This window comes from Carassius auratus, chromosome 36, assembly GCF_003368295.1.
Source record: "Carassius auratus strain Wakin chromosome 36, ASM336829v1, whole genome shotgun sequence".
NCBI lineage: Eukaryota > Metazoa > Chordata > Actinopteri > Cypriniformes > Cyprinidae > Carassius > Carassius auratus.
In genome coordinates, this window is record NC_039278.1 from 17547336 (window position 1) to 17789883 (window position 242548).

The window sequence follows — 242548 nt, forward strand, 5'->3', positions numbered from 1 at the left end:
TGTTTTAAAATACTTTTTCTGTCTGTAGCAACTGAATGTTCACCTTTGTCTTCATATGTCAATGAGCTGTGGGACAGTTGAGCATACTGAAAAGTAGGCCTATATTTTCTAGCCATGTTTGAGTTGACAGTGCTGTTTAATGAGGCTTGCAACTAACATGATTGTTTATTTCCAAAAAGGGACCAGGCCAGCCACTGTTTTCTTGTGATTAATATGCATTTTCTAAGTTGTTTTGTTGGTTTGTTTGTGTGATGTGATTTTTGCTTCTGGGCCTACCACCCATGTGCCCTATTTGTAGTAGCATTGTTCCTTAACTTCTGGTGCTATCAATGCTGGTGGTTCTCCTCCCTAACTATGTCTTCTGCTTAGGCTATCCCTGTACAAGATCGACACTGATGCTTTGCCCCTTCTTGCCAAGGGACCACATTGTTAAAGACATTGGTTTGGGGTGTATTTATAACCATAAGACGGCGTGAGATTTTTGTCGTGGTATCTGAAGATCTTGAATGTGTGGTGCTTGCGGTGTTGCATGCTTCTTCTGGTGCTGGGTTGCTGTCTCCTGTTTCTTTATGTCTCACCAGGGTCCTCCTGAGCAGGGGTTTCGCATTGCCTGATCCGACCTTCCTAGACTGAGGAGAATCCACCAATTGTATATCAGTATTTAAGATCCATTTTAATAATTTTTCCACACTTTTTGTACTAAATTGTAATAAATTTGAAATACATTTATATATCTGCCTCTTGTCAACTGTCCCTTTGTGGGGAAAATATAGACTTAGCTACACTACATTAAGGGAAGACTTGTGGGTCCTCCTGCCCATCATCAGGGGGTGGCGTAGTCAAACCCTAAAGATTTACTTCTTAACAGGTACCACACTTGTATTCATCTGTCATAAGAGCATAATAGGAGCCCAGTGTTTCACAGATGTCTGCTTTGATTTTACGCAACAGCATGGAGGCTGCTGACTCCAGCAGATCATTTTTTTTTACAGTATATCTGGGCTCATCTGGGCAGCTGCTCTAGACGATCTCAGATCCGTGGATTTGCACATTAACTTGAACAGTTCTATAAAGTTTCCTTTATTGAGATCATCTTCATTTTCCCTGTGTGCACATAGGGGGATTGTCCTGCTTGGCACAAAACAGCACACTGTCTAAAACAACTTTTAGCTGGTCCCTATTCCTTTCAGCAAATGAACAGTCCATGGCATCACTGTTCATTTGGGAGGGAGGCTTTCTACAACTTGCTTTAACAATTCCATTTTATTCTTAAAACAAGTTTTAACAAGAATTAATGCACAGTCAAACCCATCACCAGATATATATATATATATGTATGTATGTATATGTGTATATATATGTGTGTGTGTGTGTGTGTGTTCCCAGGGAGTCAAACCCCCAACCTTGCTCTTGATAATGCAATGCTCTGGACCAAAATTATTCAGCACCATAAAAAGCACCATGTTTTGCTTATGTGTTTTTTTTTTCCTGAATTGCTAATGCAACACAGTCTGAACAAAATTAAGCATTTCTTAGTAATTGGTCAACAAAGTATTGACAGAGAAGGGATTGTAAAGAGGCAAACTCACAATAACTTCTGACAGAGATCATGAAATAATCTAACAGTTATATTATTGGATGCTATTTTAATATTAAATAGCAGTACTAAGTAGAATTTTATTTACAAACTAAATGAATGCTATTTAACTCATTAACCATGACCTCTACTTCCACTCTACTATTTTTATTTTGACAGACTCGTGGCATTACTGTCTGGACTCATAGGATTCATCTGTCTGTGCCACTTCACCAGTAAGAAAAATGTACAGGTTTAGTTTTACAGAAACTGAACAACATGACAGAGAAACATGTGATAATAAAGTCTGTGTCTCTGCAGGTTCTGCTGATGTTCACAGAGATGAACTACACCTCCTGCCAGATAGAAACAACTGCCTTGTGCAAATACCCACACTTGCGGTCTTTGCACTTGACCACTTGACAATTGATATGACGTATTTCCTGTATTTGGCCAAAGTGTTCAAGTGAGGTGTGTGTCGAACTTTTCATTACTTGATGGTACAAACTTAGACTATTGTAAAAATGCCAGTGTTTACATAGCTTAATTTTAAAGCAGTTCCAAATGTTGTAAAAATCTGAAGCAATTGTTTTACTACCAAATTATATGTAACACTATCTTATTATTAATAATATATAACTTATATTGCAGAGGTTTCTGTGGCCTCTCGCACGATTAATATAAGGAGAGATGTGTTAGTGTTTAACGTTCTGTTATGTTGGAATTTACATGTGTTTCTGTCATGTTAAAGATTGTAGAGTTATCATTGTGGTGTAGAGTAGAGCCTGTGGTTGGGTAGAGAACGAGCAACACAACCTTCACCCTACATACTGTATAAGATAGTCTCTTTGATAGTTATAGAGCACATGCTGGAGAGTCATTTCTAACTAGCATTTAACCTTGAAAGGTTTAGTATGAATTTTTCACAAAAAAGTGCTGTTAATTTGTTTGTTAAATTACTTCATTTATGATACAATAGGTTACTTAAATGTTTTGCTTGTTCTGAACATATCAGGGTTTACGGTGTAAAGTAAAGGTTTCATATACATGTTACAATCCACACAGTTGTGAGTGTGGTCATGACTACATTCATCTTCATACAAAAGACTCTGGTCTGATGAGTTACTTCCTAATTCACTCAATGTCCACTTCTGAAACAACAACAAACAGTAAAACTGGTAAGTTACTAATAACACATTTTCTGGTTATTCTAGATACTTTTACATTTGAGAAATAATTCCCTTCAAAAGACACGAGACACAGGCACAATGGTCAAGGACATCTGTCTAGTGCATTTACATAAAAAACAAAACAAAAAAAAAAACAATGGGAATGTATAGTGCAATGGATTGTAAATCACATTCTGTGTGAACGGCCCATAACCATGTTGAAAAACAAAACCCAGCATAATCATGAACCACATCTTGATTTATTTATCTGTGTGTGCTGCAGCTTACTTTGTACCAATAAACTTTGAAACTGCATCCCAGCTGTATGTTTTATATGACTTGAATCCAACATATTAATTCTACACTACACTTCTCATTGAGGAAGAGTGGATGAACTTACTCAGGGTTGTCTTTGATTTTCTGGTTGACAGGCTTGTCTTGGATTGGACATCTACAAATGTAAAATAACATATTGCAAAGGGAATCACTTTTCTGTCTGCCCCTCAAAACATGGATGACCTGTTTAATTTCCTTTCCCTAAAGTATTAAATCTTAAGTGTATATATACACTTCTTTATTAAGCTATTGTAACACATTGCTTTTAACGTACATATGAATTCTAACAAAAAAGTTTAGTGAAGTGACATACAGCCAAATATGGTGACCCATACTCAGAAATCGTGCTCTGCATTAAACCCATCCAAAGTGCACACACACACACCGTGAGCACACACCCGGAGCAGTGGGCAGCCATTTATGCTGCGCCACCCGGGGAGTAGTTGGGGGTTCAGTGCCCTGCTCAAGGGCACATCAGTCATGGTATTGCCAGCCTGAGACTCGAACTCACAACCTTAGGAGTCAAACTCTTTAACCACTAAGCCACGACTTTTCCCCAAAAGCTTCCTTCATCCTTGGGTGGGCTGAACTGCAACAGTTTCAGAAAATGATCATAGTGTAACAATGGTTTTGTCTGGAATTATTATTTTTTTTTTTACTTTAATATCAATGACCATCTGAACTGCTTGGTTTTGTTTGCATGAATTATGTAGTTGCTTGCTTCCATATGATATTTGCATTAAGGAGTTAAAGTGTACCTAATAAGGGGACCACTGTGTCCAGCTGTGTGTATGAAATCATGAACCTGTTCACTACGTTATGCAATAAAAGATGAAGATAAACCTGAACAAAGATGAGTGTGAGGTGTGGACATAAACAGAGTATATATATTTTGCTTTCTTGGTAACACAGCAGGTATGAGCAGCCTTTTTGCTTTAATGAAGAAAAAGATCCATTGATGTGGTATTTGAAGTATTGAACTATTAATTTAAAGGACCAACTCATAAGAGTCATTTATTTGAGAATTAATTCCAAGCAGTGTGAGAAACAATGGTGAAATTTGTAAATCAAAGTTATGTCCATCTAAAACTTGTTAATTGTGATACTGTGCTGCAGTAAAGGTTCGCTAACATGTTAGAGTGCACACAACTGTGAGTGTGGTATCATGATCATGTTCATCTTCTTCTTAAAATGGACTGCACAAAGCATTCAGTTTCCTGTGGTCTGATGAGTTACTTTTTAGTTCACCTACTTTGTGAGTCTCGTCTCTTCTCTCGCTCTCACTGTAATGGAGTTGTTCATCTTCATAGTGTTTCAGCTCCTGACGGAGGTTCAGTCTTACAGTAAGTGAACTCTGCTGGTTAATGTTGATTACATATATGTTCGCATTTGTAGTGAACAAAGAATCATTGTCGAAAATATTGATCATTGGAGCTAAAAGTGTACCTACCTTAGATTTGCAGCAGAATAATTTAGGTTTTTAGAACCCCATAAAATATGTGATTAATATTGGAATATTATTTTGTTTGTAAACATTGTCAGCGAGGAGATGTAATGTAGTGACTGATCTGTTTTGGGTTGTTTCAGAATCTCCTACTGTAAAAGTATCTCCAGATGTCATAAGAGAGTCCAGCTCAGTGAAGATCAGCTGTGAGACTCCAGCAGATGTTAGAGCGAGTCAGTGTTATTTCACCAAAAACAGAGAAGAGAAGAATATAAAAGTTAGTTCATCATGTCAGCTCGAGCTCACTGGTGCTGAAGTGCTCAGATGGGCAGGTGTAAAATCACCTGAATCAATCTACATTAACTGTTACTACACAATAAATGAACGAGGCGTCAATAAACCATCATCTAATTCTCCTCCTGCCACAGTGACAGTTCTTGGTGAGATACTTCACTGCTGTTTTTCTGTTTAAGAAACTGCTGCTAAGTTTAACTGGATAATTTATCTTTAAACAGATTTCCTTCAGAAACCCTTCATCAGTTTTGGTGATAATGATGACCAGCTCTTCATATCATGTGAAATACCTCTTTCAGTCAGAGCTGATTTCATCTGTAGTCTCTACACTGAGGATGATGTTCTTCTGTTTCACCATGTCTCTCAGTGGATTAGTTATGGAGGGAATCTTTGTATGTTTTATGTAAGTCGTAGTGAACTCTTCACACAATCAGTGAACAGCAGAGAGCTGAGCTGTGTTTATTCACTCAAGACTGAACCTGAGATCAGATCACCACACAGTGACACATACACCTTCAGAGACACAATCCCCATCACAGTCACCATCACCATCAGAGGTGAGTTATCACTATTATGATTTTTTACATGAGCACATTAAATGATTAGAGATGCCTGTATAATTCTACACTATCTAAACTGAATAGAGATGACATCACTGAATTCAATGATAAACTGCCTTTTAACTGTCATTTTGCATTTTTGACACACTGTTTTCCTAATGAATGTTGTTCAGTTGCTTTGACGCAATGTATTTTGTTTAAAGCACTATATAAATAGACTTGACTTGACTTGACTCTAGCCAGATTTATTATGTAGGATATTATGGAATCTTGCAGGATGATTGATCAAAAAATAAATCCAGTTGTTCTATAGATCAGTGTATCAGACACTGAATCTGTAATCTGTTAACTCAGCTTACTGAGAATAACTTGTTGGTCCTTTTCAGGCAAATGCTAACCACAGTGTGACTTTGATAAGTGAACAATCTGATACATTTAGACAGGAAGAAAGAGCTTTTTGAGATAAACATGACCATAGTTGAGATCTCATAGAGACAGGCTATGACTGACAGATCTATGGAAACTCATTTCTGCCTAAAATGAAATCCATGAGAGTAGAAACTAAACAAAAACTGATATTAAAAAAATATATTTTAATAAATATTTTAAAACTTTCTTTAAGTTTTCCTTGATATTTTCTGTATCCTTTAACAACATTCTCTACTGTATATGAGGTCATAACGTGCCTTACTAATTATGACTTGATTATGATTTTTACACAGTAGCAATAAAATGAACAGGATGGAAATAAAGAGCTATTGCTCACTGACTGACTGTTAGTTTACATGAGTGTGAATCAATATTAAAAGTGTTGCTAAGCTATTATTATATAGAATAGATGTTTGTACCTTAAAATCAACTAACACCTTCAAAAACACAGAATTAAACAAATTTTACATTACAAAAAGACTGAATGTTAAGGGTTTTGCAACTTATTGAAGAGTCACATGCTTCTATTCTGAGATCTCTCTAAACACATTATAATTTCTGTGTTCATTAGATCTTCCTCAGGCCAAGTTGAGAGCGTCTGCTTCAGTTATTCTGGAAACGGACACAGTTGAGCTGAGCTGTGAGAATACTGAAGATCTGAAGATGGAGAAGTGTTACTTCAACATAAATGGAAGAGAAAGTAACTCAAAAGTGAGCTCATCATGTCAGATCTCACTCACTGGATCTCAGATCAGTGTTTGGTCTGGAGGTCAGAGTTCATCTGTGAGAATAAGCTGCTTCTACACTGTGATGAAGAAACAATATCAAATACCATCTGCTCACTCTGATCCAGTGACAGTTACAGTCCAGGGTGAGTTTTTTATTATGTGAAGTAGTATGTGTGAGATGATGTCAAGTTACATCATGACTTTGTAACATATGCTATGTTTTGATCTGTAAATTCAACAAACAAACTTTGCTTTAAAATGTACAAATAATGTAAATGACTCCCTGTAATTCTGATAAATTGTCTCTGCAGTTTTAACACCAACCACCACTGAACATACGACTACAACAACAGCCACGACAACCTGTGAGTAAATGAGTTTGCAAATCAGTTATTCTTCCTCTATTTTGAATTTCCTAATAAAAAACGACAATCATTTTGTCAAGCTCATTCATTTATTTTTATTTTTATTGTCACTGCATATTTCACCATGTCTTTTCATCGGCGCGAGCTGTAATGTCCACTTCTGAATCCACAACAACATACAGTACAACTAGTAAGTAACTTATAACACAATTTCTAGTTATTCTAGATTAAATTTGCTAAATGATCATATATATAATGTAAACTGACTCCATGTATTTTTGGTAAATTTTCTCTGCAGTTCCAGCATCAATCATTGAACATATGAGTAGAAAAGACACAACAGCCTGTGCGTAATTTAATTTCTAAATCATTTTAATCTTACTCCATTCTGAATGTCCTCAAAACAACTATCATCCTTTCAAACTCATGATTATTTGTTAAACATTTACTATGTCTCTTCAAAATTCATAATGTATTTTCAACAGCTTTAACTGTAATGTCCACTTCTGAAATCACAACAACATACAGTAAAACTTGTAAGTTACTGATAACACATTTTCTAAAAATCATTATTACATTAGAAAATTACTTTAAAAATTTAATGGGTTAGTTCACCCAATAATCAAAATTATGTCATTAATAATTCACCCTCATGTCGTTCAAATCCAAACCAGTGAGACCTCTGTTCATCTTCAGAACACAGTTTAAGATATTTTAGATTTAGTCCGAGAGCTCTCAGTCCCTCCATTGAAGCTGTGTGTACGGTATACTGTCCATGTCCAGAAAGGTAAGAAAAACAAAAAACAGAAGAATCAGCTCGGTACAGACGCTCTGTGTGTCGGTCTGCTTCACGCTGAATCACACATGCGCAGTATCATCAGCTCCTCGGTTCTCAAATCGGACAGAAACGGTTCTTGACTCGTGTTCGAGTCAATGTTTCGTTCATTATCTGGCTCGGCTCAATGTTCATCTTTAGTTCTCTCTTCACAGCAGTTCAGTCAGTTTACTGTTTGAGTAAATGAATTACTCCGGGATATTGTTTTTTTTGAGCTCAGAGGGAGCGTCAGCCACATTAAAAAAGTTAACAGCTTAAGTCATTTGTGGATTAATGCTTATTGGAGACGTGAACCATTTAAAATGATTCAGTTCGATTTGGTGAACTGTTTCAAAAAGATCGGTTACATCGAATGATTTGTTCGCGAACCGGATATCACAAACTGCTTTGTTTTTAACTCTCTCACAACAGACACGGAAGAGAAGACAATGCTGAATAAAGTCGTAGTTTTTGCTATTTTTGGACCAAAATATATTTTCGATGTTTCAAAATATTCTGACTAACACTCTGATGTCACATGGACTACTTTGATGATGTTTTTCTTATACTTCTGGACATGGACAGTATACCGTACACACAGCTTCAATGGAGGGACTGAGATCTCTCTGACTAAATCTAAAATATCTTAAACTGTGTTCCGAAGATGAACGGAGGTCTTACGGGTTTGGAACGTCATGAGGGTGAGTTTTTAATTACATAATTTTGATTATTGGGTTAACTGACCCTTTAACCAATTTTCTCCAAAACAAATGACTACACATCTACTTGTATTTGTCCCTTGTGTGATAGTCTCAACAGTGACCTCTACTGAGAAAACTTTGACAACTGCCACAAAAACAAGTGAGTAACCATACATCCCAATATACATGTAGAGGATTTTCTAAAATATAAATTTTCTGTTTATTTTGAATGAGTTGTCTAAACCAATGCTATATTCAATGCTATACAAATATGTTTATCACATTATATGATTCTGTACAGCTCAGTTTTCTGATACTTTAATATTGTATTATGTTATATTAAAAACTCAGCTTAAGTTTTATTTTCAAACTACCGTAATTCCTCAAATAAAAGCCGGGTCCTTTATTTACCTGAACTGCAGAAGGTATCAGGCTTTTATTTGAAGCAGGCTTTTATTAGAGGCAGACCTTTATTTCTAATTCCATCTGTTTGATAAGTAATTGTATTAAATAACCCGTTTTAAATTAAAAGCGATAGCGTTCCAGTGGACAGAGATCATACAGTTTTTCTCAGTCACTTTGGTGCATTTCTCAAATCAGAAATGAAATTCTCAAAACTACTTGTACAACCTCCACATCATCTAGACATTTATACACATCATCACAAAACCAGTTTCTCATTCTTTTGAACAAGTTGCGATTGCTTTTCTACATTCATGCAATTGATTATGCACATTTATCTGCAGTTTCCTACATTATCAGTTGCTCATGTCATGTCGCTCAAAATGTATTATACAGTTTTCTGTGCAATAGTCTCACTGCTCAGAACATCTAGTCTTTAGTTCATCGTATAAGTCATTAAATGCAAAATGGTTAATCTAGTTGTCATTAACTGCCACGCACACTTTTTATTTTTATTTTTACACATAATTATTAGACTTTTTGTCAATTGGGCATGGATTGTGCAAGTGAATCTTTACTAATGAAGATAATGTAGATGATAAACCAATGATAAACCATTTCTCTGAAATAGCTCAAAGGTTCATCTCATGAATCTTCAGTTGGGAAGCTTATACTGTATAGACAGAGGACAACACAAGAGCTACACATTCTGAAAATTGACTTATTTTCATCTTTGTGCCCATATTTATTTTTTTCTTTTTCTATATCACAAAGGCATTGTAAAGGTTTTTTTTATTTTTATTTTTTGGTCAGACCACTAGTAAAAAGTTTAACTGTGAATTCTATCCAGCCTCAATCAGTATCCCACATACAGTAATGTGTACATTGTTACTTTTGAAATGGATATATGGCATATGGCATACTGTTCAATACAGTAATTGTCATCCAAAACAGTTGCTATAGTTTACATCAGAACATCCCTCCAGAGTACACTGTTATATCTTATCTGTAAACTATGACACAAGGACTTGTCATTCTGATGGCACTGACATGTTCATTTATTTTTGAGAGATGCAAGAGACTGGCTTTTGCAGGTAATCCATGGTGTTCTGCTATTTGTACGAGTTGTTTTGAGAAATGCAATTACTGTTTTGCAAATCTCAAGGATGATTCGAGAAATGTACCAAAGCAACTGAGAAAAACTGTAACATTAGCACAGAATCAGTTCAGAATCAATCACCAAAAGAATCAGTTCAGTTCAGACGTGCTCTGTGTCAGTCTGCTTCACGCTGAATCATGCATGCGCAGTATCATCAGCTCCTCGGTCCTCGAATCGGACCAGTGTTGCCAACTTAGCGACTTTGTCACTAGATTTAGCAACTTTTCAGACCCTCATAGCGACTTTTTTCCAAAAAACCGACTAGCGACAAATCTAGTGACTTTTTTGACAGACCTTATTTAGTCTCTGAGACTCTCTGGTACTGCAGCATGAGCTCTCTCTCCCGCTCTCTCTCCCAGCGTGCGCACACGCCTCTCTCTCTCTGCATCTGCTCTATTCAACGAGCAGAGAGGAGCAGCACTTTCAGTTAGAAAAAAGATATTCTGTTGCTTCTAACTCTATTTTACATGCAAGTATAGCCGAAATCAAAGTACAACCATTGTCTTAATCTTATGTGTATGTGATTTCATTAGACAATGTCGTGAATAGGATTTTAGTGCAGAGATTAACATCTTTGAGGTCTTAATGGACCGCGTTTCAGTCATTTATAATATTAATTCCGTTGTCGGACAACAGAAACATTAAAATATAATAATAAAAAACGTTTTGTTGAGAATTTTGGCTGCATTAAAATGCAGTACATGAGCACAGAAAGGGCAAAATAATATGACGCACTTACGTCATTAATATGCTAATTCGCATATGACGTCATCTAGCGGCATTTAGCGACTTTTCAGGCAGGATTTAGCTACTTTCCATTGATAAAAGTTGGCAACACTGAATCGGACGCGTCCGACAGAAACAGTTCTCGGTTCAGTGTACTGGTGATCCAAAAACCGATGCACCCGGTTCGTGACTCAAGAATGAGAAACTCTCCGGCATTGGGCATGTAAGTTTGTCTGGCTCTGCTGCAAAAATCTTCCCCTGGCCTTTATTTGTCCGTGTGGACCACGCCCCTGACCACTATAAGAGGCCCGATGCTCTGACGGAACACTCATACCCTACCCATCAGAATGGGATACCTTCGGTTAATGTACATGCTGCGCAGCAGTGAAATTGGTGGAATTATGAAACATAATTTCAGCAAGATTACAAGCGGTAAACAGCATACCCTTGTATAAACTGTATTTTTATTAAACCAGGGCCTATCAAAAAAGCATATCCCTGTATAAACTGTATTTTTACAGTAAACTGTAGTATAAACTGTGTAGCTTCAACTGATGAGACTTTGACAACTGCCACAGGAACTTGTGAGTGAATATCATTTTGTAAATTAAACATATACTTGACAAGCACGCAGATGCATTTTGCATATTTCACTTTAAACTGATTCAAAGTAAAAAACAAACAACAAGAACAAAAACCTTTCTTACTGAGTTCAGTGTATTTCACTGCTTTTTTTAAATGTGACTGTAACTGTTCAGTCAAAACATTAGCAGACAAATCATAAGTACAGCTAAACTCTATAATTGATCATTGTCTGTGGAAACTAACCTAGACTTAAACACTAATGTCTGTAATCATCATGCAGTAATTCAGTTTGTACTCTAATCTGATTTAATTTGAGATCTTTTCTGTTGCAGCTGTTCCTCACACTGTTCACACTCACTCTGAAGGTTGTTCATTCACTCACGACTACACACAACTGCTAACTGAGTATTTGCAAATCTAACACAAACCTTGAAATGTACTCGTTTCATGATCATATATTACGTACATGGAACAGTGCTGTGAAAATGTATTTTCCCCATCTTTATTTTTCTCTTTTTGAACATATTTTATATTTTATTTTAGATCTTCAAATGAAATGCAACAAAGGCAACATATAATTTATTTATTTATTTTTTTTTTTTTTTTACCCCCCATACTAGGATGGGGACAAACACTTTTCACAGCAATGAATGATAATTAAAAAATTTGAACATTATTTATCTGATTTAGTGCAATTATGCATTTTCATCACCTTGTTGCATTATAAGAATGGCTTTTCACTGTTATTGAACCATGAATTCTACTTCCACTCTACTTTTTTTAATTTTTTCAGACTCATGGCGTTATCTTTGTCTGAACTCATAGGATTCATCTGTCTGTGCTGCTTCACCAGTAAGAACAATATACAGGTTTAGTTGTAAGTAAACTGGTAAACTACATGATACATGATAATAAAGTATGTGTCTCTGCAGGTTCTGCTGATGTTCTCACAGAGCTGAACTACAGTACACCTCCTGCCAGATAGACAACTTCTCTTTTAACCTCCTCTGACTGCCCCTCAAAACATGGATGACCTGTTTACTTTCTTTTCCTTTCACTAAAGTATTAAATCTTTAGTCTACATGTATATATTTCTTTAGCACCTCTGGAGTCTAAGGGTATTTTGGGGCCTGGAGAAGTTTTGTCATGCCCTGACATTTGTGCTTTTTCAGTTTCTTATATTGTAAATATCTAAATGGCTAAAGTCTAATATCACTGTAATCAGCACAAACTGGGCTATAATAATATGTGAGCAGCATGTATGTACATGATTGTTTTTTTTAGAAAAATGTTATGTGTTGTTAGTGAAAAACGAAAAATGTTAAAACACTTGAATAAGGCGATAAAACAAATACAGAACATTGGTACCTGGAACTTTTGAGAACTGGAGCTTGTAGCCTAGAATTTGCCTTTCTAAATGATTTGAAAATCATACTCACTCACAGAAAACAATATATTGATTTACATTTTCTAAGACACTTTTTGTTGGTAAAAGTCAAATGCGAGTAGGCATCAACTATCATGAATATCATTATGATTTACACCTGAGAAGACAAAGGCCTGCATAATGAGCTGCATAATGAGCCTTTCAATCAGCTGTGTCACTGAGAGGGAAGGGTTACAAGAAAGAATGTGAGAACAAAATAAATGTATATAATTTTATGTTTGTGGTTTATTTAGAATATATTTAACTATCCCACAACATAATTTAATATCCACTTGGGACTGCAGATAAACAGTTTATTAGGAACAATCAAAGCTGAGTTTCAAACTGATTTTTTTTGCATCATTACTCCAGTCACACAATCCTCCAGAAATCATTTTAAGAATCTTATTTTCTACAAAAAAACATTTATTATTATTATTATTATTATTATTATTATTAATTTTGAAAAGAGCTGAGAGTATTTTTTCAGGTTTTTTAAGGGGGGATAAATTGAAAGAACAGCATTGTTTGTTACATTTGTTACAGTTACATTTATTTGTTACATTTATATTATTTACATCATGCTTTTGAATGGTATAGTATTGTATATTGTTATTGAAACTTCATGATAGTTCACTTAATTATACATTTAGTCAGGAATTATAGTTTGGAAGAAGTATAACTAGTAAAATGTTTACACATTATGTGAAAACTAGAACAAGTATATAAATAAATAAAAAGAGACTTACTCATGTTTATGATCTCTGCTGAATAAAGTGCTTAATAAATTTTTTCTCTGAGGAAATCCATTTCTCAAATCCTCAACCACATCACATCTTTTTTGGGTGAATTATGTCTTATTCCTCTCATCGGGAAGCAAACAGTAAAATAAAAAGAACTTGAAGAACAGTCTTGCTGAGTTGTCTTCTGTTGTATGGGCGTATTCAAGACGAAACATTAGAATCTGAATAGAGCGTTCAGTGTGGGGGCAGAGTCACATTAGAAGATAATGAAGGGAGACATGAAAAATGGACATTGCGTTGTTTTACTTCGTCAGCACTTGTTTGGTTTAAAGGTCCCGTTTTTCGTGTTTTTCTGAAGCTTTGATTGTGTTTACAGTGTGCAATATAATATGTGTTCATGTTTCACGTGTAAAAAAAACACAGTATTTTTCACACAATTCACCTATCTGTATACCGCTGTTTTCGCTGTCATAAAAACGGGCTGATGACTTCCTTGTTCTATAAAGTCCCTCCTTCAGAAATACGTAAGGAGTTCTGATTGTGCCAGCGGTTCCTGTGTTGTGATTTGACAGCAGCTTAGCGCACGCGGCCCTCTTGGAAATGCGATTAGGCTAGTTTTGAGAAGCAAGTGGGCAGGAGCATGTGCTGGAGATGTACTTATAATCACATGAGTGTTTTTACTGACGAGATGCGCATGAAAATCGCATTATATTTTTTTGCACAGCCCTAACATCTAGTTACATTTACATTTATTCATTTAGCTGACGCTTTTATCCAAAGCGACTTACAATTGCTATATATGTCAGAGGTCGCACGCCTCTGGAGCAACTAGGGGTTAAGTGTCTTGCTCAGGGACACATTGGTGTCTCACAGTGGATTCGAACCTGGGTCTCCCACACCACAGACGTGTGTCTTATCCACTGCGCTAACACCACCAGTTAACAAAGCTAAACAACGTTGCCCTTTGTGTAATAAGTTACAGAAACTGTTAAACACACCAACTTAAATAATAAAATACACTTACCTGTTGTGGTCCATAAACAACACCTTCTCCAGACAAAGAGGGAACTTCTCCATCTTTCAGGAATAATATTTGTGCGAATCCAGCATTAAACTGGAAAAAGTTTGGGAAAAAAATGTAGTTTTTCTATTAAATTATGATTATCTTTTCTATTTAAATTGACATTTCTTTGAGATATTGATAGATTTTTATGCTTGGAATTCATGCAAAATGGTACATGTGCACCCGTCTCAATCCAACTCATGTCACATTTCATGACATCCCATGAAACTGCAAAAAGCAGTTCCCTATCTGTCGGTCACTACGAGTTATGTCGACCGACAAATGGGGTCTCACTTGGGAGGCCAATCATCTCTGATTTTAAGAGAAAACGCCAATGAAATTGGCAAGTGGATTAACACACCTGAGCCACTCCCCGTGCCAACGGGTATAAATAGGGCGACAGGTGCATCCACTCATTAGATTTTTGCTTCGGAGCCGAGTAGTGGATGAAGAAATCGCTACAAAGCCATCATCTTTGTTTTGTTTTAAAACTGTTCCTGGTCGGTGTGACGGCGCATTACAGCGGTGTCCCTGCGAGTCGGCGATTCCCCTGGGCACTTCGGCTAAAAGAGACAGTTCTAAAAGAGCAAATCACGGACGATTCGCGTCTTTTTCAAGATGCCGTTTCGTCCGTGTCCTTCTGGATGCGGTCGTTTCCTGTCTTCGGTTGACGGTCACGAGCGTTGTCTGCAGTGTCTGGGCGTCCAACACGCTGAGGCTTCTCACCAGTCCTGACTCATTTGTAGTCTCTTGACGTCTGATTTGGTAGCTGTGGTGACCGCACACCAGACAGTCAGCTCTTTAGTCTCCATTTTGTATGAGGCCAACAATGAGTCCAATGAAGTCTTTCAGATAGGTCAACACCAATCTCTCAAATGACTTCATGACCAGAGATGGGAGAGCGACAGGTCTGTAATCATTAATCCAGTGATTTTGTTTTTTGGGGGGACTGGAATGACAGTGAAGCATTTAAAGCAGCAAGGAACTTCACACAGCTTCAGTGATCTGTTGAAGATCTGCGTGAAGATGAGGGGCCATTTGGTCAGCACAAGCTTTTAAACAGGAAGGCTTGTAAATCATGCTATCCTTCATTAGTCCATCTTTTAACAGTCTTTAATACAGGTTTAGCTGATTTGAGTTTCTGCCTGTAGGTTGGTATGAGATGAACTAGACAGTGATCAGAGAGTTTCAAAGCGTCCTTTATTGTGATGTAACAGTGATCCAGTGATACTGTCTCTGGAGGGACATGTAACATGCTGTCTCTATTTTTTTAGTTCACAGGAAAGATCTGCTTTGTTAAAATCTCCAAGAATTATTAACAGAGTACCTTTTCTCCATTTCAGTTATTTGTTCAGCCAGCTGTTGCAACAACATAAACATTCACAAGAATGAACAAGGAAAAGGTGTGTAGAAATAGTAGAAACAGGACAACATTTAAAAAGAGTGCCTCCAACTTAGGACTGCATATCTTTTCAGCATTATTGCATCTGAACACCAACCTTTGTTGATGTAGAAACACTATCCACTATCTCTCATTTTCCCCGTTAACTCAGCGATGTGATCCACTCTGAACAGCTGGAAGTCTGGCAGATGAAGCACGTTATCTGGAATGGCTTCACTCAGCCAGGTTTCAGTGAAGCAAAATGCAGCAGAGTTTGAAAAGTCCTTGTTGATAAAGTTGAAGTTGTTCATTTATTTCACTAAGAAAGAAATGGACATTCACAAGATGAATGCTTGAGCTTCCCTCTTCTACGTCTGTACACATTTGAATAGGACCGCAGCATCTCTGGAAAAATATTGTCTGGGAAGTGTTGCTTAATGTTAAAGTAAGAAAATGCATTGACTTTTTCTTTTTTGTTGGCAGTATATTCTTGAAAGACGAAATATACTAAACGTTTTCTTAAGATTTTTTTTTTTTTTTTTTTACGTTTGGAGAACATTCCTTTCTTATTTTGAGAAAAGATAATTTGTTCAAAAGCATATTATATAAATTATTCAGTGATTTGTTCAAGAATTCTGTTACACCGGTAAAATTAATAGTGAAATTTGTAAATCTAAGTCAGAACTATAGTGCTGCACAATATATTAAAATTCTCAAAATATTGCAATTGTAAATATCACGAAATGAATATTAAAACTGTATGCTATATCTAAATAATTTAAATAATAGGCATTTTCAATAGAAACGTTTCCAAAGGTCAACGTTTTAGGTTGACTCATATAGCAGAGAATTACACAACTCAACAACTCATTTCCGTCTTGTCTTGGTGTCTGACACACCTGAAGCCAGCGCACAAGCTGTATCTCGCACAGAGGATCCCTCTCAAACAGAAGACTGCACCCTACTGAGGCTGCATCCTTCCTAGTACAGTACTTCAGAGACTTGTAGGCTAGAGTCCTCCTCAGCATTAATGCTAGAATGAGTCTCTCTAGTAAGTGCATGTGGCTACGTCATATATCCTTCGCACCTTAATGTCATGGCACAAAAACACTGATACTAATACTTAGTTTTGGAAAAAAAACTTTTTTCTTCAATATAACAGCCCTGATTAGAACTTAATTAAACTTATGACCCACCATCTGAAAAGCATTGTTTAGTGTCAAGTTTCAGTTACAGGGTAGTTACAGTGAGTGCACACAACTGTAAGTATCATAATCATGTTCATCTTCATAAAACAGATTGCACAAAGCTTTCAGTTTCCTGTGGTCTGATGAGTTACTTCCTAATTCACTCATTGTGTGAGTCTCGTCTCTTCTCTCACTCTCGCTGTAATGGAGTTGTTCATCTTCATAGTGTTTCAGCTCCTGACGGAGGTTCAGTCTTACAGTAAGTGATCTCTGCTGTTTAATGTTCATTAAATACTGTATGTCCACATTTGTAGTGAACAAAGTATCTTTGTCTAATATTTTTCTACATGTCAATAGTGCTCCATGTTAACCTACCTGAAAATCATTTAGTCTTAGAAGATTGTGTATTTATTCAGCAGTTGTCTTATTCAGAGTTTAGAACCCAAATACATATGATTAATATCAGAATATTATTGTGTTTACACACAAAGCCCTGAAGAACCATGTTTTGTGTGTTGTTTCAGAATCTCCTACTGTAAAAGTATCTCCAGATGTCATAAGAGAGTCCAGCTCAGTGAAGATCAGCTGTGAGACTCCAGCAGATGTTAGAGCGAGTCAGTGTTATTTCACCATAAACAGAGAAGAGAAGAATATAAAAGTCAGTTCATCATGTCAGCTCGAGCTCACTGGTGCTGAAGTGCTCAGATGGGCAGGTGTAAAATCACCTGAATCAGTCTACATTAACTGTTATTACACAATAAATGAACGAGGCGTCAATAAACCATCATCTAATTCTCCTCCTGCCACAGTAACGGTTCTAGGTAAGATATTTCACTGCTGTTCTGCTGTCTTAGAAACTTTGACTGCTGTGTAAAAGTGAGATAAAGTGCCCTTATCTTGCCATTTCCAATAATGCCTTTCATGCAGTGTGTAATGTGTTTATGAATGTAAATGATCTGAATAAATGAAGTTATTTGCTGTGTCCGAAATCCCATACTTCCCTACTGGATAGTTTGTGAAAAAAAAAAAAACTGTATATTTTTGTATGTGAGGTGAGAAGTATGTCCGAATTCATGGTATACAAAAACAGTAGGCAAAAAGTATGACTTCTTCCACCTAGATTCTGAAGTTTGCATATGATGAACACTTTACAATCCCATGAGGCCACAGGAGAGATTTAAAAATGGCAGTGAGGCGACGTAAGAACATGGCAGATGTAGTATCTAAGAATTTCATTCATACTATTCTCATTCATAATATATTACGGTCATGAAGTAAATTGAAATTCATATTTAGTACCTACTCATATGCGATTTCGGACACAATAATTTAATCTTAAATCTGGTTAAAACAAATCATTTGAGAATCGTTGGAAAATTAGGTGATATTGCATATACCTATTTGAGAAATTGAAAGTTTTTTTTGACCTTGCATACATGTAATACTATTGTAGGAGACTCCAAAACAATATTAGGAACCTTAAAAATAGTAGCACTTTAATAGCTGCAGATTATTTCTCTTCAGATTCCCTTCAGAAACCCTTCATCAGTGCTAGTGATAATGATGACCAGCTCTTCATATCATGTGAAATACCACTTTCAGTCAGAGCTGATTTCATCTGTAGTCTCTACACTGAGGATGATGTTCTTCTGTTTCACCGTGTCTCTCAGAGGAGTCAGTCTGGAGGGAATCTTTGTGTGTTTTATGTAAGTCGTAGTGAACTCTTCACACAATCAGTGAACAGCAGACAGCTGAGCTGTGTTTATTCACTCAAGACTGAACCTGAGATCAGATCACCACACAGTGACACATACACCATCAGTAACACAATCCCCATCACAGTCACAGTCACCATCAGAGACAAGATCACTACCAGAGGTGAGTTATTATTGTTATCATTGAGACACCTTTATAATAATTTAGCCAGTTTGATTTATTATGTAGGCAAGTAGTATCAAAGTACCTTAACAACCCCTCTAAAAACATCAAAGTTTCTCATAAATTAATTTTGCTCATATAGCATTAAAAAGCTTATATTTCAGGCTACATCAGTCATATCTGTAGACCTAAGCGCATGTCTCCAGAATTGTGACAGTTTCTATAGCAACCGGACTTCTAACGGCTGCTGCAGTGACTTGATAACTTTACCAACTAGTGATTGGCTCTTTTACTCAGAAGGTGGGGCTTCCTTTGATACGTGAAAGTGAAAGTGAAAAAGTGAAAGTGACGTGACATTCAGCCAAGAATGGTGACCCATACTCAGAATTTTTGCTATGCATTTAACCCATCCGAAGTGCACACACATTGAGCAGTGAATACACACACACACTGTGAACACACACCCAGAGCAGTGGGCAGCCATTTATGCTGTGGCCATATTGCGTGTTGGAGTTATCCCTATTCAAAACCAGCTGAAAGGGTCTTTATGTAAAAAACAAAAAACAAAAAAAAAACATCTAGACTCTTTGTACAGAGATAGTATCATTCTATTTTTCAGGACTTTTTTATTGCTGAATGTTTTTTTATATATATATATATTAACAATTTATACTTCCAAAAATGATAGAATACCCAAGATGTGTCACTTTGGCAAGTGAACAATCTGATGCATATCAATAAAAGTTGACATATCAGAGAGTCAGGCTATATCTAAAAAAAAGTCTCCAGAAACTCACGTCTGTCTAAAATGAAATCCGTAATATTAAGGTGAAAAGAGAAACTGTTAAAATCTGCAAGTTATTTTAATTTTAATATGTACTTTGTAAATTTTTATTGGGATATTCTGTTCTGCATCATCTTCTGGACTTCTGGACAGAAGTATTTTCATAAAAAGTATCCTTTAGAGATTTGCTCTAGTTAAACTAATATATACCTTATTGATTATGATTTGATTAATAAAAAATGGCAATAAAATGAACAGGATTCAAATAAAGAGCCAGTGATTGACAATTAGTTTACATGAGTGTGTCAACCAACTTCTGAAGTGTTAATATCATAATACAGATCTTTATATATTGTGAGACCAACTAATGCCACAAAACATCACTGAACTCATCAAATCTATGCTAATATGTATGTTTGTGCTGTTGTTTCTCCTTCAAAGTGACAGAATTAAAAAGGACTGAAAGGAGAGGTTTGCAGTCTGAAGAGTCACTTGCTTCTAATCTGAGATCTCTATGTAAACCCATTATATTTATTCTTTTTTGTTCATTAGATCTTCCTCAGGCCAAGCTGAGAGCGTCTGCTTCAGTTATTCTGGAAAGAGACACAGTTGAGCTGAGCTGTGAGAATACTGAAGATCTGAAGATGGAGAAGTGTTACTTCTATATAAATGGAAGAGAAAGTAACTCAAAAGTGAGCTCATCATGTCAGATCTCACTCACTGGATCTCAGATCAGTGTTTGGTCTGGAGGTCAGAGTTCATCTGTGAGAATAAACTGCTTCTACACTGTGATGAAGGGACAAGTTCAAAAACCATCTGCTCACTCTGATCCAGTGACAGTTACAGTCCAGAGTGAGTTTTTTATTATGTGGTGTAGTATGTGTGAGATGATGTCAAGTTACATCACGACATATGCTAAGTTTTGATCTGTAAATTCAACAAACAAACTTTGCTTTAAAATGTACAAATAATGTAAATGACTCCCTGTAAATCTGATAAACTGTCTCTGCAGTTTCAACATCAACCACCACTGAACATACGACTACAACAACAGCCACGACAACCTGTGAGTAAATGAGTTTGCAAATCAGTTATTCTTCTCTATTCTGAATTTCCTAATAAAAAATGTCAATCATTTTGTCAAGCTCATTAATTATTATTTTTTTTATTGTCACTGCATATTTCACCATGTCTTTTCATCAGCGCAAGCTGTAATGTCCACTTCTGAAACCACAACACCATACAGTAAAACTAGTAAGTAACTTATAACACAATTTCTAGTTATTCTAGATTAAATTTGAGAAATGATTCCCTTTTAAATAATGATTCCCCTTGCAATATGCTATTTTTATATTTGCAGACCCCCAGTCCATGACAATCCTCTCAGCAAGCACAACAGAGGAAACCATTAGTAAGTTTATCCACTCCTCCAAAATGGTAAAAGTCACTTTATAGAATTAATATGTTGGAATCAAGATTCATATTCAGAGCTGGGATCTATTTTCAAATATTCTTTGTACAATTTGCTCCAAAATGATGTCTGCACAAAATGTAAAGTCATATTGAATATAATGTGACACTTAATAGTCAGAAGTATTTTCATTAAAAGTATTATTTAGAAATGTGCTCTAGTTAAATAAATACCTTATTGGATATGATATATATATAAAGAAAAAATATTTAAACAATCCAATAAAATGAACAGGATTCAAAAAAAGAGCCAGTGATTGACAGTTAGTTTACATGAGTGTGCCAACCAACTTCTGAAGTGTTAATTTTATAATACAGATCTTTTTATTTTGTGAGACCAACTAATACCACAAAACATCACTGAACTCATCAAATCTATGATAATATGTATGTTTGTGTTGTTGTTTTTACCTTCAGTAGAAAGTTTGCAAATAATGTAAATGACTCCCTGTAAATCTGATAAATTGTCTCTGCAGTTTCAACATCAACCACCACTGAACATACGACTACAACAACAGCCACGACAACCTGTGAGTAAATGAGTTTGCAAATCAGTTATTCTTTCCTCTATTCTGAATTTCCTTAAAAAAAAAAAACATCATTTTGTCAAGCTCATTATTGGTTGAACAATTACTGTGTCAATGTATATTTCACCATGTCTTTTCATCAGCGAGAGCTGTAATCTCCACTTCTGAAACCACAACACCATACAGTAAAACTAGTAAGTAACTTATAACACATTTTCTAGTTATTCTAGATTGTTAAATTGTTCCCTTTTAAATAGTGATTCCCCTTGCAATATGCTATTTTTATATTTGCAGACCCCCAGTCCATGACAATCACAACAAAGGAAACCATTAGTAAGTTCATCCACTCTTCCTCAATGGTAAAAGTCACTTTGTAGAATTAATATGTTGGAATCAAGATTCATATTCAGAAAAAGAGCTGGGATCTATTTTCAAAGATTATTGGTACATGGTCAACAGTAGCACTCAGAGAATTAAAAAAAAAGATGTGGTTCATTATTATGCTGCTTTTTTAATGTTTAAGAATTATGTATATTTTTTTCATACATTCTAGTTTAATACTGTAACTACATGCTGTGGCATGTTTTTCTGCAGTTTCCATGGCAACCTCCACTCAGTCTGGTAACAGTAGAAAGTCAAAATATACTGTACATGCATCATTCATATGAATGCTTCTTTAATATAACTTTAATATTTTGAATCTGTCCTAAAATGTAACTGTTTTTATCATGGTCACTGCTGCAATATTTAGTTCAGTACAAAATAAATATACATGCATTCTCTGCTTAGATGATTCATGTTTAATACAACTTTATACAGCTCTCACTGCAGTTTCAACAGCAGGGCCCACTCAAAGATCTTCACAAATAAACACATGTGAGTAAAGATTAGTGTTCAATTAAAACATTTACTTGACAAAATAATCACTATTTCAAAGTGTTTATTGCATCTCATATAGCTCATTATTCAACTATTTCAGCTTCAACAACAATGGCTGTCATTTTCACATCTGAAGCCCCATCGTCCCACAGAACAGGCAACTTAATGCATCTTTTCTAAATATCAGTAGAACAACACATAAGAAAAAAAAAAAGTCCTTTTCATCAAATCACTGAAACCCTACTTCAACACTTCAAATTTCCTCCTAATGTTCATATTTCAGCTGATCATCCTAAAGGCCCAATACGATACGCAGGTTTCCTGTGCGTTTTTCCTGTTGGGCTGACTTGACTTTTGCATGAATTAGATGTTTTATTTTAAATTTATTTAAAATAAATAAAACAAATCTAGATGTCCTTACATATTCTCAGTTCGTTTGAGTAATACTTTAATTCTCAAGTGACTGATGCATACACAAAACCAAAACATGGATGAACATGGATGTTGGTATTGTTTTGACACAGTATGGGTTATAGTGCTGGTTTCCTCCGGTGTTGCTGTCATTTTGTCTGGACTCACAGGATTTGCCGGTCTTTGCTGGTTTGCAAGTAAGTAAGGTTTGCAAATGTATGTTCTTTGTATGTTCTGTTGCATATACTGTTTAATACTGTTTAATTCAGTAGCTCATTGTTTTCTAGGTAAAAAAAGAAGAAAACAGTAAGTTTTTGTTGTTTGATTTTTGTTGTCTAGCTGTATGTGTAAATATGAAATTAGCTTCTTATCTGATATATTAATGTATGAAAATATTTCATAAATATAAATATTTATTTTTGTAATAAAATGAGATCAAAAAAACTGAATGAGCCCATCCAAGAAACTGGTACGGTGAGTATCACTCTATTTATAATAATAAAAACATTTATAATAATTAATAAGAATTGTTGAAAAGGGACTTGATCTTAACTATTGATTATGTTCTTTAGACTGGTCCTGGACCTGCAGAGACATATTCTCTGATCACTTATGTTCCAGCCACATCTCAGCCTATAGCTGTAGGTAAGAGAACATCATTCTCCGGAAATAGTCTAAGATAACTTGTCACTTAGTAACAGATGACACGAAGTAAGCTAAATAAACCTGCTGAGGTAGAAACCCGTAGAGCGACCACAGATTCTCAGAAACTGGTACCATTTCCCCTTTCAAGTCTTTAGCATAAATCTTCTGTGGAACACAAAATTAGCTACTTATAGGACGTATACACTGTCATTACAATGAAAGCAGCAGTTTGAAGCACTCAAGCTTCTAAAATAACAAGTTTGAAGTTTTTAGGCCTGGAGTGTTTAAACCTGTTCCTGCTGAGTTTAGCGCCACCCAGCTCTGGAAGTTTTCTAGTGACTGCATCTGAAACCATAGGCTGCTTACTTGTCAGGCAATGATGTTGCAGGCAGTTTTTGTGCACAGAGGCACCTCACCAAACGGATTTCAGACAGGCTGTTCTGAGTCAACATAGCCGTTTAAATATTTACAACAAAATAAAGTGAGCTTTTGTTGGTAATATGCAAATATTTAATTAATACAATATGAATTTCTCTCTAGAAATAACATCAAAAGTGGAAAAAGATGGTGAATATTTACTATTATTATTATTTTTTTTCTTGTTTTGGATGTTTTTCTATTGACTTTGTTTGACCCTCTTCTTCATGCTGTTCTTTCAAAGGCCTCAAACACCCAGAGTCACATCAGGACAGCACAGCAGATCCCAAAGACACTCGCTCTTTCATTACATCTGTCAATCCAATTTACCAGCCCTCAGGTAATGAAATGTTTATTTTATTAAAGTAGTCATATATCATGAGGAATTGAATGTCTAGGCCTTCTATAAAAGCACACTGTGGTTTCACAACTCGAAACTTCCTCTCTGGCCAAAAAGTTTAGTCCCATGTTTAGTCACTGAAAAACTTGGCCGAACAAAGTTAGAGAATATGAGTCTGAACTGAGCTGATTCTGCTGTACAAATACACTAAAGCTTCATGAAAGAGAGCTTCATCAAGGTCAGAACATTTCTAAAATCATTTGACTGGTTTAAATGCTTTCATTACAGATGCTTTGATCGATAAAAAACGTAAATTGAGAAATACAGAGGAAAATGAGGTATGTGTGAACAGTGTCATCCACCAAACCCACATAAGTAAATGAGACATGCACCATGAACAGAATACTAACACATTTCCTTCTTGTTTTTTCTATCTTTTTTTACATTCTCCCTTAAGAATGTTTATCACCTATACTCCACAATCCCTGACAAACCAGTCCACTCCAACACAGAAGATCAAGTCTACAGTTTGTTGAAGATGTAACGATGAATCTCAAAACTTATTTTATCATGAATGTATAGCTAAAGGGTCATGAGCTTCACAGACATTGCTCAGAGGATCTTCTTTTTCAAGATCCCCCAAAAAATCTAGAGGCTGAGCCAATAAATACAATGATGTTGTACTAATTTTCTGGAGTAAATTTTCTGATGAACGTATTTTGATACATACATGCATATATATATATATATATATATATATATATATATATATATATATATATATTCTTAAAGAATCTATGCTTCAACAACACCTATGGCAAAAGTGTATAAGTAGCCTAATAAGTGGTAAAACCGCTGACTGGGCAACCCAGAGCTTATGTCAAAGCAAACACTATGGCAAGCCAAAAGGGTCAGAATTACTTTATAGAAGAAGCCATATTCACAAAACATTTTATCTTACCACTAAGGTTTCTCCTACAATTTGATGGATATTTGCAGTAAAATATCCAAAAACCACTAGGCTAGTGTTACATATTTTGTCCAGCTGATCACTAACAATATCTCTAATGTTTTTAACTACTTGTAAATCATGAGAAAATTACCATAAACAGTGACACGGGGCAGTGCAGTCACATCACTGCCTGTCAATGACATTAGTTACCCTTTGTTACCGCCTTTACTGACGTAGAAACCACATGACAACTGTGTCATTGACAAATGCGGAAGTAGCTTTGCGACAAACTTCAGCTAGAAAGAGATGACAATCTCACTTGAGTTTTACTCGACAGGTGAGTAGTTTTGATTCGTATCATTACAGAAATGTATACTATTATAAATGATCAACAAGATTAGTATTATGGGGCATACACGCCAAACACGGGGCATTGCAATTGCATCTCTAGACCCCCGCGAGGACGTGTCTGATCCATAGTGTCATGTGGAGGGGTTAGGAGGAACTTAAGTGCAGACAGGATGTACTAAACACAGGATTTATTTACACAAAAGGGGAAAACAATGACAAGGGCAGATACTATATAACTTAACAAGACACGATAAACAAAGACTCGAAACACAAGAACACTAACTACAAATAAACAATAACAGGTCTCACAACGTCTTCTTAGAAGAGCAACACCGAGTAACAATATTTCACAGGAACATGTAGAAACGCATCTCACAATGAGGAAACAATCACAATGAACCGACTAAGGACAGAGCACACTAGGGGATTTAAATACCCGACGGGTTCGGGCGGGTTCGGGCTTAATTTCGCGAGAAATTAAAAGCGCGAGAAAGATGCGAAAATGAATGCTGAGCAGGTGTAAAGGAGGCTTGCCTCTGGTGATTACGTTTTGGTTGCACCAGCAACTAAAGCAAACTCTGAGGTGTGGAAAAGTTTTGACCATGCTTATAATGAGAATAATGAGTGAATAATGACGCACCATCAGTGACGCACCATCAGTGAGCGCAGGAACGCACTGAAGACATCTACAGTGGATTCAATCATTTTCCTCCACAAAAACATGTAGACCTAGCCTAATCTCTGTGAGTAAAGGTTTTTCAAATGATAACTAAATATTAATTGAGTCTTAAATGCATAATGTTGACAGAGTATTTACGCTAATGTTGGCATTATTATTTTATTAAATAAAGCAAATCCGGCGGAGCCTTTATCTTAATTTCGTTATTGCCAAATACCCATCTTAATTTAAAATTTTAATTCTGTCATTAATTACTTACCCTCCTGCTATTCCAAACCCATAAGACCTTTGTTCATCTTTGGAACACAAATTAAGATCTTTTTTTTTTTTATGAAATCCGAGAGCTTTCTGTCCCTCCATAGACAGCAACACAACTACCACGCTGAAGGCCCAGAAAGGTAGTAAGGAACAAGGACATCAATAAAATAGTCCATGTGACTTCAGTAGTTCGACTGTAATTGTATGAAACTATCAGAATGCTTTTTGTGTGCAAATTTTTTTTTTTTTAAATAACAACTTTATTCAACAATTTCTTCTCTTCTGTGTCAGTCTCCACCACACATTCAGGTCAAGAGATATTAGAGATCTTTTTCTTATTATAACTCAACGTTTATAAATAGCACACTCAGTGAGTCAGAAAAATGATGGAAAATATGTTTTTATTTACATAACATGGCTTTCCTTTGATTTAAAGGGATTAGGCAATTAAAAGTTATTTTCCAAGTACATTTTTAAGCAGGCAAAACTTATAAAGTTTGTGAAGAATCCACATCACATCTTTTGATGACAATGTATGCTATTCTTACAAACAGCTCTGTGAAAGATTCCTATTTTGTCACAGCATGCATCTTAAGACTCCAAATTAAAAACAGAATAAATCTGAAAGGCAGGCAAATAATAAAGAAATAAGAGACATTTCTGCTCAGTTTTTGGCTGCACTTCACACAGTACAGATATAGACTAAAGTTGAGGTGTATGCACCTTGAAGAACAGCTACATGGACTGCATTTAGCTGTGACGCTCGTGGTGGCCACTGATATCCAGGCTTGTTCACTGGTCCACATGTATGAAAAAACACTCAGCACATTCTAACACAGTCTTTGTAATAAATATCATCTATCTTCAGTAATCCAGAAATCACCAAGATGGTTTCGTCTCTGTGAACTCATGTTTGGCAGAAGCAAGGCTCTCTGATTCGAGTGTATAGTAAGTCTAAAGGGTCAAGGCAGGGGTCAGAGGTCACCTGCTGATCACAAATGGCAACACTGAGAATAAAATAGCCACCAGTGGAAAACTCAAAGCATTCGCTGATCCACATTCCATAGCGTTCTCCTGTTAACAAATAGAATGACACAAAACCATTGAATATTACTCATTCAAATAGATTGGATAAACGTAACTTTCAGCCACAGAATGACTCCAAATGAGCTAAAAGGCCTGCAAGAGGTATAAAATGGAAGAGTGAATGGTCCACTAAAACTTTTCAAGTGTACTTTCTTTCAGTTGTGATGCTGATGAGCATTTTACAGGCAGACTGAATGAGGTACTTTATAATAAAATATTTGATTATGAAGTACGTGAACAGTTTCAAAATACTGAAAAACTTTTCAGTGTAGTTATCTGGTATGGTGTTGATCATCCAAAGCAGATTTTTTTAATACTACAACATCATGCATTATGTACCTCTGGATGAAACGGATGACAGGACTTTGGCCGTCTGCGATCCTTCTGAAACTTCAGCCTGTCACACTTCAGAGACTCATTATGTGCTCAGAGGTCAAGGCTGATAATTATACAATACTCAAGCTAAACATAACATTCTAAACAAGTAGATGTTTTGTTATTTTATAAAAAAGGATATAAATGATCTCGATGGGCTCCATGGTAACTGGAGGGGTGGAGCTACAGTCACATTTATTCTCAACAACCACCATGAACAAGTTACTGCTGGGAATCTGCTGAATAACAAAGGTCCTAAAAGAGGAAAAGTACAAAAACAAACAAACAAAAACAAAACCAAAATAAGATGAGAGATTCTTTCTCACAAAACACATAGACAGTGGCGGACTGGGACAGTAAATCAGGCCGGGAATCTGACTCCACCCCAGGCCACCTCTGTTGCTGCAGTCACCACCACCCAATTCATGTGTCCACCAGACTGTTAAACTCTTTGGTTCTTTCAGTTGTTTGAATTGGGTTATACTTAAAAAATAAATCAAAATCATTAGACTGTGAACGGCAAAATAATCAAAAGTATCAAGGCATTCACTGTCTCTATAATCTTTCCTTTAATCCCTCTCTCTCTCTCACTCTGCACATTGAGTTTCTCTGCAATATGAAATAAGCACTTTCAATAACCTATATTAATTATGCAGCCATCAATTGTATGTCCCCATGATCACAGTCCTAATACTGATGACCTTATAAATCATAAAAGCACTTTTTTTAAGAGTATAGAGTTCCTGCTCTGACTCAAAAGCTGAACTGTCCACCCTCTCTTGTTCAACAGCAGGAGCACTAGCTGCACTAGTGCTACTGTGGCTTCCTTCGTCACCTTCAAAATAAATAAGCATTGTACACTAGGCAACATATTGTAGGCTAGAAATGGAAAATCTATATTTCTGGTCAATTTTGGCACTAAAAATATACTGTATCCCCATATGTAAAACAGTGTGCTAGTTTGTCATTAAGATGCTCTTTTAAAACATCTATCATTATATACATTTGTAATTATTTATATTTATGTGTATGTATATATATATATATATATATATATATATATATATATATATATATATATATATATATATATATATATATATATATTAAATTTTTTTTACAGAGATTTTATCTGTTGTAAGTTGCTTTTTTTTATCTGTTGTAAGTCGCTCCGTCTGCCAAATGATTATGTAAATATTAGGGTGGAACAGTTCAACCTTTTCACAGTTCGGTTTGTTTCACGGTTTTAGAGTCATGGTTTCGGTACCGTTGTATGTGCTATGTTTATGGAAAAACTATACTTTCAAAAAAGATATATATATTATCATATTATTAAGAATATTTTAACTACAAGCAACAGCACAAATAAATACAAGAGAGTAAAGATACAAATAAAATAAACTGACTTTCAAGTTTTTGCATTAGATTTTAGGTAGAGAAATTAAAGTAATCAAATGTAAAACAGCATTGCATTTTGGACTATAAATGAAAGATTATTCTTTATTAAAGTAAAAAAAGCTTTTTAATCAAGAGCAGTGAGTGATTTCTTTGTTTCTGTTCGATTAATATAAAAGAATTTAATTGAATGCACTGATCCAGTGTTCATATTAGTATTGAACAAGAGTCAATGATTTGTAGAGGGTTTTTTTTTTTTCCATCGCTGTTGTTGTAATGTCTGGGAATCCAGAATGCGCATCCATCAATAGAAACATATATTATTTGAACCCTGTTTGTTTTACTTGTTATTTATAGTAAACAATATTACAGATGTTTTGTCAGATTTAAGTTGAACAGCGGTCCCAGTGCGTGCTTGAACTGAATGGTTCGGCTTTTTCAGTGAACCATAGTAAATATAAATGTATTTATGACTGACCTACTCCATTACTGGCAAACATGGCTGGGATTCTGCAGCAACTTGCTGTGTCTGTGGCCAGGGCTTTTCTCATTTTCTGCGAGATTTTCTAAGATTAAGCCTGCCTCTGGATATAGCCAATTAAGCAGTGCTTCGCTGATGTTTGTTCATGTGGTGGTGTCATTTCCACTCCTCGATCGCCTGATTCTTACATTCATAAGACCATCAATTAATTTGCAGTTGCATACTAGCCTATTGCACGTCAGCCTCATCGACTGCACAGCGGCAGCCGGCAGGCCAGAATGACCGTCAGGCCACCGGGAAATGTCCCGGTGCTCCTGATGGCCAGTCCGCCCCTGCACATAGATGTGTTTGTTATTAACCTGATGACAAATCAGGTCTGACCTAAAAAAAATAAACCCTCTATAGGCCTGACCAGAGAAACCACACATAAAGTAACTATACATTTCTGCTTTTCAAAGAAAGAAAAAAAAAAAAAACACAAAAACATGACTATATTTTATCTAAATTCAAATTGTCCAAATATATAAAACTCTATATATAGCTTAAGAAGGATATTTTACCCAACAATGAAAATTCTGTCATGATTTACTCACCCTCCAAACCTGAATGAGTTTCTCTCTTCTGTTGAAACACAAGCGTTTTGAAGAATGTGTGTAGTCAAACAGTTGACACGGTAGCCATTGACTTCCTACAATGGAAGTCAATGGCTACCATCAACTGTTTGGTTACCAACATTCATTAACCCTTAAATGCCTAGATGTTTCGGCAAACATTATTACATATTCAGGACTTTAGGGACCCTGACCTACAGTATATATCCAGCACGGATGGATCTCTAACTAAAAGAACTCTCCTGATATTTTAATAACAATTACAAAATAATAATTAAATCAAGGATATTCTGTTACCTTTTGAAACTTAAAGCAGATTATTTTACCATCAGCGTCATCAGCACTTATTCAGTACATTCAGCATCTAGCTCGTTTTTTCAGTCTCAACCATATAAGCATGATACCAGAATACTGTGGAACAATTATTATGGTCTACGTGACATTTACTTTAGCTACATAGATATGAGAGACTGTGAAGCCCAGCTCTGTTTAATTTTGTCAGATCATGCTATGTTTATTCTTTCAGTATGTGTGCCACTGCTATTGATAGCAAAATAGCAACATACAGGCTTGACCACTTTCCACAGAAGGGTGTCAGTTATTTGTGACACGGGCTCTTATTCAGTCCTAGCTGGATGCTTTTTTAATTAGAAGCGTGAGGGTGTCTGTCAGACTCTATGTCTGTATCTAATGCCTTTCAGTTGTATATTAAATATTTTTTACTTTCTATTTTCTACTTTAAATAGGCCTATGTGTCAAAAAGAATATTAAGAATTGGCATTACACTTTATAATAGAAACAACTAAAATAGAAGCTTATGGTTCAAATGTTTTCATGCTACAATTAAAGTTAATATAATAATAGAATAGAATAAAATCATATAATGTAGTATGTTACATGTGCATGAAGTTTATTTCGTTTAAGTAATGCTTGTACTAATTACGGCTGCCCCCTAGTGGCCAAGAGTTTTTGTTACGCCTCTATTGTTTATTAGGTGCCTATTTCTTACACCTGTTCCTAATAAGCAGAGTGGTATAAATGTTATGGTGATGCTGGAAGCAAGCACGGAACTTTTGCTGGAAAACAAAAGCGAAAACTGGACCAGGGGCTGAATCGGCGGTTTTTGGTGTAACCTTTCCTCTCTCTGTGGTCCATAGTAAACCTTTATTAAATATAGCCCTTTTTAAACGAACCTTTGCCTGCCTCCGCCTCTATGTTAAGTTTATGCACGTAACAATGTAAAATATATCAAGTGTGGTTTTATAGTGTTTTCACAAAGGAAATGCTAGTACAGCGACCTCTTTTAATCTGCATCACTTCAAGAACAGCACAATGCTTCATTAGAACATGCATTGGTGTTGCATCAGAATCATTTTAAAGTACTTTGTTTCAAAACACAAATTTCCACCAATTTCTACTTCTTTCTGCTGTGCATTATAAATGAGCATACACACACACAGAAACAGATGTTCTCACCGCGCACAGCCACCACAGTCAATGTTCCCTGTGGTCTCTTTGATGGTGCGCTCAGAGACGAAAGCTGGGTATTCAGTGTCACACGGCACCATCATTGTCCTCTGAGCTCTCTGGGCTGCACACATGAACACTACATTCAAAAATGGCACTGTACAACTAAATTAAATGATAATTATTTAGATATATTTCAATATGCATCCTTTTTTTGCATTATGTTCATAGTAGCCAATATTAAACTATTTTTTGTTGTTGTTGCTATGTGTTATTCACATGTCTTCCTCTTAAAGGATTAAAAAGCATATAAATCTCAATTAATCTGTTTTAAATGAAAATCTAATAACTATTATATATCATGTGGAAGTAATGAAAAATAACATGGGCATGCTCACAGGAGCATGTAACCCCATTAACGTGTTTCTAAAAGAGTCCCTGTCATACTGTACGTGGACTGATACCTTTGACTGTCGAGTCACAGTTCCACCAGCTGTACAGGTTGAACTCCAACAGAAATCTGTGGAAAAGACACATTTCCACTCAAATACAGAGTGAAAATCCCAAACTGACAATAATTATAAGGATAAAGGCTTTTTATCTCACATGACGACTTCAGTCAAGAGCCATTTCACAGTGGTGAAGGGCTGAAGGAAGAGAGCAGCGTGTCAGTGGAGACAGGAAACAGAAGTCTAACACTACATCACGGATGATAGCTAGTGTACTCACATCCAGAAGAGTGCGTGCGCTGTCACTGCTGCCTACGAACTCTTTACACAGAGCCTGATAGTCATACAAATTAATCCTAGCAGAAACAAAAGTAGAAGCAGATTCACTAAAGGCAACTTTGGGTTAATATCTTATTTAACCCCAGGTTAAAGCCACTTTAACACTGGCTTAAGGAACATTTCATTCATTTTTTAAATGAATTTAGTACCACTTGACCTTGCTTTATGTGCCATATTTCAGTGCAGGTGGTGATAGATTGTATTTATTACATTACTTAAAATCAACTAGTTAACTAAATAATTATAAAGCATTTATTAACCTTTGTTATCGGTAAATGTCAAAACTTGCTACTACATTATAAGAATAAAAAGTCTGTTAATGGATCTGGGTTAACATGAACTAAAAACAGTTGCATTCATTAATAAAGATGCATAAATATATGTAACAAATGTATTTAACCTTGTTAATGTTAAAGAATCAACCAACAATAGTAACTAATGTAAATGTTTTATAAAATTTTTGTATCATTTAAGAACAGACAACCAATGACAAGCTAACCAATGCAGGTTTCAGTAAATACATATTTGTGAAGTAAAAAAAATATATATATATAGCTTTTTTTTTTTTTTTTCTAAATATAGCATAATTTAGATAGTGTTATGCTTAAAACAGTACTGGATAATAATTGAGGATACTTTTTCTGTAAACAACCAGACAAATTTAGACACAAAATATAAAAAAAAAATAAAGACAAAAAATATAAAAAATAAATTAATAAATTAATAAAAAAAAAGTTAAGTATTTAAGTAACTTTATTTTCAGTATTCCAAAAAAGATAATAAATATTAAGTTGATGTTGTTGTTGTTGTTGTTGTTATTAAAACAGGTTGCTGTACATGCTGTACTTCCCCAATATTTGTTTTTATTGACCTCATTATACACAAAATAGGGCATTTATTTTTTACAGGTTTACAGATGTACAATTTTAAATCTTGGAACTTGACAAAATAGGTTAATTAATTTAACATTTATCTGTCTGTCTGTCTGTCTGTCTGTCTGTGTGTGTGTGTGTGTGTGTGTGAGAGAGAGAGAGAGAGTGCCATCTCTCACTTTTTAAATGAGCCCATCAGAAGCAGTTTGTTCATCACGGCTCCCTCCACTTCTCCAAAGAAGAGGTTTGTCTGTGGGAAACACATTATGGAAGGTTATAGTTAAAGTTACAGAAAGGATGATTTTCATTCGGCCAAGTGTTTTCGTACAGCTCTTGTGCTACAATTCTCTGTTTGTCATACCTGTGAAGTGTCTTCAGAGACCAAGATGAAGCCATTGTTGTCTATTAGATAACATTTAATGTCCTAATGGGAGTCAGAAACAGAGAATATTCATTTAAATGAATTATTCAGCAAGCTTTGGTCTGTTGTCATCTTCTTAAATCATTACAAACGTCAAGTGAGACGCATTTTTAAGCTTTTTATGCAAAAGCTGTTAATAAAAGACGCAGAATTTAAAATGAGAAACGCTACGAGGCACTGTCATATGTCATATATCATAAAAGAAGTGCAGACTGATCTAGTAAGCCTGTCATGTTCCAGAAATGTCCTTTGTATAATAAGCATGTGGTGAATACAGGCCATTTTATGAGCTCCATCACTGAAAATATGGCCAAAGGGAGAGAAACAGTCACATTTACCTCATTATCACAGCTGATGGTACATTTCCCGTCCAGAGCATTGCACTGTGTGGACACATGCAGGGATGAAAACATGAAGCAAATGTACATGAATGTCATTTATATAAAGATCCATGCTAATAAAGAGTTACATTATCTTAGAGCAATATCTATCATTATGACATCAAACAGAGCTCTTATGCAGAAAATTATAATACACAATTCAACACATCAGTTCTACAAGGTCTGGCTTGATATATATACATATATATATATATATATATATATATATATATATATATATATATATATATATATATATATATATATATATATATATATATATATATATATATATATATACACACACACACACACACACACACACATATATTCCCATGAGCATATATGTGTGCTTACCTGGCGACTGGCCGTCCAAAATTTTCTCTGAAAGAATTCCAACTTCATTTGAATCCCCACAGCTTTAAGTGTCATAAAAACACAATTCATAAAATGAGGTTTAGCTGTGTTATAGGCCAATGATACATTTGAAAAATGATATTTTGTAATGTATTAAATTTGCTTTGAAATAGGAAGACAGTACCTGCCACTATTGGAGACTTCCGATCATCGAGTAGTTGGATAGCAGTGCTCGCCAAAACCACACTCTTATTTTCACCCCCTTAAAAGAAATAGCACACATGGGCATTAATGCCTTCTTATACAGCATATATATCAAAATCATCAATGAACTTGAGAACTGGTCCATATATTAAATTATCCACTAAAACTGCTGGTTTATCTTTTCAAAAATGGCTCGCAGGTCTGTTCTGAGGGGAAAAACAATGCTAAATACAAATTATGAAATGTAACTAAGCATATAATAATGAAAGCAAGATAAGCAGGCTTAAGACCATTTAGAAAGGTGATGTAAAAATTATATTTACCGTTTATCTATTATTATTAACATAAAAGTGTACATTTATCTGTCAAGTGGTACAAAGTGGTTAAATTAGACAGAGAACAAAATGAAGTCTTCAATATTCTAAAAACCTTAATTAAACTACAGAAGATAAAAGAAAATATGACCAAGGCTGAATAAAATACTGTTCTCTTGTGGGGAAAAATAAAATAAAATATTACTTTTTGATTTGGACGTACAATAAAATGGTATGCCATTGCGCCAAATGACATGTCATAAACACCAGAGGGCAGCATTTATTTACATAAATATTTATAAGCATAAATCCATTAAAGAGCGACTCCTTCGTTTGCATATTCAGATCAAAAGTGGCATGGATGGAAACAAACACTCAGTTACATGATGAAATACAGCACATTTTAGTGGTACAGGCAGATGAGGCAGGGAGAGTGTTTGATCAGAGAAGAGTTCAGCGCTGTCTGTGTGATAAGGAGCCCAAGAGCTGATGAGTGGGATGTAATGATCCTGATCTGTCACACACACACACACACACACACACATTGCATGAACGTAAAAGTAGGGCACATTAATTACAGGCGAAGGAAAGAGAGATAAGCAGACAGTCTGCGTGAGGAAAGCAGTACAGTGCAGCTAGAGTAACAAACCACAAAATATGAGTTACATGAAATATGAGTTATATGATGATCTTTGCAAAACAAATCACGAGTGATGGTCTAAAGATGAGTGGTGGAGCAATAGCTAAGTAGTAATATAGAATTCTGTCAATAACTATTATTAATTTGAACAATCTCTAAACCCAAGCAAAAACTTCAGTGCTTAAAGGGTTAGTTCGCCCAAAAATGAAATTTATGTCATTAATAACTCACCCTTATGCTGTTCCAAACATGTAAGGCTCCTTTTATCTTCAGAACACAGTTTAAGTTATTTTAGATTTAGTCCGAGAGCTCTCAGTCCCTCCATTGAAGCTGTGTGTACGGTATACTGTCCATGTCCAGAAAGGTAAGAAAAACATCATCAAAGTAGTCCATGTGACATCAGAGGGTCCATTGGAATTTTTTAAAGCATCGAAAATACATTTTGGTCCAAAAATAGCAAAAACGACGACTTTATTCAGCATTGTCTTCTCTTCCGTGTCTGTGTGAGGGAGAGTTCAAATCAAAGCAGTCTGGATATCCGGTTCGTGAACGAATCGTTCAGTTCACCAAATCGAACTGAATCGTTTTAAACGGTTCGCATCTCTAATACGCATTAATCCACAAATGACTTAAGATGTTAACTTTTTTAATGTGGCTGACACTCCCTCTGAGTTCAAACACACCAATATCCCGGAGTAATTCGTGTATTCAAACAGTACATTGACTGAACTGATGTGATGAACACCAAGCCGAGTCAGATAACGAACAATAGACTGACTCGTTCACGAGTCAAGAACCGGTTGCATCGGTGTTCGGATCACCAGTAGTTCTTTTGGACAGTTCGATTCAATAAACCGGTTGAAGAAAACGGTTCACCAGTTCTTTTGCGGTCGACGTAATGGCGTCATTGGCGATGATTGCCCTTGATTCAAGCCTTCGGTTTACCCGCACCCATAAAACTAGCACAGAATCAGTTCAGAATCAATCACCAAAAGAATCAGTTCAGTTGAGACGCTCTGTGTGTAGGTCTGCTTCACACATGCGCAGTATCATCAGCTCCTCGGTTCACGAATCGGACTGACAGAAACGGTTCTTGACTCGTGAACGAGTCAGTCTATTGTTCGTTATCTGGCTCGGCTCGGTGTTCATCACAGCAGTTCAGTCAATGTACTGTTTGAGTACATGAATTACTCCGGGATATTGGTTTGTTTGAACTCAGAGGGAGTGTCAGCCACATTAAAAAAGTTAACAGCTTAAGTCATTTGTGGATTAATGCGTATTAGAGATGCGAACCGTTTAAAACGATTCAGTTCGATTTGGTGAACTGAATGATTCCTTCACGAACCAGAAATCCAGCTGCTTTGATTTGAACTCTCTCTCACACAGACACGGAAGAGAAGACAATGCTGAATAAAGTCGTCGTTTTTGCTATTTTTGGACCAAAATGTATTTTCGATGCTTCAAAAAATTCCAATGGACCCTCTGATGTCACACGGACTACTTTAATGATGTTTTTCTTAGCTTTCTGGACATGGACAGTATACCGTACACACAGCTTCAATGGAGGGACTGAGAGCTCTCGGACTAAATCTAAAATATCTTAAACTGTGTTCTGAAGATAAAAGGAGGCCTTACATGTTTGGAACAGCATAAGGGTGAGTTATTAATGACATAATTTTCATTTTTGGGCGAACTAACCCTTTAACTTGTCTTAGACTGTCTTGCTAAAGGCATGAATGATACTTCACATCGTAAAAAGTGTTCTCGTCCTGTAATGTTGAGGAAAGTTGTGCTGTTACTTTTTTTATGCAATTACATTCACAATTTTGGATATGTATGTATCATGCAAAATAAATAAATAAATAAATAATAATAATAATTAGTCGCACATTTCCCTTTTTATTTCCGCACTTAAAAACGTTACTTTTTGCTATCAACATAATTCTGGACTGAAATGCAATCAAAATGAAATGAGTTTACAATTTTAGCTGCATTGTCCTTAAATGCTTGAAGTATGTTGCATGACATGGATGTGTGTTCATGTGCTTGAGCGTCATACCTGAACTGAAGGGAATGGAGTACACAAAGGTGCCGGGCACCTGCTCTGCGGCTCTTTTATACCACAGAGGAAAGTGATCTGCATTAAAGACGCCCTCCCTGTCTTCCGCGGTGAGAAAATCTCTACAAACACATGCAACCACAGAAGATACTTTACTTCATCAATCATCATTTACACTCAGAGGCCTTTTATCGCTCAGTGTAACGAGATCAGAATCATTGGCCAGTCATTTGCATGAAGACTCACTGATTGGTCAGCTGCTCGGGAACCACAAAAAGGTTGGTCCTGGAAAGGCCAGTTCGAGTGCCGAGAAAAGCGATCTCAACCCCTTTATCAGAGTTCCTGTTGATAAAAACAAAAACAGTTTTAAGCAAGACCGTGTATGAGACAAGAAGGAGTATGAAAGTTCACACAGTTTTCCTATCCACCCAACCAACCTAATTATCTAGCTGAAAAAAAAACAGCTTGTTTAGATTTAAGAGACCGTCAGGAGGTGGAAAATAGTTAAGTAAGAAATGTACTAAACTTAAAGACTAATTTAGTAAATATGACCAAGTAAAAGTCTGGACTCACTCAGACTTATTGAGGGCCAGTCCAGTCCAATACGCTTCTAAGGGAGCCGTTACGACCGCGTCAAACAAAACCTGCTCAATCAGCTCTCTGTCACCTACAACACACACAAGAGGACATTTACACACTCCATAATACTCATCGGACAGAAACTTTAATGGAGTACATTTTTGAGCAAGGTGTAAGATCTAGATGAAGGACAATGTGGCAAAACTCTGCAGGAGCAACTGCTACTGTATACTGCATGAAACTGAGCTCATTTAACTGAGAAATAATTTCAGAGGCAGAACAACTTATTTTGATGAAAGATTATGAAGCCAATTATTTCTCCATAGAATAATGTGCACTGATTTATCGATTATAATGGGAACATTAAAAAGTCCGTCTGAAATGCTGCTCACATTTGAGATGTGGTTTGCGGCTGGTCATGTAGAGTCTGATGGCCTGAACTTGAGTCAGATGATGATGATCATGGTGCTCATCTGTGTTACAGTATGTCCTGAAACATAAAGACAAGATGTATTACTTGTGTGATTCATAACAGTTGTAGCTAATGATATGATGAGTTTCAATAAAGGTCTTTACCATTCATCAGCAAGGGCAACATCCGGCTGCTCCAGATCATGTAGACCTAAATGAAATGTGTGGATGAGAGTTTAGAGAGGATTACAGATGAACTGGAAGTATTGGGAAGTGCTACATACTTGTGGAGAAATCATCCAGTATCAGTGCTGTTTAAAAACACTGACAGTATTATGAAATTTGTGTTTTCAGACTGAAAGAGAGGAATATCTCAAATCTGTGCAACTATGAAAGACTGGTCTTAAACATAATTTATAGTTCCAGTATGATTAAATTATCAATGTAATCAAAACTTTGCTTGAAAACCTGTTTTACACAGTCTACTACATGCTTTCTGTTTATGCTGTTAATACTAATTTTTTAGGAAGTAAAAAGGCTTTTTTGCACAACCGTAAATATGTTCATCCTCAGACTGTGGTTAAGGTGTCTTTTTTGCTATTAAATCTTTAATGATTTTTAGAAATATGTATATATTTTTTTATAAAGTAAATGTGAGAATACATTTGATATTGTTAGTAATATTTCAAGATGATCACTTAGTGCACTGACACAAATCCTTACATTATTTTCATATGTATGGCCATATAAATATAAGCAACTGCACCAAATTGCATTTGTATTATTTTTAATTTTTTTGCTCAGTTTGGGCCTAATTAAGGTTAATATAGTTTATGTTTTGCCCTCTTTTGTGCATGATATATAAAACTTAACAAAAGTAAATTGTTGAGCCTTGGATTATAATATTTTAACACTTTGGCATTGTTTTTCATAAGTCTTGCTAATAAACGAAATCCTCACCGACTTCTAGTGAAACACTTCCCTTGAAGAAGTATTTCCCATGTCCTCGAGAGAGCGCCACACCTACACTACAACACAAACAGGAAATATCATTTAAAAAGTCATATTCTCATCATCACAATGTCACAAACTTTCAATCGCTTGTTCAAATAAAAAAAGCATTTACATATATGAGTCATCACTGACCTAAAAGGAGTTCCTTTGATATCAGTGTAGTAATAATCATTGTGCATTGTCAAGACACGTTTCTGTTGGGGAACAAATTCAAAGACAAAACATTATAACTTTAAGCAGTCATGTGAGGTGTATTTTTGATATTTTGCTATTGAGCCAATGCTTTTTTATTATATGACTCTAATATCCTATATTATTGCAATTCTTGCATGCAAAGATGAAAATGTTACCCCTTTGTCCACTGTTCTTTTTACTTCCATGGAGAAAGTGCCAGTTCGTCTGTTCACCATTGCTGTTCGTAACTACAAATAAACACATTTATGAAGCAGCACTTATTCACTTTAATACTATTTGTCAACACTTCTGAGATGCAAAACACTTTATGCAAGTACAGTATGTGAACCTTATGCACAACAGGACTGAGAACCTGCAATGCATTTGCATCTGGTGTAATTGCATAAAGTATGTTTCTGTTCTAAGTGTGCTGCATTGAGTGCACTCAATAAAAACTGGTCCATACAACATCCTCTGTGTCCTCCCATTCCACCTCTGACAGGTCCACACTGCTGTAACTGGGTTTCTTCCTCTTCTGGCCCTCCTGGTACTGCAGGAAGAGACACAAAGAGGACAGGAAGTGCCTTAGAGGACGGCAGAGCAGATACAGTTAGGAATTGGGATCATATGGGTAACACGATGAAGACAGAAACGTACAGTACATTGTATAGAGGCCATTAATCTAGCGTTTCGCACTCCTGCCCCTCGGGTTTCCAACTAGCAGTGCACATTTAAGGTGTCTGATCAGATGATGAAGGTGCCATTTGCACCATTTTGCTAATGTCAACCACACATCCTTTCCCCAAAATGATCAACGCAATCCCAAACGTAGGACATGATTGACAGGAACAAAGCATTTCTGATTGACTGGTTTTCTGATTGGCTTAAAGGCGTGGACCGCTTGCCTGACTCTTATTTACCGATTACAGACTCTAGTGCTGTCACTGAGACAGGTTTGATTTCTGAGGACAGCTCTTTCAGTGATCTGTCAGTAGTTGAGACATTATAGGTGTGGTAGTCCGAAATGTTGCTTACAGCACCTTTACATCCAGCATGTGCAGTGCTGAGGGACTCCAGGAGCAGGATCGACAAACTGTGGGAATGAGATTTGTTTGCACGCTCAGAGCAGCCAATATTCGGCTTATGGGGATCTGTGTCAAAATAATCAGTCTAATCGTTTTTGCTCAGATTGGCTTTGGAAATTCAGTCAGTCAGTGGCTCTGTTCCAATCCCTAATGAGTTGTCTTGCCGTCTGCTGTATAAATAGGCAGCATTCTAAACAAAATAGTACCTCTGAATTCAAACACATTATGTAAAATGAAATGATGCAAAAATGATTACAATAATGGTGTTTCGTCATGGGGAGCACACGAGATGTCACAATTTTTTTTTACTTTATATATTTTAAGGAAGCAGGTACAGATTTCCACAATTTAGCATGTTGTTAAGCTAATGATTCAAAACTATAACAAACACACACACACAAATAAAAATATAAATCGACAGTGTTATTTCACATTGACAGCGTTTTATATATCCTCCATTTTTATATTGTCACTTCTCGTTTTTTAATTTATAGTTATTTTGTTATGTGCTGTCATTTTTGTTTTTGTATATTTTAAAATGTCTATTTAACTTTATTCAGTTTAAGTAAACTACTAAATACATTGTTGCAATGTATTCTGGGATATCCATGAAGGATACATATAGCATATAATGATCACACATAATGACAAATACTGTAAAAAATCCAGCATTGCATTGCTTTCTACTGTTTGGAACAGCTTTCACATTAAGAGTTTGCCTATGATTACTAAAATATTTGTCTAGGTATTCGAATAATTAAGGTTTGCAACAGAGCCTAAAATTAGCTATTAAGTTTAATAAGAATGTTACTTTGTGTCATACTTGAATCCAGTCCAGTTCATAACAATGCATCTTACACTTATAATACACATTTTAGCATTTATCACATCAATGACATTGTCCCTGCTGAGTCAGTATGGTCTGTATCTACACACTCAGAAGCCTTGACTGATGCACACCACCGCTACGCAAACACAAACTAACACACAGCAGCACTGGAGCCACATTACGACGAGAACACAACACGTTCACGACACACAGAGACGCACGCACGCACACACAGTCACACGTGGTGACCGAGAGCGGAGTGAGGGGTGTCCCTGTGAAGGGTGAGTTACCTCAGTGCTCTGATCAGCCCTGGCAGGCACATGAATGGGCTTTTATTCCTGCATGCAATATATCAGAGGAAAAGGGTTGGGATTACAAAAACTACATCTCCCATGATGCACTTCAGCGTCCCACCAGCGCTCTCACAAGCACACTGCATGTGTGGGCAGATTTTACCTGAGCCAGCCTGTTTGGCCTGTGGATGTAGTTGATTGTCTATTGTATCATATTTCAGCTCTGGATAGGGGACCAAATCAAGATATCAGTGCTTACCATGGGCCTCAGGTCGGGATGCGTCAGGATGTATCCGTTATTGGTAATGGCAAACGCATATCCATGTATTCCAAGCTGGAGAAAAGAAGATGAGATTTAAAAAATGATAACAATAATGTACCCCAGCCCGCTTTAATATATAAATGGTGGTAATGTCATACCTTGTGTTTTGGGATGGTTTTCATTAACTCTTGAATAGGGATGTCAGTGCCTGCGACTCCAAGCAGGATGCCTTGGTTTTTCTGTGGAGGGACACATACTGTAAAATCACTTTATTTTCACACATATGCATTTGTCTCCTTTTCATATATAAAGTGTGCACATTCATTTTGGATAAACACTGAAACAAACACAACAGACTGACAGGTTTGACGTTTGACAGATGGCGAGATCAGTAAGTTATTTGAGGTTTCTGTATGGTGGATATTGATGGTATTAATGATTAAGGAAACTCAGTAAGTATGAAATATAAGTGAAACACTGTCGATAATATAGCATACTATAAACGAGAGTGTTCTGATGAGTTGGATTTAAGTAATCAAACATTTTTTTTTTTTTAATGCAATTACAATAAAAACTTAATTCCTCAAACAGACACAGACACACTCTAAAAATGGTCCATGCAACCTGTGGATTATATTTCAAGTCTTTAAAAGTCATAAAATAGATTTGTGTGAGAAATAGGCCACTGAAAATCTTGACATTCACTTAAGCTTTTAATATTGTTATTAATAATTTTGTTACAGTTCCATATGGAAACCTTTTAGAATAGATGTTTTAGAATATACATTAATACTGAGAGTTATAGTTAATTCATATTAATTGTTATTATAGTTTTATATGGAAACTCTATTAAAATTTAAAATGTATTAATATAGTTGTTATTTATAATTCTGTATGGAAACTTGTTAGAATACACATTTTAGAATATACATTTTTATTAATAATGTACATTAATATTATATATTTTACATTAGTAAAAAAGTATATAAATATGTGTGTATGTGTGCGTGTGTATATATATATATATATATATATATATATATATATATATATATATATATATATATATATATATATATATTAAATATACATTATTGATATTAATACTATTAATATTGTTAAGACAATTTAATATGGAAACCTTGTAAAAATCTTTGGAGTTTTAGAATAAACTTTAATATTAACACTGAATGTATCCATGCTAAATTATGTATTTAATTTGTTGATTAAACTTTTGTTTAGTTCTGACACACACACACACACACACACGCACACACACGCACGCACACACACACACACACACGCACACACGCACGCATGCACGCACACACACACACACGCACGTGCACGCACGCACACACACACACACACACACACTCCTCACCGTTTCATTCTTGGTGCTAAACACAGGCATGGCCACTGTGGTCATCGGGTTCGGACTTTTATTCTCTCCAAGCTGCTGACAGATCAACAGAAGACTTTCAGACTTTTTCAAAATGTACATGAACATCTGAGAAAAAAAGTCCAATAAATACATGAAATATTCAAAGCAACGTTTGATTAATGGCCGTGCGAGGTGTAGACAAGTGAAGGGTGATCTGGTGAAGATGCTTCATCTCTGGAGCTGAACTGTACGCTCAGCTGCGGGCACGATGAAGGCTGACATGATTTAACGCATGAGCTCGCTGAAACTAGGTCTGCAATTCCCTCACCTCACCCTTATGTGTGTGTGTCCATTACGCATGTTTTACAGGGGCCCTTGAGAAGATTCGGCTTGTTTGTGTTTGTGAAATAGGAAAACAGAAAGAAAAAGAAATATCCCATCCCAATTAAAAATTACCAATGCCTTTCCAAACCTGTAAGACTTTTAGGGGAACAATAAAATACAATGAAAATAATAAAAGTGAACTAAAAAAAAAAAAATAAATAAATAAATATTATAAAAGTGGTCCATACGACTTGTGTGCTGTATTAAAAGTTGAATACTATTTTTGCAGGAAATCTCCTCTATTGTAGATCTCACATCTGTTCATGTACATTCAAATATGTATGTTAAGTGAACAAGCTCATTATTTTGAGTGAACTATCCCTTTAAATATTGGTTAAAGTGTGTATCTTTAAGCATCATTGGCCTTGTTCCACAATCAGATTGGCAGGTTTGTTTCTAAAACAACAGAAAAATCTCCTCCAGTCCCACTGAAGAGGGCTCTAAAGTCTCTCTTATTCTTGCCTCGCATTCGAGAGCTCAAAAAAAAAAAAAAAAAAACATTTGTCCAACATTTGTTCAGTCTGGTTGGCTTCGTGCAGAACACTAGAGGTGTATCCTGCAGGAGCCAAATTGAAATCTGTGAATTAACCTTGTGCTTCCCCCTTCCTCTCCTCCCCCCCTCTTCCCTTCTCTCTTTCTCCCAGTCTCTGCCTCTCTCACCCCCTCTGCTCCAATGTCAGTTTTATAACGGCTTTAGGAGATAAAAGCCAATGATCCACAAAATGATGAATGGGGTGTCTCAGTGGCCAAGATACAGCAACACACACACTCCGGAGAACAATTCCCAACACCCTACGCCAATGCCCATGTGTGTGTGTGTGTGTGTTTGTGAGAGAGAGAGAGATGGGGGGGGGGGGTCAAAGACACTGGGTAGATGTGAACACTGTCTGGCATTTGTGTGTGTGTATGAGTCGCTCTTATCAGAAATGGAATGGCACAGCGGTCTGTGTTGCAGTTCTCGACGTACCCAGCAGAGTGAAACCAAACCCTATCTCTGACCACATCTCGCCCTCTCTGGCTTTCATCTTGCACTCTCTCAACCTGCTTTCTGCGTTTCCCTGTAGCACCCTGCACCACATCCGCGTTCAAGTACTAATAAAGCGTTTCAGATTCCAGAAACGGAATGCTGAAAACAAATTACGATGAGGAAATGCTGCAAGACACCAGTGACAGAATGGACACAAAACAGGCTCTGTTCCAAAACCTAGACAGCTGCCTTGCTGACTAAAGTCTACATAGGCAGCATTCTAATTTAAGTGAATGATTTAGAACATTGTATGGCATACAAATAATGTTAAAAAGAGCAAGTACAAACCTCAAATGAACAAAAATGCACAACAAGTATTGAGATATTAATATTAATCATATTTTAAACAGATTTAAACACAATTTTAGTTATATTTATCAGTATTGAATGAATTAAATGCATACTGTCTGCAATTTGTAAACTCAGAAAAAGGTACAAAAGCTGCCACTGGGGCGGTACCCTTTCAAAACTACTACAATGTAACATTTTGGTACTATATACTCCCGTTTAAAAGTATGAAAAAAATACTTTTGATACTAAGTGCATATCTGCATTTATTTGACTAAAACTAAATATTGTGGAATATTATTACAATTTAAGATGTATTAAAATAATTAAGATGTATTAAGAATTTAATTTAATTTAATTTAATTTAATTTAATTTAATTTAATTTAATTTAATTTAATTTAATTTAATTTAATTTAATTTAATTTTATTTTATTTTATTTAATTTAATTTTATTTTATTTTCACTAAACTTTAAAGTAAAAATAACTTTGGAATATTATGGTTTCAATAAAAGTATTAAAATTATTTTTTGAACATTGATAATATGTTCAACGTTGATAAGACATGTTTCCTAAGCATCAAATCGGCATATTAGAATGATTTCTGAAGGATCGTGTGACACTGAAGACTGGAGTAATGATGCTGAAAAATCAGCTTTGCCACAGGAATAAATTACATTTGAAAATATATAAAAAATTGACAAAAGCTGTCTTAAGTGGTAAAAATAACGATACCTTTAAGGCATTAAAATGCACCTTTTAGGAGTAAAATAAGGTATCTTTTGAAAGAGTACCACCCCAGTGACAGCTTTTGTACCTTATTTCTAAGATATGTTTTCCCCCTTGAACTTGTCACTGCTTTTGCTTATAGACATGCAACGCTGCCACAGAAATTTGGCTATTTATAGGTATCTTAGAAGGAACATCCTTTATGTTGTGCGTGTTGTCCCTTAAAATGCTGCCTCCGTAGGCAGCTCACTAGGTTTGGGAACAGAGCCGCAGACACCGGTTACGACTGTTACCTTGTGCGCCTGTGCGAGCTATAGGGACACAGGGAGAAAAATAATACTGTCATTGACATGTGCTCACGACTACACACATACAAGAGACACACTGCACGGTGTGTGACCTGATCTCGTTCTCGCAGTGCTCACTGAATGGAAGAATGTCTTGATGAGACCTTCAGGGAGTTAACGGAGCTACTAATGAGGACTGAGTTGCATTTTATGAAGGTGAATGATTGGAGAAAACACATAGATTTTGTGGAGAATATACATTAGATTTTTTTGACAGCAAACCCTTTACAAAAATGTACCATAGTGGCACTAATTTCTGCCAAAATACCATAGATACTTACTACAGTTGTTGATGGTAATGTTAATAAATGAAATAATATTACAGTGTGTGAAATCTCTTCAAATGAATGTATTTTTGATAACGGTGGTGATTTATAAATACAAATGTTATCTTATTTTAGAAACAGTCGTATTTTTGCAGAAACTATGGTTCACACTGTACGTTTCTGTAAGGGATACAGATGCTGTACACTTATTATACTTACTGCGCTGTCCACATAGGCTTCAGTCCACACTGTGTCATGTTCATGGTCGATAACTTTAGGTCTGCTCATCACATGCAAATACCGCATCACGTTCTCCTGAACATCAGCCAGCGTGGAGATCTGACTAAAATAACCTGCACAACATAGAGCAACATTGCATATTAGAATTACTCTCTTAAACTTAAACTTAATTACATTGTAAAAAAAAAAAAAAAAAGGTTTATTTTAAATTAAGGCTGTACTTTCGAAGAATCCTGAATATTCCTCAAAAATATTAAGCAGCAAAACTGTTTTCAACATTGATAATATTAAGAAATGTATACAAATGTATAAATGTATAATCAGCAAATTATTAGAATGATTTCTGTAGGATTATGTGACAAGGCAAAAAAAAAAAAAAAAAAAAACATTGTAATTGTTTAAACAGAAAATAGTTATTTTATATTGTACCAATATTTCACAACATTACAGTTTTACTGTATTTGCTGTAACAATAAATGCAGCACTGGTGAGCATGACAGACTTATGTTCAAAAACATTTAAAAACCTTACCGACCCCAAACGTTTGAATGGTTTTGTATGTATTTTCATGTATATTTCATCTAAATGCATTTTAGTGACACTGTAAATATAGTGCATTTTTACAGATTTTACATACAGAGGAAAAAGATTACTCACACACACACACACACACACACACACACACACATATATATATATATATATATATATATATATATGAAGACAAGATACAAGCTGATTATTAGATGCATTTTCCATCCATTTGGCAGTGTTAAAAATGTGCATTTGCTACTGCAGAGGCTCCAGGTGCAGAGCTAGAAACTCTCAGCATGGTGTGTGTGTGTGTGTGTGTTCCTCCTCCCGCGGCCAGTCATCCGTGGCGCTGGCACATGGGAGTGATCAACGCTGTGCAGCCACGGGAGCCGGGCTGACAGGAAGAGTGATTTAGACTCAGTTGACCTTTGACCTCTGCATGTCAGCTCTGCGAGCTGAGCCAGATCCCGTCACACTCCCATCAAGCACTCAACACCCGCGTGATTTTCTTCAGACTTCCCACCAATAAACCCACAGTGCTGGGTTTGGAAGCTGAACTGAAGCTTCCGTTCTCCAGCAAAACCAAGCCAGGATAATTAATTAACTAATTATCTTAAATGGAATTTAAATTAAATTCAGCTCGCCATTTAGAAAATCATACAAACAAAAAAACAAACAAATCACAAACCTTTATTGGCACACGCCATCCATTTTAGGTTATCAGCGAATGCAGATTCCCGGCCAATCAGATAAGGGAATATGCGAACCTATGGAGAAACAGAAAAGAGTACAATTTAAAAAATATATAATAATTAAATACTGATATGTGCGACATTAACTCCTGCAATGTAAGCTATTTTACACTTGGCATGCTACAGTTTCAATTTAGTTTAGTCAGTACTTGTATGTATTTGTATGTACAATTAATTAGATCTCTGAAGAATCTGTTTCTTTCCCACAATGCAATTTCCCAACGTCAGGGTAAATCCTGATTACTTGATTACTCATTGGAAAACAACTGCCTTGGCGCATTTACTTAATTACACAACTGGTGTAACAAATCAGCTAGGAAAATTGTTCACCATATGTTTTATGATTCAGTTTTAGATATCTCCCAGAGACCCTGCATGAGTACTGAGACTGACAGCAGCGATCATTCAGCAAAACATGCCAATTGCTATTTTAATTTTATCTTTCTTTATTTTTCTATTTTGAACATCAAATCATTTCAGGCTGTGAGAAATGCAGGGCCTTAAAACCAGTGTTTTTTTAGCTTTATTTATATTCTATAATATTTTTTATTCATATTTTTAATTCGCTTTTATATATATATATATTTGTAATTTAGTTTTGTGCCTTTGTCGTTTTTATTAGTTTTTATATTGCTATATAGCTTTAATGTATATATATATATATATATACATATAATTTTTCTTCCACCTAATATTTTAATTTACTTTATTTTTTTATTTTTTTTGATAACAAGCCTCAAAACAAGATTTTATGTTTTTACATTTTTTAAAGGCGATTTCAGAAATGCATCTAAAAAAATTAAAGGCTCTTCATGTTTTGTAGTTTCTTTATCAAGTTAACGATGCTCCTGCTCCAAGATGATAAAACACAGTCAAATGCAACAAAGACATCGGACCAAGTATAGAGGACAAATAGATTTATCTTTTTCTCAATACAGAAGACGGATTGACCAAAATGCACATCCTTGAATGTTTACACATTTCTCTTATTTATTAATTTGTGTTCATGAAGGTGCTCTCAAAATACGGCCAGTGTAAATGCAACCATTCCTCTCAATGTTCCTTCACTGCGCATTCATTTTTTTCTCCCTCTCCCTCCCTCTTTTTCACTCTCCATCCCTCCATTTCTCAGTACATTGCTCCTGTCTCCCATGTATAAATGGTTTTTGATACCAACCAATACTGAACGGTTACACCGCAGTGGGCCAGCGACAATTCACACACAAACACACACACACAAACACAGGCATACCTTCTGCAGGCTGTAAAAACGCATTTCTCCCCCTGCTGATTAGGACATGAGACGCAGACTTACACACACGACCAATCCAGACCAGGAATGCATAGCATGTTCCCCTGAACGCCTGGTGCTTTATGAACACGTCTGCTAGCTCAAACTGTGCTGTTGTCAAATACTGGTTCACAGGGTCAATCAGGTGACTGAATCAGCACCGCCAAGGGCAGGTACATGAGCAAACCCTCCAAATCAGTTTATTCAACATTTCCCCCCATGTTTGAAGAGTGTGTCAAATAAACTGGTGCTGTCAGCAGTTCAATATACATTAACACACTTTTTCAGACAACCACCGCAGGAGCCAAACACAATTCTTCAAAATGTCAAAATGTTCTCAAAAGGGAATTTTACACTTGTGCAGGGGTGAAAAAAAAGCAATCATAACTAAATCTATAAAGTAAGAGAAAAAACGCTGTACTCAGGCAGGAAACAAACAAGAAAACAAGGCTGCAGTTTATAATGTATCTCAAGTAAGATGTAATGACACATATTCATGATTTGAAACTGAAAATGTGGTTGTTATGCATGGAAAACCTCCGTTTTAATCATTTTTATCTTACCTTGCGCTCAGGCCAGTTATATTTGGCAAAAACATCATCGTACATTTCAGTAGCTCCGTCTGTTATCAGCATGATCGCCTGACTACATGAACTTCCACGGCCGGTCTGATTAATCTGCACAGTGAGAGGGAGAGAGAGAGACTCTTCATTATAAGAATGAGAATTTGGTCACCAGAATAAACTTAAACAACCAAACAGCCTTAGAGAGATTCACTAACAACAGAATCAAACAGGAAATTGTCTTCAAAATTGTTTCTGTATCTACATTATCAGTCTGAAATGAGCTATAGCCGATATTGTGTTTATGCTGTGTGAAACAATGGTTCTGGTCCTGGATGCTGACTGGTCAATATCAGGAGTGACTGGTGACCACATTTTATGACAGTATCAGTAGCTTAACGTTGGACACAAAATAGCACAACCTTTTATACTTTACTGTTTAGTTATTTTATGATTGTGCTGCTTGGATACAGTATGTGTGTGATTACTGTAAAGGGGACAATGCATCAACTGTTTTAGTGAAGTTCTGCAAGTTTTGATCAAACCTTTGTAATATGCAGACAATAGACAAGATAATATACAAACAAAAATTACAAGGTTATGATTGCAGTCACATCCAAAAGTAAAATCACGTCCATCTAGTAAAAATTTAAAATAACATGTAAAAAAATAAATAATAATAATAATAATAATATATAACATATATAATAATAGAACTATACAACATCATATAAAATAAAATAAAAAACAGCAATATTTTTATTAAGATTCTTATGCTAACCAATGTATTTATTTTATCACAATTATTGTGTTTTTTTGCATTTAAAAACAGCTATTATCTACTTTATTTTTTATTTTTTATTGTAGTTTATTTCTTTGATTGCAAGTACTGAATTTTAAGCGGTCTTTACATTTTCAAATGATTCCTCAGAAATCAACATTTGTTATTGTTATCAGTGTTGAACTATTATATTTTTTTGTGGAAACCATAATCAGTTTTCATAAAAAAAATTTTTTTTAACTGAAAGTACAAAAGAACAGCTTTTACTTGAAATCGATAAAATAATAAAAAATAAAATAAAAATAAAATCTGCCCTTTTGAATAGTTGTGTATAATAAAGTAACTTGAAATGAACAAAACCTGATACAAATCATGTTTTCCAGAATTATTTGAGTTAATTTCTAGGTTAAAAGAAGGGATTTAATCTATATATATGAGCAGAATACAAATATGTAGTATTTAAAATGATACATTTTGCTGCTAGAACACACTGCATTATCATGCCTTTGATTCTCTATAATAGTCTTCGCACTAAACAAACTTTACTGCGGTGCAGTGCATGATGTCATTCGAAAAGTCAAAGACTGCTGCATCTACTTCACTGTTTTAACTTTCAACCAATCAGACACAAACACAGTATGCGGTCCTTTAAAGGGGCCGGACTCTGGCTTTTACGATTACCATATTAATGGACTGGATCTAATGAATGTGACAAATACAGATATAACCCTATCCTCCGTTCTGTCTCTGCGTTTCTCCCCTCCCCGCTCTTTCTGAGAGACTAGTGGTCTGAGAAAAGAGAGATAAAGGGCACAACCGGACTGACTTTGAGCGCTATCTCGTCTGCAATTGCTTTCTCTTTCATCAGTGTATTAATCAGGACTGCCAATTACCACAATTAATCACACGGAGAGATAGAGGTGTCTCGAGGAGGGGCTGGAACAGAGAGTCAGAATGTGCGCTCACACACGCAAACACACACACACACATACACTTGAGTAGGGGCAGAACGGAGAGCTGTCATGATACTGGATCTCTGTAATCTCACGCTTTTGGTAATCTTCACCTACCTCATTTAAGATAGTGAAAGCCTCAGTCAGTGCATTGCCCAGGAGTCCGATTCCTTTGGCGAATAACTTGTCTAGATGCTCTTTAAAGTGCTGATGAATAAGAACAAGAGAAACGGCTTTCAGATATGTTTTAGGAATCCTAATTTCACCCAAAATTAGGTGATTATAGCCAGAAAGTGTGTGCCATTGTTTAATAAGAGAAAGACATACATCCTTATTAGTGCTGTCAGCTTGAACAAGAGTGCCATTTAGACAGGGCTCCACATAATGGATCTCTTGGTTGTACTGGAAACACAGGAGATATTAGACACAGTGAGAATTAATTAAAATATTAATTGATATCCTAAAGGGTACTGGTTATTTCACATATGGATATTAAATCAAATTCCATTGCTTTTTTAAGTGCATGAACATACTGTAGCTTTCAAAACAAAACAAATTGATCAAAAAAAGTTTGGGGACGTCAGGATTTTAAATGTATTTGAAAGTCTCTTATACTCACCATTTACTTGGTAAAAAAAAAAAAAAAAGTATAATAGTAAACTTTTGACAATTTCAATTTACTATCTATAAAATATAATTAATTCCTGTGATGGTAAATCAGAATTTTCAGCATCATTACTCCAGTCTTCAGCGTCATTTACATATGCTGATTTGCTGCTCAATAAACACACAAGTGTAAAAAAAAAAAAACAGTTGAGCTGCTTAGTATTTTTGGTGGAAACATTATTTTCAAGATTCTTTGATGAATAGAAAGTTCAAAAGAACAGAATTTATTAGAAACAGAAATCAGTTTTGATCAATTTAATGCATGCTTGCTTTATGTTTATTTCTTAAAATACTCACTGCCCAAGTTTTCCACAGCCACTGTTCTAGATTAAGTTTTACCTTATTGTTAAAAATTAAGATTTGGATTGTGGAAACTGATAAACTGCATTAATCTGGAGCAGCATTTGGAATGATATCTATATTCATAAAAGCAAATGGAGAGAAAGGTGGCCAAGATTTCCCAAGCCTTACACAAGTGAGGAAGCTTTCTTGAACTCACTGCAATAATGTTGAAGAAGTCATCATCCCCAAGCGTGTCCAGTATGGAAGCAACCGTCTGTCTGGCTATAGTCAATCTTAAACCCTTCATACTGCCACTGACATCCACCAGAATCACAACATCTTTGGGAGAGGTGGCTGCCTGGATATACCTGAGATCCATGAATCCATCAATTCACACATGAATAGATTAGAAATAAACTACGGTTAGGCTATACTGGAATCTATTCTTGAAAACGAAACAGAGCTGATCACCACCACAACACAAATAAAAAAAAGCACAAAAAAGACTTTTTAAGAATCATTTAAAGCAGGAAATAAAAAACTGTCCTTACCATTTCCTGTTCCTGCAGTCAAACGCAATGACACCGTTCTCATCAGGATGCCATTTCACCCCTGAGAACACACATAGTGTAAAAAGAATTAGATTTTATATTATATTATATATATATATATATATATATATATATATATATATATATATATATATATATATATATATATATATATATATATATATATATATATATGTATAGACTTCATTTAATTTTTCCTATTTATTGTTTTGCAGACTCTTTGGCTAAAAGTCCAAAAGATGGTAAATCTCTGTGGCTCAACTCTTTAACCACATCTGTTTAGCACAAATAGCTAATATATGTAAATTTGGCAGAATGCTGTAAGATGTAAGCTGTGATTTAGTCTGCCATAAGCTTTGATTAATGGAATGAATTTTCTCTTATGTCCTCTCTGATGGTCTGTAAAATTACAACATTAGCAAAATCAGCCAGTTTGATCTTCATCAGTTCTTGCGCAGACATACTGCAACATTACGCACCTGGGTATTGTCGGAAAAAACCTTTAGCGCTTCCAAAGTACTGCCAAATAAGAGTAGGGTCCCTTTTAAAGTTATCCACGAAAACTTTGTTCAAGGCTTCCGACCAATAGACTCCGTTAACTATGTCAGGGTCTGAAAGGACGAAGAGAGAGAAAGAGTGAGAAAATGTGTAAAGTTTATTTGAAGCATTCGCAATCAAAGCAATAAGACCATTCTAATTTGACCTTTAACCCTAATTTCATTCATCGTACAAGCCAAAAGTGGAGCAGTTAAATCACCTCATCCAGTTTCACCCCTCCTTCTGCTCCGAGTCCAACCTGACTCCATAAAAAACCCTTTGCCTTTGTCCTCCAGCAAACAAAGCGATGCCAATGAAAGGCCATTACGGGCGCACACAAAGGGACGAGGCGCATCCACCATGCGTGAGCGGCCACTGCAGCATCCACAGATCACAAAGTGAACAGCTACTTTAAGAGCGATTACTCTGTTCTCACCGCACTCTTTGCTGGGACATTGAGCCCTTGGCTGTGTTCATTGCATTGTCCCCAGGTATTTATTGACCCGTAGTGCTGCAGTGACACTGAGGAGTTCGTTCCTGGATCAGTAATTTCAAAATGACCCGAGGTGATCGGCTATTATCACTGCTCTATGACATACTAGTTTAACTCGCTCTTATCTTTTACTTTTACTTTTACTCTTATCTTTTGGGTCAGTTTCTGCCAGGACACCCAGGAGCTGTTTATCGCATAATATGGTGACATGATATTGTTGTCACATGCACACAATGACCACTCACTCACTGTCATAAATTCTTGCAACTTCTTCAGAGTTGCTGTAGGCTTCTTTGACAAGTTTCCTCGTGGCTCTTTCATCCAGTTTGGAGTGATGTCCTGATCCAGGGAGGGTCTGTGTTGTACCAAATAATGCCCACTTCTTAATAATAGATTTCCTTGTGCTTCTAGGCATTGATGAAGAATTTGAAATGCCTTTGTATCCATCTCCTGACTTGTGCCTGTCCACAACTTTCTCCCAGAGATCTTTTGACAGTGCCTTAAACATCCATAGATGATTGTTTGCTTCAGTTACACTACAAAGGACTGAAATGCTTTTGGAAACCTCTTTTCATGCTGAGCTAATCAAAATCACCACAGTTGAAAGTCAAATGGCTTTGTGTGCCATTGAGAAGGTGATTAGCTACACCTGATTGAGTTTACAAGTCATCCTTTTCCAACTCATTGATTCTGGCTTTTAATTTTTTATTTCTGTTGGTGTTATATCTTTCACTTATACTATGGGGCCATTGAATGCTTGAATCTGATTGGCTGACGAAAGCTCTGAGGTGTGCTATTATTTTCAGGCAAACACATGGAGAACGTAGTTCCAGGCAGATTTCCTGACCGCATTACAGTTCCAAATCACTTCGCATAGTTAACTGTAATAACTGAAATTAGCATATATTACCTATACAGCACACAGGACTAACAAAAACAACAACGTGACAGGTGGTTTTCTGAAACTAAACACACATGAAATTTCTCACTAGCGAGATAATAACAGCGCTGTTTAGAGACACTGCTGCAGAACACTGTTGAGGGACGCACAGAGGTAACTCAATTCACACAAGCTCTCTCTCTCTCTCTCTCTCTCTCTCTCTCTCTCTCGCTCTCTATCTTTCTCTGTGTCTGTCTCTCTCACTCTCTTTCTAATAACTTCATTAATAACTGCATTAGAATGTTATCAATGGCTCAAGCCTCTATTACCAGCTTTAAAATGTAGCTTTGGACGATTTAAGTACAAAAAACGGATGAATCCCTTTAAATGTATCATCTGATTAATGTCTTGAGGTGTTGTAACCGTAGTATAAGTGGAATAATTGACTCAAGGCCATTGAATTACTAGAAAAATAATACGTGTCAAAAATGTATTTACTGTAAAGGGGGGTGATTCTTTTCTATACCTAATTTTGATAATATTTCATCAAATTATTTAATTATATTTCAAAAAAACATAAAAAAAAAACTATTGATTACAAATGTTTGACTGTGCATATTTTCTAAATGCATGTTATTGATTTCGCAGTGAACAATTGATCGGGGTTAATTTTTTTTTATTTTATTTTATTTTTTACATCTGCCTCTATCAAATCAATAACTGATGATATTTCATTATACTATAGCAGATGTTTACCAATTCTTAAATTCTGAGGGCTCTTAAAAAGCATGAAACGAACAGATGTTTTTCTCATCCTTCTGCTCAGTTTTGGGACTGTGCGTGTTCTTGTACTGCCATCGACCAATCAACGTGTCATGTAGGTTGCATCACAGCTCATATTCTGTATGTCCAAGTAAAAACAGGATGCATCACCTTTATTGTACATGTTGGTTGGCACCTGCACCACGCTGAGGCTGAGGTTGACGGATAGGTTATTAAAATGATCGTTGGGTTCCAGGAGGAACTCTCCTCCCAGCTCCACGCTGTTCCCGTCTTCATCCACTTCATTTATCAGCACTGCGTTGAAATACTCATACTGTAGGAAAAAATGAACAAAACAAGTAAACGTAGGGGTCTCAGGCTGGAAAAAAGAAAATGCAAATGCAAAATATTACAATTATTTATTATATAATGTTACAGTACACTATTGTTTAAAAGTTTGTAGTCAATAAGATAAAAAAAACTATTAATAATTTAACTCCGCATGAACATTTAAATTGATCCAAAGGACAGTAAATAGAATTACAATGCTACAAGTTTTCTATTTCACATAAATGATGTTTTCTATTAATCAAAGAATCCTGAAAAAAAAAAAAACATACGTAAAGGTTTCCACAAAAATATGAAGCAGCACAACTGTTTTCAACATTAATAGTAATTAGAAATGTTTCTTTAAAAAATATTTATTTAAAAATATAAATATTTTTACTACATACTGTATTTGATCAAATAAATGGTGAGTATATGAGACTTCTTATACAAATACATGAATAAATATGATTTAACAGGGATTTAACAGAGATCTGTTATGTTTAATTATCATTTAAGTATCAACTTTGGCAGCTTCTCCAAGAAAGTTCATATTGAAGTTCATATTGAAATTTCTGACTTTTTTTAATGAAGACTTCAATGCAGATGTCAACTATGAGCAAAGTTTCAGACAGTGTTGAGATCTGAAACTGTTGTGAGTAAAAAAAAAAGAAAAAGAAAACAGACATTAAACATTTGAGATTTTTCTTTCCTACAGGAAAACATTCAGGTATGCATAAGTGGATTTTCTAAACCATTAAAAAAGGTTATGTTAATGGAGAATACGCACACACACAAAAATGTCTCTGTTGCCCCAGTCGAACTATAAAGGATAAGGGACGAAGAACATTTAGTTTGTGTCCAGAGGCCCTGCGTGATTAAACTACCTCTCACTTTACTGGACCAGAGGTCATTCTGTAAAAGAGAGGCTATCTATCTGTTAAGTGAGTGTACTTGGTAACACCTTTGTGTTTACCATTAAGTGGTGTGTGTATGGGTGTATCCACTTGACTACAGCTCCTGTTGGGGAGGGGGGTGCATCAGTACAAAGCCCAGCACTGACAGCTCATACCACGGCTGGGCGCTCCAGTGATACACCCCTGGAGGGGCGGAGGGGGGAGCGTAGCGAGACGGAGGACAAACGCTCCACACTCAGCATTTCTCACAGCACTGCGACAAGCTTTTGAGGGTTATCAACAAACAGCAGGAGCAGGTGCTGCACACCCGACCGAGTCCCGGTCTCAGTGGTGTCAGAACTCCTCCTACAAAGAGTCGTGGTTAGAACTGTTTCATCCAGACCTTTAGAAACATTCATGTTTGACCAGACTAGTTTTTATATTATGTACAGTGAGGCAGTGAAAGTGCAATTGTATACCTTTTGTAGTTGTAATATTTTTTTCTTTATTCTTTTGTATTACATTTTTTTTATCTTTTGCATATGTAACGTCCTGAAGTCTTTGATCGACATCAAATCAATAAAAAAATTCACAAACAATTTATTTTAATATTTTTTTTTTTTACACAACAATGTTATATTAAGTTTTACAATTAAAATAAATTATATATATATATATATATATATATATATAGAGAGAGAGAGAGAGAGAGAGAGAGAGAGAGAGAGAGAGAGAGAGAGAGAGAGACTAATGAGCTATTCTGGGTACAAATTTTGAAAGAAATTTCTTATGTATTCCTATAATAAATGTACATTGCATTTTGTCCTGATGTCTTTGTTTGATGGCAATAAAATTTTCAGTCAATTGCTAAGTTGTACACACATTTGTATGCAAACACACTTATAAATATATGAGTGTGTGTGCTTGTATGTATATATATATATATATATATATATACGTATATATAATGCTAGGCCTACAAAAGAAGTTTGAATGAACAAATTTATATGACTGTATATGAGTTTGTATATCTAAAATAAACATCCTTCTTTTCAGCAAAAACTTTTCTGTTATATAAACAACAATTCTTTCACTAAAATTAGTTTTGTGAATAAAAAAATAAATAAATGTTTATGAATCATTGGAAATGTATTCCTACGTATAACAGAGCGAGTGCATGAATTCATTACTGAGGGGGGATACCATTATTTTAAACGTATTTTGCTTCAGTGAATTTTACATTTGTCCCTGAATAGCGCAGCCATCGTGGAGTCATTTATCTTAGTCAGAGTGTGGAGGCCGGATAGAGGGGAGGGCTTCCAGCACATAAATATAAATATAATTCACTTCAAGAACTATGCTGGAGGTCATGTACAGGACATTAGCATAAAACACGGAGTGTGAGGGGCTTTACCATGAAAACATCTCCTAAGACAGAGTCTATTCTAAAGAACACCATACAATTCCCAATTACACTCTATGAAATATACATGACAAAAGGAATATTTAAAAAAATATATATGCACATAATTTTAGATGTGTTTGGATATTTATTATATCACAGGGTGGATTTACAGCAATATAACAACTGGGGTTTTCTTTGTTTCTGAACAAAGAACTGTCCATGGTTCTGAAATCCTTCCATATACTACTCCAAAACATACTGTACAAGTGTACAAACTCTCTCACCTGTAGGTCAGGGTTCTCCTCATGCTGGAGATGAGCTTCCTCTGCTGCTTCTACGAGCCTCTACATATGAGTAACATCACAGAAAAAACAGCAGAAACTTAGAAGAGATTATTAATGGCAAGAACAGGTTTCTTCTTGATGGACTACAAGAGCTCTCAGAGATGGAAACATTAGTTGTAGTAATAATAATAATAGCCTCTAGCTATGTAAAATACATTTTATAACTTTCCTATGTTTCATCAGTGTGTCATTAACAAATATATTATAATTATACTGCTTATAATGCTTATCAGATCATACTGTAAGTCAATATACTTTTAAAATGCCTTGGTTTATATATGGGTTCATACACTGACTTTCAATTTCAATGTAAACTGACCTTGAGAAACCGGAGAAAAAGTGACAAGCCCCTCATAAAGACTTATGAATGAAAGATAAATAGGCATAATGAATTATTTATGAAAGTAATTGTATAAGATACCTCTTTACAGTAAAAACTGAACAGTTAAGTTTGGCTGCTGTTTGCAAACAGGTTGTATTTCACGTGGCTGCTTGTTGCCTTGTTGTAAACACGTGTTGTGTGTGTGTGTGTGTGTGTGTGTGTGTGTGTGTGTAAAGGACAGTGCATGTTTTGTCGTCATTGAAAACTGCTGGCATGTATTTTTAGTTACATGGCGGTATAATTGCTTCCAATCCACAAAGTGCTTTAGGAAAAATAATTAATACTTGTCGTATTTCGAGGAAATTACAGCAACATAACCAAAAACAAGGCTTCGTGCCAATTTGTAAACACCCTCTAGCCAAGCTGTTCTGTAAAATATAATAATAATAATAATAATAATAAAATGAAGTTATGTTCCTGAAAAAAAAAAAAACATGTCTTTGTTTACGCATGCCTGTTGTTGTTTTTTGGTCTGTCTTTCTTTTTTTGACCCCAAAAGAACATGAAAAAAAAGGCTGGGGTGACTTGTGTGCACTTTTCACACAAATACATTTCAGTCGTGTTTTTAATCGCCTCATTAACCACAAAAGCTAAATCTCGAGGTGGTTAGAGCGCGTATTTTCACATTGCGCTGGCGAACTGAATTACACTTTTACCTGAGAATGTCACCATAATAACAGTACGACGCTTTAACGCTTCCAGTTGAGATTATTATCAGTCTGCACGTTTACACAAACAACAAATTAGCATTTATGGCTTCAGCAGAGATTTAAATATAAATATTAATAAATAAATGTTTTCTGTAGAAAAATCGTACTTGTACAATAGTTTGTTAATTCGAACAGTAAAAGGTTAATCTAACAAATAGCCGACAGAGATAGGCTTATTTTAAGAAAATGACACCCCTAAAAGACAGTTTATGATTTGTTACCTAGTTAATTCTTTAACAACCCCAACTGAAGTTCTGCATATTATACATGAACACTTGTAAACAGCTTGCAGAAATATATTTCAGACAAATAAGACAGCGCGAGATTTTCTCTGTTCCAACTGAGCAGGTGAGGATAAAAAGAGGACATATTTGAAATGCTATTATAGATTTGTCTTACAACAAGTAAACTATATAACAAAAACATTAGTTTAAAAATAACTTATTTTAAATTAATTATTTGCACGAGGCAATGCGTAATTTTCCAGTAAAAAAAAAAAAAGAAAAAAAAAACATTCAAACATAAAATTACTCTGGATTCACACACGAAACTACAATTTTTTAAATTATGTCTTCCTGCATTTATAGAATTATTTTCAAACGAAATAAAACGGGCTGCAATGCACTTGGATTTCTCTGGTATAAACTGCATCAACTCTCTTCAAATCCGTCAAACGTGTACATTTATTTAGGCAAAATACGCGCATGCATTTTATAAAATCAGTATGCAGTTGAAAGCTACAAATGCATGAGGTGTATTTCATGGGTTTTACCTTTCTAGGCAAACCGACTCCATTGCATCATAAAGTGACAGTGTGTATCTGCAGGAGCTAGATAAGCCTATCTCCTCCACACACTCCTCACACACACACACACACACACACACACACTCCACACACACACACACACACTGGCAATTAAAGCCTGGACCGCGTGTGTCCCTCTAAAGAATAACGGCACGAGCAGGTTGTAACGGGAAAATCTATACGTTCTTCTGTATAGAAGGGAGAAGCTTTAATCGAGAGGCTTTTTAAACGTTAGTAATAAATAAAGATGTTGGAGCTGCAGCATCTAATTCATGAATGATGGAAAATGCTGATTGAAACAAAGGAATTCGTGCAAAAATCATAGAAGTCATAGAAAAATCAGTATATTAACAAACTGATTAAAAAAAAAAAAAAAAAAAAAAAAAGCTGAGAATTTACTTACTCGTGTGGCCTCCGCTTTTTTCCGAAATATCTCCTCCATATTCTGCGCCAGATTTTTCACCAATTTTGCGCCGTCGATCTCCTCTATTCGTACTGATTTTTCATATTCCTTGTATTTCTAAAGAGAAATAAATAAATGCTAGATTACGTTTTGTAGATTTTATCTATACATATATAAATCTTTAAACAACAAAAACAGCATCAGATATGTTTAAATATAACGCACGCTTTCTGTCATTAATAGCCTACATCAAAACAATAGGCTCTTTAAAATATTGTTAATGCAGCTTTGTCTGGTAATAGTTAAAGTCTTACATAAGCACAATTAATACAAAATACAAATATGCATGTACCAAAATAATGCAAAAATAAATGCATGAATATCTCAGACAAGTACATTGGAAACATTAGACAAGAACAAAAAAAAAAGTAGCAAATAGAAATTAACTAATTTCACTGCATTCATATTTGCACACTTAATAAAGAACATTTTATTTATTTACTTCCATTTATGCTGTGTGTGTGTGTGTGTGTGTGTGTGTGTGTGTGTGTGTGTGTGTGTGTGTTTCACATTGTGGTCAGAAGAATCTCAAAAATTCTCAAAGGACATCTTATTAGAAAGCCTCTGCTTTGTTTATATCTAAAGAAAGTCCTAAAAATCTACTTCAGAGATCTTAAAAATCAGCAAATTCAGACATAAAACTCAAACTAAACTCTCCAGCCCCATATCTTTTAAACTCTTTTCTTTTGGTCTAATGGATAGTGTGATACCTCCAAACATGAGTTTAACAGATCAGAGTCCATCATGACAAGTTCATTTGTCTGGGATCAGTAAATAATGATGAACTGGGACATTTAGACATATGCAAATCTGAAGGAGGTGGTCATGCCTGTGGAAGACGGAGGGATGAGACAAATTGAAACAAAAATGGTGAGAGACAGTGATGGAGAGACAGGGGACGGTAAGAAGAGGCCTCTACAAGTCTCCATGACCTACGGTTTGCATTTTCTCTGCGTTAATACAGCTGTCGTTCTCATTCGAGTTAGTGCCACAAGTCTTCAGATAAGTGTGCCGTTGTGCGCTTCTCTCTGACAGCGGCCTCTCTGATTGGCTGATAAGACAAATCCTCTCTAGATAACGAGCTCAATCTTGTCGCTGTAATTGGTGGAACTGCTACTGCAGTGTGCATTATTGGTGGAGGCAGAGCATTGTGTGTGGGCCGCTTTGGGGGGGCTGGGTGGGGCTTGTCGAAAGGGCCACGCATTGTTGGAGGGTAATTGAAATGGAGTCAGAATTCAGGAGAAAGATAATAAGTTGTCAGGCCTGGGCGAGTCTGGATAATGAACTACACATCAGACAATGCTGAGTCTGCAGTACAAGCGACACCTGAAGCAACCGCATTCAACGGGCATTGTGATATTAGACCATTCAAACATACTTAGCCTGCAGGCTTACACCACTCCACTCAGAAAAAGCCTTTCTGATAAAAATAAGTTTAGCTTAATTGAAACGTGGATGTAACATTCACCAAGAAACACATTCAATTCACAAAATGTGTGCCACACAGCCTCACTGATGCAAAGTTAACATTTCCAGCAGGCACCTTCTAAAAAAGCTTTTTTGATAAAGACCTAATATAAATACTGAAAAACAAATATATAATTTATCAAGACAATTGGACATAAATCCCATGAGAACACACACCCACACATCTTAGATCCAAAAATGTGTCCCAGACCGTCCTCTTAACTTTGGAAAAGGCCAATCTGATCAGTTTCCAGTGAGAAAAATGGATAAACATATAGCTCTCATGACTTTTTTAAATAACACAGGAGATCAATTTTATGAAAACACACACACACACACACACACACACACAGAGTATAAATGGAAGTAAATAAATAAAATGTTCTGCTTTATTAAAGTCTGCAAATACGCTTGTTTTTTCGTGAAATGTGGGGACATCCCATAGGTGTAATGGTTTTTATACTGTACAAACTGTATATTCTATCGCCCTTTACCAACCCTACACCTAACCCTAACCCTCACAGGAAACTTTGTGCATTTTTACTTTCTCAAAAAAACTCATTCTGTATTGTTTATAAGCGTTTTGAAAAATGGGGACATGGGTTATGTCCTCATAAGTCACCCTCTCCTTGTAATACCTGTGTCATACCCATGTCATTATACATTGTGTCCTCATATGTCACAAAAACACGCCCACACACAATCACTAAATCCAAAAATGTGTTTAACACAGTTCTTTCTATTATTGTAGGCACAGCATATATATATATAATTTGTATCTAGCTTTATCAAGACAACAGGAAATAAATCCCATGAAAACACACCGTCTCATACATCTCAGATCCAAAAATGTGTCCCAGGCAGCACTTTTAAATAAAAAAAAAAATTTGACAAAAAAAAAGCAACAGGATACAAATCACATAAAAAATATATTCTTGCACAATTCACATACCAAAACATGTTAAACACAATCCTTTCAACAATAAAACAATGCTATATGATAAAAAAATAAGTGTCCTGTAAGCAAAGCAAATTCTCGTTCCTTTTTTTTTTTTTTTTTTTTTTTTTTTTTTTTACCAGACAACAGGACATTACATTGCATGAAAACACACACTCTGGCACATTTCAGATCCCACGACATGTTTCAAACACCCCCACACACAGATCGCAGCAAATTGCCCCTTTAAGAGAGAGACCATGGAGGGTTATTGAGGCGGAACAGTTCATTTCACGCCTGTCCGGCCTCCCTACCCCTCACCCTCCATCCTGGCACCCGAAAACGCCATAATCAAAGCCATTAATGCTGCATTCATCAATAGTTGATGATCACCCCACTGATTCAAAACAGAGTAGCGAAATAGTCCCGGTCAGTGTCTTAGAATCTGGACAAAACTGCTGAACATTAACAAGCTTTTCCCGTCATATTCTCAAGACGCTACAGAATTATTCACTGTAAAGATGCCTAATGGTAATGTATTTGTACAGTCTGTTATTTTATTGTGGTGATGTGGAAATTTCAGCAATTGAAAGCAACTAAGTGTGGCATTTGTATGGGTGTTTTTCTCCCCCTTTGTGTAAAATTCAGGTAATTTTGCATAACAAGCTTAATGATCACTCTTAACGATCTCCTTAATGAACCGGCCTGCTGCCTCATCCCTCCCTTTCTGCTTCCAGCTCTTCAGACAGACAGTTTATTGGCCCTGAGCCCCACCCATCGGTCACGCCCACTGAGCAGGATGATGGGAAAAAGTGCAAACATACGCAGAAACTGCAATGAAGAGGGAACACAACTGGCTGGGACATTTTACAATCTGTTAATACGCGTGCACGTGTAGGTTGATGAAGATCAATTTTAGTAGAACAAGTCCATTATTGATGCTTATGGCTGAATCAGGAACAGATTTTCACCTTAAAGGCATTGGTCACACAAAAATGAAACTTGGGTCATTATTTACGTATCCTGAACGTCATTCCAAATCGTTATGTTGTATTTTTGCATGGGAAACTGAAGAATAGTTAAACACTGCTACTGTAACTGATGACATGTAATCTGTGTTACATAACAAGATTACTTACATAAAGTAAGCTTGTCTAATTAAATATATTCATAATTAGATTACTTTTTTATTGATTGCATTACCGCTTATTAACAAAATGGAAGTAAACCTTTCATAATTTATTCTCCCTCATTAAACTTTCTTTGAAAATGTTATAATCTTTAACGTTTTACTGTTTATACTTATTGATATATGTGATGAACAAATATATCAATTGAATATCTTTTCGACTACAATTTATGTGTAATCTGGAAACAGCAACATATTATAATTGGTAAATAATCTACCTAGCACTGATTACTAAACATTTTTAAACAATTTACAGTGTCAACATCTGCCAAATATGTCTTGCAATCACCAAAAAAACATAAATAAATAATAATAATAATAAATGGGGGGGGGGGAATAAATGGAGTAGACAATATCTGATAATATTCTATTAACTCATTGTTGGTTTTTTATGAACATTGAATACTAATATGCACAATGGAAAATGAGATTTATCAGTAAATAACAAAAAAAAAAAACATTATTAATAATAATAATAATAATAGTAATATATGAAGAATGTAGGGAAGCAGACAATACCCATTGTCTTCCATTGTATAGACAAAAAATAATAATAAAAATCTTATTTTATGTTCCTCAGAAGAAAGTAAGTTATACAATTTGGGAATGTATAACAGTGTTTGAGTGCAGTACCCCTTTAATTATTTTAGTCTGTTTCTCACATTAAGCTATTTTATGACTTTGGAAGACTTGGAGTTTAGCACATGGGTCATATGGACTAGTTTATGAGTCTGTTTAGAGCTTGACAGACATGGTTACTATGAACTGAACAGTAAAAACATAAAAGCAAATGGTTCTGGATCAACATAAGGGTGAGTACACAAAGAGAATTTTCATTTTTTGGGTGAATAATTCTGTTAACAATTATGCAAGGTAAATCAGCCACATTGGTCTCGGATCAGTGGATTAACACAACACCAGTAATGGCTCTGACTACACTAAAGATTCTTTTCTGTTAGTAAGGGCCCTGTAGCTAAAGATAGACCCCAAATCTCATCATCAGTTAAACAATCAGTGTATTGTATGCAGACAAACATAACTACATTTTCTTTATTGTCTCTATCACTCACACACAAGATAGACACATACTGTACATAGACACTTATATACCTTACTAACATCAATGAAAACTCAGCTGTGATAATCAAAAGCTTGAGTTTCATTCATTTCTGCTGTTTTATACACAGACTCGGGCTGGTTCAGTTAAAGAGTCACGTACACACTTTCTGGGAGGAGGTAATTACGACAATAATATGTGCACTGATGGTGAGAGCTGTTCTCTTATCTCACCCCAACACTGAGAGACTTATTAATACTTCAGAGAGAGAGAGAGAGGGAGAGGGTTATCTCAAAACATCCATCACTGTTTTTCCTTCAATAGAAACCGAGAGGAAATGAAGTGTGTTCTGTAGTATATAACGCCACCGCATAGTTCATTCAAACAGCAGTAATAGCTAGAAGACGCTACAGTGGAACAAAGAAACCAGGTGGAGACCTTTATCTGCAACATATCAGCACAGATATCAACTTTAATAATACAATATGAATATTGCAATGTTTACATGCCTCTTTTTTTGATATAGTGTTATCAACATTGAGTTAATGCATAAATATAAACCATCTACAACATGCAACACCAAAAAGACTCCATAATATGAATGGATATGAATGAATAAATACATTTAAAAAAAATAATACAATAATAACACAAGGGGGTGTTAAAGCATTAAGTGGCGACTGCTTTATGCACCGTCTAATTTTTTAAAAGAACATCATGACTTATTTAACCATTTAAAAACATACAACATTTATCTCCAAATGCCTTAATTCTCAAAAATTTTAACCCGATGACCAGAAAAAGATTTGAAGCACTCAGTTCATAATATCAGCTGCCACCATGTGGCTTAAGCGTGTAAGTGCATCATCAGATGCTCCTTTGTCATTTATAAAGAGACACACATTTATTCAATTATTCTATTTGTCTATTCCAGTTAGTTCTACACAGGTGTTTCGATGCAAAAGATAGATCGGGGGGAATGAAACCGAGTGTAATGGGCCTTATCCAAAAACTCCCTCTCCTGCTCTCTAACACACACATCTCAGATTATACACCTGGAAGTTGTAAGCCAAAGCCATCTGTGTTCTTATGAGCCAAGAAGAGGTGTGTGTGCCAATGCAAGTGTGTGTGCGAGAGAAAGAGAAAGAGAGAGAGGTGGGGGGAATACCTTCTGTAAGAGCTGAGATCCTGAGTATTTTGAAGCTATTGATTTTATTTCACCACCAAATGCTGAAGCCCAGAGTTTCACCCTGTTGGTGGAAGAACCCATTTAATCATTCAGATTAAAACGCATTATGCCACCATTACAAGTATTAGTAATAATATGAAGATAGATCAGGAGTAAAACAGTTAACATAAGTTAATAATCAATAACTGTTTGTAATCATTGCATTCTATATGAGCATGGGGGTTTGTAAGGTAATCCATATTTTCATCCTTTATGATTCTCAGTTACTGTATTTCCTAAAAAAAAGTTATTAATTTCCTTCTACACTGTAAAAAGTTAAAACGTCCATATAATGTACACATATAATAAAAGCCTCTCATATTTGCACAAATAACTACAATATAGCGCAGTAACCATCACAAAGCACGGCTGTAACCTATCTCTAAGTATGCCTATGATTATATATTAAATGTTTTTTAATTCTCTATGTTTTGCATACCTTTAAATATAATAGAATATACATACATTTTTTAAGAATAGCCTTTCATATTTTTTTACACAATTAAAATACAAACAAAGCCATTATAAATAATAGTTTTAACCTCTCTCTTTACAAATGTGCATAGATGAAATACAACTAAGGCTTCTCTATATTTTGGATGCATTTATATACCGTACAATGTGCATAAATTGTAAACGCATCTATTGTTTGTACTTTTAAAATCTAGTTGCTGTACAGTTTTAACCTCTCTTTATTTCTATACACATGCAAATAGGTTGAATGTAATTATCATGGCTTCTTCTTTATATTGTGCATGCATGCTCTTCTACTCACACAGATAGGGGGATCTCCGGTTGGGACCCCCGCACCTCCAACGCCGTCCAGCACGCGCTCATCACACACAAGAGGAAGCAGCGCGCGTGCATCAGAGGAATTCTCCGGTTCCGCTGCATCCTTTCCATAAGAATTCTCGAGCTGCAACGGAACCGGCGGCTCGGGCTCCCTTTAGAACTCCCCCCTCCTCTCGGTCTCTCTCCCCTTGGTTACAAAAACAGCACCAAGCGCGGATTCAGCTGCACATCTGCCCGCCCCAGCGCGCGTGCTGCCTCCGGAGTTTCAGTCTCTCCGCCCAGCTGTCACACACTCCACGACCTCTTTGACATCAATCTTTGCTTTTTATCCCTGCATTAGGGGTGTAGAGAACAAAAACAGTTTCCAATGCTTATTTTGTTCACGCAGTCTTTCTCTCAGAGCTGAATATAACCAAATGAACTAGCCTAGCTACTATTGCGCTGCTGCTGATATTCTGATGAACGACACTATCGGGGCGGGTGCATATAGTAAAGGCAGAAGTTTAGGGAGAGGAAAAGCGATTAGAAAGTCATCGAGACATCGAGTTTCCTCTTGCGAGCGCGCACACGAGAGAAGCTGATGCGAAACTTTCCCCCGGCAACGCGCATTCCTCCGTTTGGGGATGCTTTTGCATCAAGCAGTGGTGGATCATATGGTTCGAGATTAGGTATATTGACTTAAATATTAATAATTAATTAGGATTTACAAAAAATATATAATATAATACATTATATATCTATATAGATTAAACATTATTATTAATTCTGATAAAATGTTAATTTTCACAGCCTAACAGCAGTGCATGATTATGCATATTGGAGTTACAACTGTTTTGATCTGGTTTATTTAACCGAGGGTAGTTGTCACAAACGGCTATATCTCAATACCGGTAAGACTGAGTCAAAAGTCCAATTATGTTTAAAAATATTCAAGATTTCTGTCCTCCAAATGGTGTTGTCCCAGTTGTCATTTACATCACTTGCTCACCGATGGATCCACTGTAGTGAATGGGTGCCGTCAGAATGAGAGTCCAAACATCTGATAAAAACATCACAATAATCCACAAGTAATTCACACCACTCCAGTCCATTAAGTAACATCTTATGTAGTAAAAAGCTGTGAAGTTTGTTTTAACTTCAAAGAAACAAACTCATCTAGTGAGCGAAAGTGACATGACATACAGCCAAGTATGGTGAGCCATACACAGAATTTGTACTCTGAATTTGAATTTGTCCGAGACTCAAACACACAACCTTAGGGTTAGGAGTTAAACTCTCTAACGACTAGGCCATGAGGTCCCCTACTTCATGCAAAATCAACATGTTGAATGGCCTGAGGGTGAGTAAATTATCAGCATTTTTTATTTATTTTTATTTTTTTTTGTGTGAACTATTCCTTTAATGAATACAGCAAAATATGTTGATGTATAGAATAAGTCAGCCAGATGCAGATAGCTGCTCCTCGTCAAAAGATGCCATAAAAGAGCAGAAAGTAGTCAAAAAAAGTAAGTGAATGAGATTTATGACCAGTCACTTCTACAGCACTGACCCGTTGAGCCTGATGCTTAACAATGGCATCCAGGAGTTAATTGCTATTTTCTCATTCTCATTATTTTTTGTTCCTCTAATTACCACAAGCACATAAATGATGAGGTGCATCTGTGTGTGAGTGTGTTACGGGCTCTGATGGATCTGTCTGAGCACGGTCTGCGTCTCTGTGCAGTCATGATTAGCTGGTAAATGCATCATACATTACAGACTCAGCAGTGACTGAAACTGAAGAACACTTGCCATACCGTCCTACTGCAATGCTGCTACTACACTCTACGATGACATTTATAGCATAGCTTCCACCAAACCGTGAAGCAGCACAATTGATTTCAATATTGATAATAAAATATTCCCTGAGAATCAAATGCAGCATGTAAGAATAATTTCTGAAGGATCAAGTGACACTGAAGACTGGAGTAATGATGCTGACAATTCAGCTTTGCATCACAGGAATAAATTCCATTTTAAAATAGGCTATATTTAAATAGAAAACATTTTAAATTGTAATCCCTGACAGTATGTCCAATGGAGCTATAGATGCACATCCAGAAATAGAAGTCTTTGTTCACCGGTGACCTGTGCTTATAGGGTCTTATAGGGTCAGAATGACAAAGACAACAATAAGATTAAGTAATTATAAGTATTCTTTCGGGAGACAGATGCATTAGTTTTAACAACTCTTGAAGCAAATCCGGTTAGTCTGTTCTTGAGTTCACTCATGTCTATTTTAATGGAGGACACCAAATACACAGTAATCTCTGTCTCGTCTTAATGAAAGTTAAATCTCTTAGAGGGTCAAATATAGTACTGGGCAAATGTGACATCTGGCACTGAAGGTGCTGAGAGACACAATGCACAGCTAATCATAGAACCTCTTACAAAATCTCTTATAATAAACACAGCAGGCATTCACACACCTTTATGAATGGATACAGACGCTGGGAGCGTCTTTACAACAATAATATACTATAATAACTTAATGCATTGACACAGGGTGAAATTAAGTCAATTATGTTACTTTTGCCATTCATTTCAAAGCTTAGACTTTGCTGTTCTAAAAATCTAAAATTCGTAAAAATTCTATTTAAACTAAAAATAAATATGTTCAAAATCATAAATCCATGTTACCTTATTGCAATAAATATGTATCTAATTATAATTAGCAATGAGGGAAATGGAAAAATTCATAGCATTTACGAAAAATAAGTTGTGCTTGTACTGTATGGTGACAGCAAAATTAGAAAACTTTCTCTGCATGTTTTGTGACCCACGATTTGCTGCTGGCTCTTGCTAGCAAAATTTCTCTGTTTAGCATGCACAGTTTGTGCTTACATTATTTTCAAATCAAGAGCCATTATTTTAAATTCTAGAAATATTTACTGTTTTTTCTTATCAAATAAATGCATTCTTGGTGAGCAGAAGAAACTTCTTTTCAAAAACATTAAAAATCGTAATAATTCCAAACTTCTGACTTCAGTCATTCAAGTCATTCTTCTGCAATCAAGTGAAGAGCTGGATCAGTGATCACACCCAGAAGGACTTATTGTGTCTTAAGTCCGGATCTTCTGGACTTTTCTTCTTACAGCACCTAATCTGAATAAGAACCCTTTTTTTGTGTGTTTGTCGACTTGAAGATGCAGACAGAAGGTGCTTGTCTGATGACCCTGAGAGACACAGCAGACAGCAGAGAAGATGGCTTGAGACTGATTGGAAAACTACCAAATCCACAGTAAACGAAACGTTTCCGAGGAACTGTTTTTATCTGTAGTTTTAGTTAAGGCTTGAGGAGATGGCCTCTTTCCCAGAATTCCAGAATGACTCGTCTATCCACGATGACCCTGGTGCAAGGGTGCCCCTGCCCTGGGCAGGATTCATCACTCTGTCTCTCCTCATGGCCGTGTTCTCCATCACAGCTGTCGTGTTGAACACTACAGTGATAGTCGTTACCCTTCGGCACAAACAGCTGCGGCAGCCGCTGAATTTTGCCCTGGTCAACCTTGCCGTTGCCGACTTGGGCATCACGTTAACAGGAAGTGTGCCATCTGTGGTGACCAATGCAGTGGGCTACTACATTACAGGACGGGTCGGATGTGTACTGGAGGGATTTTGTGTTGCATTATTTGGTAAGTTTGTTCTGGGTTCATTCCAATCCAAATAATGACTTAGGACTGTATGTAAACTGCACCTCTGCTGGGCTTCCAGACACTGAAAAAAAAAGAAAAAAGATTGAAAACATTCATATTCAAATGTTCAAATTCATATTCCTGATTTAGTCAGATCATTAGTGCTGGCTAAGGCAAGGATGACCCTGTTGTACTTACAAGGTGATTATTGAGGGTTTTGTTTCAATGTATGTTTTTGTAAGTATTGACTTAATTCAGCAATTTTTTGTTTTGTTTTATGTGTTCTAAAACAGTATTTTACTACATAAACAGCTCCAAACAAATCAATGTTTAGGGCCTGATTCAGACTGAATCGCGAACCGATTTAACGTTTTGCAAACCAGCTTGCTTGACCGCCTGACATAAAAGGTTTCAACCTTACCTTGCGATCTTCTTGAATGATTCATTAAGAGATCTGATTCATAAAATTAATTTGATTGTGAATCGGACTGCACTGATTACACTGTAGTTAATTCTTTATCTCTTTATTTATTTTTGATTCAATAAAAAGAAGAGTAATGTGATTGTGATTTATTTTTTTTTATTCACTAAAAAGAGCCTGCTCAAAAGATTTGTGAATATATCAGTCTGTTGTTATCTAGAAAAAATAAATAAATTATATATATATATATATATATATATATATATATATATATATATATATATATATTATCCAAAGTATTCTTTCTGTTTACCCTTAAAATAAGAGAAGAGTGAACTCTAACTTAACTCTACACAGGTATAACAGCGCTGTGCACAGTGGCTCTGATTGCTGTGGAACGGCTGTTCGTAGTGTGCAAGCCTCTGGGTACCATCACATTCCAGACCAAGCACGCCGCTGGAGGACTGGCGTTCTCCTGGCTCTGGTCTCTGATCTGGAATACGCCGCCTCTCTTTGGCTGGGGGAGCTACCAGCTGGAGGGAGTCGGCACATCCTGCGGACCCGACTGGCAGAGTCGAGATCTCAGAAATGTGTCTTACATCATCTGTTACTTCTCACTCTGTTTTGCTGTGCCATTCGTCATCATTGTGGTGTCGTATTCATGGCTGCTCTACACGCTAAGACAAGTAGGACATTGTTTTGGTTTACTTTCTTGTTTTTAGGTTATGTTTCTGAGCCATTGAAATGTAGTTGCAGTGGTGGGCATTTATGAAGCATTACTCAGGCCTACCTGTAATTTATCAGAGAGGGCCTATTGGTATAGCACTTAATTTTACAGTCATGTTTCTCATGCACATACTACAGTATGTACTTATTATAGTAATTACAGTAACTAGGTACTAACCCTGAACCTACCACTAAACCTAACCCTACACCATGTAGTTACCTTATATTACCAGTATATTCTTAGGTAAGTACACATACTGTAAAATAAGTTGCAACCTGCCTATTTTTATTTTGGCAAATGTTTACTTTTACTTCAATACATTCTTAATCATAATATTGTATTTTTTATTGTGTTACATTTCATAAAAACATAGTGTTCGTCCCTTGTGAGAAGCATGATTTGAATAAAAAATGAAATGTAAATTTGCTAAAAAATTACTCACCCTTAATTAGGCCATGCAAGATGTAGCCTGGATGAGTTTGTTTCTTCATCAGAACAGATTTGGAGAAATGTAACATTAAATCACTTGCTCAGCATTTGATCATCTGCAGTGAATGGGTGCCGTCAGAATGAGAGTCAAACGGCTGATAAAAACATCCACACGACTCCAGTCCGTCAATTAATGTCTTGTGAAGTGGAAAGCTGAATGTCTGTAGGAAACAAATACATCAAGACATAATTTTAATTTGAAAACCATTGCTTCTGGATAAAATGTAAGTGTTCTATCCATAATATCAGCTGTTTTTGACTCTCATTGTTGTGGTACCCATTCACTGCAGAGAATCCATTAGTGAATAAGTGATGCCATGCTAAATTTCTCTAAATTTGTTCTGATAAAGAAACAAAAAATTTGGGGTGAACTGTTCCTTTAAGGTATTTTGCCTTACATGTAACATCGGTGTATTGTATTTTGATACTATTGTTGCCACATATTTACACAAAATTACTTTTTCTTCATTTAAAACAAAAAACAAAAACAACGTTATACTTTAGTCAGCACACTTATCAGTAATTAGATTTTTTATTATTAGTATGAATAGTATTGTATTATTGTATTGATAGTGTATAACAAGTTTTAGTAATAAAATGTCTGCTTATTTGTCTGCTATAAAACTCGCTTGTATAATTAATAAACATGGTTAAAAAAAAATTCATGTTTAAAAGTGATAAAAAGTGAAAGTGACGTGACATACAGCCAAGTATGGTGGCCCATACTCAGAATTGGTGCTCTGCATTTAACCCACCCAAAGTGCACACACACACACCGTGAACACAAACCCGGAGCAATGAAAGAATATTTCCGCTGACAGGTAGCTAAGGTCGGTGGCTGTGTAGCTGCGAGGGCGGAGTCTAAGGTGGCGTGGATGGTGGTGATGATGGTGTTGGCGTTCCTCGTGAGCTGGCTGCCGTATGCTGCTCTGGCTCTAATGGTCGTCTTCAACCCTGATGTCCAGTTACCTGTGCTGGTGAAGGTGGTACCCATATACATGGCCAAGAGCAGCACTGTTTACAACCCCCTGATCTACATATACATGAACAAACAGGTGAGTGAAACAAGCAATGATTCATGTGGATCAGTATGAATTTGCCTAGTTTAACAGAATAAACATCAAGCCTGAATTGACATCACAAAAAAAAAAAAAAAAAAAAAAAAAAAAAAAATGATAAGAAAAAATATGAGATGGGAGGAAAAATTATAATAGTTTCTCGAGGAGCACAAAATTCGAATGGAGAAGCATTACAATTTTTCCTCCAATCTCTTTTTTTTTTTTTTTACCATTACTAAGTCCCTTTAGTGTCTAATGTAGAATAAATTAATACAATGCAGTAAAGGTTGGCTGTTTGAGAATGATGACCTTTGTTTCTAGTTCCAGAAGTTTGCAGTACTACTTCTGATGTGTGGAAGGGACCCTTGGCCTTCAGAGGACGATGCTTCTGAAGCTCAGACTGTTGTGTCACCAATGAACAACAAAATCAGCCCAGACTGACTTCATATTTCACTACGGTCATGTTAGAGCATCATTAATGTGCTTTTCTGCTAAAAGTGAGATGGTCTGATGGATATGCTGATGCTATTTCTTTCATGTGTGTGTTTCCTATTGAAGTTGAGTTGATATGTGGCTTGTCGTTTTTTTAAGGCTAATAGCATTTCATTCACATCACATCTGGGATTCACTACTTGCTAAAGCTATTCAGAACCACTTGGTGTTTGGGAGAGGAAGATTTTCATTCTAGACACCATGTGATGATAAAAATGTGTATATTGTACCTTCCTGAAGGAAAGATGTATTTTTTTATTTATTTTTTTTGGTCATTGTTTTTTCCCCGACAAATTTTCCCAGCTCTTAGTTTTGTCAAATTTTAGGTTGTATACCAACTTCATACTGTACTATACTTCTAGTGCATTAAATTGATCAAAAGTGACAGTAGAGACACCGAATTTGGTGTTTCTTGAGCAAATCTGCATAGTAGAATTAATTCTGAAGAGTCAGACAAATGAATGCTGAAAATTTAGCTCTGCATCCCAGGAATAAATTACATTTCACAATATATTTAAACAGAAAGCAGTTATTTCAAATTGTAATAATATTTCACAACATTGAAGGTTTTACTGTATATTTGGTCAATTAAATGCAGTTTTGGTGAGCATTGGAGACTTTAAATGCTATATCATCTGATCCCAGAGCCCCAGATGAATCTTGCAATATAATCAGATTAAACCTTTCATATTTCCTTCCAATTAAAGATGCCTTGACCTACTGATCTACTGAGAAACTTGTTCATTAGCTATTATTAATGTCTTTCTGTGGCTACAGAAGTGTTATCATATTATCATGTTCTGAATTGCAGTTCCATGTTCTTGTACAAAGAAGTGACACAGTTGTTTGTTTATCCATAAGTTTATTCTGTATTAATCATTAGAAAATAAAATTTCAGTATTGATTCAAATCAAGTCCAGGCCAAAATAAATAGAAAAAAAAAAAAAAAAAAAAAAGGTATCAATACAAAACCTAGAGGGATATTATAAGTCATCTGCTACGAAGAAAACCCCTTTTTATTTTTCTTCATGAAATAGAAACCATAACAGAGCAAAGATAAAGACTTTCAAATGGAGAACATCACCACGCATCGTTCCATTACTTCTGTACATATGTTACACTAGAAACTTATGTTTCCTTACAGCATTAATAAGAAAAAGTATAATAGTAGTAGCAACAACTCTAGATGTAAATGTGATAATCAACAGATGTGGCTCTGAAAACTTGTATAATACTTTTTTGAAGGTTTTTTTTTTTTTTTTTTTTTGTCAACAAATCAACGTTAACGATACAGAGGAGTGCACCTTTTTTTCCTTCCTTCTTTTTGTCCCAGCACTGAAAGGTGAAATGTAAATGACAAATATATTATCACTAAACTGTACGCACAGTCACAGAAAAAAGTACAAAATTCGCCCATCTTGATACACAAAATATGAATAGAAAACAGGGGAAAACAAATTGCACATTACAGTAATTTGTGCAAAGACGAACAGCAATGTGCTAATAGTAAAATCCCATTGGTATATTAAGAAACCAAATTTTATTCTTTCTTTTCAGGAGTCCCTGACACGAGGTAAAAGTTAAGTCTTTAGTTTTTTTTTTTTTTTTTTGAAAAAGTTTTTTCTTTTGTTTATTATATAAATAATGCATATTTTATTGTCCTTACCAGTAATTGCTACGAATAGTACAATGTGCCAAGAATGTGCATTGGTCCGTTTACAAGATATAAGTATAACTGACATGAAGACCAGAACACAACATCTTTTTTTTTTTTTTTTTTTTTTTTCGCACGGATCATTTCAGAGAGCCCTTTCAGATGTGCAGACGCAGTGTTTCATGACAGTATTCGGTTGACTGAAAAGCACAGTACTCTTCCAAAACACAAGAGATCAATAACACTCAAGCACAAGAATTTCAACCAGCCCCACGTTTCCCTTTATTTAAACTTTACTGAAGCTTTACACTTCAAGGCAGTGGCCTTTGCAGTCCAACTTTTATTTTTTTTGCCCATTACTTTGTCAAAAATGTCAAAAGGTCAATTGAATTGTATACCTTGTTGAGGCCTAAGGATGGATTTACAACACTTTATAGGCAAAAAAAACCAATACACAACAAAAAGGACGCTTCAAATGTTGATATGTTTCCCCTGCACTAAAAGAGGTATTTCCAGAAGCCAGAGCTGAAGTGAGAGGTGAAAAGAAAGAACAAACGAAAGAGTAAAATAAAAAAAATAAAAGGGGGGGGGGGGCAGTATTGCTTAACTAGTTTCTTGTCCTGCTTAAAGGGATAGTGCACCCAAAAATGAAAATTGTGTCATTATTTGCTCACCCTTAACTTTCAAATGCAAATTCTTACTACTTCTTAATGAACTGTCCAAGTGTTTTGTTTATTTTTTTACCCAGTACAGTATTTTTATTTCAGGCATTTTATGCCATTTGCTCTGTGCCTGCTCAAAATTCTGTGTAAAGACGTAATGCAGCATAAAAACCAGAGTGGATTAAGCCTGCTCTGTCCTACCTCAAGCATAAGTATTAAAACATAAAGTCGTATTTGTATCTGTGTATATGCATTAATTATAACTCTAAGTTGCAATGTACAGTTAGCATATGTTTACTATTACATGACATTAATGCATCTGGAAGATGCTTTTAGTCAAAGACTTTCATTGCATTTTTATGTGTAAAATTTTTATCTTATTCTACTGTTTTAAATAGAGGATTGCAATATAATAACTTTTGAGCATGAAAATTATAAAAAATATATTTTTCTATAGATCGCTTTAGTGGCCCACTTTATGTTTTATGTTGGTTCTAGAACAATTTGTCCCCCCATAAAGATTCCTTTAAAGTTTCATTAAAGCATTATAATCCACGAATCAAATCAACCAGCTGAGGTTGCACATTACAAACCTTTATTCAAAGAAAAAGTATTCCATGAAACACTGCAAAAGACAATTGAATTAAAAACAATGGAGAAATATATATTACTATTTACTAGTCTGTTATATCTATAGAAACTGTATGTGAGTTTCTTGCAAAATATGCATATATATATATATATATATATATATATATATATATATATATATATATATATATATATATATATATATATATATATATATATATATATATATATCTCGACAGCATAGTGTATCGATTATGGATTATCGATTAACAACCTTATGGCTCAGGACTGTCGTTAAAGATTTATAAGTTATCATTAAAAATCTATTTCCCTATGGAGAAAATGAATGAGTTTTAACTTCCAGAACACAACATTTTCAGTTGAGAACAAAACAATTTGAAGGTGAGTGAATAAAGACAGGATTTTCATTTTTGCCTGAACTGTTTCCTTTAGGGATTCATGATGTGAACATGCACTTCAAGCAACCCAAAACTCCCCCACCATCACATTTCACCATCATAATTATCATCATTATAAAACTTAAGGAAGATTTCAGTATTCAAAACACCTAAATACATTAGTGGAAATGATTTGCTAATCTGAAACCCTTGCAGTAGTGGGTTATTCCTAGATCAGCCAGTGGCAGCAGGCTTTTCAAAGTGGCAGCATGTTCCTAGTGAGGGTCTTATAGTTTAATTGCAGACTAATAAAGCAGCATTGTTAATGCAAAAAGCATTTACCATTGCACCTTCCAGTGCACCACCCCAGCACAAAATATGCACGAAACACGAACCCTTAAAACGAGATGTCCTATTCGACGGACTCGTTCAATATACACACACAAGAGTGCGATTAAGACATGATTCTGTAAGCCCTACTAAAATCCTCTTAAAGGGGGTCAGCGCTCATGACCCATACTACATGCCGTCAATTTGAAAAGAACACTACGTCGGTTCCGCTTATGAAAACGGACATTGAGAAAACAACTTGCATATCTTGTGCGGGTGTGTCACACACTCAACTTCATAGAAAATTGGCTTTTTTTTTGTTCTATGGTTTTCACAAACAAGTAAGAATGCATATGAGAAAAGAATAAAGGCAAAGTATTTAATAATAAAGTACAGTACCTATTAAAATAACACCGAATTTAGTCTTTTTTTGAAATGCAATAACATCAATTAGGATTAATATTGCTGCTTTTCTTTTTTTTTTTGTACAGTACACAATTACAAAATATATGTCTCTTTACAAAGTTTTCTTTACCTTTATATATTACAAGTCATTTACAGCATATTATGAAATATCAAACAGGCTATCCTAAATTAAAAAAATAACCTGTCTGCTAGTGCATTCAACACAAATGCTGAAATCCTCTCAAAATCCATCAAGCTGCATGATATCCTTATTGTAAACCAGTGTTGTAGAATTAGCGTTTGTTCTCTAAAATATGCACTTTGCCTTAAACGGTACTAAAATACGGGGCGCGTCGAAACTAAAGCCTTTGTTGAGGGATATGCCGTACTTAGCTTGCATTGAGCTTGCAACGTGCTTGATATGCAAAACCCTTAATAAAGTGACTGAGGTAATGACATTCGTTTGATTGTCATCACCGTGGAAACAGCCTGCCACCCCCCACCCCGGGTACCTCCCCTCACTGCTCATTGGTCCATTTCCTGCAGTGACGGTACAAGCAGCCAATTAAAGTTTACCTCCAGAGTTCTAAGCTCCTCCCTGGTGCCGTGACTGCCAAATTCCTGTGTGAGCAGGAAGTGAGCAAGCGGCAGCAATGCGTCCGTTCTTCTGGTGCCTGTCTGCTCTGCTGTAAAGGCACTTCTTTAGGTAGTAAGCCAGTAAATATACTATATTTCGATTTGTTTGTTTTGCTGATCAGTTTCTGAGGAACAGCAGTAGCCGCTTATCAAGTGCTATAAAGTGGTAATGCATATCATTTCATCTGCCAGGTCCTCCTCATACTGCGGTCGGGGTTCGAGTTCTGGTTCCTCATCACTGTAGCTAGCGGAGACATCTTGCAGCTCGTAGTCTCTGTGGCTCATTATAGGAAAGACAGCGACGCCGTTGACACCCTGCGTAATGCCGCCGTTCAGTAGATGGCTGGCGGCGCTCTCCATTTCGTCGATGGTCATCTCGCACGCATCTGCGATCTCGTGCTTCGTGGCGGCCACAAACTTTGGATCCTTGGCATATCGACCCAGTCCTTCTGATATCAAGACCTGCTCAAGAAAAGAGGAGAAAATTGTTTGGTTCTGTCAACATAATAATCTAATTCGGTCTTCAATGACATACTGTCACTGTCTGAAGAAAACATTTTATCTGGAAACTAGAAACTTTTTTAATAAGATGTACTAGACATTTTTTGCATTTGAATCTACTTTGCTACAATGCCTGTAAAATAAGTAAATAAGTAAGTAAGCAAATATTTAGCTCTTATTACTAAACTCTTTATTTTGGTAAATACTATTTCATTTGTCATGTTTTGCACAATTTTGCTACCGTGACTTCTTTTATTGTATATTATATCATTATTATTATTATTATTATCATTTCAAATTCATGCATTGAAAAAAAGATAGACAGGTAATGTACTCATTTCTGCAATCTTTCATATAAACATTTACATTTTGCCAACTTTCCATGAATTATATTAGTGATTATTAAGAAAATACATCTTTTATGTTTATTATATATATATATATATATATATATATATATATATATATATATATATATATATATATATATATATATATCCTGATAATCGTCAACAGAATTGTCAACAAAATATGCAGCCCTAGTTCAAATGCAAAAAAACATAAGTTACTAATACTAATTAGTAAGATACAAATTTTCACAATTTTTGATTGCGTAGATCTTGTAAATGGAAATAGGAGGTCTCAGACTCACTGCCTCCACCAGGCTGGTAGCGCTGCCTCTCTTTTGGTGGTACTGGTTTCTATACTCGGGTGGGACCTGCAGGTGAACGGGTGAGTAGTTCCTCTGGTACTCGGGGTCGTCTGTATACCACGAGCTTTTCCTGATGGATGAGTGACTGCTGTGGGCGCTGTCCCTCAGAGGACGGTCCACGCGGATAAGCGGTGTGTAGTACGGCGTCCGGTCTTTACTTGCAGGAGTGGGAGGAGGTGATGCCCATGATCTTGTAGATTGAGTCGGTGAAAGCCTGTGAGCCCTGCTGGAGTCGAGACCCGCTACTGCCATCACCTGGACCAACAAGTGTGGGGACAAAAGAAATCTTTTGTTTTAATACACAGTATTAGTATATACATATCGTATATATGTCGTAATAAAAAAATATAATATTTCATTAGTTGATATCAGTGAATTTCTTGCATACTATTTTGTATTCTCTTTTATTTATAAAATATTATCTGTAAATGTTAACAAATGAAATTAAAACACTGTCATGAAAATGAAGTAAACATGGATTAAAGAAATTAATCAAGACAGTCATAGTAAGAAGTGACTGTAAGAAAAGTAAGAAATAAAGTAAGAAATAAAGACAGAACTCTAAATATAATACACATGTGTCGATATATATATATATATATATATATATATATATATATATATATATATATATATATATATATATAACGTACATAAAGTATATTTTTCTAATATATAGACATTTATTAGTCAATTATATTTAAAATTGGTTATTTAAACATAACAAATGCATATATTTTAAATGATATTTGTAAATATATTTAAAGTTTAATATATATATATATATATATATATATATATATATATATATATATATATATATATATATATATAAATATATATATATAGACACACACACACACAATTTTAATTAAATAGAAAAGAAAAAGTATATATTTTAATAAATATTGTTTCATTATTTTTTTTATCTGTATATTTAATGTTGTATTTAAAATATACTTTTAGATATATTATAAATTACCTGGTGTTGCATGAGATGTAATGGAAGAGCAGTACGCTGGTGAGGAAGATCATCCTGACTGCTCTGTCTGCGCAGACACTCGAAATTAAACGATGGTCTCCGATTACCTGTAAATGAGGGTTATTAATATCTGAACAAAACGAAACCATAAAACAGAGGGTCTATTTCTACATTTAAAGAAAGGAACCCTGAGACTTGCCTTGCGGTGTTGGAGGAAGCAGTCTTCTCTTTGGTGACCTATGTGAATCATGATAAAGGGGCTGCTCGTCATCCTCATAGCAGCTGTCAGGATGATGGTAACCCCGTGGTGTCTCGTACTCCTGGTCACTGTTTGGGTACCTGCATGAAGTATACAGTAATTACCCTTGAATTAATTTCTGTCAATTTGATTGACTTGAAATGGGCTACAATAGTGCTACCTGTCGCCCGACAGCATGCTGTCATCTTCGTAAAACTCATCTCCACTGTAGTACTCTCCAGTGTAATGATCTTCTTCGTACTCCTCTTCGCGGCGTATAGTGGGTCGCCTTCTGTCATTGTCCTGCGATCTGTATGAAGGTCAGGAGGTCAGTGAGAGGCTGTTAAATTGTGGTCAAAACATCAGTGAATAACCATGCACTACCATGCAGTACTACCCTGTACGGCTCCAGAGTGCAGTGATGTGGATAGACCTCATTAGAAGACAAGCAACATTTATCAAGACAGCTGTCAGAAGTGGCATAGCCTTTGAAGCTTCTGCACATAGTCTTTACTAAATAGCTCTACAGTCTTTAAAAAATCGAGTCTCAGCTTAAAGATATTCTGGTTGAAAATTCCCTTGCATTGAGTCTAGACTTCTTTAGTGACTGTAAAGCATAGACCTTACAGTAAATACTTTAAATGACATAAACAAAAATGAAGCTGTGAAAGAAATACTCTGTACTATGTTATACTGAGAAAAAAGTTGCATGCAGCAAGCCCCTCCTCTTTCCCTTCATCACCCAATCACAACACACAGAGACTCAAAGACGCATCCTGATTTGTCAATGCTTTACTAGATGTTCCTATAAACTCTGTGTGTGTGTATAAGGCCCTGTTCCAAATAGCACTCTCTGTCCTTTGCACACATGTTAAGTCAACTTAAAGCACCATATGGGAAAGGGCCGAGGTGGAAATCGCAACGCTTTTACCCACCGAACACAGTTGTGCTTATCAATCACGGTCTTTTTCTCCACAAGCATTAGTACCTGCTATATGAACATATAATACCTAATGTAACATACCTAATATACGTCTCATAGTAGCGCCTTCTGTTCCAGAGAGCAGAGAGATGGTTAAGAGAAAGCATTTCGGTTAGGAAGGAAAGAAAGAAAGGTGGAGAAAAGCAGTGGAATAGGGCAAGGGAATGGATGGACACATATATCATACAGTATATACATGATATATACAGCATTTTTATATATGTGAGGCTGTTTTGCTTTAATAAAGCCGGACTGAAAAACACCACATGGCCCACCCTCATGTGTTTTTACTCATGTGGTTTGACAAGCACCAAAAACATGAAAAGTTTGGCTTCACTTTTTGAAGTTGGTAAAAACCGACCATGGACACTCTGAATATAAATGTCTCCCAAAACCTGTGCCACCATAAGCCCAAAGTCCTTGGGTCAATCTGACAAAAGTTTTTGCAAATCACACAAATGTTGTCTAATCTTAGCTAAATTTGGCTCAGATGACCATATCAAGCCTCATTAATCTTGTCAATGTTTTTGAAATCCTTCACCCAGAAATGGCCTCTTTTAAGTGAAGAGAAGCGAGGTAAGTCTTTATCTTGGTGATCAATGTCAAGGTTGGCAATATTACTTGTTTATCTTGTTAAAACTTCCCAATAATGTTAAACAGACATGTGTCTGCACCAAATGCGTAAAGCAGCTCACTCTCATGGAAAATATGTAACTATTTTACACTTTTGGGAACTATTTTACTCTGTTGTACAATCTGCTTAAATCCCTTCAAGACCATTTTTTTTTTTAAAGACATAAATTTCCATTTAAAAAACGATATAAATTCAAATGGAGTCGGCACCTCATGATATAGTTATGTATTCTTATAAGATTGGTTTGTGAAAACACCTTGAAGAAAACATGGTATCACCAAGGTCAGATAATGAACCAACGTACATTAGGTGAGAGGAGGACAATGTGTGAGACAAGGGCTAAATGGTTTGATTCAAAGGTGGATAAATGCCAAAAAAGAAAGTAATTTAAATCTAATGATCTAGAGGTATGGTCACATTAGCAACATTTTGGCCAAATTTTGAGTTCAATCAGTTGTCTATAGTCAATAGTATAGTAATGTATGAAGCCTAGCTCTAACAGGAGCCACAGTTAAATAAATTTCCACTGCTAATTTGCAGGACCAGCGTTCAACACCTATTGCAATAAAAATGTCTGGATTTCGCCAGTGAAAATTGGTAAATGTGACCTCACCTTAAAGCTGATGATAATGTGGATCAATAATAATCTAAAACCATAAATGCAAATGAATGCAGAGTTTAAAAAGTCACTGCTAAAGAAGACAGATGCTTAAGAAGTTCCTTAGACCTTGTTTTTCATCATTCCTAAAGCAATTCTAATCAATCAAATGGAATGAAGGAATTGGTTTAAGAAGTCGGGGACATTCGTGAGATTACACCGTAATCTGCAAGCATGATCAAATCATTGAATAAATAGAAATACATATTTTAAAATAATAAGAGCAAGATTCTGGATGAACAAAAAATGAATTCACCTTTGACCATGTGGGGTCCTGGGCTTGTCATATTCTCCATAGTAAGATCCCGGGTAACCGTTAGCGGGCATATGCTCATAGTAACGATTGTGTCCTCCGTTGGGTAGACTTGACACATTGGCGTTGTTGAGGTTGATGTTGGTAGACTTGGGCGACTTGTTGTAGGAGTTGTGATGATGATGATGGTGGTGGTGGTGGCGATGATGGTTTTGCTGCGCCATAATGTTGGCACGACCCAGGCGCCCCACAGGCTGCTCCATGTGGGCATAATGTGGGGGCGGCTGTACCTGCAGGGGGCGCTGTGTGGCGTTTGTCTGGTGGCCGGAGCTTCTTCGGGTATCACCATTTACATGGTTAATGTGGTTGCCAAAAAGTCCCCCATTCCGCTGTGAAGAAATACTTGTATTTGTAAATTTATAGAAATACATAATGGACTTTAGTCAGGGTCGACACCATATTTAAGTTTGCGCAAATTAAATAAGGCCTAAAGGCCTGTTCACACCAAGAACTATAAAGATAAATATTATCCACACCAACAGACAATAACGTTCTGTTTATTATAACTGTGTACTGCAATTTTGCCGCAAGATGCTTTAAATGCAGATTCGAAAGTGGATTCTAGTTGGCTGTCAGTGGTTTTATTCCTCAATATTGTTATCATTATAGCCATAATGTGGACTTCTCCGTGAGTTAAAATTTTATCATACTTGGTGTGAACGGCCCTTAAGCGACAGACATACAGGCAGCAGTGGTAATACTGTCCTTTAGCTGGTGCAACAAATACAAAATACCCTTTTGCTTTCAAAAAACTCTGAAAATTTATCCCGCACAACCTTTGCGAAGCATTAAATATGGCATCTTTGACCATTTATCCAATGCCAAGTCACCTGATCACCATTTTTAATGATCTCATGGGAAAAAGAAGTTGAAAAGGAGGTAAAATGGCGTATGGTGTGAGTGAATTTCATGAACTGATTAAATCTGAACTGAATCTGAAATCAAGAGAAATGTAGATAACAGTGGATTACACTGGTTTAGATATGCTACGCTAAGGCTAACGTTATTACTACAAACCTGCAATACAGATGCACCTATTGCCTAATCTTCAATAAAGTATCTAATGTCAGCCTTTTAGATTGTCAGCTTGGTGAATTTATCCTAATTCAAGGTCTTAATCTAAGTGTGTACGACCTTCAGGGATGGCGAACAATTTATCGCAACTCCCTTAAGGTATCGGTATCATTAAAAACAGCTTTTTATTTGTACGAGGCAGTTAAAGTAAGACAATAAGGTACAAATCGATTTTAAAAGGAGAAAGGGGTCATAAAAGGTGAGTAATTTACCCTATAAATTTCTTCGTCCTCCTCTGGCATAAAGTCTACTAGCTCATCATCCTGCAGGTCACATGATATCGCACGGCGGATTTCTGGCCCAATGTCATGCAGCGTACGAAGGCCAGCCTGTAACCGTGATGACAAGATAGCTAAGGAACTGCTCTTCAATGGAAAACCCTTGAACAGCAGCGACATATTGAATGGACCCTCACACACACATGCCACCAGAGGGCAGTATACGAGACACATTGACACAAACAGGCTTGACGAAGACAGTTCCAGACAGGACAAATTCATGAAAGATGACAACAATCACAGTAGACAAAGAGGAAAAACATACGAAAGCACTTCCTTAATTATAGACTCCTACTAATACTCTTTAAATGAGATTCTGGCCTTTACTGTGACTTTCTAAAAAAAAAAATTAATTAGCCACATATGCTATTTAGAAATTTTAAACGTCTAAAACATTTCAAAATTGTGAAACATTTCTTTGGTTGGCTACACTCAAAACACACTAAAAACCTCTAAACAAAGATTATGTTCGCAGAGAAATCAAACACAGTGGTGTTTGATTTATGAGGATGGAGACCAACAAAACATCTTAAAACAATAATAAATGAATTAGAACTGTGAAGTGATGGCAAACAAATACAAACACTTGTACCACATGTATAACAGACAGAAATACATTTACAGATCACCATTATCACATTGTAGGGATCCATATTCAATCTAAAAAACACATTAGTGCATCCAGAAACAGAGAGATACAGTTGAGCTAAAGAAAGTCTCATGCAAAGGAAATACAGATTATTTAGTATTTTTATTTATTATTATTCAGGGTGTTTGCACTGGCAGTGATTTATGTTTGACTAATACATAACATGAAAAAGCACACTTGATCAAAATTTTAAATGACCAAATTACAGCAATTACAGTATGTATGCACATGCCATTTAGGAGCATGTGTAATGTATAATAATAAAAAAGACAAAAAAAAAACAAAATATTTTATTTATTTATGTGTCATGACTTTAGAGAACTGTAAACATAAGCTCGCAAATCCAAATTCAACAACATTATGACATTAAAATAACATACAACTTATTAATACACTCTAAAGAATCAACCAATTTCAATCTTCAAGTACGTTTTGCTTACCTGCAGGGCGACGGCGGTGTTGTTCTGTGCTGGGTGAACGCCCACCAGGCCTTCCTCTTTGCGTTTCTTGAATTTCCTAAAGTAGTCCTGTATCAGGAAAGTGGCATAGAACTTCCCCACCGTTACCTCATCATCTGAGTGAACAGACCACACACACGGCTTCGCTGTCAGCAAAAGAAGCTTCAATGCACGCATACACACCTCTGCGGTGACGCACGGTAAGAGACAGAAACTGACGCTAAGAGATGCTTTGTGTTATTCTAACTGCCTACTCATTGAGAGAAAAACAGCTTTGTGAATTAGATGTTACTAAACCCTATAGAATTATCTGGATTTCTACACAAATGGCTCCTAAAATATGACCTATGTCTACATTATAAACACAGATGGTCTTAAAGGATACTCCACCCCAAAATGAAAACTTTGTCATTAATCACTTAACATAGACTAACCATGTTCCGTACACAACAATGTTTCGTATAGGTGACGTTTTAGCGCCGACTGCAGAATAATTCATTACAGGTCGTACATAAACTATATATCTGTGTCATCCTTATGTTTCTCTCTTTCACCGCCGATCTAAACAGAGACCAATCCGTTGTTTCAGTAAGATTTGAGTTAGTTTGCTAGGTGCGCTCACCACGCTTGAAAATGGACGAAATACTTCAAAACTTCAGCTTAGGAGGAAAGACAGCTAGCAAAAAGTGTACAGAACATGGTTAGTCTACGTTACCCCCATGTCCTTCCAAACCCATAAAAGCTCAGTTCGTCTTTGGAACATAATTTAAGATATTTTGGATGAAAACCTGGAGGCTTGAGACAGTCCCATAGACTGCCAAGTAAATAACAGTAGCAAGGTCCATTAAAAGTATGAAAAGTCATCATCAGAATACTCCGGAACACATTTTGTAAGCGAAGAAAACAAAAATAATGACTTTATTCAATAATTCCTTTGTCAACGCTCTCCTCTGTATATGCACCACACGGATGTACTGTTTCTACGTGTATTTAGCTTTGATTTGAAATAAAACAGCGCATCCTTGTGGGGCGGAGGACACAGAAGAGCGTACGCAGCACGGTCATATGGAGTGACATAGAGGAGACCGTTGACAAAGGAATTATTGAATAAAGTCGTTATTTTTGTTTTCTTCGCTAACAAAAAGTGTTTGCGTTGCTTCATATAATACATATTGCACATCTGAAGGCAGATGGAGTACTCTGACAACGACTTTTCATACCTTTTATGGACCTTGATCAGTGTTGGGCAAGTTACTTTTAAAAAGTAATTAGTTACAGTTACTAGTTACTTCTTCCAAAAAGTAACTAAATTAGTAACTCAGTTACAAATTTTTAAAGTAACTAGTTACTTAAGAAAGTAACTATTGCGTTACTTTCAAGTAAAATTAAATTTTAAATGCTCAAACGTGACCCCACCTCTACCCCTCTTTAAAGGAACTTAAAATACATGTGCATGTTCAATTATTTATGATAAATCTGAATATTATAATGAAATGGACACTTAATACAATACATTATTAACAGAAACATGAAACATTGTACACACATCTAAAAAAAAAAGTTGCTGTGGGACAAAGTGAGACTAGCCTCCAATCAAATGGCATGTATGTAGATATTATGTTTATATAGTGGATCAATGCAAATAACACGATAGATTTTTGGGAACTTTTGATATTTCCTTTTATTGTTTCTTTAATTTCTTGAAGGAAAAAGTAATGTATATACTTCCATTTAGAGAAGGCTACTTTTGGATTATTTGGGCTCGTCGCCATACCTGTCTCTCGTTGACTGACTGGCTTGTGTTGTTCGTTGTGTGTCCTGTCCTGTCCGATGATGGGTCGTTCGCGAATGAGCGTTAGTGATGATGGATCGACTCGTTCGCGAATGAGCTTTTGATGAGTCGTTCGCGATTCGCGAATAAGCCAGAGCCGGCTTTTTTAGTTGAACTTCGGGAGCTGGCTCGCATATCTGAAGAGCCAACTCTATTTTTTCAAATTTAGCCTATAGAAATTAAATAATTATGTAATAAAAATTGAAATATTATAGTCAAAGTCATTTAAAGAGCCGTTTGTGAGCCAAAGAGCCGGCTCTTTTCAGTGAGCTGAGTCAAAAGAGCCGAATTCCCAACACTACTATGCGTGCTTTCGAAAACCCGCCCAACTCTACCTCTGATTGGCTTACAATGAAATTTTACTCTACCTCAGCCAATCGTCAGCATTTATGCGCTTGTCTCGTGCTCTGCCCACTAACCAAGGAAGAACAGTAAAAAAAAGTATTTGCCTCTCGCTCAGAGATCTAGTTGGTCTGATGAAAAAAAAAAACAGCTTCATCATCAGTTATAGTAACGCGCCGCATTTTTTGGCAGTAACGGTAACGGCGTTATTAAGATGAGAAGAGTAATCAATTAGATTACTCGTTACTGGAAAAAGTAATGCCGTTAGTAACGCCGTTATTTATAACGCCGTTATTCCCATCACTGACCTTGATACTGTTATTTACTTGGCAGTCTATGGGACAGTCTCAATCCTCCAGGTTTTCATCCAAAATATCTTAAATTGTGTTCTGAAGACAAACTGTGCTTTTAAGGGTTTGGAACAACATGGGGGTAAGTGATTAATGACAAAGTTTTCATTTTGGGGTGGAGTAACCCTTTAACTAGCAAACACCACATACATGAGCAAAATATGCTGCACATCACATAACACCAGCGTGTTTTGCTGTTTTAGTCACTTTGAACACATACACTACACTAGGCTGTATTTATCTGATAAAAATACAATAAAAACAGTAATATTGTGAAATAATAATAATAATAAAAAAAAAACTGTAGTGTTTTATTCCTGTGATGCTTTTTTCCCAGTCTATGTTAAATAAAAGTTTTTTTTTTTTTTAATAAAAGTCTTACTGACCAGCAAATTTTGAATGAAATGTGTATATTTAAATAATTATAAATTAATAAATTATATACATGTATAATACGCAAAACTTTAATTTCAAATGTTTTTTTTTGTTTTTTTTTTAAATAACACAACCAAGCCATTCATGCTAGAAATATAGGTAATTTCAACTAATAACTGTTAGGTTTACAATCTTTTATTTAAATGAAGTATTGTAAAATAATCTAATCAAAATAATCTAATTCTAAGACAAATAAATATGAAAATATTAATCTAATTTAAGCTGCTAGTTGTGTTTGGGAACACAGTAGCTGGATTCTAGCTGGTTTAAGCTAGTAATTTGCTGGATATTAGCTGGTAGACCACCTTGGGACAGCAACAAACCAGCTAGCCAAACAGCTAATGACCAACTTGGACCAACTAGAAACCTGCTACCTTGTTCAAAAATATAGATACCAGCTTAAATTGAAGAATATTTCATATTCACGGTTTAGCACCCATCTAATTTGAATGACCAGACATCTGAAAACATATTAGTATAAGTATATTAGCATTAGCACAGCAACTATGAAAGCGATTACTGAAAGTGAAAAAAAAATCTAATCCTAAATGCGTCAATTCTACTGGGGACATGCAAGCAAGCAGCACTGAGCAATATGTATTAGCACATTAGCGTTGCATTTCTGTGGGTACATCTGTGCATGTCTAATATACTGCTTTTACGTATGCATTTATACATCTATGTGTATATAAAGTGTTCATCTGCATGTTGTCATCATGTGTGTGTAAGTGTGTGCGTGAGAATCATTCTGAAGCAGGGGTCTGTCACTTTTTTTAAACAAGCACATTGGGGACAGATCAGGAAAGAAGAGGCAACATTAGTTCCATGCCACCACCCTAAAACAGAATTGCTTCAGAATATTCCGAAGATTTGAACTTTTACATGAACAGAAAGACAGTTAATGTGGAACGGAAGCTGCGGAAAAGCTCAAGCAGATACAGGACAGAGCAACAGTGTAGAAAAGAGAAAAACAGAGAGACAATTTTAGAAGGACACATCATGCCTGTGTTGCCATGCAAGCCCAAAGCTCAACACACACACACACACACACGCACCTTCTCCAAATCCTCCCATATACTCTCACACACACACACACACACACACACACACATATCATTGAGGTTCCACTGTGGACGCAGTGTGGTACCGAGCAGGAGAGGAGAGCATTCGTGACACATACGGAACAGAACAAACATTGCAAACATTGAGACCTGACCAGGAGAAACTAAGAGTAAAACAGCAGGAAAAAGCTAGTGCAACAGCTCATGTGTGTGAAAGAGTGTGTGCATGACACAAATGTACAATATGTCTGCATATGCTACTAAACGGTGTTCAAAAATAATATTTTTGTTCCTTATCTAAATGGCTGATTTAGGTGCGAGGTGTCTATGCGCTGTTGTGAATGCGTATTCCCATTAGCGGCGACAATCTCTGAGATTTATAACTGACCACCAGCAGGGGGCACCACTTGATCCAGAAGTTTCATGCTTGTTCTTTTCCAGATCTTCTTAATCACAGCTCTGAGCTCTTCATTCGCCTGCTCTAGGTTACCTGGGTTAAAACACATACATGTTATCAACACAAATGCAAATGTAGTTTCTACTCACTACCGTCAACTAGGGCTGAACATTATAGGTTCGAAAATATGATTTTCTATCTTTTGATGGCTATAGCTACAAATTTGCTCTTTGCAAATTACAATATTACAATGTTTATTGTAATCTCCTTAACAGTCTTAGTTTTTACTAAAAAAAAGAATGCAAAAGAGAATACCATTTAATGATATTATACTTCCATATACCCATATACACTACTGTTCAAAAGGGGTCAATGAGAATTTCTTTAAATAAATAATTAAAAGCAAAGATGCATGATCAAAAGACATTTACATGACAACTTCTGAAATATTTCTGTTTCCAATAAGTGCTGTTCTTTTGAACTTTTGATTCACCAAATAATATTGAAAACTGTTTCCACAAAAATATTAAGCAGCACAACTGCACTGTTTTCAACAACAATAACAATAAGAAACACCAAATCAGCATATTAAATGATTTCTGAAGGATCGTGTGACACTGAAGACTGGAGTAATGATGCAGATAGATTACTATTAATTAATAGTATTAATAAATTACATTTTAAAATAGGCAAATAGAAAATAGTTAAATATTTCACAGTATTACTGTTTTATTGTATTTTTGATTGAATAAATCCAGCCTTGGTGAGAATAAAAAAAATTATTTACTTAAAACCCTATACTTTTGAATGGTAGTGTAACAACACAGAATACCTACACGATATTTATATTTCACTAAGACATCTTAAAACACTCAAAATGTCAAATGAGATTTGTTAATGAATTGATGCAAATGACCTGTTTCGAACAGATTGATTTAAAAAAGATGGTTAAAGCAAACCAATACTAGCAGTTTGTATGCAAAGAATACAAATACCTTCTGTTTTGATCTTCAGCGCAGTTCTAACAAGAGCAAAAAGTGTTGCATTAAACATGACAGTGCCGTCACTGTTCAGAGGCATGTTCATAGCCACCAGCCTCTGGAAAAGAGAAACACAGACAAACAGAAAGAGATAGAGAGGACGGGTTGAGTGTGTGGGCTAATATTCAAACACATCGTTCGTAAATCTGTGTGTCTTACCTTGCAGGCGACTCTATGAGGACAGAGTTTCCCAAAGCCAAGTGGCGGCTGAATACGGCGCAGCAACGTCACTACATCAAGATGTTTTATTCTGCCTCTGCAATAAAGTACGAGAGAAACACTGACTGAAAACATTGTCAAGCCAACTTCTGCTCTGCTCATCTTAGTCCTTCCTACAGTTACATTCAGAAACATTAAAAGACACTAAATATTTCTATCTAATATTCGGACACTAAATAATGATATAAATAATGATTTGACTGCACTGACACTATCAGACTATTGTTGTTTTTTTAGATCACACTTCTTCTTACAGCAGAATTTGAATAAGTCTCATTTTTTTAAAAGTGTGCATCATTTATTCTGTTATTTACCTGTTTATGACACTGAAGCTGCTTTGAAACATTGTTTTCTATGAAAAGTGCTACAGTACATAAATAGATGACTCATTTGCGCATCCTTACTTGGCCTCTGGATCATACTCTGACCAAATCCTCTTGAACTCATCGAGATGATGTGGCCCCAGAATCGACCAATCACGGGTCAGATAGTCAAAGTTGTCCATGATGACAGCCACAAACAGGTTAATGATCTTAAAGATAAAGATATTATTGAATTTGAGTCACATGTACAACATTTGAGAACAACCGTAAAAAAACAAACAAAATTAATTATTTTGGTGGTTCAAAATTACAAATCTGTTCAAAATAAAGAGATCAAATAAAATGCTAATTTATTTTGTTGGAGGTTGAAAGGTGGATAGGTAACATAAATAATGTAATTCTAGTAAATATTATTAGAATAAATCAATAGGAGGTCTCTATTATCTAATTAGTGTTTGTGTGTGTGTGTGTGTGTGTGTGTGTGTGTACCAGAAAGGCGCAGAGCATGTAGAAGGTGATGAAGTAGACAATAGCAAAGCTGCTCCCGCAGGTCATCTCTTCTCCTGGATTATAGTCCGACTCGGGGTCACACAGCTTCCCTGGCATACACGCCAACATGATCTCCTGCCAGGCTTCACCAGTTGCACACCTTTACCCAAACAATAAAAAAATCTGAATTCTAATGCGATAAAGCAGACAATATTTTACATTAAGACAAAGTGGTAACATAAAAATGGCAGAAAGAATAAAAGACAAATGCAAAAACGTCTTTGTAAAGGTTTAAAACCTTGGCACTTTTGGCTTTAACATCTTTGCTGTGTTGTTCACTGACCTGAAGAGCAGAAGCACAGCCTGAGGGAAGGTTTGAAAGTTGTTGTTCCTGTTGATTTGTGTGTGGTCCACCATGGCAACTTTCCCAAACATCTGAAAGATGGTAAACTAAGTTAGGCTGTGCAGCATTGACAGGCAAAGTGTGTGATTTTTGCACCACGTGTCACCAAGTAAACAGAATGTGGGTGACTTGCATTTTAGTCAAGATATCAATTACACTCACTTGAATGCTATTTAGCAAAATTCTAAATTCTTCAATCATAGATAAGACTACCATAAAAACTTAAAAAGCATTCTAAATGACAGTAAAATCAATACAATAAATAATTGTTTTCGGATTGCATTTTACACATTTTTTTGGTTTACTGTGGTTGCCACTGATATTTAAAAAATGATAATAAAAGCTTTAAATTTTGCTGTATTTTGCAAAAATATAACAAAATAGTTTTACATAGCAGTCTTAAAAATCTGTTCTGAAGATGCATTTCTCACAATTCATGTCATGCAAAAAAAAATACAACTTAGTATGAAACTAACCTGCATGCCAATGACAGCATAGATGAAGAAGAGCATGGCTATCAACAAAGCGACATACGGCAGGGCCTGAAAAAAGACCATAAAATATATATTACTGCAGTTTTTACAGTATTTGTTTATAGCACTAAGCTTTAAATTTCATAAAATAAAATAAAATAAAATGTGCTATGGTCAAATGAACCAAAAAAGACACTCTATAGATAAAATACAACAATAGAAAGGATAAAAAAAATAAAACTTTCTAATAAAATGCATAACTGTTCATTCACATGGGTGAATGTTCCATGAATGCGATTGGCTAGTGCCTGTGGTAGAATATTTCCATAGGCCATCTAATTGGCTAATGTTTCGGCTGGTGCTTGAAAAGTTGATAGTTTTTCAACTTGTGCCACAAGCAACGCCAGTGATGTGAGGCAGCGGACCCACAATTCAGTTCAGCAACACATGACGTTACACATTTAAAGTAAACGAGAAGTGTTAATGCAGTCACCCTGTGTGACTGCACCATAACTGCTAGAAAGCTTTAATATTATCTGTCAGTTCAGCACATTAAGTCAGAGTAACAGCTGACCTGGAAGGACTTGATGAAGGTCCAGAGGAGGGTTCGAATGCCCTCCCCCCTGCTCAGTAGCTTGACCAATCGCATCACTCGGAAAAGACGGAAGAAGGTGATTGAAATGCGAGCGCTGTCTTCAGTGTTCTGTGGGAGTGGAGTCAGCATTAGTGAACCAATCAGGAGAAAGATAAAACACAGGGCATCTGGCTGTATCAAGGCAGTCTGACCAGCAGAGAGACGCACAATATCATTCCAAAGCACATGGTGAGCTGGTTCTTTTCCAGCCAAAATTCAGATTTTACAAACTATATATATAATATATAGGCTGGTTTGACTGACCCAGAAACACAACCAGACACCCTGTGTTTCTTACATATCATACAGAGAAAAGGAAGGGGGCAGAGGGGTTCATGCTGGGTAAAAATAAAAACTAAACAAAATTCAAACAAACCTTGCCATACTTGACTGCACGCATCAGCACAAGCATGGCACTCTTGACCCAGAGTTACTTCATGCCAACTTACAGTGGGCCCCCAAACCTCACGGGTGAAAGGTCAGTTTGAGGTCACGACCTTACCTGACCCGAGCCGACCTAATCTGACCTGACTTCAGGGGCCCCTTAACCATGCAGCAGTGTCAGCGCTACAAACGTGAGGGGCCGACGACCCCACACACACACGCACACATACACACTCACACAGTTTGTCACGTTTGGGTGACACTCCCCTAATGGACAAAATAGTCAAATGATATGAAACCAAAGCAAAATCTTGACAAACAGAGCAAACGAAGAAAAAGCAAACATAAATATAAAGCCAAAACTCAACAAATCGAAGTCAGGGTGGGTTAAGATGAAAGGAAACGATGTTTAATCAAGATTTCAGAACTCAAACGGAAACCTGAAAAGGAATGCAGACTGTAAAACTGGGCTGAAAGCCCAAGAGGGGCAGAATTTCTTACCCCCGTCTCATCCACCTGAGGTGCCTCTGTGGGCTTTAAAATCAAAGACCTGAATTAATCACTCACACATATGGTTTGCACAGCCACTTACGCTTTAAAACGCATTCACGACATTCACAGGCACTCAAAAATGTCACAAACTCGACAAGAACATTTCTAACCAGAACAGCAAACCTTCTCAAACAACCTCAAGATTAGACAATCTTCCGTTCAAAACTGCTTATAAGGACTGAAAAATGACCAGTGACCAGAGACAAACAGGACTAGATTCACATAAGGGGCTTATATAACATGTGACCTTATTTCTATCTCGTGGATTACATAAGAAGCTGCAGACAGCATCCGACGTACAGCACTACACACACATACACACACACACACACACACACACATACACATACAAACAGGACAGTGAGGGACTTGTGCACACTTATGCAACGATTACAACTTTGTAAACAAGAGCGTATCCAAAAAAACACTATGTAACAGCAAAAGAAACAAGTATAACAAACCCACAATGCCACATTATAAAATTTACATTCCTCTACATTCAGGGTCTACAGTACATTGACAAACGGTGTCAACCCTGTGATGCAGATGACATCTGCATTATAAATAGATGAACGCTATAATGCTGTACGATTAAATAGAATTATTTACAATACAGAATATTTAGTGAATTAATCATAACAGTTAACTAGCAACCAATAGCGCACAGTGAAAACATATCTGGTTTTGTAATAATTCTAATAATTTATGCACAGAATATGCTTCTGAAGTGTCCTGTCATAATCATTTTTTTAGATAAATGTCCACCAATGTCCACTACTGATGTTTTGTATTTTCGCTCAATTGAACAGCTTTAAATTTAGTATTGTTGTTGCAAAGATGAACATGTTTTCACATGCACACAAAATAAACCGGCAACACATCTGGTTCTGAGAACAGATCACTTCTGGACCCTGAAAGATCAAAAAAACACATTCATCAACACTAAAACACTCACACAGTGGGCAGAAAATTCAGCATGTAATCAGAAAAAAAGATGCATCCTTTATCTGTGCAGAAAGACTCCAGACAGACATGGCTTCAGTCGCACAGCCTTCCATCCCTCATCTTTAAACTATTTGCATTTGCATGAGAAGCAGAAATGATAAGATGCAGTTTCTGGCTGTAGCATTTATGGTGCATGCGTTAGTTAGGTGGTCAGGCACATGTGCACACGCTTACACACAGACAATGTCTTTCTCGAACGCGCTCTCGCCATAACAGCAACACAAGACTTGAAGGAGCTCAGTATACCAGCAGCACCCCAGCATCTCCATGCATGTGCCCTGCAAAAGAGACACCACCCGAGGGCGCTCTCACAGTCCAATGCAAGAGAGAAAGAGAGAAAGAAAGAACTCGGAGAAGGAAGGCAAAAACTAAGTCATGATGGCAGACAGATAAAAGAAGGGAGGGAAAAGGAAGGAGGGATTGAGAGAAGGAATGCAAATGGGAAAGAAGGAATGTAGAAAGAAAAGAAAAATTAAAGGAGGAAGCGATGAAGGAGAGCATGAATCAAAATAAAAGCATCAGAGAAGGGAAGTAGGAAATGAAATAAAGGAAAGAAAAAGGAGGGAATGCAAGGAAAGGTGAGAGAAAGAAAGTAGGACGGAACAAATCAAGGAAGGAAAGCAGAGATAAAAGAAAAAGAAGTATAAAACATAAGGTATGAAAAAGAATGGAAGGGTGGCACAAAAGAGGAATGAAGAGGAAGGAATGAAGGAAGGAGATAAAGAAAAATAAAATGAAGAATAAAGGAAAAACTAAGGAAGGATGCAAGGAAGGAAGGAAAGCAGAAAGGAATGAGTGAGCAAAGGAAAAAAGGAAGAAAAGAATGAAGAAAGCAGAAATGAAAGAAAAAGTTGAAAGGAAGAGAGGAAAGCAGTGAGCAGTAATGGAGGTCATGCAGCCTGTCTGACGTCTACACACCTGCTCTACTCAAGCTCTCTCCTCTGAGGAAGACAGAACAGAGAGACAGACAGTCACTCAGCAGACACACACACGACACAAACATGTGGAAAGATCAACTGCATCTTGTAACACTGAACAGCTGTTGTTAATGTGATGTCATAATGAGCCTGTGCTGCCCTTCTTTACATCTGATCGGAGAACAGAACTCAACAGCAGCTTCTGTGAGCATGAACACAGCACAACAAACAGTGGGATTACATTTAAACACACAGACCAAGTGCTCTTCTCCAGCACTGGAAAATGATGATATACCGTATTTTCCGGACTATAAGTCACACTTTTTTTCATAGTTTGGCTGGTCCTGCGACTTATAGTCAGGTGCGACTTATTTATCAAAATTGATTTGACATGAACCAAAAGAAATGAACTAAGAGAAATGAACCAAGAGAAAACATTACCATCTACAGCCGCCAGAGGGCGCTCTATGCTGCTCAATACTCATGTAGCCTACACTGAAGACATAGAGCGCCCTCTCGCGGCTGTAGATGGTAATGTTTTCTCTCGGTTCTTGGTTCTAAATAAATGAGACTTATATATGTTTTTTTCCTCATCATGACGAATTTTGGACTGATGCGATAGTCAGGTGCGACTTATAGTCCGAAAAATACGGTATATGCTTAAGCTAAATCAGATTTTGGATTCCACTTCAAGAAAAAGGTCAAATTTATCTATAGTTACTAATCAGAAAAATGCATTTTACATCTATCTATCTATCTATCTATCTATCTATCTATCTATCTATCTATCTATCTATCTATCTATGTGTGTAAAATGCAACACTGCATAAGATGATTTAATAACTTTTTTTCTTGCAATACTTTCACAAAAAATGTCTCATTTCTGAGTGATTAAATTTTCATTTTTTGAGGTTGGACTTCACTGATGATGATGATGATGATTTTAAAATATTTTTTATTACACCTGTTAAATTACTTAATAATAATAATATATAACTTGTTTTTTAATGCTCACACACAATTCAGTTTGGAGTCAGAGCCTGTGAGAATACATTCAGGGCTGAATCAGGTTCAGGTGTGATTCAGACTTCAATTTGATTCACTAATTCAAAGCTTGGAACTCTTATTTAAGAAAAACTGATTCCCTTAATCCACTGACAACTTGGGTGGTCACTGTTGAGCTCTATTCACGTGATTCTAGCTGTGTTCTTCTTCCTTTTATGTGAACATCTTCGTATGCTAGAATGCTACTGCTTTGTCTGCCAGTGATTGGACGCTCAGCTTTGATATTTTGATTACTCATTATTTAAATCAGCTCTGAGCTCCAGGGCCATTCTGTCTGGAGGTGAACAGGAGGTGCTGAAAGAGAGGAAGTTTAAACTTCAAACGCTTGAGCACTAACCGGAGGAGAATGGAGTGGGTGGCCGAGCGCCATCTGCAGAAAACGAAGCTAATGTTAGCAGCTACATATCCCAGCATGCAACAGGGGATGGGCAAACCAGTCACTCCAACCACTGCAAGATTGGGTGAAAGTCACACATACCCCTGAGTGGGGAGTGATGAGTATAGATATGAGCATCATAGATCCGTCAGCAAAACACATCTGTGTAGAAACGTGCTGTCTTTGATCTATTGCTTCATATCTTTAATTGCAGAACTGAACAAGCATGAAAGCCACTAAAACAATTAGTGATAAAATGAGTTTCACAAGGCTTTTATATGATGGAATGATTATTCAAAAAAAAGAGGAACAAATTCTAGGGATAGTTCACCCAAAAATGAAGATTATGTCATTTTCAACCACCCTCATGTTGCTTCGAGCCTGATTGTTTTGAAGAATTTCCTAGCTATTCTGTGCAATATCATGAAATGACATCCAGAAGGACTAAAATGCACCATAAATGTGTCCTAAAAGTGGTCAACATGACTTCTTAACCATACATTAACTGTGTATAATGAACAGTGAATTTGAAGCTGTTATTCACTGAAAATCTTGAATTGTTGGATTCATGTGAATTGAGTTTTTTCAATGAATCCAGTTTCAAAAACCGGATTCATTCACAATTCACAAAACTCACTGATCTCATTCATAGATCTAGTTAAGAGGTGAATAATCAACTCCATTTAAATATGTTCCTCATCCAAAGCAGATGACATCTCATGATATTTTTATTTTATGATATTTTTATGGAGCTTTTCCATTTATTTTCTGATCATTGTAATTGTATGGAAAAAGAAGGATCAATACATTATTAAAAATTTCAGAAGAAAGAAGGAAATACAAGTTTACGACAACATAATCATGAGTAAATGATGACAATTTTCATTTTTGGGTGACTATCTCTTTAAAGTTCTTGTAAAACAGAATTTAGTCTGATAAACTTGACAGAAGACCTTGTGAAACGTCTCGATGGTTTCATCACCACTGAAAAGCACAAAGACAGCAGCAAACGAAAAAACAGAGGGAAACACAGACAAAAAAGAAACAAAGACACATACAGAGACAACACACAGTCACTGTCTAATTCTCTCACACACACACAAACATCCACAAACTCCCACTAACACATATCACATGTCCACATTCAAACAGTACAAGGACACCAGAGACTCCACAAACACAAATACAACACATCTAATGAAAATGGCCACAACACAACACCTATAGGGACATATACAATACACACATATATACATTTATATATGGACGCTGGGACATGAGAGACACCAGAAAAATAGCACTGTAGCTCAGACAGCAGAGTGACAGCCATGTAAAAACTAATATACTGTACATGTGTGTGCATTCCCTATCTTATATGTCTGAAACTGGACAGTATTTGTGAGATACAGGATTTTAAGTAGCACCACCCAAGAGACATCACACACTGAAACTCAACCATTGCTCTTAAAAGAACGCCATCACTTCCCAGCACCACCCTCTTCATGTCCAACATTAAAACATTTCCAAACACTAAAACTATTTTTAGGTTACACAACTCCTTGCTCAGATTTTAAAATAAAAGAATAAAATAAAATAAAATAAAGAATTTATATAAATATATTATTTACATACATAATTGATATTATATAATACACTAATCATTATTAGCATTATTATTATTATGAATGATTACATTATTATTACATTATTATTATAAAATGAAAACATTACAACAAATTATTAGACTTAAATTAAAATAGCCAATGGTGCCTTGGCAACTAATCGAAAGAAAAAAAAATAATAAAGTTGAAGTATTAAAATGATGTTGTTGGTGAATATGTTAGTGTGATGCCAAAAAGTGGTGGTCCGTTCCTTTAACAAGTCATCAACCTTCCTGCCCAAAAACTAATCATTCATGCTGATTTGGCTTGTAATCAGTAAAGCCACGGCGGTGAGAGCTTTACTTCATTACACAACATCAGCAAGGCACAAATATGTTCTTTTTTTCTCAACTGATCTTGATGACAACCCTTAAACCAGCACAAAACTGTCAAACGTTTGATGAGGACAATTTTGTCCCCTCAGCACTTCACGAATAGTCATGATGAAGCAGAACACAAGCAAACAGGAGAATACATCTTTCCATACTTGCCTCTAAAAGTTTCTATGGAGACAGAACGGAAGAACAAGCGTTAGACAAACCAGCTGATGGACTTCAGCAGTTCTCACTGCATTTACACACATTTGAACAAGAGACCACCGATTGATGGTTACCACAAATAAACAACAAGAAGTAGGAGATTTTTTGTCATTTTCTCAATAGCAGAGTCCTCTGGGTTCACAAGATGTCATCTTATTTCAGATAAGCAGAGGAAACAGAAAGTGTGACTGTTAATGTTATTAAGGTAGTTGTAAGACCTCAGTTCACATCACAAATGACTCAAGACAACATCTAGAGAAACCTTGCAAAAAAACATCAGTGCTATTACAGGGAATTAAACTGACTGGGAAAATATTGTCAACGCTGTTAGGCTTTTGCATTTTTCCTGTTTGTCATATTTCTGGTATATGCAGTAATATTAATACTTTATATTGCAAATATAATTTTGAAATTACATCAATTTGTGCCAGTAAGATTTTAGGGCGCATTATATTGATCAAAAGTGACAGTTAAGACATTTATGATGTTACAAAAGATTTATATTTCAAATAAATGTTGCTCTCATGAACTTTGTTACTGATCAAAGAATCTTGAAAAAAATTGTATCATGGTTTCCACAAAAAAAAAAAAAAAAAAAAATAATAATAATAAGAGCAGAAAATTAGTAATCTGCTGATAATTCAGCTTTACCATGATAGGAATAAATTACATTTAAAAATATATATTTTTTTAAACATAATTTCTTATAGTCCCCAAATATATACAACTATAAATTATAAATACACACAGAAACATTAAATATAAAAATAGATGAATATTATTTGTGTAAAAAGTAAAATGTGTGTTCTGAAGCAAAACAAGTTTGAGAATCACTGATTTAAAGCATTAAGGGTTACTACTAGTGGTCGACTAATATATCGCCAAGGCCGATATATCGGCCGATATTTGCCATTTTTCAAATATCGGCATTGGGTGATACGTTTTTCTGCTTGGCCGATGTGTTCGAGGCAGAACTTCTTCTTGTTCGCTGTCGTCACAGAGTTCTGTCTAATAATCACATACAATAATAAACATTTAATTTCACAAACCTTGCAAACGTAATCGAATCCAGCTGTGAGATCTTGTGAAGTGTGTATTTTTTATTCAGCATGATCACATGTTCTCTGTGTGACGGTCAGTCCGTGTGAATTGAATGCGTTAAATTTCAAACTTTTAAATTATGCTACACTTTATGCATTTGCCCACTATCATATTCATGCCATTTTTACTGTGTGCTGTATGTAAAATGAGTGTTAACCTTGCTTAATTAAAAAAATTATTCCCAATGCACACAAACTTCCCAGAATACTGAGTGCCCTGTTGGTTAAAGGGTTTACTTCCTTTTTAATTATAATTTAATTAAATATTTATTTATTTGTGAAAAATACTTAATAGTAATAATTATGTTTATTTTACACATTTATATTTACAGCCTATTTATATCGGCTATTGGCTCCCCTGCTTTCCGAGATATCGGCATCGGCTCTCAAAAAACCAATATCGGTCGACCACTAGTTGCTCCATTCATTCTAGTTAAGATGTATTCTTGTGGATATAATCTGTGCAGGGCACCACACATGCTTTTCTTGCAAGGCTTCTAAACTTAGAAAGGTGAAGGTGTACTTACGTTGACTTCTGTGATAGCAATATCTACGACGCTACCGACAACAATTAAGGCATCAAACGTGTTCCATGCGTCAGTGAAATAATGCTGTTAATAAAAGACACACCACACACAAGGAGGAGGGGGATAGAAATGGATGGAGGAAGAATGAGGTTGGAAAAAAGAGGGTTTGAAGAACACACAGAAAGAAATACAGATATTAGATCTCAGCAGTCAAAGAAACAAGCTGTCAGTTGAAAAGGAGCTCATCCTGAGCTGAAACTCAGTCTGTCTGAAGGAAAGGGCTGAGGTTTGTGAGCGGATATAAGAGGGGACAGGGCCTACAACTGTGCTGTACTTACATCAATCTCACTCAGCACTATGTCTACAATGCTGCCGATCACAACCAAAGCATCAAAGACGTTCCAGGCGTCCCCAAAATACCCCTGAGAAATGCAAAGGGGCGGACGGCCAGGAAATATATGTGATGATTAGCAATTAGTTAGCAAAAAAAGCACATATTATGCAGAAATCCCAGCTAACAAAATTATGTTATGAAATTGTTATTTCTGTATATTCTCAGAAGATGTTTTGAAATGTTTTGAAAACCCATTTATGTTATTTTTTTGTTATCTAAACCACGGTCAACTAAAACTAAAACTTTAATTTAATTTAACTAAATTATATATATTATATAGACAATAACATAAATTACATAAAAGCACAAAATTAAAACTTTAATTTAAAAAAATACATTTAAAAATAACAATATAAAGAATAAATTATGAAATATTAAAAAACTACAATAGTATCAAAAGACAAAAAAAAATCAGATTTTAAAGTTAGTGAAAACAATTAGGGAATGTTAAATTATGATTTTACAAATATGATGAAAAGAAGCAGTAAGAAATACTGTTTAAAAAAATATTTACTTAAACTGTTTTAGTAACATTTTTGTTCTGATAATGTTTTTATATTGAACAAACTTTCTCGACCATTAACTGGAAAAACATTTGTCTATAACTCACTAGCCTGTTAGTTCTGAGAATATTCCCTGTTCGCTGGGTTATTTATTAATGTATCAATCTGCACACAAACTAAAGTATTACTATTAAATATAAAAAGTTTACTATAGTACACAATGACAAATTCATGCATGTCTTCTACTGTCGTCCGTTTAAAAACTGAATGTGTTTAAGAAACGCTGTTAGTCACGCCACACAGAAAAGCTGAAAGCGACAGCACTGCAAATCACACTGAGCTGCTTACTAGCATTCTGTCCTTCTTCGCAACACAAATCTGCATGTGTAAAAGTGGACAGTGGGGCAGAGGGAAGTTAGCATGACAAACCTTGGATGATATCAGTGATATACTGAAGAGGGAAGTGTATTTATACTGCACTGGGATGAAATTCTGTGATTATATGTGACAGTGTGTATCTATGTGTTTTCAATTTCTTACCCGGGGTTTGAAGGCGATCAGTTTGAGCACCATCTCCACAGTGAAGACGGCGGTGAAGACCATATTCAAGATGTCCATAACATAATTGAACATCTCGGACTGACCGTAATGCTGGACAGAGAAATGCATGCTATTAAATTCTACACATTTTATGAAATGGCAATTTATTGGACAAAAATGACAATACAGTAATCTCTATAGACCAGTTTTGTTTTTAAATAGAAATATTTATAACTAATAAGATAGAATCTAAAATGGAAAAAAAGGTATTTAAAAATACCAACAAATACTGTAGTATATAAATAATGTTTGATGTGTATAATTAAATATATAAATTATAGCACTGTATGTTAAATTTGTTAATATATACTGTAGATATGTAGTTAATAATTATAATATACAAAAAATGTTTTATATAAAAAAAACAAATACATATTTTATATCTCAATGCTAACAAACAGAAACAAAAAAAAAATATTGATAGGGACTGCAATGAGGTAATTCATTTGAAGTGTGCAGGTAAATAATAATACAAGGCCCTTAATATACACATTTATATCTTATTAAATATCTTATTAAACACTGTTACACAATGAGCATATGAAGTGGGTTTGTATATTTAAATCCAAAGAATTATTATTTCAACACTGAAGTAAGAATACTGATCTAAGAATAAAGAAAGCTACCTGAACAGCGAGACAGATGGTGTTGAGTAAGATCAGGACGAACATGATGTACTCGAAGCCGGTGGAGTTCACCACGTACCAGAACTTATACTGATACGGGTTCTTTGGGATGTACCTCCTGAGAGGACGCGCTTTTAACGCGTACTCCACACACTGACGCTGAGGAACACACAGATGAAACGATGCTTTTCATTCTGTCAGTTAACATACATTATCATATAGTGTCATGGATTCTACCGTAAATGTTTTATTAAGTGGACGTCAACACATGTGCATAATCTTTTATAATGTAGAAATTAACAGAATACACTACAAAAAGAACATGCAGAAACTCAATGGCTGGCTCTGTAATAAAAGTCAACTAACATTCACAGCTGACGTTAGCAGACTGCTAAGCTAACAACATGAAGTTACAACAAGTGCAAAAAAACTGTCCCACAGATACTCGCTGAATAATTTATTCACCATTGCTCAGTTTTGAATAAAATAATTACATTTGATAAACCCTCTTGGATTAACATTTTGAATCATTGCAATTAGTGTCTTTATTTTTAACAAAAAATTAAACTATGATTATTATTTGTTTTTTTATTATTCTTTTTAAAATAAAGCTGAAGTAAAATAAAATAAAAACTTGCATGAAAATTACAAATGATGAACTGGTAATTTAATGAAATAAATAAGTTTATGTTTCAAAAACTAAAAAATAAATTAAAGCTAAAATTAAATATTAATTGAATAAAAATGTTGAAATATAAACTGAGTTTAAGTACTGTACTTAAAAGACTAAAAAATAAAACTGAAATAATAAATTAAAGCTTTAAAAAAGAAATACAAATAAAAAAAGCACATATTACTAAAACCTTATTTAATTCCAAATGAAAACTAAAAATATAAAAAAGTACAATTCAAAATTATTAATAAATACTATAATAGTACATACCAAAATATTATGTGAAAGAAATGTGACCCTGGACCACAAAACCAGTCATATGGGTAAATTTTTTGAAATCGAGGTTTATGCATCATCTGAAAGCTGCATAAATAATCTTTCCATTGATGTATGGTTTGTTAGGATCGGACAGTATCTGGTCGAAAATCTGGAATCTGAGGGTCCGAAAAAATCTAAATACTAAGAAAATCACCTTTAAATGTATTCCGACAGAAGTTCTTAGCAATGCATATTACTAATCAAAAATTAAGTTTTGATATATTTACAGTAAGAAATTTACTAAATATCTTCAGGGAACTTGATCTTTACTTAATATGATTTTTGGCATAAAAGATAAATCAATAATTTTGACCCAAACAATCTTTTTTTTTGGCTGTTGTTACAAACACACCCGTGAATTCAGACTGTTTTTGTGCTCCAGAGTCACATATGCAATGCTGTCTTAGATTTAAAAACAAGGGATCCATATAAGTCAGCATAATTTTGTTGCTAACAGATTATAAAAGGCTTTTGCATTGGGAGTGAGTTTACTATGCCTAAAAATAATGTCTAGATAAGCAACACACTAGGTTTTTTCCATGACAAATCCCATATTTCACACACCCTTATAGTGTCTTCTCTCACCTGGTTCTTGTCCAGCTCACAGTTTTTGTACTCTTTCTCTCCCTGCTCCTGAAAGGTCACAATGACGAAACCCACAAAGATGTTCATCATGAAGAAGGCGATGATGATGATGTAAATGATGAAGAAGATGGAAATCTCCACACGGTAGTTGTAGATCGGACCCATGTTCTCCCGGTTGGAGTCTATGGCCTTGTACAACAACCTAAGGAAAGACAAAATGTAGAAGTAAACTAAAAGAAAGGAGAGCCAAGGAAAAACGACTTCACCACTAACAGTTACAGAACAGCTATATCGTGTCATCCTGTCACAGTGTATGTGTGTGTGTGTGTGTGTGTGTTAAACTAACAGAACATTTGAAGCAGTGTGGTGTTGTAATTACAGGGACAGCGTGGTGCTGTTGGCATCGAGTTCACAGTGGCACTTACCAACAGCGCCAATACAAACAAAATTCACAATAACACACGTGTTCATTTTCCCGTGTGGCTTTGAACCAGGAAACTCAACTGTCTGAGTAAGAGTATTAGCCATTTGACAATATCCAATTACATTGAGCCATTTCTTAAATCACCAATATTGCAGATAAATGCTGATTAAACAATACATAAAAAATTGTTGCTCCTTTTTAAATCTATGCATAAAGACTAATAAATGTAATACATACAGTATGTAAGGTTTAATATATGTGCTTAGGTTGTATCTATATTATTGTCTATAAAAATCGAATTAAATAAAGGTTTGATTCTATATCTAATCTATAAAAAAAGTTATAAACAAAATAAAACCACATAAAATAAAATACAAATAAAAGAAGCATTGTGGTGCATAAAAAAAATATAATGTGCTATTCTAAAATAAAATGAAATAAAATAAAAGAGTGCTATTCTACATCTGATCTACATTAATGATCATTAAGAAAATCAAATAAAGTGTGCATTTTAAGGTGCATAAAATAATATAAACAGTGCTGTTCTATATCTGATCATTATTAAGGTGAATTAAAATAATAAGACAATTAAATAAAGTTGCTATTCTATATCTGACTTATATTAAGGTGCACAAAATAAAATAAAATAAAATAAAATAACACAATAATAAAAATAAATAAAAAATACAAATAAAGGTTCTATTCTATATCTGATTTCTATTCTGTTGCATAGCTGAATGCTTACGCTGGCCAGCCTTCAAACGTGGACACTGTGAATAGAGCCATCATAGCCATGAGCACGTTATCAAAGTTGTAATCGCTGTTGTGCCAGTGGCGCTTCTGAATGAACGGCTGGTTCACGTCTCCATCCTTATACAGGATATACGTTCCCCTGAGAGAGAGAAAAACATTACTTTTGCCTCTCTAATATCTGTTTCTTTTTGTAAAAGTTACAACAATCATTGAACATTTTTTGAGAAAAAGTTCAGTTAGACTCACTTGCACTCTTCTGGGATGGTCTTGGTGTCATCATTACAGCGGTAAAACTTCCCCTGAAGAAAAAGAAGAACAAAACAAAAAACTAAAATGCTGTCAAAGTATCCTTAAAAAATATTAACTATCCTTAAAAAAAAAAAAAAAAATCAGCATATTAGAATGATTTCTGAAGGATCAAGACTAATGATGTTGAAAAATCAGCTTTGAATTGTAGAAATAAATTACACTTTGAAATATTTTTTAAATATACGAGAGTTATTTTAAATCAGATTAATATTTCAGAATATTACTGTACTTTTCATCAAATAAATACAGCCGGGCTGACAACTTATTTCATAAACACTGAGGAAAAAAACATCTAAAATATTTTACCTTGAAGAGCTGTACACCAATGCAGGCAAACATGAACTGTAGCAGCGTGGTGACAATCATGATGTTTCCGATAGTCCTGATAGCCACAAACACACACTGGACCACATGCTGCAGAAAGCAAAGGTTAAAGTTCAGAGGTTGTCAGACAGATGTCAAATTTACAGTTGCTCAAACAGCTGGTCCTGTATGTAAACCTTATTTTCGCCACATAAAAATAAGCATATCCTCATTTCTATTTGCTAAAGACAATTCATAGAAGATCATCAAAAATCAGCATAAAGCAGTGTGCAGAACCTTCAGTCCTTTAGCTCTGTTTATGGCCCTGAGTGGACGCAGCACCCTCAGAACCCTCAGTATCTTCACCACTGAGATGGCCGACGATCTGCAGGAGACACGAACATTCATGTTACCAAAAAACAGATAAAACAGAAGAAGAGAGCCATGATATAAAGTCCTTATGATGCTGTTGTCTTTGACAGGTTTCTACACTAGCTTAACCAGCAAGACTTCTGTCGCCAACTACTGTAGCTTCATGTTGCCATGATTATACGTTTTGCCTCTGAACAGCAAGATTAATGATTAATAAAAAAAGAGAGAGAGTAAACATCTGAGGAAAAGCTGATACTTAAACGAAGCAATTTAGAACTTCTAATCCACAAAAAAATCGAATTGAAATTTATGGAATTGACTGTAGTGTGGCATTATTTGACCAAAAGGTTTTATAATTATATATCAAAATATCTATATAATAATAAAAAGTTTAATAAGAAATATTCATATTGTAATACTAAGCTATTCAATAAAAAATAATAAGCTATTCAATAAAAAAAAAAAACTGATTACTAAATACAAAAATTAAAAAATAAATACTACTATTTCTGAATATTTCACTATGAAAAGAAAATTATTATTATTAGTATAGCTATTATTATTTTAAAATAAAAGTACGGTATTAAAATAAGATTTTATTTTTTTATTTCATTGTTAAATAAAAAACAGTATTTAGGTTATAATTTAACAAATAATTTCCTTTATAGTACTTGTAAAAACTCTACAATTTATGGCTTTTTATGGCTGTTTTTATTGTTATAAAAATCATTACTGATTTAGTTTTTTTGTTGACGACACTGGATTTATCAGCGCTTCTCATTACAAGTTTGGAAAGACGGAAAGATAAGCGACCCAAACTGAAAGCAGATTCAGAGATAGTGTTTTTGCGGAGCAGTATTTATAGAGAGCAGCTATGAGACACAGAAAACACCGGATCATGAGGTGCTCCAGTGTAGAGTACACAAACGGAAAGCACATGATGCATATATTTATTTAAGTACATTTCATTCGTTGGGATTTACTAATCAGATTATATTGTGATTCTGGTTTAATATTAACTAACTGCGTAGCCATAAAATACCACAACCACTCACTGAATTCCGAAGGACACCAGCGACACGCCGACCACCAGCAGATCTAGAAGATTAAAGTAGTTTCTGCAGAAGGCCCCCTTGTGGAGGAACGCGCCATACGTGGTCATCTGACAAAACAAGCATAGGTGGTCAAAACTGGCTCCAACGTAACAAAAGACATACAGAAAACAGCAAATCACACCCTCAGTCAGAAAACACACTCTCACACACACTCTTATAGACAGAAACACACTTATGCACTCCTTAATATCACTCTTTTTTAAGGGTGGCGTGCTTGGAGTTGGACTAAAGGCGAGATCCTAGCACTAACTCCGCCAAACCCTCACGGCCTGAGACAACATGAATGTAGTAGTAAGCTCTGTTTCACAATCCACCACTAGGGGCCCGGCAATAAAACATGCTGTTTGTTGCAGAGCTTTGAAGGGGCCGAAATTATGACAGAAGAAATAAGGACAGAGAGAAGGAATACAGGAGGAGTAGATGAAAGAGCAAGAAAAGACAAAAAGAGTCAGAAAGAAAGGGAACCTATCTATTAGGTGATCTGAAATGAGAACTTCCCTTACTGTCACATTCATGTAAGCCGTATGTTTTTTCTTTTTCTTGAGAACATTGCGCCTTGTTCCCTCGGCAAGATTCGGTAAAGAAAAGAGGGGGAAGAAGCTCCTACTGCAACTTCATATTCAGCAGGCAGAGAAAAGACCAGCCAAAACCAAAGCAAGTCGCTCCAAAATCATGAATGCAAAGGAGTCGTTTGCTAAATGTATATGAATACAGATGCAACCATGCACCACGAAGGCAAGCACTGGGTAACGCTAACGTTAGGCTGCTGTTCAGAGACCAATTTTGAGTAAATACATAAACCATTTTAAATCTGCAAAATTTTCATAAAACGTTTTTTAAGTAGTAGCTGCTGGTCCAAGATCAGCACTTATAATAATATCTCCACAAAACAAGAGGCTATGTTCAGAATTTTATATTAGCCTACTATTTACTAAAAACTGCACAGTACACACTGTATACTGCCTGCTTTTCTTTGAAATCATAAAAGTGAAGTAGCCATGGTCTAAAAGCAACAAAACATTAATTTAATTAGGTCTTTTAAAAATTAATAAATAAGTGAAAATGTTACATGATAAATACATTTCAAATAGTAGCATGCTAATAGTGTTTTCACACTGCATAGGTCTATTTTATATATATATATATATATATATATATATATATATATATATATATATATATATATATATATATATATATATATATATATATATATATATATATATATAAATGTGTTTCATTTTGGCAATCTGATCATAAATTGCAACTGCAAAACAATTGCAAACATATCTAGATTTAATAAATATGAATGAATGATAGTTTGACCTTAATCTAAATTAAAAACAGTTTGGTATCGTCCCCAAAAATTGTTTCATTGGTAAAAAAAAAATCCACGTCAGGAAGAAAATTATAATGCTTTTCTGTTGAAATGGCTAAATTTATTTATTAAAGAAACCTAACTAAAACAAAATAAAATAAAATACAATATTCTGTACACACTACATGAAAAATATAAACTTAAATTTGACTTTAGATTAGAATTGCAGTAATGGCAGACCACTTATAATTTTAACTAATATAATTTTAAGTTATTCAATTATTTTTTAGTTACTAAAACAGGATTTTTATTTTTTATTAAAGCTAAACATTTGTTCAAACTGCTCAATAATTGCTTTGATCACAGAACCCAACTAAAAATTATGAAATAATTCTTAACTAATTAACTGATGAAATTAACTAATTATTAGACTTAACTAAAAAAATTAAATATTTTTACAGTTATTAAAAAAAAAAGCTGAGATAAAATAAAACATAAGATTAAAAATGCAGCATTGGAAAGTTGAAAGTAATTTTAGGTTACTAAAACTGAAAGATAAAGTACAGCTAAATAATCAGAAAACATCATTTTGTGTCATACAGATAATCTGTGTACTGTGCACAGTATAAATACTCTAAAGTGCATGAATAGTACAGAATGGCACTGTGGTCTGACTTTCTGAACACAGCCAGAGAGAACTACTGCAGCTTCATTAAATAACTGTGCTGCCCCGTTCTGCGCTGGAGGTCACATCGCACTGATATGCACTCAGTCAAGGGGTTCGAACCATGTTCTAAGCATGGCTGTATTTGCCCCCTCTTTTATGGACTGGATACGAGCCAAACGGTTATGAAGGCATGAGAGAGGCAGCGTTGTTTCCATTTCACAAAGAGTTGCATAGTTTTGTCTTTTTGAAATTGGGTTCTTTCCTCAACAAAAAGCATTTTAGTTTCACAGACACATCCTATGTGATTTCTCCAGATCGCTTTCCTTCCTTAACCCCAATTTTACCAATCAGGGTTGAGTTCAAGCCCTGGCGTTCTCCCCAAAAGAAAGGTGAAAACCTGACAACTCTTGTGCTTTGATGAAGATGTGCTTCTGTGAAATTTCTTTTCTTTTAGTCTTTTAGTAAAAGAGGTGCCATGGTTTAAAAAAAGAGAAAGAAAAGAGATCGATCAAGCCAGGTAGTACTGAAGTAGCAGGTGACACACATGGAGAGAATGCAGCCAGGCCTGTGTGCCGAGAGGTTACCTTCAACACGATCTCAAATGTAAACATACTAGTGAAGACATAATCTGCATAGCCTAGGACCTGGAATAAACCAGACGGTTACAGCGTTACTGCACATACACCACACACAACACCAGCACAGGGCAGGACATTTACCTTTAACACGATCTCTACAGTAAAGATAGCCGTGAAAGCATAGTCAAAGTAACCAAGTATCTGCAAAGAGCAACGTAAATGTTTAACAAAGATTAAAAGTACATTCAGCAATCATCATTTATTACTAGAATACAAATATATTTAGAATTGTAGGTATATGTTATTCTAGGTGTACCAGTGTTTCTGTTACAGAAACACCGAAAAAAACATTACGCTTTCAGTGAAGGTAGTTTCCTTAATTTGAAAGAAAAGGGTTAGCAAACACGAAGAGATGAAGGAATGACAGACGCACATAGCAAACTCTACTAATCTCTCTTATTGTCTGTAAATGCTTCGGAAAGTGCATTTGGAAATATTTTTTTTTACCAGTCCCTCCAGGATTTTGTGAAGGCTGAATTTATCGCGAAATCAAGCAAAATCCACAATTGCTGAATTTATCGCAAAAGAAAGCAAACTCTGCAATTATCGCAAAAGATCAACATTTTTCGGAATTGGCACAATTTTTTTTGCAGAATTTGGCCTTAGAATCATCCTGTGACATCATCGCAATGCGCATTCAGTCAAAGAAAGGCCTTGCGTTCTCATCAGGACCGCTTTACAAGAGCTACATTGGATAAAAAAACCGAAAGTGGAACGAATCCGCGCTACTAGTTCGGGGTGCGCAGACCGTATATCTGCTCGAGCTGGAGCCGCGCGCTGATCTCGATCACGCGACACCGTTATACACAGCGCTGGGAGATACAGTGAAGAATCAATAACATATCTGTGAAATCTTGCGAGGAGCATTCAAATTCAGCGTATAATTCTATTAAAGCTGATATCAGAACAAATGCCACTGATGTGGACACCAGGAAAAATAGTTCAGATAACACTAAATCTCAAACATTCATTATGGATTTAAACTACGAGGACAACTTGTGGCAGAAATGATCTAATGTTTTCGAGTGATTTTAAATGCTTCACACAACTTTTCCCAGCACTTCAGTGCTTTAAGTATTACCAAATGTGAAAGTTATTTTTAATGTGACGATATCTGTTCATCCTTAATAGGATTCCCCCATGTATAAAACTAAAAGTTGTATAATGTAGGAAAGCAAACACTTCTAAAAAAAAAAAAAAAAGATATTAAATGACCACTAGTAGATGGCTGCAGAGAAGTACTTATAGGCCATTTCCACTCACTAATATAGCCTACATATTTTTGTATTCATTAAATTATATTTAGACATTATTAATGACAGTAATAAAAGTACATTTTATAAATTGTATATATTTAATACATCTTTAAGGCGTCTGCTAAAGATCTGGGAATCATCTGCTGTGTACTCTGATAAAGGTCTCAGAAGCAGTTTTACATGCAATCTAATAAATGTCCATTTGACATCTGACAGGAAACATCTTAGAGACGTACTGCAGATGAGCAAGCACTCTCAAAAATACATCTTGCATATGTAAATGCAGACATTAAATGTCTCTGAGATGTACATGTGTGACTGGGGTGAGTGCTTCAATGTCAGGTGCTGGAGCCACCTTCTGTAGAACTTAATGGCACTAGTGCTGGTGTCCTCAAACGTTAGTCTGGAGACTTACAGTGGTTCTCCAAGTCAGACAAGTCATAAAAGTGTTAGAAGAATGTTGTCTGTGGTATATTTTCACTGCAAAACAATAAGAAATGCAGCAAATATAATCAATAATTTTGAGAAAAGCCGCAGCAAAATCAGTCATTTTTGTCGCAAAAATCACACAAAAAAAAAAATCATTAAATCCTGGAGGGACTGTTTTATATATTTACAAACACGGGGAAGATTTTAACCAGTAGTATTTTACAATATGAAACAATTAAATATCACTTACCATGTTGTTCTAGTTGAATTAATTGAGTATGAAAATGTTTTGGACATTAATAAGTAATCATAACACAGTGTGTGTGTGTGTGTGTGCAAATTGTACTTACAATATTCCGGGCAGAGAAGTTTCTGATTGGGTCCTCAGCTGCCAAGGAGGCGGAGCTTAGCATAATGAAGACAAGGATGAGGTTGGTGAAGATGTGGTGGTTTATCAGCTTGTGGCACGCCACACGAATTCTACAGATAAAGAGAGAGAAAGAGAGAGAAACTGAAACACATCTTGAACACTATGTGTGTGTTTTCAGAAGCTTTAAATGTGTATGTGAATTTTATTCATTATCAACATGTGGATTAATCTAAATGCAAAAACACCAATCTGACCCATGCTCAGGTTTTTCTTGCATTGTCCAAAAGAAAAAAAAAAAACAAATTCACAAAATTTCTGTGACAGGTTCTGTCCAAATATCTAAAATAATTCCTTTATTACAAAAGTCAAAACAATTAAATGAAATACTACATATTACAGTGTTTTGTGATTTACACAGATTTTTTAAAACTGTGTTACTGTTACTCAAATCAGTCAAATTACTAACACCGCAAATGTATTAAAATAAATGAAAGCTAATTATAAATATTTCAAATAAAAACTATTAAAAGGGACAAAAATAGATAAAAATTTACAAAAACTAAAATGAAAAGGCAAATTGATTATAAATATAAAATCGAGTTCAAAGTATGTTTGAAGTAAATGTTATAATGCTATATTAATAATACTAAAATAACAAAAGGCTTGGAAATTACAAGGTTATGGTTTAATTCTTGGGGAATGCATAAATGGATATGAATACACTGAATACAATGCAAGTAGTTTGGGATAAAAGCATCTGCCGAATTAATAAATGTAATTTAACACATTCATGTTTATGTAATTGTCTACATGTCTCTTTGCTTCTGTCTACTTCAGTGTATGTTTGAGCAGACTTCTATGTAACACATACGGGTTTGTGTTGCTAAAGATGAAGAACGCACTGCCCTCTGGGATTGGAGTGATTTTCTCCTTCTTAACCAGCTCTGAGATCTTTGGGCGGGGCCCCGCAGGAACGTCCGGCTCTTCTTCATCCTCCTCTGTTACATGGACATGATGATCAGGACAATCATACTTTAAAAAATGGTCTTCAATGTGTAACCAGATACAGATGTATAGTATAGTAGTTTTTTACCTGCATTGTCTTTCTCATCCTCCTCTTCAGGCTGAAGAAGAAACAAACATTATTAAATGCTACCACTAGCACAGAAGCATTTAAAATACAAACATAAATAAGCTAGTTACCTTGACATCATCTTCAATTTCATAAATTTCATCACTTAAAAAAAAAAGAAGTGCAAATTAGATTCAGACCCTCAACGGCTGATTAAAGGGCCTCTACAAGGTTTTATCATTTACCATTTCTTTTTATCATCGTTGTCTGTGTTCAGAGACTCTGCATCAGCAAGGTTGTCCACAGCGATAGCCAAGAACACATTCAGAAGAATGTCTAGGTGTTAATGTGTTAAGCAAACCAACAGCATTATAATGCTCATAGCAAACAACAAGCTATCTATTTGGGATTTTTTTTTAAGCTACAAGGAACGCAAAAAATTGGTATACAAAAAGATAGTGAACAGCTAATCCACAACTAGGTTAAAAGGATAAAAATTCCCAATTTAGATTTTCTGTTTACCAGTCCCTCCAGAAAAACGCGATTATGCGATCGCTTGATTTAATGCATAATCAGTATTTTTTCAAATACGCCACTCTTTTCCCGCATAAATTACCGATTTCAGAAAGCAAAATATGGGGGGCTAGCATGATTTCATAATCCCTGTATTTTCGTTGCAAAAAACTCACATATATATTAGCAGAAAGTTAAAAAATGTTGCGTTTACTTCACACAAGTAAAGCGCCATTTTCCCCTATTGCCATGGGAACCTTATGAAGTGACGTAATTACGTGACGTGAACATCATCCGCAAACCCCGCGGTGAAACCAGGGTGAAACTTGAAGCGTGCAAATCATTCTTATTTGCTATCAAAAATAAGCGCAAAAGATGACAGTTTATAGCCAAATTATATTGTGAGAACTTGCGAAAACTGGGGTTTGATGAAATAGAGAAAAAAAGGTAATTCCCCCTTCTCACTAGGCTACTAACACTGTTGTAGTTTCATTCAGAAGTTGATGCAACTTTGTAAGATTGCACTTTTTTGTTACAGAACAGTACCAAAAACTTACAGATGTAATTATATTAGTAGTATGTAAAATAATATACGTTCCAGTAAGAGATTGCAACTTAAATATTCTGTGATTTAGTATGCTCGTTTCTCATAGGAAGTAATAAGAAATTACTCTTTACTTTAAGGAAGTAGCCTAGTGAGAAAAAGGTGTTGGGGGAATCACCTTTTTTTCTCTTTTCCATCAAACCGCAGTTTTTGCAAGTTCACGCAATTTCATCGCACTACATTGCAAAAATATACCGCATATTCCATCGCATTTTTTAAGAAAACGTGCTGCAAAACCAAGGATTTTTGCCTGAAACAATCACAAAAAAAATCCGCGTTTTCCTGGAGGGACTGGTTTACTTTGGCTTCATTAGGAAGTCAGCAGCAGTAAGAGGATACAATTTCCACATATGAAGAGAATGATGAAGTAGATGCACACGATCATTCCTGACGATGATGGGCCGCCGTACGCCATAATTCCATCGTACATGACGGCATTCCAGTCTTCACCAGTCAGAATCTGAAAACAACATATCATTAACACGAGCAAACACATATCCATTCACCTAAAGTCTGGATAGATGAACACGGACAGACCTGAAACACAGTGAGCAAGGCCTGAGGGAAGTTGTCAAAGGTGCTCCTCTTCGTTTGGGTCTCGTCAAAGTTAAACTTGCCACCAAACACCTGCATACCGAGGAGGCTGAAGATGATGATGAAGAGGAAGAGCAGCAGCAGTAGAGAAGCGATGGACTTCATGGAGTTCAGCAGAGATGCCACCAAGTTACTGAGAGATGCCCAATGACTAAAGGCAAGAAACAGACACAATTTTCTTAAACATCTTATGGGTTTGGAAACTTAGTGTGGTTTAACACACTATTGCTTTAACACACTTTTTATTCATCTATTTCGATCTCTTACCGTGTGACTTTAAAGATCCTGAGAAGTCGCACACACCGAAACACTGAGATGCCGAGAGGTGACATAACCTCAAACTCGACTAGGATTGTCTCTGTGATGCCTCCGCACACCACAAAGCAGTCAAAGCGATTAAACAGAGACACGAAATAAGCCTGCAGACCCAGACTGTACATCTTCACCAACATCTCGCACGTGAACAGGGCCAGCAGCACTTTATTGGCCACATCTACAGGAGAAAACCAATCGCGATGAAAGAAGAAAGGATATGGTGAGAATGTGCAGCTTGATCTTTTGCATATATCACGAGAGCACAAACACACGCAGTGCTCACCCTGGACTTGTGTGAGCCACATGGGTTGGTTGTAATGCTCTGAAGAGATAGTCAAAGTGTTGAGGAACACCAAGATGATCACCAGCCAATAGAATGGCACAGATTTCACAGCCAAACGACAATTCCTTCGACACAACCGGTTCCAGCGACGCCAGCGCCGACTGAAAAAGAGGAGGCAATGAAGTCAGACAACATAGACATGAAGGAGAAATGACGACAGAATGATATACTGAAAGAATAAGATTTAAAAACCTAGATAAAACTCTGGACAAAGAAAAGCTAGAACACAAGAGAGATAGAATGCTAGATAGACGGATGGATAATTATATGGGACACTAGACAGACAGACAGATAGATCTGAACCTTACCTGAACTTTGATTTTGAGATTTTTTGACTGTAAATAGATAAAAATGGAAAAGTAAAAAAAAAAAAAAAAAAAATTTCCATATACTTTCTCCATATGAATGTATTTTTCACATGTATTTCCGAGTTTTCTCACCATGTTGGGCCGCAACATGTCGCCTTCTCATCTTCTCCTTTCTCATTTTCTGTATTCATGGATTCGGTCTCACTCGCCGGCATGCTTGCTATTGTGTCACAAACATGAGGGTCATCAAACACATATTAAAACACATACTTCACACATACTCTGCCAAGTAAGATTTAGTGGACAAAAACTCAACGCAATGATAATGAGATTTTGAGACACTGAAACCCAATTCAAGTCAAGTCAAACGCTCCAACTATTAATATAACGTGCACTGTTTTGAATAGATGAGGCTAAAAAGATTGAGTATGCATGTGCAAAAAATATTTCATGTATATTAGTAATTTCTAAGCTCTGACATGATGCAGTTGATCTTGAACTTTTGCTTTACCAACACAAAACCTCTTGATAACACTTGTGTACATTAGAATTAGTTAATGCAATAGCTAGCATGCAAAGACAATGATCAAATAATTTCTGCATATATTAAAGCATAACATTAAAAAAAGGCAGATATGCAAAAAATAATTATAAATAAAAAAATATTTATTTTTATATTTTTTTATATTTTTAATTTATATATAAATTTATTCACACTCACACATGCACGCACGCACACACACACACACGTATATATACAAGCATTGTTGAAAATTAGTCAAATTAATGCCATTCAACATGCTTTTTTGCTTTTTAATTTATGTCATTTATTTGTTTATCAATTCGTAGAATCATTACGTAAAATGTTAGATTTTTTTTTATATGTTAACTCAAGTTTAATCATCTTGCATCGCTGTTCTGAGAAGAAATTTACAAAAATGTAATTAGAGGCCAAAAGTTTTATCATGAGTTCACTAATGGTAAATTAAAGGCAACTTAAAAAAAATGTGTTTTTCTTAGTCCTCACATTTCCTCAGGTTATAAGGATAAATTCTGACACATCCAAAGACAGTAATAAATGAGTGTGATCAGAATTTCTGTGACTGCTCTATAAAATGCTGACCCTGAGCCTGGTGATCTGGGTTTAACCTCATTTCCATGTTAGATTCTCACTGTCACCGTTTTAAAGTGGGATTTTTAAGTTGGAGAGACACTGCACTCCCACTCCTGCCAGATCTGATCTCTGACTCACTCTGATTTTGAGAGAATGAGAGGACTAAATTAGAACAGGAAAGAGGAAACAGGCAAGCGAGGAGTGATAACACTAATGTTGTGGTAAAACTGATGGGTATAAAGAGCGTACATAAGCGCTGACAGGCATAGAGAAGGAAAACTCACACTTGCATTGCACAAGTAGCATGGTTAGGAATTAGCAGTGCATTCACACACTTCAGCGTCCACATAAACATCACACACAGATATTAAAGTTGAAACATTTAGCTTAAATACATACATCCATACAAGCCAAAATTTGTGCGTAAGGCAATGATTAATACAAAAATGTTTAAGATATCGCTATAGTAAACATTCACATGGTAAAATGATTTTCTCGATCCCATGCTAAACAGCATGATTACTGATTCCATGTCTGTTCACCACAACATGCAATATTTGTCCAGCTGAGAGGTGAAACCAACTTCTAACCTTTATACTGCATAGACTACCATTCAAAAGTTTGGGGTCACTGTCTATAACGTCTATTTTCTAAAGAAGAAATTGATACTTTTATTCAAAAAAGGTGCATTGAATTTATTTAAAAATAGATGTATACAAATTATTTAAATTAAATGCTGTTATTTATTTATTTATTTATTTTCAAAGAATGCTGAAAAAATGTATCTGTTTCCACAAAGATATTTTGCTAAATATAAGTGTTCAACGTTTATAAATAATAATAAATATTCTTAAGCACAAAATCTGGGAAGGATCATGTGACAGTGAAGACTAGGCCTCCTGAAAATCAGCTTTGCATCACAGGAATGAATTACATACTAGCAAATATTCAAAGAGAAAATATTTTGCTACAGTAATTAATTTTCTTTCTAAAATAAACAATCGTTGTGTCCCCAAACCTTTGAACGGCAGTGAAGAGTTATTTTATTACAGTCAAAAATCCAATGAAATTTTGGTAACACTTTAGTATAGGGTCCAATTCACACTAATAACCAGTTGCTTATTAGCATGTTTATTATCAACATATTGGCTGTTTATTAGTGCTTATAAAGTACATATAATGCATGACATCCATAATCCTACCCAATACCATAAACTTAACAACTACCTTATAAACTATTAATAAGCAGCAAATAAGGAGTTCATTGAGGCAAAAGTCATAGTTAATGGTTACTTAAAAGTGAGAATTGGACCCTAAAATAAAGTGTGATCGAAATTTTTTGGCCTTATGTTCATTACTACATACCCCTAAGAAGTAACATTTAACAGCTTAATGTGTTCAAAATTTTAGGAAAAAGGGCCAAAAATAGTGAAAAAGTGCTTTGATACTGTATGTCCCGGCACAATTTCCTGTTTCAATACAGCAGAAAGTATGGCAACAGTAGTAACTGTAGTAAAATCACTAACTTGTCATGTATTATTACTTCTATAAAATGCTTGAAACAGCAATATGACTAATGTTCAATAAATAATGAAATCAATGACTAATAATAATAATACAAATCCAAAAACATTATCTGTGAATTAGTTCCTTTAGAAATATTAGTACATTTTGCAACTGGTAACCTGCTATTTTATAATCAGATTTTAAAATGCCTATTACACAAATACTGTGCAAGGCTTCTAACAGGTAATATTTATGAATATCATCACATAAGTAATCACATGTATGAAAGGGACAGAAGGGTGGGAGGGAGATTTACCATGAGTGTCAGAGGACTGGCTGAACCAGCTAAACCCTTTCTTCTTCTTCTCCATCAGGCTGGCCAACGTAACCCCTTCATTTCCCATGCACCCAAAGCCCATGCATGATTTACACAGCACAGCCGCGGCACGGTCATGGGGCGAGAACGAGTAGTCACATCGACACAGGATAAAGCACAGGAACAAGAACAGCACCAACACAACAATTAACAACAATAAACAACAACATCAACATTGAGGCAGCTGGTCAGCTGGACGGGAGCAAAGGATGATGGGTAGTTAGTTGATAGCGAGTGATAGCAGGTTATTAGGATCACAGTGCAATGAATTCAGTGCAAACATAAGAACATAGCAGTATAGTCTTGTATGATCAATAAAAAGCAGGAGTGCAATTTGAAAGCGGTATGAGTCAATAGAGATGAAACTGCTGGTTTGATATTCACTTGGAGAAGTAGGATATTATTTGTACATTTTATTCAATTCACAACAACATCAAAAATAATCAGGAATAGAATGCATACATGGCAGGCCGATCAAATGAAATACAGTAATATTCAGATTTTATGGCATTTTGTGACACATAAGCAAAAGCAATGAGATGATAAATGTTATCATATCACAGTTCAAAATAAAATGTAATTTATAACATGATCAAATGAAGACAAATTCAAAATAATAGAAATATAATTACACAATAAAAATAATAATCTGTAAAATTTGTATTCATTATCTTGTCTAGACTTTATTGTCTTGTTTTTCAGTAAAAATACTAAAACAATATATTTTATGAAGGAATTTTCTGTATTGATTTTTTTTACATTTCAAATATGCTTCAAATTAGAGCTGGGCGATCTGTCGATTTTATATTGTGAATGATCTCGAAGACTTAATCATTTAATCGTTTTAATCATTTTAAGCCAGTGTGCTTACATCTCTCCTAAAATTAACATTCAATTCAGTCCAATTAAGATGCAGTCTACTGTAGGACATGCTTTATTTTTTAGTTTTAAACAGAAATATTAAAAGCACATTAACTGCGAAAGAGCCTGTTTCCCAGGTGTGTTCTGTGCACACACTCCGAGGCGTAGCTATACGAACAAGCAAATTATATGTGGAATTTCAGGCACACATAAATGTTCAAATACACAATATTATGTCAAAACGTCTGTCTTGGAGAGTATTTACAGTACATAAAGACAGTTATATCTTAAGTTAATATAACAACTGGGAAAGAAATCAGGTGCATGTCAGTATATTAGATCTGTGCGTTCGGTCTTAAAGTGACAGCATCCTAATAAACCTACTGCTGTCTGTGTCATTAATGTTAATCAAACAACAAAATACAGTACAGTCATACAGTGTTTTAAAGTTTTAAACTCCGTTTTGTTTAATGCAAATTGTTTTAAATTGTTCAAATAGGTGTAGGCATGTTCCACTCTGGATATTCTCAATAGTACATCTCAAATTTGGGAAGATCACGATTCAGATCGTATGATAAGATTGTGATATGATATTTTGGAAAGATCGCCCACCCCATCAGGGTTAATGGAAATGACTGTAAACTTAACAGATATTCTCTTGGCAGAAATTTACCAGTAATACAAAGTTCTGTCATGAAACTCTAGATATTGAGATTGACAGATTCTAACTCAATCTGATATAATCACATCATTATTCACATGGCACAGCTGATTGGTTACTTTCACATCAGCAGCCAATGAGCTTGCTGCTCGACATTCAAATACTTGGCCAGTGCTTGCTGTAGTAGTTGCAACGCGCTTCAGAAACCCTCCACCTTCCCCAGCTCCACCTGTATAGATCTGCTACAGGGTAATTTCATGTATGTTATATGGGGTGATTTCATGCATGTTATATGTGGAGAAGCAGCATGTCTGTGGATGTATTGGCAGAAGCAAGTCTCGGTACTTGCTGTGCTTAATGACACTACAGCAGTGTAGCAGATCTATTCCACCAAGACCAAACACATTAGCATTGTACATTATCATGCTATACTCTCCTAGAGTTGTCATGACAGAACTTACTTATCCATGAATGTTGTGAAGATAAACATAACTAAGAAACAAAATTGCATAAAATATTGCAATTTATGTATACAAATAATATAAAACTGTAAACAAGCCCCCCCCCCCCCCACACACACTTTTATTCTTAAAATAAATGTACAATTTTCTATTTTGTTTACAAAAGGTTTTACTGAAAAACAAGACAAATATATTGATTAAGAGTGGAAATAAAGTATTTTTCTAAAAGATTATGTGAACTTGTATGAGCGGACAGAGAATTCAGTTTGCATTTCCATTTGCGGAATAAGTTCTGTATAAATGCTAAGCTTTCCAGTCAAGCGACTTTCGTGGGTCTGTATCAATCAATTATAGCAAAAAACCTTTTCTGAATGCAGACTGCTAATCTAACCCGTCCATCCTCTCACAGAACTGAGGTCAGTCATAGAGGCTGAAATCTGCCGTACTGTAGCAGCGGCTCTAACCGCTCTGAATCATGTGTGCTGCTTATATAAAAGAGATTAGGATTAGTCCTTATTTTGCTCAGTTTCGCCACTTCATGCCCTTCTGAGCAAACTCCTCTCGCTCAGCAGATGTCCAGCTAACAGGGAACATTCTGGCAAGGTTCTCTCAATGTTAGAAACAAATAAACATTTTCAAAATGTAAAAAAAGAATGATTCTTGACATTTAGAGAACAACAATTAAGTTGGGTACCGGCCATGATGACCGACTTAAGTTTAGCTCATGGAGAAGACTTGATCAAACCAAAACTGCAAGCATGATGAACTCTAGTTCTCCAGTTTCCAGAATAAGCCTCTGCTGTCAGTCCTGTACTGAACCGTCTGACCTGGAGATATTTGAATATGACGGACAAATCTGCGGCGAGAGACTTGTGGCGTCAGCGCATGCTGACTACTCCTCAACTATTTCATCAAAAATACACCAGAGGCAGCTGTTTTGGGATTGCTGACATCTGTTCTCTGTTTGATGGGCATGACGGGCCAATTAAAGATGGCTTTGTGGCTGCTACAAAAAGTTGCAAAGCTTTGGTTGCAAAGCTAATGTCACCCTTAGCTATTACACATCAGCAAAATAGCAATGCAGAAGCTTACTTAGCAAATTTCATTAGATCAACACAAAATACAAATAATTCATTTTGACTAATTAGGCCTATTGATTCTTAAATTTATTACTGAATATCTTGGATTTTAATCAATAAATTTAGCCACTAAATCTTTTGAAAACAATTGAACAGTAGAATATATAAATTACATACAATGGAATTACATAAAAAAGTGTATTTTATTGAAAAGTGAAAGTATCATTTATTAAACAGCCTACCATACCAACAGCAATAATATGAATTTTTAATTCTAGTACCTTAAATTTACATTCAAACTGACCAAATTGATGTTGTATGCTACTCAGTTCAAATTTAATTGAAATTCATGAACTAATTTGGAATTCAATTCTAAATCAATCCTTACATGCAATAACTTTCTGCATTTGTCTGAATATGAACTGAATGAGTACTCGGTATTCATCAAGTTACTAATATGGATTTAAATGACATACTGCACATCCTAAGTTAGTTGGGATGGCCATACCAGTTGTCATGTAAAAATGTGCTAGTTTAAAGTTATGTGCCAGCATGAAGTGAGATCAGATAGTTTGATAGATAGTGTAACCTCTATTAGTTGACCGAAATACAAATAAGAGTAGTACTCAGGTACTCACGGTTGCGTTTGCTTTCCTCATCTTCCTCTTCATTCTCAGGGTCGATGTCTTCGGCTTGCGTGATCCAGTCCAGATAACCTTTCAGATCTTCCTCCAGCTGCTGTTTCTCTCGTAGCTTTTGGAAATCTCCACGAGCCTTCGCCTTCTCTCGCTCTTTGGAGAACTCTCTGGGTTGAGGAAAACACAGTTTTACCCTCAGAACATTAACAATCCTCCAAAATATAATGGCAACCAATTTTTTTTTATTAACCCAAACTACTGTACGTTTGAAAAAAAAAAAAAAGTCAAGTCAAAGAGTCAAAAGAGTCATTACACACTAAAATATCAGAATAACAGAAATAGTACTTTTTAAGCATAACATTTCACAAGACATTAGGTTTTAAATAAAACAAGAAACCAACCGTATATTGAACAGATAAATCATTTTTAAAGTTTTTTGAAACCACATTTTACATCTGAATTTACAAGGATTTTGCATTAACTTAAAACATTTTCAATAATTAATTAAGTTTTCTTTAAATATTCGGAACCAGTGTTCATTGTGATGCACATGACTATTTAAAATATATATATTTTTTTTTATCTGATTAGCATTTATGGCTACATTTGGAGTATAAATAAAACATACTTTGGTGTCCCTGGAAAATAATTTTCTGAATGTGATTCTGAACATGAACCGTGTCAAATAGAGTTCAAATTAATTGGATATACCAAGCACTTTGTGACCTGGTCAATTTTCAGAATTGATGTTTCACCCTGCTAAAAACAATTTAAACTAGTTTTGACCATCATAAAATCCAAGACAGTTGATATTTTTAAAGCGCAAAAAGAATAAAATGCTGATCAGTTTTACATGAAAGTATAAATAATAAGAAATCTAAATAAAAATAATGAAGAATAATATTTTTTGTCAATGTAATCAATTATTTTAAATAAACTAATTTAAATTAATGATAAATTAATATAATTTATATGTTTTATTACTTTTATATATAAAAATACAAATATATATATATTATAGAAATCATATACTATTATTATAATTATTTATGTTTATATTGAAATATTATTCTACAGTACTATAATATTTTTAATATTCCATTTAATATTCCATATAAAAACATATTACAAGTACACTAGAAGTGGAAGGAGGTAATGGTTCGAGAAAGTGTGTTTCTAGGAGGAATTTGGCTAAGGTCACCATTTTAACAATTTTTACAGGATTTTAATGCCACAATGTTTAATAATCACTTAGAAAAATACACTCCTTTTTTTGGACATTTAACAAAAATCACTTAAAAATGAATGTCTGTAACAAACTGCAAAAAGAGTTCTGCTCAAAATATAATGCCTAAGTTAAAGGATTTGTTTAAATTACAAATCCAAAGTATGAGCAATTATAATGAGCAGCTAATTAAAAAAGGTAAAGATTTAATACATTATTAATGTACGTTCACCATATTCACATGCTGCTAAACCTAAGTGTAAACGCTTCAGTGTCCTGCCAGCAGGGTGCATGCTTGTCCACCAAGGACTTGGAAAACATCACACATAAACGCAATGGAAAGGTCATACGACGTGTGTGGCGCCCTTAATAAAAATTGCAGAAGCACAATAATGGAATCCAAACCTAATTTCGCAAAATTGCTTGATCTGCAAATTGTGTATGTTGCACCACAGGCACAGCATTTGAATCTCTCCTGGTGGAATATTAATAACCCTGCAGCTCTAAGAAATGGCTTGTAGGATTTACGGACACAGGAAGGAGATTAATTTCACCCTTCCAGAGTGGTCACAAAATCTGTGCCCCCGTCTGAAGGAAATGAAGGGCAAGAGGATGAATATGAGAGTCATAGACTGTCTTTGGGATGTAAAAAACAAAAGTGAAAAAATTGAGTCACCTGTCTGGCTCAGGACTCCTTCCTCTCCTCCATCTGCCCTGCCTTTCTCTGGCTATTTCATTATCTCATCTCCTCAAGTTCTTTTTGTCTCCTTCTGTCTTAACTAATCTCTGTATTCTGTTCAAGGTTCATGCAAAAAATTAAGAATCCAAAAATGTACAATATAAGTTATGATGAAATAAAACTTGTAACCTATATTGACATAAACTACCATTCAATACCGTTCAAAAGTTTAAGGTCAGTAAAATTAATCCTTTTATTCAGCATCAATGCACTGAATTGATCAAAAGTGACGGTAAAGTCTTATAAAGATTTATAATGCTGTTAAAGATTTCTATTTTAAATAACTGCTGTTCTTTTAAACTTTCTATTCAACAGTGCATAGAAAATGTCTCAGGGTTACTTGCGTAACTCGTTCTCTAAATAGGGTATGCAGCTATGATTCAATGGGAACATTCCTTTGGTGTGCCGAATGTCTGAAACCCGTGTGGAATCACACCAATTCAATGTCTGATGGTGCAGGCCCCACCTCGATGTTACTACATCACCCACTCTAATACTAGCTACCACACCATCCAGAGGAAGCAACACTCCTGGTAGAATGAGCTTGAATACCTAGCAGTGAGGAGAGACCTCAGACCTCATAAGCATCCCTTCCAATGAAAAATTCTATGTTTTAATGCAGCGCACCCTCTGCAGCTAACACCATAACACACCAACAATTCTGAGGATTTGCGCCATTAACTAGAGCTGTCCACATAGAGCAAACAGGGCAGAGGAGATGAAGCCTCTCGTGCTCAACAGAAGCAAAAGGAGGACAGAAGGAGAAAAGCACAATGACCTGGGAGCGAAATGACGTGGACAAGACCTTGAGGACATAATGCCTAATACCATGCACAAAGAGATCAAACAATGTCTTCCTAAGAGAACTTTGTCCGCATACCTATGAACAGCAATAGCTGCAAACCAAGCTGTCAAAGTGGTAGCAGCCGCTCCAGACGCAAACATCTCCTGCAGAAATTTCAGCACTGAAACAATCGGGCAGTTGACAGTTGATCACCACAACTAAAAAACCTTCCACTTGGAAGATTAAAGCCTCCTAGTAGAAGGAGCCTTTCATTATCAATGGTTTCATGAGCATCCAGAGGAAGACCAGAGGCCACAGCTGATTGCCCTTAATCATCCACACTCATAGTATCCAAATCTTGGGTTGAGGGTAGTTATATCCTGCCTTTGAGTTGAGATAGCAGGTCTTTTCTGATTGGAATCTCCCATGGGGTGTGCTCTATAAGGGAGACTAGCTCCGAGAACCACGTCAACAGCTGTCGACAGGAGGCGGACTCTGTACTTTCTCACTCTGCACAAGACCACAGGAATCAACTTGATTGGAGGCAATGCGTACAGCCTCAGATCCGGCCACAAGTGGGCAAAAGAATCTATCAACAGAGGAGCCGGGTGTCATAGGGAGAACCAAAGGGGACAATTCCTGCGATGTGAAGAGATCCACCTCAGTCCTGCCAAAAAGATCTCAGACCTAAGCCACTGTCTGGAAGTTCAGCATCCAGTTCCCCGACCTGAGTTTCTGCCTCGATCAGAAGTCTACTGTGAGGTTCAGAGCACGAACCACTCATGAACTGCTCTCAGAGAAAGAATCCTGTCATGCGCCCAAAGAAGGTGGCATGCATGCCTGTCCAGTGTGCACGATTGTCACACTTTTAGTAGGAGGAGGGCCGGCCACAATGGACAAACTCCTCTGAACTGGAAGCAGCCCAAGGAGCAGCACAAGAGAGGCCATTGCCAAGAGACAGAGGTCTCTGCAACATGTGCTCAACGTAACATGATGGCCTAGCTTGGCCCGCATCGAAAAAGAATTGAAGAGGACACTCCAAGAAAATAATCCACTGAGAGGGGGTGAGAACACTCTTCTGAGCATTCAACCTGAGACCAAGAAATCAAAAATGAAAGATGTACTGGTATGCCTTTCCCCCAAAGGCCACCTGAGGAACTTCCTGTGCTTCTGAACAACCTGAATATTAAAGAGAGCATCCTTCAGGACTATAGTAACGAACCAATCAACTAATCACACAATGTCATCTAACATTTAAGGAATCAGTATTGCGTGTCTCCGGGTGTGGACATGAATAATCGTGGGCAAACTCCACCGGCGAATCTGTGCAAGAGAGGAAGAAAGAGTGAGGCCAGTCAGCTCACTCTCTATAGCATCGACTCCACATCTGAAACTCAGACCGACGGGAAAATGGATGACTCCTTTTCAAAAACCATGAGCCTTGGATGAAGAGCTATGAGACAGAGATTCTCACAAAATGTACAGTTAGAAGAGCTGTAAAAAGCCTCATGCACGTGAGACAAATCCATACATTTAATACGCTTACTGTGTAAGTTGTCGCTCGCAATAAAGTGAGAGATACGTTGGCTGGCAACGATGAAACTCCATAGCACTTCACCACGAGAAGAAACAAGGTTCCAATGAATGCAGTTGCCGAAGTGCAATAGGGAAACTCAACGAAATAAGCATAAAATGAACCAGATAAATCTTCTAGAGGGCTAAATGACCACTTCTGAAGGAAGAAAATCTGAGAAGATGATGGCGTGGTTGCTAGTATTAGATTAGATGATGTAGTGACTTCGAGGTTAAGCCTGCTCCATTAGTCAATGAACTGGCATGATTCCATACAGCCTTCAGACAATCGGCACACCGAATGGTCATTCCCATTGTGTCATAGCTACACGGCATTGAGTGAACCTATGAAAGAGAAATATTAATCAGCACTAAGAGCTAAGAGCTTTCTAAGAGCAGCAAATCAGCATATTAGAATGATTTCTGAAGAATCGTGAGACACTGAAGACTGGAGTAATGATGCTGAAAAATCAGCTTTGTTTCACAGGAATAAATTGCAATTTAAAATATAGTAAAATAAAAAAAATATTATTTTAAATGATAATAGTAATATTTAATAACATATTTTGATCAAATATGTACATACTAAACATTTGTACTTAAGTGCTGAATTAGTAAATCATGCTAATGACAGGTTTTTTTATACCGATGTTGAATTAGCATCATTCGCCTGCTTTGCCCTAGTCCTTTAGTCTAAACAGTTTAATTTCTCAGAGTCTGAATCACTTCCTCTCTCACAGTGTTTCGCTCAACCATTTGACTTAATAATGTCATCAGTTCAGAACGATCAAACACAGCAGATGTGAGGATCTTTTCACAGCACACAACACATCAGAAAACACCTGAAACCTATATATATAATATATACAGTCATGGAAAAAAAAGGACTGCAAATACCCCAAGCAGATCCGTAACTAATTTACAGTAAATCTAAAACTGATTGTTCATCTAAAACTGAGGTTTGTCTTTGTTTTTAGATTTGGGAGATTAGAAAATATTTTCACTATATTTTACCATAAATTTGACTATAACTATTTATTATATATATATATATATATATATATATATATATATATATAGTGTATGTTCAGTTACACTAAAACATTCGAGTTAATAGAATAGAATGCATATTGAAATGCTTACAGTTTAGATCAGTTTGGACCATCATAAAATCAAAGACATGTATTAGATAAAAGTATTAGATAATCCTGATCTGTTACTGGCATAGACTGGATTGTTTAAGGTAAAACAACATCGCTATGATGGGTGACCAGGTAGAACCAGAATGAAATTACACAAAACCATTACACTGGTTAATAAGATGCAATAGGATGGTTTAATACATGAATAAATAAAATATACTTAAATGAAAAAGAATGTATGTATATTAAATTATTAATATTATTACTAATACATGAATATCTGTTTATTAAATTGTGTAATATGTAATAATTACTTAATACATAGTTTATTATTTTTATTAGTAGTAATAGTAGTATTAACACACAGACACTAATGTAACAAAAGTTGCCCAGTCTACCTGAATTCACCCAATTAAAAAAAAAAAAAAAAAAATAGTAGTTTGCAATTTTTGTCTATGACTCTGGTATAGATCCAAGATCAGGTCTATCTTCAAACTTCATGCTGAACTCCATGCAGGAAAACCTTCATATCAGAAGTTGAGAGAAATGACAGCAGACATAAAACCACAGCAGTCTCCACAGCACACAGCGCTTCTCATTCTCTTACCCACTGAGTACACCCAGGACAAGATTCAACACAAAAAACGAGCCCAGAATGATCAGACTAACAAAGTAGATCCACGGCGTCTCCCAGCCAATGGCGTCATTCACCTACAGGGGCCCAAACAGGATGTTAACCCAGAGAGTGAGGTTACATTTAGCTGAGAGAAACTCCAGGGATGGAGTTTAGTCTTGGGAGAAAGAGAGAAAAGAATTGGAGACAAGGGCCGTAGTGAAGAGAAAAGAGGAGCTGCTCACCCGCTCAACACACCCAGAACCAGGTTCAAGACGAAGAAAGAGCCGAAGATGACCAAGCTCACAAAGTACACCCAGGGCAGCTCCAACCCCATAGCATCATTCATCTGAGAGAGGAGAGGAAGTGAACGAGGAGGAAGACAGAAAGAGAGAAACAATCAAAGATTGGGTGTTTGAAACAGAAACTGTAAGGAGAAGGTTAAAAATAGTTCTAGAGAAGACATTAGACTCAAAATCAAACTGGATTTCAGTTTTAACACATTTAGATGTTTTGAATAAATACCAGAAGGGTTTCACAAGTACAACGTCTTATAAAAAAATTGAGTGTAGGATGAAGTCGATAAAAAGAAAATATAAAGAAGTCCCACACACTGTCCAAAAGCATGCAAGAATTGTACTGCATAAGCTACATTTCAGAGACATTTGTCTCTGTATATATATATATATATATATATATATATATATATATATATATATATACACATTCCTAACTATTTCATATTTCATTATATATATATATATAATCCATATATACAAATTATTAAAAGCATATACACATATAATAAAAAATATTTTAAGTGATTATTTAAAATAATTAAATATATGTATACTTTATTATATATATCTATCAATTGTAAAATTGTACCTTTTTCCAGGGGGCAAGCTTCAATACCATGCATGCTGGATTATGCATATTTTGATGTTAAATTTGGGCATGTCAAATAAACAGTTACTTAGAACTTTTGAGGGTGATTCATGGGGAATCTATGTTGAAAATCTATCTGAGGTTTATTCTGCTGTAAATGAAGTGTGCTGTGATGGAGGAAAGACATTCCAGCGGATGATGTGAAAGGTGGGTGGATCTCATCGGAGCACACTGGTCAGTCACAGACCCTTGAGTTCCCGCTTCAGTGTGTGGGCTGCTAGTTTGAGCTTCTCACACTCTCCTCAAAACAGTAATGACTGTACGAGCACTTCATCCTCTCCGCACAGATATAATTATTGACTAACATTCATTATACAGTACGCCAACAAGAAGACGTGCTAGCTAGGATGCGAGAGGAAGTAGCACGCTAATACTAACCCAGTAGAGCACATCCGTCCAGCCCTCCATGGTAATGCACTGAAACACAGTGAGCATGGCAAACATGAAGTTGTCGAAGTTCGTGATGCCTCCGTTGGGGCCATGCCAGCCCTCCTTACACACCGTGCCGTTAATGGGGCATGTGCGGCCATGACCGTTAACAGCACACGGTGCGGGTTCGTCCTCTATTATTTCTGCAGAAAGAGGAGAGAAGATAAATCTAAACAAGCATAACAGTTCAAAACACTTTACAACAATGCATGAATTGCAATGTGTTGAAAACATAATATTTTTCTTATATTAATTTTTTACAGCATTTAAATCAAATAAATGCATCATTAGGGAGCAGAGACTTCTTTCAAAACTTTTTTTTTTTATTACTGGACCCAAATTTTTGAACAGTAACATATCAAGATTTCTGTTGGCATAAAGGTCAAACACACCTGTTCCCTGAAAGTAACAGGAAGCATGCATTTTTCCAATGAAAAGCTCCAAACCGATGATGGCGTAGATGATGATAACGAACAGAACCAGCAGGGCAATGTGGAGGAGGGGAACCATGGCTTTAATGATGGAGTTCAGCACCACCTGTAAACCTGAGAATATGCTAAAATATGTTAAAAACACATGAACATGTACATGCATGCAAATTAACACTCATCCACAGGAGCATTCATTTGGGTGCATGTCAGTCCAAATGTTCACATCTAACTCATATTGCATAGACACAGACACACATTAGTGTCTTTATGGCAATGCATTTGACAGCTTGTTCTCAGAGAATGTTCCTGAGGGGATGCAGCAAGGAATGCTGCACATTTCCTGCCATATGGCCACATCATGTGCCTTCTCTCACCCAGCATCCACCCCTCTGCAGGGGTCCAGCGCACTGGGGACTCAGAAAGGGATGCTGTCAAAGTGCCTTATGATTAGTGTCGGGCAAAACTACATAAAAAAAAAAAAAAAACTTTAACTAGAAGCCTTGAATATGTAATCAGCTCTACCTGATCTTGTCTGAACTTCTTTTATTTCTCCTACAAAAGGGTTAAACCTTGCTGAACATGTTGGCAGCACACTAATTAAAACATTGGTATTAAAAAGATCCTAAATAAAACATACATAAATCAAGTTATTGTTGTTAAGTAAAACTAAAACCATGAAAACATTTGGTAACACTTAAGATTAGGGTACACATATTCACTAATATCTACAGTAGAAAACTTCTAATTTGCTGCTTATTGATTGGAAGTAAGGTAGTTGGTGTAATAGTTATGTTCGGTGTTAAGGGATGTAGAATATGGTCATGCATTAATATGTGTAATAATGTACTAATAAACAGCTAACATGCTTTTAATATGCATTTTAATAAGTTAACTATTTAAAAGTGAAAAGTGGTATCTAATATCTAAAGTTTAACTTAATATTTTCAGTATAAAAAAGTAAATATTAACAAAAAAAAAAATTGCAGTATACAGTAAATACTGTAAAAAGTGGTAACCAACGACTATAATCTTAAAGAGCCATTTCTACCCAATTTAACTCAAATTTGTTTTGTTGGTATAGATTATTTTATATTGGACAGTTGTATATTAGATTATTGTATATTGCATAAATCCAGTTAAATTAGATATATTTTTTTCTTTTTTCAGTGTACTCACTAGAAGTTAAGACCATAAAAACTTTAAACAGGGACTTTCGTGAGTAAATGTATTATTAGTAATGCCTAATGATGAAGGTTTTTGTTTTTACTCACTGGGCACTCCTGAGACCAGGCGAAGTGGTCGCAGCACTCGAAAGGCTCTGAGGGCTTTGACATCGAAACCTCCTGGTTTCCCTCCATGGCCGTGAACGGGCGGGTGGCTCACAGAATCCTTCTCCACATCTTTGGTCAAAATTTCCAAGACAACACTAAACAATCTGTGGGGGGAAAAATCTATTAACTCATCGATACCACTGAATATCAATAAAGTATAAATAAAGAAATATAAATAAAATTCTTTATTTTAAAAAAATGGCTTGGTATCTTTAACAATTAAGCTGATTGTTTATGTCTTACAAACCTCAAGCAAACCAAGCCCGCTTTGATTTAGACTGATTCAAAGATAGCTCAATCTCAAAGATCTGATTTAAAGAGCTCTTTCATTTAAAAGAATCATTGGAAGTCATTTTTTGTGAACTGGACTGCAACAGAATTGTTTTAATATTATTTATTTAGTATTACAGTATTTATTACTATTTTAAATTAGTTTTATTTTATATTTTCAGTTTTTTATTTCATAGTTTAAGTTTCAGTAATTCTGTTATGTGCTTTTGTCATTTTCATTAGTTTTAAGTTAGCTTTATTTCATTTCAATTTTAGGTTTTATTTATTTTCAGTTATAGTTCCAAAGCAAGATTTAAAATTTTTGTATACAGTACTTTATTTATTTTTTTGCAGTATAAAACCTTATTCCTTCACTATATACAAATCAGAAGAATAACCTCTATTTTATATCTTACAAAAAAGTATAAAAAAATCTAGTTATACAAACCTAATATACGTTCTTTGAACCTAATATGAAAGTTGTTTTATAGAATTGCTTGTAATCTTGATGTAAAGTAGCAGTATTATAGCCAAAATATCAAACCATCTTTGTATTATAAAATAGATAAACCACATCCAGCTTCACATGTCTGCGTGACCTTTCATCAATGTGCCAAAACAGAAACAGCAAGACATTCAATCTGAACAACATCAGGCAGCATCATCTGTACACATGACAAAAAACAGCATGTGATGACCTGAAAGGACCATGGTGCACATCTGAATAATGATGTACATACAACAGCAGATACAAATAATAAAAAATTTATTTGTGTCAAAAATTGTACTTTGAATGCATCCGCTTCTATTACAATAATCACAAGCCTTATTAACGCCAGTGCTTTGCCCTTTAAAGAGTGACTAGCTATCTGTGAGTATTCTTGGCTAATCTTCAGCTGCAGGGGGCTGCTGTGCAGGAGCTAAAGATCAAGAGCGACAGCCCCGTGAACAGAGGGATGAGTAGGTGAAGAGAGAGAGGGAGACAGCTCTTCTGCATGAGGCCAACTGATCGAAATGTGACCTAGCTACCCAGTGGACTGTGTGTGTATGAGTGAGATAGAGACGCTTATAAGGAAACACAGAGAAGAAGAGGAGAATGTGCACAGAATGAGATGATCTACAGAGAAGCAAACCGGCTGAGTGGTTTTATATATATATTAATTAATATATATATTTTTTTTACATACTCACAAACACTTTCTTACGAAGCCCCTCACATGAAATGCAAGGAAAATAAGTGTGTGTACGATTTATTAATTTGTTACCTCGATTTATAAGATTGTGCGCACAATTTAATAATTTGTGCCCTCATTCTAGGTAACTCGTGCACACGTTTGAATCATTACCTCCTAACAAGTGCTGGTGCTTTATTCATCTTCAGTAGGCTACGTATCACAAGGCTTTTGAGAATGTCTCTATAACTCATTGCCAACTCAAAATAAAACTATAACTAATTATTATTTCATGTGCATGATTTACCTACAACGAGGGCACGGATTATTATATCGAGCTCATGATTCAGGCCGTGCTTAAAACTAGGGAATTCATTAAATCATCTGCACGATCTAGTAAATCGAGGAAACTAATTATTAAATCATGTACACAATTTTCTTAAAACGAGGGAACAAATGATTTAATTATGCGTACGATTTAATAAGTCGAAGGAACGGATTAATAAATAGTGCCCACGTTTCTTTTGGTGTTTGGATTAGATTCAAAGAAAAATTCTGGGTTCAATCAACATACATTTACTTAAAAATGTAATTTTTTTAATGTTTTTGAAAGTCTCGCCATGGCTGCATTCATTTGTTCAAAAATATAATAAAAACAGCAATATTGCGACATATAATTACAATTTAAAATAACTTTTCTATTTTAATATATTTTCAAATGTAATTTATTTCTGTGATGCAAAGCTGAATTTCCAGCATCATTCGTCCAGTCTTCAGTGTCACATGATCCTTCAGACATTAGGGCTGCCCCTATAATAGTCGTCTAACATTTAGTTGATGAGAAGAGGCTTAGTCGACCAAAATTTTATTAGTCGCAAAAAAAAAAAAAAAAAAAAAAAGTTTTACATACAATATATTCAGTTTTACATTTAAAACCATAAAACTACCGTAAAATTGGTTAGAATAACTTAACAGCTCAAATAATAAATCAGTTTTAATCATAGAATTAATTTAAGTGTATTTCTGAAATTAAATGCATCACATCTCCACTTTTAAATAATCAGAAAAATTGTCCCCATTAACTTTCAACACAAGTATTACATCATAACACTGATTTTGGCTCTTTTTTTATTATTGATGATGAGTCTAAATAATTTTTGTAGTAATCAACATTTAGCTACAGATGCTGGTGATCAAGCTTGTAACTAATAATGAACCCAGCATATTACTTTAATTATCATTTGAATGTAAATGAGGTCTCACTCTTCATGCAAATTAGATTTCATGAATATCAAGTTGTACATAATTCTCAAATGGCACACTCTCAATAACCACTGTATAATGTATAGATGTTATTAAAGCAAACGCTGAATGTAGAACGACAGTGTCACTTTTGAACATATGTTGCTCTGTTTTCTTTTTTAACTGATCAATATTGTATCTAATAATATTACTTGACCACAGTGTTTGTTTACACCAGCTGCGAATGATTGCATGATTATATATAAAATTAAAAAATTTGCCAAAATTATATTGAGGATAAAGACACAAAGAGGTGTCAACTGGCAAATCCGGAGCCTTTGTCCACAATGAATTTAAAGATTGACATATTTTCAATGTGTAAGAAGTGTCTAAATTTAGTATTAAAGCAAATGCTCAATGTAGTAATCCAGAGGACATTTTATTTTCTGTATAGAGACAGAGCAGTTGTGTTACGCTGCACAAGTGTTTGTCAGTGTAAAAGCACAACGTGATCCTGATGGTGCAGTTACACTGCTAATGCTTACACACTGCTTATGCATGCGCAATGAAACAGGCCTGAGGCACGGACAAAAGACGAGCAGCTTCCTTCTTCATTTTATCTTTGGGCTTCTGCATCTTTTTTAGGCTGATACAGTAGAAAGTGACATGGAATTAATGCATTTCAATGAAAACCAGTCTGCGGAGGTTAAGGATTCCTCCTCTTCTACCACATCAGTTGATATAAAGCAACTAAGGCTGGCAAACAGACACTGGAAACATGGTTTTTAACTATATTTCAGCTGAGAATAAAAGAGTGAGTAATACAGTCCATGATGAACTCTAATCTAAAACCAGGAGGTGCTCCACAGAGAAAGACTGCAGCTCAGGTCTTTTCTGGGTCATTTAGCCGCATGAGGAGTGTGTGTGTGTGTGTGCGCGCATGTGTTGGGAGTTGAGGAGAAGGTGAAGAGCCTCAAAGGAGGAACATTTGTGAAAGTGACATTCTAGAAGATGGTGGAATAAAGGAATCAGGAAAAGAAAGAAAATGAGAAGATACATTGGCATTAAATGTCTTAACCTTAAATGCCATCCCTCTACATATATAATGCTGTTCAAACGTTTGGGGAAGGCAAAAAAATGCTTACACTAATAAAACTGAACATAAAAAATTGGGGGTTTCCATTACTGTAACTCATGTATATAGGCTACTTTACAAAAGTCTGGGGTCAGTACAATTTAATTTTTATCATATTTTTATTTATTTTTTTAAAGGGAGAGAGAATTTTTAAATCAGCAAGGATGCATTAAATTAAACAAAAGTGACCTTAAAATGCAATGTATAATATGACAAAATCTATTAATCAAAGAAATTAATATATATATATTGTGAGAACATATAAATGTATAGTGTATAGATATAAATACATATGCGTATTGTATATTGTATATATAAATAATATAAATAAATGCATTTTTTTATTTATCAAATTGTATTTGGTCTTATTACTTTATTGATATGATAATATTATCAGCTGCTAATGTTTTGGCAATATAGATGTAAAATGTACAAGAAATCAAGGGGGCAAGAAATCAAGGAGGAAAAAATTTAATTGACAGAAAAAGATGTGCTCAAGGTGATGAGTTAACCTTTAAGTTAACCTGTGAGAGTGCACTCCTAAAAATAAAGGTTCTAAAACAAGGTTTTCACAGCAGTGGCACTGAACCATTTTGATTCAAGATTCAAGATTCAAGATTTTTATTCATCACATACAAAATTATATATAGCATATATAACCAGCAGTGAAATGTGAGTCAGGTCCGCTCCATGGACAGTGCAATTATTAAAGAAAACAACACAGATGAAAATATACATAAATAAAGCTATGTAAGAATGAAATAAAAGTAAACAATAAAAATATAGGAATAAAAAATATAGCCGTCTATATTTGTAGACAGCTCTTAAAATAATGGTTGTTTTCCTTATTGTGAAGAACACTTTAATAGTCAGAAGAACCTTTTTCACTATAAAGCACCTTTTGTTCAATGGAAAGGCTCCATGGATGTTCTTGGAAACATAGAACCTTTATATTTTAGAGCGAAGCAAAGCTTTAGAACACAAGCAGATAAAACATACCCTATGACGACAATGACGAAATCCAGCATGTTCCATCCGTTTCGGACATACGCGTTCTGATGCATCACCAAGCCGTACGCTATGATCTTCAGGAAGGTTTCGATAGTGAAAATGATAAGGAAGGCATATTCGACTGTTTCCTGTGAGAGACAGAAGAGGGATGTAGAGAAACAAATCAATAAGATGAACAACTGAGGAGAGTGTACAATAAATTCAAAGAAATATAACAGCTCACTGCCAACATTACTCTGTCAACAGACATGCATGAACTTTACTGGATTTGATCGATCACACAATCATAGCCACAAGAGAGTTAACTTAGTCTGTATAGACCTCCTTACAAACCAAAATCAATTATTTGAGAGTGAAAACAAGTGAATTAAGTCAAAATTTAAAATACAGTTCATGATTTGAGTTTTATCATCATGTCTAACACAAACACTCACTCAAGTTTAAATGGGTCATGAAATGTACAAATCTAAATGTCTTTGATATTTAGACATATATAAGGAAGCTTATAATATGGTCGGTAATTGAGACTTATTTCACAATTCATACTTTTCTCACAATTATAAGAATTGACATAGATATGAGATATAAACTTTTGTATTGAGGGTTTATTTTTTGCAAATTTTCAGTTGATAAAGTCAGTATTGTGAGAAAAAACGTGCAAAAAAATCTGAAGTGTGAGATAAAATGTCACAGTTATGTTTTTTTTTTTTTAACGGTGATGAAAAAATAAATAAAAAATAAATAAAAAAAAGAATTGAGTACACTCAGAATTTTTAGGAAAAAAAAACATGAGAAATTATGAATTGCAAGGAAAAAAGTAATAAATAAATAATAATAATAATATAATAAAAACATGTGTTCGTCACTTAAAATGAAGAAGAAATGTTATCATTTTTAACTCAAAAAGCGTTATAAACGAACCTCCAGAAACATCGTATAAATGACCCCTACAGTATATATCATCACTCTTTTATATCCATGTCTTTGAAACTGTACTAGCATAAACAAATTAACGGCGTCTAAAATTGTCATTGAATAAATGTTATGAGGGGAAATACTGTTCCTTGTGATTTGCCTTTTAGTTACTCCGTGACACCTCAACAACAGTGCTACATTACTAAAACTGAAAGCGTATTGTTTTCGAAGCATTAAAGCACGTGGCTCGGTAATGGCAGTGGCTAGTGGGTTGTTTTCTCTGCATTGATGGTGTTAGACACAGTCATTTAACTTGTCAAATAGCATCTCTTTATACAAACACACACAGACTCAAGCTTTCTCCTTTATGTGTGTGTGACAGCTGTGCAAAGGTTGCACAATGAAAGAGGTTAGTTGGTGTGTGTGTGCGCGTGCATGTGCGTTTAAGTGTAAGGACATTTGGGAAGCTTTCATATGCTGTGGGCCTCGTTTTGCCAACATTTTACAGACGACTGAATGGAGCACTTAGCCCTGTGTAACAGAGAAAGAGCCTTTTGTTACTGCGGGAAAAGAATAACCCAGGCTCACTGGTCCTGCTACTACAGAGAGAGAGAGTGATATGAGTGACGGCAACAGAGAGAAGTCATCACCGTACTGAAAATGAGATTTTTACAGGATGTCAAAGTGACAATCAAAAACAGATGAGACAAAAGCAAAAAGAAAGAAAGAAAAGGCACTTGCCAAAATTCTAAGTTCGTACACATTTAAAACACATCTATCCCTAAAAATCTAATAATGACAACAATACATATTTAAATAGTAAATTATTTATACATCATGTAATGTTATTACATTTGCAAATAGACTACTTGTTGTATTCCCTTTAATAAAATAAAATAAAATATTTTAAATAAAATACAAATTTAAAAAATGTATCAAAAAACAGACAGATTTCAGTGGAGCACCGTCATGAGAATCCCAATTGTAATAATTCTGATGTTTAATAATATAATGTAATCTATATTATTGTGTGCACATATAGATTTGATAATAAAATGTATCAATGGTTTTATATATATGTATTAATTAAGCAATTAAACGAATTTGTGTGCGAAATTTTTTTAGTTTAATTGCTTAATTAATTACATTTTTTTTCTTCTGATTTTAGGGAGAAACATGGTCAATATTTCTGTGATATTCAGCAAAAGAGCAAGGAAATCCTATTTTAAATATGACCAAAATGACTAAATGTAAATGTAAATGCAACCACTTTAAATGATGGGCTTTGCTTTCAAAACCGCCTTTAACTTATTACATTGAGCAAATGAACAACACTGAAACAAATTTACCAATCAAATAAACAAACAGGAGCAGAAGAGCTTCATTAAGCGATATGTGATTGAGGACAATGTGATACAGCATTCCCAATCCATTACCCCTCTACTTTATTCATCCATCAGCAGAAAACAGAGAGAGAGAGAGAAAGAGAGAGGAAAACAGAGGCCCTTGGGGCAATCCATAAATATCTCTGACTCATCTCTGCTTATTTATGCTCTAAAGACTAACTGTACATACTATCTCTCTCTCTCACACACACACACACACACACACACACACACACACACACACACACCATAATTAGTTTACTAAATACAAAAACATCTCATAAACACATTCCCTAGTGTTCCACACATGCAAATGTCACCTTCAACATCAAAACCTCAACATCCATTTTATGATAATGAAGTCAGTTTTAATTGTTTTGGTTAATGTTGTGGTACATTTTTGTCAGGGTATTTGTTATGAGAAAAAAAAAAAACAAACGAAAAAAAAAAAAATCTACCTTAGTTCAAACCTAAAGTTACAACACCTTATTGAGGGATTAAAGAGCAGCATGGACATTCAGCAAAATATCTTATTTTGTGTTCCATAGAAGAAAAAAAGCATACATTATTTGTTTTAGAGGGAAACATTCCTTTAAACTCAAAACTATGTCAAGTAACATTGACTGATCTGACATCAGTACACAACTATAATACAAATCAAGTTTATCTATTAAAGTAAAATCAATACAATATAGTGGAATAATAAAAATGAATCCGTGTAAGAGGAATCTTACAGGGTGAATTAATGAAATCATGTAACTGCTTGATGGAATTATTAATAATAAACTGATTCACAGAAAAATGTGAGTGGAGAAATGCTGCCATAAATTAATATTAAATCCATCAAGAAGGCTAAATTGATTCTGATTTTGTTCTTTTTAGTATTTTGATTTATTCTATAATTGCTAAATACAGCACGTCATTTAGCATAATCACTGGTTTGAAATAAAGCATGCAAACAAATGCACACAAACACACACACACAAGCAAGCAAATTTGTGCATGTGGTGAATAGCTGCCGTGACATGACTCAGAGTGACATCATGTCGAATATCATCCCGGAAACATCACATTGTCCTCTGTTCAAAGTAACAGAAAATATACGACACATATCAGCACATGCACTACATTCAATGGCAACAAAATATCAATAAATCAACTATGACTTATATCAGTCATTTGAAAAAAAAAATAATAATAATAATCATACAGCTTACAAGATCAAATTCACAAGCAAATTTTTTAGATTTTATGTATGGTATTTGTCCATGCAGAATTCACCATAATGATGCTAGGATGTTGCCAGAACACATCCACACACATTTCTATTTTATTTTATTTATTGTTATTTTTTTCATACTAAATTCATTTTTTAGTTTACCAAATTTAGTTTTAGAGCATAGAGATTTAAATGAATTACATTTTAACACATCATTCTAATTACCTGTTATACCTTAATTTTATTAAGGAAAATAATAGCATATAATAATATGCAATATTAGACAGAAGTCCCCAAATGAAGACAATTCAAAGACAATATTGTGGCAAATGAGTAAAATAATAGACTAAAAGTTTCTGTCTGTCTCAGACAGAATGTGCATAAGAATGGCTGCTTATCAAATACAAGGGAGAACTTTCTATGAAATATTAATGACTGATTATATTTTAGTCAATGTATACTTTATTTCCTGTGAGCTTTTTAATTTTATATGCCTTTTTTTTTGTTTTTTGTTTTTGCATGGTCTAATAAATCCCATATTCTATTATAAACTGTAGTTTGCCTTTTCAGACAAATAATTTGACAAATAATATAACATATTCCTCACATTTCGAAGGTTTAATTAATTTACTAATTTATTTAATTAAATTAATTGCAGGTCCAAAAAACTTCAATACAGTAGTAAATTTGAATTTATAGAGCAACCTTAACTAGATTTTTCTAAAGCAATAAGTTTGCAAGATTCTTTTTAAGTATCGTTAATGTTGAAATTTACAGTGTTGATGTAATAAATTGTATTGTGAGCCCTGAAGGCTTTGAAACCCATTTTTTTTATGTATAAATTCACATGCACACTGAGGTCTTGATGTCATTTGACTAGTAATTTCAAGGTACAGTAGTAGAAGCATCGTGACACGACTGAAGTTTGGAATTTCTGAGCAACAGGACAAATGCATTTTGACATTTCTCTACCTCCTCTACTTACGTTTTCTCCTTCTCTCTCTCTCTCACTCTCTCTCTCTCTCTCTAGTCTCTATAGATCAGTCAGTCTACACCAGAAAAGCTGGAGGGAACGGAGACCACTTCATAAAGTCGCCCCTCTACCTCCTACGGTGCGTGTTTGTGTGTGTGCGGGCTTGTTGAACAAGAGTGACAAATAACCGTGTCCCAGCACAGGAAGTGCTTTTCTCCAGAAAAAAAGAACAGAGGAACACAAAAAGAAAGGATACTGATCCCAAACACGCTATAGAAATATGATGGTATTCGCAATGACCTTGCAGTGATAAACTCTGAATGCATGAAGACAGGCAGATGAATGCAGCATCTATTCCACCTCCTCTCTCGCTCTCTCTCAGCCATGCGATCCTGAATCTCATCTTCTCGTTCAGTAACCCAGCAACAAACTGCATCCTTTCACATGCTGAAAAACTGCTCAGAATCAGGTCTTCGGTGCTGTTCCACCCCTTGCCACTGAGGGGCAGTGTGTAGGGGTGGCAGCGGACAGACAGGAACATGCAATAAATGACTGAATACTAATGAGGAGATAAAGCTCCTGCACCAGAGATCTCCCTCAAAACATAATCAACTGCCATCATACTGTTATTCAACACTGCATCTCGAATTACATTCAGATATTCATTTATCACACGATGACCTCTGGAGCAAAGCAATTTCACCTGAAAATGTGGCCTCTGAATGAACAGAGGGGATCGTCATTGCAGAAACATTTGAGCTAAAGTGCAAAAGTGTTAGCTCACCACAAAGATTCCGTTGTTATTTATATATGTCTGTGTGTAGGTCAAATCCATATAAATTCATTAAAACATTAAACACAATTAAGCAGCTCTTTGATAATGAACGTGGAAGGCAACCAGGGGTGTCTTGAAAAATACACAACTTCAAAATCTGGGATCTGTATGTTAAGAAGTCTCTTATAATCATACAGGCTGCATTTATTTAGGGCTCTGTCATTTCTGTCAAAAGATTAACTTTAAAATGTTAAAATTTTAATTGTTGAACAGTTAACTTAAACAGAAATATCATCATTTCCCAGAGACTTACACTCTACTCTGTTTGTGGCGGCACTTTCCCTGGGGGAAATATATAAGTCTTATTGAAACAGGCTTATTGAAAGTGCAAATTCATTCTCTGACAGCAGGAGGCGCTTTAAGGGGCGACAGAAACAGCGGTTCCCCCGGCAACACCTGTAATCAAAGAAACCTACTTTTCAGGCATTATAGGAAAGATTAAAGGGAATAGTTCACTCTCAAATTAAATTTTGATATGTTTTAGCTTACCTCAAGGACATCCAAGATGTAAGTTTCTTTGTTTCCTCAGTATTTCACATTTTTATATTTTTTAGGTCAAACCGTTCTTGTGTGTGACTCACATAATGGATGTCTATGGTCACCACCTCAAAGAGCATGCACAGAGGAGTCCAAATTAAACAATTCCCCATCATAAGTACACATTGATGTCCTAAGACACGAAACGAGCGGTTTGTGTGAGAAAACGAACAATAATTATATAATTTTTACCTCTTGTACACAACCACGTCCAACTGATCTGAGTGCGTGAGTGCTTCCTGATGTGACGTGCGCGCGCGCTCTGGCTTTAGTCTCTGCAAGCGTGGAAAGCCCCGGATGTGATCTCTCGTTCGTGAGATCACAGAATGCATAAAAACACCCGTGCCACATTTTGATTTTGAAACATGCAGTACTCAAGTTTATTCAACAAAGTCAAAGCATTTTGGAAATGATATTGTGGAGGGCAACCACAAATAAGTCAATGTGTGGGAAATCCTGAATATATTACTATTGTACAGTAGAATTAATGTACGTTTCTAAGTGATAACGCTAAAATTGTTCTTTAATGTTTTAATTTTCACATTAAATCTCTATTGTGCAGCACTATGTTTGCCAAATTTTTTTAATACAATTTAAATAATTGTAAATTTGCCAAAATATGTAATAACTGTTAAACTGTTTAATTGCTAGCTATATATATATAAATATATATATATATATATATATATATATATATATATATATATATATATATATATATATATATATATATATATATATATATATATATATATGCAGAACAGGTTTCCTGTTAAAATTAAAACAAAATAAAAATATTTGCAAATTATTGCAAAAAGCATTTGCTCATATATATATATATTTCTTTTTATTAGGCAAATTATAGTGGCTTAGACATTTTAAGCTTGATGTAAAGCTGCACAATTAATTTAATTTATAATCGCAATTACAATTATGGACGCCACAATTAGGCAATCATTCAAAGCGGTAATTAATCGTTCAAAGTCCACTTATGTTATTATGTGTGGTTAAGATGCTTTTTTTATGTTATCTTAAGGGTTTTTTCCATTGTTTTAATTTTAGTATAACTTTATAATAACATATATATATTCCTTTTTTTATAATTTAAAGAAGAAACCAGTCCGATGTATGTTTGACATTTGAGGTTTAATACTACAGAAAAGCACTAAAAGTTTTTTTTTTCAAGTTAGAGTGTTTTTAGCTTGTTTATTTTCATATAAAAATATGGCATGCTGTTGCATAGCACAATGTTATAAACATTATTCAGTGTAAAGTCTGATAATTGTAATTAATAACCGCAATCACAGTTTCAAGAGAATAATCAAAAATTATGATTTTTGTCATAGTCGAGCAGCCCTAGCTTGACGCAAAGTAAAACTTCCAAAAAGCTAATAGAAAAATGATCAAATTTAACCAAACATTGACAAATGCTTCCCACCATGTCCAAATAAGCAACAGAATGTCCCATTCATGCAGTAAATAACTTCAGTCAGACAAAACTCCACAAAGTAAGGTTGTATTGTATCCAAACATCAGCACAGAAGCAACCGAGCTGAAGATAACTAGTGCATCTAGTGATGTCTTTGTAAGGAAAACAGTAGCTAGTTAGTAATTCATAGAGGTTTCATTTCTAAAACAACTTACATTTGACACATGGACAGTCTTCTTGGATCAACATGTCTTGTTTAATGTAACAGAAATCCTTATAATTATCCAGAATCTTTTGTTATCTACAATTCTAGTCCAGTTATTTTCAACCATCACACCACAAATATTTTGGCTCTGCCAAAAATAAACTACCTTTTATATTATGGCTGTATCTGCTTCCCTGTGTGTGCCTCTGCACATTAGTAAGTGTGATTCTGAAATCTGACTTGACTCAATAGCCATCAGCAAGATCGCTTATTAATGCCTGAGCACGAGATTACCTAAGGAAAACTCATGTCAGAGACTCGTACACACACAGTATTCAGAGCAGCACCACCAGCAGCTTAGGTATTTGTAAAAGCTAATAATTTAAGAAAAAAATCTCCTCAACTCTATCTCTAAAAAATAAAAATGTTTTATTTATTTTTTTATTTCAGAAAAACAAAAAGGGGTTGTTAAAAACATATTTCTCCACCTCTAAAATTGATTTTCTGTTATATAATAATATTGTAATGCTGCAGCCTAATTTTCAAAGTCAAATCAAATCACAATAGATAAAATCAATCCCAGCTTATCATTTTCTCTCATGAGGTAAATGTTATCCTGAAGGGAAAAAAAATAATTAAATTAAATTAAATATTAAAGATTTTAAATATATAAACAATCAATGAAAATAAAAATTGAATCTAATAAAAAAAATCTATTTCAGATCATTTTGATGATCAAGCCCAATCACAATAGATAACATCAATCCCAGATTATCATTTTTGCTAATGCATTAAATGAATGTTATCTTAATGTAAAAAAAAAAGAAAATTTTAAATATATTAAAATTAAAAAATGTAATTTCTAATGTTGAAAAAAATATCTATATTATTTCAGAAAATGGTTATGATCAAATGAAATCACAGTAGAGTAAATCAAATCCTGGGTTATAGTTTTTCCTCACTAAAATTCTGCTTTGCTCTGAAACATTTACGATTATGATTGCTACTGGCATTTCATGCTGCTTCTACATTAGAGCATGACATTTACATTAATTCATTTAACTGATGCTTTTATCCAAAACAACTTAATGGTACATGTGCAAACACATGTTCATAAATGAAATGGCTGTAACTATTACTAATTAATTGTATTAAAGACACAATTTGAAATGTTAGTAAATGCGTTGAGAGCATGTGAACTAGATCAAGCTCCATGACTCTCTCTCTCTCCCCTCACACACTCCATTACACAGAATCCTACTAATCGAAATCCATATAAAACACACACAGTGTGGCACACAAAATCAAACACTTCCATCAATATCACACGTGCATTTACAGAGGAACGGACAGTGGCTTTCCAAAGCCATCAAACCCACACACGCTAAGATAAAGAGCACTGGGAAGTCAGCGCATCTGGTGCAAATAAGCAGTTAGCTAAGTGATTAAACATACACTTGAGCCTTCATCACCGCTGGGGTCCAGACACACAAACACACACGTCTCATTCCCCTCAGAGAAATCCGTGGCTTCTCCTCTTAAACAGGTTTCTGCTTAACATCTTTCTTTTCCTCATACTTCTTCCTATGGTGCAGTTTTGCACTTGGGACCGATTCCCTTTCAAATTCTGCTCTATTTTAAGCTAGTCTTATCTCACAGTGACTCTAATTTGGGTTAAACCTGACAAATGTGTGAAAATGATGGAGTAAAGCTTACATAAGCCAATATGTACTATTTGTCTTTTCTTATATGGATAAATGTGCTTTATAATGATGTTAACATCTGAAAAAAATATATAGATTGTGGTCAAAAGATTCATAAAGGTATTAGTTTGCTAGTACCAAAGTACTGCATTTTGAAAAAAATAAAATTAATTAATTATTGGGTTTGGGGCAAAATGCCACTGAAAATGACCAAAATGCTAGCTAATTCAAACTGTGTGGGCCAAAAAGCATCTTGCTTTGAGTGTAGTATTAATAAAATCATATGCATTACACAAGATTCTACTCTAATCCAAGTTAATCATTCTAATTATTCAGTTGAAAAACTTATTTAAATGAATTAACTTGAAATATTTGTCAGAGTGTCCCATTAAATCCACTCCAGTGGGCATTTAACTCCACAAAACAAAATGCTTAATTTTCCAATACTACTATCATCATCATCATCATCTTATTTATTTGACTTTATTCTATGAAATACTTTGGAGTACTTAAATTAGGTAAATTATGACATAAACCTAAATGATTACATTATTGTGTGTTCCTGTAGCTCAATAGGCAGAGCACTGCACAATCAAGCGCAAGGTTGGGGGTTCGATTCCCCGGGAACCCATGATATATATAAATTGATAGCCTGAATGCACTGTAAGTCACTTTGGTTAAAAGCGTCTGCTAAATGCATAAATTAATTGTTTTTTTAATTTTTAATTTTTAACTTAATTTAAAATTTACATAAAGTCGGATCATTTAAATGATTAAACATGATCTTCAAGTCAAGTATGTATTTTACATGCTGTAAAAAGTGACAACCTCCCATCTTTAATTACCTAGCTTTTTTTGTTTTGCAGTTTACTAATACGGCTCTGTGCTGTGAAAAAATGCATTTATAAATGTCTAAATATTCCATGTAGTCAATGAGATAACAAAAACAGCATGCAGAATTATAAACGAATTAGAAAAATGCAGTTTAAAACAGGCACACTGCAGGGCAATGCAGTCACAGAGTGTGTGTGTGTGTGTGTGTGCGTGCGTGCGTGTGTGTGTGGGAAAGGTTGCAGAATGTGAATATTACTGGCCATGAAAAGGGCACGCTTGTACACAGCAGTGTTCAGCAGGAGCTGCCTGGAGCCTTCAATCTACTGCTAGAAACAGTCAGGAATAACCTTATACCAGACTATGTGTCTGTGTTTTTGTGTCTGATGAAGAAATGTGAGTGTCTAAAGAGTCTTTGTGTTGCTTTAGACAGAGATACCAAATTGTGTTTTTCCTCGCTCAAACCTGCTGCAAGCTACATTTCTGAGCGACATATTGTATGCAAGGAAGGGCAACCACTAGCCAAGTATGAATACTTGAAAATACTTGATAGGTATGTCATTAGCGAAGCAAGAGCTTTGGGCTTCAGGTTGTGTTGCCTGTTTCTTAAATACTTGACTGAAGATGTTCCTTTTTTGGCAAAATGACGCATGATCTATTAGAAGCAGAAATCTTATAGGAACTGATAACACTGAGTTGTAACATGAAATAATGAAGTTGTATTCTACAGCAGACTCACCACTTAAACGACAACTTTACACCTTAAACAATACAAGCTTATGTACGGAAAATACATTTGAGATCCACATTACCATTTTTAAACCTTTCCTGTTGACTTTCATTCCAAGTGCATTAGTGTAAACTGAGAGAAGGTCAGAGTTATTGTCAGTGTTTTGTGCATCACCGACGCTTGACTCCTTTGAGAGTTTTCACTTTCTGTACACCAATACGCAGCCCTTTATCACCTAGAAAGGCCAAATGAAAGCTGAGACCTTTGGGTAATGAAGTCCCTTAGAAATAGGACACCTAATGCACAGGGAATCCATGCATAAAAAGAGGCATAGAAACAGCACATAACACAGCACAGACGTTATCGTTATCATTCTTCTGTAGAGGCAAAGGTACATGGCTGCTGTAATATACACTGAAAAAGCATTACATTATTCATAACTGTGTGGCGTAAAACAGGTGGTTACTACTTAAATAATGGAGGTCTGTCCTATTTCGCAACGTAGTTTGTGGTTAATAAAAATAAAGATTGTGATTGGTATGATTATTTAAAGATTTTTTTAAGTCTGTTTTGCTCACCAAGGCTGCAGTAAAAGTTGTGAAATATTACTGCAATTTAAAATAACTGTTTTCTATTTGAATATATTTTAAAGCGTAATTTATTTCTGTGAAGGCAAAGTTTCATTTTCAGCAACATTACTCAAAAGAACAGCAAATCTTTGAAACACAAATCTTTTAGAACATTATTAATATCTTTATAGTCACTTTTGATCGTGGTGATGATTTAATGTGTCCTTGCTGAATAAAAGTATAAATAAAAAAATTAAAAATGACTGACTTTTAAACAACAGTTGTGAGTACAGTAGGGAATTTGGTTTACATGAGGAGATGTGGTCTCTGTGTGCGCTATGTGATAAAGTTTTGCTTTGAAAAACACTTAAAAAGTTTTGTAGGATCTAAGAGACTAATCCGGACCCCTAATTGGAGTCTCTGATCTAAACAAAACTCCCCTGAGCTGCATCTACAACCACAACTAAAACTAAAGCTAAGCTGAGGAAATGGAGAATTACCAACCTGCTTTCTTTTTCAGTAACAATGCTTGATCTGTGCCACAGATGCTATTTCTGAGCTCTCTGTGCTCTGAAAGCAGCCCAACCTCATGCAGTCCCGAGGTGGGTTGGGCGCTCTCTGTGGTGCTGAAATCAGCCATAGACAGTCTCTGTATTCATTTGCTTGGTATTATATGAGGCAGGAATGTGCTGCTAGGTTGTACACATCTATTTCTATTCCTCGCTTTCAATAAGATATCACAGCCTTCAAACCCTTCGCAAGCCACTTAAGCTAGAGAATAAAAGACACATTATAAAATGAGATACTGGCCTAAGAAAAACACACACAATAAAGTCTCTGTGATATTCTGGGGCCGAATTCACAAACATTTTCAGTTACACTTTATTTAGGGACCAATTCTCACTTTTAACTATTAGTGCTTCTTATTAGCATGCAAATTACTAGCATATTGATTGTTAGTATCTATAAAACACATATTCTTATTCTCCATGGCAATATTGTAGATCCCTAAATCCTACCCAATACCTAAACCTAAACTTAACAACTAACAAAACGAGATTTAAGACAAATGATAAATTAAAAGGTGTCCTTTTATTATTGCTTAGTTAACAGAATGCTGCACATTTCTTAGTAAACATTCAAATATGTAGAATGACATAACTGAATGGAAATTTTAAAACAAACACCAAATCAAGTAAATAACACTCTTCATATGAACAAACTAAGGCTTTGCCTGTGCCCTTTCCATTTAAAATTGGAGGTGACCACTGCATTTTTTCACAGTCCAAACAAAGATGCTGCAAACATGAGCAGTTTCTAAATTACTGTAGATTGAAATGTTTCAAAATTTTAAGAAAAAACAGAATGGTCTGACTTTAGCTTTGTGAAACTATATTACATAAAACATCTGCATGAAACAGAAACAGCAGACGAGCATGAGATACAAATTCACTCTCTAACAGCAGGTGGCGCTTACAGATCAGCAGCTACAGCGTTTTCGTTGCCACTGTAAACAAAGCAGTGCTGCTACATTATTATGCAATATGCAGTCTAAAATACCATATAAACTTTTCTGAAGACAGTCAGTTCCCCTCAGAGATACATTCATATAAACTCCGACCCCCAACTGCATCGTGATTCATTTAACATCTAAAGCAATTTGAATCGTCACATATTTGTAAATCTTTTTTCAACCGGCTCGGGGTGCATCGATACATCCCAAGCAGTTTATATTGGAGCTTGAACATCTCTGACCCTCTAATGTATCTACAGTCTCCCCAGCATGACCAGTGCTCTTCTGTGTGAGACAACCATACCTGCTGGGATTCTGATGAAATTTTGCAATGCGATTACCTCCTGCTGTTTAGCACACACATGGGAGTGCAGACGGATGAGATAACATAGCCAACATGTAAAAAAAACAACAAAAAAAACAAGCAAGATTTAAATGACCAATACGTTTGTTTGATGGCCGTATAGCCTATTTTTGTCGTACATGTTCATTGAAAGAATACTGCCCTGCTTGTCAGGTTTACGTTAATCTGCTCACATGCTCACATCTGTAAGACCTCAAATAAAAAAGCACATGAAAAGCCAATCGGAAATATTAATCCAGTTTGAACATTTCAAGAAACTTCTAACACAAAGTCTTACAGACGTACAACATGTCGCCACAAAATGCTTGGGGGAAACTAAACCCAGGAAGCAACATCTCAGCCTGTTGTTTCTCTTTCCTGTCTAAGTTGCTGAAATCACTAAATTAAACCACGCCAGTAGCCATGAGAGCTATTCACAAATCACGACGTCCTCGTGCTGAGTCGCACTCTGCCACAAGATTGAACAGCTGTCTTATCTCAACTCACAATCGTCCTCTCGGTCCAAAGCACGGAGAAGAACATCCGCCCCCTCCGAACCCGATCTAAATGCTCCGCTTGGCTAAATATAAATCATTTATCTGAAGAGTTCAAAATCAGATCAATTGAACTGTACAAGCGAAGCAGTTTGCAGAAAGGAAGCGAAGCAAGTTTGAAAAGAAAATGTCTGAGATGAGCATGCATCTGTTCTCAGAAAAGATCATTGAGATTATAATGTGACAGATTTTCCTCTGTGTCCTTCCAGGAATATACAATGCCGTGGCTTTGTGTCTTTCATTTGCCTGTTCTCAAAGGAAAAATCTAATGAAACAGCTAAAATCAGGCCTCATTTCCTAATATTATTTGTTCTATTTGAAGCAAATTCTTGTCAGAAAAGGCCTCCTTCGAAAAAAATAATGGGGTCATGACAGGGGTCAAACTGGAACATGCTAAAAGGTCAAGAGGTTGAAGTTGTTTACTCACCAGGTCGTGGTTGGTTGAGTTGGAATCATCCTCGGGAAAGGGGATGTATACAGCTAAGGCCATACAGTTGGCGAAAATCGCTATCAATATAAAGATATCAAATGGCCTGAGATGAAAGTTAAGGAGTAGAACATAGAGAATCAATAATTACTAAGAATTAAAGTCAGAGGCAATTAATATATACATCCAGTCATTCTTGAAAAGGTTTACAAGTTTGCTACTGAAATCAATCAAACAAGAGAAAATCTGGCATAGATGGTACATATTTAAATATGACATTTAAATACAAGGTCAAAAAAGTGAATAACAAATAAAATTTAAATTCATCCCTCAAGTTGGCTAAATTAAAATGGAATGACTCCAAACCTATTATTCAAAAGTTTCCTAAACAAGGCTTAGGTTTTGTTTGATTGTTTTTTTTTTTTCTGGCAGAAAATCAGATTTGTTGCTTGGCTTGCTAACATTTTCATGTACATTTTTTTAAGGGTCTGAAAAATGCATTTATGTTTTTTTTTTCTTTTTTTTTTCTTTTTTTTGAAGCCCTATATATTATTACAATTATGGCATAGCATTGCTGATTTGTTTTTATTTTTCAACCCATTCTTACCAATGCTTCAAAGACAATCATTTCTTGCAATTTTAACAAAACTTTACCTTTGGTCACCAGTTGGGTATATGTCCTTGGTGAATTAGCAGAATTCAAAAGAATTAGCAAAACAATATTTATCCAAAGCATCACAGAAAACCTAATTTTTAAGTTTACAAGTCATAAAAACATACATACTATCCAATTATTGTATGATCACGTGTTATGTTCCATCAACTGGCCTGACACTCTCACACCAGCCCCTGTTCATCGGTACATCTTTATTATTCATCACAGCTAATTCTCATCTTGTGATTGCTCAAAGGGGTCAGAAATAACAGTGAGTAGATACTTGCATGCAGTTTAACAGTAAAAAAGTCCATTACAACCACACTGACTCAGCAGCTCTGCTTTCCTGCAAGCGAGACGTACAAAATATAAATACTGGTGTGAGTCAGAGGACCTGAAAATGTTGCCGTCTACATTTAATATTGGACAATCAGTCATTTAAACTTAAAGTCTAGTTTCACAAAAATGGAATATTAAAGCTGCAGTTGGTAACTTTTGACGCTCTAGCGGTTAATAAACAGAACTGCTTGCGTCTTGCGGAAGAACATTGTAGACGGAACTACTTCTCTCTGTTTATGTCTATGAAGAATCACAAAGGTACTGGGTTACTCCGCCTCGGTACCCCTGAAGCAATCTAAAATAGTCAGAATATAGACACTTACTATAGGTGCACCCTAGTGATTCAGGACAGGCTAAAAACCCGGTTTGGAAAATGGATTCATGGTGTACTCGCTTATTATATACATTTTTCTACATTTTGAACACAAACAAAGTTACGGACCGCAGCTCTGATTGGTTGTTTCTTAACGGGAGCGATGTATTTTCAGCATATGGCAATAGGACCACTGGGAGGAGCCAGAGGAGCTTGATTTTTTCACAGATTATCTGTCTCATATTCTTCTGTCAGGACATAATGACAGGTATAACACATATGTAAAAAATATATTTTTACAAAAGTTACCTACTGCAGCTTTAATGTATCAAGGATACATTTAACACTTCATTCTGGGTTGCGTCTCACATTCTTTTAGGCCACACAATGCAATGTTCTAATTTTACGCTGCTAAATACCCTTATTAGGCCATGAGCTCAGACACTAAAATGTTGTATTATGTGCCATTCAGGGGAAGTTCTCTCTGACTTTCCCATGACTCCCTTGAGGAAACACAAGGCTGGTAGGGCTAGGCTAACCTTAGCTTTTGCATGTTCCTGCAGAAATGCTCACACCTGCTATGCTTGTTTCAATGTACATTACATTCTATGAAAACAATTTGCAGCTTAAAAAAAGAGACACAGATCCTATCTCATAGTGCTGAATCTGAAATCTACAGCTTGGAAGCCATTTCTCCTTTATCTTCCGTGTAGGGCCGGGGAACAGATGTTCTTTTCAAAGCTCAGCTATACATGCTGACTTGCGTTTGAGATGAAGGTGCTCCTCACTGCAGGGAACACAGCTTCGCTCTAATAAAGACCACCAGACGAGCTTTTACCAGAGATGACGAGCTGGGATGTCTGCTCTAGACGCAAAGGTGGACTATTTTCATTTGTTTACTTGTTCTCTTGATGATTCGGCTTAATTACTTCATTCTACCTTCACCTATTTTCAGTATATGCCACAAGCATACCATATGCACATTTTCTAGAGGAATAATGCCAGAAGAAACTCCAAAGCATATTTACAAACCATAAACTCTGACCTGAAGTGCCGGCCACCAGTCTTTCGAATGCAAGTCTGCTAAAACAGAATATTCTGAAATCTACCACATATATAGCAATAGTTCACTCAAAAATTAACATTATGTCCCTGAAAACCTGTATGCTGCCATCTTTCCATGAAACAGAACCCGATTATTTGAGTAAGAGCTGTGCAATTAATCGAAATACGGTTTCTATTTTGGCCTCCAAAGATTATGAAAATACAATAATCGAGATAAAACTATTATTGCACCCCTTTCTGCTCCCGTTCCAGCAGTGCACTTTTGCTCCTCCATAAGAGTCAAATTTCACGCGCAAATCAGGAAAATTATGTAATGTGACTTTAGCAAAATGGCACGTGCTTGATTTATCAAAGTTGATTCGATTTTTCCATGTTTTTAAAAGCAAGAAAGAGCTATTGTGCGGTTCTCCAGGAGGCTTTCTTTGCATGCGCTCAGAGAACGAACAGAACAGAGACATGTAAAGTAAACTTTAAGCATAAGGTCAAATCTTAAATCACTTAAATAAAGTTTTGGTTATGTGGCGCACTCATAATTGTGTTAAATAATCGTGATTACAGTATTTACAAAAATAATCCTGGTTGTGATTTTTGCCATAATCAAGAAGCTCTGATTTGAGTCCACTAATCTTCACTAGTCCATTTTTTTTTTTTTTACTTTTAGGGAAAAAGTTTTTGAAGTCAAGAATCAAGATAGAGTTGTCAGAAGCATGCTAGTGATGACGTTGAAGTCATGCAGCCATAGTGTATTTAGTCTACATTTACCTTTTTTACTTCTTGCAACTGTATTTAGGATTCAAAATTCATGCAAAGAATCTCATGGTGAACAAAACATCAAAAAATCATTAACTTTTGTCGTTCACAGAGCTGATTATCTGCCAAAAGCCAATGCAAAAGCCTTATTGTTTGTTGGCGAGGGAACTAGATTGATGCTAACTTCCTGATTGGCCTAAAAAAAACACATCAGTGCAGCACTCTTTTGCAATTTTTAACAAGCTTCTATAACATTCTCCTCTTCCTCCACTGGTCAGACTTCAGATATTCCCGCCTCCAATTCACACCATTGGTTAAGCCAATGCTTTTCTATTGTTTGACAGTCAAACGGCAATGCTTTAATAGCTCCACAAAGCCAAAATGCACACTTTCCACTGGATTCAAACTATAAATGGCTTATTTACAGTTGACTCTACATATTAAATGGACAGATGTCCAAAAATTCTTGCTCACCACTGTGTTATTCAATACCTATATGCATCTAGATATTTTAAAGTCAGGATACACAAAACTTTAAGGGTAACAAAAGTAGTTATAAAGGTTTGGGACAACATGGAGGTGAGTAAATGATGACAGCATTTTCATTTTGGGGGACGAAATTGAACTTTTAAACTTTTTGAACACCCCAATAGTCTTAATATTAGTAAATCTTTACTGAAAAGCGATGTTTTACAAACTGTAAAGGATACTTCCATTCCACGAGGCTGATACAGGCCCGGCGGATGGGATTGTTGAGGTTGAGGCAGAAGAGAGCTCTCTGCGCCCGCGTGTTGGCCGAACTGCCCTGTTTTTTGCTCTTGGCATACTGCTGCCGCTTCTTCTGGGCCAGCGAGCCGACCGGTACCACTGACGATACAGGCACGGAGGCTGCGGGGGGTGCGGCAGGAGTCGCAGCACGCGGAGCAGGGCCGTTGGCGCTCATGGTGCGGGCGTGGGCCTGAGCGGGGCGTCCACCAGCATGGGCCTGCCAGGGGAGAGGGCACAGGGGTGGGTGCTGGAGCGAAGGGTCTCACCAACAGGCTGGCACGTCACCAGAGACAGCGACTCTGGTACTGCTGGCATAATTTGCCTCTGTGAAAGACAGAGAAGAGAGTTAGAGAGAAAACAGGGAAGCACAGAGAATATAGTGGGAGGCTGTGCAGTGACTTCCTTCACCGCTACATTATGCAACAATGTGGGTGTAGCAGGACTAAAAGATGCATACAGTATGTCTTTGGGTCTAAAGGCCAGGGTCTCAACCAAGGTTTGCGAGCAGTCCAACGTGTGAAGAAATCGGAACCAAAAGAACCTCTATATTTAAAGGAATAGTTAATCTAAATATGAAAATGATCTTATTTATTAAGTTTCACATCAAAAGTACCATAACGGTAGTCCATACGACTTATGCACTATATTTAAGGTTGTATGAAGCCATATGATAGTTTTGTTTGAGGATGGACCATTTTCACAGACTGTGATGATGTGCTCCCTTTTTAATAACATAAATATAGCAAAGCTGTTTTTATTTATTTATTTTTAACTAACGTACATTTCTAACACTATGAGTACCTTGGCATTAAATGACAGAAAACTGTTTAGTGCTGCTATATGCTTGTTTATATAATATAATATAATATAATATATATATATAATATATATATATATATATATATATATATATATATATATATATATATATAAGACTAATTTCTCTCTTTCGACCAACATAATCTTTTGATACCTTTTATTTCTTTTGGCAAGTCATAGAAGCACAATCATGTTTTTATTTTTATTTGCTGTTAAAGCAAATAAGAACACAAACATATATTTGTTTTAATTTATAGAAATTATATCTATAGAGATTTGCCCATCTATGATGTCTTATGCTTTTGTGAACCCCCGAAATGTAAAAAGGGTCCATTTAGACCAAAATTTAGGTTGGTATTTGACTTAAAGGCACTTAAATCTTGTTTGATATCGGTAATACTTTACAATAAGGTCTATAATTAACGTTCGTAAATGCATTAACAATGAGAAATGCATTTGTTAAAGTATTTTAATAATATTATTTAAATACATATCATTCACTAATATTATCAAATGCTAATTTTGAGATTAATAACTGCTTAAGAGCTAGCTCATGTTTATCAAATATTTACAAATGGATTTTTATTAAGTGTTACCTTTAATTCTATATATTTTATTAACTGCTACATCATGGCATGACAAAACACAGCATCCTTGTCTTAATATGATATGACAATGTTTTATTCCATTAAATCAAAACCATGAAACCAGGAGCATCTAATATTCAAAAGTCCGATGTAGTGCAAGACTATGGTGCACACGTGCCAATTTTAAACAAAAAATATTATTATTGTACATGTTACTATGATTTCTCAACAAACTAAACCAGGGCAGCAAAAAGGAAAAGCATAACATGTCACTTAAATGACAGAGGTATTATTAGGATACTGTCACAAAAAAAAAAAGTTACAGCCTGTGGAAAAATCAATGTGCGTAGCGTGACCCAATAAAAACCTGCTTGCAAAAAGATGCACTGTCGCAGAGAATCACACTGCCAAGATCCCCACATAAAAACACATTAGAAGCAAACAACAGCAAAAAAAAAAGCATGCTCTGCATTCAAATACAAGCAAAAAGCACACATCATGGCTCATGGAATCCACAAATGTCACTCATATACATCAGAGTCCTTGAACCACTAGGCCCCGCAGAGGAAATGAAGACATGCATGGAAAGGTCATATCGCCTGTATACATTTCCCTTTAAGCATTTGTCTTCCATCGGATCGTGAAAAGCTAAGAAAGCGCATCCAAATGTGTCACAAATTCAAGCCATTGCTCTGCTGTCATTGGATAGGCTATACAATAAAGATTATCTTCACACTAATGATATAGGACATTAAGTGCACTGTATCCTTGTTAATACTTGCTCATATTATATAGGTTTTTTGTCATTCCAACGTCATGCATGATGTAAACTGATAATGAAATAGAATTCCTCAATACCTTCATTTACATAGTGCTTCCATACATACATAAACGTTGACATTTAAATTATCTTGTAAGACAATGACAAATATTGTCATTCTGACATCGCGTGGCAAGGATGCATGTAGATGCATAATGCATATATATGATGACATAGATGCGTATAGATAGAGAGGCTCGTGACTCTAAGACAATAACTGTAACGTTTCTCATCGAAAATGAAATATTCCATATACAGGGCAGCCCAATCTGTGTCTTCCTTTAGATGCAATGCCAGTTAACAGCTGTGATGCGTCTTTATAGTCAGCGACTGTTTATTTCTTTTAAAGAACGCTTGATTATGACAAGCAGTAACAACATCAAAGGTCTAACGGGACCGAACGAGCGCAAAATCCTCTGCATCAGCATCATCAGCATCTTTTCAGCGCCGACTCGGAAGCAAAATGATCGCACTCCATCATTTGTTGAAAAAGAGCTATTTTAGCCAGAAACACGCAAGGCCGCTGTGTGCATATCGTACCTTTGATGAGGTCTTTCCGTTCAGCTGAGGAGGAGGAGGAGGATTCGGCTTATATCCAGAGATAAAACTCCGACATCGATTAAAACGCTCAGGTCCGATCTGACACGGTAGATTCAAATTCATCAGTGTGCATTCGTTCCTTTGCGCGTGAGAGAGCGCGAGAGCTTCGTCGCGTTCGCCGCGCGCTGCTCGTGTTTAAGCGTCACGCGGAGTCGGTGAACGGTGAAACGAGCTGAACTCCCCCTCTGGCTGTGTGCAGTGTGCACGCACCAACCGCTTACTTAGTGAAGAACACTGCGAATCATTTAAAGAATCGGTTCGTTTAGATGGATCATTTCATAAAATCACTTTAGCTATCATTCAGGTCCCAATGTGGGATTTGATCTTTTTTTTTTTCTTCTTCTTCTTCTTTTTTATTGCTCTTGGTCGCTGATTTCTTTCTTTTCTCTTGTTTTAGGTGATATTTAGGCTGTTTCAACAATATTGCTGTTATCAAAAATGATCTTAAATAAAATGACATTTGTTCACAATATGTTCAGATTAATAGATAACTACTGTTTATTGTTTATTAATAAATTCAGATGAGTCATTACTGAAAAGTGTTACACATCAGCAGTTAACAGGCAAATTTGGTTGCATAATTAAGTTGTGGTTATTTTAATATTATATTTAAAATGATTATATTAATTAGAATAGGCTATTTTTGGAATGTTGCGTCCCTCAACCACAAACCAATCACGATAACAGCCAATCAGCTTCCAGTAAACCGTGTGCGTCAACAAACCTGGTGTAGAGGGAAAAAAGGGAAATTTCTAATTTAACCAAAATATAGAATAAAAGCAAATTCATGACTGAATGTCAGGTTCATATATTAATTTTCTATAATAAAGGAGTGGGTGTGAATGTGCACGTGAATCTTCAACAAGAATCGGTTCAAAAGAATCATCCGTTCGCGAATCGGACATCACACTCAGAATGAACAAACTACTGGCAGGTGTTTAGCAATACTGGAAAACGTTAGAGCAAAAATGTGTTTGCTAATAATAATAATCGAAATAATATTTAGATTATTTTCAGTGATTGTGGGCCAACTGTAGCATCCAGGGTTTTTCTTTTCAGCAGTATTGTATTCTGCTCTTAATATATACATAGTAAGATATATATATATATATCAGGGGCTTAGCCCAGAAAAATCCATGTATTTTTAATAAATCAGAAAGATTTACCTTGTTTAAAATATACAAAAACAATAAAAACAAAAACAAATTTAAAATATTTTATTTAAAGTATTGAGGAAAATACATTTGCTTTTTGCAAACAAAAATTAAGAATTGCAAAACAAATGAAACAGCTCGAAAGCAATGATTTTGCAATAAATATTTTCCATGGTGATATCTATTAATTTATTTGCAATGCTGTTTTTATTTTGTGTGTCAGTCTACTTTGCGCTTTACTTTTCTGCACGTCTCTCTTTGTGGCACTGTTTTGACGTGGGGGTGGAGTCAAGGGACGGGGGCGTTTACAACATGCCTCCCTGGAAGTGACGTCATTGGCCCGAGACGCAGCTCACGGATCCAGGTCCTGTCAGTGTCATGATGAGCAGAGACTTTTGAGTGGATCATTTATTTTTATTCAGTAGCATTAAAACATTCATGTTTTCGTTTTATCGAAACGTTAAAGAAGCCGCTTCTTCTGTTCTTCTATTGCTCAAGTTAAAGAAGTTGTTAACATGAACATCTGCTGTTTATTTCTCTCTATGTGCACACTTTTATAGCATTATGTGTATTAGGATCGCTACTCATTTGAGTCAGTTCGGGAGTTCGTAGCGGGTTCGTAGCGGGTTCGCGAATCATTTGAGTCAGTTTGGGAGTTCGTAGCGGGTTCGCCAATCATTTGAGTCAGTTCGGCAGTTCGGAGCGGGATAGCGAATCATGTGAGTCAGTTCGGGAGTTCAAAGCGGGTTCGCGAATCATTTGAGTCAATTTGGGGATCGCGAATCATTTGAATAAGTTCGCGAGTTCATAGCGGGATCGCGAATCATTTGAGTTATCTGACTCCAGTTTGGGAGTTGGAGCGGGATCGCGAATCATTTGAGTCAGTTTGGGAGTTCGTAGCGGGATCGCGAATCATTTGAGTCAGTTCGGCAGTTCGGAGCGGGATAGCGAATCATTTGAGTCAGTTCGGGAGTTCAAAGCGGGTTCGCGAATCATTTGAGTCAATTTGGGGATCGCGAATCATTTGAATAAGTTCGCGAGTTCATAGCGGGATCGCGAATCATTTGAGTCATCTGACTCCAGTTTGGGAGTTGGAGCGGGATCGCGAATCATTTGAGTCAGTTCGGGAGTTCGAAGCGGGATCGCGAATCATTTATGTCAGTTTGGGAGTTCGTAGCGGGATCGCGAATCATTTGAGTCAGTTTGGGGATCGCGAATCATTTGAATCAGTTCGAGAGTTCGTAGCGGTTTCGCGAATCATTTGAGTCAGTTTGGGGATCCCAAATCATAGCTGTAGCCTATATGGATAGGCATTTTTAAATAATTTAGTAGCTAGTTCTAATTACGGTTTCCATGCTTGTTTAGGTGTGAAATGTGAACTCGTATTTTTTGTTTTAATGATGTGCCTTTTAACAGTATCAAGTAAAAAACTAAACAAATCGTGCCTAAAAAGTGCATTCATCTAGGCTAATGTAAAGTTACATGATGAAGTCATACTAGTGCGTGTGTTCATTTTGAGTGCGTTTTTCACTGCATTATTCGGTGTATTCAAATGCATTTATGAATGCATGTGAGTGATCACAAAATTCAAGATATGAACCCTTTGTGCCAAAAGGGTTCTTTCTTGTCTTTATAGAACTTTTTTTACCATAAAAGGTTCTTTGGAGTTGAGTAAAGAACCCTATGGTTCTATATAGAACCCCAATGATCCCTTTCTTCTAAGAGTTTGTTGTCATAATATATATAACATACTAAAACAGGAAAATAAAAAGATTTTCAAAGAGGAATTTTGTAATCAGAATTATCAGAAGAAACCCACATTATACATACATATATATCTATATGTGTGTGTGTGTGTGTTTCACATGTTCTTATGAGAGGTGAGTCTACTTCTGGAGACTAGCAAACACAAATGGCAAGAATATGACAGTGACGTAATACATATTCTGCTCCACTGCAGTCAATAATCATTTATTTGGGCATGTTCATGAATACTTCAGTTTAGTTCATTGCCGATCAGCCTTAATCAAAGGATAATCCTGTAATGTACCAGTTCAAACGATCTATCGACCATCTTTAGGAAAGACAACACCTGCTCACCACCTGTTCTTCTGAGAAACTCATACCATCTCTCACATTACCAGTCATGTCTGGAATATTCTCTGCACTCATGCAAACAACTGAACGTTCAACGACATTCTCGAGCTCAAATTTTTCAGGATTCATTGTTAGATAGAAAATTGTATGTTACTATATTTATAGATATATGTGATTGCTATATATACAACATATGTGTATTCTGTAAAAAAATATGTTTTTATAATTGTACAAATTACTGTTTATATGTGTATTTCTTTGTGGTGAATCCTTAAATAAATGTCTTCTGTTTCGCCTGTTTTAAAGTGAACAATTCATAAACGTTGAGAAAAAAAAATATTAAAATAATACTATAGAAATTATTGATCTATTAGCCTAGAGCAGGAATCAATGTTAGCTCACCTTTGGGATGGCTGCTTTTATGAATCTGATCAAATGCTGTCACGGAAGTCATGATGAAGCTCTACAGTCCATGTGTTTTTCTGAAGTGACCGGTGAAAGGTTCAGGCAGGCCTTGGGCTCGCTGTGAGACCGGGATAGATTTACAGCCGGTGTCCACTTACCTGTCTAACAGATATAATGGTTTCTGCCTGAAGCAACTTTAATAATTAAATGCCTCATTAGGTATTTCAGCCAATCAGCATTCACAATTTCTTCTGTCATTGTCACATGACATGGGCCTTTACTATACAGTGAAGAACACAGGAATACATATACATATACAAATAAAAAATAAACATCCAAGGACTGATTTTTAAATCTAACAGATTTCAATTGTATTTGTTCTCCGAAAGCCAACAAAAATGTTCTTGGACGCTTTTTTGTATGCCTTTATTGTTTATTGTTGTTACTTTTCAAATGAGTTTTAAGTTGTTTTCTCAGACCCTGATCTTACACCAGTGGTTTTTCTAAGTTATTGGAATGTTTTATATGAAAATACTATTTCAGTCTTTCTAAATATGTTGCTTTCTCTTTAATTTTGCATTTTTGTGAAAATTACTAGTCATTTTTGAGTAAAAATTGTGTAAAAGGATATCAAACACCATCTTTTTTTCAGTGTATGTAAAACAATTATAAAAATCTGAATGATCAAGACTATCATCAATATGACCTAAAGAGAAAACGTGAAATAATTTATCTTAATCATTTCAATAATAATTAACACAATAATCAACTCAAACATTTCAATATTTATTTTGTGAAAATATTACAAATACAATTATTACTAATATATTTCTAGTTGATAAATTATATAATTTGTATTAGTAGCATAGTTTTCCCCCTTTTAATCAAGCTTTCATTGAAGGTTAGTGTTTATATTAAGTTATAAGTTTGTCAAATTATGCAAAAAGAATAAATATGTATATATAAACATTAATTTAACAATTTAAAGAGGCGTGTCTTTTGCCTTTCTCATTTCTGTCCCTGTGTCTCTTTCTCTCACTAAGCTTCTGCGTCTCTCTTCTTCATCACTGGTGAAGTGAAGCTCATGTAGCATCAGAGGTATCTGTTGGCAGCAATGAGAGCCTTGCTTGTGTCATGGTGATCTTTACCACTATTACTGCCAATAGCATGCTGTGTTTTCTCTTCAGACAATTTACACTTATTTTGTGAGAGTCAGCAATGTTAAAATGGTTCCTCATATATATATAATTTTATTTATTTATTTACTTATTTATTTATTTTAGGAGAGTTGTGCTTATAATACTTACAATACTGCTGAAAAGTTTTAAAGGATTTTTTGGGAATGTTTGTGGAAGAAGTTGCTAATGTTCACCAAGGCTGAATTTATTTGATCAAAAATAAATAAGAACTATAATACTATCTATTTTAATATGTTTCATAAAGTATTTTATTCTTGTGATGCAAAGCTGAATTTTCAGCATCATTACTGCACTCTTCAGTGTCACATGATCTTTCAGAAATGTGCTGATTTGCTGTTAAAAATGTGTTTTTTTAATCATTATCAATGTTAAAAACAGTTGTGCTAAGGTCGTACGGGTTTGGTACGGTAATTAGTAATTAGTAATCAGTAATTAATGACAGAGTTATATCATATTTTTGTGTAGGCCATAATTTATTTTTCAGGATTTGATGAATATAAAGTTCATAAGAAAACAGCATTTAATTTAAATAGAAATCTTTTATAATATTAAAACTGTATTTACTATCACTTTTATTCAATTGAATGCATCATTGCTGAATGCAAGTATTAATGTATTGGGAAAAATCTTTCTAAAAAAATTTTAAATCTAAAATTCCTCTCATTTATATACCCCAGAATGGCAGAATTTTATTTTTTTATTTTTTATTGGTAAATCAACACTTTTTTTTTGTATTTTTAGAAATCCAATTCAAACAATCAAATTGTGATATTATTGTAAGTAGATTTTTTTTTTTATTTTTTTTTTTTTACACTGGTTAGCTAATACAAAATTGGATAAGGTTGATATGAGAGACTATCTTGTATTATTCAGATGGTTTAAGTGTGTGTGTGTGTGTGTTGAAGTGAAGAGTCCTCAGGGTCAGTTGTAGTGTGTTGTCATTTTTCTTTCTTTCACTCTCCCTCTGTACCTGTCTATACCTGCCTATCTTTTTTTTATGCATCTATTTTGCTCCTATATGAGATTTATTCATTTCTCATTAGTTTAATCACTTCCTCTCATTTCTGGGTACTTTCCTTGTAATGTAAATTTGTAAAGAAGAAGACTACACTACTAAATGTTTCTGCCCCGCCAGGCTGTGTCACGTGATCCTTCCACTAGTTGGCTGCAGTCTAAATGATTGACAGCGGTAGATGACTGACAGCTGACCACCCCTCCCCTTTGGGAGCTGAGGCTAAGTGTGATGTCACTGTGGCACCCACAGAGTGACTTATGGGTAATCGAGTGAGCATCAGGGAGCCGACTCGTCCCTCAAGGAACATCTGGCATTAAAATCAAGTTTGTCTCAGGAGCATAGGCTGCTGCTGTGTGTGTGTGTGTGTGTGTGTGTGTGTGTGTGTGTGTGTGTGTGTGTGTGTGTATGTGTGTCTGTGTGTAAAAATCCGTAATATTAATAGTGCATTGTAGCCCATTATATATATATATATATCTGTGTGTGTGTGTGTGTGTGTGTGTGTGTGTGTGTGTTTACATTTAGTTTACATTATAATCTATGATTTACATTTACAAAAATTAAATAAATAATTCTAATAATTAAAATATTTTAGATTAAAATATATCAGAGAAAAGGACTTTTTTAGCAATTGACATGATGTAATTGTCATGATTTAAATAAAATAATATAATAAATAATATAAAATAATAATAATACATAATTCGTAATTTTATAATATTAAACATTACTATTAACAATGTGAATTAAATGTAATAAACAGGAACTGAATTGAATTGAATTACTTGAAAATAATGCCACAAAGCAACTTTTTTTCTAATTTTGGGGGTGAAATGTAATAATGCTCATGTAAATTAGGTACATTTACATTTTTATTGTCATTAAGGTATGTAAAAATCATTGTAATTTATTTTAAATATTTGTAAATTTATTTATTACAATTTTTTTTATTTTATATATTATGTTATATATATTATTTAACATGATGGTAAGTTATGCTGATCTAAATCAAATAAGAAATAATAAATATTTTAAATTCAAATATAACAGTGATTAGAATTAAATGTTAAACTGGAGTCATGAAAAAATTATTGCCTCTTCATGCAAAATGATTTTTTTCTTTTCTCTCTCTTTTTTTATCATTTGATTTTGTGATTCTGTATATTTGCTTTTGGTCTGTTTGTACTCTGTGAAGTGCAGAGCCACATTTGAATATGTATGTGAATATTAGCAGCTCTGTCACCAGAGTGGTGTTATTTAATATATCCCCAGGACTGTGCTCATATTGATTCAGGGCAGCCAACACCTAGGTCTCCCAGATCGCATTGTGTGGCGCTGTGTTAACTTATGATTTTAACTATTGTTGTAGTCGGCACCGTTTGCTGCCAAAGAGAGTAAAATTAGAAACAGTCATGCACCCTGAATGTACATTCCCTTCAGGAGGTGAGAGACCACGGACCTCCCTGATTGGCTGACGTGTGTCACATGGGCACGTGTTCTCAGGTTAGGATTGGGTCACACATTTTGCAGCAGTTTGATGACAAGTGTTTCTGACTTGGACGGAAAGCCCAGGGGAGATAACTGCTTACTCAGAGATAAAGCGAGAGAGAATGAAAGAGAGAAAAAAAGGACAGCAGAGTGGGCAGAGACTGGCCTTATGACATCAAAACAGCTTTCTGAGAATTCGTATTGCACATTTCAAGATTTCAGATGTGCATTTCACATACCCGTTCCTTTTATGGACTGGAAATAGGAACTATTTAGCATTTGCTTTATCATTTTATTTGCTCGAGATTATTTGGCAAAGATGTACAAACGTAAATTAGCAGAAAATAAACAAATACATAAAATATAAATAATACAAAAATAAAAGTTTATCATAGACATTTGTATTTAAAAATGTATTAGATAGATAGATAGATAGATAGATAGATAGATAGATAGATAGAAAGATAGATAGATAGATAGATAGATAGATAGATAGATAGATAGATAGATAGATAGATAGATAGATAGATTAAATGGATTGTGGATTTCTTTCTTCCACACCTTCCCTCAAGACATTCTAGTCCTTGTCTGATTGTGAGTGACAGAGATGCAGTAAAATGACATCACAGCAGTCAAAATCCCCCACATGGCACGGGATGGCAGAACCCCTTGCACACGTGCATAACTGGACAACCTAAGCATGACATTGCAGCGGGGCAGCGAGTCATGTGTTCATCGTGCAAACACTGCCAGCTGTGTTGATTCACACTGCAGACAGACACCACATGATATCATCCCAGCTAATTTAAGAACCACCTCGCTAATGTGTTTTATTATTGTACTACTAGGCTATAACTGTATGATTCTAAACATTGCGTGCACTGGCAATTTGGAGGCAAAGTTCTCCGAAAATTATCTGGACTTTTGTATGAATGCGTCACAATCTTTACTGAAGTCATCATAACTGTGTGACAAATTACTTTTTAAGACAAACATGAGGAATTTAGGTTATGATGTACATGAATACAGCTTCACTCGTCTCAAATCACCCTTATTTGTACTAAAGCGCTTTATACAATACTGATTGAGCCAAAGCAGCTTTACAGTGTCTAACAGCAATATAGTTTGCAATAATGCAAGAAGATGATAAAACGGTCATTTATCCAGTTCATGGATGATTCAGTGATGTCATCATCTAGTTCACACTGTAAAAAATAAGTGTAATTTTAACTGTAAAATTTTGTAAAAACGCTACGGAAAAAAACTGATAATAGGTTAACAGTAAGTTCCCGTACTATATACAGGGAAAAACTGTAAAAGATCTAACAAAGCATTTAATGTAAATTTACAGTAAAATTCTGTTAATTATACAGCTTTTAGAAGTAAAAAAAGAACAAATCAATGTATAATTTACAGTCTAAAACTGTAAACTGATATTCCCAGAATTCCCTGCGTGACACTCCACGTTTGAAAGTATTTTGTTTAAATAATCATGTTTTTAAATAGTTCTTGTTATCAGTTATGTACATTTGAGCTTTATGTTACATCTTCTGTTGCTTAATGAAAGTTTTTTGCATTATTTAAGTATCACGTGTGTTACCATGATGGTGTTTTGTGTTTCCATAAATGTGCACCTTCTATATGTTAATATATACTTCTGCTTGTGGTGAAGCTACTTGTGATGAGCTTTGATACTTCATGTGGCTTTCTCTTATACAGTACCATCTTTATTATTATGGTGGTTGTCAGTATTTTCAAGGTACAAAACAGATTTAATTTTGTGTGTTGTTGAATTTACTGGTTTATATTCACATTTTCTTGTTTGTAAATTACAGCTTTATATTGTAAAATTAACAGTTTTTGACGTAAATGTGTTAACAGTTTTCTGTATTTTTACAAAATTATTCTGGCAACCACAGCTGCCAAAAAGTTTTTGTAAAAACAACAAGAAATTTTTTACAGTGCAGCTGAGCTCTCCTCCAATAGTGTAATAGTGTCTGTGTAATCAGTCATTCAAGTGTACTCAGCAAGCCAGAGGCGACAGCGGCAAGAAGCCAAAACTCCATCAGTGACAAAATGGAGACAAAATCTTGGGGAAAACCAGGTTCAGTCGGGACCAGACGAAACCAGCATGGCATGGTTTAATTCCAGGCTGCATCACAGGTCAGATTGAGCAGAGGACTTGTCTGGTTCCTGTGGTCTTGTTCTGGTGGTCGTCGAGGTGATGAGGTGTGCAGCAGGGGATCTGTGGGGGATCTTATGGTGCAGTGGCGTCCTCTAGTGGTGATATTTACAAATAGTAGGTCTCTGTCCTTTAAACTGTAGGAATAATGTTTTCTGACAGATGGGCACTAGACTGGACAGAGAATGAACAGCAGACATATAGCATTGAACATTACCATGGTATTACCAGGGTTTTTGCACCCTTGAGGTACTGTGTTATTTTGGGAAACAATCTAACAACCTAATAGTCAAGTCAAGTCAAGTCACCTTTTTTTATAAAGCGCTTTAAACAAAATACCTTGCATCAAAGCAACTGAACAACATTCATTAGGAAAACAGTGTGTCAATAATGCAAAATGACAGGTAAAAGGCAGTTCATCATTGAATTCAGTGATGTCATCTCTGTTCACTTAAATAGTGTCTGTGCATTTATTTGCAATCAAGTCAATGATATCGCTGTAGATGAAGTTACCCCAACTAAGTAAGCCAGAGGTGACAGCCGCAAGGAACCAAAACACCATCGGTGGCAGAATGGAGAAAAAAAATCTTGGGAGAAACCAGTCTCAGTCGGGGGGACAACTGTCCTCTGATCAGACGAAACCAGTAGTTCAATTCCTGACATTTCCAGCTGGGGAGACTCAACTGATTTTCTACTGTTTACTGTTAATTACCATCTAACTCAACCAGTCAAGAGCTACATTTAGATTTAGATGTTATATGAATATGGTCTCTGAAGCATAGGTTTATTAGCTGACAATAATAATAAATACATAATCATTATAGGCACAAATACATATGTACTTTTAGAAATTGTTTTTGAAAAATATGGTGTTATTGTTTTGGCAAGCTTAAATTAAAACTTCAATGAAAACTTGATATTCCTTTAAAATAATGTTTAGTTGTATCTTTTTTTTAAAGTATATTTTACTAAGCAATTTCTTACATAATTTCTTTGAGTTAGACCAAACTTTTATTTTGGTGGGTTGTAACCAGAGTTTCTGTGTTTTTTAATTAACTATTATTATTAGCTAATAGGAAGTATAGCATATCAAGCATACTCTACTGTGCAATAGTACTATATTTCTGTTTGAATTTCTTCAAGTTTTATTTTGACAGGTTGTCGTGAAGACATTGCCGTTTCTGTCAGTCTGTATATACGATACGAATGAATGACGATAGTTTTATCAAATGAAATGGTGAAATCTCATCTCTCATAGCGCACTGACGTGCACATGTGTAGCCTACATCATGTGTCAATATAGTGAAGAGCTGAAAACACCACGCGTGCTTCAGTGTGTGTGTGTGTGTGTGTGTAGTAGAGCACACATTCCCAGAGACGTGTATAGCAACACTTTAAGGGTTCCCATAAGCAGGATTTATTGTTGTGCCCCCCTTCCTCAAATATGATGATGGAAAAAAAAACTACTATATAGGGGTGAAAAATAACTTTAATCAAATAAAAAACTAAATGAATAAATTGTATTATTTACAAATCACAATTGTAGCTCTCGACATTTACCTGTGGCTATAATTTTATTATGACTCTTTGTGGCTATAACTTTATTATGAGTCTAATTATAGTCTCAATCATTCAGAAATCATGCAAAAGGAAACTAAGCAGTTTTGAAATGAAAAAACCATGGTTTATTTTTGTAAGGGTTGTGATATGCACATTTATTGTTGAAGAAATTATAAAGCCTGTGTGATCTATAGCCAAAAGGTGTCCAAAAATGAAAGATTAAGTGAATATTTGAATGAAATGTTTGGTCAGTAGCCTAAGCAAGGATTTGATTGCCCTGTAAGTGTAACAGCACAATCACATGACATTTGTAATAACATGTACATAAATTGTTTATTTTGTATTTGCCTACATTATGTATTTTAACAGTGTTATTATTAACCAATCATTAGCCTATTGCTTCATTATTTTTTATATAATGCATTTTAAGCTATTTTAAAGGCTATTGATGGCTTAGGTCTGTTTTTATGGCAACAACAACAACAAAAATTTTACAGTATACTTTGTAAATTATTAGAGTTTGGGGATCGCAAATCATTTGAATCAGTTCGGGACTTCGGAGCGGGTTCGCGAATCATTTGAGTCAGTTTGGGCGTTACAAGCGGACTCGCGAATCATTTGAGTCATTTTGGGGATCGCGAATCATTTGAATCAGTTCGGGAGTTCGTAGCGGGATCGCGAATCATTTGAGTCAATTATGTGGATCGCGAATCATTTGAGTCAGTTTTGGAGTTCGGAGCGGGATCGCGAATCATTTGAGTCAGTTTGGGAGTTCGGAGCGGGTTCGTGAATCATTTGAGTCAGTTTGGGAGTTCAAAGCGGGTTCGCGAATCATTTGAGTCAGTTCGAGATTACGGAGCGGCTTCGCGGATCATTTGAATCAATTCGAGAGTTTGGAGCGGGTTCGCGAATCATTTGAGTCAGTTCGGGAGTTCGTAGCGGGTTCGCGAATTAATTGAGTCAGTTTGGGGATCGCAAATCATTTGAATCTGTTCGGGAGTTCGGAGTGGGATCACGAATCATTTGAATCAGTTCGGGAGTTCAAAGCGTGTTCGCAAATCATTTGAGTCAGTTTGGGGATCGCAAATCATTTGAATCAGTTAGGGAGTTTGGAGCGGGATCACAAATCACGAAAGATTCGCGCTCGTAAATTTTCAAATTGGCCATAACCTTTAATTCATTGCAAGAATTCGGTGCCAAGGCTTTCTTTTAGGGTGGCATTTGCCACCCTATGCCACCCCGGTAGATCCGCCCCTGGTAGAGGTCCTTTCTCAGTGCCTGATCCACCATCTGGTCTGGATACATCCTGGATCAAGGTGACTGCAGTGACCCTCTGATTTGGATACAGACTGGATCTGGTGGCTACGGTGACCTCAGAATAAGAAAGAAACAGACTAATATTGGCGTAGATGCCATTTTTCTAACGATGTAATTATAAGCGAATCATTGTAGACCATTATGGGCATATAAAAGTATTCGTAAAGCTTAACAAATCTGTAGCTGAATTAAATTAAACTGATAGTAACATAATTGCTTTAAGCAACTGTGTGTAGTTTTGTGACTTTGGAGCCACCTACAGTTGATGTAGAACAAATACATCACTTGTTTGTTGATTCGGTATGTATCAATGTCACTGCTGCTTTATTATTTATTTATTTATTTTTTATAATACATTATAAATTCTTTCATACAAATTAAAGAAGTTTAAATGGGTAAATCTTACATATTTATTAATTCCTTCATTGTATTTTCTGACATGTTAATACACTCTACATATGCTTATTCTGTGCATTTTAGCACTGATCGTGTGAAAAAATAAAATAACAGATATATTAAAGTTCAAATTTAAGATCTATATGAGCTAGTAAATCTCTTTCTCTTATAACATTAAATAAAATAATTTTCCCTCCCTGTCTAATATGAGTCAGAAGATTATTCTGGATTGTATGTTACAGCTGCAGATGAAAATGTATGTAATCCAGGAGCACATCGCAACATGATGTATCAAACACACACACACACACACACACACACACACACACACACACACACACACACACACACACACACACACACACAGAGAGAGAGAGAGAGAGAGAGAGAGAGAGAGAGAGAGAGCAGTAGAGGTCTTTTTTGGCCTGTAATTTCTCTAAAATCCACAAGATGGCAACAAAATTCTTCAACATTGAGTTTATATCTTTAGTGAACATGAGATTTTTATTTGTATTTTTTCCGTTTTCATTTTAATTTTAGTTACAGTTTTAGTAGTATTGTTGTGTTTTTGTCATTTAGCAGTTTTAGTTGTTTTAAATCAAGTCAAACTAAATTAATATGAGAAATGTTTGGCAGCTAGCTGAAACTAGAGGCTGGCAACCACTGTTGGGAACGTTACTTTAAAATAGTAATTAGTTATAGTTACTCACTACTTGTTCCAAAAAGTAACTGAGTTAGTAACTGAATTACTTTATAATAAAAGTAACTCGTTACCAGGAAAAGTAACTATTGCGTTACTGTAAAAAAAAAAAAAAAAGTTGCTTTAGGCTATGTCAAATAATTTTTTTTTAGCAGTTTTCACAAGTCAGTTGAAATGGGAATAGAACAGACATGTAATGGAACAGACTGTAATGTGGAATGTAATGCATCTACCTGTTAATGAACGAGCTTTGGGACCTGTGTTTTTTAATCCAGAGAGCGGCACACAGATTGTGAATGTTGAGTTAACTCTATTAAAGCTGCTCTGTGTATCTGTAATGGCACATTTCCAGTGATGATATATTATGAATCTTTTTAATTGCCAGCAAATTAAACAGATATAAATAATTGAACCATTAAAAAAGTGTTCAGAGTTTAACTGAGTGTGCACATTTTATTTCTTGGATTTCAAGTTCTGTATTTAATATATAAACACACACACACACACACACACACACACACACACACACACACACACACACACACACACATATATATATATATATATATATATATATATATATATATATATATATATATATATATATATATTCACTGCTATTGTTGCAAAAATATAATAAAATAAAACTGAATCATTAGACATAAAATAGATTGCTGTTTCATAATGTAGAATGAAATTTTTTTTTTTTTTTTTTTTTGCAATAAACCACAAGAACACATTGTTTAGATATAAAATAAAATTATTATTTATTGCAATAATATTTTTTATTTTTTTCCACTTGAGGAATATGTCCCCTAAGAGAGGTTTTGGCATATTTGACTAACTTCTGGACACACTTTCATCCCTAAAGTAAAGCTACACGCAAATCCCACACAGTCTCAAATGACTGAGGCGTATCTTTAATCTGGTAATGAGTTTAGATCCAGCAGCCAAAGGTCAAAATGAGTGATTCCTCCTCTTTACTCTCTCTCTCTCTGTCTGTCTGTCTCAATCTCTCTCTCTTCATGGCACACACCCACTTTCTCTGTCACAGCCAATACACACTGCCTCTCAACCTGTGTTGCACGCTCTAAACTGTGTGTATGTGTGCCCAAATAAAGCAGCCTCCCTCTCCTCTCCTCCTCCTTTTTCTGTCTCTCGTACACACGCAACCAGCGCTCTCCTCAACCTCATTCTCTCCTTTCATTCTGTGGTGCTTTTAGGCTGAACCCATGGAGGACTACCACAAACCAGACCAGCAGACCATACAGGCGCTGAGGAACATTGCCAACCGCCTCCGAATCAACTCTATCAAAGCCACCACTGCAGCGGGCAACGGGTAAGAGTGGGTACAGCTGCTACAAATACCTGCTGATAGATAGATAGATAGATAGATAGATAGATAGATAGATAGATAGATAGATAGATAGATAGATAGATAGATAGATAGATAGATAGATAGATAGATAGATAGATAGATAGATAGATAGAATACTCATGCCACTGTTGTGCGAGCAGACACATTTTTGCATGCACACCCTTATGCAAGGCATAATCTTTGTCCTCAAATCCTTAGTAAACAGATGGTGAAGGGATGCAGCTAGAAAAGGACATATATATATATATATATATATATATATATATATATATATATATATATATATATATATATATATATATATATATATTATATTACTGTCTATATACACTGAACTTGATATATAATATGTTTAAAAAATGTAAAAAAAAAAAAAAAAAATATATATATATATATATATATATATATATATATATATATATATATATATATATATATATATATATATATATATATATATATATATATATTGTTCATGTAGTATTTGTATTTGCATTTGAGCAGCCAGTTGTTTTTTCTCAAAGACTATGAAACTTTGATATTTTCTGTTTCAATGCCACGAAAAAGGATATTTTTATGGAATACATGTGGCCTATAATTGACTTTCACAATATCTGAGAACAATACTACATGCATAATCTCATAATTGTTTTAGTAGATGGAAAAAAAAAAATCTTTACGAGGAACATATCACAGTTTAATTTGGCTCACTTTATTCTATATTTATTTTATTTATTTTTGTTATAAAAACATTAACATCTGCTTTTTCAGTCTTCAGAAGAGAAAAATAGAAAAAAAAATATGATGAACTATCAATTTTAATAATAATAAAAAACATAAATATGTGTTTTGAAACAGGAAAGAAACCTTTATTTGATGTTAAGTAATTAATGGGTAATTCCATATTGTTGGCATTGTGGTAGATCTAAGGTTTTATGTAAAAGAGATTTTAAAGAATAATAATATTAATATAATTACGCTTTATGAGATGGGTGCATGAAGATGGTTGTTGTTTTATACATATGAAACTGCAAGGTTTTTCCTCTAGGCAAAGTGTGTTTTCTAGTACTGCTGAGCTGTTATGTAAACTGCCACATGAATCCAAATGGCGCAGTTATTGGTATCTGATATCTGAAGATGACTGAGCATAACATTCAATAGCATTTAAACACACTGATTTGTTTAGATGAAGATCTGGTACGTGAGACAGTCTCACAGCATGCGGTCTTTAGTGCTGTCTGTGACCTAATCTGGAAACAGGTGGATGTTAGTGGGTGGTGTGTCTGCTCCAAGCTTTAGATTATGCCACAAGCGTGTTGGGGCATCCTGGATTAAACATCACTTTTGGCATCCTTTTGGACAGACAGCCACTAATTGTATTATTCTGTCCTTATTCTGTCATGACAAGCTGGTTATGGTTTTCTATTAAACTACCTTCACTTCACCTATACATCAGACTCTTTTGACTATTTTTGTTAAATCGCCAGGTATCCAACATCATGTTGCAGTGTGGCAGAGATCATGTCTGTGCTCTTCTTCCATACCATGAAGTACAGGCCAGATGACCCCAAGAACCCCAACAATGACCGCTTCATCCTGTCCAAGGTGAAGTCTGACCTTTTGAGTTCTTTAAAATGTCAAGTTTAAATCAACATGACACTAAGTCGGAAGCATGACAATATTTGATGCTGTGCCAGAACCATGGTACAGTGATGGTAATACTATAGTACTTTAAAATATACTCTGATACTGAATCTATATACCAATGTTTACTATGGTGTTTAAATGATACTTTGACTAATACCATGGTATTGTAAATGCCAATGATGCGATACCATGGTACCATAACACGGTACCATATCCAAAAAAGCTTAATAAACTAATCATCCTTAAGGTATACCTTTTTTATTATTAATACGATTGTCAATTATGATTGTCATTGATCTTATTAACCATTAATACCTAAAATTAAACTTATAAATATACAATGAAATGTACTATGAGTTCCATGAAAAACACATAGTTCAGAGTCCAAAATATAATACAAAAAAATTAAACAATATTTATAATAAAAATAAAGTCCATAATATAATATAATATAATATAATATAATATAGGGCTATGGACCATTGTATAATGGTGGTAATATAAAATAAAAAATAAATAATATAAAATGAAACAAAATGTAATATAATAATATATACAGGGCTATGCAAAACAAATATTCTTATTTAAATTAATGTTGGGTAACTGCATAATAGTGGTAAAGTAATATGTTAAATTTGTGTTAATAATAATGAATAATAATTTTAAAAATTACCTCCCAAAATACTGGGCTATCCAAAATATGCTCATCAAATGTTAGCCTATTAAAAAGTTGTTAAGTAATTTTTGGATAGTTGTATTATAGTGGCATTGTGGCTGACTCATAGATTTCGTGTTTTGTGTTCCCAGGGTCATGCGGCCCCTGTCCTCTACTCTGTGTGGGTGGAGATCGGCTTCCTGAAAGAGTCGGAGCTCATGAGCATGTGTCAGGTCGACTCCACGCTGGAGGGACACCCTACACCTGTGAGTAACACTGATCCAAATTCAGCTGCTCTTCTTTAACATATTCAATTACAATCACATGAAATCAGATCAGATCAGATCAGCACTGTGGGAAATATTGAGTTTATTGGGTCAGAAATAATTGTTCGGGTTAAACTGGCTGCAAATGCTTGATCCAATAACCAGTGACAGCCGTTATTTTATGTAACATCCCCATGTGTGTGTGTGTGTGTGTGTGTGTGTGTTTGACAGAAGCAGCAGTTTGTGGATGTGGCCACAGGCTCTCTGGGACAGGGGCTGGGCATGGCCTGTGGAATGGCTTATACGGCTAAATACTTCGACAAATCCAGGTAAGAATGTTACCAATAAACCTGTACATTCACAATAACCACATATATTAGGTCTACAGTAACTCAAACAGCTGTATTGCTTATGCTTTGTTGGAAAGTCAAAATTAATATGATCTATTGTCTAAAATGTTGGTATTATATGTAAAGATGCAGAAAATGTATCTATAAGGTTAATGAAAGTTACACATGTGAAATGTGTGCTCATTCTGTGGCGTTTTTCAGGAATTGTACCAGTTTTGTATTTTCCTGAATGCTCACTCACGTCTCATGTTTGTATGTGTCTGTGATGAAGATTTGAAGGGTGTGGAGTCTCCCATCAAACTGTGCTTTTGCGATTCTTCTGCTCTAATAATCAAAGCCCCAGCGGCCATCACTCGGTTATTTTCATATCTTGGATAGAATTAAAGTTAGGCAAAAGAATACAGATGATTCCCTAATCGAAACCTCATTTTTGGCGGATCCTGTCAAATCTCTCTAATCGTAAAAGCCATAAATACATGATTTGTGTGAGTGTTGCTGTGCAGAGAAAGAGGAGCCATGCCTGTTGTGTTGTGTAAGAGCACTTTTCTCAAATCCCAGATGACTTCTAATCAATTGAATCAATGTCTTCTCATTCGTGAAAGTCAGTGGATGTGTTGTGACGGGAAAGTGTCAGGAGGTATTAGGGAGGACAGTGGTGATGAGGTTTTACAGCAAGCGAGACAAAAAAAAAAACAATAGATAGATAGATAGATAGATAGTACACAAATTTGCACATTCCAGCACCATTGTCATTAGAAGATGCAAAGATGTGGTCTTTTCCCTCTTCTGCAGTTACCATGTGTATTGCCTGCTGGGGGATGGAGAGATGTCTGAGGGGGCCGTGTGGGAGGCCATGGCCTTCGCGTCCTACTACCAGCTGGATAACCTGTTAGCCATACTGGACATCAACCGGCTGGGCCAGAGCGATCCAGCACCACTGCAGCACCACGTGGAGAAGTACCAGAGACGCTGTGAAGCCTTTGGGTAGGTTAGAGGTGGTAGACGGCATGGGCTGGGAACTAAAACATTGTGGGTTCAAACCCCAGAAGCTCAGATCCATGAGGCATCACCATCAGGATTCTCGGGTGAGACGCTTGACCTCAAGTTGCCCGCAGGAGGGCTCGGATAAAAATATCTGAAAATGGCATGGGTGAATTTCTTAAACACGTTATGTTTCAATCTAAAATCATAAGAAATATTTTTTTCTTTGAAGAAAAGAATGCCTGATTTTTTTTTTTTTTTTTCGACCATTATGGGTTTATGCACTGTGGCAGTAAGTTCATGACAATTAAACAGAATTGACCCTTTGCAAAGACCTGCCCCCGTTCATTACTGTTGCTATGTCCGACAAGCCATTGCGCTCTCACGCCACACATCACGTTCTCACGCAGTGAAAAATACTGAACTGTACAACCTGCTCTGTCTTTTGGAATGAAACAAAATCTTAGCTTTCAAATTATGTCATTTTTTAAGAAATTCAAAAAATAAATACCATTTTGTGGCTGGTTAATGTGTTAGGAAAGATCGCGGTAACATCTCAGTTCAAGCGGCACCTGAACCGATCATCTGTTCCTCTTTATAGCATGAAACAAACATGAACATAAGAAGTTATCATGTTTCAACCATGGAAAGATGTAAATGCACACCATTTGTCAAGGTCAAGTCCACCGACGTTTATCTACTCTCTTGTCTGGATTGTTTGTCGGACAGAATGGCAGATTCAGCTTTATGTCTGGTCAGATCGCCGGTCAATCAAACTCCCGGTGAAGGGTGAATTACATAAGCAAAATGATATCAAAAGTAAAAAGTCTGAATGCATTAAAATAACAAGAAATTGGGATTTAACGGTTCCTAATTATGATGAAAATAATGTCAGAATTTGATATGAACAACTCTATTTAATTTGAATATATTTTAGATTAATATTTTAGATAATAATTCTTAATGGTTATTTAGTTGTCTTTTTTAGACTACTTTTAGCTCATTTTATTTATTCATTTTTTTAAAGTTGATTAATTTTGTTTTGTGATTTTGTCATTTTTATTAGTTTTGGTGTTTTAGAACATTTTAATATAGATTTCATTGATTCTTTTTAGTTCAGTTTTAGTAATTGTAGTACTTCGACCTAATTGGGAAATGTTGGCTAACTGACTAACTGTTGATTTCGAAAATTGAATAATAAAATGTATGTTTTTTAAGTTATTGTTTTTATTCTAGTATTCTTATTTTATTGCATTATTTTATTTTTAATTAACAATAACAGCTCTGGGGTGTGCGTGTCCATATGTGTATTTATGTGTGTGTGTTTGTGTGTGTGTGCAGTGAAAACCCATCAGTTAGTTTGTCATTTGTTGTTGTTTTTAGGTGGCATGCTATCATTGTGGACGGCCACAGTGTGGAGGAGCTGTGTAAAGCCATGAGCCAACAACGCCACCAACCCACTGCCATCATCGCCAAAACCATCAAAGGCAAAGGCATTCCTGGTATATTTCTTCCCATTACCTCTAAATCTATAAATACTGATATAGCTCCATATTCTTTGGTCAGCAAATGATCTTCTCCTCAGTGGCAGAAGATAAGATGGGATGGCATGGCAGGGTGCTGTCAAAGGACATGGCAGAGAGCGTCATGAGAGACCTCCAGAGCCGCATGCTCAACAGTAACAAGCGCATGTACCCGGCTTCACCCATTGAAGACGCTCCACCCGTGAGTCTGCGCAATGTCCGCATGCCCAGCGCTCCCAACTACAAAACTGGAGAGAAGGTGAGAGTTCAAGGCGATGGATGATATATTGGTTTAAAATCATGGTCTAGCTCTCTTCACCATATTCTTTTCCAACAGTTTGCCACCTGCAAGGCGTATGGGATGGCCGTGGCCAAACTGGGACGCTATAACGAGCGGGTCGTGGCTATGGATGTCGACACCAAAAATGTCACCCACTCGGAAATCTTTAAAAATGAGCATCCCAACCGCTTCATTGAGTGCTATAGTGCAGAGCAGAACATGGTAGGAAATTATGAAGTGCCATCATGAAGAAATTTTAAAGAACCAAAAATGGCAAGTACTTCCTTTTAGCAAATCAGACAAAAAAACAAAACAAAAAAACTTGCCATTCTTGGTTGAAATATAAATTTTCCATATTATTATTTCAATATTAAAAGGGATGGTCCACAAGTCAAAATCTCCTCCAAATATTTTGTGAGTAACATGTAATTAATTGAAGCCACAAAATAAACTTTATTCCATAAAATTATTATAATTAACTATGCAAAAAAGCATTTCACACATCTCCAGCATGTTTTATAATTATAAAACCAAACATAGTTCACCCCTCACACACGTTATCACGTTTTGTTTGACTTCTCTTAGAAACAACAAACAAGTTGTTTAAGAGATTAAAGCAATTATCAAAGTTTAATATCTTCATTTATGTTCCACAGAATTACTGAAATTTCATTTTTGGGGGAGTATCCCTTTAATTGCTGTTTTAGTAGAGCCAAATCAAAGGTCTGCACTTTTGAGAGACTAGCTTAATGAGTGAAACATCCTTAAATGCTCCCTAGATTGTTCTGATAAAGCAGTGCTCTGGGATTGGCCATGTAAAACGCCCCTAAAAGCACCAAAGCTGCTGGTTTGTTGAATAATACATGGCACTCTATCCATAATGCAGCAGTTAAGATGTGACCCACTTACGCTCCATTCTGCACCACGCCCTGCTGCAGTGCCTTCCCTGAGAAGCCATGCAGAAAACCTGCGCTGCTTTCTTTAACATCTCATAAGCACATTCTTTATGATCTGTATAATTGCTGTGAGCCAAATATTTCTGCTTTTTTTTCTCTATATAGTCATTGTTCACTTGGTGCATGTGGTAGGAAAAATGTAGGTCACTCATCAGTCGTTTTTGTGTTTTGTGAAGCGGTCATGATGGACATGCAGAAAATCTGAATGCTAATTAAACAGTCAGAGTTCAGATCTGTGCCAAACTCAGCAGTTAAGCAAACAGAGGCAAATTAGAAGATGTGTATCTATAGTTCAGTTTAGTTTATTTATAAAAAGATGCAGAAGACTATAACAACAATTGCTAAACCATTATGCTATACATTGTACATTGTAAAACCAAAAAGACATAGTACATAAAGGAAAACAAGCTCAGGATGACTCACATATTACAAGCCTAAAAGGTAATCTTTAGATTATCCTAAAAGATAAAGGTAGGGGCAGACTATGGCAAAAGCCCAGTTTCCCTTTCTTTTTAACCATGATCTAGGAACCTTGCAATAGATCTGCATACTAATAAGGGAGTCATATTCACTATAGTCTGCCAAAAAAGAAATACTGAGTGATTTCAAGAAGTGGCTTCAAGAAGTATTTCGCACTCAAGCCACACTTTTAAAAATGACATTGAAATTATTATTTGCAAATATGGTTCCAGCATTATTATTATTTGTAGCAATTTTATATGAATTGTTTTTATTTTGATATATTTTTGGTTATTTTTTTCAGTCCCAGATGTGGTAGAGTTAAGGCTTTCCGTTGCATAGGTTATATCCTATTTTCCGTTGACTTGCACTAAGAGGATTTGAGACAGGAAACAGGAAATGATAACACTGTGTGAGCTGCACTCTGGTAATTCCTCGCATATGAAAGATAAAATGGAGCTCCTGTTTAGCGGATTCCATCTGTCTCTTCCCTAGTATATTACAGCCTTCTAAGAATGAGGACGTATGAGCTATTAAACTACTTATGTCTTCTGTCTTATCAACCAACAGATTACCAGTGCCATGCCTTTTGGCATCATTTATTTATTTCAAAGATTTCCTAGTGTTTTCTGGTTAGCTGCTCTTGCACTTGTCAAAAGAGACCAGACTTGCTTTCTCAAGTTTTTGCTCACTATCATCCAAATCATGAAAACCATACGTCGGTAAGAAAAGCATGTATTTAATGGGAATGTTGGACAAAAAAACAATAACAATATCAAACTCTCATAGGTCAGCGTTGCCACGGGTTGTGCGGCACGCGAGCGAAACGTTGTGTTTGCCAGCGGCCTGGCGACCTTCTTCACCCGCGCCTACGACCAGCTCCGCACGGCCGCCATCTCAGACAGCAACATAAACCTCTGCGGTTCCCACTGCGGCCTGTCCGTCGGTAAGAAGTGCTTCCCTTTTTTAAAGACCACGATTGATTTTTTATTTCTAACAGACAGATGCACTCTCCAAACAAAATTTTTCCTTTTAAGCCCCGCCCATTTCCAGCACCTTCACTCTCCTCTCTCACACACTGCAGCTTTGAACCTAATGATGATGTTTTGGAATAGATTTATGAGCGATTCACCCCTCCTTTTTTCCTGAAGCTGTGTTTCTAATGTGTGTTTTGTTCTCCTGGTGGTCTGGCGGTGGTGCGACTCTTAGCACAACCCCGTCTCCCTCTCTCTCCCTCCCCCTGTGTGTCTCGGAGGCTGTCTCCGGGTGACCTGGCATCCCCTCCGTTAGCAAAGGTACACTGCATGCCAGTCAGACTGTCTGTACACCTGCCTGTCTGTCTGCTCGACTGTCGCATGTGTGTGCACCTGGAATGCAAATGCTGTTCGGTCTAAGTGCCTGGTGTTGTGTGTGTGTGTGTGTGTTTCAGGAGAGGACGGACCGGCCCACATGGGGCTGGAGGACATGGCTATTTTCAGAGCCATCCCCACTGCCACCATTTTCTACCCCAGTGATGCTGTGTCTACTGAAAAGGCAGTGGAGCTTGCAGCCAACACAAAGGTTGGCGTGCTATGTACTGTTATGAGTGGGCAAACATTACAGAATGGATAATAACTTTTGCCAATAGAAAATGTAATCAAAATATTTGAACATCAAATTTACACTATATTTATATGGATGTTGATATATTCAGAATTGAATTGAGAATGCTTTTTAAATTCCAATTTGAATGCAGAATTGCAATGTAAGATGGTAGAGTTCAATTCAATTCAATTCAATTCAAAGTTTGTAATTAAAAATGCTAAGCTGATCAAGACAATCTCTTAGTTTTTTTCCAGTTTGGCCTACACAAATGATATTGACCCCATAATAATGGGTGTTCACATTATTTCAACCCCTGTAGATACATCATTTCCCAGAATGCATTGCATGTGTTAAGTTTCTTTTAATTGCAATTCAGCTTCATGTTAGGAATGGCCAATTCAAATTCACACCCATGAACTAAAAACAAGACTATTCTAATTATAATACTATTAAAAACTACACAGAAAAGTATTTTCTACTTCCCTTTCCCACTTTTTTCATCATGAGATTTGACCCTTTGCGTATTTCATATCTGGACTTTAGGGGCTTTGCTATATCAGGACCATTCGCCCGGAGACTGCAATCATTTACAACAGCAATGAGGACTTCCATGTTGGCCAAGCCAAGGTAAAGCTGTCCCTTAATCATAATTCAGTAAAAAAATATATGCGTCTAAGATGAGATATGAAATAGATTTAAATCAATCTCAAAACAATCATATACAGTATATACAGTATTACAGGTTCACTGTGTTAAGCTGCATTACTAATATTATATGAGAATGTACGATAATGTACCATAAATGTATAAATGACCTGATCAGGTGGTGTGCCAGAGTAAGGAAGATCAGGTTACCGTGATCGGAGCTGGAATCAGCCTCCATGAAGCTCTAGCTGCAGCTGAGCAACTCAAAAAAGGTACAATTAAATAAAGCAGAGAATACTGTATCATGTTCAAAAAATGTTTTACGTGTTTTTGAAGGAAGCCTATTATTCTTAATATAATATAATGTATTTTTTTTGTCTGTGCACAAGAGAGGTTTTGTCTACAAAATAATTAGTAAGTTATAAGATTGTAAATGTCATTTTTATATTAGCTGGATTTCTATGTCTCTTTATTTACTGTTTAGTTAAATGTATAGCATTATATCAGTCATAGTATTATGTTACATTTATGTGAGTAATGCATAGTTTTCTAACTGAATAAGATATAGTAAAGAGTTATTTAAAAATGCGTGCAACAGGTACTTCTTATCAATAGCATGATAACATTTCTCATTTGTTTATTATTGTGATGTATGTGTGAGCTTAATGTCGACTCGGGTATGTGTGTTTTGTGTGTCAATCCCCAGAGAGGATTTACATCAGAGTGATCGATCCTTTCACAATCAAACCGCTGGATACCAAAACCATCATCGACCATGTGCGTGCCACCAGGGGTCGTGTCGTCACGGTTGAGGATCACTATTATGAAGGTGGGTTTCAAGATTAGAGCACATTATCTCGTCTCAAGCACACATCTCAGCCTTGCTGCACATCCAAATAGCATGAACCGCACACGCACAGGGTTGTATCGGTCCATGAGTGCAATTGGCCGGCTAGAAAAAACATGACTTGTTGGCAAATTGTCATTGGATTGGGAAGCGAGAGGTATTGTGTTGTCACAATCTGTTGAGTTTTTTTGCCGTGTCTCATTCTGTTCATTTGGGTGAAAAAAAGACAGAGAAGCGGAGGGCTGTCAGGTCTCCTTAAGCAAATGTACGGCCGTGGGGCTTGTTGTGTCCTAGATAACAAAGGCGGCCCTGGACCTGGCCTTCGTGCCAGAGGAGGAGTGAGGCTGGATGAGAAAGAGAGAGAGTTTAACATCCACAATCATTCTGAAAGCAAACATCCCCTCTGCGGTGAGGGAGAGAAAGAGGATCGGGATGGACAGAGAGAACGTGTGATCGTAGCAAGGTTGAAAGCATGGGCATAGGGGATAAAAAGAGATTTGGGTAGTCTATCAAGGCATGATGTCAAACAGACATGAAATTTAAAAGCAGAACATGGTGCAGAAGGTCAAACAGTGATTGATTTATGCACAGGTGAAGGATAATTGAAAAAAAAGGAGATCAAATTTAACATGCATCCTTGATGATAAAAAGAGCTTAAATGGTTTGGCTGGTTTTGGTTACAAGCAACTAAACCAGCTTGGGAACTCTCGTTTTTTTTTTTTTTTTTTAATATATATATATATATCTAAAAACTGCTGAAAAAAAATACATACATATATATATATATATATATATATATATATATATATATATATATATATATATATATATATATATATATATATATATATATATATATATTATAAAAAGTCTTAAATAAACAACATTTTGAAATTTGACATTGCAGACTAACAGAAGATTAAGTTAAAGCACTAAAATAACTAAGTGGAAAATAAATAAATAAACAGAACTGGAATAAATGTAATTAAACAGGAATAGCAATATTAAAATAAATGAAAAAGGCACATACAAAATTACCCAAAAAATTTACTAAAATAAAAAAAAGAAAATACATGCTAATTAAAAATATTTATAAAAATTATAATTGTATATAGATAAAACTTAAATAACACTGGTTTCGGATGAATAGGATTTTTTCTAAAGTGTTTAATACTTAAATTCAGCATTAAACTGATCGGAAATGGCAGTAAAGGACACAAAAATACAAAAGATTTCTATTTCAAATAAAAGCTTTTCTTCTGAAGTTTCTATTCATCAAAGAATAATTTCGAATTGGATCATTTCCACAAAAATATAAAAAGCACAACTATTTTCAATACTGATAATAATAATAAATGCAGAGTAATGCTTGCTAAAAATTTAGCTGAAATCACATGAAAAAATACAATTTAAAATATATTCAAATAGTAAACTGTTATTTTTAAATTGTACAAATATTTCACTTGTCTTACAGGTTTTTTTTTTTTTTATTATTATTTGAATGCTGCTTTAATGTGAAGAAGAGACTTTTTAACATAAAATAAAAAATAATTAAATATTCTAAACTTTTGGCTGGTAGTGTATATATCTTAAGAATATATAATATACTGTATAAATTTGTGTGTCAGACCAACTTTATAAAATTCTTAGTTCCATCATGTAATTGTTTTACTGTAATTGGGATATTTCTGCCATCACAAAGACAGGGGTGATTTCCCAGGACACCTGTTTCAATGATATCCATCAGAAAGTGGGTCATGTTGTGTGGTGTTCCTTAAAATCGCTCATGATTTCCATCTTTGTCATTGCACAGGTGGCCTGGGAGATGCGGTGTGCTCCGCTATCGTGAATGAGCCAGGTCTCACTTTCCAGCGTCTGGCTGTCGTTAATGTTCCACGAAGTGGCAAAATGACAGACCTGCTCAAAATCTACGGCATCGACCGTGACTCCATCGCACAGGTGGTCAGGAAAATGCTCAGCAGCTCGGCCAATGCCAAGTGAACCTGTTTGCTTTGCTCCGCCCACTCCCCACAAATCAATGGAATAACCAGCTGCACAAACACTGTCACATGACTCCTCTTCTTCAGATTGTGTCCCCTCCCTCAACCGTGTTCACTGTAAAAGACCCGCGTGAGTATAATAGTAATGTGAGATATATGTACATTTTGAAGTATGGTTCACATTCCTTTTCCACCCTTATAAATACACTAATATTCAATAGTTTGAGGTCAGATTTTGTTATTAATACTTAATACTGCGGGGATGCATTAAACTGAGCAAAAGTGACTGTTAAGCCATTTATAATGTTACATAAGATTTGTTTCAAATAAATTATGTTCTTTTGAACTTCATCATGAAAAATGAATATGCAAAAATATTCAGCGCTGATGTTTGGAAATGATTCTTGAGCATCAAATCAGCATCTTAGAATGATTTCTGAAGATCATGTGACACTGAAGACTGGAGTAATGATGCTGAAAATTCAGCTTTGCTTCACAGGAATGAATTACATTTTTAAATAAATTATATAGAAAACTGTTCTTTTAAATTGTAATAATATTTCACAATATTACTGTTTTTACTGTATTTTTGATCAAATAAATGCAGCTTTAGTGAGCATAAGAGACTTGTTTCAAAATTATGTACAACATCTTACTGACCTCAGACTTTTGAATGCTAGTGTACATACGCATACAGGAGTCTTTTTCTAGCTCTTTTCCTGTACTAATAGTTTAAAATCAAAAAAAAATTATAGGCAAGGACTTGATTTTGTCCACCTGGTATTAATTTGATTGTGAAAATATGAATTTATGTTGATTTGAAAATCAAAGTTAAAAGTTTAGCGACGCTAAAACGTGTATACACTATCACCTCAGAAAACATCGATATGCTGTACAATGTGGCACTTGTGTTTTTAACTCTCATTTGATAAGACCCAACAATAAAACTGTTTGCGACATTATATTTTAATACTTTTTATAATGTTACTGTGTTGCTATGATGACTGGGCGGGGCTGGATTTCACGGGAACAGATACATGTGCAAAAAAACGATTTGATGTTACATTCGTAGAGTTTAGTCTTTAAACAGATAATCAAATGAGAATGTCTGTAGGGTGCTTGATTAAGGTACTGTAGTAAATGGTTGTCTTCCGTGAAACTGTTTGTGGTATAATCTCAGTATTTACAAAGATGGAGTAGCATTTTGTGGTGTTATGAGCATGAAACACGGTCCTTTTCTGGTCAGAGAAGATGAGAGATGGATGAAACCCTCAGCATCACTGGAACGTGCTGTTATCTCTGAACTATGAACCTACAACAAACACTTCCTCTGTTATTTTTCAATGTATCTCAACAAGTCATTGATTAAAACCCTCTGCATTTGAGTTTGGACATCATGTGTTGTCTGTCTTATTCACTCTGATAGGGGAGACCGGGACTAGTTGTCACACACTTTACTGAATATTTCTCAGAGTGGGTTTATTTTTGAAAGTCACTTTCCATTATTGAAAACATATGCTTGCCACTATTGGGGCATGCTATCACATTGTATGTTGTGAAGAAAAACTTTTGTATATTTAAACAAACAAGAAGACTTGATTTGTTTATAAGATGAAATATAATACTAAACTATCATTTTTATTTTAAGCAAAAAAATATATAAAAAATGTCATAGAATGTATTATACACTGAAAAAAATAGAAACAATTTCACTCAGAATTTACTAGTAAATTTTAAGATCAATGACAAAGATAGGCATAGGATTAATTGTGAAATTTGTAAGTATTTTAAACCTGAGACATATTTTTAGGGAAATCTCTAAATACTTTTAGATTTCTTTGTTTTATTTACAATTTAAAAAAAAAAGTAGAATAACTATTAATCAAAACCAGAAAACAGCAAAATATAGATGGTAACAAATAATAAAACAATATTAAATCGCAGTTTTTGCAACAGATGTGAAATGTGCAAAAAAAGAGTGCATAAACCCAAATGGACACCTGCAAAAGACATTGAAAATGATCAAAATTGCAGTATAGAAATAAATAAATAAATAAATGCTATTTTTTTTCTTACCTTTAGTGCACATTCATTTCAGTTCAGTCATAGTAACGCCTTTCATTTCTAATCTTCCTGTTTAAAAACAGGAAGAACAAGTCCTTCCAGGATGCCACACATCATGAATCCCTGCAGTTTAATAAATAATCAAGAAAAAGTTCTCACCATAGAGCATTATATTTGCGTATTGCTCCTCTTATAGCAAACACAGCAAGGCCACAGCCAAAAGACAGAGTATAGACTGCAACAGAATAGAAGAACTTCGATTATTGCATCATATACAGTTCAACTACAGTTCAAGTTTGGGGTCAGTACGATTTTTTTAATGTTTTTGAAAGAAGTTCAACAGACCGCTCAACTACGATGCTGAACAGTATCGTATTTACTGAATATATGAAATATATTCCAGAACATATGAGGAGCACTACCTAGAATAGCTTCAGTTTGTGCTTTAAAAAGACGTGCAAAAAAGAAGCCTTGTGGTGTTTCTCTTAGGAAGTTGAGGTTAACATACTGTACCATGATAAGTCCTGAGATGGAGGAGAGTCACAAAGAAAGCCATACAATAACCCCAGATAACATCTGTCGAAAAAAAGAGATCTTTAATAGCAAGCCAGTTTTCATGTTAATCAAATGGTCTGGAAGAATGGGCAACCTCAATAAACTGATATACCTTTCCAGTGGTAAGGTCGACCCTTACATCTTTTAGTATGTGCTGGCAAACCTGTGAAAAACATTAAATGCTCAACAAATCCCATTCCAATGCATTTTCAAAATAGTTAAATGTCATGTTTGGCCTTTAATCTCTGTTGTGCATTTATATTTAATACATTTAACATGTTATACTGCAAATTTGTATCAAAAATCTTACCAAAGGATGCACCCACACATTCAAAAACTACTGTGAAGAACACGCCAAGAACTGACGGCACCACAACGGCTGGAAAACATGAAGGTTGATAACTAAATAACTCAATGATTGATTGGTCATGTGTATAGAGGCACTTTTTTGAATTTTTGAACCCTTTTAAAAGTTTTTTTTCATGTGTAAGACTTTATGGATAGAATAAAGATATTAATATAATAGTTTCAGTAAGCCTCAGCATTCATTAAAGTCTGAAGAACCAATGCAGTCCATAGTAGGCCTATACAAACATAGTATATATACTTACAGTAAAATGGCCTGTAGAGTGAAAGTCCACAGCCCAGGCCAAAGCAGATAGAGAAAAAATGGTAAAATTTATCTGTAGGCAAAGTATAGAAATAAATAAATATTGTACAACTTTCATTTTCGATTTAAAATCTGATCGGGCAAACTTACAATGATTGTAAACATCCAAAGCACCCTAAAGAAAGAATTGTACAGTAACTGAATATGCAGTATTGATATCTTTCAGTAGTATTACATCTTTGTTAGAGAGTATGTGAGAAAGCTAAATACGACTCTCACCATTGGGATGATAGTTCACCTTGGACACATTAAACGCTCAACCTGCTACTTCTTCTGTCGATTCAAGTGTGTCAGCTGTTAAGCATGTCAGGTGGTGATGAGTTGGCATAAATAAAGTATGTTTCACTTTCAGATTGATGGGCAAAACCAGTCGTGTGGTTTGAATGCCCTTTAATCAAATACTTTCTGTTCTGTGCATTTAGCAGAACCTGATTTTACCAAGTGAGACATGTTCCTGGGACAACATCGTTGTTGACCCTGGAACAACATTGTGATTAACCAATCAGATTTGAAGAACCAGTTTATAGATTTTGTGAAGTTTACGCTTAAAATCAGTGTTTGGTGCTTTTACATCAGTGTCATTCATCTATCATATCCTCTGATTTTAGGGATTACTCATGGTTAAGGTTAGGTTTAGGTGTAGGGATATGGTTAAGAATATATTTTTGGAGTAAAATGTTGTTCCAGGGTCAACAAAATATGTTGACCTAGGAACACATCGAACTTGGCAAAATCAGGACGTGCTTCTATTTACATGCAGTTTTGGTGCCAACATGAAAGATGTAGGAAAGTCAACTGAAAACACAACGACAGAAAATAAGGTTTCAGGTGTGGCTCAGGTTGTGAGGGTGGACTATAGAAATTATTATTAATATATTATTATAATGTTATTGCAATATTACACCAATTTTTTCCTCAAAATTACACCTACTTTTTCCCCACACTTTTTCATTACTTTTTTTTCACACAAAGTATAAATAGGTCTTTATACATTGACTATATTTCCACTACCTATATTTTTAAGAAAAGGAGTCCCTGATATAAAAAACTCAGAAACTGGAGAACCTTACATCTACTTCGCAGTTCGCACAGTCTGAAATATTACCATCAGCAGATGGAAGCATTGAGCAACATTTTGGGTCGAAATTGACATGTGAACCATCATCCTATGCTGCATTCGTGTACAAAACACAAAGCATTATGGGTCTTGTAGGCGAGCACCAGTCATAATAAAACGCATGCATGTGTGAATGGGACTACATTACCCATAAAACAGGAGCGAGGAAATCACTTCGTATTCTTGCTGGGGGATTTCACAAAACGAGTTCCCAGTCTCAGGAATGACATCCGAACAAGAGGAAATCATGGAGTTATACGTCAAATCATGGGGAATAAGTTTATAAGATAGAATCTGAACTTTTATATTAAGAATAGTGCATCCAATAAACTACATGAACTTTAGATTGATGAGCAACTTCATGGTTGAGAATGAGGAACTAACGGGCTCGGTCCGTTATCGCCTGTATTAGACTGTGCCTGGGTATGGCAAACATGTCCGGGGATGAGGACGGGTGTCCCGAGGCGCAGCTGGTCTCTGAGGCCGGGCCCAACTGGCTCCGCGCGGAGATCGAGCGCCTGACGCGGGAACTGAGCGAGACGAGCCGGGAGAAGATCCAGGCGGCGGAGTACGGGCTCGTAGTGCTGGAGGAGAACCAGCAGCTGAAACAACGCTTTGAAGATCTGGAGAACGAATATGAGACTGTCAGACAAGAACTGGATCAGCTCAGAGAGGTGAGACGAAAGGATACAATAATGTTACAATGTTGCTACTTTCGTTCTAAATGGAACGCTTTGATTTTAAGAGCGGCGGCGCACAAGAGGGAAAGAGCACCAGTTTCCACCCATTCTCACTCTTTTTGTGTGCTTTCATTGTTCTTCAGCAAGTAGTCTAAATCACGAAAAACGTGCCACAAATAATGGAAAATATTAAGAAACATAGATGAATCTGCTATTTTGCCATTCTTACAGGCAGCCTTGTCAGTGGATGATGAAGAAAAAAAAGGATCTAAATTAAGTGTAGTGTTAAATGATTCAAAACAAGTGTTAATTTAATAATTCATGGACCGTTTATATTATACAGTAATTAACATTTTGTTTGGAATTTCGTTTAACATTGAATACTATTTCGTTCACATTGACAGAATAAAATATGGTAGTTCAAAATTAAACTTTTTGAATTGATAAAGACTATATTATAGATTACACCAGCTTTCAAATTATAAAGATGAAATGCTAATCTTTAGCTCTAAAAATACAAAATAGCCATTCAGTTCAGGCCATTCAAGTGTAGTGTGGCTGTGGATTGTGTTCTAGTTATTGTGCATGTAGGTTTTATGCTTTCAAATAAACTAGGTGGAATATTTGCACTTTTTATAGTTCATTTGTCACAATTCATTATTGTTGTTCTGGATACAATATTCATAATGCATGTTAGGTTTTTGTTTTCATCATCTACTCCCAACAGTTGAGTCGGAAAGCAAATAATATCAGTTTTTCATCTTTATTGGTGATGAAAAAATATCATCACCTCATATTGTACATTCAGCATACTAATATACAGACAAGTGTAGATAGATCAATCATGTGCTGTGGATCAAAGGCTGCAAATGAAACAAGAAGTGAGATGTTGATGTGAGGAAACAAGGGTTTTTTGAGTGACTGAGATGTTTCTTCCTGATATGACATCCAAAAATAAACCTCGACCGGGATGTAAATGGATTGTTTTAGGCCTAAATGGACTTTTGAATAGAGTTTTGAATGTGTTCTCAGCACCCTTGCACAGCTTCTTTCTTTTTCCCCCTGTAGCTTCCTGTCAACACAAACATGCAGCAAAGCTCCGACATTAATCCTGATTGTTCGAATTAAAGTTTATTTAGAGCTCGTCTCGGTTCTGTATACTTCCTTCCACTCTAATCTTTTTTCTACACAGCTTGAAATAGAGCGTGCAGTCTTCGTCATGTAGTAAGAAGATCTGGGAAGCAATCAGACTAAAAAAAGCGGCTAGACTAGACTGATCTCACACAAGGGTTGTCAGCTGGAAGCTATAAAACGATTTCTGTTTATTACATGCTCTTGTATCAATCCAAGCCACTTGACTTCTGTAGTAGGTCAATGCATGAAATCAGATTAGCAGGGAGATTGCACGAGTAAGTACTTTTTTATTAACTAAAGCTATTCAAACTCAATAACACAGAAAAGATAGACGATTTTCATTTCATAATACTGATGATTGATGATTTGATTTTCAAGATTTAGGATAACATTTACAATAATATATATTTGCACACAAAAGGTATTCTTGTAGCTTCTTTAAAGTCTTCTGCATGGAGACATTTTTGGCGTATTTTTTCATGCCATCTTTATTGATGAAAAGTGAATCTTTAAAAGTGATTTTTACTGCACAAGTTGTAGTTGTATTCTAAGTGTTTTAAAATGTGTTCATGACTATGAAATGATTATCAAGAAAACCATTAAGATGTTGTTTACAAGATAGCATCGCTAGCTAGCTAACGTTAGCCTAAACCGTTACGATTTTGTTTAGTTGTCAGTATTTAATGTCCAAATATGTGTCTAAGTCTTTTGGGATTACCAGGCTTGACATATAACATGATATGTTGTTAAATAACATGAAACTGCATGTACATCTATTATTATTTACGGTGTTGTAATTATTTTGTTTCTTAGTTTCTGACAAGAGCGAGGCAGGAGAGGTTTCTGTGAGGGTCTCAAGAGTCTCTTCTTATATATACCACAACAACACATGATGCTTCACCAGAAGTTTACGAGCTGGCTTATCTTTATGCGGAAATTCTAAAGCACACTCCGTGCATATGGTCAGTTAGGTCTTGTTAGTCACCATTTATTTGTTTGTTTACATTCATTTTTTATATTATTAATTTATTTAAATAATAATAAACGTATTTGTTTAATTCATATTTATTGTTGATATGTATATTATTTTAGATTTTAGGTTCATGTTTAAATAATCAGGTCCCATTGCCATTTACCATATATTTATTCCGTTAGCTCCTGTTACTAGTAGTCACCATTTATTTTATGTAGATTAATTTTTTTTTTAATTTTTTTTTATTTAGGGTAACATTTAAATGTAATTAAGTCCTGTGTTTTGTTACTATCTGTGATTTTTTTTTTTCTTTCTTTCTTTTTCTTTTTTTTTTTTTACTTCACTAATTTATTTTAAAAGGTCCTGCAGTGTGGCAATACATTTTTTTTTTGTTTTTTTTTTTTTTTTGTTTAAAGGTTCCATGTATCTCAAGTAATCTAAACTCTCTTATTTTTTTTGTGTTAAAGTGTTTTTAAATGTTTTTGGGGGTAGTGATCGAGGCTCAGACACGCTGGATCAGACGGAGGGTGAGGTGAAAAGAGGAGACTAGTTAATCCCATCCAAGTACATCAGATCTGTTCTCTCACCTGTTTGAACTCCAACACACACACACACACACACACACACACACACACACACACACACATTCTCATTGTCAAAACACTGTCTTGGCATAGTAAGGCACCTTCTCTGCAAGAGTAGCGTTCATTATGCCAAATGAGAATAAGGTGTGTTTCTAGGTTACGTTAATATGACCGCAGACAGAGATATAAATATGTTGGGCTATAAACAAAAATCAGTTTAAGAAATAGTGTTTACACTACATCTCCAATGTAGAGTTTTATATGCTTTACGCAAATTAGAAAAGATGTGCAACCGTAAAAGTAAATACCCCCAAATTTTGAACAAGAATGGCAAATACTGATTACATCTCCAATATATTGTACATCCCTTTTTCTTGGAGTAGATTGTAAGTAAATAGTGTAATTCTTCTATGTTGAATGTGGAGTGTGCTGAAGGAGCTCTAAGTCCATCACAGTCATATCTAAAATGTTTCAATTTTGTGTGCTAACCTGGATGAAATGCTTTGTCAGCTGTCCAGTCCATCTGAAAGGGTTTAAAGCTTGAAAGAAGGGTGAAATGTGGTCTTCCTTAACAAGAGGGATGAGAATAGAGCCTCCAGCAGTGTGGTGGGTCCACAGCTGTGCAGGGGTGGGCCTATCTACAGACTGGGCTGGTTTATAGGGTTTGTGACTATTTAAAGAAGCAGAAGTAAATATTTGAGGTTTCATAGACTAGTGATGGAAAAACAGCAGTTTTGGAATTGGAATGTTCTTTTTTTTTTTTTTATCAAGATTTTTTGCTTTATCTCACGGGTCTCACTCCTGGAGGGCTGGTGTCCTGCAGAGTTTAGCTTACTTGATGTAGAATTATACAATTTAAATGCATATTTCTAATAATCATGATAAGGTCTAGCGATGATGAATATATTTACTCTAACACATTGAGCTGTAGTGCTCATGAGGGGGACAGAGGTTTGAGTCCAGCTTGTAATACGTCCTAGTCGCTGTACTTGCCAAGTTATTACTTCTAGATGGATTGCAAATTCTACATTTCTGCTTTTTAAATCACATTGGGTAAAAATTGCAAAATTGCAAAAAAACACAAGCTGCATTGGTGTAAAAGTCACATGATGTTCAGAATAATTCACATGATGTTCACACAATTATGATGTTAAGAAATAATGTAAAATACCAGTAAATAAAACTTAAAGAAAACATTCTCATTCAGGACAAATCTTTGAAATATAAGCACATTTTGCACGACATAAATTCTGGAAATTATGGTATATATTTTTAATACACATCCCTAAACACATCCCTGGTTCCTTTCCTCTTCATAGAACTTCCCGTAACTTATGAGAAGTATATTTGGGAAAAAATGTGCAAACTTATAGGAAGTAGAAGATATTTTGAATCTGTCCAGTCACTAACTGCTTGCTCATTCTTAATGCATTTCCCATTTAAAAAAAAAAAAAAAGATCTGTAAACTGTTATTCGATTTAAACCAAGTAGATGCTAAACTCTTTTCCTGTGCTGAGTCAGATCAAAGTCAGCTTAAATCAGTTAACATGCAAACCAAGCTTCTGTCAGACTACTCTGTGGGCAAAAGGCATCTTTGAGTCTTCTCTCACATAGAGCAATGCTTTCTGGATTCTGAATCAGCTTTTGTTGGCAAGCATTTTTGTTACTGTTGAAGATCAGTCATGACGTCAGTTTGTAGGCCGATCCAGAAGAATAATTCACCACGGATTCCCTCTGGAATTTCAAATGGGTTAGCAGAGTAGCAGTTTTCTGAGTAAAATAAGGTCTGTGTTGACATCACTTGAAGTATACTTTTTATTTTTTTATTGTACAATATAAATAGCACGCATCAAATATCATGCCTTGCGTTTCAAAAACAAATTACAAAGGCCTCCAACAGTCGACTGATTACTCGCATGATTAGTCTAATACATTTTTTTTTTACTTTAATCTCTTTATGTACAGATCTTATATGATTCATAAACTGAAAACTGCTCTTCTAGAACCCATTAGACCCTGAAAACAGCCCAGAAAACTAGGCTTGCAGATTTGCTCGCTGTTAAAGTCTGCACAGGTGAGAAGTCTTACGTCTAACATCACAGTTAATATTTCTCCTGAGGTCTTAATGGCAGTCTTATACAGCAGTGGCATGGATATATTTAACAAGGCCTTTTCGCAGTAATAGTTATACAGAGTAAGCTGTGAATGCAACTCTGGTTGAGTTTAATCAGAGCAGTACTGAGAATTGTAAGTTGATTATGAGATATACATAGAATCAGTTTATGTTACTCAGAAATTCTGTCTTTTTATTAAAGACCTGATCACAAAAATAGGTCTTTGTTAATCTGTAGTTTTGGGAATAGAGAGAAACGCACAGTGTTGGAGGTAGGTGTGTTATTGCCATGGCCTTTATCCAGGGAGTTTCTGTTTGGGAATCAGAATAAAGTTCTAAAGTAATGTCTTGGCAATCCAGATTGACAGGTGGATAGCTGCCAGTTCTTAGCAGCAGCTGCTGTGGCAGGAGGACGACTTAGTGCTGACACCATTTCCATGTCTCTTTCTGTCTCACACGCGTTCTGATATTATTATGGGCCAGGGTTGCCAATGGACATTTAATCAATTTACAAGCACTTTAATTTCCCAGGGGCTGATTTGAATGCAAACTGGTTTTAGCTTTTTTTCTATGTCTTAATTCATTTTACTTATTTATAGAACAATTTTTTTTTTTCAAATTGTGAAAGTGTGTATTTATGATGCATAAATTATAATGAAATTATAAAATATGAAAATTAGTTAACCATTTTATTCCATGTTGAAAACCATTTCATCATTGAATTGTAATAAACATAATACATAATTTGACACACGCTGGAAATGATACAGGGTTGGCAAAGTTCATGACTTTGCAACTGACAAACCTCTTCTGAAAAGCATTGTATGCGTGTTGACCGATTCACATTGTTAATGGATAAATGAAATAAAACCTTGAGAGCATGAAGTGTGTTTAAGAGAGTTTATTTTTTGAAAGTTCCTAGGGACAAACATGCCCATATTTGAAGAAACACACTGATGTATGTGTCAGATTGTTAGGCCCTTGAATCAATGTGCTTTTTCCATCATACATCAGTGATACCTGCATGCTTTTCTGTTAGCCATTCAGTCAAGCCACCAGCACTAATGGAGCTGTTAACATTTACGGCTTGTGCTGCCATGGTTGCATGTGTGGCAACTTAGTCATGCAGTAGCATGCTAATGACATCATTCAGACTGGGACACAAATTTTGAGAGGGAAAGAAAGAGATGGAGCTTAGAGTTAGATAAAAAGAGCATCGAATTCAGCTAGTTTTGTCTCTAGTCGGTTACATCATCAGTTTGCAGGGGATGCATCTTTGTGTCTTACAAAATGACCCACGTACCTCAAACTAAACTGTCTGTGTGAATCCTGAGATCCTGAGGCCTAGACACAATCTAAAGACTTAAGGATATTTTGTGCTAATGTTGGGGCAGATCTGAAGAAAAATGCTAAAATGTTAGATGTGTGTTAAAGAATATCAGCTGACAAAGTCCTCGGGTCTTGATTAGATTTAGCCAATTAAATTTTGCCCCAAATATCATAGCATTTCTTTAGAACAATTAAGATTAATATGCACCAACACTGTTCATTTCAAGCCTACCCTCATCCAGCCTCCACCCTACAGAACAAGTAATATGTTTATAGCCATACCACTTCAACGTGATAGACTTCAAGCATAATTCTAACCCGGATCTCTCTCCAATCATGTTCATACAGGCATATGGTCAGGTTCACTCCACCCATAGAAAGGTGGCTGCAGATGGGGAAAGCAGGGAGGAGTCCCTCATCCTGGAGTCGGCATCTAAAGAGGCGTACTATGAGCAGAGAGTGCAAGAACTGCAGGCTGAGCTACGACAAACCAAAAATACTCTCACCAGCACCCAGGCGGAGAATGAACGTCTGGCCACTCTCGCACTCGAGCTGAGAGAGGTTTGTGCTGTAGAGGGTTTTATTAAGAGTATTGAATTTACTAAACCTATTCATAAAAGTTGTCCGCATAAAAATGTACTTGACCGCAAACAAACCCAGTGAGTTATGCTCTATATGTGAATCTATATTCTTTATAAGTCATTTGTCAACTAAAGATTGTTGTGTCCTTAAGAATAATGAAATTGTGGAGCTGCAGCGCAGTCGTCTGCGTGACGACATTCGAGAGTACAAGATCCGAGAGTCTCGTCTGCTGCAAGACTACACTGAACTAGAGGAGGAGAACATCAGCCTTCAGAAACAAGTCTCCACCCTTAAACAGGGTCAGGTTAGTAGCACTGACCATTGATCACATCTGAAATGTGGGTGTGGAAGTGTAAGCTCATGAATGGTAATCAAAAGGTTGCTGGTTCTAGTCCCACAAGGAGCAGACCATGCACCATCACCTTGGAGGCACTTTCGATGAAAGTGTCTTCTTAATGATGACTACTGCTTTCACATAAGTTTCATACTATTGCCATAACCATTGTCTTTGGTTTGTTTCTCCAAAAACTCTTCCAAAGGTGGAGTTCGAGGGATTTAAACATGAGAATCGACGCTTGCAAGAGGAAGTGCAGTACCTGAACAGCCAGCTAGAGGATGCTGTTCGGTTACGAGAAATAGCTGAGCGTCAGCTAACTGAGGCTCTGGAAACCGTAAAGACAGAGCGGGAGCAGAAAGCAGCTCTCCGAAAAGAATTGACACATCACATGACACTGGGAGACTCGCTTCTTGCCAGCTCATTGGATGGGCTCAAACTGAGTGCGGATGAACCAAATAACGACGATGCCATTCTTATGTTTGAGAACGGATTTGCTAAAGTCAGCGATGCTAACGATGAAGATAACAGACTGTCTACACCCAAAAGAGATGGAACCTTCCGTCCGGCTCCAAGTCTGGTGGATGACTTGTTGACAGAGCTGAACATCTCGGAAATCCAGAAACTCAAGCAACAGCTCTTACAGGTATGGCTATCTTTATGTGTACCGTTACAAACATGGTAATTTGTTCCAGACCACTTGAAATGTAGCGTTTTCCCTCTCCATTTCACCTTGCAGGTGGAGCGAGAGAAGGTAGCTCTTCTCACCACTTTACAGGACTCTCAGAAGCAGCTAGAGCATGCTCGAGGAGCATTAGCCGAAAAGCAGGAAGCTTTGATGAGACTTAGCGATGATTTGGGCGTTATGAGGAGACTGCAGGCAGGCAAAGAGCGGCAGTCGGCCCTGGACAGTGAGCGAGAGAGAGACAGTCGAGAGGACAATGATGTGGACTATTATGAGCTGGATATTAATGGGCCAGAGATTCTTCGCTGCAAGTATGAGGTAGCCATAGCAGAGGCAGGTGAACTGAGAGAGGAGCTTAAGACACTAAAATCAGAGCATGATGAGGTGAGTGGGACTGAGAAAAGTCGAGTTTTGTTCAGTATTGTTCATGTTTTATTAATGGGTTAATGGCACATTTCATGGCAACTTGATTATGCATGATTCTTCTAGCTGAAGGCCGAACATGAAGAAGTACGGGCAAGACTGGAGGGACAGGTGCGTGACCTCAGTGTTCAAGTGTCTCAGCTGGAGAGCAGCAGTCGAACAAACAGAGATCAAGTCACTCGGTTGGAAAAGGAGCTAAAGGAAGTGAGTGCAGTTGCAGGCGAGACAGAAGGCAGTCTCAGCGTTGCCCAGGATGAGCTTGTTGCCTTTAGTGAAGAGCTTGCAAACCTCTACCACCATGTTTGCATGTGCAACAATGAAACCCCGAACCGTGTCATGCTTGATTTTTACAAAGAGGGTAAAGGAAACAAATCCAATGGTAAAGATCGTCAGTCTACGTTGACCCAAACCAGCGGCAGCACAGCCGAGGCACCCAGGTCAGCCTCCACCGCTGCTGACAGCTCAACTTCTGGGACACCGGTCAGAGAAGATCCACGTCCTGAACCAATGGACATCTACAACCTAGTAGCAATAATTCGGGATCAGATACGCCACTTGCAGAAGGCGGTGGATCGTACCACAGAACTATCCAGGCAAAGAGTTGCTTCTCTAGAGTTGGCTGCAGTGGCGGATAAAGACCAAGCTGCTTGCATGGAGGAGATTTTGAAGCTCAAGTCCCTGCTGAGCACTAAGCGGGAACAGATTGCCACACTCAGGACTGTGCTCAAGGCCAACAAACAGGTGAGCTTTGCATGGGTGGATATGACGCCAGAATATTGAAAAGCTGCATGGCCTGGGGTTGTAGTATTGTAGTAGATTGTAGTATTTCAAGAGCGTTTTCTGAACTGTGGTGTGGTTCTGTGCCCTTTTAGACAGCTGAGGTTGCCCTGGCAAACTTAAAGAGCAAATATGAGAATGAAAAGGCCATGGTCACCGAAACAATGATGAAGTTGAGGAACGAGCTGAAGGCTCTCAAAGAAGATGCCGTCACTTTCTCCTCTCTCAGGGCAATGTTTGCCACCAGGTACTGCAGGAAGACAACTGAAAATATCTTCTCTTTCAGCTTTCTTCATCTGTAAGAAATTAATCTACTGCCCAGAGAACAGTATGGTTATGGTACTAAATCTCTCTTGCACTATCCCTCTTTCCCGTTTTCTTCTTTAGGTGTGATGAGTATGTAACTCAATTGGACGACATGCAGAGGCAGCTGGCTGCAGCAGAAGATGAGAAGAAGACTCTGAACTCCCTCCTGCGTATGGCCATCCAGCAGAAACTGGCCCTCACTCAGCGACTGGAGGATCTGGAGTTTGACCATGAGCAATCCCGAAGAGGATCCGGTGCTGGGCCTGGCGGCCGGGGGAAGGCTTCATCTGGCCGTGGCAGAGGACCCTTGTCGTTTTCCAGCCCCCGTGTAAGTCCTAGACTACCCTGTAAGAACCGACCACAACCACACGGCCTTATTGGAAGTCCTGCGGTTTTCTGCAGTGAGAAATATAAAATTCTGTGTGATACTGGATCCGATTAACACCTGTGTGTAATTCACTCATCTCCATCCTCATGCTAACTAACAATCCTTTTACTGTATGTGTGCTTGGGACAATGCTAGCATGTCACTGTTTGTGGCTTCACTAATACTTGTTTAAAGTTCGGGGCCTAGTTCTTTTCCTGTAGATCTACCTGGAGAGATTGGATGGGTTGGTAATGCTATCTACTAGGATTATCACAATCATTATTTTTTTATTTATTTATTTTTTTAATAGGCAGAATCCAGTATTTTGGTACGGAAGTGAATCGCTTTAGTTTCGACATTCGGCACTCTTGACATTTTTACTACCTCCTGTGTTTTTTTTTTTTTTTTAAAGAAAGCAGTTAAGCGACCCGAGTTCGAGTCCCAGCTCGCATGCCTTTCCCGATCCCATCTCTCTCCCACTTCGCTTCCTGTCTAAATACTGTCCGGTTACGAAGGCAAACATACCAAAAAATTTAATAATAATGGAAAGAAGGCTGAAGTGCATACAGTTTTCCAGTATGCATTAATTAACTGCATGACCTACCAAGATTGTCAAAATGTACAAATGTCATGCATTGTTACCATTATAATTTTTTTTGTACAAACAGACATATTAGATTTTTCTAGTGAGTTTAGTTGCAACCCATAGATATCTATAAACAAGGATTGAAGAAACAATTAAGGAAGATTACTAAACATGTTAAAATACAGCTACGTCTGTCTAAAGTTGTCTTTTCTCGCTGAACATCTGAGGCAAGTATTTCTACTTCAACCCAACCAGCACTGAATGTCACTGAGTTAAACCCAGTCTTACAAAGCTAGTCTGTTAATCTCCGTGTCAGTGTGAATAAATCTGTGTAATCCCAACAGAGATTCACCTTTCTGAGTCTGCTGGGATCTTTGCAATCCAGGTTGAAGGACATAATTGATGATAAAGATTTTTTAGCTAAAAACGAGAGGTGTCTTTTGTAAAAGATAATGTCTTGATTTATAGTTTTCATGCACTGAAAGAATGTAAATTCAGAAATTTTAGACTAAGTTTCTTGAAGTTGCTTTGAACTTTTATCATGTCATTCCATGTCTTTGTTGATTTTGTTTGTACTCTTTCAGCCAGCATAACACATTGTCCATGTTTTCTTTACAATGGTGACTCTGAACCACTTTATTGTGCATGATCTGTTGCTCTCAGTTTGAACGTTTGTATTAGTTGGCATGTTGACTGTTGCATGTGAGTCTTCTGCGTCCTTCTGTCCATAGCATCTGGAAAAATGATTCTTCCATGTTCTGCTGTGTACTAATGGATCTAACCTGTCTCATTGTTGATGATAACATTCACTTGTCTATGTCCAGTGTTATCAACTTGAATTATTACCTATATCAATTATTTACAGTACATTTGGGTCAGCTGTGATGTAATAATTCTGATGGTCATTTTCTTGCAGTAATTTTATTAGCTCTGAAGATTATCTACGAACGGTTATTTCCCTCTTCCTTCGTTCTACACCATTCGTCCAGAATACACATGCCCGGTCCAATTTCGGAAACGAGAAATTTGTCCCTGGATGTGGCTGCAAGAAAACACAGGCTCACATGTAAAGCCAAGCGATCTATGTAATCATTATTTTGAATGTTACTGTGGTATTATTTTGTAATTATTTTTGGTTTATTTTTTCTGCTTCGTTTTTGTTTAAAGTGCACTTTGGGTGCATTAGTTAATATTATGTAAGAGATGCACATTTCATTATAATTGGCACTTTTTTTTTCTTGATAATTTTACGTATTTAACTGAAAAAAATATATAATAATATAAGAACTGTGGTTTGTTTATAGTATTTTATGCTTAACTGTCAGGTTCTAAGCATATTCCAGGGAGAACAATTATGTTAACTAGGCCTATATTGTTTCTTGTTTTGTTCAATAGTCAAACATTCTAAAATAACATTATCTTGATAGTCATGTAGTCTAACTCCACTTATGGAACAATTAACTTTTGACATGCTCCTGAGAAGTTTGGATTTACAATTGTAATAGTAGGTCAAGGATATGTTAAAATTCAAACATAAAAAAATCAGTTCCAAATTGGAATACTTTCTACTTTTTGCCAAATACTGAATTAAGATCAGCATTTTGTATTTTACAATGCAATACATGTTTGTTTTTAAACATTGAATATGTATTTTGTATAACCCTCTCATAAGACCTCCTGTGCCTTTTATGCAACTATTGGTTGTTTGTTTTCATGTACAATTATAAGAGCCATAATCTTCAGTAATTTTGTCAGTCACACTACAGATCTCACTCACTTGACCCAGTGTGTGTGTGTGTGTGTGTGTGTGTGTGTGTGTGTAACTAATTTGGACAATAATTAAACACTCTTTCTGAATGCCAGCTCAGATTTCTTGTTTAGGAGATTTTAAGTGTCAGTAAGAATTAGGTGTGTTCAAATCATACATTCCTTTAAGGAAGCAATGATTTTTGATGGCGGTCATGATGGCTGTCTGTTGACATTGTTAGTCATTATTTTCCTCTGTGTACCTTTGCTAATTATTTTATTTGTTTGTATTTCAGCAAGCAGAAAACGTTGCCTCAGAACATTAGTGCCATTTCAAATTTAAGATATTGTTAAGTTTTTAAATCACCTTTTCCATTTTTTCTTCTTTTGACTACAAATGAAGTGCAATTTTGTGCTGTTTTTGAAGTGTATGCAATAGTTTTCTATTTGCTGAAACCGCTTCATCAGCCATGTCATAGCTTTATGACATTTTGAGTTATTTTTTTACACATTTGTATGGAGTGACCTCACTTATTTGTTCATATTTATTCATATTCAGTTCAGTATTAATGACTAGGTTTGTATGCATCATTACTGGCATAATGCGTTGCCTCTTTGCATTTCTACTTGAAATCGTACAGGTACAACGTACGCTATAGTGCCTCGTCAGGTGTGTGTTTTTTTTTTAACCGTGCTGATGTTCAGTATTGTGCTTCCTTGATTGTGTTGTTTTTTTTTTCTTTTTCTTTTTCATTTGTTTCTCTGTAGTTTATCATGAGGAACACATTATAGGCCCATGTCTGTCTTAACATTTCTCAATAAACTAATATACAATACTACATTTTGCTTCAAGTTTTATATTGACAACTCATTCATGTCTTGTCCTTAAATTTGGTCAAACACATCTCTAAATGTGAGAAAGAGTGGGGAAAGGATTTGCCTGGACAGAGGAGCAGGTTGCGCCATTCTATATACTTAAAATGATCAATTACTGTTTTTTTGAACTATTGTATAAAAGCAATATTACAAAAGTGTTCTGTAATACTAATGATAACATCAGAGTTGTGCTGATATTAAGAACAAAATATTTCCACAAAGAAACGGAACTGTTTACGTCAACTTGTGTGTAGCCTAAACTTTAATATTATTTATACATTAACGTTATTATAAATTATATTCATTATTATCGTTTTAGATAAAGTATAGCGCCCACTGCATATCGTGTCTTCAATGCTACCGAAAGGAATCGAATCTAGATTTTACACTAAATATAAACTGTATTTGCCCAGAACCTGTCTACGGAGAGCCTTCCCACTCCCGAATTTTGGTTGCAGTAGCACCAGAGTTCCACTGGGGGCGATCGCCATGAGTGCAAAATGATTGGGAGTCTATGGGGCTAGACGGCTAAATGTGTCCCTTTCACCCGATTGCCGTTGAGAAATCTCAGATCTGATTGTAGGTTTTGCAAGTTCAACATGGGTTATAGGTCGAAAGTTGAATGAACGAGTACTTATGTCCTTTCGATTTCTTACAGGTTAAGTTGTTGTTGCCCAAAACACGCTAGCATTCTGCTAATGAATGTGAAGGTGTATGACGTCATTGACATTTAAAAATACTTTTTAAAGCAAATAAGTGATTCTAAAAAATCTAACACCCAGCAATGTGTAATTTCTTTGCATCTCCTTTCGAAAACAACATTCAAATTACTAGACAAAAAAAAATATATCTTGAGAAAAGTGGATTTTGAGGGGTATTACCGCTATTGACCTCCATTCATTCTGCACTCGTCCTGTGAGCGCCCTCATATGGAATCAGAGCGGAACTGCAACCAGTTCATAAGCCAGAAGTGTAGTGAGAGTAAAACTTCTCGCCATATTAGACATTCTCTGGTGTAACCCCATACCCTCACTTTGATCGAAACTTCCGCCAATCCTCACCATGGTCTCCGCCCCTCCAAACAAAATAGATCAGGGGGGCCCTTCTATGTATTTATAAGTATAAATACATACTTTTAACTTTATAATGCGTACTTTATAGGATACACATTGCTCACAAAATTTAGCTACTTCGACTAAAGAAGTTTTGATAGTTGTCGGCTTGATAGTTGTCGTTGTGCTCCATTAAGGTGTGTTTAAAGTCAACCCTGATAAATATATTGCATTTCAGAAGATCTATAATATGTTGATATAGTATTTCTGAATTTATAAGGCGTTTTGTTGGCTAAAAGGCATTGAAATAATCCACCTCAAAAGTGTGTTGCTTCCCCGGTGTCTCTGCTCGAAGTAATATTAGGTGGCTCCATCTTCTGGCTGAAATGTGCACAGCATTTATGATATTTGTGACTAGAATGGATTATTTAAAGGAACAGTACCAATCGTCAACACCAGAAGACTCATTCACCGCATGTTTGGGGTGTGAGAGTGTGCAGCAAAACGTTTAAGTGTCATCAAGTTATGTTTACCTCAAACCTTATTTTACTGAACTGGAAATCTCAAGGGAACCTATGGTGAATTAGTCTTCAAGGTTTTGATATCATAGCTGCAGCTCTCTGTAGTATAAACAGTACGTATTTGTACTTTACTTCTTTTTCCAATAATGATATTCCCAAACATTAGTATCTTAGTACCTGTGTCAGGCTGGCGGAGCAGGACAGAGGAGAGGAGGCATGTCAGGAGTTTTTTAAGTTTACCCACACATAACCACTCACAAACATCATTTTTGTGAGGATACTCATTTAGATTTTCTAATGCAGCATATAATTTCTGATTCATAGTGGTTGTGAAAATGTATGTAAAGGAATAGCTCACCCCAAAATGTAAATTAACTGAAAATGTACTCACCCCCAGGCCATGCAGCTTTTCACTTCATAAGACATTAATTAGTGGACTGGGTGGATTACTTGTAGATCATTCTGATGGTACCCATTCACTGCAGAGAATCCACGGGTGAGCAAGTGATGTAATGCGATGTGATAAAATAAAATTCTCCAAATCTGTTCCAGTGAAGAAATAAACTCATCTACAGATGGATGCATGGTCTGAGGGTGAATACATTTTCATTTTTCACATTTTCAAAAATTACAATCATGCATTTGAAATATATATGCAGTACCAGAAGGAACTCATTACCTTTTGAGAAATGTTGGGTAGGTATTATACTCGCTACTTTCGCTTAAGGATTCAGTTGAATACAGAGCTGCTATATTAATTTTTTTTTATTGTACTTGAAGACTTGGGACTTGGAAAGAGATTATATTAGTAAAATGTGGACACAATGTTCACTACACCATTAAGTGCATGCAAAACTGGGTAAACTTGACAAATCAAATAGCTCAATGTGTCAGAATATTTTGACATGCAAGGCAATAAAGACTAAAGGTAAATCTGAATCTTGGAATATTAGGAGTTAATTTGTAATACCTTTTTGTGGGCTAAGATTTCAATAGATGGGTTTATATAGTTTGTTTACTTTTATACTAGTATCATGTATGTACTGCTTTGTGTATTAATAGTTCATATCATCAGATTACTCTTGTGGCCTTGTTTCTGCAGTGCAATTGTGTTTTGTAAAAACGATTTGAAACTTTTGGCCTAGAAACTAAACTAAAACTGTGGAACGGTTGCTAATGTACTGCTTGTCTTGATATACCAGAGCAAACACTTGTGGACGAGTAGAACATGATTGCTGAAAAATAGTTTTATTGATGTCAGAATGACTGTTTTGTCCATAAATGCAGCAGCTTTAGATCTGAAGACCAGTGTGCAATACTGAATGTAAAAACAACTGTAAGTAGGTCTACTATTTATCTGTGCACTGAAATAATGATGTAATGCATTCATTTTTCATTATTTGGTTTTCATTGGACTAACACTGTTCTCTACAAGTGAAAAAAAGGCAATCTTTGGTCATTTATACAAACAATATCCATATAAATACACAAAAAGTTCAAGAAACATATAAACCTATAAAATGGATAGTAAATATTCACATCAAAAATCAAAACATCAAAGCACTAAATAACTTTAAAACATCAAGTCACAAATATTTCAAAGCAAAAGTGATGTGACAAAGCCAAGTATTGTGACCCATACAAAATTTTATATATTTACATACAATATGCTTTGTTCTGCCTGTACCATAGCTCCTCGTCAGTAGATGGCGCTCTTATTTCAGTGTTTACTGCATCAATGCAAACAGACAACATGCATATCAAGTTCGTTTTTGGGCTACTAATACAATATAAATTTGTGATAGGATTTAATAAAAGTATTCTGATGTGTATCTATGGCAAATCAGATTTAGGATTCATGTTTTGTAAAGGTACTGAAGTTTGTAAGAGAAGATTTAAACTCTCTTCAATATATTCATGATCAGCTTGCACCACAAGTACCTTGTTCTGACTTTAGGAAGCAAGTTATCCTTCAAGCAGCAATACCTTTAAATATGACCTTTCAGTAAAAAAAAAAAAAAAGTGTGCCATGTGCAAGAGTTGCATTCAGTTGAACCACATAAAATGAGTCCATTTCCTCTGAAGACAGTGATCAGAGGCTTTCAGGTAGACTTGTAGACTTCAGGCGCTACTGTACGTCTGTCTTGATTATTTTCAGTCTCAAAATCTCAAATCTATTAACATATTTGATCCAATTTCACATTTAATACATTGTGACAATGTAAATTATATAATTAAACAATAATTCATAACAATTATATGTAATTGCACTTTTTTAATTCAATTTTGAATTTATGGTCCACAACGTATAGTACTTTGGATGTTATTACCTCATTTTGGGATTAAAAAAAAAGTTTTTGATGATAAATGTCCAACTATATATGTAGGTAACCAGTCGCCAGTTAAGTTTTTGTGTCCTCTGGTCTTTGGATGCCAAATGCTGTGATGAAAATATTGACTACTACGATGATAAAGACGAGAGCTGTGACGATGTTCTCCAGAAGATTCAGTATGAAGTGTTTACTTGTGTCATTCAGATTCCACTTCACTGTAGAACAAAAGCAATAACAGCAGCAATTCAGAAAATTTTAGATAAAGGTTTTTAAACTGATTTAACAGCATTTTGAAGTGAAAGGGTAAAATATGAAAAAAGTGGGCCAAGAAAATGAGAATTATATGGTGTCCAGCGTTCTGTAGTACAGGTGTTAAAATCTCCAACACCACTCATGTTTGAAAGAACTTGCATAATTACTCTAAAACTTTCAATACTAAAGATGAAGCCCATTTTCCACCCATTAGAGCGTGATTGTGTTCACAATCAATTCCAGTGTACAGCACAGAGTTGTGTTTAAGGAAATACTAGAGCGTTAATGATGGCTAGAAATAGGAAGCTGGGTTGAGAATATAAATATTTCTCAAATCGGGACAGAATTTCTTTATATGATTGAAACCTCTTTCTCAAATTAAGAAGGTTCTTACTCTCACTATGTGGACAAAAATAAAAGTGAAAGTAAAACATTTTTAATGGGAAATACCAAAGTGTTGCAGGATCGACTTTTATTATCTGATATAATTATGTTAAAATATTAAACGCAGGATCAACCTCTCTGGAACTTCTGTACTGAAAGTTCTGTTCTAGTATCATGTAAAAAAGAATTTTCTTTCTGTCATAGAACACATGAAATTTAATATGACAGCAAAACATCCATGCTGGTTTTTTTATACTTTCAAACATGCAAGGCATATATTTGAATCAGTTTTTGATGCAAACATATCAAATGTCATCAAAAGACTTGGAATAAAGTCTTTAATGATGTTTTTATGTTGCTTTTTGTCCCTTTCAGTGCTTAACACTTTCAGTGTATGACGGAGGACAGCATGTACATTTTTCAGATCTTATATGTGTTCATACAAACTCATATGGGTTTGGAAAAACACAAGGGTGAGTATTTTCACTTTTTGTTGAACTACTTGTTTAGAAATTTATTTTTGCATGCTGTTTTACATACCAGTTTGAAAGGTTTCATTTAAATAGTTTCAGATGTTTTTTTAAAAGGTTATGCAATATGTATTATAAAAGGTGATAAATATTTATTGGTCACTGAATAATTTTTATACTTCACTGTAATTATATGCAATATGAAGTACTATATACTAGTAATTAGGGTATGACAGTACCAACAACAATATTTTGTCTTATAGAAACTAACCTAATCATGCATAAAATAACTATTGTCTCTATATTTTGAAGTCTGTGAACTTGGATGAGCTTCTCTCACCTATGAAGATAAGCAAGACCCCCACGATGATCTGTAGGATGAGGGAGATGCTGATGAGGCTGATGAGAGGAATGTATAAGGAGGAAGAGGGTCCCACCTCCAGGACGGTCTTCAGCTGGGAGGCGTTGGCCATCAGCAGTGCGATATCCAGCATGCTCTCTGCTGCACTCTTCTTATTGGCGTAATGGTTCATGTTAAGTGGGGCGTTCCTTGACCAGCGGCTCCGCCGAGGACGCTAAACACAACCATGAAAACACACATGATGTTACTTACTACATCCATGGGAATGAGAGAAGGTAATGAGTACATAAGAAAGATTTACCAGAGTTGTGAGACTTTAGAATTTGACTCTTGCAAAATGTCGTTTTCTGACCTTAAATATCTATTTTTCAAAAATTTGAGTGATGGGTCATCTATGGTCATATTTCTCAGTTTTAGAAGGAACTGAAAGTCATTTGTGTTTTTTTCTTAAAGATGTTTGAAGCATGTGAAGGGAAGTTGGAGAGTGGTTAGTTGGCCCTGATTTCCTTCCTTAATTCTGTTTCAAATAAAAGTGTAGTGTGGGTCACTGGCAGTCACTAGAAACCTCGGCACCACAGAAACTGAATTATGAACAAAACAGAAACAATGGTGATGTTACTGAATCAACATGAAAGGATGATGGTTCAGCATCACTTATTCACCCTTAGTTAATGTTGAAAATGTTGAATTATAAAAAAACAGGTAATGTCACTGAATCAACATTATGACGTGATGATGATTCAAAATCACGTATTCACCCTCTGTAATTGTTGAAACAACAATATTTCAGCTACACTTCAGTGGCACGTAAACAAATTCCTTACCATTTAAATGTTTGGGGGAAAAATTATGAAAATGCAAATGACACCTTTCTAGCAATTGAGTCACTTTTTTTGTAACAGTTTAACACAATAACAAAAAGATAATAATATTATTATTTATTAAATAAAAGTTGGACAAAAACACTAAACCCTTAAAATTATTTGTTTCAGGAGTCTGATGTCAGACTACAAGCGGTCAAGAAGTTCAAGTTTTAAAAAGCTGGCTTACAATGAGACGGCTGCCTGTTTTCTTTAAAGGGGGGGTGAAATGCTATTTCATGCATACAGAGTTTTTTACACTGTTAAAAACTTAAAAAAAAGTTACACTGATCAGAGCGAGAGCGTCGCGAAAAATCACAAAAGGATTGTGTTTTTGGTTGCCAGGGCAAGACAACCCTGCACAGATTACCAAAGAAAAAACAGCATTAAGGGACCAGTGGATGGAGTTTATTTTTACAGAGCATCAACGGAGTTGTGCAAGTGTTTGTGTTTGTTCCCTGCATTTCGAAGATGCTTGTTTTACAAACAAGGCCCAGTTTGACGACGGATTTGCGTATCGTTTATTTCTTAAGGATGATGCAATCCCAACGAAAAAGGGTCACGATCGTGTGTTGGAACCGCAGGCGGTGAGTAAAACTGCTTCAAATATCTCTGCCTCCTTGTTAGTGCGTCTGCCTCCCATGCCGGAGACCCGGGTTCGAGCCCCGCTCGGAGCGAGTCGTTGCTGCTGCTGCTCTCGTTCAGTTTCAGCCTCAGGATCTGATTCTGGATCATAAAAAAACGGCTGAATCTGACTGTTAGCCATGGTTTGTTTTGGATGATGGGTTTTCCCTCACGGTAATGTCACAGTTTCCACATGCTCTCAACGCAAAAGCCTGTTCGCGCTCGTGATTCTTTAGCTCCGCCCACACGTCACGCCTCCAGCCGGTCGTGTTTTTACGGGAAAAATCGGTACAGACTATCTTTCTCTTATGAATATAATAAAACTAAAGACTTTTGGAGTTATGAAGGATGCAGTAATACTCTATAGGTACTCAAGATTAACAGGATATTGAGTGAAAACGAGCATTTCACCCCCCCTTTAAGGGTTCTTTGAAATCTGAAAAAGCAAGCATGATGTCGCCTAAGAGTAGGGGTGTGCGATATGTTGATTTTTGATAGTGGACCATAAAAATGTCTCCAGGGTCTGCTTTTGAAGAAATATTGTAGTATTGTGCTACAGCACATATTCTATCAGCTGCAGTTCTGGCGCCTCCGTCATATACTGTACCACACTACATGCATTCACAGCAGTGTTAACACTGCGGTAGAGTTACTCTCTCATTATTTGCATGTGCTTTTACATGTTTCATTCGCGCTCTGGTCTGACCTGTGCTCTTTCTGAACGCCGCATACACCCAAAGCGCATGCACTAAAGCCTGTTAAACAGTGCCTGATTATCGAATTAAGTTATATTTTGCGCTAATACTGTCAAAACACACTAGGTTTACATGTCTCAGTTGGTTATGTCTAAAACTAAACAGTAGAAAAACTTGAATGTGCCTGTATAAAGAGATGCATGAAGGTCTTAAAGCGACAGTACGCCTATTAAACATGCAGCCTACTGTCAAGGGATAGATCACCCTAAAACTTCATTTCGGTCATTATTTACTCGCTGTCACAATGTCCAAAACCGTATTAATTTCTTTCTTGTGCTGAACACAAAATAAGATATTTGTGGACAACCAATTGTTTGGTTTTCCACGTTCCTCAAAATAGCATTTATGTTCCGAAGAACAAAGAAATTTATTCAGGTTTAAAATCACTTTTGAGTGAGTAAATGGTGGTATAAAGATAAAACACTATGACAGAATTGACAGACAGCTGACAGAAATTTTATTTTTGGGTGAACTATTCCTTTAACGTTAATAAAACAAATTTACGAAAAATCACTCACTGCTCTTGACTAAAGAAATTTAATACAGTTGCTTTAGGAATGAGTTTACATATATATATATTTGTTAATTCAATTTCTTCAGTGCTCCTGCTAAATACACCTATTGGATCTGAAAATAAAGCACTGTTTATTTTATTTGTATATTAAGTGTAGCTGTAATGTGTATCTTTGTTATTACTTTATATTTGTTATTAAAAAATAATAACAAAGATTTTTTATCTTCCCCCTTTGGCCAAAATATCTCCCATTCTTTTTTTACCTTGAAAGGCTTTGTCTTTACAATAGTGAAATTTGTTTGGCTGTAATGCGCAGACAACTTGCGAAATAGGAAAACCAACATGACAAAGAATTGTGAAAATTTTTTGAATCATGATATATATATATATATATATATATATATATATATATATATATATATATATATATATATATATATATATATATAAACAACATGATATAATATTTTTTTCATATCGCCCACTCCTACCTAAGAGGAATTTTAAAAAGTCAATTCAGTTGTCTTGCATAGTCACATTTAGGAATGTTAATATGTTAAACACAGTATGATTCACTGTAAAATTGCTCAAAAACAAAACATTCTAACTATGATTGTAGTATCATTAAATTATACTTAATCCATTAGCTCAAATCTATTAACACTTCAGAATCAATACAGTTTATACAATTAAAATGTATAAATAGGATACGTGAACTCTAAACTCAGCATGAGGTGGCCACCTGTGAGTTATGGCCACTACTCACAGGAAAAAGTATAGGACGGGAACAAAAATAAAAAAAAATAGGTTGCAGAGTCACCTTATCTAAATGTTACAGAATAGCCTTGTCTGTCACTTTCTCATAAAAACAAGTTTTTTTGTAATTATGTATAAGCGGGAACAGACTTGTTCTTCTAGTTCCTTTTGTTGCTGGAGTAATATACCTGAAGTGTTTTGAGTCATCAAACTCACAATGTACTTTTGGCTAAGCATGAAGGGCCTCTTAAAGAATTATCTCAAGAAATCCCTTTCTTTTTAAATGAGATAATACACAGCTGGTCATGTGATCCATGAGATTTAGCTTTCTAAGACAGTAAGGGGATGAGCTCTGTCTGTATGCCTCTTGCTAATGTGGCTCTGTGAACACAAAAGCACTATTCTTCTCTATTATGGCAGAGGAGAGGTCAGGCTGCAGGTGAGCAAGCTCTGATGTCATTCTGGTGTCACTTTATTACATCTACTTTGTGTTACTGGACTCTCACCAGAGAGGCAGCAGCCTGAGAAGGCAGAAAGTGTTTCATATTTGGTTGAGACTTGACTGCACTATAGTATTCTCCAGGCTCTTCAGTGGAGTGCAGGGCAGGGGTTGACTTTGGGTACGGTTCAGTCCAGCTGCCCAACACAAGGGACCCTTGTGCCTATGCTGGGAGTGGCAAAGAAATTAGAAACACTCTCTTTCCATGATCCCCAATGACATTCAGATGCAGACACTTATATAACACCCTTCCTGTAGAAAACTAAACCAGTTATCTCAACGTACCAGCCTTGGGTCTCTTCCTCTTTCTCTGTCCTGCTATTGGTTGCCATTGGATATAAGAAAAAAACAACAACCCGGAAATGCCAACAAAGTTATTTGCAACACTTAAAGGAACCATTTCCTATAAATAAAGTATTCATTAAAATAAGGACATGTCAACCCTGCGCCGTCATTTATTGAATACATTCTATAACTATTTCAAATTAAGCCATGCATGAGGTGGCAAAATGCAGAAAAAGTCAATTATAATATAGCACAGTTAGCACGATGTACTTGTCTTCAAAATGTGTTTATCTTGTTTTCCAGACTTGCATCCCTCGTGTGGAGAACCACTTCACTACGTCACTGATGGAGTATCTTGTACAGCACAGCTGCCATTACTAGTTCAGAAACACTGTATCGAAGTGATATGCAGTTGTAATGCAATCAACAAACCTAGAAGTACAGTACACTTATGTTTTTAACCATTACCTTTGCTCATTCCTTCTGTGTTGAGTGTATTTTTTTTTCTTTGCGGCTATATTATTTATGGACCTGTGGCACTGGAATTACAATCAATGGTGCCCTTTTCTAAAATATTACTCGAGTATTACATCATACCAAAGCAAATGGAGTTGGCATAGAATTAAGCCACAGAGAAATCACTGCCCTTTCAGTCTGCCTAAACACACAGTGTCTTCAACCCTGGTGCTGCCCACAGGAATGATGATATGTTTGATTTGGTGTGTTTCAGGGTGAAAAAAAATCCACTGGTGGTAAGATGTTCCTCTGGTCTTTCTAACCACTTCACCTCACCTTTCTTTAGTGCAAACATTAATGGAAGTGGAAGACAAACATTCAAATGTAAGGTTTAGATTAACAGACAACATTAGAGATGGGAATTATAGGAGTTGGAAAAACTTCCACAACACATAAAATACACTTCCCCTATATTTTACCCTAAAGTAATGCACAGTAACTTTAGTAATAGTCACAACTATACTATACTTTAGACAGTGCTTTATTTCTAGAAGCTTTTGTTTAATTTGTACTTTTTTTCTTTCTTTTTTTGTGTAAAAGTGTCAAACCTGCTCAATACAGAATCCATCCGTTATGGTTTTACGGTTTAATTTTCATGGAAAATGAACTTAAAAATGCTTCAGTAAGGTAAATAGTTAATTAGTTAACTGTAATGGCCTTGCCACATATGTAACATTCATTCCACACATATAAATACAGAATAATAAATATGCATTACCTTTTACTTAACAAAGTATGTGAATACAAGTAGCTAATGCTTTTATGATAATATTATTGAAGGTACAATTTTCTTTCTTTCTTTTAAACAAGTAGAAAGTGTAACGGAATCCCGTTCGAAAAAAAAAAACTCTGTTGCATGTTAATGTTGCATATAAACATTAATAAACATTAACTCTGTTGCATATAGTTAATGTTTATGGAAGTACTGTTATGTCAAGTGCTACACCGGTGGTGTTTACCTGGATCGCTATGCATTGCATTTAATACCGTGTTTTAAATGTGAGTTATTGATGTGTCCTCTAAACTGACAGTTTACTAGTCTTTCACAGCCCATTGTTGAGTGTTACAAGGCCTGGTGATCTCATCTGTCTAGACGCGGCGAAGCGAAACACCAGTATAATGAATAAGAGCTTTCTTTCAAAACTTTGAACCGCTTTTGTGCCGCTTGAGCTTTTATGTTGATCATCGAGCAGGTGTGTTCTTATCTAACCCGACTGGCTTTCACCAATACACCAATATAATGCGTTAAACTTTAAAACTAACATCCCATCGGCGGACGCGTTTGTGGTCGTTAATGATACCGATATGTTCAAAATCACTCACCGCTCCTGGAGCTCCTCCTTGAGCATCTCCATTCAATTCCACCCCTTCTGAATCCATAACCTTTCCTTTGATTATATCTAACACTCCGTAAAAAGCTGGGGTTAAGTGTGTTTGTGGTGCATTATGAGCTCATGGGTGGTGTAATGAAGAGGGGGCTGGACAAAAAGTCTGCCAATCGCTGCAGCAGCGATATCTGAATCGTTCTTTTGAATCGGATCTTTTCAATCATCACCCATCTGAACAAATTGTTTGTAAATTTATTTTGAGATGCTTTCAAAACGCATTTTACTAAACCTACAAAAGCGGGAGGGTTACATAATGCCAGTAGAATTTTAGCATACATTTTTGGCAGTGTTATTTTGGCTCGTTTCTAAATATTTTTTTTACAAAAACCATGCTGCAACAATTGTAGAATATGAAATAACGATAAAACACAATCATTAATATAAATATGACCAATGTATCAGAATATAAAGTACATTATATGCCACTTAAGGGTTGTAAAAGGGTGGCTTTTTTCATACGGTTCTATGAAACAGTTCGTTCGAATGAACCGATTCCAAAAACGAGTTCGCTTCGGATCGCTTCAGTGCAGGCATTTTCGCTCAGCGTTCGTATTACAATCTCATACCAAAGTTAGTTTCTCTTCTTTATCGAAAATTATTATTAATAGCCTATAACTCCCAGTTTTTAACGTTTGCACCTATATTTAAATCTTTTCAAATCAGAGAAGGTGCAGGTCTGTCCGATCATGGACCTTTAGGTCATTGACTCGGTGCCAACAAATATGTAACAACGGGAAAAGACCGGGAGAAAACCTTCAAAGGAGAGGATCCTTGACATCTGTGTTTGTGCTGCCATCTAGTGGTAGTTAAGTCAACCAGAATTGACGTTTTTTAAAAGGGGTGGTCAAAAAAAAAAGTATTATAGTATAAAATAATAACAGTAATGTTGATTACACTGCTGTCAAAAGTTAGCGAAAAAGCTACATAATGTAGTTATTAAAAAATATATTGGCTTTGTAGAGATATAGTTTATTACAAGGGTATATAAAAATATGCATTTTATGTATTGCGTTTTTTTCTACTGGTACATTTATGAGACATTGTCTTTACTGTACTTCATCAAATAATCAGTTGAATTTTAATATGCTTTATTAAAACTAATAACTCCTTGTAATTTCAATTTGTCAGTATTGTCAGTAACAGTTTATTTTACACTGACAATGAAAACTCCTTTTACCATTTTATACTGACCATCCTGTCTTCTTTTGTGATCATGCACGTCTGGAACAATATGAGGGTGAGTAATTGATAGCATAATTTTCATTCTTGGGTGAACTCTCCCTTTAAGTGTTTTGGATCCTATTCAGTACTCTATTTGTGCAAATTCCACATTACCCTAGGACAGAATAATTTAGTAGTTTAAGAGAAAGAGCTCTGACAAAAGTTCAATGTGTCAGGTTCCTAAGACTAATTAATTGCAGTATTATGGATGCGGTGCAGTTTCTATAAATATAAGGTACATTAGACAGTGTGTAAGATTTTTGACCCTCACTGCACATTTGTCTTTAAAAATCTCTAAATGATACAGATTATCCTTTTGCTGAGTAAAAATTTGTGCACACACGTTCCATGAATGAACTATGCACTTTCATCGTTGTTTTGTCTATTTGCTTGAGTAGTAACACATTTTTCAGTCTTTATTAATGCGACTCTCTATAAATTAATATACCTATACTGTATTTTCCAAATGTCTGCTGTTGTTAATCTACTCAAGTAACGGAGTGGAACATATTGACTTTTCATTTTGTCACTCTACTGTAGCCTCCAGCTTTTATAGACTTCATGAAGGTGGTGATCACGTATTTTACTCAACTTATTAATAACTGTTAAACCATCCAACTCACCCTCGTCTCCACTATACTGTAGCCATACTGTACGTGTACTGTATGTGTGTTATTGCAGAGGGAATAAACACGACTGTCTCCAGTAGGTGGAACATTTTCTTTCAAGGAGATGACAAGAGGAAGAAGGGAGGGGTGAGATGATAAAAAAAGCATCGTCATACAAAATTCATTCACATTAAATATTCAGCAGTCTTAACCAAGTCACGTGTATAGGCTACTGGTCACAGAAAATATGACCTGTATACGAAGTTGCTGTAAACTATTTGAAAAGATCATATTTTTATATCATAATAGTTCAATATATCTGACGATTAGTTACGTATGCCTCTGCAGGACAGTGAAGTGCCCCGTTCCGTCCTTCACGGTCACGTCACGTAGATTTGGGCGGACCCAGCGCTCTGTGGGGTCCATGACGACCCTTGTAGAGGAGGATAAGGGTACTGCCTAAAAACAGACGCTTTTATTGGACACGCAGTGTTGCTAGGCGCCACGGGATGTCCGTAAGAACGCATCAGCACTGGAACCGAAGCTAACTATGAACGCTAAAACATAACGAGGGAGGAATCTTTAGGGGAGGTGTCGGTATTATCCGAGATGAGGAGAGCATTGCCGCAGTGAGCAAATAATCTCATCAACGGGCTGTGGATTTCATGTCCCTTACAGACAGGTTGACATTTCTAAGAAGCAGGCGTACTCGGGATGAAGCTGCTGTCTGGTTGCTTGGTGAAAGTAGATGTCTGAGAGACCATTCATTAAAATGACATTTCAAGGGACAGCCGCGCGCTTTATAGTTTTGTGACGGATTAAACAACGTGACAGCCTCTGTCAACTACCCAGCATGGTGAGTTAGATACTGATATTAGTTTAACATTGAAAAAATATATATTTTAAAATTGTTTTACAGCTTTTACAGTACATTTGTGGAATGGCTTTCTGATGTAACGAAGCTTACCAGAAGTTAATGTTATTAATAACTATGTATTATTTGTTTTGCTCTTTTAACTAATTGCATACATATTTAATTATACTGAATATTAGCTATAGGCCTATGTTAATGCGAAGTCTGGCAGCCGGTCTTCAAATGATGCCGAACTGCGTCAGACTGTATTGCAGGTATGGCAAACCGTTTTAACATTTTTTTTCATTTAAAACTAACTACTGTATATTCTTTATTTCTAGCACTTATCTATCTATCTATCTATCTATCTATCTATCTATCTATCTATCTATCTATCTATCTATCTATCTATCTATCTATATATTTTTTTCATTTATTCATATTAAATGATCCAATAGCAACTAGTATGTTTTCTATATGTTTTCTGTATTTAGGTAATACTTACAGTATTACATTGTAGAATGTGCTTATTTGCATCTAGTCAAGTTTCCATAACTACTGTTATGGGTGACAAATTTCCAGTATTCCAGTTGTTTATAGTAACATTTTAAATCTTACTTGTAGGAATTTTAATATAAATATAAAGAAGGCATTCTTAATAGTCATTATGTATGATAAGTAAAAAAGGCCATTTTTATCTGGTGAGATTATAAATTATACAACAAAACAATTGAGTTTTTTCATGTAAATATATACTATTATCTAATAAATATACACTAGTAAATATGCATTTGTATTATTAGCATAATGTTCTTGCATCTATAAAATGTATAAATACTGTACTGTATGCAATGAGCAAGTGCTAAATAAATAGATACTACAGTAGTTTCTTCTGGGATAAGTGCTGGTTTCTAATGAATACTTATTTCTAATGAAAACATATACTAGTCATTATTTAATTACTTACTAATAAGGAAACAGCCAGGAACACAAAAAAGTCGAGTTAGTTTAAGGAATAAATGTTAAAACTACTTGCCATATTGCAGGTGCATTCATTCAAGGAGGACCATGCAAACGGCTGAAAGTCACAGATGAGTGTCCAGCGATTCATTGGTCATGGAAAACCTGACTGGATCCGACTCTGAGCAGCAGCCTGTGGGCGTCACAGTTCCTTCTGTCCCCTCAAAAAAGACTGTGATTTATGAAAATGGTCATGAACATCCCACTCACACAGACTCCGCAGCTGCTGCACACAGAGGGGCCAGTGATCCAACTGCATACCCCCTATCAGATTTCAAAAGTCTTGTCCGGCAGAGATTTATACGCAGAAGTTTGTGGTTCTCTGAGTCAGAGGATACAGAGTTTGAGGTGTCCGAGTGCTACACCACCAGCAGTCCCATTAAAAATGCACATATCGCGGTCCAGAGGAGCTTTAACGAAGAGATTCAGGTGGGACAGAGGGACAGCTTAAATGAGAACTTCACCAAAGAACCAGAGACAATTGAGGCTGAGGAGAAACATGATGCTGAACCATCTGAAACCCCCAAAAGTGTGGGGAAAGCTGGGAGCGACGAGAACGAGGAAGAGGCCGAAATGAAGGCCGTATCCACCTCGCCAGGTGGACGCTTTCTTAAGTTTGATATTGAACTTGGCAGAGGGTCGTTTAAAACGGTCTATAAGGGCCTGGACACTGAGACGTGGGTGGAGGTGGCCTGGTGTGAACTTCAGGTAAGGAAAATGCAGTTACAACGTATATATCAAAATTTTAACCACTTGAGTTTAAATTATTGCAATGTTTCACCTTTCAGTGACCTGCATAGGTCTCCTGATGGCCTCCTTTCACTCCTTTATCTTTTTTTTCCTGAAAGTGTTGGTCTTCCAAAATTTGTTGACATGTTTAATATCATTGTAGCAAAAAGAGTGTTAGATAACCAACAGATTTACTTAATTTGTTGGGCATAATGATTCATCCAAGACCTAGATTTGCAGGATATTAATTATCTAGAAGTAAAAACTTCTGTGTAGTTTGTTATTAACAACAACAAAAAAAAGTATAATTTTCTGATTGATCCCATTGCCATTCAAAACTCTTGCTCTTTGTACAAGTTTGCCGGGTCATCTGATATAGCCTCTTCCTTTTTATCAGCACTATTGATTGTAAAATGGAGAGATTGGATCACCATGACCACATTTAGATCAGATTTCCTATGTTTAATATTGTTTCCATGTTTTTGTCTAGAATCATTTGAGGTTCAGCTGAGTTCAACTGAGAATATCAAGAGTTAATTTTTACTGAGAATATTCAGAGAGCACAATTATGTTAGAAGTGATGCATTGTAATACCTCCAGCAAACAGCTTTGTGCTGCTTCTAGCTTGCGCTTAATATGCATCACAGTAAATATCTCTCAGAGATCACTAAATTATTTTTGAAGTAGACATTTATAGGAGAAAGACTGAAGGGTGTGGACACAAACAAACTGTAAAGAAGCGGTGCACATCCCTGGAGGATCAGTCCCCTCTGCATAGGGGTCATGTGATAAGGTCTGGTCATGTGCACGTACCTGCTGATATGATGCAATATTAAAATGTTATCAAGCTATTTCTCTCTTATATTCTCATATTACAACTGTATATAAATACAATTTCAGGTCTAAACAGAAACAAGACAATCAGGTTTTGCCAGATCAAATCGTCTTAGAAAAATACTGTAATATTTACATAGGGTAAACAATGACAGTTGCTCTTTATTATATAACCCAACAACATATTTTTATGTTTTCTATCAACAGAAATGTTCACTGAAAAATAACTCATAGACTACTATAAGATGAGGCTTATTTTCATTTTGGGAAGAAAGGATAATTTTTGCGTTCACTGTCCATGGAAGGATTACTAGACAGTCATGATCTCTGGAGTTCTGATGTTATACATCTGATTTTTTGTTTCTATTTGTGAGTGTAATAAAAAGGGGCTCCCATTCAGACTATAGATATTAATGTTTGTGAGATTTTTGCTTAGTTTTTTTTTTTCTGAATGAGTGACTTACTTCCTTTTTTATATTATTCTGTAGTTGAGAGAGTGGTACTGTATGTATTATAGTCACTGCTTGGGGCATGTTGTCGGTTTGGGATTGGATTTATCCTGCTTTGTGAATCACAGGGAGGGAATTAGAAGCATATATTTTGACTGCTGAGAATAGCGGTCTCAGCAAGCTAAAAAGTTGCTGAGGCCCCCAAATTTGCTTGGAGGGAGGAGAGAGAGAAAGGAAGAGACAGGGCAACAGGTCAGATGAAGTGAAGATGGCTGTGTACTAGGGAACATGGTTTCCCTCACATCAAGCAGTAGCTCTCTCAAGAAGACAATATAAAAGATACTCCTAATGGACCATTTTATGTACAGCTGAACACCCAACCTGTCTTATCCCTCATTTGTCTGTCAGGGAGGCATCAGCAGCATACAGAATGAAAGAAAAAGGTGTTGTCTTTAATTGTCTGTGACGGAGTCTTTATTTGAGACATCAGAAAATGATCTTAGAGCCATTTTGAGAGCTTTTAGACACCCCAGTAAATAATCAATGCCACAGTGTTTCATTCTAAGCTAGTTTAAGCTGTATTACAAATGCAGTGAAATCTGGGGAAATTGTTTCAATGTATTAATGCATTTAATTATGACAGTTTTTTTTTATCACAGTACTGCATGTAAACTACTTCTGCTTTTTCTCATTTGTAAGTTGCTCTTATAGAAACCACCTAGCAATCTGGTAACATGTTGGGTCTTAAGAGCTTGTAGAAGGTATAAAGTATAGTGGATGGAAAATTAAGAATGGGGGAAGTTAAATGAAATATATGTCCATGTGTGTGTCCGAGTTCATGTGAGGTATTAGATGGTGCAGTGTGGGGTGAGTCTTAGAGGTTTTATGGGGTTGCACATCGCCTGATTGTGAGGGACAGAGATGTTACAGATACTCCCTGTCAGCGTTTAGTAAATTTAGCAGCAGGAAGAGGGCAGATGCAGAGGTATTGATTTGGTCAGCTGCTTGACCATAGCTACACACCAGCACGTGAACCACCAATGACTCTGTAACTGTAGCATTTTCAAGCCTAGCTCAACTGCTGTACACACTAGTTTTAGCCCAACTGCAAGTATCTCACTAACCCGCAGTGACATTTTGTACACTGAATAAAGAGACTTCAATTTCCTGTCGGTTCAGTTCTATTCGGTTTTTCAGACAAACCTCAATAGAAAATGTTAGGGTGAGTTTGTTTTTATTTTATTTTCTGCACTGTAGTGCACATCAAAAGGCTAGAACAAAATATGCTAATTACACATCCCACTCCTTGAGGAGAATATATTTTGCCTTTCATGTTGCATTGTTATGATTTAATACCAGTAGTTTAGTTGTTTTTTTTATCTCTTGCCTGCCTTTGATCTCTGATCTTGACTTTCTTAGTCATATCATGCTCAAAGACATTGTCCCCACCCCCATGACCACACAATCACAAAAAAAAAAAAAAAACTATAAAACAGATATACTGTCTGTCCTTAGAAAGATATTAAAGTGAATGTTCACTTTAAATTAATAAAGATTGACCTAAATGTCTTTCGAATGCATGTCTTCCACTGGTCAAGAGTTGTTTCATAGAACTGTCTTTTCCCTGAAAGGAAGATAATTGAGTTTTCACAACAGTGTGGCAGTTCAGTACAACTCTCTTACATGTCTTGTTACGTTAATTACTATATGTTTGGTTCTTTTCACCTGTCTATCTGTCTCTTTCACTTTTCTCCTGGCATGTGCCTGGAACCTCAAAAACCAATGCTGATCCCTTGCCATCCCAGGATCGTAAGCTGTCCAAAGCAGAACGTCAGAGGTTTAAAGAAGAGGCAGAGATGCTAAAAGGTCTTCAGCATCCAAACATTGTGCGCTTCTATGACTTTTGGGAATCTCCTCTTAAGGGAAAGAAGTGCATTGTTTTAGTCACTGAACTGATGACATCTGGGACACTGAAAACGTGAGCCAAATAAAAAACAAGTTATGCTATTACACCTGGGGCAGTATCTTAATTGGTTTGATTTGCTTGCTATGGGACACCAATGAATGTAGATCTGCAATATTACAACTTAGATTGCACAAAGTAAATTTTATAACTCTGTTTCTGCTAATATGTAGGTATCTGAAGCGATTCAAGGTGATGAAACCAAAAGTTTTACGAAGCTGGTGCAGACAGATCTTAAAAGGTCTTCACTTTCTACATACGAGGACACCTCCCATCATCCATCGAGACCTGAAGTGTGACAACATCTTCATCACTGGTCCTACAGGCTCAGTCAAGATTGGAGATCTTGGCCTGGCCACTCTAAAGCGAACTTCCTTTGCCAAAAGTGTAATCGGTAATCAGTCAGAAGAGTAACATGTTTTTTTTAAAGTTTTTTTAGGTTACACTGAATACAACATTTAAATAGCCTGTTTAGATAATGTAGACTGTAACGTGTTATGTGGAATTTCAAAGATTATCCATGTAGTTATTGTTTTTTCCTCCCATTCTTCACATTTTAGGCACTCCAGAGTTTATGGCCCCTGAGATGTATGAGGAACACTATGATGAAGCTGTAGATGTGTATGCATTTGGGATGTGTATGCTAGAAATGGCCACATCTGAGTATCCATACTCAGAGTGTCAAAATGCAGCTCAAATCTATCGCAAAGTTACTAGCGTAAGTTTGAGAAAAGGGCTCCTCAATGCCCGACATTCATATTTTTACAATGGAATATTACTTCCACTGTGGATAAATTATCAGGTCTAACATAGAGGGTGTTGTTTATTAAACATGTTGCATAATGCATTCGTTCATAAACTTTCTCATTCAGCAGAGTGTTTGTACAACAGATTTTACATATGATTGATATAGATAATAATTGTGCTCATTGATATATCTATAACATATTCTGTAACTGCAGTCTGGTACAAAGAAAAAATTTGTTCTGCAAAATGTCCTTTCACAAGGGCTTTCAATGAAAATATATGTGTGTGTGTTGGGTTCCTTTTTGATTCACTGCACAGGGTGTAAAGCCAGCCAGTTTCAGTAAGGTGGCCGTGCCTGAAATAAAAGAAATAATTGGAGAGTGTATCCGCCATCGTTGGGAGGAAAGGTGAGTCCATCAGCTGAATAGTCTTCGGTCACATAACCATAAAGGTCAAAAAGTTTATACTCCTGTCAGATGTGACACATCATATGATGAGACAACCTTTTCTTGGAAAGCTCCAGCTATATTTAACTATTATCTTACAGTGATTTGCTTTTGCTGTTCTTTGAACCCTGCTAATGACATCAGTTCAACCCTGTGTTAGTCTGATTGCGTATTGCATGCATGGGTCATCTATCAGCCAAATAGCTCATACCATTTGCTAAAGCAACATCATAGCATTGTTGCATTGTTCATAGTCTTTAAGATGTCAGACTAACAGTGTTTTTAAAAACATTTTCTGCACATCTTGTCAGGTCCATTTGAGTGCATTATATATGGGTTCCTATTGAACCACCAATTTCTTCAGGTCTATAAAAATCTAATTCCATCTTTCTCTTCTAAAAGGTACTCCATGAAGGACTTACTGAATCATGCATTCTTTGCGGAGGAGACTGGAGTAAGAGTAGAGCTAGCTGAAGAGGATGACGGCAAGAAGTCTTCCATTGCTCTAAGGCTTTGGGTTGAAGAACAAAAGAAACTTAAAGGCAATTATAAAGACAGTGGTGCTATCGAGTTTACATTCGACCTGGAAACAGAAGTCCCAGAAACAGTTGCCCAGGAAATGGTAAACAAACATGATTTTTAGAATTGCAACATTTTTAGATTTGACATATAGTAGACTTGTAGACAAACACAGGGATTGGGTTGTTTTCAACCAACAGTTGGGTTAAATGTTTGTCCATATTTTGCCCAGCATTTCTAAGTGTATTAGATACTTATAGTTTGGAATACTTATTCAGATTGAATTAAAAAAGTAAGTCACCATTTAAGAGTTGTTCAATTATCACTTCTGGCAGGTGGATTCTGGGTTCTTTTTAGAGATTGATGTGAAGATTGTGGGTAAGTCTATCCGTGACCGTGTGTCTCTAATAAAGTGGAGACGGCAGCGGAACGCCTTAGGCCATAATGGAAAGACAGAAGAGAGAAGCACCAAGACTGAGACACAGAATCTCCTTCAGGTGCCCTCCACAAAGCCACCGGTGGATGGACCACCCAGTCTTCCATCTGAAAGAGAGGAGCTACAGACCGAAGCATTCAGCCTGGTCTGTAGTGCGACTACAGCTACACGTGAGAGACATCTAGAGATGAATGTATAGATGAAACTGTGGTACTCCGTTCTTCAAAGATATCCACACAAAAGATGGAAAGACTAGTACAAAATTGGTTATTTTAATTACATTTTAAATGAGGCATTATATGAATAGGTATGATATATTTAACAATATCCACAGAAGCAGTAAGATGATATGCATTTCACTTTATTATATTATATTAATTATTTAGTTTAATTCTTCTTATTTATTTTTTTATAACTCAATGCAGGTACATTTGAATTTGCTTCCATGACTTTAATAAGCACTTTGTGTCATCTGTCCCAACTAATGCAGAAGACAGCAGTGCTGTCTCAACGATGGTAACAGGCACTTTGGGCAACCAAGACAACACCTCTCAGCAATCCCTCTCTGAGTCCATTTCCACTGCACAAAGGGTCTTAAGCCCTCCAACACTGCTTCTGGCTCAGTTGCCAGAAAGTTCGCAGCAGCTATCTACTGCACACCTGCCTCTGGGCACTCAACAGCAATCTGCTCTACAAATGCCCCAAGGTGTCCCACAACAAACCATAGGTCAGTTACTCCATGGGACCCAGCAACAACCTAGTTCTCAGCAACCCCAGCGAGCCCAACAACAGCCTTGTGCTCCCCAACACCAGGCTGCACAAGCACAGGCCCATGGTTTGGTGCCACAAGCACCCCAGCAACAACCCACCGTTCAGCTCCACCAGCAATATCAGCAGTCAACTCATCAGCTACAACAAGGGGCTTTTCAGCAATCTTCGATACACCTGCATCAGAGAGCCTACCAGCAATCACCTGTAAGTTTGTAACTATAATCATTTTATCATTGCATTTGAGCTTTACTTTGTAGGAAAACTCCAAGACCACCATCTTTTCCCCCCATTGTTTTCTTCCCTTATCACTATGTTTTTTTTTAATGTTATGATTACTGCCTAAATTTTAACAAAATGTGTCTTTTTCTCAAACTGTGGCTGAATGAGCAGCGACATGGAAGTGTTCCTGGTGACACCCAAAGACCTTTGCTATTGCCCGATAATTTGACAGGGACGAGGCGTAGCAGCACCTCATTCCTCGAAACATTACAGAAGACTGAACTACAGAATTTGTTAGAATGGCTGCATCATCGGGCTTATTGCTGTCACAACCCTGAAGTAATTTCTAGGGAAGAAATGGATCAGTTGCTGTCTTCAAGTGCCTTCACAGGATCTTCATCATTCACAAATTATGATCAGGCAACCAATAATGTTTCTGAAGACACCGGAGCCTCTGAATATAGCTCGGAGCATGTGAAAATGTATTCACAGGCCCAGCCAATGCCATTCAGTAGGAGGCACTCTGATGTCCACCCACATTACTGCCAGGCTTGTATGCCAATGTTGCTGGCTGTAAGGTCAGGGGATCGAGGGTCTCTCGGTCACGCCTCTTCACCCTCTTCCTCCCCTATCCACCAAAACATGCCATCCTTTTCCTCATTAAAACCATCATTCCCACCTAATCTGGATCATGCAGGCTCCAGCTCACCAAGTAATACAAACACACAGTCTCCATATATGTCTACAATGCCTCCAAAGCAAGTTTCTGTTCCTAAGAATATGCCAAGTTCAATACCAGTTGAAGTCACCCCACCTTCTCCAGTCCATAAAAGCCATCCTCCTGCACAGATTCCTGTGACAACTCTACATAACAACATGTCATCACTAAGCCATACCACTGCATTTACCCCTGTCTATGTATCTATACCTTCACCGGTCCCTACATCTTCCAGACATAAGTCCATATCTTCACCAGTTGATCCATTATCCCCACTTAGGTCATCCTCTCCAGTGTCCCCGGTCTCTTTGATTGGGCCACATTCTCCTAGTTTGGGAGAAAGCTCAGATTTGTTTCACCTTCATCGCTGTTTACATCATATCATCAATCGGCGTACCAGTTCCCCTGTGCTGACTGACAGGGTGCAGCCTGGAGATGGCCAAGGCAATGCTAGTTTTAACAGGTTCCTTGCACCTAAGGTCCAAAGTGTAAGCTCTTTGTGTGTACCCCTATTACATCAGGAAATGGGGTCTTTTTCTATGCAGGACAATGAAGCTGGATCAGGTCTTGTGGTAGGTGAAAATTAAAACTTACTAGCTATGATCCCAGCAAGGAAATCTAGAACAAGAGAATCACTTTTGGCTCACCCATACTTTCCAAGCTTCTTCTTCAACCTTCTCTGTTGCTTCAATATGTACTTAGGTATTATTCCCTAATGCCAGTCCCTCCTAGCTTTATTCCTATGTAGCATTCAAGAGAAAATGTGAACTTGTTTTGAGAACTGAACTGAATAAATTCTCTAATCACTGCTGTTTCTAAAAGAAGAAGAAATTGGACTGTCTTCAGGGGACTGTTATGTCCTTTTGAAGGTCACAGACTCTTAAAAGACTGCTAGAGGATGGCACAGCAAGCTGACTGAATAATAAATGACTGCTACTGCAACACTGCAAATTATCCCTGTCACCCCGTACGTGGTCTCTTTAAGAGCAACAACCCTTGTTTGTAGAGCAAATCACTACTCTGTTTGATATCACACATTTTCTTCTTCTGTTCCCTGTCAGTAGCCACTAATTTACCCATCACATCAAACCATGTGCTGCTAGACTTGCTATTCTGCTAATATCTCAAATAAATGCTATTGGCTGTGAAATGCTTAATTGCAAATAGATTTATATTTGTGCGTGTGTTTTTTTAGCCTTCTGGACAATTGTTTTCATCTAAGACCGTCTCTGCTCCAGCTACTCCTGTACCACATGCTCATCAACAGAGCATTCCGTCCCCTGCCCTCATAGCACAGCAAAACCAGACGACTGTACCACTAGCACAGGAGGTAAGGCTGCTATAGGTTTGACCTCCCTTAAATGAGGATGGGCGCATTCCTGTGTGTTAGCGAAGTGATAGTTTAGTAGTTTAATTTAGAATTTTGTTCTTCCTTGTGTTTGTATTTCTCTCAGTTTCATCTCTATTTCCATCCTGAAGCTTTCCTGCCTCAGGTAGACTCAATCTGTATAAACATCCTCACAGTCTTTTTTTATGTTCTGAAAAAATCTGTTATAGTCATGCCATAAATGTATCAGATTATTGAAAAATCCACTAAACAATGAATGGATTAAGTTCAATCACTGAGACAAAGTTATGATGGCCAGAATAATCAGTGGAAACTGCCGAGTAAGTGTTTTTGTAATGAGTTTTATTTTTAATATTCTTTATTTCTCTTTTTCTCTCTCTCTTTGTCTTTTACAGACATTATCAACATTTCAGCCCCAAGTGCAGGCATCTTCAGCTGCTCAGACTATGCCACAGCATTTGCTACAGTCAGCTTCTACAATGTTCAGCACCGCGACCCTTTCTCCACAACCACAGCTAAATGTTCAGACCCCCATTCTCCAGCCTCTACAAATTGCTACACAGGTAAGTTCATGAAACCTGTAACTAGGCCTATGTTTGCAACACTTTTTCTCAGACACCAGAACAAGTCTTTAGCAAGGGTGAAATTTGTTCAACCTTAGATGGTACACGTGGAGGGATTTTCTTAATTCTACATGCAAATGTGTAGCTTTCTAGCTTACCTCTGACTTTTTATGTTGTTATCTTGCTATTTATTCTTTAGTTTCCATCGACATATCCTCTTTTGCCAGAAGGGGGCACATCTGCAGTGACAGAGTCAATACCTTTCTCCTCAGTCTCTTACTCTTCTCCCTACCCCACAAATGTTCCTCCTGTATCTTCACCATACTACTCACCACGCCCTTTCCCTGCTCCTCTTCCCATACAACCAATGCAAAATGTACCCTGCATGCTAGGAGCAGGCACACCTGTGTCCACCCCTCTAAATGTTCCTACCCCTATACCTCTCCTGGCTATGGCCCTGTCCCCACCCATGCTTCCTCCCGGGCAACATCCGCGGCAGATGTACTCCCCAGTTCCAGCACCAGAAGGTGCCCTTTTCCAATCTCAACCGCAACCAACACAGCCCTCCCTTCCCCTCCCTAATCCAGCCTCCCTCCGTCAGCAAGACCCATCTATTCCTGAACCTTTTACAGAGGTAAATGATGTGGCTTCTTTCCTGCTTTGTGCAAGGAATGTTTTATGTACGGCGAATGTTAATCATAATAATTTCAATGATCACGTAATAAAGTGATAAAGAACAGTGATTACTGTACTTTGAGAGGGATAGCAGAATGGCAGTACATAAATCAGGATTGGTGCAGTAGTGCATTGTCATAGCAATCAATGATGCAGGATAATCAATATTATTCCATGAGCCTTAGAAGCTGAGGTCAAGGCTCTTGTCGCACAGTAAAACACAGCAATCTTCTTTTATTCAACAGGAGTACCCTCGGCATGAGGAACTACAGATCCTGGCCCCAGCTCACACCATAATGTCGCAGATCCAGTCTCCCCCACAGGACAGGCAATCAGACCCAAAGTTTACCCCTGCCCAAGCCCTACATGAGACTGCGGAGCCTCTTCTACAGTCTGCTGGCATACAGACAAGATATGCTGTTCCTGAGAGTACTGGCATGCCCAGAACAATTCAGCAAATGGCAGACACTGTTTCAATGCCTATTCCTCCTGCACCAGAGCCCAGCCCATTTCAACACAGCACTGAGGTAACAGTAGTCATAAAGCCTCCTTTATCTGAATATTATATGTATTCTTAAAACAAAGTACTACATAGATATCTGAAATAAATATTTTTTCCTTACAGGCACCTGTATCTATTCCATTCCATAGCTATGTATGTGACAGGTAGGTAGATGTTGCTTTTGCCTGAAAAACCTATGAAAATGGCATATCTGATTGAATGCAAACATCATCTTTATTAACAATGGCTGATCTGACCTGCTTACAGTGGCAGATATCACACAATACATTAAAACAATACAACTCAAATTGTCTCCTAGTAAGTTCTTCACTAGATTATACTGTCTTGTTTGTTCAGCCTTTACCAAGATGCAGGATCTGGTAAAGAAATGAGTGACAGCTATGAGGGATCCACTGGTGGAGGAAAGGGTGATGGCAAACCTAGAAAGCACCACCGCAAATCCAGTCGCACGCGCTCACGCCAGGAAAAAATTAACAAGCCAAAGCTAAACATGCTAAATGTGAGGATAAAACACATCTTCTTTTTAATTTGTACTTTTTGCAAGCACCTCCTAACACGTAATTGTACTTCCAGGTTAGTGATACAGGTGACAAGATGGTGGAATGCCAGCTGGAGACGCACAATCATAAAATGGTGACTTTCAAATTTGACCTAGATGGAGACGCACCTGAAGAAATAGCCACTTACATGGTGAGCTTAAGGATCTGCACTGACTTTCAGAACATTACGAAACAATACGGTACTGCTTACCATCAGTTGCAGTGATTTGTCTGAAGCATAAAACTGTTTAATCCTATTATCTTTTTATATATTGTTTGTTTTCTGTGCAGCTTTGTACATTTTGTTTCTCTCATTTGTGTATCAGGTGGAAAATGGTTTCATTCTACCGATTGAAAAGGAAATTTTTATAGATCAACTTAAAGACATTGTCGACAAGGCAGAGGACATTCTAAGCGAGGACATGGACGAACAGAAGAAATCAGAACCTGGGACAAGTCATTTGCAAGGACAAACTCCTAGAGATCAAGGGGCAGAGGTAATACAGGGAGTCAGTTAAAGACTCAGACATCTTAAATTAGTAATGTGTGGGGAGAAAATTCACCAAATTCAATAAAATTATTAAATTGAACGATAATAACATTCTCCTGTTACTCTCCAGGGGGAAAAGGGACTTCAACCCGAGGCCCCCCAGCTAGTTTATCAGCAAAATGGTAAACTTTTTCCATGTGAAATTAACATTAAACATTCATGCTCACCAAATGTTTGCTGATGAATAAATGTATCCACATTTAAGCATTTAGTATGGCCTCTTGTCCTGTGCTTAGTTCTACACACGGGTAAGCGGTGGTTCATCATCTGCCCTGTGGAAGAGGCTCCTATTGCCAGTAAGGATGTATCCTCAGATGGAGTTCCATCTACACAATCTCCATCCACAACAACAATAACTGATGGGACAGCTCAGCCTGGTGAGAGTGCATCAGCACAGCCACCAGAACCCAGCACAGGATCTGCCTCTGTATCACTGGGTAATGTCAGGCCGTGACATTACTTAGTTGTATCATGATTGTTTCAGCACAGCCTCTACTCGTAAACAAAAAGAGCAAAAGAGTGTCTTTCTTAGAACGTGTTTTTTTTTTTGTAATTTTTAATTTTCTGTCTTGTTTGTTTTCTTTCATTCCACAGATTCAGAAACCTATGCCACAGCACCTCCATCTGGAGAAAGTGATCCCTATGGGGTCTGGAGCCCCCTCTCTATGACCACTACTGATCCTCTTTCTTTGGCTGCTCTTTCCCAAGCTTCCCCTGGCCCACAAGCCACTGCAATGCCAGTGCAGCCTGCTTCCCATCCAGAAGAGGGGCCACAGTTGGGCTCAGTCAGTGTACAACAATCCCAGCCGTGCATGGATCCGCAAAGCTCTCTTTTTGTGGATGAGACCCAGAATGGCAGATTAGGCGCAGTTTCCCCCATGCACACTGCTCAGCAGATGGCTGAAATTGCATGTGCTGTCTTCATGGTGGAGGATGTGCCTTGCTGTCCCTTGGTCATGCCGCTGTCCCTTGAAGTGAGCAGTGGGGCTCAGAAGTCATCCTCTGTGATACCACAACCATCACAAGACACCACGTCTGCTCGGGAACAACTCCACTCCATTACATCTGGTCAGGTGGAACGTACCCAGCAGCCTGTGGTACTTCAGCAGCCCGTGTCAAATGTGAGTGGAACTAAGGCACCTTCCCTGCCTCAAAGCCCCGCTCCTTCACAACACCCCTTTGTCCCTTGTGAATCAGATGGAGAGGGGCGTACCAGAGGAGGGTTTGTAGACAGCACTATCAAAACTCTGGATGAGAAACTGAGGAATTTACTGTATCAAGAGTATGCTCCCATGTACCCATCGGGAAGTGCTGCTGAAACTCCAGGATCTGGCACGGAGTATATCCAGTCACCGCCTGGACCAGAGAGTGCAATGGGAGGGTCAGGAACCAGCACACCTAGTCTTATGGGAGAGGGACGATTCAGAGCAGGAGAGCAGTTGGTAAGTTTAAGCTCTATCTGTGATTATTATGCTTTCTTAATAGATAAAATGTATTGAGGTATGAGGCATGGGTACCCATGTACTTACGTTTTTGTATGTACTCGCCTATTACCAGAAGCTATTCCCTAGTTTACAGCATGTCTTAAAAACCATTTTGAATTTGAAGACATCTCAAATGTAGGTTGGATTGTGCTTGATGACTTACCATCTAAAAACATTAGCTTTCGGTCTTTTAGCCACAGATTCCAGAGCGTGTAGACAGTTTAAGTGCTCTCAGCGACTCTGCGGTTGCAGGTGAGACAATATTTCATTTTTATCTTATTTTTTCTCTTGAGAAATGCTCTTTAAAAAAAAAATGTATCATTTACAACAATAAGAAACTTAAAGCCATTTTTCTCCACAGTCACTGTGCCCAGGAGACCTGTGATGGCACACTCTACCTCTTGTTCTGGATCTAGAAGTCGATATAAGGTACATCATGTATAGCATACCCATAACCTCTGCAGGAAAATGCAGGTTAATAGATTAATTCCTAGTTTAATAATCTGGTAGCCCATTTTATGTTGGTATCAAATATTTAATTTTGTATGACAAGGGAATAGCTGTTTATTATGAATCTTGTAATATCAGTATTCTGTCTTTTTATTTTGTTTGATTTCAATTCTGTGGATTAGATGGTGCCTAGCTCCGCTGATATCCTGTCAGGTCAAGGCCGAAAGCAGCGTAGCCTGAGCAGCACAGCTTCTCCAGCACACCCTGGTGGTTTTTTTGGAGAATGTGCCATGTATAAAGAGCCAACTGTTTCAGCTACTACTGTTGGCAGGTTCTCAGTAGTCAGCACAGAAGACGAGGTCACGCGCAGGAAGCTCAGCAGCAGATATTCCGCCCCACCTGACTTTTATCTGGACGCCCCACCACCTCTGACCAAACGAGGCTCGCTGCCAAGGGCCTCACTTTCAGCAGACGTCACCGTTCAGACCCGTTTCATGTCTTCTGACTCTGGGGCTGAGAGCAGCCCTGCCAAAATGGCACCCACAACCCCATCCCGTCATGGTAGGACTGAAAGGAGAGGAAGTGACCTCATGAAAAGAGCAGTGGCTTTTCTGAGGCGCTCCGGTCGCAGTAGCAGTGTGCAAAGCTCTGATTCGCCAAGCAGAAAAGGAGGGGTGTACGGATCCTATGTCAGCAGCGACAATGACTCAGAGATGGAGGACTCCGATATAAAGGAGCTTCAAAGACTAAGAGAAAAGTGAGTTTGTCATGTCCATGTGTTTTTTGAAGGAGAGATGAAAAATAAAACCGATAAGCAATTAATACAAATTCTTAGGTACTCACCATTGTATGCTTTATACAGGCATATGAAGGAAATAACCGAATTGGAGGCCCACCACCGAGAAGAGATTGAGCTTCTCTACATCAGATTAGGGAAACCACCTCCTCAAGGTCTTTATATTCCGCCCACAGTGTTCCCAGCTGGACGCAAGCGCAGGACCAGCAAACACAAACTAAAACCTGGCAAACTGCTCAGTCCTTTAGTACAACAGCTCAGAAATGTTGCCTCCAAAACTAGTGACAGCAGCAAACTTAATGATTTAACCAAATCAGGTTAGTTGGAGACCACGTTCATATACTATAAGGTATCTAAAAAAGTATCTTAGCATTTGGAATCAATCAAAGAGCATCTAGCCATGTAACTTCCTTTTTTCAGCTGAGGCTGCCCCTAGCTTGAATGGGTCTCCTGCCAGGGCTTCCAATGTGTCTGATGGCAAGGCTTATTCTGAGGCAGGGACTCTTCCTTGTTCTGTGTCTGTTCCGGTTCAGACCCAACAGCCCTGCTCTCTCAAAGGATCTCTCTCCTCCGACAATATCTACTATGGTCTCCAGGGAGAAGGACCTGTGCCATGCCGCCAGCCCGGCCAAGGTGACTTCAATTCTGATTTCCCAGCATGCACTGTAAGAGAAAAATAATAATAAAATAATTTTAAATGCATTTTTTACAATTAATTTTAAATAAATTCAGATACATTTTTATGAAAAATAGTCATTTTTCCATGTGTACCCTTCGATACTGGCTGCTTGAGGATCTCACCCTTTCTCTCACCTCTATTAATCTGTCCACAGGCTGGCCTCCTTCTCCTCAGGCATCTGCACAGGTCACCTATAAATCCAGTAGTAAACCACGCGCTAGAATCTTCAGTGGGCCTATTTCTCTGTCCATCTGTTTGTATCTCTCTCCTTTCCGCCATTCTCCATGTCATATGTTGGAGCCCCTGCTGTCTTTCTCCCACTCTCTTCTTCACTTTAATCAATTATTTATCTTTCCGCTTATCAGTATTCATGCTTCATCTTTGCTCATCCGGTGTTTTTTTTTAAATTCTTTCTATCCTCTATTTATCCCTATGAAATTCAGTGTTTTATTCAGTTGTCTGTTTTTTATGGCAATGCTTCTATACACTTTCAGTAGTTGAGCTTCACAGTATTAATCTCACTTTAATCATCCTCACTTTAATTTCACTTTTGCAAGCCTAAAAACAACACTTACTTATTTAATTATTTTCAATTTTCAGTGTTTTAACATATTGACTTATAAATACCTCTAATGCAGGTTTTTTTGCAGTTGTAACTTTTAAAAGTAAAATAACATGCCCCACATCTTTATGTGACTCGTTGTGCAGTGATTTTCTACAGAAAATTAATTGTAACTTTTCTTTTTATAGGGTCAACACTTAAACGCCTGTGTCTGGGTAAAGAACGTGGCAGCAGTAACTATTGCCCTTTCTTATTTTCTAAACTTTAGACTTTAAACATGGAATTGGCTAAGCTGAAACCTTAACACTGACTACGTTTACAAGCTGTTAAAATTCGGGTTATGGTCGGGTTAAGGTCACTATTCGGGTTTCTGAAACATTCGGGATAACCCGTTTACATGCGTGAGCAGAGAGAGTTACTCCTGTATACATGGAATGTGTAATCAGTTGCCAATATCCCGATGTAAACGGTGACGCACGGTTAGCGTCTGGACGTACGGACAACATTAAGAAGCAATATGCGTCATTTCCGATTCTTCTTCCCGTATCCAAAGACAACAACAACAAAATTGGTCTCCTCCTCGCTCCAAAAGTGTGGTGCTGTGCTGCCTCTCGCCATGTTAACCTCGACGTGTTTACTTCCGCTATACTGCACGCGGGTTTTTTTATGCGCCGTCTCTACTCAAAAGACCAAGATTCCTTGCGAATAGAACATGCACAGAACACACATTTCGATGGGGATATGCCGAAACCCGTTTACAAGACCAAATATTCGGGTTAGAAAAGGGGTACCCCAGGTATAATATCCCGGTTTTTAAAAAAAGGGGATATGAGCATATCCGGGTTTTTGCCAGTGTTTACATGGCCGTGCGTGACAGGGTTATTGCTAATATTCCGGTTTTGAACGGGTTATTGGCTGCATGTAAACATAGTCACTGTTGCTCCCGCTGTTAGCTGTGATGTTGAAAATATTTCGCCATGTGGACATAATATTGTAACCACCGTAATGGCATTAGGCCTTAAAGCATATTCAATAAGCATTAAAGACACTGTTGATTGTATCTCATGTTTTGTGATATTCAAGCAAATTGACTTGTTTCATAGGATCTGGAACACCGTCTGCTGCCTCCAATCAGTCCCCAATGCCTCCTGGATCCACTCCACCTCCTCACCAGCCAACTGGTCTCGCCCAAGCACAGACTAACAACAGCAACAACAAGACAGATGCTTTCACACAACAGCTTCATAGACTGGTGGATAACTGGGCAGAAGGGGTGAGGGCTCCTTCACGCGCATGCTCACGCTCATGCTCCCTCAATCTAAGACCACAGCAACTATCCAGATCCAGGATCTGGAGCGCTATAGAGGTAATGCTATTAAAAATACTCGATTACCGCTACATATTCCATTAAATTGTCTCCTTTATACACATGCTGAAAGTTGGGTGCTAAACAACATAGGGATTTCTCTGATGCTAATGTCTTTTTTTTAGGCTCCAGGTTCAATAGAAAGACTGAATGCTTCCCAGCTGCCTCTTTCATGGCCACAGATTGATTTCCATGCCTCTGCAATTGCGACTGACCCTTCACAAGTACTCCAGCGCAGTTTCATGGTGCCTGGTAACCCTTACAGAAAGATGCTAACTGCTCCACACTTAGACATGGACCACTGGCCGGCAATGACTGCCACTCATAACCAAGAAGTCTTTGCTTTCTCTGTTGTGCGCTCGCCCTCATGGACAGCACCTTCTTCCCCCAGTGAGGTTCCAAGTTCTAGAAATAGGACCATGTAGCTTAACCATCACTGTACTTACAGTTCTTACTCTGTCGCCAAAAATACTTTAGTTTCTTTAGAGTGCTGGTTAGGCCTATCAGTGTGCAATTCTGTTGCAGTCTGCTAGCATGTAGTTGCTTACAATGTGGTAATCCTACACAAACATGTAAATATACAGTCCAACAACGTAGTCATATCATGTAGGCAGTTTACATTCGGTATTATTGTACATATTCATATAACCTATGTAGAATAACAAAATTTTAGCATAAGCATATGTACAGAATATATATTTTTCATCAAAACCTATTTAGCTTGCTTGTGTTTGTGGAGAATCAACTTCCTTTACACCTTGAGCTGTACACTTGTGTAAATGCTTTATGGTACAGTAATATGCCCTTAAATCTGTGTAGATCTGTATAGACACCGTTTATACTTCTGTAAATATTAGCTTTGTCTGCATATGTGCATAAACTGGACAAAGTGAATGAAAGACTGAGGTGTAGGTTAGTCAGTGTTTTGGGGGTGAATAGTATCACATCACAGTTGGATGAAAACACTGGAGTGGTCATGGTTATGACATCATTTTGAATGTTTCACAGCGTCCTGCAGTGATCACTAATCACTAGGTCCAAAACACATAATCGCATGCTAGAAAGTTAACAACCACAAATTGCACTGAGAAATGAGAATACTTTAACAGACTGAACATTTTAGGTGAACAAGCCTGCAAGAGTGCCTTGAACAGCAACTTAGGACTGTGCTATGTACATTACCAGCCAATGTACAGAGGGTAATGGTGACTGCTATTAATTTTCTGTTACCCAGCATAATATAACTAAATTCATGTTTCCCCACCGGCAGTTAATTATGTCCGTTATGGAGGTTTATAAAATACATTTCAAAATTACCTATTGATGGTATAACTCAGTTACGAGTTTGTTTGCAGTAATCAAGTCATTTTCTGTCATCTAATACAGTAAAAAAAAAAAAAAAAAAAAAAAGGAGAGCAATATTTGTTTATCAAAAGTGTTATAACCCTCAAGTTATTTTTTGGAGTCTTAAAGTAAAAAAAAAGATCTCTGCTGGTGCAGTCATGTTTGCAATTACAGCACAGTCTCATAGCACAATGCCATCATTTAGATCTCAGTGCTACTGTTTTCATTAATAATAATAATAATAATGGAGTTTCCTGGTGGAGCTCCAGTGGTTTCATACAGTGTTGACAGACTGATTCTTTGCTAAATATATTCATGAAACACCATGTCTACCCTAAACTAACTAACATCTATATTTGACTTTCAAAATATAGTAATGAGTGGAAGGCAAACATCTGTAGATGTTCTCTAACTCATAGTTCTGGCAAGCTATAGGTCATTATACAATAAAATCTATATTTAAACGTACACATTTGAAATGTAACTGGATGAAATAGACAACATTTGCTCATCATGTTAACTTTTAATATATATATATATATATATATATATATATATATATATATATATATATATATATATATATATATATATATATATATATATATATATATAGCAGTAGACCTTAGTGAGATTAGATCTAACCTTGCGCTAAGCAGAGGTGTAGACAGGTCATTGTTTTTTTCTCGTGGTAAACGGTGCTATAATGTATGAGAGTCTTTACAACTCTTATGATACAGCAAATCGTTTTTCAATTTATTATCTATTATTTTTGTATTTCATGAATGCAACAGTTATCTTAAGATTAATCAGAAATATTTAAATAAAATGAAATGGGCCAGTGATATTTGTGTCATGAAACATTATGATGACATTTCATTTAGGTACTGTTTTTCTGCATTATTGCACTATGCCAGTGCTTGTATTATGACACTGCTAAGCTTGTTTACATTCTGTACTGCTACATAGACCTAAATATAAGGTGGCCTATCTCAAATCTGAGCCATTTTACTTGACGTTTATGTTCAAAAAAGTTAATTACACTCTTTACAATCTTCAAAAGAAATGCATTTTGTTACACATTTGCAGAAATGTCTGCCTTGTACAAACACATGAACAATAGCCAATGTGACACTGATGTTAAAATTCATATCATGATAAAAAGTATTGCAGAACTTTTCCATACCACTATTTCAAAATATTAAAGGTAAATTTAGCATTTGCAGTGACTGGTCATTTTTTGTGGTTGTGCAAATGCTATGGTAGCTCATAAGGTACTATGTGATATGTGACATTTTTTAATTAATAACCCTTAAATTGTTACTTTTGAAACAACTTAGTTTTTTTAGAGTGCAACAACAGCACATTTACCTTGCTTTACAAATTGTATATATTTTTCATAAGTAGTTTTGTGTATGTTTTCCACGTTAGGAATTTTTCAGTTATTTTAAGTGATGCAGAGAGAACATGCCTGAATATTCAACGAAATTTCATAATCGATTATTAATAATTATTAATCATCTATATTACAGTTTTTTGTTGTTGTTCTTGCAACCCTAATACCAAGCTGTAGTCAATGCTGGTATTTTATCTGATCGTACCTCACGTTTTATATATAAAATGTTTTTTTTCTTCAAAGTGTTAAAATCCTGTTAGAAACGACCAGTGAATCAGAGAATCGCAGTAACATGTGGAAGCCTAGTCGATAGACAGAAAGACAAATAACCTCAACTATAACATAAACACTGCTTTTTTTTATAATTAATCGAGAGAGATCAAGGAACAATTAAGTAAAAATACAGCGAGTGACAGTGATTCTATATTCCTCTGTTAAGCCTGAGTTTGGACAAAAACTTTTGAACTCACCTAATCCTTTTAATGAGGAAGATTTCGACCAAATCTACGTAAAATGAGGTAAGCAACATCTTGTGATTAACGACAGCAGTGGCGGACTGGGGCAGTAAATCAGACCGGGAATCTGACTCCACCCCAGGCCACCTCTGTTGCTGCAGTCACCACCCAATTCATGTGTCCAACAGACTGTTAAACTCTTTGGCTCTTTCAGTTGTTTGAATTGGGTTATACTTAAATAAATCAAAATCCTTAGACTGTGAACGGCAAAATAATCAAATGAAGTGTCAAGGCATTTACTGTCTCTATCATCTTTCCCTGAATCCCCCTCTTTCTCACTCTGCACATTGAGTTTCTCTGCAATATAAAAATAAGCACTTTCAATAATCTATATTAATTATGCAGCCATCAATTGTATGTCCCCATGATCACAGTCCTACTACTGATGACCTTATAAATCATAAAAGCACATATATTTTTCTAAGAGTATAGCTAGCATTTTTAGTTTTGCTAATAGCTTAAACTTTACCTGAAGGTTCCTGCTCTGACTCTAAAGCTTAATTGTCCACCCCCTTTTTTTTTTTTTTACTTTTTAATTTTTTTATTTTATCTATTGTAAGTCGCTTCGAATGAAAGCATCCGTCTGCCAAATGATTATGTAAATATTAGGGTGGAACAGTTCAACCTTTTCAATGTTCGGTTTGTTTCACGGTTGTAGAGTCACGGTTCCGGTACCGTTGTATGTGCTATGTTTATGGAAAAACTATACTTTAAAAATATATATATATATTAAAATATTAAGAATATTCTAACTAAAAGCAACAGCACAAATAAATACAACAGAGTCAAGATACAAATAAAATAAACTGACTTTAAGGTTTATTTTAGGTAGGTTTTGCATTAGATTTTAAGTACAGAATTTAAATAAAGTAATCAAATGTAAAACAGCATTGCATTTTGGACTATAAATTATATGCAAAATGTCTCAGTTCACATAACTTTAATCTCCGATCTCTGTTTGCAAGTGTTTTGTTTGCATGTATGTCATTGCAGCAGCACA

The 242548-nt window shown here is 36.0% G+C and overlaps 9 protein-coding genes across 33 annotated transcripts; 6 read left to right on the forward strand and 3 right to left on the reverse strand.

Moving 5' to 3' along the window:
• Nucleotides 1-4353: 4353 nt before the first annotated feature.
• Nucleotides 4354-12425, forward strand: LOC113055723 (uncharacterized). Its single transcript, XM_026222112.1, has 11 exons — nt 4354-4424; nt 4669-4965; nt 5041-5376; nt 6380-6679; nt 6848-7091; nt 7200-7247; nt 7387-7437; nt 8526-8576; nt 11621-11653; nt 12082-12140; nt 12221-12425. The coding sequence occupies exons 1-5, from the start codon at nt 4370-4372 to the stop codon at nt 6907-6909; spliced, it is 1050 nt and encodes a 349-aa protein (XP_026077897.1). The 5' UTR covers nt 4354-4369; the 3' UTR covers nt 6910-7091; nt 7200-7247; nt 7387-7437; nt 8526-8576; nt 11621-11653; nt 12082-12140; nt 12221-12425.
• A 4830-nt stretch (nt 12426-17255) lies between these two features.
• On the forward strand, nt 17256-25096 carry LOC113055724 (cell wall protein DAN4-like). Of its 4 annotated transcripts, XM_026222115.1 has the most exons (21): nt 17256-17347; nt 17613-17909; nt 18613-18966; nt 20303-20602; nt 20763-20816; nt 20954-21004; nt 21111-21161; nt 21697-21750; nt 21891-21941; nt 22042-22080; nt 22342-22368; nt 22567-22623; nt 22727-22783; nt 23151-23234; nt 23325-23343; nt 23472-23511; nt 23610-23682; nt 24223-24249; nt 24344-24439; nt 24728-24777; nt 24897-25096. In XM_026222115.1, the coding sequence occupies exons 1-21, from the start codon at nt 17293-17295 to the stop codon at nt 24981-24983; spliced, it is 1923 nt and encodes a 640-aa protein (XP_026077900.1). In that variant the 5' UTR covers nt 17256-17292; the 3' UTR covers nt 24984-25096. The 4 variants fall into 4 exon arrangements, 3 of the variants coding, with proteins under 3 accessions (XP_026077900.1, XP_026077898.1, XP_026077901.1); XR_003277569.1 differs by lacking the exon at nt 24897-25096 and having other exon boundaries at nt 23610-23678; nt 24728-24742; XM_026222113.1 differs by lacking the exon at nt 17613-17909.
• A 1981-nt stretch (nt 25097-27077) lies between these two features.
• LOC113055474 (voltage-dependent calcium channel subunit alpha-2/delta-3-like) lies at nt 27078-69385 on the reverse strand. Of its 6 annotated transcripts, none has more exons than XM_026221804.1 (39): nt 68492-69385; nt 67657-67738; nt 61779-61895; nt 59419-59478; nt 56678-56840; nt 54314-54445; nt 53814-53874; nt 53480-53630; nt 52642-52716; nt 52432-52521; nt 50581-50694; nt 48663-48741; nt 47420-47553; nt 46881-46898; nt 44161-44232; nt 42935-43015; nt 42774-42848; nt 40774-40857; nt 40484-40555; nt 40266-40327; nt 40080-40147; nt 39285-39330; nt 39101-39198; nt 38703-38796; nt 38376-38471; nt 38130-38251; nt 35831-35944; nt 35097-35174; nt 34913-34974; nt 34514-34558; nt 34116-34178; nt 33934-34004; nt 32824-32899; nt 32701-32741; nt 32559-32614; nt 32104-32218; nt 28283-28395; nt 28105-28187; nt 27078-27753 (listed from the first exon to the last, which is right to left on the reverse strand). In XM_026221804.1, the coding sequence occupies exons 1-39, from the start codon at nt 68617-68619 to the stop codon at nt 27661-27663; spliced, it is 3384 nt and encodes a 1127-aa protein (XP_026077589.1). In that variant the 5' UTR covers nt 68620-69385; the 3' UTR covers nt 27078-27660. The 6 variants fall into 6 exon arrangements, with proteins under 6 accessions (XP_026077589.1, XP_026077588.1, XP_026077590.1 ...); XM_026221803.1 differs by having other exon boundaries at nt 44161-44235; XM_026221805.1 differs by lacking the exon at nt 46881-46898 and having other exon boundaries at nt 44161-44235.
• Nucleotides 69386-71848: 2463 nt separating this feature from the next.
• LOC113055477 (parapinopsin-like) lies at nt 71849-77603 on the forward strand. The gene is made up of 4 exons (XM_026221824.1): nt 71849-72182; nt 72961-73289; nt 74641-74874; nt 75199-77603. The coding sequence occupies exons 1-4, from the start codon at nt 71849-71851 to the stop codon at nt 75316-75318; spliced, it is 1017 nt and encodes a 338-aa protein (XP_026077609.1). The 3' UTR covers nt 75319-77603.
• A 910-nt stretch (nt 77604-78513) lies between these two features.
• On the reverse strand, nt 78514-160884 carry LOC113055476 (voltage-dependent L-type calcium channel subunit alpha-1D-like). 12 transcript variants are annotated; one of them, XM_026221811.1, is made up of 50 exons: nt 160614-160884; nt 157790-158171; nt 153958-154063; nt 139778-139917; nt 134900-135063; nt 133590-133742; nt 133147-133340; nt 132066-132169; nt 125746-125912; nt 121986-122060; nt 119182-119269; nt 119050-119076; nt 118682-118842; nt 118351-118576; nt 118027-118234; nt 117829-117949; nt 116618-116708; nt 116504-116537; nt 116394-116424; nt 116172-116298; nt 115281-115410; nt 113327-113386; nt 113192-113251; nt 110563-110669; nt 109433-109520; nt 109139-109246; nt 108770-108822; nt 108516-108662; nt 107347-107548; nt 105771-105929; nt 105085-105195; nt 103648-103731; nt 96407-96439; nt 95462-95590; nt 94891-94956; nt 94355-94446; nt 94012-94171; nt 93604-93731; nt 93140-93236; nt 92936-93038; nt 91932-92033; nt 87507-87640; nt 86352-86468; nt 85009-85394; nt 83503-83526; nt 82660-82788; nt 82440-82579; nt 82241-82347; nt 81199-81513; nt 78514-80507 (listed from the first exon to the last, which is right to left on the reverse strand). In XM_026221811.1, the coding sequence occupies exons 2-50, from the start codon at nt 158020-158022 to the stop codon at nt 80202-80204; spliced, it is 6327 nt and encodes a 2108-aa protein (XP_026077596.1). In that variant the 5' UTR covers nt 158023-158171; nt 160614-160884; the 3' UTR covers nt 78514-80201. The 12 variants fall into 12 exon arrangements, with proteins under 12 accessions (XP_026077596.1, XP_026077595.1, XP_026077597.1 ...); XM_026221810.1 differs by having other exon boundaries at nt 83503-83529; nt 160614-160883; XM_026221812.1 differs by lacking the exon at nt 83503-83526.
• A 14285-nt stretch (nt 160885-175169) lies between these two features.
• On the forward strand, nt 175170-188008 carry LOC113055478 (transketolase-like). 2 transcript variants are annotated; one of them, XR_003277535.1, is made up of 14 exons: nt 175170-175522; nt 177049-177166; nt 178016-178129; nt 178361-178458; nt 179272-179463; nt 180844-180962; nt 181046-181242; nt 181321-181485; nt 183468-183624; nt 183888-183973; nt 184108-184238; nt 184806-184889; nt 185086-185179; nt 185614-185700. XR_003277535.1 is itself a non-coding variant. In XM_026221825.1 (14 exons), exons 1-14 carry the CDS (start codon nt 175416-175418, stop codon nt 187753-187755), a joined length of 1887 nt encoding a protein of 628 aa, XP_026077610.1. In that variant the 5' UTR covers nt 175178-175415; the 3' UTR covers nt 187756-188008. The 2 variants fall into 2 exon arrangements, 1 of the variants encoding a protein (XP_026077610.1); XM_026221825.1 differs by lacking the exon at nt 183888-183973 and adding an exon at nt 187568-188008 and having other exon boundaries at nt 175178-175522; nt 185614-185736.
• A 4315-nt stretch (nt 188009-192323) lies between these two features.
• LOC113055479 (protein bicaudal D homolog 2-like) lies at nt 192324-205618 on the forward strand. 4 transcript variants are annotated; one of them, XM_026221828.1, is made up of 10 exons: nt 192324-192834; nt 194788-194936; nt 199322-199534; nt 199707-199859; nt 200095-200535; nt 200629-200958; nt 201064-201738; nt 201870-202021; nt 202162-202427; nt 203950-205618. In XM_026221828.1, the coding sequence occupies exons 2-10, from the start codon at nt 194934-194936 to the stop codon at nt 204120-204122; spliced, it is 2406 nt and encodes an 801-aa protein (XP_026077613.1). In that variant the 5' UTR covers nt 192324-192834; nt 194788-194933; the 3' UTR covers nt 204123-205618. The 4 variants fall into 4 exon arrangements, with proteins under 4 accessions (XP_026077613.1, XP_026077611.1, XP_026077612.1 ...); XM_026221830.1 differs by lacking the exon at nt 192324-192834 and adding an exon at nt 193829-194249; XM_026221826.1 differs by lacking the exon at nt 194788-194936.
• Nucleotides 205619-208459: 2841 nt separating this feature from the next.
• On the reverse strand, nt 208460-217315 carry LOC113055480 (ninjurin-1-like). The gene is made up of 3 exons (XM_026221831.1): nt 217161-217315; nt 211008-211242; nt 208460-209776 (listed from the first exon to the last, which is right to left on the reverse strand). Exons 1-3 carry the CDS (start codon nt 217215-217217, stop codon nt 209631-209633), a joined length of 438 nt encoding a protein of 145 aa, XP_026077616.1. The 5' UTR covers nt 217218-217315; the 3' UTR covers nt 208460-209630.
• Nucleotides 217316-219445: 2130 nt separating this feature from the next.
• LOC113055481 (serine/threonine-protein kinase WNK2-like) lies at nt 219446-239703 on the forward strand. 2 transcript variants are annotated; one of them, XM_026221832.1, is made up of 32 exons: nt 219446-219910; nt 220108-220182; nt 220954-221635; nt 224745-224917; nt 225076-225296; nt 225463-225620; nt 225968-226056; nt 226498-226717; nt 226950-227220; nt 227541-228025; nt 228212-229330; nt 229954-230088; nt 230213-230251; nt 230502-230669; nt 230869-231303; nt 231590-231871; nt 231970-232010; nt 232204-232366; nt 232441-232557; nt 232733-232903; nt 233027-233078; nt 233193-233393; nt 233551-234398; nt 234635-234692; nt 234802-234869; nt 235073-235647; nt 235753-236003; nt 236107-236319; nt 236520-236618; nt 237116-237160; nt 238031-238293; nt 238419-239703. In XM_026221832.1, exons 3-32 carry the CDS (start codon nt 221024-221026, stop codon nt 238716-238718), a joined length of 7872 nt encoding a protein of 2623 aa, XP_026077617.1. In that variant the 5' UTR covers nt 219446-219910; nt 220108-220182; nt 220954-221023; the 3' UTR covers nt 238719-239703. The 2 variants fall into 2 exon arrangements, with proteins under 2 accessions (XP_026077617.1, XP_026077618.1); XM_026221833.1 differs by lacking the exons at nt 220108-220182; nt 228212-229330 and having other exon boundaries at nt 219449-219910.
• Nucleotides 239704-242548: the final 2845 nt, after the last annotated feature.

Bases quoted from the DNA above. Each gene is read 5' to 3' on its own strand.
- LOC113055723 (XM_026222112.1), top strand. From the start codon at position 4,370: ATGGAGTTGTTCATCTTCATAGTGTTTCAGCTCCTGACGGAGGTTCAG. The intron at 4,425-4,668 runs GTAAGTGAACTC...GGGTTGTTTCAG, and splicing joins GACGGAGGTTCAGTCTTACA to AATCTCCTACTGTAAAAGTA. The intron at 6,680-6,847 runs GTGAGTTTTTTA...TTGTCTCTGCAG, and splicing joins AGTGACAGTTACAGTCCAGG to TTTTAACACCAACCACCACT.
- LOC113055724 (XM_026222115.1), top strand. From the start codon at position 17,293: ATGGAGTTGTTCATCTTCATAGTGTTTCAGCTCCTGACGGAGGTTCAG. The intron at 22,081-22,341 runs GTAAGTTCATCC...GTTTTTCTGCAG, and splicing joins CACAACAAAGGAAACCATTA to TTTCCATGGCAACCTCCACT. The intron at 24,778-24,896 runs GTATGTGTGAAC...TTCTCCCTTAAG, and splicing joins GAAATACAGAGGAAAATGAG to AATGTTTATCACCTATACTC.
- LOC113055474 (XM_026221803.1), bottom strand. From the start codon at position 68,619: ATGGAAAGGATGCAGCGGAACCGGAGAATTCCTCTGATGCACGCGCGC. The intron at 38,797-39,100 runs GTGAGCAGCATT...TGTGTGTTGTAG, and splicing joins CCGCAAACCACATCTCAAAT to GTGACAGAGAGCTGATTGAG. The intron at 38,252-38,375 runs GTGAGTCTTCAT...ATGTGTTTGTAG, and splicing joins CCCGAGCAGCTGACCAATCA to AGATTTTCTCACCGCGGAAG.
- LOC113055477 (XM_026221824.1), top strand. From the start codon at position 71,849: ATGGCCTCTTTCCCAGAATTCCAGAATGACTCGTCTATCCACGATGAC. The intron at 72,183-72,960 runs GTAAGTTTGTTC...AACTCTACACAG, and splicing joins ATTTTGTGTTGCATTATTTG to GTATAACAGCGCTGTGCACA. The intron at 74,875-75,198 runs GTGAGTGAAACA...CTTTGTTTCTAG, and splicing joins ACATATACATGAACAAACAG to TTCCAGAAGTTTGCAGTACT.
- LOC113055476 (XM_026221810.1), bottom strand. From the start codon at position 158,022: ATGAGCGCCAACGGCCCTGCTCCGCGTGCTGCGACTCCTGCCGCACCC. The intron at 139,918-153,957 runs GTGAGTAAACAA...TGTCTCTCACAG, and splicing joins ACTCAACCAACCACGACCTG to GAAACAGTCGAATATGCCTT. The intron at 93,732-94,011 runs GTACACACACAC...TTTATCTTTAAG, and splicing joins ACATGCTCTGCGCCTTTCTG to ATCATTAACCTGTTTGTGGC.
- LOC113055478 (XM_026221825.1), top strand. From the start codon at position 175,416: ATGGAGGACTACCACAAACCAGACCAGCAGACCATACAGGCGCTGAGG. The intron at 178,459-179,271 runs GTAAGAATGTTA...CCTCTTCTGCAG, and splicing joins AAATACTTCGACAAATCCAG to TTACCATGTGTATTGCCTGC. The intron at 184,239-184,805 runs GTTGGCGTGCTA...TCTGGACTTTAG, and splicing joins AGCTTGCAGCCAACACAAAG to GGGCTTTGCTATATCAGGAC.
- LOC113055479 (XM_026221826.1), top strand. From the start codon at position 192,586: ATGGCAAACATGTCCGGGGATGAGGACGGGTGTCCCGAGGCGCAGCTG. The intron at 199,535-199,706 runs GTTTGTGCTGTA...TGTGTCCTTAAG, and splicing joins TCGCACTCGAGCTGAGAGAG to AATAATGAAATTGTGGAGCT. The intron at 199,860-200,094 runs GTTAGTAGCACT...ACTCTTCCAAAG, and splicing joins CCACCCTTAAACAGGGTCAG to GTGGAGTTCGAGGGATTTAA.
- LOC113055480 (XM_026221831.1), bottom strand. From the start codon at position 217,217: ATGGATTCAGAAGGGGTGGAATTGAATGGAGATGCTCAAGGAGGAGCT. The intron at 211,243-217,160 runs GTGAGTGATTTT...GGTTGTGTTTAG, and splicing joins AAGGAGGAGCTCCAGGAGCG to CGTCCTCGGCGGAGCCGCTG. The intron at 209,777-211,007 runs GTGAGAGAAGCT...TTTGTTCTACAG, and splicing joins GGTCTTGCTTATCTTCATAG to TGAAGTGGAATCTGAATGAC.
- LOC113055481 (XM_026221832.1), top strand. From the start codon at position 221,024: ATGGAAAACCTGACTGGATCCGACTCTGAGCAGCAGCCTGTGGGCGTC. The intron at 225,297-225,462 runs GTAATCAGTCAG...TTCACATTTTAG, and splicing joins CTTTGCCAAAAGTGTAATCG to GCACTCCAGAGTTTATGGCC. The intron at 228,026-228,211 runs GTAAGTTTGTAA...CTGAATGAGCAG, and splicing joins GAGCCTACCAGCAATCACCT to CGACATGGAAGTGTTCCTGG.